The 245,039-nt window shown below is 37.9% G+C and overlaps 6 protein-coding genes across 18 annotated transcripts in view; 3 read left to right on the plus strand and 3 right to left on the minus strand.

The window, feature by feature from the left end:
- Positions 1-7,167, minus strand: part of LOC127015664 (toll-like receptor 1) — an 8,498-nt gene extending 1,331 nt beyond the window's left edge. The window contains exons 1-2 of one of the 4 annotated variants that reach the window (XM_050895747.1): positions 7,131-7,167; positions 1-757 (exon numbers count right to left, since the gene is read on the minus strand). The exon at positions 1-757 is cut by the window's left edge and continues 1,331 nt beyond it. In XM_050895747.1, coding sequence (XP_050751704.1) covers positions 1-691 — 691 coding nt within the window. In that variant the 5' untranslated portion in view covers positions 692-757; positions 7,131-7,167. Of the gene's footprint in view, positions 758-2,509; positions 2,538-5,595; positions 5,653-6,276; positions 6,337-7,130 lie in introns of those variants that run through there. The other 3 variants (XM_050895746.1, XM_050895748.1, XM_050895749.1) reach the window with 3 other exon arrangements.
- Positions 7,168-9,406: 2,239 nt separating this feature from the next.
- Positions 9,407-43,963, plus strand: FAM114A1 (family with sequence similarity 114 member A1). 2 transcript variants are annotated; one of them, XM_050896044.1, is made up of 14 exons: positions 9,407-9,748; positions 11,100-11,187; positions 22,172-22,285; positions 22,445-22,551; positions 24,286-24,420; positions 26,950-27,102; positions 29,274-29,397; positions 32,368-32,373; positions 35,141-35,226; positions 36,383-36,547; positions 37,839-37,978; positions 39,265-39,337; positions 42,038-42,091; positions 43,674-43,963. In XM_050896044.1, exons 1-14 carry the CDS (start codon positions 9,407-9,409, stop codon positions 43,773-43,775), a joined length of 1,689 nt encoding a protein of 562 aa, XP_050752001.1. In that variant the 3' UTR covers positions 43,776-43,963. The 2 variants fall into 2 exon arrangements, with proteins under 2 accessions (XP_050752001.1, XP_050752000.1); XM_050896043.1 differs by lacking the exon at positions 32,368-32,373.
- A 9,294-nt stretch (positions 43,964-53,257) lies between these two features.
- TMEM156 (transmembrane protein 156) lies at positions 53,258-74,997 on the minus strand. Its single transcript, XM_050895543.1, has 8 exons — positions 74,898-74,997; positions 71,346-71,627; positions 69,584-69,835; positions 67,396-67,503; positions 64,841-64,948; positions 61,601-61,603; positions 59,370-59,474; positions 53,258-53,400 (listed from the first exon to the last, which is right to left on the minus strand). Exons 1-8 carry the CDS (start codon positions 74,995-74,997, stop codon positions 53,258-53,260), a joined length of 1,101 nt encoding a protein of 366 aa, XP_050751500.1.
- Positions 74,998-78,630: 3,633 nt separating this feature from the next.
- KLHL5 (kelch like family member 5) lies at positions 78,631-141,403 on the plus strand. Of its 7 annotated transcripts, none has more exons than XM_050895731.1 (12): positions 78,631-78,658; positions 81,073-81,164; positions 108,691-108,876; positions 116,652-116,788; positions 117,241-117,437; positions 125,093-125,305; positions 129,310-129,496; positions 130,396-130,620; positions 130,914-131,076; positions 135,044-135,256; positions 137,569-137,740; positions 139,854-141,403. In XM_050895731.1, exons 3-12 carry the CDS (start codon positions 108,734-108,736, stop codon positions 139,908-139,910), a joined length of 1,707 nt encoding a protein of 568 aa, XP_050751688.1. In that variant the 5' UTR covers positions 78,631-78,658; positions 81,073-81,164; positions 108,691-108,733; the 3' UTR covers positions 139,911-141,403. The 7 variants fall into 7 exon arrangements, with proteins under 7 accessions (XP_050751688.1, XP_050751689.1, XP_050751687.1 ...); XM_050895732.1 differs by having other exon boundaries at positions 108,694-108,876; XM_050895730.1 differs by lacking the exons at positions 78,631-78,658; positions 81,073-81,164 and adding an exon at positions 97,679-98,070.
- Positions 141,404-143,393: 1,990 nt separating this feature from the next.
- Positions 143,394-198,170, plus strand: WDR19 (WD repeat domain 19). 3 transcript variants are annotated; one of them, XM_050896513.1, is made up of 36 exons: positions 143,394-143,475; positions 143,560-143,625; positions 147,069-147,194; positions 156,932-157,047; positions 157,630-157,745; positions 159,030-159,110; positions 161,422-161,534; positions 162,789-162,962; positions 164,155-164,236; positions 164,998-165,159; positions 165,263-165,377; positions 166,114-166,220; positions 166,633-166,755; positions 168,096-168,245; positions 168,788-168,935; positions 169,544-169,748; positions 170,314-170,473; positions 171,092-171,202; positions 171,476-171,585; positions 172,680-172,737; positions 173,667-173,807; positions 173,903-173,985; positions 175,485-175,568; positions 176,673-176,819; positions 177,251-177,375; positions 178,777-178,889; positions 179,784-179,852; positions 182,429-182,506; positions 187,908-188,004; positions 190,111-190,235; positions 190,911-190,992; positions 191,636-191,786; positions 194,101-194,224; positions 196,079-196,155; positions 196,913-197,033; positions 197,878-198,170. In XM_050896513.1, exons 3-35 carry the CDS (start codon positions 147,082-147,084, stop codon positions 197,025-197,027), a joined length of 3,855 nt encoding a protein of 1,284 aa, XP_050752470.1. In that variant the 5' UTR covers positions 143,394-143,475; positions 143,560-143,625; positions 147,069-147,081; the 3' UTR covers positions 197,028-197,033; positions 197,878-198,170. The 3 variants fall into 3 exon arrangements, with proteins under 3 accessions (XP_050752470.1, XP_050752469.1, XP_050752468.1); XM_050896512.1 differs by having other exon boundaries at positions 164,155-164,225; positions 164,987-165,159; positions 173,661-173,807; XM_050896511.1 differs by lacking the exon at positions 197,878-198,170 and having other exon boundaries at positions 143,395-143,475; positions 164,155-164,225; positions 164,987-165,159; positions 173,661-173,807; positions 196,913-197,761.
- A 272-nt stretch (positions 198,171-198,442) lies between these two features.
- Positions 198,443-240,900, minus strand: RFC1 (replication factor C subunit 1). Its single transcript, XM_050896514.1, is given in 26 exon segments — positions 198,443-198,969; positions 199,514-199,705; positions 200,775-200,988; positions 201,450-201,595; positions 202,540-202,657; positions 202,774-202,928; positions 203,369-203,467; positions 203,645-203,740; positions 204,169-204,306; positions 205,364-205,452; positions 205,915-206,029; positions 207,666-207,775; positions 208,688-209,084; positions 210,200-210,304; positions 210,628-210,807; positions 211,941-212,048; positions 213,171-213,469; positions 213,563-213,583; positions 213,586-213,649; positions 214,511-214,588; positions 216,530-216,604; positions 217,328-217,551; positions 230,604-230,723; positions 232,784-232,859; positions 234,604-234,732; positions 240,847-240,900. Coding segments are annotated over 26 exon segments (3,447 nt in total). The 5' UTR covers positions 240,850-240,900; the 3' UTR covers positions 198,443-198,873.
- Between the last annotated feature and the right edge of the window lie 4,139 nt (positions 240,901-245,039).

Genomic DNA, 245,039 nt, shown 5'->3' on the forward strand with positions numbered 1-245,039 from the left:
AATTGTCACATTTTGAAAAAAGAAGATCTGTTAAATCATTTTTTATAAAATTTAAGTATCTAAAGGGACTTTCAGACGAAGGACACAGCATATGTATCATCTCTGATTCAGCTATTGTCATGGCTGCAATATTCATGTCTGCAAATATTTTGTATAGGTCATCCTGTGAGAAGTACAGATCTGTGATTACAACTTTCTTCATTGTCAATGCTTTCATAGAGGTACCTGAATAGACAAAGTCATAGCTTCCAATGTCCGACAATTGTGTTACACTATTAATATTGAAGTATTCAATGGATGACTGCCATACAGTCTGAAAAATTTCAATAAGAGCATTCCAGTCCACTGACACATTTGTCAATGTCAGATTTTGTAACCTGGAGCCTTGTCTGAAATTAGATAATAAAGCTACTAATTTTTTTACATTGTCATTTGTGATTTCTGACAATGACAAGCTTTCTGTAGTATTTTGTATCACAACCCAGTCAAAATTAGCTTTAGACTGATGACTATTTGTATACAGGAGTGGCAGGCTCTTGATTTTTTTGTCCGAACCATCTTCTGGAAGATCGTTAGAAACAGATGTAAAGAGTTCCTTTTCCACGGACAGGCTGACGTAGTTCCAAAAAGTTAATGCAAACAGACACTTGTAAAGAAAAACGTTTCTGAGAGATCTCATATTTTCTGTCATACTGGTTTCTGGTTCCTTAGAGATGCTGCTCAATACTTTCCTTATCTGTCCATCTTTGTTCTAATCCTGTAGCAAAACAAACAAACAAAAACAAACCCCAGATCGTATCATTAAGTAGCTATGTGGGAGCCATCATAGAGATTGATTTTTTAAGGTTCCAATTTCTCACCTCTCCCTTTGATTCAAAAAGCTATGAAGGCATCTATTATCATTCAGGAGAGGCATTCCTTATTAAGAGAACACCACTGAAATTTCTATTTGGTAAATACGCTGTATTTAGTATGTAATGAGTCTGTTTCTTACAAAACATATTTGATTTCATAGGTGACTAAAGTTTGCACAGAATTACTTCTGTGATTCAATGTATTAAGAAGGCTTCCCACAACTGTATAATACACTTTGATCAGAAAGTACAATATTTGAGGTCAGTATGGTCATCCCCTCCTCAGATTCTCTCTTGAAGGATATGAAGTCTGAACTACTCAGACACATTTTTTTAAATGGACTTGTGACTATAAAACCTGGACTGAAACACAGGATGGAGGTTCAAGAGAGTGAATCAAAATCTGAACGTCTTTAGGTCGCTGAAATTGGTTATTAGTGCTTATTTTAACTGGGGAGACCGGGGTGGGGGGTAGGATGTTCTATATTTATGCTATAGGAAAGTCCACAGAAGAGTTCGCTTCTTGTCTGGGCTTAAGCTTCTCCTGAATTTAGTCTCTGAAAGTGGGGTGTCCCCATGTCTGATTTGTTAGGTGTACACAGAGGACACCAAACACACACTAAAAATATTTGCATGCTACACAAAAAAATACCAGTTGTAGAACCTCTGTACACAAAATCTAGCCCTGATCTAAGGACACTGACCTCAAATGTCTCTGTTGTGAAAGAGAGGCTTATTTAAACACAATTTAGAGAAAACTCATAACTGTGGCTTGGCTTTGATTTTCCGTAATGGAGGACAATTTTCCTTTCTGAATGTAGTTTAGGGTAGCCAGCCTCCCTTTGTTTAAGTCAGCCATTGTGAATATTGCCTTAAATCTCCTTTAAATATTACCATAAATCCATTAGACCGCCTTTCCAAAAGAGAAACTGGTAAGAACTTAGCTAACATTTTTATATGTGTAAATCTTGATTTAAAGTTGTTTTCCAGATTTCTGAAATCTTTTTGTTTCCTCAGAACATTCCTCCCCTCTTCCTCTCATTACTTTTAAATCGTAGCTGTTGTCTGAAGCTTTCCATAGTGCTTATTCATTACTGCACTGGCTTTCAACTCTCACTTGATATTGAAATGGCTAAATTGTGGGTTTCTATTTCTAGTGACTCTACAATGATTCCTAGTGACTCTATAATGAGACAATAATAGCTGTCACTTGTTGGACTAAAGCTACAACCTCGAGGACTACATCTTCTGTACCATTAACCATTCCACAAGCTTTCTTAGAATTACATTACTGGGTCTCAAATGTACTTTCTCCTTGATCTAACACAACCTATATTACAAAATCTCAACAGTACAACAAAAACCAGTCCACTGAGTTCTTTTGTAACGAATGCATGAAACTAGGCTTGGAAATCATCTAGAAATAGTGGGGCAATATGGCAAAACTTTTCCAGCCTTTTTCCAGATTTTCATTTGGAAAAATTATATGCAGTTTTACCATCATAGCCTTCAAAAGGCATTTGGGCATGTGCAGAGAACAAAAGATAATCAGCATCCTCTATCCTGTTCTTCCGATTGTTTGGGCAACACTACTAATGTGTATATAATCAAACAAAATATGTAGCTTCAAGAGAAATCTGAAAAAAAAAATCTACCTTCAAATCATTATTTCTTCTTAGGACAAAATTTCAGCAATATCCAGGGACTAGATGAAAGAAGGATATGATTCTTCCACACATGCTTAATTTTCTTTCTCATTCCTATATCCTGGCATTCAGTCAAATTATTTACGAGTACCTTCAAACTTTCTTTGAATATCCCATGAAGCTACAGAATTAACAACTGTTATGACACATGACCCATGATTTCAGGGCTAACACTGGAGAAATTATCCTTTATAGTTGTATCCCTTTTAATTCAGAAGTATCCTCAAGTCTTCAAACTTGACAAAAAGATCATTATCCAGATATAAGCAGAGAAGCAATCCAAGTAGACAAACCAAACCAAGATCATAGCGACAAATTGTCCTGTAGTTTAAAGAGTGAGAGATCAAAATTGAGGTTTTAAGAGTTTTTCCAATATAAACTCAGTATAAACTGACTAAATTTTCATGTAAGAAATGTACAGAATGCATTGAGCTATGATGGGTCAGTATTAAGGCATGTGCTTCGCAAGTTATTGGCATAATACAAAACTCAAACATTAAATGTTTGAACATAAGCAACTTTACTCTCATTTCTTACCCATACACTTGAAAGGACATCATACACTTGCTAATAACCCTCTATGGAAAACATGGCTTATTTTCAAATAAGATGTAGAATATAAAACAGTTTTAGCTAACTAGCAACCGCATAAAATCAATAAAATGAAAAGTTTCTCACCAGAAATCCCTGCTCTCTGAAAAAGCAGAAAATGTACTCAGGAAAAGACAAAAAGAAAACTTCCTGTAACTCTATCCTACTGTGTACCAATACTCAGGAACGCCCAAACTTTCTATATAAATGTTTGTGCCATCTACTGACAGCTTATGAAACAGCATTTGCTTTCTCCAGATGTATTTTCCACATACAACATTACTGTAATTTCCCTATTATTTAATTATTACTGAACTATGTGCTTTCATGCTTTGCAATAGATTAAGCAGGGGAAAAAAAATTAATCTTTTAACAACTTTCTGTCTTCATCAAATTAATATGAAAATAAGTACTTCTTTTGAGCAAGTTTTACCCTGAAATTCAAACATCTTCCTCTCTGAACTTAATAATGATCTAAGTCTATATGCATTATTCTGATTTTTTTTTTTCCATTTAGCTATACCAATTTAGTTGTCAAGTTCTTATCAAGGCTGGTTAATAAAAGTACTGTTTGTCTTATTTTAATTTCCATTTAATGGGAATGGAAAAATAATCTCTCTCTCCTACTCCAGCAGTGTTGTGATTGGGTTAAATAGTGGACATGGAAACAATGGGTGGGGTCTGTTTTGTTTTTGTTTTTTTTTTTAATTAAAACAGAGCAGCGACTTCCGTACTGAATGCCCAAACACATGGGTTATTGTCCTGGCAAAGACATAAACCAGTCTCTCTTTATTTCTATATAATGTTGGTCAGAAATTCCATCACAGCTGAAATCTAAATACAGAACTGCCACACTACAACCTACCTTTCTGGGTTAGCATACCGTAATGCATTCACAATTTAACATTTCAATGATTCAGGAAGCAGAGGAAATAATCTTTAAAATTACTTTTTCACTTCAAAGCTTATTCTGTACATCATATTTCATTTCTCAGCTTCAAGTGAAAAGAGGTCACCCAAAAAAGTAAGTGAAAGATAGGACAGGTAGTAAGTGACAGAATATGGACAATTCATATTCTCTGCTGTTACGCTGATGAGCCTTATGGTGGTACTCTCTGATTCTACGATTCTTTCTCCATTTCTGTCAATACAGACAAGAGTGCTCACAGCTGGTTTCCAAATGACACCTTATAATGTTGTTACATACAAACCTCACCATTGTCTGCCCTTAGCTGGAAAGATTTTGCTATCCATCCTTAGGATGAGATAAAATCCTAAGGTAAGACCTTGCTTCTACCAAACATTCATTCCTGTTTTGGAATATAACAGTTTAACTGCTTGAATATAACCTACCTATTACTCTAATGATTACAGAACCAGACGCATGTTCAGTTAACATGTAATAACTGCTGTAAATTAGAGACTCTTATTCGAGAGTATCTCTTCAATTAAATGACAGTATGAGCTGGCCAATAGCATAGTTTGAGTTCTCCAGTTCTGCCTACATACTATAAAGATAGATAAAGCATATGTTAAACAGCAAAATAAGCATATTACCACTAATTGCATGCCATTAGCCCTCATATTTACCACTCAGATTTACCAGTGCAATCACTGGAAGAAGATTAATATATTCCTCAAATGTTATGCATACTTCTGTGTTTTGTTAAAAGTAGCCAAATGCAGTTGTTTCCTTCCATCTTTTCTTTATATTTATCTATTTATTAAAAGGCAAGTATCTTTTCTGAAACCCATTAGGAAGATGATGACACTCAACTTAGCCTAGTAACAAACTTCAGTGAAATCTGAGATGAGTAGAAGTGTTCAATCTCTATTGCTCATTTATTTCAAAACCGTTTGCAATATTACCATAGTGAGAAAATACTAGTGAAATTAATTACTGAAAAGTGAAAGAGAAAGAAAATTAGAAAATGCAAGTGCTAAATTCAAGAAAGTAATTTAGGAACTTAGGAAACTAATACATCCTTCTGTCCCCATAGACAGACATACACGTTTATGCACTTGTAATGTTAATTTCATCCTGAAGTAATAACTTTATAATACAATAGTGATTAATACTGTCTTGCAGTTCTAAAACATGCGTGGCCTTGTACACAATCTGCAAAACTGACAGAGTAAGATCCACTTTACAGTCAAAATTACCATCCATCATGGGGAAAACCAATCTCCAGCTATTGAGCTTCATCTATTGTGATCCCTCCTAAGACACTGCCCTTCCTTACTCTTCCACAAGCTCCACTGAAAAGCAGAGGGAAATCCTTAGGGCCGCTCTAGATTTCGTTTTCAATAAATACATCTTAACATTAATAAAGTAACCTAAAAGATGCTGGAACTACCAGCATGCCCTGATACGTAAATTCTCATTGAAACACCTTCGAAATAAACTTATTAGCAATACAAACATTTGTTCTGCTACCACCTACCTTAACGAGAAACCTCAGAGACTTTTGCCTGAGAAGCGTGTAAGTCACGTAGCATGATCTGTATTTGTGAAGCACACTTCCGAGAACTGGGGCTTTAATTTGTCACCTCCTATATCAGCTCTCCTTAGTGATTCACAACGTGTATTATTTTGCTTCCTGCAGCAACAGTAAGTATTTCTTTGGCAAAGGAAGACTAGTGATAGGAAGGATGCTATGATGAATCGTGGAACTGCCTTTTATCGCTGTAAAAGGGCATGCTTCGCCTTAAAATGAAGTGGCAAAAAGAGGAAAGGGTATGAGGAATTAGACAAGAGACAAGAACCACAGGTTGTTGGGCAAGAGCCTGCAATCCCCGTTGTTCAACCACATATTTCTTGCATGGCTGCGGCGCCCAATGCTGACACTAACTTACTGGAAATGTGTGTACGCACCTCCTAGTTTCTTTTAGCAGCATTTCCTGTAAATACAGATATAACAAAGGTGCAAAGTGGCATCTGAAAAGCTAAATCTCAGTTTAATTCCGCAACCCCACACTTCAGTAGGTTAGCTGCAGCTCGCTTTGAAGGAGGATTCAACTTTCTACCAAAAAGAAAAAAATTTGACGCCAGCTCAGTGACTAGACTCATTTATACTTAAAATGCCTCAGTATGAACGTTATTACATCAGCGTTGTCAAATTTACCCCTTTCGCCGCCTCAGCGAGGACGCGGGGGGCGGCCGTCCGCCCCTGAGGGAGGCCCTCCTCCACCCGCGCCCGTCTGTCTTGGCCGGCGCTTCCGGCGGGGTCCCCAGCGCGGGGCCCGCCTCCCGCGCCGGGAGACCCCCGTGTCCCACAGGTGTCTGTCGGTCGCTCCCCGCCGCCCTCTCCGCCGAGCGGGGCCGCAGGGAGCTGGGGGCCATGAGGGGCGATAATGGCGGCCGGGACGGCTCTCCGCGGCGGGTCAGCGCTGCCGCCCCGGCCCGCAGCCTGAAGCCCGGGGGCGGCTCGGCAGCGGCGCGGAGCAGCCCCTTCGAAACAGGAGGCCGCCTCAGAGAGACGGAGGGAGAGCGAGGGAAGAAGAGCCAGCCCTCCCTCCTCCCTGCGGCCCGGCCGGCCCGCGACTGCCCGGTCTGCTCTGCCTCCTCCCCCCGCTGCTGCCGACGTGGCGGGGCGGGGAAGGGGAAGGAGCAGGGGTCGTGCCGGCAAGGGGACTGCTCAGCGGTAAGGAGCACAGCGATTTTTTCTTTTTCTGCCGCTTTTGAAACTGGCTGCGGGCTCCTCACTAATAACTCCACCCCAGAGGGGATTTCGAAAGGGGGGGGGGGGGGGGGGGGGGGGGAAGGGGAAGGGGAAGGGGGAAGCTGTGGGCGCTGCGGGTTTGAGGGAGCGGCGCTCCGGCTCCTGCTTTGCCCTGGGTGCGGGGGCAGGTGGCAGCGCGGGGCGCCCGAGGGGGCGTCGCCTCAGCTCGCCGTGCCCGCAGCGTCCCGCGGAGGGAGAAGTGACAGCAGGCGTCGAGCGAAAGGGGAGCGCGGTGCCGCCGGCCAAAAAAAAGTTACCCTTCACGGAGGCGTTCATCCGCGTCTGAAGGCGCCCGTCGGCAGCTGGGCTTTGCTTTCGAGGCGGGATTAAACTCCTCAGGCGGCGGGTGGGCAGGTGCCACCGGGCCGCGTCGGGAGCTGCCGCCGCCGCCGGCCCCTGAGGGGCGGCCGGTCCCGCTGCCCGTTGGCCGCTGTCCGCCTCAGGGCGGCTGGTCGCTGCAGGCGGGGTGCTCGCCTGCCGCCCAGTCCGGAGCTGGCCTTGGCATCTCCCTCATGAACTATCTGTAGCTTTGGACAGATGGATGGAGTTGTCCGAGTTGATTTAGATCAGTATAGTTTCACGGATGACAGCTTGAATGACGCCTTACCCCCGGGTTAAGCACGGCTCGTGGTTGCTGACAGATGTGGTAATTTGCTGTTACATACTTTGCTCCTATAAGGAAAGTTTAGCAGACAACTGCAGGGACCTTGGCCCAGATGGTCCCCAAAGATGACCCAGTCTTGCAAAAATTCATGTGCACGTGTATGTGTGATCCTTTAAAAAGTGTACTGGTGTTGGGCATTTTCTCATTCAGATCTAATCCCTGTGCAGAATTACGATTCATGATTGTACAGATTTTACAGGTTTTGGTAGAGGGTCCTCGTATCTGATGGTGGAATTTGGTTTACAAATACAAAAATTTTGTTTAGGTGATGCTGCTCATCACACAGTGAGTACTTTTAAAACAATGGCAATATTTACCTACGCTAAAGTGTTTTATAGTATTTGCTATATTTGTAATGGAAGTCTGCAAATACTTGTGGCAAATGCAAAGATTCTGACTTGTAAATGCATGTTTTCTAAAGATAATTAATTTACAGTGTAAGCTAAAGTAATACAAGTGGTACCAGTTGCTTATTTGTTTATTTATGTTTCTTGTTCACTGATCCCAAATGCTATTCTTGGAACTGTTCAAACAGCTGATCTACATTCAAGTTAGATAAACAGGCTGCTAAAGCCACAGATGTATATGATTCTATAAACTTTAATAAAATATACTAATTTAAATACATGCTTCTCAGGCAGATTTCTCCTAAATCCCAGCTATATTTTGCTTTTTGCCTTTTTTTTTTTTCCCCTGTTCTTCAGTCTCTCTTAGAACCTCAGTCCTTCCTAACAGGTACAAAGCTTTGAACCATATTTAATTAATATGGGAGTCAATGAAAAGACAACATCTACAGAGAGGACTGTGTGAGTTTATTTTATGCCATGCAACTCCGCATATAGTCAAGAGCTTGCAGTGACAACTCTCTGTCAAGGGTTGTCATCTGTGTAGAGTGCCAAGCATACTGTTGTTGCCAACAAGTAAGTGGTGGTAATCACTGTACAGTAGTCCTTTTGGACTCCACCAGTGCCACTCCTTAATCAGCTGCAGAGCTTGCTCAATGGCCATTTCTTTCCCTTCCTGGATCCTCAGCCTGATGACTGCACAGTGGTGGAAAATACTTAGAAAAAGAAAGTTACATTGGAATATAAGGAGTAAATAAGAGAAAACTGGTTCATAACTTACAAAAAAAAAGTTGAAATTAATAACTGTACGTCATGCAAGCCTACCTTGGCTTCAAAATTGAAGTTTAATCACACGGCTGGAATTTTAGGAGCAGGTGAGAAGTGTTGCACTCCCCAAACAGTAAGCCTTTGAGACAAGTGATGCAGAAACAGTATGAGCAGTGAATGCTTCCTGTCTACGAAATGGCTGCAGGGACCATAGCCCGTCGTGTTCTCAAATTATGCCCCTTCTCCAACACATAAATATCACCACAGTTTTAGTCACACTGTGTTTGTCATCCTCCTCTCCATCAGTCAGCAGGCTATAGGAACCTGTGTATGTGGAAGTGATGAGGAGAGCAAGAGCTGCTTGGCTATTGCAGCTCAGATTATCCTGTTATCCAGTGGTCTTTCATACCCATCTAATAGGGAACATAGGAATTAACCATGTGGAAGCTCTTATATTTGACTTCTCCAGAAAAATGAACATCCTTTCTCCCTCACCAAACAGTATTTTGGAAAACAGTAATGCTGCTCTTTGTACTTGAGTGAGATCCTGCAAGGTGAATAGATTATTCAGAATATCATCATGATACCAGTGCCGGCATGATGCATGTGCCACAGGGCGCTATGCCTCAGGAGGCCTTACATCAAGGCTGTGTTGTTTTTCAGCAATAGCTTATAGTAAACGCTGCATATTTTGTGGTCATTTAAATGTTTATGGAACCTAAAAGACTTAGTTTATTTTCTGTATTCAGAATTGAAAATGTCTGAAGACATATGTGATGGCATCCCATCTGAAGAAAAACCTGAAGTAATGGAAATGCCCAGCAATGAGGTATTGCCTCACGAGTCAGTACCACACCTCGTGGAAGCTGAGATCTTGCATGAGTCTTCACAAGATGAACATCGACAGGCCACTCAGAGTGCCAGTAATAGACAGGAAGGGGACATATTTATTAATGAAAACCCTTTGACTGAAAAAATAATGGAAAGTCTGCCTTCCAATGGAGAGGCAACTGAAGACATGCCCACTGAGTGCAATGAGACCGTAAGCCTTGATGCAGAACCTGAGTCTGAAGAAACACTGCATGAACAAAGCAGTCCAGTAAGTAATGCTTTCTTTTCCATAAAAGCCCTCCCCTGCCTGCTTTGTAAGCACAGAATTTTGTACAATGTACAAACTGTTTTTCACAAAAGCCTAGGGAGTTATATACAGAAAACCTGCATGGGAATAAAATAAGTTAAATTGCAACACCAAGCTTTTGGAAACTAGGAACAGTTGAATTTCTCTTTGACAGTATGATGTTAATTTGGTCTTTCTAGCCTGGTTGCAATAAAACTATACCAGAGCCTAAATCTTACTAAGAATCTAGTCCATTTTGTGTAGATATAATACTCCTGTGATTTTGTTATCTGGCTTTCTGTAGAAATCTGCTTCATTCAGTTCACAGAATGAACCTAGAAGAGGACAGAATTTAAGCTGCATATGCAGCACTGAATCTTGTACTTGCTGATTTTCAAGTCATTGACTTTACAAAAATGGTGTATGTTTCACAAGGCACGGTGAAACAGCCAGTAGTTTTTGATTTGTGCTAGGCCAGTAGTTTTTGATTTGTGGTCCACAGACCTTTGGGAGTCCTGTGAGTAATTGCAAGAAGTTAATAAAAGAAAACTGAGAAAAACAAGTCTTTTTAACGGTCTATACAGCATGCAAATCCGATACACGTAGCTGAAGATGTTCTCATCTCCACTGGAAAATTTTCAGGCATCCACAAGTTGGAAAAGGTTAAAACACATTGTTTTAGTCCCTCCACCAGTGATCCCTTCCACAGGGATCTGTACACTGCACAATGCAGAGCTGTCTTGGGATACTTCAGCTTTTGGTTTTGAGTTGATTGTGTAGGGGTGATGTGTTACTGGAGACTTTCTTGAGACAACAATTTCTTAATATGATTTAAATATGGAATACTGATAATTGCTTAATACCACACATTAATGTAAAAGGTGGGCAGCACCTCCACTGGCTGTGTTTTTATTGAACTCAGTTGTTAGGAGTTCCCTGTGCACATCTACTGGGTTACACCTCTGAGGAGACTCAGGCAGAGAAGCCTCTAACTCTGGCTCCCAGTAGAATTCAGGAAGGAGATGAGTTCCTGCCCCTCCCTAATAATAGCCCTAATAAACTTGTATGACTTTATAGGATTGGGTGCCTGAAGTTATATATTAGGGCATCTGTAAAGACATCTCTGGAGTTTTAGGCGCTTTCAGGTGTAGGTGATCTGAACTAAGCTTCCCATTCTGCTTTCTTGTGCACAGAAGCTTGAAGTCCACATAATACCCAATCTATCATCATTTATTAAACGCTGGACTTTGTTGCCTGACAGGTTCTTTGTGTTTCCTCCTGCCTTTGGAAAACATGAATTTTAGACAGTGGAGTAATATTTTTGTTCTTACAGGCCACAGACTCCTCATCTAAAGCAAGTAGATGGGGAGCTTGGGGTACCTGGGGAAAGTCTCTGCTGTCATCAGCTTCTGCCACAGTGGGTAAGCGTTCAATCAGTGAAGTATGTGGAAATAAATCGTAATTTTAATGTGTCATTAGACACATTAATGTTGTATCTTAAAGATTCATAGACAGTTTTGTCCTGATATGCTCGGCAAGCATGATTTTTTTTAATAGGGGATTTTTTAAACTGTCAAAGCACATAAATATTTCTTTGGGTCAGATGATGGACAAGGTACTAGGCTTGTTTGTAAAGTTAGTGAATTACCTCATTGTGGCTTCTTCACAGAAAGGATACATAATCTGATACAATTACTATCAGCCAAAGGCTTATGGTTTTTGAAGTCAAAGCACTCCAACCCAGATTCGTGCACATGCATGTTTGTGGTTTATACACCATGACTTCTGTCTATACAATATGAATTCACTTCTCGTAAATCATTCCAGCTTTCATTGACACCCAGTGAAACTGTTAAGCTATCACACCAGACTTCAGAGAGTAGAACAACATATTGAAACATGGACCCTATACTCCCTCTCCCTATACTCTTATTTCCAATAGTAGGTCAGTACAAAAATGTCCTTGTGAAGACTTTAGGTAAAACTTGATCATTACACATCGAGAACTCACAGACAAAAAACGAAGCATGCAAATACCTAGTTACCAGTGGGAAATCATTTCTCACAAAACAGCTGCTAACTAGTCAGTTCTCATAAAGGATCCACAAAACACCTTCAAAAGATGAACCTAGGAATTAATTGCTATTTACTAAAAATAATGGATTCAGCAGAGATACTGGTTTTATGATCCCATATAAGACTAAATAATTCTCCTCCTTACCCTTCTCTGTTCCATGGGCAATAAATTATTTCTATTTCTCCAAGAAGGAGGGAACCTCCCCTATCCTCTCTTTTTTTCGGTAACACCCACACTCAAGAGTTTGTAACTAGCTTTTCTTTCAGACAGTTCAACCAATTAACATACCTAATTAAACTCAGAATGGGTTTCTAAGATGTCTTTAAATTGACGTAAGTGAAGGTTGCTGCTGAAAGGAGCAGGCCTGCCCTGCCCCAGCAATGTATTTCTTCCTTCTCTTAGGCTAACAGTAGCCTTCATGTAGTGATATTGGGAGCTGGTTTATGGGACTAATTTTGAAAAGTACAAAAGAAGTAAGAGCTGGATCTTCAGCCAGATCAGTTTGTAAATTCCCTAATCTGGCTCACCATTTGATCACCCGAATGCTACTGAATGGGAAATGATGGGAACACACAGAACATGCCAATGGGGACAAGGGCAGCATAACTAGGTGTGGAACTGCATAAGTATTCTCAACTTGTATTTAACCTTAAAGTTTAGCACTTCCCTTTCAGACTTGAAGAAGGGCCTCTGTGTCGAATCTTTCGCCCATTTTTTTCCCCAACGCTGTTAGTAGGTCTAATAAAGGGTACTGCTTTCACAGGCTTCCCTGAGCCTTGCCTCTCTTACGTTCTCAGATCATCATAACAGCAGCATTCTGAAAAGAATTTGGCTTAGTGTAAATAACTAAAGAAGAAATTTATGTGCATAAAAGTAATTTTACTGTTGATCAGTTGGAATTGTAATGCTGATGAATTCTTCAGTTCATTTTTATAGTTGTAGCAGTGGGTTTCTTGGAACAGAGCTTTTTCAGTTCATTCGGTTTTTGCCTGTGAGATAGCCATATTTTTATTCTGTTTAGCTTTTGCAATAAATAGTATTCTATCAAATGGCCATTCTAATGTTGTTTGTGAGTCATAAGATTATTTGTTACTAAACAGTTACTGTTCTTGTACGGGCAATCTCACTTATAGTCTTCTGTTGCTTGGAAGTCTTGGCCTCACTGAGCAATCAGTTTAGTGTCACAAAGTGTATACATTTTCTGTGGGGCAGTATGGCCATAGGTGTTTTCTTGCCCAACTGATGTGAGCTTGCCTGAAAATGATGAATGCTGTTGGAAAAAGTTTGGGAGACAAACAAGAATATGTGTTTGTCGTGGTTTAACCCCAGCCGGCAGCTAAGCACCACGCAGCCACTCACTCACTGCCCCCCACCCCTGAGATGGCGGAGAGAATCAGGGGAAAAAAAAAAAACCTCGTGAGTTGAGATAAAGACAGTTTAATAGGACAGAAAGGAAGGAAAAATAATGATAATAATAATATGACAATAGTAATACTAAAAGAATTAAACTATACAAAGCAAGTGGTGCACAATGCAATTGCTCACCACTCGTTGACCGATGCCCAGTTAGTTCCCGAGCCGCGATCCCCCCTCCCAGCCAGCTCCCCCAGTTTATATACTGGGCATGATGTCATATGGTATGGAATAGCTCTTTGGCCAGTTTGGGTCAGCTGTCCTGGCTGTGTCCCCTCCCAGCTTCTTGTGCCCCTCCAGCCTTCTTGCTGGCTGGGCACGAGAAGCTGAAAAATCCTTGACTTAGTATAAACACTACTTAGCAACAACTAAAAACATCAGTGTGTTATCAACGTTATTTTCCTACTAAATCCAAAACACAGCACTATACCAGCTACTAGGAAGAAAATCAACTCTGTCCCAGCCGAAACCAGGACAGTGTTGTATCCCTTCTTGTATGTCTTGTTTACTTATTAGACAATCTTTTTACAGCTTTGTTGCTTTTGTCTCTAAAACCTGCTGCCAGCATTGTATCTCTGTGGATTTCCAGGGACTTTTTAATGATGTGATCTCATTTTTATATAGGCCATATGACATCTTGGTTTATATACATTAAAAATTCATGCTTAATTGATACTGGCTTAACATACCATCTGACTGTATCAGCATCATAACTATCTTCACAGAGTGTAAATATGTGAACAAGTTTGTTGTCTAGGCAGCCTGACTTGATAAGGTTGTGGGATGTTGACTATTTTGAATAGGCATATCATCACCATGTATATATATTTTTAGAATTATTATTTAAAAATGAGCACAGTTGGAACAGGTCAGGTTGCCTAGGCAAAGGAGCATCCACATGCAGAAAAGGAAAAAGAAAATTTAAAAATAATTTTAATTTTACATGAGAATGTTTGTGCTATGTCACACTGAAGACCCATCTTCTATCTAGTTTCTGGCAGTGACCAAGAGCAACTGGGAAAGAGCCTGAAACCAGATGTATGTAAAGCAGCACTTTCCCTGTTTTCTCTTCCCATTTCCTGGAATCTACAACTTAGACTTCCTGACCCTGGGATCAGCGTAGGATTGAGTTCCCATATTACTATCTAATAATTTCGGATCTAACTTTTCTCTGTGAATTTATTAAATAAAATATTTGAATTAAGCAGAAATCAAATGTACGCTCTTCCTTGTTCACTGAACCCAAGGTAACTTGGAAGACCACATAGATAATCTTAGATTTGTTCCAGGAAATCAATGCAGCAGGTAATAGTTTATATTCCTGATATAGAGGGCTTATTTCCTAGTTGTTTGTTATGGAAATTCATGCTTGATCCTGTGAAGTATTTACTGTCCGTCACTGTCACAGACAGGGTGTGGGACTGCGTATACCATATGCCTGCTTCAGTATGATAATTCCTAGCAAGAGACAGAGAGAGAAAAAAAAGATAAAGCTATTGGGAATTTCTATAAGCTTTCTTCTTTTATTAAATATTTATTATTCCCCTTCAAGTTACTCCGTTTAATATCTGAGCAGTTCAACCAACGCTTCATCTCCTATTCTACATCAGAAAATAGGTTTGCCATGATCCAGTCTGTTTTAATGTTGCTTATTCCTTCAGTGTAGCCAGTGATATAAGTAAAGCTGCTTTCTTGGAATTAGACTTACCAGCAACACCTTTGGTGTGTGATTTTTCTGTTGTTCTGTCATTGTCTTTGTACAACACAGCTGCTTGTCTGGTTAAGTGTGACACATATTTACTATGCCTTATATTTTTCTTCAAAATTGTACTCTGTAAAAATAGCAGAAACAGTTTGAGGTGGACTAGATAACATCTTAAAGGCCTAACCAAATGCATTCGGCTTTTAACAAATAGTATCATAGAACAGCCCAGGTTGGAAGGGACCTCGAAAGATCATCTAGTCCAGGCTTTTGTGGGAAAGGGTGCCTAGATGAGATTATCTAGCACCTTGTCCAGTCACATCTTGAAAACCTCCAGCAGTGGGGACTGGGGACTCTACCACGTCCCTGGGGAGGTTGTTCCAGTGAATGATCTTTCTTACTGTAAAAAATTTCTTTCTTACATTCCTTTCTCTTTAAGACTGAGCTGAAATGGTTGTTCCAAGGATCTCTGTTTCATTATCCTTCAAACCCTGATTTAGAGCTCCCAAACAGATTAGCATTTTTACTGCATGGCTATAGTTTGTTTAGCATAGCTGATTTGAGTTTTGAATAATAAGGTAGTTTCCATATAATTTGTATCTTATCTCTCTTTAACTAACTCAGCACATATAGCCAGTGATTGTTTTGGTGATGGTTTTGTATTCTAAAGAAAATGTCTGTTGTCTTTGAACTGATTTTGACATTATTTGGATCAAGGTCCCCACCACAAGGCAGATGTGATACTCCTCTACACAACAGAATCTGTAATGCCTTTAGATTAGTAGCAGTCACTGCCTGAACCATGCTTAGTGTCTGACACTAGATGTCACACTATGAAAGTTATTGAATCTGCCTCATTAATGAGGTGAAGAGTGTTCTTTTGTTTTTAAAAGGTGCAAGAAGTTTGGTTTCCCCCCTTGTGGAACCATGGTGGAGTAGATCCACTGAAATAGTTGCTGGGATGATGAGATGGGAGAAGTAGGTTCACTGTGATCTGGAGACACAACTTGTTGTACTTACTGTCACCATTTTACCTGCTTTCTTTCAAATTGTAGTTTTTAGTAAATCAGCAATTACACCATCCAGTCTTTTAGTAATAATGTTGATAAAACTCTGCTCTAACAGTGGGTTACCATTGCAGCTAAGCCAATATAATGGCTAGCAGCCCCTGAAATGTGCAGTCCTGCACCTCTCTTTTCCTTGCATGTTTCTTCCTCCTCCCTGTGCCAGCACTCATGCTCCTCTGAGCTGCCAGTAATCCAGTTCAGGAAGCTAAACTGACATAAGAATAACTCTAGAGGAAAGAAAAATCCATTTTCTGCCTCTTCAGTTCCTTGAACCAACTCACTGAGATAAGTGCCAGGGCAAGCAGAAGGGACAAATACGGAACATGGAAGGAGCAGAACCTCCCATACCAGCACCAAGAAGCCATTAGGTCAGCTTAGCTGTAGCAGCAAACCTTTTATCCCCAGGGCTTGAGTGAGGCAAAATATATTCTCAGTCTGTACTTGAAGCTTGTGACTTCCGTTTTTAAAAACATGCTTGAAAGCTTGTCTGTCTGGTTTTTTTTCCAACTAAGCTATCTACACTAGCTTAATGAAAGTTACTACCTTCTACAAGCCTTGCCTTTCATATCCTGTATGGGTTTGTATGAATGAATTATGGCATTCATAAGGTGCTTAAGTTATGGTGCTCAAAAGCTGCATTTCCAAACAAAGTCTGTTCTTTATCATGCTGTATGCATGTGCTTCACTCCATGTAAGTTTGGGGTTTTTTACCTCTAGTGCCATTGGTAAGACTAACATCTGTCAATACCTCTTACACAATAAAAGTAATAAAAAATAGAACCCAGCTATTTAATATACACGGTCTCTGAAATTCATACTATAAGGCTGCTTAATGCATCTCTCTCATGCATTGCTTGTAATTAATATTCTGCTATCTTGATTATTTTGTGCTTGGGTATATTCCTCATCTAGTTCTTCACCTGGTAGAATGGCACACGGATATATCAGACACCCATAGTTCTCCCTGGTATGCTGAAAACCTTTTCTTGTCACTCAGTATGACAGAATGAAATGTCACTTTTGATGTCACTGTGATGAGCTTGGATATTATTTCGCATGGGTATATGTAATAATGAGCATTGCATAGCTTAAATTGAAGTCTGTGTGGAACGGAAATGCAAATGCTTCAGATAATGTGAAACTAAAGTATTGAAATGATGTGAATATCTTTTCCATTCTCTATAGATACTGTTCGCCTGTTGTGAAATAAAGAACGATATAAAAAAAAACAAAGGCTGGGTGTTATGCTTGTACCTTATGTGGTCATAAAAAGGACAGTTAATCTCTTCAGAAGACTTTTTTTTCATTGCATAAATTCAGCTGATTAAGGGGAAACTGGTTTTGGGCCTGCAATCACATGGTGGTCACTCAACTGTTTTGTAAATAACACTTTACAGCTGCTGTAGCAGCAAACCCCTTTTTCACAGTTCTTCCTTTTTAAGAATACTGAATGCAAGTAACAGATGGGAGGAATTGTGGACATGTTTTTGGGGGTGGCAGTCCTGTTTGCTTTATTTATGTCTTTTAACATGGGCTTATGATCTAGAAGAGGCTGAGAACCAGTCATCTGTTGTAGCAGCCTTTATGCCAATTGCTATTATTAAAACCCTTTACCATTGCAATAAAGAGATCTGAAACTAGTCTCATTTACTAGCTTAGTTGGAGTTATTCCTGATTTACAGACTGGATAGCATAGGTATTATCAGAATCTAGTCTCTGTTTTTGTTTTAACTACAAGGAAGAGAATTTTTCTAAAGCCTTGAATGGAGTGCCAATGGGATAGGCTCAAAGTGAGCACAATGGGATCCCACTTTTTTATTGTACAAAACCAGAGCACAGCTGGCTTTTCCACATATCTATACGTTGTACAGTGGAATGATTCCCCCCCAGCCATCTGCAGGTTCTTCAGTTTCTCACTCAGTGTCAGATGCTAATTTAAGGCCTCAATCTTCATCTTTAACTTGAACCAGATGAAGCTTCATTCGTCTTACTAGACTAAATTTTGATTGGTTGTTCATCAGAAATGTCCCCATGGTGCAACCCAGGTGGCAAAGACACTGTGGTAGCCAGGGACAAAATCTCAAACTCTTCCTCCCCATCTGTACCACTGAAGCAGGGAGTCCAGTTGCCTGGGAGTACTAGATTGACAAGGGACAGCGATTCCTACAGAGAATGGTTTAGATTTCAGACATGCTGAACTGCCCTCCGGAGGTATCTGTTGGCCTCTCTCGGCTCTGCAGGGAATTCAAAGCTACTAAGCTGGGAGGTGGAAGATAAGAGAGCCTAAAGTGAAGTGGGGTGTATCTGACTAAAGCGTTTGTGAGTGCTGTAATCTGGCCTTGGGCAGATCAGGCAAACTCAAAGGCAGGCCGCGTTTTTAGGCATTGCTTGCAAAACCTTCCTTTTCAAGTGAAAGATTCCAGCTAGCAAGATGAACAACAATATTCTGCTCAAATTGCCAGCCAAGAGAAAGAAAAGAAATCATGTAGGCAAGAAAAACAAAAGCAACAACACAGGGAAAAAAGCATGCTTTCTTCAAAAAGCATGCAGTTGACAATACCCATTGCAGAGCTCTTCTGTCTCTGCTGTTACAGATGAGTAAATGGAGGCATCAGAGGTGTTCCTAAGCTTACAATATCAGCTCAGTTGCATTACCACACCCAGTGTAACAAAACCAGTGCACCTTTATCTCTAAAATGTAGGCTCATCTCCCATAACCTCTTTTATTTCTGTGCCTTTTGAAATTACAAATAATCATTTCCAGAGCAACATGCGCTTCTGCCATGTTCGTGCATGTATGTGTATCTAACAGCGCTAACTTGCTTCAGTTGTGGTCTTCTGATCTCATCTGGTTTTGTTGTAATCAAACATACATGCCATATAGCCTAGTTCAGCAAAACCACTCCTAGCTGACCTGAAATATTTTCTTATCATTCTAGTGCATGTAACCACAGCCCTGAAAATGCTGCCTTTTGTAAGTCTGTAAATATCAGTACAGCGACTGTGTGCCTCCTTTTTCGGAAGTATAAGGTTGTCTGCAAAACTATGAGAACCAAATTACAGAATATAAAAAAAAATTAAAACATATTTAGATACAGAAAAAAACTGGGAAATTAATCTGAAAATCCGTAACTTTCGCATACACTTAAAAGGAAATTTTTACTTAATGTTCGTAGTTAATTTTTCATATAATTACAGGACAATAATATTTTGTTAGCAAGTCAAGTCCTTAAGAAAAATTAAGTCAATGGAAAGACTAGAACTGTTTTGCTCATTTAAAAAGTTGTGAGCAGGAGAAATGGAAAGGAATGTGACATGGAGTATCTATTACATTAGTTTAAAAGCACAATTAATAGTTACTTAAGTGAGTCCCAGGAATTTGGAGAGTAAATAAATGACTCTAGAATCTATTCATGATAGTATCTTCATTGAACCGATTAAAATGTGCAGGAGATTTGAGATTAGACAAAGCAGTACGCAACTCTCCAGTATCTGCACTGGAACAGATTTTGCAAAAGGCAAGAAGTTATCCAGCAATGACTTAAATCACTGTGGTGTATAACCTAGTATGATCTGTACAGTTGAATGTATGGCTACATTTTGTAAGACATTTGTCCTGGTTTCGGCTGGGACAGAGTTAACTCTCTTCTTAGTAGCTGGTACAGTGCTGTGTTCTGGATTTAGTGTGAGAATACTGTTGATAACACACTGATGTTTTAGTTGTTGCTAAGTAGCACTTATCTTAAGCCAAGGACTTTTCAGTTTCCCATGCTCTGCCAGCAAGCAGGTGTGCAAGAAGCTGGGAGGGAGCAGAGCCGGGGCAGCTGACCTGAACTAGCCAAAGGGGTATTCCATACCATGGAACGTCATGCCCAGTATATAAACGGGGGGAGTTGGCCGGGAGGCGCGGATCGCGGCTCAGGCATTGGTCAGCGGGTGGTGAGCAATTGCATCGCTTGTCTTTTCTTGGGTGTTATTTCTTTTTTGGGTTATATTCCTTTTCATTACAATTATTATTATATTGTTATTATTATTATTATTAGTTAGTAGTGTATTTTATTTTACTTTAGTTATTAAACTGTTCTTATCTCAACACACGAGTTTTACTTTTTTTTCCCCCCCCTCCTCCCCGCCCCACCTGGAGGGGGGAGGGGGAAGCAGCTGCATGGTGCTTAGTTGCTGGCTGGGGTTAAACCATGACAACATTAGATAAAATAGACAAAAATCGTATTTTCTTTTGACAGGTAAAAGCATGTATCTGCCTAGTCTCTCTTTCAGTGTAAAACATCAGGACCCCATGCAGCTTACGCTGTCTTATAGAAAATTACTTGTTTCTGCTCGTCTGTTCCTTAGGGGACATCTGTTCTTTGTGTTTACCTCCAGATACTCCAGTTTTCTTGTATGTGATCTTTCAGTACTGCTGCTTCATATGTTTTCTAGAGTATATTTATTATTGAATTCATAGAGCACCTGATGTGCAACCCATCTGGAAATCATAGAATCATAAATCTAAGCTTTCCTTCTTCCGACTCCATTTCAGATAGTTTTGCTGCATTTTTCTTAATCAGATGTTCAAAAGCATATTTGTATGACTACACACACACATGCATATGTATATGTATATGTGTATGTTTATTCAGAACACTGCAGAGCACTGGCAAATGATAGGCTATTTTGCTGTAGTTAATATAACTCAGAAAAGATGCTTTGAACTTTTCTAATAGAAAGTGCACACAATTGTGGGAAAGTATGGACAACATTTAATGAATCGTTATGCTTAACTTCGTGCCTTAGATGTCTAGGTATCTGCCTGAGCATCTGTATTAATGCCTTTTCTGAAATCATTTATCTATTTACAGTTCAGTTTAAGGTAACAAAGCAAAGAAGTATGAAATTGTCATTAATACTTCTCATAAGTAGTTAGGCAGATAGTTAAAGCATTCTGTATTGTCCTACTGCTAGAAGTGATCAGCTTTACGTGAGATGCAGTAACAGTGTACTGTGCAAGAAAAAAAATCAAATAGGGTCACTGAAGCCATTTCATTTTGTGTTGGAAAGAAATATTGCTCACCTGGTTGGTTGTTTACTTATTCCAGCTAAGGAAGATGTGCTAGCTGGATCATTTGTAATGAGAGAAGCATATCATGAACATACTTGTGGATATATGCAGAAGCAGAACAGGCAGACAATTTGAGGGTAGTCTTTTTCAAGGGCAGCATTTTTCAGCTGCAGCTGATGCAGATGAGGAAGCTATTGCCTCCTTTTCCTGACTACCAGGCAATCCCACCCTATCCTATAGTGCGATATTACCAGGCCATGTGATCTGCTAGTGTAAATAAACTGTGTAGAAAAGCAGCAAAGCAATCCTGTTCTGTCAAAGTTAGTCAGATAAAAACACTGATAACACATATTCATTACATTAAACTAGACCATTTTAATAGAACAGAGAGTTAAGGAATCGCTACATATGCGTCAGGTAAAGGTGGTAAAATCTAGGTAGGAGATCAGCTACCACTGGAACAATAATTCTGTCTGTGTCATCTGACACCAACAGACTTTACAAAGTATGTTTAAATAGCAGCTTTGAGGAGAGACACTTTAGAAGTTTACTTCAAATGAGCAACTGAGGAGCTTAAATCCTGAAATAACATTGAGGACCTGGGTAAGTATTCCTAAAATACTTACCTAACATAGCACCTATGCAGCAGACTGAAGAACAGATTCCTTACCTCAGCCCTGCAGTCACCCACAGTCCATTAAGTGTGGGTTAATTGTTCTAGACTTCTGAAAACTAGATGAGGCCAAACCCTACAGCATTAGGATGACCATCATTTTCTGTTTAAACTGATTGTAATAGAATATTTAGTATTTTGAAAAGCAGGGAACTAAACTTACATGTGCCACTGAAACGAGTTTTACATTTCAGATCCAGTGTCATTTGTATTATATTTCAGCTTTATCAGTTCTAGGCAGTTAATATACTGGATATAGTAGAACAAGTGAATTATTAACATAGAAAAAGATTAAGCAGTTGGGGTAAATGTAATAGTTATTCTGATTGTCATCATTCGTGGAGTATAAGAATACTATGTACTGTTAGTAATAAGTTTTCAAATCATATAATTTAAAATATGCTTCTGCTGCAGGTCATGGGATAACAGCAGTAAAGGAAAAAGCAGGAACTACCCTAGGAATTCATAACGCAAGTTCAGCATCTTCGGAAACAGCAGAGCCTCCTCCAGCTGAAACACCAACTATACGTAAGTTCAAGTTCACTGAAATTGGACAAAACTCTTTGACACTGCCAAATTAGTCCAATTTCCAAAATTTTAAGATTTTGATCACAGAATCCAGTTTACTGTAATTTGTGACTTGTAGAGTTGAAAGTATGCTGTAGCTTGCTTTTTTTCTTTTGTTAGAAGCAGAAGATTCTCTGGACCAAAGCTCTTCCGAGAATATTCCTTCTTCTCCCTCATCTGGATCTCGTGGCATGTTGTCAGCTATCACTAATGCTGTACAGAACACAGTGAGTCATTACAGCTAGCCTCTCTGCTCTACTTATTCTTCATCATTTTTAGGTGCAGCTTCACTGTAGGTCACATTTGTTAAGTTGTAGGTCTTTGTAAAAACAGTTTTTTGTAAGTCTGTTTAGAGTCACTTCCATGGCAAAATAACTGTGTCAAATTAAAAAAAAAAAGTCAAACACAACTAAGTCAGTTACTACTTTGGCACCAGTTTCAGTGAAAAATATGGTCTTTAAACTGTATAGAGTTCTGCAAATTCTTGGGAAATCTTTTTCATAGTTGTGGTACCATTGTCTAATTTTTTTTACAGTGAAGTGCTTCCAGAGAAAGTATGATAGGATTTGTTATCATTTTTGAAGGCAGATAGAGTAAGAAAATACTCCATTTGCTTATTTGAAGGCTTTTACTAAACTCTGTATTGTTAGTCCCTGGCCCTTACCTTCACCTCTCTATCTAGTCTCTCATTTCATATTAGCGTTCCCGGAAGGTGGTCTGATTGCAGACTCAGTGAGGCAAAATCTTTTGTCCATGGTTCTTTCCCATACACTCTCCATATATTTTCTATGTGTTGCACTTCATCCTTTTCTGGTTTTCTGTGTTTCAGCTTTTGCAAAATCCTGTACCATACTGTTCCCAAATCAATTTTTGTGTCATCTTCTTCCCCAACATTTTTTACACACTATTACCGTAGCAAATGTTTTCCTCTGAGCTTTTCAGTTGAATTTTCAGTTTGAAATTGTAAGTGACTTTAAGCATCGGCTAAAAAAGCATAGAAGACTAACTCACCATTGAGCATGTTTTACAAAGGGGCAGTTCTTTTTTAGTGCATATCCAGTTCACTCTGGGCGCCTCATCTCAGGCGATATCATTCTAATATCAAAGATTTTGGGAGCAGAGGGAGATTCCTATAGATTATTCCTAAGACTGTTGCTACAGAATTTGGAGCGTCGTAGGGCTTTTGAGAGCTGGACACCAGTAAGACTACCTGAGCACTGTATAAGATTTGCAAATAAGAGAAATATGCTCTTATGCAAACCTAGAGAGGCTACTATACCACAATGATGAAAGTCACCAAACAGAAAGAATAGGTTTCAGTAAGTTGCCTGTAATGCCGTTTGAGACTTTGGTAGGGTTTTCCATTATATATCAGGTTACATCAGCATTTGAGTATCTGACAGATGCATAATTCAGATTGAAATGGAAATCTTTAGCCAGTGAAAATTCTTCTTCCATGTACATGAAAAATTGTGAGTGAGGGCTAATGCTAGTATGAAGACACAGGAAAAACAACTGTATTTCGATAGACAGTTCCAGAGTCATCACAAGTGTCAAAATTTTAGAAATCAGTTAGGTAAAGCAGGGTCATCCTGTTCATGATGGACTTTGGCTCCATATTATTCCTATCTAAAATACGTTCCCACGGACTAGATGCTACTTCGGATGAAATTAAAGTGGTATTATTCATAATTTTTTTATTTGCAAGAGGTGTTAAATTTCCTCCAGTGTGAGTCTTCTAATTAACTAGAAATATTTGTATAGTTCATTTCTTTCTTTTTGAAAATGTATTCAGAACAAAGTAACCTAATTTTATAAATTTATCAATCCTATTGTTAGTTAAAGCATAGAAAATCTAGGGATCTGAATGTTCAAAGATGGTGTTGGCAAAAGCAATACTCTTTACAGTCATATTAGCATAAAGTGGAAAGAAAATAACCACATTGCATTATTTTATACAGGGGAAAAGTGTATTATCTGGAGGCTTAGATGCTTTGGAATTTATTGGGAAGACAACCATGAATGTCCTTGCAGAAAGCGATCCTGGATTTAAGAGAACCAAAACACTGATGGCAAGAACAGTTTCTCTCTCTCAGGTTGGATTTATTTAAATACAGCTCTGTCAATGCAGTTTCAGATTCTTTTTCCAGAATTTCAGATGCCTCAGGGAGAGGCTTTATTTATTGCAGTAGATATTGGCTAGGCTTATGGAAATAAATATTATGCTTTATATTTGCTCCACTTTATTTTTCTTCGCAAAACCACAAAAGATAATGTAAAATCATCTTTTCTGCATAATCACATGTGCAATAGCTGATTTTAATAAGATAGTATATGTGGTGATAAATCATTACACTCTGGAGACAGAATCAAATTATTGATGTTTTTGTAACAGCTGTAGATAGATATCTTCCAGCATAAACATCACTATACTACTTCCCTTGGAAATGAGTAATACTGGAATATGACATATGTTTCATTAGGAATTAAAGCTGTGAAAAGTTGTATCTCAATGTCCATCTAAACTAATGGTACCCTTACACAGTCATGACTCATATGTTTAAAAGTTCAGAGGCATGATAAAAACAGAAGTGTAAGTGCTGTCAGTACCAAATTATTTTAGCTCTCCAGACTTTGAGAGGAGGGAGGCTGTGGAAATCAATAGACATTGAAAAAAACTTTAATTTTACTACACGTTTACTTCCTTGTAGAGAGGAGTCAGGTATTTTTCTTCTAATGAGATGTTTCATCTTTAGTGTTTGTCATTGTAAGTGTGAACAGATTGATACTGTTGTAGTAGGCCAAAAGCAAGTAACTCTTGCTAAGGCCCACAGGGTTAAAACGAGCTTTTGAGAATACCTTCCTAAATAATATGCATGAATTCACACATAAAATCTGAGGCAGAAAGTGACATAAATCAGTTCTCATGGGTCACATAACACAATGCTTCCCTTTAGGTGATTTGTACATAAAACTTTGTGGGTGATCTTTTTAAGGTGGAGACTGAAAAATCTACCATCATAAGTCTTTTGTAACTGTTGTGGTTTAACCCCAGCCAGCAACTAAGCACCATGCAGCCGCTTGCTCACTCCTCCCCCCTCCCAGTGGGATGGGGAGGAGGAGCGAAAAAAAGTAAAACTCGTGGGTTGAGATAAGAACAGTTTAATAATAATAATAAAAAATATAATCATAATAATAATTGTAATGAAAAGGAATATAACCAAAAAAAGAAAAAAAGAAATAAAACCCAAAGAAAAAAAAACAGTGATGCACAATGCAATTGCTCACCACCTGCTGACTGATGCCCAAGCAGCAATCTGTGCCTCCCGGCCAACTCCCCCAGTTTATATACTGAGCATGACGTTCCATGGTATGGAATACCCCTTTGGCTAGTTCAGGTCAGCTGCCCGGCTCTGCTCCCTCCCAGCTTCTTGCACACCTGCTTGCTGGCAGAGCATGGGAAACTGAAAAAAATCCTTAACTTATGATAAGCGCTACTTAGCAACAACTAAAACATCAGTGTGTTATCAACAGTATTCTCACACTAAATCCAAACCACACTGTACCAGTTACTAGGAAGAAAATGAACTCTATCCCAGCCAAAACCAGGACAGTAACAAATGAATAACTGAAGACAATATCGTAGAAATTCTGAATGATGGAATAGTGTGTGGCGAGAGTTCACCTGTATTCAGAGGCTTATATGTGATTTAAGATGCAGTTCAGATGTATTTACCAGCTTTACTGTAGCAAATTCATACGAGAGGCCGCTCCTTCCTGGGAATAGAAGGAAGGAATAGAAGATCCTATTCTATACACTAGCCTATCCTTCTTATACACTAGTAGAAGTGTATAAGAAGATCACTCCAAAATATCCCCAAGTATGTGGAGTGTAGTTCTGCCCCACCTTTGGGGCAATTCTACTATTTAATGGTTTTCTCTTAGAAAAGCAGCATTATTTTTTTTTAAACACTTTTTTTATAAAAACTAACAGACAGGATCAACAACAACAACACAAAAATGCAATAATCGCTTTTCAACTCAAGTGCGCAGCAAGTTTTCCACCCATACCTTATTAGGCCAATCTCTTTTGTCAGTCCTGCTGTCACATAAAATGGACTTTAGTATCTGCTAAAAATATTTTATAGGAAATATTTATGTAGGTGCATTATTTATGCAAGTAGGTAGGTAAGTCCTGAAAATAATGTTCTTCCCCTTTTGTGGTCTGTGGAATGGATTGCATGACTCTTTAAGGCTGTGTATGAAATAGTCATTTTTATTTTTCTTTCATTGTAATTGGTGGCTAAATTTGTTATACGGTATCCATAGCTGACATTGCTTTTGAGAACATAAGCAAGATTATTTGTTTTTTCATTGTTTTTTAAAAAAAGATGGTTAGCAATTACCATTGGGAAAACCACACTTAGAATACTACTTAAATATTTTATTAGAGAAGTTTATCAAAAAATAAGTTAGATATTTCAGCTCTAAAATTTCAGCTCTGCAGGTGTGATAGTCCCAAATTTTATTACGGCTTCCTAGACAAGCAGAAGCAGAAAGTAATAAAATCTGTTGTACCTACAGCACTACCAATAAAACAACAGGAATGATGTATATTTTTGCAGCTGTTGCGAGAAGCTAAAGAAAAAGAGAAACAGAGGCGGGCCCAGCAAGTTACAGTTGAAAGAACAGCACATTATGGACTACTTTTTGATGAATTCCAAGGTTTGTCTCATCTTGAAGCTTTGGAAATCCTGTCAAATGAAAGTGAAGCTCAGGTACAGTATGCAGACAGCATGAATCAAAATGGTTGGTAAAAAATTGATCTTTACATTAATTTCACTCTGCAGGTACGTGTGGAATGAACAGTAAGTTATCCATCAACTTCAGAGAAATCTGGATTGGTCCCACAGGCCAGTCCTTGGCTTCAGGAAATCAATCTCAATACACCTAAAATTTAACTCCAAGATTAACTCAAAACAAACGGTTTCATAACTGAAAGTTATTTTTGTTAGGACCATATTTTTCAGCTTGTGACACTATGCAGATGTCTTTTCAGAATTTGCAAGGAGGTTGAAGTCTTTTGGGTTTGTATCAGGCACTGATACTTACATTCAGGAATTACAGACCTACTACACCTGGAGGCTAGTGAATTAAAATGAATTGCAGATGACTTATTCAATTCCTAAGCCTTCTTTATTGTGTTAGTTTTTAAAGTTACACAAAACTACCCCAAGATATTATTACTGGAAGTATACAAATGTCTCTCTGAAGAACATGCTAATGTTACTAAGGCCTATTTTTTAGTTTTAGCTGTCATTTTATTGACTCTGCTAGTAGATCAGTAGGTCTCTGACAGTAGATTAATAGAATTTTGTAGATTCCCAGCAGTGGTATTTTGTACTGAAACCGTTCTCTGAATACATTTCTTAAAATGCAAGTTATAACCGACTTATTTTTTAAAATGTTTTATTTGCTCTCACAAATAAAAGAAGCTTATATTAATAACAGCTAGGTACATACTGTCCATGTTGGTTTTATTTTTTGCAGTTATGTCCAAATGAAAAATTATAAATTCAAAACCCACATGTAAGGTTCAAGGGCCTGCTTTTGGGGGGGGGGAACCAACCAAAAAACCACAAAACAGGAAAGAGATAAATAGAAGACAAGTTCAGGTTAATTGCATGTGTCAACACTATTTTTCTTTTACTGTGAAATACCACAGGGTAAGTAAGACTTGTGCAGGTTGTTACCATGAGGTTTCTGATGTGCTTCATGTTATGTCCTAGATAACCCCTTGTTCATAGTCCTGCTCACTCCATTGGGATTGAATGCAGCTGTGTGGGTCAACAAGTCCAGTTCCCTGATAAATATTCCAGTTACCATACACACACACACACACACGCACAAAATACTTACAGTACTGTAAGCTTGAGACCTATACTAACAGCCCAAAAGCCACAGGAGGAGCACAAGAGAGACTGAAGGCATTGCTAATGTCCTATGTGCTTCTAATAGAAGGGATTTAAAAATATTTTTAAGCTTTTATTTTAAAAGTTTCCATTAAAAAAGGTTCCCAGTTAATCCTATGAAATGGATAATGCTATAGAGAGGGACAAAAAAGCCCTAGGTAGTCCTTCACAACCTGAATTGGGTCTCCCAACGTCATCTTGCATTTAACCCTGAGCATATGAGCTGGACACATCAAGGAGAAACGTAAGAAAATAACACCTTTCTTCAGTCTCTCACTGAGCCAGTCTGCAAGTCTGTCAAGCAAGCTTAAAAAAAAAACCTTGAAACAAACCTAAAAGTAAAATTTTGTGTCAAGGGGAGAGAAGCATTTCTCTTGGCTTCCATAGGCAGAGAGTGCGATCATGGGATTAACACCATGTAACTGTAGTGCAAACAAACAGTGATTCAAAGAATCTGTTTCCATCCCTCTTAGGCATGCCACCCTATTAGATATGCAGGGACTTGCAGATACCTGAAACATGCAAAGACCTGTCAATACATTCTTCAGAACAGGTAAACTGGTAGACTGTCAATAATTTTGGTTGCATTTTGAAGGAGGGGAAACAGGCTTCTTTTTCCAGCTCTTCCTGTGAGTGCTCAGACTAGCCATGAATTCTGCCTGTGCTCTTTTTGCCTGCTGTCTTCATCCAAGCAATCCCAAAATGCTTGTTACAGTTTGCAATTAAACCATAGATTTATAATTCAAAACTAATGTTCTGGGAGAAGATATGATCTTGCAAGGCTGGTGTAATTTTTGTGATACTCAACAAATTTTGTTGATGAGAATTAGAAATGTGTCTACACTGGAAGGTTAGAAACAAGATTTGAGCATAATGGAAGTTTCCATTTCTTAGCCTATTTTTGTATCAGGCTCTAAATTAGCATTTAAGAAATGCTCTGTTTTGGTTAGGAATGCTTACTGTCCTTTCTTTTACAGATTCAGTCATATTTAGCAACACTTGATGGAGAGCAGTTGGAGACTGTGAAAAATGATTTAATTGCTATAAAAGAGATTTTTGTTCCAAAGGAATCAGATGACGAAGTGGTGCAGGCACAGAAAGGTAATTAGAAATACAGAGACTTAACCATATGAATAATTGTTACTTCTGTATATAGTAATTTTAAAAATTACAATCCAAACTATAATTTCTGATATCCTAATACTCTTCATAAGGTAGTCACTAAAATTAATACTCTGAAAGTTCTGGAAGCTGATCAATGCTTAATTTTGAATTTATTTGTAATTGAAGTGTGAGAGAGAAAATATAATGTAAGGAAGTGTTATATTACTTTGCTGTATCATCAGTGAAAGCAAAACAAATATAAGAAGGGAAAATAATAACCTTTTGGATAACTGAGGTTTTCTTACAGAATCTGTTTATGAAATTGTGTAATCTGAAAGTTTTGGAGTGTTTAGCAATGCTTTTCTGTTTAGCAACTTTATCCTCACTTTGTACCCTCCCTTGCTGGATAGGGAAAAGATTAGAGTGTAATAAAGAGACTTAAGAACCCTGAACTTTTTGAAGGAAAGTCACTTTGAAACATAGGGGCAAAGCTGCTTTCTAGGTATTGCTTGGCAAGACGTGGCATGTGGAGTGTGAGAAAGAAGTTAAAGCAGCAGAAGCATGCCGTAACTATGACATAGTGCACAGCATTGAAGAGAATGGGAACAGCATGACAGTCCATAGATCAGCTCACAAAAGTTACAGTAAGGCCTGTGAGATTGTCACAATTTAACCCCAGCCGGCAACTAAGCACCACACAGCTGCTTGCTCGGTCTGCCCCCAGTGGGATGGGGGAGAGAATCAGAAGGGTAAAAGTGAGAAAACTCATGGGTTAAGATAAAGACAGTTTAATAGGTAAAGCAAAAGCCATGCATGCAAGCAAAGCAAAACAGGGAATTCATTCACTACTTCCCATCGGCAGGCAGGTGTTCAGCTATCTCCAGGAAAGCAGGCCTCCATCATGCGTAACGGTTACTTGGGAAGACAAATGCCATCACTCCGAACATCCCTCTCTTCCTTCTTCTTCTTCCTCCAGCTTTATATGCTGAGCATGACGTCCTATGGTATGGAATATCCCTTTGGTCAGTTGGGGTCAGCTGTCCTGGCTGTGTCCCCTCCCAACTTCTTGTGTACCCCCAGCCTCCTCGCTGGTGGGGTGGTGTGAGAAGCAGAAAAGGCCTTGACTCTGTGTAAGCACTGCTCAGCAATAACGAAAGCATCCCTGTATTATCAACACTGTTTCCAGCACAAATCCAAAACATAGCCCCATACTAGCTACTATGAGGAAAATTAACTCTATCCCAGCCAAAACCAGCACAGAGATCTGTACCAAACCTCTTCTAGCTAATAGAAACGATCCCCTTGACCTGACTGAAGATTGGCTTATGCCATTGAACACCATATTGTTGTGTTTCTGAAACACAGAAAGATAAAAAGATGTTTCTTCCGCATCCCCTTGATCTTCTCCAGTGATGGGGTGCTTTGCCCGTAAAACCTACATTTTGCAAGATGGTGAGGTATGATTTCTCTAGCCTTCAGAAAAGTTAGAAAAACTGTGTTAACATCCACATGTTCTAACTTGAAAGTCTTTTCCGCTCAGACTGCTCTTTCTAGCAGTGCTTACTCAGTATGCCTGATGTCTGTCAGAGGGAGCTTATTGTTTCTTCTGGGGGGGACAGCAAGTGTTCAGTGTAAAGTCTTAGTATGGTAGAGTTTTGTGCTGGTTTTTCTTCCCTTGTTACTCTTTAAAACCCCACATTCCTCTATGGGGTTGTAAGACTAGAAGTCAAGAAAGTGTATTACCTGCTTAAGACTGAGGATTCATGAGATGTCTGTTGTTCCTTAATTTCTGTGGGAAATAGTTCCTTGCTTTGAAACCAGCCCCCAAGAAAAGCTCTGTTTCTTGCACAAAGTGATGTTTTCTCTGGTGGTCAGAAGTTCTGTTTTTTTCAGTGAAGCACAGCTGCTGATAATGCTCCTTGAAACATTAACTGGCCTTTTAAATAGGATGGGACCAAGGCAATGAGCACCTTAAAAAAAAAAAAGTCCAAATCAGAGTGTGCTGCAGGTTTTCCCCAGCAAAAGCAAACCAGCCATCAGTGAAAGATATCCTCCTCTCTGTGACAGCGGAAATAACTACCACACACATGTTCTTTCCACCTTACAGCTGAATGGGTGTTACTTCAGGCTGCAGTTCAAAATGACTCACATCCTTTAGTGCAATCAGGCTCAAGATCTATTAGTATTTGAACTACAAATAAATTTCATTTATTAGTATTAAGTTGGATAAATTTTAGTTCCACTGGAGAACACTGAAAGAATAGAAAGGTTAATCACTTCTCAAAGTAGCTTTCTGTTAGGGCTAAGCTTACAATTCTGTGGTCAGGCTCCTAAACTGGGACATGTGGCCTTTACTTCTTTCTTCAGCCTCTCACCCATAATCTGTAGTACATGCAACACTGCATTAATAGTGCTCTTAACACTGTACAGTGCTTTGACACGTCCCTTCTAGACAGTGTCCTAGTCTGGGTACCTTTCCCAGTCACAAAAATGTGTTATCTTCATTAAAATCTTGTCAGAGTGAATGAAGGCTTCTTATGATCCTCCTGAGTCAGGGAAAACAGACCTTTTCCTGAATTTCTTAATGCACAGGATCTTAAGTGGTTTTAGTAAGCGCATTTATGCAGTAAATGCATAAAACCTTGTAAAACTTAAAGAATTCCATTAATAGGGCTTTACATGACAATTGTCTGCCATTTTTAGATAAAAACAATATCCAGCACCTTTCCATGTAATGTTTTATGTGATTTGCATGTCCATTTCCCCTCATGGAGCACAGTTCTATTGAACAGTTTAATGTTTCATTGATACTTTCGTTTGCCAGTCTTTACATAATTTAAGTTGGATTCCAGTGACTCACTATTGACTATGCTTAGTATTCTGGTTATATTTTACAAATAAGTTTAGCTTTCGGGGGGGCATCAATATGTATCCTTCTGGGAACACACTTCATCTTTTAGGGTCTAGGTTTGAGTTGTTTGGGTTTTTTTTTTTAAACTGGAATTGTTTACCTGAAATGACTTGTTGGGACCTTAAGCATATTTCTGTGGCATAATTAATATTTACTCTAAGAAAATGGTCTGTGTTTAATGTTACCAAAATTTTAAACATCATTTGGCATCCAGCATAGATAAAAGTCAGTAAAGTTTAAAAACAGGTTCACTGATCAGGATTAAATGCAGCTCATGTCTTGCTGTGAAGAGAAGGCTTCATTCTAGTTTGTGTTCTTAGCTCAAGCTAGTTAACACAATTAAGGTCCTATTAAGCACATTAATAGGTTTTACACTTGTAAAATCAAGTCAGTAAGCCATATGCTCTTTTAATAGCATATTTTTAATACATAATTATATATTTTTACTTAAGCTAGCTAATCTAGCAAGAGGTAGCAGGCTATGTTAAATTCTGTGGAGGAATTTTGAGTTTTAATCCTGCTTGCTAAACAGTTTAAAACTACAACTAACTTGCCTTAGTAGGATTTTGGTTTGTGCTTCCTGGCTCAATAAAACTTGTGGGTTTTTTCCTTTATGTAAAGAAGCCACCCCCCTACAAAAGACAGAGATTAACTAATGGTGTTTGAAAATGCTAAATCTTATCTAGCCACAGAGCACTATTCGAAAACAAGTTAATTACCACTTATTGCTAATTTGTTACCACTTTCTTGTCATCAAAGTCATGTTATTTATATGGTGTCATTTGTCAGTGCTATATATATTCAGCAAAAAAAAGACTAGCTGGGAGGAAAACCAGTACTTTGCATTCAAGTGTTTGAAAAGAGTGTCCATTTGTTTTATGTAAACTCTCAGGATCCCTTCTTATCCTAGACTCTCAGGATCTCATTCAGAGATGTTAGTGCTGCTTTTAGTTTCTACCATAAACACTTTCAGTCCTGCACAAGGAGAAGTTACTGCAGTGATCTCTGGAGGACTGTTTTGGGAAAGGATTGGGGCTAGGCTTTGTTCTTGGCAACTTTGAAACTGGAATCGTGGGGGTTTTATGTCTTTGCTTAACAGTCAGATAGGTGCAAAATCAGTATGAAAATAAAGAAAAGATTTTCTGACACAAGTAGGAGAAAGCCAAATGCATACCCTTCTTTCTATTTCCTCTCACTTCTTTGATTATGCAACCTTTCATGTATTTTTCACTGCAGCTTCTTTTCCTTTCAGTTGTTTATGAAATAATGAGAGGAGAATATCTGAAAAAGTAGCTTTACCTACATTTTGAAAGCCATTAACACCAAAAATTTCATATGTGAGGTTAAGGGAGACAGTAACCAAAGTGAGTATTGAATTGAATATGCCAGTTATCAACAATTTTGCTGATTTTGCATTGATCCAGTGAACTGCTCATCAGTCTTCAGCATGCTGCAGTTTATAAAACGATTTGGCATTGTTTTAAGAACAAGTGAATTCAGTGTATCCAAGAGATGCTGTATTGCAAAACCTGAAAATCCTATTGCCAAACTTTACTGATAAGGGCAGCAATGAAATGAACTCTGTGCATCTCTTTGGCCTGCCAGAACACGATCTTCTTGACCCGTTCACCTGCTGTTAAGAGGAAAGCTCAGTCTCTTGGTCATTGCAGGTGAAGAGTTCTTTGTGGTAACTACTCATTTATTTTATAGCACCAAAGATGGGCACTCTCGTTACAAGCAAGGGTGAGATATCCTTTGCTCTAGGAGAGTATAATCTGAGTGTCAGATTCCACCACCTTTCCACATGTTGCAAGGTACTATGGACTGTAAGCAGTTCTACCAAAATCCCCAAACGCATTGGAGAGTAATGGCCCTCCGCTTCTAAGCCCAGTACTGAAGATTTGCATAAAAATGGAAAAACTGGCCCTACCTAATAAATGAACAAAAAACGTGGGAATATAGCAAGACATGAAATTCATTTTTGAAGTAGCTGGACTTTTATCAGGCTCAGTATGGTGACGTTGACCTTTTAGCGTCATCAGGCTAAAAAAAATGGATTTTGTATACTCCACCAGGAAATGTTAATGAAGATTCCAAACTCAGTAAGTGCAGATAAACAGAACCAACCAAAATACCAACTTTTAGGAACTTAGAGCATGTTAGAATATGGCAACTGCAAGTAGTCAAAGGAATATATATAATAAAGATTAAGTTTGAATACTAGTGATATTTATCTTTGCTCATAAATCTTGTGAAATAAAAGTGCAGATTCCTTAAGGCTCATTACTCCAAAGCAGAACAGAAAACATTCTTCATTTAAGCAAAGCTCAATCTTAAAATAGGAAGGAAACACACCTGTTAGCTGTGGTTTGCAGACAGAGCAATAGAGAACATGTTTTCCAGTATGTTTCCTCTGAAACTTACTTGTATCTGGCCCTGCTGCAGTTTTTATTCCTTGGTTTGAAAGAATAGGTTAGTATCTCTTCTTTGGTTATTTTGTGGGTCATGTATTTTTGTCAGATTAGTAGGGATCATGCAGCTTCTTCTCCTCTTACCTGTTTTTGTGAAACTTAGTGGAATTTAGAATGGGGTGGAAAGAGTAGTCGAAGTGTCAGCTAGCATATCTGGTTGTACAGGTATCTCTGCTGCTTGTTCTCTTCTTTATTTCAGCATATACATGCACACACCCACACACCCCTTTCTTGTATCACTGTCATTGTGTTTCAAGTGCTAGAGTGCTTGGGGAAACTATTTGACTGGATGTATTTGATAGTGTAAAATATTATAGTGATAACACTTTAACAAAAATTGTCTCGTTTTTTCCTGCAGCAGATATGGAAGAAGAGTTTGTCAGCATGCTCACTGAACTGCTGTTTGAATTGCATGTTGCTGCTACTCCCGACAAACTTAATAAGGTTAGCACCTGTTAGTGAGCTGCCCTCTGTTTCTTGGACAAAGAGGGAGGGCTTTGTTCTGAAATCTGACACAGAGCAGTACCCAGCTCAGTTCAGACAGTTCAGAAAGCAAAGTACAGGAGGGTAGGACTAAAATGATGAATATCGAAAAGCTTTCACAGAAGAAGTGAGATTAGTAAAGCAATACAGTTGCAATGACTAGCTAGCACAATGGGCCATGTTAGAAAGCTTTGAACCAGGGATGTCTCAGCAGAACAGAGTTCATGAGCCCAGCAGATTTGGTCTTACATACTGGGAACAAAGGTCAGGTTCAGAATTATTTTTCGTGCTCATTGTGTTTATTCTTCTGAGGGACTTCTCCAGACCTTCTTAGCTAGAAGCGAAGTCTTGGATTTATCTCATCTAGCTTCAATCATCTACAAGTTAGATGGCTAGAAGCTAGTCACATCACTAGTCACATTTGTACTATCAGGCCCATTTAAAGGTGATTCACCTGCTGATCTTTAGGCTCAGGTGAATGTTTCTCTCTCTAGCTACGTATGTAGACTATGGATAACTAGTTTAGGCTTAGGTCTTAACATATTTTAATTTGACTTCATGTTAAAAAAGAGACATCATAAATTTCCTATTAACCATAACAGTAGTCTGAAGTTGTATAAAACTTCAAGGCTTTTCCGGTTTGATCTACTTTCATGCCTGGGAAGGCAGCTGAAGATACAGTGATTTTCTATTTATTTTTCCTTTAAGAATTTCGTACATCTCTCTTACCTCTCCAATATTTTTTTTTCTTTTTTTATATCACCTTCTTATTTTTTTTATTTGGGAAAATTATTTCTATGTAAATTCCTTTGAAAGATACCTCATAAAGCTGAAATATTAGTAACTTTGGTATTAATGCCAACTCTATGTGTTGGTTAGGAATATCATACCTGTAGAGGAATTATCCCTGGCTGATCCGTCTTTATGCAGTCAGAAATGCTTCTCCCTACAGTTTCTTAAATATACACTTAACTAAATGCCACGTAGAGGCTTGATATGTTTAAACTTCTGAATGTAAAAAGGAAGTAATTAAATGTATTGTTAATTAATGTTCAGGAACATCATTTGATGTTCCCTATTTGAACTGAACTTTAGGGTTGGATTCTTTGTTTGGCAGGCTAGGAAAAAAGCTCATGAATGGCTGGAAGAAGCAAGTTTTTCCACCCCAGTAGACATAGAAGAGAAACTAAAAGAAAAACCTGGAGAACCTGGTGAAGAAAAGACTGAAAAAGATAAAATTGACAGTGATAAAACAGAAGTAGATAAAAACAAAACTGTGGAGGTAAAATAGCTTTTGGAGGATAAGTTTCATTAAGCAAATGTCATACTTTGTTTGATAAGATTACTTCTTTATCTTTGTGTGTTGGTTTTATATGTTGTCCTTATTTTTTAAACTCATGGAAGTATTAAGAAATACTAATATATAACTATTCACTGTGGACCCAATAGAAAGTAACTTACATAAATATTTTTACTGTTAATCTGTTCCCATAAGTAAATATCAAAGTAGTAGGTCCTCTGCCTATCGCATTGTTTTTATTTTTTTATATCTATGTTTTTGTGTGTATGCATGTGTATACACAACATACAGTGAGCTGAGGGATTCTGTGGTGTAATGTCGATAGTACGTTGAAAGTCATATCTCAACATTCCTTGGCATCTCTTTCTCCCAGTGACAATACATGGAAAAAATTCTCAAACTTTATTTAAACTCCTAAATAGTTTAAATCACAAACAGACAAAACAGAAATATTATTTAGGCAACTCACAAGTGTTCATTCTCTTTATGAAAGATAGCTCTTAAGGCTAAAAGTACTGTGTCCGTTTAGACAGCCCCTCTTGTTGATAAGGTTAATTGTGATTGAATATTTTACACCAAGTTATAGCAATATTAAATGTGGTTGGTATCTTTGTCAAGATTTTTTGAATGAATTCTAATAAAGAAATTATCTGTCATGTTTCCTTACAAAAAAGGTCCAAAGAAGGAGACAGAGTTACACTGTATATATTACAGATTTTTATGCGATTGCAGGTTTCCAGCTGGCATCAGCTTGTGAAAGCTGTAACGCCATAGTACTAGGTAAAAGTTTTTGTCATTGCTGATAAAAGCCACTTTTTTATTGGATGTTTTATCCATTTCTACTCTGGAGATTCATCTGAGGGATGACTCAATACTTTTGGCTCCATATGAAAGTAATTATGACTTATTCTAGAGTTAAGGGATATTTGTATTTGTTAGGACTACGTTTAAAAGTGCTATGTTAGAAAATCCGAGAGCCTGACCTAGTTCCCATCCAAATAAATGGTAGACTTGTTCTTACTAATTTTTCAGGATGAGTATAAGGTCTGTATTTTATAATCTGTGGATATTTCATTTTCCAGTATTGTTTGTGAGGATGACATTATGGCTGATATTACTTGACTATGTATGTGGTGGTATTTCCAGTTGGGGTGGGGAGGTCTCCTATGTTTCAAATTCTTTCCTATGTTTCAAATTCTGTATGTATATATATATATGTGTATTTATCAGTGTTGTTATTATTGATTATATTATTCCCTGTTTTTAATTTAAGGAAATCTACATGCTGTCCATTGAAAGTCTGGCTGAGGTAACTGCTCGTTGTATTGAACAGCTTCATAAAGTAGCAGAATTAATTCTACATGGGCAGGAAGTAGAAAAACCAGCTCAAGATCAAGCAAAAGTACTGACAAAGTGAGTATTATGTACTTCATATATGAACATTTGACATTTGCTTAAAACTCATGAAGTTCTGTTCAGCTTTTGGCACTTGAAGGCACAGTAAGTTCATGGATCAACAAACAGCATGGGCTTTAGGGGTCCTGGTACTATATTTTCTCATGTAATCAAGTTACATAGGCTATCTGTCATTTTTTGATATGGCTAACGTATGTATGTTTACAAAAACATGACCTATTCACACGCTGAAAGTTGTTTCTGCTCCAGCAAGTGAATGTACATGCTAATTTGGGTTGCATTTCCTGTTCCCTCTGCAAAAGATACCGTGCTAGCATATGTAGAATTTGCTTTTGGAGCGCATAATGCAGTCTTATTATCTGCCAATAGAGTTTCATTATCTAGTGTTTATCTGCCAAAAATATACAAAAATCAATCTGTAGTTCTAAACAGTAAGACGACATTTGTCAGCAACTTTGTAGTAAAACACAACAAAACATACATAAATTCAAGGAGCCAGTTTATCTAGTGGGACTCAAAATTCAGATCTCAGGCTCTCTGTAGTAATCGATTCTACTGATTTCAGTGGGTGTTGACGTTAAGAATTGTAAGCACTTGCGTCCTAAGTAAGTGAAGTATTTAAGCAAGTTTTTATCCTTAGGAATGCTAGTAACAATAGCAAAGTGCATAGGAACACTTCAGTCTAAAACAAAGTACTTGAACAAGTGTTTTTCAGAATTAGAGCTAAGGTATGGTGCACCTTGCAGGATGAGGTTTTATATGATGCACTTGTGAATGTTTAGCAAAACAGTGAAAGATCTAGGAATAGAACTAGATCTTCTTGTTCTCTCGTATTTTAACCACAAGGGTACTTCCTCTTTTAGTACAGAGTAGATGTTTTATTGCTTAGATGGGAAACTTCTCACTGTTCTCATTGAAGTTTATTTCCAACAGTATTTCTAGGAGTTGTGTTGCTGCAATCATCAGAAAAACAATAGTTAAACTAGAAGTTTAGAGTTTAAAAACCTGAAACATTGCCCTATCAAAAAAGACTAGTGTTTGAGCCAACATGACATAATTTTGCTGCTGTAGTCAGCAATGGATTTTTCAGTGGAGGAATATAAAAACTGTATCATGAACAAAGTCTACCCCAAAATATTTTAAAAATTACTAGAAGCAAAATTGCCTTGAAGAACATTCTTGACTTCTAAGATGAAGTTTGTGCATGGGACAGTCATGGGGTTTTTATCTGTTGACAGGACAAGGATGTATTTTTATATTTGTCTCTCTTTTTTTTAAACCAGTTTAACAAGTGCCATGTGCAATGAAGTTTCATCTTTATCAAAGAAGTTTTCCGATTCTTTAACAGCAGCTGGGGTAAGATAACAGCATTTTCTGTAGCATTTGGGATTTTTTTAACATAGTTGACTTCTTGAAAGAGAAATTATTACCCGAGTCTGGTGGCTTTACATGAGGTGCCAGCAAAGAGGGCACTTCTTTCCTCAGATCAAGAACACAGAGCATTTTTACAGCAGATTTCCTGTTGCAGAGAAAGTTTATAAGCCTTGATAGACTGCAGTGTGTCCCCTGCCTTCTAAAATCTCTCTTTCTAGACACCATTTCCTGTTTTTCCTGATCACCACTCAGCACTTCTTATCTTCTCGTACTGAAAGGGCCCCACATTTGAAGTCCCACAACTTGATGATACTTTCTTCTACTACTCAGCCTATCCCTTTTGAATGCATTTGTGTAAAAGTCATTAACAGATAACGTTTCCAGTACCTTAAGATGGTTTCGCGAGCTGTCTTAGCCTTTGCTAAATCCCCTGGCCTAGGGCCACTGTGTTTTCAAAAGGTTTAAGAGATTAGAAAATCTGTTTGGTCGTCCATCTTAAAAAAAATCACTCTGTCTTGTACCTCAAGATATTCCATTTAGGAACATCCATTTATCTGTGAACATCTTTGCTAGAAATAGTATCCTGCCTTTCAAGATGTTTCAAAGATGACTGACATCTGAGTATTCTAGCAGAATCCAGAGGCAAAAATTGTGCTGTCGCTGAAATTGTTCTGTAAACGTCAGAGAAGAACAAACTCTGGCTCTCCTGATTACTCCATGAAAAGGTGAATGTATATCAAAGGAAATTTTCCCAGTTCTCCCATGAGCTCTTCCAGCACGTCTCTGAGCAAGTTTTTTCAGAGTTATTTGTAGAGAACATGATTTATTGGGTTGCTTTTATTCTGAATAATTTACATTCCTTCCCATTACTCTGGGAGAAACTGCTTATTTTGCATTTGGGGATTGTATTTTAGCATATCTTTGTGCGACACTTGCAATAAATACATGCATAGACATATAAATATAAATTGCACATGAAATATTAAGCTGGCCCAGTTCAGAAAATTGGAAACTAAAGCATTGCACTAGGTTTTGTTCTTATCAACTCTGTACTCAGTTTTTAGGACCAGATTGTTTTTGTGGACATTTGTGTGGACACATAAGAAATTGAGCACAAAGGCACTTCCCACGGCCAAAATACTCTCTAGAAGAGAGTTTTAGTGGAGCAGGATCTTTATGTGCTGTCCCATCCCTGTAAGCTTTTGGAAGAAGATGTGGGCCTTCTGCTCACCATGATCAGTAGGAAAGTAAGGAGCACGTGTCACACAGGACTGTAGAAAATCTACATCTTCCTGCATGTCCCAGTGGTTCAACTTCCTCCTTAACCTGCCGACAGCACCCAGGTTCCCAAACACATTCCAGTATCCTACGAAGTGCATTAACTCATGGGAAACTGAGAGAAGGCGTAGAACAGAAAATACTGTTTTTTTCAAACATAATGCCATCCCTATAGTTATGTCTGTATAATTCAGACATTAGTTGTAGTGCTGGCTGTACACATAGTCTATGATGTTGGTGGTGTTCTGAGTGAGCAGTAATGCAGAAGTAAGAAATAACAGCTTTGCTTGCTACACAAGATTTCTTTCAATCTTTAACTTATTGATTCATACAATCAATAGTATTTAATTGATACTGCTCTCTATCTGTTTCAGTTTATTGACAATCAACTAAACAGTGTACTTTGTAATGGATTTTCTAGTAACTGACAGTAAAATTGCTCTTCTTTTCTCTAACCATCTTCCCTTTGTTCTGCCATCTTTCTCCAAACTAAAATTAAGGTGTTTCATGTTTCTTTAAATCTGTAATATGAAAGCTACAAGGTTGTCAGTGGAAATCCTTCAGTTAAATTAATCAGTATTGTGTTTCCTTTGTTCTAATAAAGTCCATTGTTCGGTATTGAAAGAAAGCAGCTCTTCTGGAGATTACTGTTGTTCTGAAAAAACACAATGCAAAGAACAGTGAGAACAAAAAAAGGAAAGAACTTTTGCCATTTTAAAAAGCAGAGGAGCTGACTAATCTTCGTTTTCTAGCCTCTGGTAGTGTCACTACTCATTGTACCCATCTTTATTCCTATCTGGTGGTTGAGAAAAATGCTATGCATGCTGAGCTATGTTTACTGGCCAGCCTGCATTGTCCAGCTCAACATATACTGCCTCCAGTCTGGCGATCCGAGTTTCACCTGTTTTTCCTTCTGTATGGGAGCTAATCTGGGCCTTTCATCTCCTCCTAACCACAGATACTTGTGAAACTTCTAAGAACTTAATTTCCCTTCTGACCTGTGTTTTTCCTTCTTGTTTCCTTGAAAATGAGCAAGGGGTTAAAAAATTTTGGAGGAGATGAAAAGGACACTGACAGACAGATGGACAGACAATGTGATCACATAAATCTCACATCCATAGGAAACCGGGCAATTTGAAACTCTGTAGTACATGAATTAATGAAAAAGTAAAACCCTGGGCCCGTCTTAGTTCATTGTACTCAGTGATAGAAATACGTAGAGTCTACTGAAGTGTGTATGAAATGCAGGCACAGTTATCAGGAATACTGTGATAAACAATCTGAATAAGAATCAAGGTGAAGCAAGACTCTTACAGAATTCATAAAACCACTTCTCAGATATCAGTATATTTCTGTTAAATGTATTTCTTGTCCTGGCATTTCATTCTATTTTCCGGTTTACAGAGCAGTATGAAGGCAGAAGTTCTTAACCCCATCATCAACCGTGTGCTATTAGAGGTAAGCCTTCACTTTTTTCACATTAGGAAATGTTCTAGTAAAATGATTTTGAATTGAAACAGTCGCATTTGTGTCTGAAGAAAGAACTATATAAAAAGTAATGACAATATCATTCTGGCTGTTCAGTGCCAGCTCATAAACCTCTCATTTTTGTGTTCAGCCTCTCCCACAAATACTATAGTAGTAATATTGCATTTACTGAGGATTCTTAAGAACTGTATGACTGAAGTGAGCCTGGCCAGCCTTTAAGTTCTGCTGCTGTATTGGTCAGAGCACAGCAGACAATTTGCAGTGGGCTGTTTAGCCCTTTTCTAACCTATTCACAAGTTGCCTGGGATAAGTCTATTCTTACTGCTCCATTACCTACTTCAAATATTGCAAATTATTTCTAATTCACAGATAGTTTCAGACTATTCTTTTCTTTAAAATTTGAGTTGCAGGTATGCTACAGTGTTTCCCATCCATGGGCAATTTAGATTTCTACAAAGATTCACAGACTAGCAGCAGGCTTGGTCAGCACATTGATAACCATGTGTCAGACATCACCAAAATGTTCATGAGTGATTTCTTTTATTAGACACCATGATCTATGAGTGACCTCTTCTATTAGACACCATGAGCTATTTTTCATCAGAAAAGCACAGTGAGTAAAATGTGCCTCAGTTTTACCGAGAAGAGGTCAAGAGGGAGTAATATGCTCATAAAGTACTAAAATGTGTACTATCTGCAGCCCAAATTCTTTTAACTCTGCTAATTAGATCACACTTCTCTTTAAACATAAACAAACATATAGTAGTGACTACAAATTGTCATTCTGTATCTAGTAGCTGTGTTCCCTTAAAAATGAGGAAAATATTATTTTACAATAAGCAATTTTGCTCTGAATTAACAATACCTTTAAGGAAAAACATGGAAAGTTGAATAGAGCTGTAGTAAAGATTACTATACGGTTCCTTTTGTTATAGGGTAAATTTGCTGTTGCTGCTGATGTATCTTTCTGTGTTCCAGGAACTGCAAAATCTGGGAATGTCCAGAATTGTGGAATACGATGTTTTGTACTTCTTAAATCTCATATTTGTATACAAATATGTATTAGTACAGCCTAGGTTCATGGAGAATTACAAGCTGCTATACCATTCGGTATTAGAAATTCCAAAAATAGTACTACGTGTTAAAACCATTATAATAATTCAAACTGTTAATGTCAGTGACACTTCTTCCACCTACAGCAAATTCAAAATTAGTTCTGTTGATGGAAAGACTAGCTGGTTTGTATTTAAAAAGTCAAATCTACTTCTGAACACTGTGGCATTTTATTCTACTCACAAACAAAACTGTCCAAGAGTTCAAACTGAGGGGAAATCAGATTTTTATATAGTGATTCAGGCTATGCTTGTTAGGTGTGAACTGTTGTAATTTATCATTTTTGTTATGTACAGATTCTAAAATCTTATGTGAATACATATGCTAATATAGCATGGTGCAGATGTTAAAGAAAAAAAAAAGTGTATTTAAAAAGTATAATATAATTCCTGAATACATGACAGCTATACTGATGAACCACGTTTTCTCTCCCCATTAGGGTTGCAACAGTACTACTTACATTCAGGATGCTTTCCAGCTCTTGCTTCCAGTTCTGCAAATTTCACATATCCAGACCACGTGTTTGAAAGCACAAGAGTGACAGTTTCCCAGCAGTTGTCACCACTGGGCTTAACAGAAACCACAGACCTAATGTCTTTAATGTATGCAGATAGAAGAGATGGTATGAGAGATGCCTGGCCACTTAGAGTCCTTTGAAGACACTAAACGCAGTTTTGCACATACAATATTGAACAACATTTTAAAACTCTTTCAGACTTTTAGACTTTAGAAGTAGTTAGTAAGTGAGTAATTTCTTTTCCATTAGAGTATGTCCTTTGCATTAATTTAAACTGAAGTTCATTGATATTAGTATTGACTTAAATACAGATTCTAAATGTTGACCCTTTCAGTTGTAGACGATGTATGAAGGAAATTAGAATGTAAAGTTTTTTAAAACATTTCAGCCCAAATGACCATTTCTATTGTTTAACTGTCAGGTAAAAATGTATATTTCAAAAGTTGGTTTCAATATTTAATTTTAGCCAACATGAACAAACTATCGTAGTGTTGTGCTTGTTAAATATTGTTTACAGTAGCAAATAATAACATCATAATAATATGTACCACTTACATAACACTTTGTGATGAAAGAGTTGTACAGTAATAGGTATTAACTGTACTAAATGAAAATTATGGAGGATATGCATAAAGAATTATACTGAAAAGAAATTTTCTAAGCCAGTTAAGAGTACGTGTAAGGCTCTATATTTGCTGACCCGTAATTTTATATTCATTTATGTCTATTTCTTAATTCCAACAGCTGAACAACCTTGCAGGGCAAAGTAATCTTTTTAATATGCAAGGAATAGAAAATTTCCCTTTTGTTTGGCAATTGAAACACCCCCAAAATAATCTCCTCTCAGATGTGTTACCAGGTTAGCACTTTGGGGTTTAATTTGGGCTTTAAACATTATGAACCTTTTTATCAAATGGAGTTACTGATACTGACAATTCGGAAATACAGGGTTTGGGCATAGAAAAGAAGTTGTGAAAAGAAGTTATGAGAGAACTGCTTTGGGTGGGGAGGTCGTATGTCAGAGCAATCAGCTTTTCTCTGAGGCAGTAGCTAGACAGAGCATAACTGAGCAGCAGGAATGACGTTTCATAGTAACACTAGCAACCGTGATAATTTGTCCATATCCTTAGCTTAAAATCCTGAGCTGTGAACCTCAGAATTTGTTTAGGCTAGTTTACCTCGTAGACAGGAAGAACCTTCCAATATTTTATGTAGCCTGTTCTCCTGGATTTTCATTGTTTATTATGTTTCTTTCAGCTATTTTGTATTTTTTTCCTCTTGATACACTCATGAATTGTATTTAAATGCTTTTTAATTGTAGTTAACATCTGAATATGTTTAATCATAGAAGCGTAGTTCATACATCATAAAAATAATTAAATAGAGCATGAGGAAATACTATCCTCTTTGTTGGAAAAGAGAAACCATGTATCTGCTTTGCACATGGTAACTTTTTTGAGTCCAAATAAGAGAGAACAGAAAGGTCTGTTTGTGTCTTACACTATTGTGGTCCCTGTTCTGCTGTCACACGCATTGTGACTTTTCCGTCTTTTGTTATTTAGAGATGAAATTTTCACTATCCCTGAAATAAGGTTTATTACGCAAGTTCTGTTTTCTGCCACCCTGTAATTTAACAGATTTGAGATATCTTTCTGCATAAGTAGAAGGGGTACAGTCTTCAAATCCACTTGCACAGAATGTAAAAAAAAACTTACAGCAATGTGAACAAAAATAAGAAAGCCCTTTGGCAGCTGAAAAGGCAAACAAAGCTTGACATTCGTTGGTATTTATGCCGTATTGAACAGTTAACATTACCGCAACATGGGAGAAAGCAGAACACAGGAAAATGCAACCAGTAACCAGACTCGCTAGCCCAAAGGTAGGATACAGCTCCCACCAACCATCATATCCACGACAGTTCTGTCTGGCATTGCTTTATTTCCGAAAGCGTCATTTCAAAAGTGCATTACAAAATAATGTTTAGTTGATGCAAAACATTTCATCTCTGGCTTCTACACTTTGAGGGGAATAAGCGGACTCTTCTCTCGTAGTCCTGTCTGGCTGCTGGAAGAGACGCACACTTGCACCTACTTGACCAGGGGTCATTCTTATATACACGCTTTGACCCAGAACAGCTCCTCAGTGCGATTACTGAGGACCATGTACTTGCTCCATATACGTGACCGTGAGTGGTTTTCAGTTTTAAAGGCTTGGACACCAGTGAAAGCATTCAGTAGCTTGTAAAAAGGCCTATTTGTTTAAAGGGTTTTTTTCTGTTGTTCTGTGCTGGCAAGCAGAATATAATACCTGGTTAAAAGCTTGTTTATTTTTCAAACGAAGACTGTCAATAGTGTTTTCACCTATCCATCATTACATCCTGGATTTATTTTTACTTTAATTTGATCATTATTTTTCATCAAGAAGCCTTTCTGTCCACGTTGGAGTAGAGCTCTGCATCAGGTATCTGTAAACGTTGTATTAGTGCCAAATGAGTCATAGAACACAGCAATAGCTGTTTCATATTGTTCCTATGCCAAGTTAATGTTTTCAGACATAAACGAATTTAGTTGCTTTTTCATACAGATCTTTTTTTTTCTCTGAAATGCAGTGCAGCATATATAGTGTTAAACCTGTCAGAAAAATGTGTTGACTAATAGTGGGGCCTTTTAGCAGAGGCTGAACAATATAGTATTAGAAGCCTCAGGGGATAATGTTTGAAATCATTGAGGGGCATTCTTAAGACAAAGATTGCTTGTCTGAGCTATTCCTTACTAGAGGTTTCACTGTCTTGCTTAAATTATGTATGTATTGAATAACGTACCTTACCCTAAAGTAAAAGAAGCTATAAAAAATAACATGGGGACTTAAAGTATTTATGTGCATACAATGTAGGAAGGGAAATAGGGCAGAATATGAGCATAGGGATATTCCATCTGATCTCAGATGCCATCATCTTGCCCTAGGAAAACTGAATGTTATATCTTTAAACCAATTTTAGGTAAATAATATTTCAGTAGAAAAGTACTATGTGGATGTAACCAGAATATTTTGTTTACACTGGTTTGTATTTTTCCATCAGTCAAATAAATCATTTGAGATACTGAACTGAGACAGTATACTAAAAAAGAACGATTTGAAGAATGATGTGATGGGAGGATGTACTCAGTGAAGTCTTTCACTTTCTGATTTTGTGATTTACCTGTGGAATGATGAGTGTGATTTTACTGAGAGTCTGACAAAAACAGATGCTGCCTTAAACTTTTACAGGAGAGTGTTCTTTCTTTCATCACCAACTTTTTCCAGGTCAGTACATTGAGTGTGCCTTGGCACTTGGCAGACTACTAGGTTTTAAGTACTTATTTAAAAAATAACCTAGATTGTGAAAATTACCTGTTCTTTTGAGCAGATCTGTTTTTCGTGGCATTCCATTCCCTTTTGAGCACACCTTTTTATGCAGAGACAAAGGAGGCAGGCTTGTGCACTCACTAAGTTGAGAAATTTATCAAGATGAAACTTAAAACAATGTCTGCATACCTACAACCTTGCAGATGATCCACAATTACAGGTAGTCACTGAAGGATGAGCTAGAAGTAAACTATTAGACAACTCATCTGCTGTATTTGTATATTAAAGGTATTTGCCTTTTTTTTTTTAGGCAAAATAAGCATGCTGTAAGTTGTTTGCTGCTTTTTAGGGTATAGTCTATTCATGTGTAAACATCCTTTCCCCATGATTTGCTCCTACACTCCAGCATCCCTTGCTTGAGACAGCTAAACAAAAGAACTGTCTCTTCCACTTTTTTCATGCTGCTTAGATCATCCACTGAAGCTGTTATCTTCCTCTAAAATGTGCCTCAGTCATATAATACAAAATCACAGTCACTGCAAGTTGAGATGCTTTTTAATGATGTTTCCAGTGTCACCCACCAGTCAGGATTCATAACAACTTTAATGAGTCTGAAACGCCACAGTATTTTGAGTGACAAATACAGATTTTCACCTTTTTTCTGATCCACAGAAGTGTTCTTATCATACAAGCAGTCACCCAGCTCATAGGATTATCTTTGAGACATTCCAGTTCTATTTCAGATGACAGCCCTGTCTTTTCTGTTAGTCTCAAAAGAATGTAAAGAGTGGAAAAGGACTTTCCTGAGTTCTTTTTAAAACCATCTCAGAGCAAGGCTTAACATGATACCATCAGCCAGTCTGACCTACTTTGAAATTCTTACAGTCTGACTGGAAAGCCCTCTGGACTTCAAACACTTTTTTCCTGTCTCGGGTCAGCCTTTGTTGCTGAAGCTGCTTTTAGTGTGCGACCTGTACATTTTCCATGCTCTGACTTCTAGTTCAGCATTCATAATATTGACAATGGTGTGCAGTTTTAGAATTAAAAAATTGAAAATAAATTGTCAAAAATAGAATTAAAAAGAGGGAAAATGATTTTCAAAGGAAAAAAAAAGGACATGCTCTTTGGAAATAGGAACAATCTTCAAGGTTGGATTAGAGAAAAGGCGCTCTCAAAGAATTTTTCAGCATTGTTCAGAATAAACAAGAGATGACATCTGATTAGTTCCAGCAGAACTGGAATAATGGCACTTCTGAAGTAAAACGAAAATGTGCATGAACTTGAAGGAAGGAAGTCAAAGATAAGAACATTCAAAGAGGAAGAGCTCAAAGGAAGGAAGACAGCTAATTTGATCACTCTGGATCTGCAGTGCTCATTCTCCCTTTATTGCCTGCACCCCAAAAGCCCCTGAGCACACATCTGCTAAGAACTCCTTATTAGTCTCCCCACTTTGATCTCCTTTCCACAGCTTCCCTTTACAGTGTTTTGAGGAGGTGCTCTAATAGACTCAAAGCAGAGCACTAGCTGTTCATTCTGCCTTTCAAACATTTTACCCAAGGAGTGAAAGAATATTTCTTATGCAACACTACAATCATGTGCAAAAGGAGTCTAAAAACACTGCAGCAAGGACTAGCCATAATTGATAGTGAACCGAATTTGCTGCTGCTGTAAAGAGGAAGGCGTGAAGACATGACTCAAACAAACGTGTGCTGTTTCTCTTCAGCACTACAGGGTTGAGGCTGAAAGGCACTCGACAACAGGTGCCAGTTCTGGAGTCAGACAGTGTCACCTAAATGAAAGCCAGAACACTGGGTATTTCAAACAATTTTTAAACACCTTCAGAAGCCTCTCAACCCATTTACTAGACTTGGAAAAACGCAGGCCCACTCTTCCTGCCCTTGCTTATCTCGGACACTGTATCAGCAGCTTACACGATGCTGGTATTTAGGTGGTCTGTGCCTTTCCTCCAGTGCCCTTACCAGTTCTGCCCCATGTCCATTTTGCACATTTCTGTACACCCTCAGTTCTGCCTGCCCCACCAGTTTTGTTCACCCCACTCTCCACCACCTTCGTGTCTCCTTCCCCCCCGCTGGTTTCTGAGGTTCTTCCCCCCTGCCCATCATCTTGTGCTTGCGAGGCTGCACCAGGACACCCTTTCTCTCCTCCCATGTTGAGTTTTGAAAAAGCCAGAGGTGAAGACAAGGGGTTAAGAGGACATGGGAGGAGAGAAACCAAGAGGATCTCGGAAGAAAATGGGAAGACACTAAACTGGTTGCTTTTTAGTCCCCTCCTTCCTCCTCCAGTGTGAGGAGGTTGGACTAGACACTGCCTGAGGTCCCTTTCAACCTGAACTACCTTAGGATCACATTTTTTTCTTACCGTTCTTACCAACGTCTCCCCATTCTCCCCGTTTGCTATAGTTTGGATCATACTTGCAAGACAAGGTAACCTCTACTCAACAGAGATTAAAAGCTTGTAAGAGCCTTTTGGGTTTACTTGTTCTTGGTGTTTTTAAAGGTAACTTGTAAGATGGAACCTTCCAGGGTAGTAAAACCAAGCACTTAGAGAGCTGTGGGATAACTGTGGGTAATAAAATAGTAAGCCACAGTTTAGCCATCCAAGGAAAAGAGGGAGGTTGTAGGCAGCAAGAATAATAGAATTAAATTATAGGAGAAAGGAAATTAAATTGGGGTCACAAGGAGCAGGGCTGTCCCTATCAGCAAGATCTCTGGATTACTGAAGGGGAAGAGTGAGAGATAGTGCCACCATTTGAAGCATTTAAACACTGACTAAAATGGCCTTAGCAATTCTGCAGTGATTGGAGAGAGATCTGTCTCTTGATCTGTAAGTTGCTGTTCTATAGTAAGAAGAAAAAAAAGCAGCCAGAAACAAATTGTGAGAGGTTTATTTTATAGGCTGTATTAAAAAATCCATTTCTGAAAAGCTTTAAGTTATAACCACAGACAAGCAATAAAGCCTCAAAAGCCCCCAAAGCAAGAAAGGCAGTATTTTTCTCTGTTTTTTTAATAAGATGGTAACAAACAATAGAAACAAATGCTTCAGACTTACCCAACTAAATATAAAAAATTCCATATGGCCTCAAATCATTCAGAAGCTAATGTTCACAACTATTCCTATTAAATCTGAACTGCTTGGTGCAGTATAATGACTGGAGAAGCAATTTTGGAAAGCTTCAGGAGGGAAAAGCTATATAAATGTAAGGGATGGAGGTTATGAAGTATTAACATGATGCTAAATTGCTGCATATCATATTTGCAATGGGCAGTTTACAATCTGTTCATCCTGATGGATTTAGCACAAGGGAGTCTGAAGTCCTGGCTCTGCAATTTCTGTCTCTGCCTAGTAATTGATGGTTAAATTGTACCCACAAATAATGTGATAGCACTGAATGAGTTTGGGACCCTGCTCAGCCCAAACAGCTCCAGTACACTCAGAGGAGCAGTAATAAATGGAAAGTAAGGAAAAGTTCCAGGACATAATGAGTCTGAATACTAATGACCTAAGCTAGTACAAAAGATAGAAATGCAATTTATCGAAAAGTACGAAACCCATTTGGTGTCTTAATGAGTTATTAAAAAACAATAATAACGATTTTGTGGTTTGAAGCCAAATTATTATTTTTCCACATTTTTTTCTTTATCCACTAAGATGTTGCAGAATTTATGAAGGTCTTCCTGGTTTACTGCAGAAATTAAAATGTACCACAGAATTCTCTCCTCCTATGATCCTTTGGCCACCTTCCTCAACAGCCAGAAATTGTATCTTTTAAGAATCGTAGTCACCTAGAGCATTAAATAGGCTGAAAACTGTGCTCATTTCATGGAAGTAGAGGATAATTTCTGTCTTTAAACGGACTTTCTTATCCTATAGAGAATATAAAGTAAAGTTCTCTGATAGAAGATGAAATTATTGCAAGGCTTATCTCACAACCATGTGATTAAGTATAAATCTTGAATGAACTGAAAATAGATGTGAAATCTATACTCTCCTACTGAAGTTGTTTCTACAGCAAAACATGTTTGTCCATCATTCATATTTTCTTAATACCAAATAGTTCTGGTGATGGATAAAATGGAGCTTCTCAACTAAAATGCATAGTTGGCATTCTCATGAAAAGACGGATAGCAGAGCTCCCCAAACCAGAAATGGAGATGCTTTCTTCTGTGGTGTATGATGTGTCTTCTTTCGTCCAACAGTAATGATATTTCATATGGCAACATCTGAAACTAAAGAAAACAGTATCAGAAAAAAGAGGAGGTTAATTAGGTCTTTCCTAATTTATCTTAAACGTCATTCTTTTGACTTTCACAGTAATGAATTCCCTTTATTACAAAAGAAAACAACATTGTAACTAGGAGGCAGACAAAATAGACAATACACATCAGATGACTGGAGCAAAAGACCTAAGCATGATACCTGCCAGCGGAATGGTGGTTTAGGTACCCACCCCACGAGAGTATGATACAGGAACCTGAGTGAGAGGCACTAGACCTGATTCACTTTCAGGGAAGCTTGGCAATGTAAGAGCGGGCAGAGCCAAAAGCTGCCCTAGAGAGCGTTCACCACATCCACCTGGCGAAGTGCTCCAGTACGGATGTCCCTCAAGTGCCTCAAACAGGCTTTCTGCAGAGTGTCTCCATCTACAGAGAGTTCCGTCTGGAGCTGTCTTTTAAAGGTAGGTGGTGATTGATCTCTTTCCTTCCGATAACTGAGCAGGCTTCACTCTCTTCTTCCCTTCTGGCAGCTAGATGAGGGGAGAAGAGTTTTGTGTGATACCGGCCTCCGCTCCAGCATCTCCTGCTCTGTGTCAGCTCCTGGGCATCTCTTCATGAACTACTCCACCTGCAGCAGAGTGTTCAGAAGTAAATCTCGGGTATTAACAAGGTCTTACTGCAGCTGAGCCAAAATAAGCTAAATTATCCTAATGGGGAAAAAACAAAAATAGACCAATCCGAACCACCAGCTGGACGGAAGAATTTGCAGACCTGTGCCCAGCTGCATTTCCTGTACTATACTCATATACAGTAGGACAAATTTGGAAATAATGAAACAAAAGTAGCTTTTTCCACATTCCCAAGTGAAAAATACTCCTCAGTAATCATCAATGAGACTCTTGAAACTTGGACTGCAGGTCCCAGAGTAGCATGTGATGAGGAACCTTGAAATATGAAAATGCCCAGATCCCAATCAAGCTCATCTTAGTTTTTAGGGAACTATACAATGCCGGGGTGGGGGGGGCGGGGGGAAGTGCAGGATTTCTGTACTTTTTACTCTCACACTGAGTGAAAAAGCAAATGTAGCTTGTCACCCATTCTGGTAGTTCATGTAGCTGCAGGCCCAATAACAACATCTGCCTCCCTTTTCCTTTACATCATAAGAACTGGGATAAAAAGTGTTCCTTGTCTGTGAAATCATACTGGAGGCAGCAGTTGCTGAAGTGAGCTAGAAAATGACAAGTGTAGGCAGGATACAACGCATCAAAAATTGATGCCGGCTAATGGAACAGTGGGTTTAAACAGCCTGCACAGTGCCCATGACAGTCCAGTTCTGCAAGCAAGAAGGAGTGCTTCCCTTCAAAAACCTCTAAGTGTCTGTTTTGGAGAGAAACACATCCTGGCATGCATTTTATCCAGAGCCCAATAATTGTGCCAAGTACCCTGGAATGTGCTCAGCAATCTGATTCTGTAAGCTCTTTCGTACTGAGAGGAGTTTTCATTTTAATGTATGATTAAGACCTGAATCTATTATGGAAGCAGAAACAGAGGAGGAATTATCTTTCATTATACTTAAAAAATAAATATATAATTGAGTGACTGCATACAGTCCTGAAAACAATTTAAAGCTGCATGTGGGCATAAATCTTTTTTCATAGTTATCTGCAGGAATTCATGACAGCATAAAAAATGATGTCTTACAAAAATGGCCAAATGGCAAACCCAGTATGTCAGTACTAGTAGGAACTTCTGCCTTCAGCAGCATCACACCCAATTTCATGATGACTTTAACCACAGTACTATCACTTCTGAGCACTGTACTGATGCTTTTCAGAAAAAGTGTCAAAAGGATAATGGGAAGGATCCCAGCAATTTAAAAACACACCTACTGTTCTTTACAAATACATGCATGATTTATAAAACAGCTTAACTGTAATCTTTCTCTCGCTCCTGAGTACGCTTGGTATGTGCCTTTGCTAGAATGTTTTGTTTCACTGTTTTCCCTGCATAATCTGTATCTTCTGTTGTTTGTGTGGGTGTCTTGCTCGAAGACAGACGAGAGAGGGATTCTTTTAAATATGAAAACATTTTTGTAAAGCCACAATCACATAAGGAAAAGCAGGCAAAGAGTATTTTTAGCTGCCCTTTCTGTTTGTGCTACTAAGTTCTGCAATTATGGCATTTAAAGACCTCTTCAGGAAGGCAGCAGGGGCCTGAGCCAAAGCTCAGGTAATACCCTAGGTGGACCTGCATTGAATTTTCCTGGTATTGGACTGGAATGTGCACAATTAAATTTCTAAATTGCTAGGGGAGGGTATCCTTAGAAAACAACAGCAGTGATGATACTCTGAATGTAGCTAGAGAAGAATCAGCCTCTCATACACTTAGTTACTTACTGATCTCTTGTGCCAACCACCCCACATGGGAGGTTTCATGTCTATGTGCTTTTAGATTGTAAGAGAGGGAAGGGACCCATCAACTTCTTTTATTTTACAATTTCTGTGAAAGAGGTTTTCACCTTTTTAGCCATAAACATGCTTCCCCTGTGTGTCATCCCTGTCAGTTACCTGGCATCTACCTTATGTTCCGGTTTTATAATCCATTTCACCTGAAGATAAGATTGTGCCTTAAATTCTATATTCACTGGGAGATGAACTTGTCTTATCTAAATATACAGCTACACTGTCACTCAGAAAGAAACAGAGACGTGAAGCACCTTATGTGTTCAAGGATCTCAAAGCTCTTTAAAAAGAGTGATGGAAGTGCTGATGGCGAAAGGCAGTATTGTAAAAATCGTTGGCAACTGCTGATGTGGAACTTTTCATTAGCTTTTATGCAGCCTTTGACATGTCCACCAGTTTTATTAAGAGAATTAATGGGAGGCAGGATACTAAGATTGTTTCATCTTGTCCTTGTGGCATTGACTGTCAAAGAGATTGATGCAGTAAATAAAGTGTTCAGGGTAATAGTGACCAATTTGTGTGAATCTGATCTAACAACAGCTCAGAGCATGACACTGGACACTTTCTACCAAAAAAAAAAAAAAAAGTCCACAACAGTTGGCTTTAAGACACTGAGTTTTCCTCCTTCCTTTCCTCATAAAATGGCAGCCCTTCATCCAGGAACTGTCAGGTCTGTATCTGTCTCTAATTTCCCCAAATAAGAGAGAACACTGTTCTGTCCCTAGTCATTCATGAAATCCATTAATGCTTCTTTTGATTCAGAGAATACAATGGTGCTTCCCCTTAAACAGGCAGAGGACAGAAGCACCGCAGGAGAGGGCTCACAATTACTTTTCATGTTATATGCATGGGATTTTTATTCTGCCCTGATCACTGTAAGATTGAAGAGTACCTTTGATGTGGAAGAGGCCAGTGAGACCTGCACAGCCAGTCTGCCCAGACTCAGGTGGCCCCGCCACTGGGGAAAGACGGACTGCCACAAGGGCAGGACACAGACACAGAGAGAAGTCACTGCTTGGGACAGGCTTTCTGAAGCCTCCAAGGGCAAGTTTAGCCAAAACCTTCCCTACGTAACAACGATTTCAGGGCTAACCATCAGCAAAATCATCTTGCTGAATGCTCCAACACCTTCAAATAGGGTGTTCATCATATATAGGGGTGTTTTAATGGGCATGGTGATTTGACTTACTTGCCTACTTTTAATTCTTACTCCAATTATTCTTTGCCCCCACTGTTTTAGGGAACGGTCATTGAATCAAGTGCATTCAGAAATGTTAGTCCTCTTATGGTTTCACATGCTGCATTTTTTTAAGTAAAGGGAGCTAGTAGCCTCACTTCGATACATAAGTTCAGTATTTAGCCTTCTGATCTGCTCTCCCAGATTTCTTGCTATCAGTCCAGCTTCTTGTTTCTGTCTCTTCATCTGTCACAGAAGAGGGTATTCACTGCTGGCACTTTAAAAAAAAAAAAAAAAAGCAGACCCAGATATACATCCCACAGCATTTTAGAGCAGCTAAAAATAATAGTTGATGCAAGTAGTGCTCTTAAAGTGAAAAGTACCAGTTGATGCAAGTAGTGCTTCGTAAGTTAAAAGCATTACACGACCTCTGTTTTAGCTGAGGATAAACAGTTCTTACCACGGTGCAAATTAGTAACGAGGTGTCATTGGCAGAGATAGAAAAAGTTGGGTCTCCAGAGCCTTACTCTGGCACGCTGTCCCCTGAACAGCATTGCCTCCAAATGCAAATACTTGCCCTGAATAAAATGTTCATGCTTCCTATCTAAATTAACAACAGCCTTGAAATTTACAGTAATTAATGTCACCTTTTGACAGCACTATGGAAATACATCTACAGCTGTCATATGCAAAGAGAGGACTGTCTTAAAGCACTTGAGAGACTTGGCTCATTCATTTTTTCCAGGACAGTCGCTAATATGGTGGTTTAATGAAAGATGGCAGGAACAAAGGAGGATTCTTAATTTCAGCATTCAAATGTAATAATAATAGTTACCATGAAAATACGCAGAGACATTAAGTGACCTATGCTGAAAAGATTCTCCTTTGGCAAAGGTACAAGTGCAGAAGTTGGTGCATTTTTTATTAGCTGAATTAGCTGTCAGTGTGATAGTAACCAAAGAACAGTAATGGAGCACATGCATGCATCTCTGTGCACACACACACAAATACACACACAGATAGATGCATAGGATATAAGTATATTGATAAACATATGATCACACACGTGATTACACACACATGATCACACACATTAGCAAGACAAATACTTCCCTGTTGCAGACTGGAGCAACGAGCAAATAATATGTCTTATACTTTGCTCTCCTGTCCAATCTGGATTTTTAAGTTACTAAATTCCTGTGGCTAAAAACAATGTTGTCGAGCCTTTCAGCTTTCAATGTGTTCAGTTCAGGGCCATTGCTGAGGCCATCAGCAGGTTCTCCAGCTCAGTAGCAATAATGATGGTGATAAGAGTGACCCTTGCTTTTCCATTTCCTCCTCCTTACAGCTGCTGTTATACCTACCACACCTATTGTGTAGCTAGCCTCCTTACCCAGAAATCAAATAGACACTCTGTGCTGTGGTTAATGCTTTCTCTGAGTACAGCTTCAGCTAGCTGGAAATGAGGAAAAGCGTAACTCACAAGTGGTTTGCCTGTCCCCACCTTGCCTCTTTGATCCAGGGCAGGCATTGAGGTAACTCTTACCAATGGGACTGAAGCCAGATTTGAAGCAGAGAAGGGCAGATGTTAGCACTATCCCCAGTGGAGCTCTCTCAGATTTCTAGCTCAGGCTAGAACCCTTCCTTGTTTGAGGCTCTTGTATTGGTGGTCTGAAATGCATGTGCTTCAGGGGAGCAGCTGGTTGTGTGGTACAAAGATGATGCTTTTTGACCGAGAAGCTCATGGTACACACTTCTTATCTCCACCCCACCTCCTTCTTGGGAAAAAACAGGTTTTATCAAGTTGATGTAGTCTATAACTGTCTTTGTCAATTCTGGGAATTTAATCATCTTGGCGGTTTTCAGTCTCAGTACTCAGCTGTTCACGTGCAGCACCTCTAATGCAGCCAGCTCCTCCCTGTTCAGCAAACTATTCTTTAGTAGCTTTCTAGAGACTTCATAGAGACAGCCCTAGCACTCATGAGAAAAGTAAACCACAATCTCCTTCCATGGCCTAAGTAACCAAAAGGACTTCTCGCTAGCAAGCTTTCCTGTAACTGCAGTGTCGTTAGCCACTGAGCCACCCATGAACACAAGTAGTAATGAGTTGAATCTGACCTTATCAGATGAAGGGGGAAGCGTTTCTTTGCAGGAAGTGAAGCAAAACTAAAACAGAAAGTGCTTTTATTGTTCTCACAGAGTATTTAGCTTTGAGACAGTATTCCTTTGAGAAATGTTATTCAAAACATATCATGATGAAAGGTAAGATCTAGATCTAAGTTTCTGCCTCTCCAGCCACATCCTTTAATAATCTTTCCACACAATGTCATGTAACATTACAATTTCATGTATTCAGCTTTAGTCCCAGGTATCACATCCAGCTTTCGCCTCACTGCCAGCAGTCCTTCTGACAGGAAGACGGCTTTACGAGCTGGAAAGCAAGCCTGCTTCTATACAGCGCAGCACTGGACCAAGGTATTTGGGGTTTCTCAAGATACCTAATCTTTTTCTTTCAGTCACTGACCCAGAGATTAAGGAAAGGGATAACTTCATCCCAAAGTGTCCTGGATCTCATATATTGTCTCACAGAGCAACCAACGATCTGCAAAGTTGTTCCATCTCTTCTTTCTACCCTTTAATACATAACACTTAAAATAATGAAAGCAAAAGGAGTGCTAGCAGGTCAATCCCAACAGTTACTGCCACCTTTAGGAACACAAAAGTTAAATTTGCATGGGAATGGGCCATGACTTTTTTTCCGTGCTTCTAAAAGATGAGTTTTGGTGAACCCAACATCCTGGAAGGACAAAAAGCATGCTACTAATCAGTCATAATACTGTATAAATGAAGGCACTGAATACTAGTGAGCACCCCCTTAGCAACACATCCTATTACAACCTTAGAAATGTCTTATTTTTAACCCAAGAGTAAATGTTCTCATAGGAAACAATTAAGGTGGGCAGATACATGGCAGACAGGGATATGGGAAGATAAAGGGTTACCTGAGAGACAGCTGACAGGTATCAGAAAAAGAAATGGTCTAGTACTGAAGTGGTTGGGAGGAGTCCCTCGAAAAAGGAAGAAGCTGCCCTACAGAAAGGCTGATGGGACCTCTGGGAAAGGGCCTGCTCACTCAGCAGAAGCTCATGACGTCCAAATGGCAGGCAGCTGAACTCAGATGATCTGAGAATGGCTCTCATCTATGTCACGGACTTCCCAAGTCATGTTATCTTTTTCTGCCTCCTGATACCTTCATTTTAGAATAGTAATAATGACAACTTTTCATCTTTGTAAGTCTTCGTAAGATCTATGGATGAGAATCACTTAAAAAGTGGTCAGTATTGTTAATTATTATAATACGCTGTCCTGTAACCCAGCTAGTCTCTCTCAAAAGCCAAACAATAATCTAGCTCAAATATTAATTTATTATGGCAGTACCTCATCTTTGGTCAGCAGTGCTGTTCAAAATTTCTTCTTTAGCTCTGCTCTCAACATACAACTTCATTGTTTATGGTTCCACATGAAGCACAAAGTCAAACCACTCTTCAGTACATCAGGTTTTTTAACACATTAAAAAGATAGCATGACATGATATTGAGTTTCCAATAAAACTCCATCCAATTTAAACAGATGTAAAGAAGGACCTTCTTGAGCTTTTAACCTAAAAAATTCACCATAAACAGTAATATAATCTGTGCAAGTAGCCATAACCTTGTCTATGCAATTGATATATTAGGCTGTATTACTTATTCAAGTAGCGTCTGTTCTTTTTCTAGGCATTACAAGTATTGCCAGGAAGAGGTATCTCTTATTGCACATTTCTTTTCAGACTTGTTTCCTTACATCTGGACTTCCTGAAACAATTACTGGAGTACAAGGGCTGGAGAAAGTTAGAAGTGGGAGACGAGTTTTAATTCCAAGCTGAAACCAACTTCTTGTCACTCCTTCTGACTGGTGTAATAACGACAGAGCAATCGTTTTCTTTTGTTTGGGGAACTTGATCAGCAGACTATTTATTTCAAACGTGATTTTCTTCAGAGATCATTTGCAAATTGCTTCTTTCTTCTGCCCTTGTCAGAAACAAATGTCAGCATAATGCTGAAGTCCAGGACACAATACTCTACACCACAAAAAGAGTGTCAGAATTTGCACGGGGGCCTTCAGGGACACACAGGGTTTAAATGGCTAACACATTAGTTTGTAGATGACTCTTGGTAGCAGAAGAAAAATTGATTTTGTTTCCCTGCCACCTAGCACTCACAAAACACATTTTCCAGTTTGTCATCTCATATACTTGGCTAGAAGAAGCAGTAATTTATTTTGAGCAGATATTGCGTACTATTAATTCTAAAAATATGAGGCAAAACAGAATAATTGGAGTTGCAAGATATTTACTTACCTTCTACAGCTGATGCACCCACATGACAATGCTCTTGTTCAGGAATAATGGGCAGTATCTTTGTGGTCTGTGCAGCAAGTGGAATCTGTTGTTTGCTGGTTTTCACTATTGAAAGTTAAAATAATTTTTATCCATATTATTAAACAGCAAATACATCTGCAGAGTGTTAAGCACTGAATTTGCAAGTTTGAAAATAACTGAGACCTATCTGAACACAAGGCAGAGGTGGACAGCCATTTTTTCAGGGGGATTTCAGTGCCTAGAGATGCAGATACACATCAGGAACTCCTGAAAGTACTAACCATGTTTTGTATTTAACTTCCTCTTGATACTAGTGGGACTACAACATGCTGATCCTAAGTTTCCCTGGGAAGCAGCTTGAAGGTAGGCAACTAAATTGCTCTTGGAAATTTCACTAGTAGTGAAAATACAAAAGCATGCAAATCTGGGGTTATATAAGAATCTCCCAAAATACAAAACCTTACAGTTGGCCAGTTAAGCAGAAACAACTGACATTTAGAGTGTGAACTTTCTGGTTCATTTTCACATATGGGCAGCCCAGATTGCCACTCAGGAACGCATGATGTGGCCTCAGCGAACTTGTCATACACACAGGGAGAGCTACCGGGTATCATCCAGTTGTTAACAAAGATGACAGCAGGCACCTCAGAAGCAGGGAAAGGTGTGGTGATGCCTTTAGCACACTGGCAACACAGATCATTATATGATATCTTACTGGGATACAGATAAAGGAATGCAGAAATAGCATTGTCAGGCAAATGAACTCAGAGTTGTTGATCCAATGCATTTTTCAAAGAACTACTGTAGAACACAAATAATATTTTAACTCCAGGTCCGTCCTGTCCCTGACCATCCATCACTTCAGTAAACCTACAAATGGGTTTCTACTGAGTTCATAACAAGAGGATGAACTGTGCCACATATTTAGCTACATCCCTTCTCCACTGACTGTATCATTTGGGCTTCTCTCTTTACAAATGCAATTTAAAAGTAGGGTTTGGATCTTGGTAATTAAGCAACTGAATACGAAAAGCAAAGTGAAAATAAAACTGGGGTAATTTTAAAAATAGCAGTGGATTTTGTTTCACCCTCAGGATGAACCTGGAGAGAATGGGAATGTAGGCTGATATTCCCTTCAGAGCCTGTGTGTAACACTGTTCTGCATGCATGCAAACGGAGCAGAGAAAAGGCTCCTTGTGCATCAGTGCTCTATGGAAAGCACACAGGGGCCATAAAAAGCTCCCTAAAATTACCTGCATCCTATAGATTTTTATCCTCCCATCTGAAAAATAAAAAAAGCCCCAAAGTGGTAATAAGGCTTCACATTTTTCTCTGGAAATGTTGCATCTCAGAAACATGTAAGTCTGTGTTAAAGATTGAATACTATGACAAGCTTTGCTTTTCCCAGCATTATTCATCTAAGTTGCAGAGGAAAAGACAACTATTCATCTATGTCAGGGACTGAGAAGGATCAGAATCAAATGGGGGATGCTTGACTTGGCCAAGATTAAACCAATTTCTCCTTTCTTGGCTTTGCATCTATTTGCTGCTGTAGAAGATGTATCTATCTTGCCTGTCCTCTTTGCTAAAAAGAAAATGTATTGCAGAATACAAGGAGGAGCGAGTCTGAATTCACTGGGATGCCAGCTCTGACACTACTGAGCCAGCATTTGCTTCTCTTTCCACCTGTCAACTAAACTGAAGCTGTAGCAACACATCAGAGAGATGGAAGAATTTTGCCTATTTCCTCTAATCTTGTAGGAGAGGAACTATTATTTTAATAGGATAGCACAGAAAACAATACAGGAATTCAAATGACTGAGCGGAAATTTGTCTTGTTGTTTCTTATGTGCAAATTACAGCTGTCAAGCCCACTTATATCAAATGCTATGAATGTCACAAAGTCTAAACAGTCCAGAAAACAACTGCAGGCCAGAAACCCTGAGGTTTTATTCTCTGAGTCCTGGTTGTCACCATGATCCTGCAATGTCCTTCTTTCAGGATGAGTTAAACAATTACCACCCATCAGAATTAACTTTGCATTACTGTGAGCCAGACAAGTGAGTCAAGGAATCCTGTATTTGTATCCTAAAATGTAATGAACCAAACTATGACTCCGTGAGCCAATGGAGTATCACTAAAAATGGGAGAAGTATACCATTTGAGCAATGTAGAACAAAGCATGATGTTTGAACTAAGGTTGCCCACACCGACTGTAGAGTAATAACATGATGATACTAACAATATGATTCCCTGTCTGCACGGTCCCATTCTAGCTTAGGAATGGGAGCAGGCCTTTTTTTCCAATAGACCTTATGCTGCTTTCAAAATAGGAAAAAAAAAACAAGGAATGTCATTCTTATGCTAGGAAAAGAAGGTCTAAATGGGAATTTATAATGGTAGTTTTCTAGTAATATAAATTCATACTTAAGTATAACCCCTATAATTATATTAATGAAACTTCCAGTATGGAAAGACCCTGCTAGGCAGATTCAGTCTAGGTATTAAACGCCCTGATTTATGCAGTCTGTTTCCTGTGCAACTTCTTTTTTTTTTTTAAAAATGTAGTGTACAGTTCACACACACTGGCCTGCTCCCAACAAGTAATTCTATGCCATGTCCCCAGGCTTTTTTTTTTTTAGGATACAGCTATATGAGAATAGCTATACTTAATCAGTTACTAGTAGTGGAAAAGGTACTAAAGTGGTTTAGGGAAAGTGGGATAAGGAAAAGGTATAACAGCAGGGTAAGTACAGCTGCCTTCCCTTTCTCTGGAACTGAGGCTGATTTTAAGCAGTAAGCTGTGCGTGACAGTTTAGCAGTTTCTATCTGAGTTCTTTTAAAAAACTGTAGGGAATACTGTCTAGTCTAGTCCTTCTAATTGCTATTATTAATTTATTAAGTTGTTCCAAAACCTCTTCTACTGCCTCTTAAATTTGAGAAAGCTCCTCAAAGAAATTCTTGCAATAAAAGTCTCTTACGTGGGAATCTCCCTAAAATTTTCTGTCATGAACACAAAGCAAGGAATTGACTTTTCTTCTATGGATTATTTTCCATGTGCTGCTACTATCAAGTCCTATTTGATACAAAAATGCTCTGTGTCTGGAAATACAGATCAGCCACTTAAAGAATACTTACTTCTTGCACTGAAGAAAAAGCACCCTGTACTCTTTCCCTTCTCTTGTGGCTGCATTTAAGGGCAACTGTGTTTTGTCAATTGATACCATTCAAGGGACTGTTTTACATAAACGTAATGGCAGGGCCAGATCCAAAGTCTAGAAAACACGCTCTGTACAGCCCATGCTCTAGTGCATACTTTTTTGGCTTAACAGCACAGACAACATTTAGTCAACATTTATGACCAGAATGCTTTAAAGCTCCCCTATCCTCACTATATGTGCTTAATCCTTTGTAGTACCATGAATTTGGAAGGCTGTAACTTTAATCCTACCCTAGAGAACATACTGTACATTTTTCCTCCTTTCCTGTGGCCACTGGACTTAATGGTAATGATTCATGGACATAGAGCCACTAACAGTTTCACAGAACTGGCATCCATGCTGTAAATTATCTTTTTGTAGGACCACAGTGATATTAAGACAGTAATTCCCTGAGCCTACCTAGGAAATCATTCTCATTCTCAAAGTATAGGTTTCCTTCTTGTTCTTCCCTTATCCTTTCTGAACTGTGAATAACCTTTTAGTAGTACCTATACATCTTTTCATCTATATGATATATGGTCACATCCTCTCAGATATATAGTTATTTAGTCTCATTACAGTGTTTCCAGGGTGGTTGTATTGTCTTCTGTGGATCTCAATGTTTTGTTTCAAGATTCCAGGCTATGCGCTTATGATAGTTGAAACATTATCAAGGGCTGTCAAAGAAGTCATCTATAGCTATTTATAATCCATTATCACAGTAGCAAATCTTAAACTTAGCAACTGTGGAAAGAGTAAACTCTTTTCATATGGTCTTGATTCCACTTTAAATTATATTGGTAGAAATCGGGAAATTGACTGAATTGACTGGAATTATGATGTGTGAAATCAAGGACTTTCATATTAAAATAAAACCCATTATAGCAGTTCATACAACTAAGCATCTTTCTGGGTTAAATGGATAGATTGAAGTGGCAGGAACATAGAAGTAAGAATGACAGACCAATAAGGGATTCCTATTCTCTTCAGTAAAATCTAGTAAAACTAGATTTGAATATCCATAAACCTCCATCATCAAAAATGCCTTTGGATATACAACATTAAAAATGCCATTGTGAACATGCTGATAAAACAGGTATGGTATTAGTGAAGCTACTCAAGACAAAAGATGTCAGAAAGATAATTCCTTTCCTACGGGATGAAAATAATGAGATCATAAATATATCTTAGACGTAGCCAGCGCTTTAAAAGCGAGGAGCATAAATTGTACTCGCAGGAGAGTTCAGACAGACAAGGAGCTATTCACTCTTTTCTAGGTAAAATTGAAATGCCATGAGTTACTGAGTTCTAGAGAGAAATTATTGAGTCTCCTCTTACTCCTGAAGAACTAACAAGACAAACAGTGAAGTACCCAGGCCTAGCCAAATTTAAAACCATTTTTTCATTTGCTGGCTTTGTAGTTGTTCTTGTTTCGGAGGGACATTGGTTTGCCATTCAGAACTATTATTCTATATGTTCAAGTTAATCTTTTTAAAGATAGAGCTCCCTTTGTGAAACCAGAACTCATGGAATTTATTAAAGCATATGACTCTTTGAGCAATATCAGTAACACTCAGAGCTACAGCTGCTAATTTCCCCTCACACAGAGATTTGTTACCAAATCATAATTTCTGGAACCAAAACTTTGAGTTTAGCTATGCCATTTAAATTATCTGTGCTAAACATACTACACTCTCAGAAGACCACATTTTAATTCCTATCTGAAACTAGAAAATTGTACTTTGTGGGAATTTTTCCCTAGAAATAGGCTGCAAAGTGCCAGCAGAGCCATTCTCTGAGTCCTGCTACAGCCATCCATTCCACCCTTTGGTAGCAGATTTTATCCCAAGTCATAAACGCATAGAGCATACATACACATGTGTACATGTCTCTATACTTTTCATACACACACAAAGAACTCAGCTGCCAAACCTCAAATGTGGCACACAACATGACCAAAAATTAAAAGGACGTAAAAAAACCAAAGTAATTAATGCAACACATTTGGAAGACTGGGAGAAGCATTCCCACATGATATACGTAAGTCTTCTTATAGTATTATTGTCAGAATTATTTTTTTATGATATAAAAATGTTTCCATAACATAAGCCAGATCAAATTTGTGTAGGATCAAGGTAATTCTGAAACAAACCTGACGCACCCCTTGACAGGAAAGACTTAAAAGGTCTTTCTTGACCTCCTCATGCCTCAAGATTTGTTAGATTTTTATTTTACTTCTATATTACTTACCAGGAAAAGGATGAATTTTAGCAGCAGATACGGTTCTTCTTGCATGTCTGCAACCCTTTCTTCTTAGAATAGTAGAAACTGATGTTGCTACTCTGTGTTTACAATCTGTTTTAAACAAAATGTGTTATCCTCAGCTATAGAATTACATACAGCACTGATTAGAAGGAAAGCTGGTAAACCCTTATTCTTAAACTGTTGAACACATTCCATGAAAAAACAGGAAGGTTTTGAAATAAGGTGAAGAGGAAAACCAAGGGCCAGATGTTTTATATTTTCCTGAATGAAATCTTCTGGAAAATCCATTCAGGTTTGCCCCTTTCAAATTATTCCTTCCCTTTTCTATCCTGTGTACATTGAACAAATTTTGGAAGGTTATCAAAAAAGTACATGTTCCAATACAGGTTCGGACTCACACTGCTGACAGTGGAATAGCAAGGATGGAGTGTACTGGCATCCTAGGAAGCTGACAGATTCTTTGCAAGTCTGGGGTGTTCATCTTTGGAAGCACAGTTTGAGAGCAAGCTCTACACCACTCAGAGAGAGAAAGATAGAGCTGGGTTGAACACCTCTGACTGTTCCTCAGCACCCAGTTCATAAACTCCTCGGTCTTTCCATCCTTCTGCTGCTCTCTTAATACTGTGCTCTTGGTGGGGTTATTGCAGGTGATTGTGCAGCTGTTATGGTTAGCCCTGTTCTACAATGACAGCAGTTCAGGGCTCAGCCACCTTCTGATGACACGCTCACTCCAATTCTACATAACAGAATTGATTTTTATCTTTTTCTTTTGAGAACACTAGAAAACTTCAGCTTTAAGAAAGTCATTAAGTTAGCACTATTGAGGTCATGATTTTTTTTGAATAGCCAGTGGACATCTAATGTGCTGAAGGCCTAAGCATGCACTGTAACAGTTAATGTCAAAGGAAGCTCTGGAAGTGGTTGTAAGACAAGAGTGGAAGGGAAAAGGCAAAAGAACTAATTTCTAATTTAGCTCCTTTGTCATGGATCAGTTGTAACCTCCACCAAGTTTATTTGGATATTTTATTTTATGCACTCATGGAAATAACTTAATTAAGGTTTCAGAGAGTCTCAGAGTCTGCCTAGCAGAATGTCTTGCAAGGTCTCAAGAGGAAATGAATAATTCCATATTCCTTAACAGCTTTCAGTGGTGCTCAGAAATTAAGAGAAAAAATACTAACTGAATTATGACTGGAAAAATTCTTAGCAAGTGTTTTAGGCACATAGTAATATTCTGCTGTGTTCTTTGGGCACCACTGAAAAAAGCAGTATGTAGACTTGCAATTAAAGGTAGCATCGTAACATATGCACATAAGGAATATAACCCTTAAATTGCACAACAACACCCTTTTATGGGCTTGTCTTCTTATCAGTAACATATTGATGTTGTTTATAATGTTATATATTATAAACTTAACTAATAAAACAACTATTCCTCTATTAACAGAAAATGTATTCTAGAAGCAAATCAGTAATTAGAAGCCTCAAAAAGGCATCTTTTCCTCCCTGCTTGTGTCCATGACAATTCTGAAAAACCTGCATTTAATAGAAAACTGATGTTTAAGAATAAAGGCAGTAAATCATTAATCATCACTACTCATAGTTCTGCATTAAAAATGGGATGTTATGACTCAAAGCATAGAAAATCATACTCATGACATTTATAGGTAGCTTTCACATTACAAATAAAAGTCCTTTAAATTAGAGGATTTAATAGCCCACTTATAAAGACCTAATTTACACTTTGTGGGATTTTTATAGAGATAAAATAGGTCTCAGAATTTGGTTCTAGCAATTAGTAAAAGGTCATGTATTTTAACCAAGATAATCTGGTAAGGAGTTTCTTTAATCATATGGGAGGGGGCACAGATTTGCCATTTTCAGCAACTATTTTGCTTATTCATTAAAAATATATGTATAAAATATTTACGTTATGCAAAAAACTCACAGAAATATTTCGTGTGTGGGCACTCTTCTTCCTTCTGTTCAGTTATGATTAAAGCTAGATTCCTATTGCTCTTTCGTTACAAAACTCCCTGTGGATACAGTAAGGATGATCAGGGGAATGGATATGGCTTATCATTTTTTTATTACCCCTGTGACCAAGGTCTCCATTCGGCAGCTCTGGACTACAAGGGGAAGGGCTATCTTATTCAATCTGCTTATATTGGTCATTGGCACTTCTGCTTCAGACCTTCAACAAGGTTAAACTGTAATTATTTTATCTACTGGAATCAGTCTAAAACCAGAAGTTCATATCACTAAGGATCATAGGCCACCAAGCATCTGTCAAAAAACCCATATTTCATTCACCATCAACAAGCCTGGATTTGCATCCACAATTCAGAGGTGAGAGATGAGAGGTGATAGTATCAATCATCTGAGTATTTCAGTCCCTCTATAAGAAGCTTTTACCATATTACAATTAAAATATTGGAGTCTGAACCACATTAATAATCAACAGCTTTGTTATTGTAAATTCATACATTTTTCATTGCATAGAAATCTAAATTCATGCAGATTAACTTTTTGTTACTTACAGTTTTGTTCATTTTCTTGGACTATTTTGTAGATGACGATTGAAATAGTAAACACAAAAACTACTGGAATCATAGTGAGCCAAATGATCTTCGTCATACACATTGGATCTGTCCATAAAATGTAGAAGAGATAAAATGAAGCAGGAAATCACTGGCAGACAAGAGCAGAACATTCGATCTCGGTAAGTTTTTGGACCATGCCTATCCCCACAGATAAAAATTTAAAACAAAAGAGAACATTATGCCTTTTTGTTTCAGCCTTCTTTGTTGTTTGAAATTGTTTCCTATCTAGAATTTAGCTTCATTTTCACTTGTATCTATCTCCTCATGTCTGAAATAGTTATACGTAGCTAAGTGAATGAAAACTTTTCCTATTTGTATAAACTGTTACACGCAACTCAGCCAGGAAGAAAATGCTTCAAAGATCAACATTTATATTTAAGGTAGAACAAGGGTAATATATATCCCCTCTTTGTTTGGATGGAGCACAGAAGGAATTGGTCCACTGTCCAACACTGGCATTCTCAAACTCCTGGCCCATCTTCATATATGGGAGAAGGTAAGATTCTACATACAAAAATTTTCTTATCAAAAAGTGAGGAAATGCCACCAACAGGACCCCTCTAGGGAGTTCTTTTAATTAAAGCTGCCTTGGGGGAGAATCAGCGTGGGACTGGGTGTAGGAGGTAGGCTGCTCTTTCGGACAACAGCTGCTGCAGAAATGCACCCACATTCCGCAGGGAATTAGTTCAGTAACTAGTACAAGCCAGGACTATATACCACAGAGAAAGGATGTGGGGAACTTTCCTCCCTGGTTGTTTGAAAGACCTTTCAAACTTCTTTGGCAGCTGCATGTTAATGCATACCTTAGCATTGTCAAATAACTATTTTAAAAAACAGCTACGTTACTATGACTCATATAAAATCAAATTACAGACTATAGCCAAACCACTGTTTTCCTTTCCTTGACTTAGAATAGTATAATTAGACCTACATCAACTTCCCTTGTGTATCTTCTCCATTGAGAAGTCATGAGGTAACTGCCAATAGCCCCATGGCTCTTTGAGGTAAGCACAGCTCATCCCTCCTAATTCAGAACTAAAAATATCTTTTATAAAGTCATTTAGGCTCCTTTCAAACAGCGTACTCTACCCGATCTTGTAGTGACTTGTAATGACTTATATATAACCCTCGCTTAGTAAAAGCCCTGAGCACCTTTTTAGCTTTGTTTTGAAGTAAATAGAAAAAAGATGCGTTGTTAATTTTTATTGTTAATTTGAGATAAATACTTCCCAGGTAAATCACCATTAGCAAAGGGTGGTTACCTCATAGTTTTGACACAAGTTAGCAGGGCAAGTTACAAACTATACTCCTCTCATAGCTAGACTCACTTGTTTAAAACAAACCTAAGCTGCCCTCTCTTCTCTAGGATTTTACCTGGACTTATTTAACATAGGTTTAGCTAACTCCAAAACACATATTTTTTTCCAGCAAAGGTACAGCATAAAATGCATTTGCCGTACAAAACTAAATGAATGTAATAATTCAGCAATTCCCAGATGGCAAGCATTGCATATAGACAGGCTGGAAGCCCTGACCATGGTGAGGCAATCAGCCAAAAAACACAGCACAAAGAGAAATTTAAAAAGCTGACAGGCTGTCCTCTGGGAAAACTAAGCCTAGTTCAGCTGAAGATTTCTCTTCTAAGTGTACCGTAGTAAGGCTGTGTAGTAGGATATTGCAGTATGACATTAAGAAAAGTCAAACCTGTCTCCTGGTTCTTATGCCACTGAAGTTAACAGGAATTTTTTAATTTACCTCCAAGACAACAGGGTTATGCCATTAACAGGGAGGGGAGAGGAAAAAAGTAATTCCAGGTTTTGTCATACATGCAATTTGTGAGTCTGTCACCGCTAAGCAAAAAGATGTACAGACACTTACTTTACTCTGTTGCTTCTAGGGAAAAAAAGCCACAGCTAAACCTGCTTTAAATCACTATAAAAACTGTCAGTTGCCTACTAAAGATGGTCTTTTACTAAGGGATGATGAAAATTATATTCTCTTCTTGTGAAATACTTAAATACTTTCAAATGGTTGCTGAAAGCAGAGAACTACCTACTGGAGATTTTTTGCAAGATTGATATTGTTTCTGGTTTGATTTCCATTCTGACTTTCCTTTGTAACTTACATTCCACGTAAGACTTCAGTTGCAGTGAAATATTTATACAGTCATTTTGGTCTTCCATCATTGCCACTAGACAGGAATGATTTAGGTATTCTTCAGCTGCATTTCTTCCTCTGACTATAGAATTGTTGATGTGGATTTCCAGCAGGTAGTAAGTATTATGCTCTACTTCTTCTTTCTCAGAAACCGTAGTGAAATTAAAATATTTATAAAAATAAATAACATCTTCTGTTTTCACTTCAAGTGAGCCTTTTGCTTTTGGAAATAAAAATTAAAACAAAACTGTTATATAACATGTGGTAGACAAAGCGACAACTCTCAGGAAGAACAATAAAGTAAGTTCTCTGTCTCATTTGCAAAAACATACAGTAGGCTTTTACATTATTGACTATGATAAAATGGACAAAAGGATACCATGTAAAGTTACTCTGAACAGATCTGAGGAGTATTGATTATCTATACAAAATATATTTCCCCTGCAAATTATAGCCCCTTTTTTGCTTTACTACCAGCTTCAGAGCTTTTCAGTTTTTTGTTGTTTTGTCGTCTGTTGTCAAAGGTAACAGACAAAAATCAGGCTATGAAAAAAAAAAACCCTAAGTAAAAGCCATATAATGATAGAGATTTGAAGTGTACCTCTAGTCTATCTGCTATCAGTTGCAGAAGGTCCTTGTTTTACTTCCAACCACACAAGCTGTGAGACTTGCACAATGTTAACAAGAAACATAGGTAGGTAAGACATTGTCAGAAGTGTTAGAGTTGTACAGGTATAACTGAGAACAGAGTTTGTCCACATATTTTTTGTTTTGTTATTTTCCACACTTGTTAAGACAGCTATTTTGTAATAAGAAAATGATGCAGTTGGAAAAGAACTGCATTTCTTATATTCAGGACTTGGCCTGTTGCCCATGTTGCTGACAATGTTAGGAAAGCAAAATTCAGAGACATCCTCTTCCCCAAAAGTTTCCAGATACTTTGCAAGTGTATATGGCACAGAAGGAATACGTTGCTACTGCTCTGAAAAGATGTGGATGTTGCTGAACTCTTCTTTGTATTGCTGTGCCAGTCCTTATGCGGTGCTGCCTTCTATGAAACATGCAAGGCCATTTCTGATACTACATAGTTGTGGATATCATAGACTACAAGCACAAAAATGGTTATTTCTTGTATAGCTGCCATCTGAATAGTTACCATCTTTGAATTAGTTCAGATACTTGCTCACAACCTATCTTCATATAGTATCAGCAATCTACAAACTGACATTTAAAAGCAAATTCAGTGTAAAAACTGATCAGAAACTACAGCTCCTTAAAAATAAATTAAATATTTTAGAAAATTTAGCAAGATTAAAAGAACAAAGATGGGGATATAAGAGCATTCATAAAAGCCAGATGGCAGAGGTCAAATTTGCAACAGAAATATTCCAGGTGGCACCCTCCTTCCAGACCAATACAAAGCGCCCTGAAGATAATGACACACACCCCCCCCCACGATTTTATACAAAATCCTCAAAGAAAAGAAATCAGCATTTTGCTGCCGACATGTTTCACTGACAGCCAGGAATGAACACCACTGAGAATCTGCCATAAAACCTGCATTTTCTAGCCATGCAAAGACAAGCTAAAAAAAACATTGTTCATAGACTTGCGAAGACCATAGAGAACCAGCAGCATATTATAATTTTCTTTTAACTACCAAATAAAAACACGTCTTTTATGTTGTAATTAACGACTTGAAAATTAAGTATTTCTCTTCCCCTACTTACTTTTTTTAGCTACTGACCCTGATCCCTGGTGGTCAACATTCACATCTCTCTTGGATTCACACTCTGTGTGTTTAGTATGGGACTGTTGTTCCTTCCTGGAGGACTGGCAAATACATGGAATATTTTGGAAACTGGCATGATTTACAATGGCCTTCAGCAAAACAGTCTGGTTTTCTCTTCTTTGTTGCACTGATCTTTTGCAAGAATTGTTAAAAGTACAAAGTGGAAAAGTGGTGGTGTTTGATGAACAGGTATCCATGCATGACACAATTACAGTGTTAGCTGTAAAAAAAAAAAAAAGAGTACTATATTAGCAAGACAGTCATACAGGACATACGGACAAATACGTGCATGGAAGCATCATGTAACAGATCCTTTAACCATCTTACGATGAAACGCACTGTCTTTCTTGAGGGTTATGGCAGCACATTGAATGCACCAACAAGTGAGAGAAAGCAAGCACAGAGTCTTCCCACAACCTAGATGCTGGATTTTATTGCTGAATTGTATGAAATCTCTTGTAATAGTAACTTGAATTTGTGGTGGTATCTAGTCACATTCCTGTTTCAAAGCTGCTCCGATTTGATTGTACTTGAAAAGAAGATGAAAGCACTCATGTTTGGAGAGGGAACTTAGCCCTGGAACTGTGCAGTTGCAACGCACCAGTGCAATTATGTTGTAAAATAGCTATAATCAGAACGAAAACTTCCTTTCCAATGACACTGAAACCACACAGTGAAAATACACAGAAACGCTGCCGAATCCTCAGACCACACCCTTCATGTTCTCTTATATTCAGTCAACAAACACAAATCTTAATTATGACCATTGGTTTTGGTATTCGTAGTCAAATTTCAGTATTAAACTACTGCAGCTAGAGTACATTAATGCAGTTCTGGCAAGTAGCAAAAAACACATAGAATTAATTATTAATGAGTGTTATTTTAGCTGTCTTCCACATTGAAGCAGGGCTTTATTGTACAAATCGTGCATTTTTACTTGAGTTAACTTTGAACTGTTTTTTCAATATTAAAAAAAAATTAAGAATAAAAAGCTTCTGGGAGCCCAACATGAAATATGTATTTACGAATACAAATAACCACTTCCTGGAGTTGACACAGTACTAACCTATAGTTTTGTAGCTGAGCTTCCAATTCTAGTAGTACTCTTGCATCTCTATGAAGAGGAAATTTTGCATCTAACTCCCATTATGAGTAATTGGAGTAATATGTTCATAAATCCTTATGTATAGAGAGAAAAACATAGCCTTTAATTGCTCCAGTGCTCAGCTGCAATCTGACAGCTTCAACAGGCCACCTGTGCTCACATAGCAGCAGGCTGACCTCAGAAACGGTTCAGTGAAGGATTTCAGACAGGATACAAAAATAAAAGCCAAAATCTAACGCCAAAGTCAGTTATCTTCACTTTACTAACATTACATCAGAAAGTCATAAACTCCTTATAAAACATAATAAATTGAAATGTAAAATACACATCCTATGCAGGTAAGAAAATAATTAATTTTAATACAAAAAGGAAAAATGTCAAGACAAAATTTAGGGCTTGATCTTTCCCTGAGGCAAGTCAAAACATTTTCCTCAAAATGCTTACAATCTGACCCACGCAACCTGGAGTGGAGCAAGCTCTTGAGGTCAAATTCTTCCAGCTGAAGGAGGTGTTTTGTTCAGAGCTTCTCTGTGGAGATGAGCCAGGAGCAGAAATTGAATGCTTATTCTGCTCTCATGGCAAGGTGTGTGTGCATCTGGGCAACCAGTCTAAAACCACTGCTACAGCTCTCAAGGTCAACTAATGGTAATTCCCTACCATACCCCTTTCACCAAGAAATTTGTACGTGGACTTGGGAATCCGCTGACTGTGCTGTGCCAGCAGTCTATGTACAGCACTATGAAGTCCATTTTGGACTTCACACACGGCTAAACAGGCTCCAGAGCTTCCTGTGAGCCACGTTGTAGATATGTAAAAGGCATGTTATCTGAGTGGAAAAAGTTTAAATGCTGTCTTGTTAGGGAGAGTGCTTACCATCCTCTTGAAAGATCTCTACTGAGAAAGCCATTCAAATTACGATCTAGCATCAGTAAACTTTATTTTCTTCCAGCTCACAGGACTGTGGACTTTCTAGGGAGGGATACATATTGTTGAACACTGTAAGTAGGGCTGCAAAAAGACTAGACTTTCCCAGTGGATTACATGGCAGACAGAGAGCTGTACCCACAAGAGGCTTGCTCCTTACTGCAGGACTGGGAAGCACTCTCCCAAATGTAAACATCACTAGAAATGTGGAAAGGGTTTTGTGAAATAAGAGGATCACTGAGTTGAAACCATGCAAAGTATCTCTAGGAAACTGCTGTATATTCAAAGATCTGTAACCCGTATGCTTAATGTTAGGAAGTTCTGTGATTACAAAATTCCTTTATTAAGCCTCTATTTACAGGGTGTTTTTCCATAGAAAATCCAATTCCATTAAAATGAAATTATTCACTCTGATGTTTGACAGTAAGGTCAATGTTTTTTTCTGGTAATAGTCATGTCATTGTTTATTTGCATAGTCTCTGCTAGCAAATACTTTGATTACTTCTGTATGGAGGTAAAACATTAATTATTCCAACATCTTAAACTGACTCATCAATTTTATGATATTCGAAACTTATGACAGCTTACCAAGTTTGATCATTTATAACCTATAAAAACCTATAAATTATATTCTAGTTACTGTCATGTTTATTCTTTGTGGTTAATGAAAACAGAAATGTAAATATAAGTAACCTAATCTGGATATATTTTGATATTAATTTTTTTTTCAGAAAATTATGCTTCATAAATAATTTATTTCATGATGCCTGGGAATACACACCATTTGTCAAAGAGACGCTTTTTATTATAACATTTATCTATTCAAAAGCTTACTTAGGAATGGATGTGACAGAACTATTTTAATATTAATTTATTTATGGATTTTTAAGAAAGCACTGAATGCATAACTTCCACACATATATTTTGCATTCATCCTAAATCCAGTATTGACCTTTAGGATCACCAAGATGTATTTGGGATTTATGTTAAAATATTTGCTTCACTCAGTTACACCTATTCCGCTCTACTTTTTGTCAGATTACCACTCCATATCTCTTTCACAGACAGTATCTCATACCAGATAGTAATTGTATGAAGTTTTATAGACATTTAAGTATAGAAACTCAGAAAAAGTTATTTTTTAAGACATCAGTACCTGCTATAAAAGAACATACGTATTTTAACTACTCTCTTCATGATGAAGATAGTAAAAGTACAGTTGCATGGAAACAGTTACCAAAAATTTTGCAATGTATGTAAATGAATGACAAACTCCTTTCAAATGACCACATATAATTAACTCTGTTGGTTAAAAATCTAATGAAAAAAATCTATACGCTTTGCAAAGTCCATATGAGTACTGCATCCTAACCATCGCTTTTAGGAAAGCATGTGCCAACTTTTCAATTGCAATCAGACTTTAGAATAAATAAAAGGCTATTTTAAAAGCTGATCACTCACCTTCATGGATTTTGAAAAATTCAGGTAAACATAAAATAAACATGGTAATTATTCCAAGTACTAATCTGAAGAGTTCTGATTTTCTCAAAAGCAAACACATGTCACTGAAGCACTCCCATCTAGCATAGTGGTGGTGACTTCCTTCCTGGTTTAGCTTTTAACTTAGTGCAGACTTTATGCAAAATAACGTCTATTCATTTCCTTTTTCTAATATGACTTTTCTTTTTACTTCTCATTACGTTAAGTTGTAGAGAGCCAAGTTCTGTTCTTTCATTGGCATAGATGAGGATGATTCAAATGAATATATCTTCATATAACATGAAGATAAAACTCATGTACCACGACGAAAATAAGAGAAAAATCATGCATAGAAACTATTTTATTCATTTGAAGCAGTTTTGTTTTAGGAACATCACCCCCTAATGGCCACTTTCATATACCTTCTAAACAGTAAATAAATCATCTTTGTGAAGGAATTTTGTTCTCATTTGGCCAAGAAGATTTTTAAAAAATGAGTCAGGCCCTCATTATAAAAATGAGGCAGAACCACAAGTCAGATATGGAGATTTTATTGTTTTATTTACATACATACGCATTGGGGTCAGGGGGAAGATCATTTTATGTAATACAGAATCTTTAAGACTTTAATAGACTGTTAATTTGATCATTACAACAAAGTTTCTGATCTGGCAAATATCTGATGTACTAAGTACAATGAACTGAGTGTGAGATGTTCGTATTATCATTGCTGCTGTATTCTTAAAAGACAACAGATGCGTTGCCAATCTGTACAGAGTCTTCAGTGTGTATGTTACTATCCTTTACACCACAAGAAGACTGGATAGAGCCATTACTATTCCTATACATTGTAGTCACAATTCTTCAGCTAAACTTTCCAGTTGAAAAAGTGAAGTCTTTCATTCTGACAACCACCATGATATTCCATAAATTCTTCTTACAGATGAGACTGCAAAGAACATTTCTGAAAAGTTCCAAATAAAAGTACTCTGAATAATGCGTAGGTAAAAAAAAAACAATTTGACTCAGAGTATATACAGTAGGAAGGATTTAATTAATTCAGAAAGCTCTCTTCTGATATAGTATTTTTCCCACAACCCATTAAATATTGAGTACTACCAAAATGAAGGAATGCTGTTGAAGTTAAAATAAGAAATGTCCTACAAACCTGAAATGCCCTTCTTGTCATCTAGTTATCTCAGAAGATGAGTAAGCCACATGGAAGCAAATACAGTATTCATTCTATAGAAAGACTCTTAATGGAGCTGTAGTGAATATAAATTTGTTAATATGATATTTTAAATGTAGCACTTTTGCAATGAAAGCAATGAAACCAAAGCAAAACGAACTGACTTTTTTGACAGTATGGGACAACAGAAGTAATAAGGATACAAAAAATCATAGGTATGAATTTAAAAAGTAAAATACACCCACTGTGCAATTTATATTTGTCCTCTGTTAGCAAATTACCTCTACTTTGTGAGAGGCTGCATTGCCCTTTAAGTATCTTCCATATCAGTTATTTATATTTTCCTCTTTTCAAAGTTGCATGGTGTTCACCCATCCTTTCTGCCCAGAAGGAATGGAGAAAATACTGGAAAATAACAGGAGGACTTTGTCAAGTAATATGTGTATCTATCCCTTTCTGATACATTCAGACTTTCATCGTTGTTGGTAGTGCGCAAGGTCAGAATAGAAATTGCCCTACAAGATCACATCCAAATTCAGCCTGATATAATAATAGCCTGTGGAATATGTTGAGTTTCAGATTCTACAGAAGATGATTTCCAAGAACTCTGCAGTAAGCAGATGGGGAATAACTATTTTAGGGCTATTGTGATGGCACATTTTAGTTTAGAGTTCAGGAGGGCCATGTATGATCTGTCCACACATCCCCCAGGGACACCCTAAGCTTTAGACACTATTACCCTCAGGCAGTTGTGTGTTCGTAAACTAGCTGAATCACTTGCCTGTGTGTGGCCTGACCTGCCAACTGACCTGAAAACCATGTGTTTTCCTTCTTGGGGACACGCTTCCCTTCACCTAGCTGGTAATTTTTACACAGCTGGAACAGCTAGTACCTTTGAAAACCCTATCCTTTGGTCAAATTTAGTTAAAATTGGCTAAATTGTTTAAAGTCAGCCGGGATGAGAACTGGCAGACAGATGAAGCACACAGCCACATAGGTCACATTTCCTTACAGAATTAGGCAAAGAAAGCACTATATACCTCATTACCGCATCGAACTCATACCGCCACGCCTCAGCAATGATCTCACACGCCCTTAAATCAGTTTTATCAGTTGGAGGCACATCTGACTGTCACACAGTCTATTAATTTGGAAAATTATTCTACCTTTGGATGGCAGCGGTCACAGGTAAGGTGTTGCATAACAAGGCCGGCAAAGGCTGGAGCATGTTTGCCCATCAGACGTTGAATACAGGCTGCCTCAGCACCACACGGTGCCAGGGTTCTGAGAGGAGGTTAACGGTTGCATTGTGTGTCACTGCAGATTTATTTCACTTAAACGGGGGAGCGGGAAGTTACGGAAATGCTTTGCGGTTTTAGAAGACAGGCAAGGGTACTCTGGGCCAGGATGAGGCCTTTTATGGGTTTAATCAACAGAAACCCCGTAAGAGGGGAAACTGCCTCCCCCGCCGTTACACCCGCCCCGCCGGGAGGGGGAGCGCAGCGCGGGCGGCGCCGCAGCCTGAGGGGAGCAGCCACGGCTCCGCCCCGCCCCGCCCCGCCACACGCGGCCACGCGCGGCCCCTGCCCTTGGGCGCGCGGAAGCCGGCGGTTGGCTGGCGGCGGCGCGCACCTCCCGCCCTGGGGCAGGAGGCGGAGCCGGCGGCTCGGCGGGCTGGGGGCGTGGCGCGGCGCCCGGCCCCGCCTCTGGGTCTTCTTCCCCCGCCCCGCCCCGCCCCTCCCCCCGCGTGCGCGGCCGGCCCTGGGGCCGGAGCCGCCCGAGCGCGCAGGGGAGGGGCCGGGAGCGGGGCCCATGGGGATCCGTTAGCGCCGGGGAGGGATCGCCCAGTGCCCGCGGCCTTCCCCGGCAGAGCGGGAGCGCTGGCTGCCGCCGGGGCGGAGTGGGAGGGGAGGGGAGGGGAGGGGAGGGGAGGGGAAGGGAGGGGAGGGGGGTTCCGGGGCCTCCCTTGCGATTTTTTTCTTTCCCCGCCCCCTCCCAACCTCGCCCCCTTCCCGGACCTTGAGAGGTGAGAAGGGCGGTCGGGGCTTGGCAGAGAGAGGAGGGGGTCTGGGGCTGCCGGGAGGGGGAGGAGAAAGCGAGGAGGAGGAGGAGGGCGGCGGCGAGGGGCAGCGAGGGGCGGGCTCCCGCTTTTCCCTCCGCCGGGCTCTCGCCTGCCTGCCGGCTGTGGCTGTGGAGAGCGGCTGGCGGCCGGTGCTCTGAGGAGTGTCCCCGGGGGCGCGGGGGGAGGGGTAACGGTGCCCGGGCTGAGCGCGGGCTGGGGCGGGGGCCCGCGCCCCGCCGCGGTGGCAGCCCCGGCAGGCGGGGGCCTGGGGAGCTCGCCCGGGGAAAGTGCTGGCACCCGAGCGGGGAGGCGACGGCCTGATGCAGGACCGGGGCGGCGGGGGGGGGCTGTTGTCCAGGGCACAACGCCGACGCGCATGGAGATGCGGGGGTCTGTGTCCCGCCGGGCGGGGGTAGCCCCCGTGGCTGACTCAATTCAAAGCGTTCAGAGCGAAGACCCGGTAAAAGTGCACTTAATACACTAGGCTTTCAGGTATTTGCCCATTTGTTTGTCTCTTAACCTTCACGATCATAGTATGAAATAGTGAAAAACTAATTTTTTTTTTTGAGACTGGTCGAACAGAGTAGAGCAGCGACTACCAAAATGGGGAGTGGTGTTATTACACGGGAAAAAAAGACGTATAAGTGTGGAACATCAAACAACTGCTGTTTATATATATATTATTGGTTCATGTTTTTCCTTAAAGCCTTTTTGTGGCTTTGGGCTTTGAACTCGCACTCATTTAGCTGTGTGAACAATGATGTAGCTTAGCAGTCCAGCTGAAGTCAAGCCATCTATGGCTCATTATCAGGGTGTTTCAGAAGTAATGTCAGTTTTTATCCAGTAGTGTCAGAACAGTAGAAAGGGAAGGTTTGGGTTTGTTCATTTCTTTTACTTAGAAGTTAGTTGTGAAATTATGTAAGCTAAACTCCAAATACAGTCTTATTTTCAAGTAAAAATATCACTCAAGTCTTCTTACTAGCATGAATAGGAATAAAAATTTGAACTCATGGTTATGTCAGTGTAGCTTTTGTATCTAGACAAACTCTATGGTGGGGATGGATCCTTTTTAAAAATAGATCACAAGATGTATTTTCATGAGCAGTTCATTAATGATCTCTGATCATTTCTCCTGAAGGTATTTTTGCATGAGAACTTCCAGAGGCATATGTGGATAAATATTTAAAAAAAAAAAAAAAAAAAAAGGCTTGTTCTTGAACTTCATAGGTGCATTCCTGATAGAGGAGATTGTGTTCCCATCTTACATTTTTCCTCTTTTCCACTTGCTGAACAGTGCTAAGGACCATAAAGCAGGATAGAACCAAAATAATAATAATAAACCTAATCTGAGTCAGGTAGTGTTTTCCTCTGCCATGTGTCAGGCTTCATTGAACTGTCCCTCGAGTGTGTCCTCTGGATGGGCAGGTCCGCTACCAAAGCCGGCATGTTTGCTCATGGCAGTAGATTTTAACACATTGTGTTTCACAGAAATGCAATGACTGCAAATTTAAAACAGAAAAGAATTTGAGTGAAGATGAAAAAATCTTCCATTAGACCACTGTGGTCAGACAGTAATTGCAAAGTGTCGCTAACAATGACAATTCATGTTGATGAACTTGTTCCAACTCTCTGGACTTTTGTATCACCAGTGCTTTTAAAAAGATTGTTCTTTGGTTGTGTTGATGTCTTGTGTTTTTGTTGATGTAATTCAGTGTTTCATGATGTGGTAAAGAAGATTGCCTAGTCAGATATAACATGACCCAATAATGAAAGTTTCTACAGCTCTTAAGAAATTACAGCGTGATTTTACATTTCCCTTACAAAACTCTTACAATGGGGAAGTTTGCCTCCTCCCCTATCAATTAAATTGCCTTTTATTATAGCAATCTTGCCAAGTAGAAAAATGCATTAATTACAAACCTAACTATCCACCATTTGCTTTTTTTCATAAGAACAAAATCTTTCATTCAAAATTACCAACAAAGCAACTACTGATCATAAATACATGTATTAATTGGCTGTATGGCCTTAAAAACAATCATATAGGAGAGATGAGGTTGCGTGCTCCAGATGCAAGAATGAGGTGATATTACTGTTCAGACAACTAGAAGGTTCTTGCAGCTAGTAAAACAGATCAGACCATGAGAGGTCAAATATTAGGTATCACATTATGCATGCAGGTGCCCTATGGGGCTACGTTTTCTTTCACTTTAAAGTGCGTATACTCAATTTGTTTGGTGCTGATCCAAAAGTAGACACATGCTATTTCAGCAGGCTAGGGTTTTTGAGTAGAGGTCTTACTTTGGCTGGAAAATTTGTAGTGGCCTGTAAGTAGAAAAGGGTTGAGAACCACTGTGACAGTAAGTGTGAATTTTTGTAGAGCTTCTCCATTTATTGAAGCATGTTTAGTGGTGGTACTTGGCTTTATTCACCAGTACAGTCAATGTGACTCTTTGGCAACAGTGTTCAGTTTAAGTGCTTCATGTGGCAGAGCAGTTCTTCATTGCTCTTCCCTTCATGGAATTACGGCTAGCCAAAGGGAGGGGTGAAATTGCACTAAGGTTATTTAAAAAAAAAAACAAACACCACCACAAACAAGCGAACTGTCTTGTAACCCAATGTTTCTTGAGAGTTTATGTATTCAACTTTCATATTAATTTCCCCTCTTTCTTTGGCGTCTTTGTTGATGTGTCTGTAACTTGAAGTTGTGGAAGGAACTAAGGTGACAGTTGTGCAGTGACACACTTTTATCGCCTTCCTCTCGGGAAGTTTAGGAATCACAGGACAAATGGAAGGAAGTTCTGTCTGAATAGAGCAGGCAATCTGCTTTCAAGATGATTTCCCCCCCCCCCCCCCCCCCAGTGGCTGGTTCTTATTTGTTTGCACTGTTATTTTTCTGCCTTTAGATTTTTTTCTGCTACCTCAAATTTTTGGAAAGAGGAAGACAAATGGAACTACATGATTCTTTGAACACCTAGAGATCATTCCGCTGTTATAGGTAATTATTGTATTTACTCAATTCTAACAGTAAGGTATGCTACAAGGAACGTGATTTTAGCCCACAAAGGTACTGGGTCTTCCTTACACCTGAAATTTCATCTTTTTTGTGTTATACATCTTGTGAGGGCTTCCTTCTAGTGAGCGTACACAAGCAGGAATTGACTTGGCTTTTGTGGACTTCACATCCTAGTGTTTGGAACATTTTTATGTGATTTCATCACTTCTGCCTTTTATCAAAGCATGCTTTATAGAAGACTGTCAGTATGACTATAAAGTTCAATTTTAATCTTTTCAAAACGCATGAGAAACGTCTAACTTTGAATCTGTTAATCATTATAGGAAAAACAGGAAAAGTTGGTACTGAACCTGTAAGAGAAAATACTGCTTTAGAGAAATGCTTATGAATAGAGACCCACCAACTGCACAGTCAAATCTCATTACTCCAGTAATACTGACTGGCTTTTGCTTTCTTTCATTTTTTTAGCAGGAAAGCAGTAAGACTGTTCTAAGCTAAAGTAATTTTCAAAGGGAATAGCTTTGACATTTACACAAAGCAGAGGGATAAAAGAATGTTGAAAACATGAATACATGCAAGAATCTAGCTTTATCTGAACTCTCTGTAAAGTAAAATACTGCTGAAAAAATAGTGGTGAGGGTGAGAAAAGCAGTCCAATTAATCTGGGAATACTAGGTTTACTAAAATGGCAAAATCTGCTTTCTTGGCTGTGAGATCTCTCTGCTTTGGGAATGTTGATAAAGAAACATACTCCTTTATTGTCTAGAATTTGTTCATGTCATGATACAAATACAGAAGAGACATGCTCTTTCTCACTGTTCATGTCATCGTCTGTCACATCACTGGCAATTTACCATATACATAACATTTTTAACAGTAGATGCTTTAATTTGTTCTGTTGTGTATTTTTCTACGTCTCTGGTTCTTGATAAACTTTTAAGCATATATATTGTACTATTAATTTTATTTTGGGGGGCTGCAACCTTTGACTAGCTTTCCAGGAGCAAAAAGCCTAGAGGAATGTTGCAGTTCTACATGCTGGAATAACAGGAAGTCTGTTTCAAATAAACTTAGCCCAGAGTGATAGCTGAGCATCAGCTGCAGTGTCCTTTGTGGCTATCTGCTGAGACAGTTCTAGCCTAGAAGTACACAACTCTTGAGACATAATTTTCGTTAAGGGTGATGACAGAGTACTTGAGAATTCTGGGTGTAGTTATTACAAGGTCTTGCTTTTCTTTGGGCATTTTCTGTGCGTGGCCATCACACTCATGAGTTGAGAATCATGAATTTGGGAAGTTTAGAGTTTGAGTCTGTTGCCATCCTCTCATTTCTTTGTATTGCTCCTTATTAAACTGTTGGGAGATATTTCAGAATTCTTATTTTCTTTTGTATAGATTGACCATGAATTTCTTCCATATTTCAAGTATTCACCTCTCCCTCCATTGGAGCACCAAAAAAAGCTAATGTGTTTTTAGTTAGTATAGTGAGTATTTAGGCTAAATGAAATTCATCCTTATAAGCTTCTTATACTTAGAAACATATATCAAAATAGCACTTTAGTATTCCTATTACTCTGGTCCCAAAGAAGAAAATGCTTGTAAGACACCTACGGAGCTTGTCCCAAGTTTATGGTTGCCAAAGTGGTACAGACTTCGGCAAGTAATTGGCAGTCAAACCTCTGGCACTAGCTATGGTAATCATCAGTACCAACAACGGGAGAGTATTTGGTGTTACATTAGTCTACTGTCTTTTTTCCTTCAATGCAGGCTTATATAACACCAAAACAAGAACCTTTTTCTCACTCTGCATTGCTCTCATCAATACCAAATACTTCAGTATTGCATAGCAGAATGATGCTTTTGGTACCTGATGCTGCAAACTGAGTGCCGAGATGGAGGTTGGGAGGCACCTGCTTAAGCTTGATGTCTTCCTCTGTCTTTACTCAGGTCTGATAAATTAAAAGCATAGGGTTATAAAGAACATGAGAATTAAACTCAAACAAGCGTCAGTCGGTCTTCCTTCAGGTGCCTTGAGATTCAGCTCTGTCTATAAAGATACTGACACTGTTTTATTTATCCTCTCCCTTGTCTGTTTAGAAGCCTTTCCCAGCAACCTGTTAACCCAACAGCAATGATAATCAGAAAATTATTGTCATTGAGTCACACATGTATGGCATCAAGCAATTGGGGAAACCAGTCCTTCTTGACTGCCATATTTTCTGGGAAATAATAGGCTTTATTTAATTTCTGGTCATAAAGGATTGACCTCCAGTCAGGCTTTTTTCCCCTTTGCCTTTTTTTCCCTTTTTCCATTTCTTTCCCTCCTCAGTCAATCTATATCCTTGTTGGTATCTTCTACCATAGATGACATCAACACTTTTCTGAGCTTTGAAAATTATTAGAACATCTAAGGTTCCCCAGAAATTACTTTGTTTTCACTATTTTGCAGTAGTTCAAAATGTGGTAGCTCCACTTACCAAAATAGCTGACCTCCTCCAGATTGTCAGAATTTTTAGAATTGGCCTGCACCTTTTTCTCTAGTGGTCATGGAAGTTAAAAAGAGTTTGAAACAAAGGCCAAAATGTACTCCAAAGAGAAAGAACTGAAAAGGTGGATCACTATGGGAGAAATCCTTATTCCCGTCTTACTGCAGGGTAGAATGACTATCAAGCAGGGCTGCTGATTAATAATTATGTCTTATGGACTATGCTGGCATTTTTCCAGAGGACAAATTTCTGTAAAGTTGAGAGGGGTATTGATTTCAATCTGTTCAGAGGAATACTTTGCCGATGAATTACCTCTTCTGGCAGTTCTAAGTGCAACTGATGTTAAAAATCCTGATGCCTTCCATAACAACAGGATATATTTTGAAGAAGAATTTTTGATTAGTAACTTGGATTCTTCCAAGGACATCTGTTAGATTTGCAAAATTAATGGAAAACTGTTTATAAAATTCTACAAGATGTCTTTGTAAAACAGTGAAATTTAAGGTAGAGCACTGGCTTAATCTCTTTGAAAATGTGTCTGGATAGACTTGTCCAACTGCCTTAGCTGATACTTTTGTCAAAATAGTCAATATACATTGTATTGACTCTACTGAAAATAATTTAACTTAATTTAAAACTTAATAAGAATTTAACCAACTTGCTTAAAATTTGCAATGCTTTCCAATTCAAAGAATTGCCACTTAAATCAACATTCTACTTTTATTTTGTGAAAACTCCTATGGCCCTGTATTACACATTCAGTGGTGGGGGAGGTTCTTGAAAGAGTATATCAATTGTTCTAGACATCTTTTTAGGTAAAGAATGTGAGTGCTTTCCTACGTAAGGGATAAATACCTTTTTAACTTTGAGAACTGTCACCCCTTACAGTTTCAAAAAGCCACAGCTTGCCCAAGTGTTTTGCATAATTACAGCCTTCTAAGCCTTTGAAAAACATATTGAAAATGTAAGGTGTTTCTCATGCCTACACTTACTGGATTTATGTAGGGGAGAGGAGGAGCAGAATGTGTCTTACCTAAAAAGAATGAAAACCTAAGTAACTAACAGGAGTGCTGTGGACAACTTCATGTTTTCAGACCTGTTTCTTGATAGTCTTTTCTTAATTATTTCCTGTGGGTTGCAGTTGAAGACTTTGTTCAGCTAGATAGGCTTTCTGCCTCCAACAATAAAGCAATTATTACCTTGGCAAAGCATTACACCAGTAGCATTGGAAAGGACAACATTAAATGAAAAATTAATTAATTTTGTGAAACGCTGGGTATTATGAGGCCAGAACTGTGATTATTTCTTTCATCACTCTTTGTTTTGTGATTATAGTATTCTGTGTTTTGTTAAAAAGAAATCCCTCCCCTCCAATCTCAGTTCTGATTAGAACTTAAACCTGTAAGAAGAGAGGCTCTGCAGGAAACACTTTCTTTACTAACTAGTATCTGAGGTACAACTTTCTTCTGAAATGCCATATTAGTAGCAATTACCAAAAAAGAAAAGGAAAAAAAAAAAAAGACAATCTTTTGAAAAGCTAAACACAAAACATAAAAAACAGTTCAACTTTGCAGTTGTAAGTTTTTGCTTGAGTGAAATGTTTCTATTTTAAAACTATTTCTCCTGTATCTGCTTCCTGCTAGTTTCCTGAAGTTCTCTCTTTTCATCTTTTTTAATCAGTTTGATTAATAGGCAGTATATTTTAAAAGCTGGACTTAGATGGAGCAGAATGTATTTCCTATTCTTCCTTCCATGTTTCACACAGTTTTTTCAGAATAAGTGAGAGGGTGTGGTAGTATGATCTGCTTATGGGTTTGTAACCCTTTCATGCTCAGTGTTGCTTATTGGTGGCCGTATTCTCAACTGCAGGAACTGTTTACACATAACATTTTTAATATTGACTTTGAATAGGAAGATCTTGCAGCCTATCGAACAATAAGCAGTTTCACTTTCTAAGCACTTTTGAATCCATTTTCTGTATACGTTGTTCATAAAAGGGAAAGAGCAATGAAGGAAGCGAAAGAGAAAAAAAACCTGTGGTCAGGTCTTTATACTGTCCTGCTCTCAAAAATTTCTTTCAAAGTATGCTAAACTATCATGCAATGATAGCTATTCAGAACCAAAAAAAGGAGAGAACTGCATTATCTCAAACCCCTTTTAGATTATTTTTTAAATGCTGGTGTTTTTTCTGATGTGTCTTCCATCTCTTCCACCTCCCCTCTTTTCTCCAATATGTTATGAAGCTGTAAGAGGAAATACTGATAACATTTGGATATGGGCTGCATAGGCGTGATGATATAATCTGTCTAATACAGATTGGAGGTGATTTGGGTGGAAATAGTATTGTTGTCCCAAAATCGGGGTTCTTTTACCCGGTGTGCAATAATTCAATCTCTCACACAGAGCTGAGATATTTATTTCGTGTTTGAAATAATGCACCAGATACACCCGCCTTCGGAACATCCTGAAGTGATCAGCTGTCCTTTTGTAATCCTCTATATACGTAGAAGATAAGATTACTTTACGTGTGACAGTTTACATATTACAGTATCATTCATTATAAAAAAAAAAGTGCACACCATTCTAATGCTTACTGTAGCCTCAATTTCAGAGCCAACAGAACTTGTCAAAATCAGGCTAAATCATACCCATAGAACAGATTAAATATTCACAGCACCTGGCTATGTAATATGGTACATATTCATAGTGTGCAGTAAGACAAGAATCAAGTCCAGAGAGGTTTACTAACCTGAACTGTAAAGAATACAAATAGTAATATGGCTGAATTACCAAATTAAATGTTTACAACTAGTGTGTATGTGGTGAGGAGACATAGAAGATCACAGGAACATGAGGTTTTTGTCAGTGGTTTTGGTGATTGGATTATTTGCAAGCAAGTTTGTACTCGTTAGCAGAGTAGATATTTTATATTGACTTTTGCACAAATAAGCTATTAGCCTGACAGTTGCCTTCCAGATAAGTAAAGCATTCTACAATGATTATTTGTTATATCCATATGCATTTGTCTGGTAGCTATTCTAAAATACATTCTAATATTCTAAAAAAAAGTACTTTTGAATATTAAATGATCACTTCATCCTTGCCAAAGGTGAAATCAAAGATTAAATCTTGCTCTTTTACATGCAGTAAGAGAAATGGTATTTTGGATGTAAATGTAATCACAAGCTTGTGCATTCAAACTATAATTAAAGCATTAAGAAAGTAGAGCATTTAATGATGTTGTAACTTGGCTTCGCAAGATCTTCACCAAGAACCATAGCATTTTAAACTTGGAAGTATTTTTCCGAGGAAATAAAAGCAAGTAACTGAAATTAATCTATGAGTTTATAAACATGTGGGCAGATCAAGTGATAAGTAATAGAACTTTATTCTTTTGTACCTCCTCTCGCTTCTTGATAGATATTTTTTTCATTAACACATAGAAATTTAAATTGTACCTTTGCATAAGAAATTGACTGATGTTTTGACCAAAGAACAATTGTACTTAAAACGCATTAAGTGATAGTTTCAGTAAATATTCAAACTTACAAGCTCAATGAATGAGAAATACTTTTTATAAATGCTGAAAGCTAAATTAGGAATTCTTAGAACTTTGCGCTAATGGGGAGGATAGATGGGCAAATGATTGCAGACCATCTAAATCTGATGAGATCCACATGCAGTAGTACATGTTAGTTTTGTATTTCCCTTGAGATTTAGCCAGAGTTGATAGGAGAGAAAGAAAAAAACACTTGGTAAGCAAATAATGAAAGTTTTTTCTCAGTTATGCCTTCTTCTGACAGTTTAGCCATCTGGATTCAAGAGTTTTCTTTTTTGAGCATGCTACATTGGTAGTGGACCTCATGTCCCTGGGAGCGCCAACAGTTTGGATTAGCATCCTGCGTTCCTCCTGGTGGTTTATTTATATTGCTGTTGTCTACTTCTCGCTCTCTGTGCAGAACAGGAAACGTTTTAGGATTCCTGTAAAAAGAGGGGTGCGGCAGCTAAGATGGGGGTCAGTATGCCTCTTAGGATAGCTGAACAGTTAACTCTCAAGTACTTTAATGATTTAAAGGTTTAATAGGAGGTCTAGATTTCTACCATTGTTGCCTTTTTTTCTCAAGGTCATTTCAGTTTTACACAATTGTGGAAGGGTAGGGGCGTATAGTTGTGTTTGAACAATCAGTCAGATATTGTGATGATTTCTGTTCTACTTTGTTTCTAAATCCTGGGCTTAGGTGATACGTGGCCACTCAAGCTAAGGCAGTTGTGCATACTCAGAAACAAAAGAGAGCAGCTTGTGAGTCTGTAAGTTCCCCAGATGAGTTGGCTTTATGTCTTTTGGTTTATCAGTTCCTCCCTAATAACATTTCTGTCTACGTGCCAATTTCAGTCAAACTGTGACAGAATGGAGCCCTTACTGTGTTCAAATTCCTGAAAGGTTTTGAAAATATGGGTAGGTAGGGAAGGCCAAATAAGTAATGCTACTTGACCTGCCAGCTGATGAGCCTATCTCCTTCTGGGTCTGAATACGACAAAGGATTTCCTTGTCCTGCCCGTCCTGTTACTTAGTAGGGAGGAATATGCATGCATGTGGGTGAGGGAGACTATGTGAGGTGAAGCATGCAGGAGAACTGGAGTTATTGTTAGAAGAGCTTGTAAAATAAATAATAGTGGGGAACCTGAGATTACTTCTAAATGAAACTGCAGAGACAGAATGAAGAACCTAAGAAACCAGTTTTCTGATTATATTTAGGAATACATGGTGACTTGATACATAGTTTAATCTGAGATTTAATAGTGTGCAAATACAGAATTAAAGGATATTTTTCCTTATGTGCCTCAGATACATATTATTTTAAGCAACATTGACCCAAGGCAGAGGACTAGTTTTGTTTTAGAGTGAAGGGAATAATTAAATATACTGTGATTTGTTCTGCATGGTTTTTTCCTAATAATACTTCATTGAGCCAAATCACTGGTAAAATCAATGGAAACCTTTAATTAACATCTCTAATTTAATCATGTTGCTTTTACAACTTTGTGAAGCTTATTGTAACATGAAAAACCTATCGTCAAGATACAATGCTTGTAATTAAAGCAAGTAATACAAGGCATTTTATTGTGTATTTATAAACAAATATATGTATGATACAATTTAAATATCTCTGGACTATGTGATTATGAATACTGCTCTCTGGTATTGATCTCTCATTTCAGTGCTTAATTTCAGATTTACAGTTACTACTGTAAATGTCACTTGTTATGGAGAAATAACATGAAAGAGTTTGGTTTTCTACTCTACAAGATAATACTTTCCAGTAACGTATATCTGCCAGCTACTAGTGTGTCTAATTATAAGCAGGATTTTTAGTAGTGATTGGTGATGATTGTGATGATCTCACAAGTCCTTAATCGGAATATGAACGCTTAAATGCTCTTTTAAAAATCTTTACTATAATACATATATTTCCTAAGAAATTGAGATAATTTCTTTGTGTGGCATTTCTTGCATAGTCATTGCTTCATCTGGGTTGAATGAACTGTATAAGGAGCAATCATCACTGGCAAGCTGAATTGGAAAAATGCTCTTCTGTACCGTACTGCTGTATTAAAGTAAATCATATATATTTAGAGTTGGCATAGAAAATCTTAATACCATACTGGAGGACGGAGAACGTGTGCACGTACGGTATCGTTTTGATAATGTTCTAACAAAATGCTTCTGAAGTATTTCTTTAAAAAGTAAGGCACTTATTACTTTTGTTTATATGTATAAAATATGAAAGAAATATTTCATTTAGCAGGGGGATGAGAATAATCTGTTATGGAGCAACATTTCCATTTAGTAGCATGGAACTGATGCATTGAATTCTTCACCACCTGTACATCTAGTTACCATGCTTGGCAGTCATCTTCTGTACTTGTAAAGATCATAACCACAAACTGGCAGTAGATCAAAATGTTTTCTTTTTTATCTGTCTAACCTTGAGCTTACCAAAATGGTTTATTTATATCTAGCTGTTACTTTTAAGGCTCTGATGGCATAAAGGCACTTAATTGATGTGAGTGCACAAATAGAATTAGGATGCTCATTTGATAGGTTATGTTGCTTTCATATTACTTGTATGATAAATGCAGATTGTTATTAATTAAAAGAATTCTTTACTTGTTCCAGCAGCCATTCCTGTAAAGTCAGTTTAAGGAAGGGACATAAGTCCATGGAATAAGTAGACAACAGTCAACTAGATACTTGATTTCTCTTTTGCCACCTTACAAACAGATCAACATTTCACAGAATCACAGAATGGTTGAGATTGGAAGGGACCTCTGGAGGTCACCTGGTCCAACCCCCCCTGCTCAAGCTTGGTCACCAAAAGCAGGTTGCCCAGGACCATGTCCAGACAGCTTTTGAATATCTCCAAGGGTGTAGACTCCACAGCCTTCCTGGGCAACCTGTACTTAGTCATCCTCACGGTAAAAAAGTGTTTCTTTATGTTTAGGTGGAACCTCTTGTGGTTTAGTTGTTGCCTGTTGTCTCTTGTCCTGTCACTGGACACCCCTGAAAAGAGCCTGGTTTTGTCATCTTTGCACCTTCCCTTCAGATATTTGTACACATTGATGAGACCTCCCTAAGTCTTCTCTAGGCTAAAGAGTCCCAGCTCACTCAGACTTTCCTCACTGAGAGATGCTCCAGGCCCTTCATCATCTTAGTCGCCCTTTGCTGGACTCTCTCCAGTATGTCCATGTCTCTCTTGTACTGAGGAGCCCAGAACTCAACACAGCACTCCAGGTGTGGCCTCACCAGTGCTGCCTAGAGGGGAAGGATCACCTGCCTCGACTTGCTGGCAGCACTCCTCCTGATGCAGCCCAGGATACCATTAGCCTTCTTTGCTGCAAGGGCAGATTGGTGACTCATGTTCAACTTGATGACCCCAGGTCCTTTTCTGCAAAGCTGCTTTCCAGCTGGGTGGCCCCCAGCATGTACTGGCGCATGGGGTGGTTCCTCCCCAGGTGCAGGATTTTGCACTTCCCTTTGTTGAACTTCATGAAGTTCTGAAGGCCGATCTTGCTCGTAAAGACAGTCAGAGGGCATTCAGTACCTCATCCTTTTCCATGTCCTGTGTCACTAGGGCCCTGCCCCATTCCGCAGCAGGCCCACATTTTCCCTAGTCTTCCTTTTGTCACCTGTGTACCTATACAAGTCCTTCGTGTTGCCTTTGATGTCCCTTGTGAGATTCAACTCCAGGTGGGCATACAGTAGTAGAATTCTTTATATTGCAAGGATTTTTATGAGAAGTTCTGTTTGACATCTGTGATGTTACGCACAATTGGCTTCCTAAAATGTCGTCAGTGCGTGTCTTGTGTAGATGTAACATTAATTCTTAAAACTAAATAAAAGTTCTGGTTTTCATATTAATGAGACATTAATATGGTTCTCATAAGCATTAATTTGATACTTACAAACATTGATACGATTCTTATAAGCGTTTTGCCTTTTGGTGTGATGATTGTTGGTTTTATACGTTGAGCATTTGTGCTGCCTTTCTGTGAACCCTGTATTCTGCAACACTATTTTTGAGTTGTAATGATCAATTGCACACAAGGAATTCCAGATGAGGTCACACTATTTGTTTTATAAATATGTAATAAAATATGATATCCTTATATATTATCCCTTATGCAGTTGAAAGTCTCAGTTGGGGGGCAGGGGGTGTTAACTGAAGCTGCTAATTAAACAGAGGTCCTCATTGAGAGAGAAATAATGAGTCTCTTGAGGTGTCTTTTGGTGTTAAATCATTCATTTAGAATGCTCAAGTCTCTATCTTGAAATACTTTGATTCAGTAGCTGTGGCATTGCATAGCTTGACGTTTAAACACAGTGTAAACTTTTAGCCCACAGACCTTTATGTATTTCTCTTAGAAGTTTGTGTAGTGTGGCATGGAGCACTATCTTGTATTACCTAATGAATTGCAAATCTGCTTCTTCACTGTTCTTTTACTGTGTCGTAATCTGGTAGTTTTCTATATGGGGCCTAATGTAGAACTGTGAGTACCTGTAATTTTTTACCAAACAAGCATCGACGCTGCTGTTCACAATGTTGGTAGCGTTCTTTACCCATTTTTCTGTGGGTTTTTGAGGAAAACTGAATGCCTCATGGTGAAATAAAGCTGCTGCTGTCTTGGAAAAATGTAAAAATATCTTCTTCAGTTTGCCTGCAAATTTGCCTACAAAGGTGACCTTGGCCATGTTTATATTATCTTGATAAAAGGAAACTATCTCCATGTTATTTTGTCTGGATTTGCTGCAGTCCTTCAATCTGTGGTATATGGCCTTTTGTAGCTTTATTAGGCAGTACCTTCCTACACTGGTTCTAAAGAATGGCTTTACTTTTGGCAGGACTTCTTTAAATATCTGCAGAACAGTGCTTTTGTTACCACTCTTCCTTAACAGTGACATTTCTAGAGGAGATGATTTGTGCTGGAGTAGTACTGTCTCTAGATTGATGACTTTACCTTGTTTTCATTAGAATCGGCGGTACCAGTATTCCTGGAGTGTATGAACTGGGAACCTTTTGGTTGTCTTAATCTTTGTGTGGCTGCTTGAGTGTTTTGGTACAGAAAACTGGTTTTGTGACTGGGGGGGATTGGCCTTTCACAGCGTTGTCCATTTTGTATTATAAATGAGTTTTAACTGAAAAACCACAGCTGACCTGATGGTCTCAGAGTGCAAAGTTTTTGAGGGTGAATAAGCTTCAGGGGACTTACTGCTCTGTTTACTCAGGAATAGCTCTGCATTACAGTTTTACTTGTAGATGGTGCAGTTCCTGATAATGCTTGAATATTATGTGGATAGACAGAAATCAATGTTAATGTTTTAATGTTAAAGAAATGTAAATGTCTTGGATCACAACTATTGTTCTATGTGAACCAGTATGATACTTGAGCTAAAAAAATCTAGGATCTGACAGTGTAGTCTTCTATTACATATGGAAATCTTTCTCCCTTCCCCCCCCCCCCCCCCCCCTTACCTGAATAAAATAACCAGCAAACCAAGCTGTTGCTCTGCACAGGTCTTTTCATGCTACTGTTAAGCTGAGGGCTCTAAAGTCAGTATTTCTAAACATATGGCTTGCACCTCTCAAGGGAAATGTGCAAAGCAAAGTGGCAGAAAGTTGCGATGTAGTGCCAGTAATTTGGCTGCAGCTCATTTCTGCCAGTCAGAACAATGAATTTAAGTACATACAGTCGGTAACTGTAGGGTGTTTTCTTCTTGTTCTCCTGGATGAACTATGCTGTTGCTGCTATAAGGGACTTTTCACATAACCATGAAACAGAAGTGTTTGCACTTATAAAAAACTTCGGGATAGGAAGTGATTATTGTTTTATAGAATCACAGAGCATGAACATAGCTATCTTCCTGAAGTCTTTGAGCTATTTCTGTAATTTTGGGACTGGAACACAGGAATAGGGAAGAAAAAAGAAAGGAAACATCTAACGGTTCTTTTAACATAAGCATCGTTATAACCAGAATTGCAGTTTGGGGTTTGTCTATAGCAGTTTTCTTTGAACAGTTATTTTAAGGCCTCAGATTAATATTTTGAAGTTTAAAAATCTCTTTTTAAAAAGTGTTAAATTTTCAATGCCCTTTAATGCTTTAAGTATGCATTTGATTAATTGATGAACACCTTATGGTCAGTGAACCTTTCTTATGCTTTAGAACACATATCTAGGATCGCTAAACATTGGCAATAACATATTACTCTATCACATCGTAATGAGTCTATGTCTAAAATATATTTTATATTTAATGCTTTTGTTAAGCAGTATTTTTTCAAGAGAAAAACAACTCTTGCAGTCAAAACAAAGACTTTATCTAATTATTTTGACATTTTCATTCTTAATTGGCACTTAAAAGGATCATTAATATCTTCTAAGGACTAGCTGAGCCTTTATGCCCCTAGATCTTCAATTCAAAAATGGGTAATTTTAAATCCATTTGACAGACTAAATACCTTGAAAATATTATATCTGAGTTGCCCTGAAGTTGAGTGGTGATAGTTTTTTGAAGCCAAAACATAGCAGTGACAGGAAAAATGTTACCATGAAAAGTGGTGTTGAGATTCAAATCTTAAAAGTGCCTCAAAAAAGTATTCCATAAACATTTGTTTATTTGAAAATTTAACTGACTTCCTAGTGAAAAAGTCATAATGAATAAAAGTGCTTAGACCTGATTATTTAAATAATAATTTTTCCATATTTCCCAGTGATGCACTTAATATTTAGAGTGTATCTTCCCTCAAAATATACAGTAGAAGTGTCTTCGGAGTAAAAATGTTGTCTAAATTTTAAGTAGTTATGTTGGATTGCAATATTCCTTTAACGCTTGTCTGACTAAACATATTGTATATAATATCAAAGAATGTCAGTGTGGTAAAGTTTTTGGCTAGTAAAAAAACCCCCTGTTTTTATATCTCTGTGGAGATAAACTGTTCTGAAGATCTTGAAAAGAGCAATTTATAAAGCTGTCATGGTGTGTGTTTTTGGTGTTTCCTGTTTGCACAATTGCAGATTTAACATACGGTATGCATTTAACTGTTTTCCTTTTGTTCACAAGGCAGAATCTGGGAAACTGTCCCCCACTGCTAACTGCAGGAATTTGTTACTTTGTGGAGCTGCTCATATGAGAGAAGTTATGTACTTAAATGCTGAGGTGCTCCACTCTTAGGAATATCAATCTGATCAGTCAAAATCGGAGTTCTCAAAACTGTCTTCACAGTAAGCTTACACAGCCTTGTTAATGTGAACAGAATTATGTTCTGAAAGAGGACAGTGTACCTATATTTAAAATGTTATGATTCATTGCAAAATAGAAAATGGTTATTCAGCTGCAACAGTGACAAAGGTCAGAAAAAATGGGTATAAGCGCTCGTTTTTTCGTCAGATGGAAAGTTTTGCCTTAGTAAATGAAAAAATGTTTCAGAATCCTTGCAAAGTCTGTTTATACTGTGTTTGACTAAGATGGTACCATTCAGCTTACCTTTTTAGCAGGTTTCTCAGAAATGTGTTAGTACGTTAGAAAGACATATGATGGGAGGCCATAGACTAGGGGTCAGCATTTGGATTTGTGAGCACAGATCACCAGACAAGATGTCAAAGATGAGGTTTGGGTGGTCCTACTACTAAGTGGAAGTCCTAACAGTTCATCATGTGAGATCTCTTCAAAAGTCTGTTAACTCCCAGCAGGGGACCTCATAAACGCTATCACATTATTCATAGTAATAAAGATTGTCCAGAACAAGAAGAGGCCCTCAATTAGTTCTGAGCAATGTTGTCAGTTAAACTGAAGAATTAAGTGGCACTTGTCTCATCTTGTCATTTGTAATACAAACTTGTATCTAATTTGTATGAAACAGAAATATTTTAGATATTTATGCAGTCTGTCTTAGAACTGTAACTGGAGAGTGTATAGAGGAGCGAGAGTTTGTATAATCTAGAAAAATGAAAATAAAAAACAGTTTTGTGTTTTGGTCTCTTAAAACTATAGCACATTTTGTTTTCTAATCTCTGTTTGAGCCCATAGCTTCACAGCCAAAAAGCAGCAGTAATTAGGCTGTGTTTCCCAGTGAGTCATGAGAAAGTGCTGAAAAAGCACTAGAGTCGGCAAATCTGCCATTGTCTTAGTAGACTTGTACTGGGACAGTTTGAATTTTAAATGAGTCTGTTATACAAGAAAGAGAATCCAGGTCAGTCCTTATGTATAATGGATTTACCATACCAGCAGAAATAAAGGTATTTAAAGCTTACTTTTCATAGTTAAATGGGTAATTAAAATACTACTGCTGTGATGAATGTTAACAAACACACAAGTTGCTCGTCCTGCTTCTCCACCCTTGATGAACACCTGACACACAAAACATAAGGAGAGGATAAATAAAAAAATGCTGTTTTGTTATTACTTAAGCTGTACTGTAGTTTCACCCAATTTGTAGTTACACAAATGATGGTGTTTGCACACTGCAGTTAAGCTTTTAACAATTAGCTGTATGTGTACAAGATGAGTAGAGTCTGCATGTCATATCATTTTGGTTAAACATCTGTACAATTTTTATGCTGATACATTAAATCATTGTCCTTCTTAAATATTTGCCTGTTTGTCTGTGTTTAAATGAAATCCCCAGCAAAGATGGTAACAACTTTGTATATTTACCTACTTAATCATCTCACCTTCCAAGTATCTTCAGCTGTTTTCTGGATGTGCTGCAGAGGCCTTGGTATATAGCTTCTGGTAGGCAAGGACCCTGGCAAGGTACACATTCTGAAATGCAGCATCTCTTTGTAGAGAACAGCTGGAATGCTGTTTCTATAGAAATGAGCTCTGCTAGCATTTGTGAAAAGCACTTTCATAAATAACTGTTCTGAGCAATGATGGGTGAGCTTTCCAGGTTAAAACTAGCCCTTTCAGCATTGTGGTTCCCAAGCAAATAGCATGATTTACTCCTGGCATTGAGTATGAAATGTAGCATTTGGTTTTTTTGGGTGGTAAAATTGGGCACTGTTTAAGTTTTCATATGGACTCTGCATATAACCTGTTTTAAAGAACACTGCAGGTATCCTAATTACGAGATCACGTATTTTGTAGCTCATAATGTTCATCTGAGAGATAGTGACTTTCACTTTTGATGAAAACTGTAGGTAGAAAAGAACCACTTCTTATAAATTTGTTTCATATGTATCCTGGAGAGTTGAACAGACTAACTGAACTGTGAAGACTGAAAACGTAGATCTGTTTATCAAGGACTGATAAAATCCAGTGCCTCTTTGTTGTTCTAAAATTGTTATTACTATTTGCATGTGATTGGAATGAGTCTCAGCATTTTATACCTAACTAGCTCCATATGTCACAGAGGAAATAGGCTGTTTTTCATAGGAAATGTAAATTGGTCATTGTGTACTTTGTCCTTTTGGCTTTCCCATCCTCATTCAAGTAAAAACTTTTGTTGGATATTTTAATACATTACATAAATTACCTATCTAGAGGGAATTCTGTCTCAAAAGTATGCATCTCTCTTTTTCACTGTTCCATCACAGTACTTTTAACCTGATCTGGAACAGCTGATTGTTTATGATCAGAAGCCTTTTGAGAAGTCGTCTTTTGTTGTCTATTTTGCAGAGGGTGTTTCTGGTGTCTTGGATAGTGACCAGTTAGCTTTTTCTTGCTTTTGCTTTTAGTGATGTATAAGTGAATGGAAACCATTAGCTCATTTCAGATAGAAATTTTCAGTTACTGCAGACCTAGATTTGAATCAAAGCACATCAAGATGAAAGGCTCTATAACCCAGTACTAGTCCCTTGAGCCTTCCAGGCCGTTCTTGTCCTTTTTAAGTTAGTGCATGTCCTGTAATGGGAAAAAGAATTATTTACAGTTCAGTTTCTCCCGAGCATAATCAGTTATCTTTGGATTGGTTTTAAGTCCTTTCTGTAAATTTATTCTTTAGCAGTGCAGGAGGAATTTAATTGGCTTTTTGCGGGTTTTCTCCCCTCTGTAGTAGCAAGAGTTAACAGAATAAGAAGCAGAGATTCTGAGATGCAGTACAGGAATTACCGTTCTCTGTCATTTGTGGTTTAAGAAAAGGGGGGTGGTATTCAGCTCTTGAAAGGGCTTTAATGAATCCTGTTTGGTGTTTTTGAAAGCTAATGGTCAGAGGAGAGCAACAGAAACAGCCGTGGAGCTTTTAGGGTAAACTGATTAGCATTTTTCCTGATTGAGGTGATTGTTTCACCTCCTCTTTTTATCTCAGGATTTTTCACTGCCTATTGCCTTCTGTTTATATTCAAATGACATACCGTTAAAGAAGCCTTTTTTATGTGAATGCAGTGCTTTCTCCCCTCCTTCTGTAGAAAATCTGCTTGCCACAGACAGGCAGAGCATGTGTTTCTCTTGTCTTGGTTGGGTGCACAAATCTTCTTTTATGTGTGCTGCTTCTTACCCTGTTGCCTAGACGATCACTGGCTTTCACTAAGGATGTCTGGTTCTCGTAAAGAGTTTGACGTGAAGCAGATTTTAAAAATCAGATGGAGGTGGTTTGGTCATCAGGCGTCAGCCCCTAACTCTGCAATTGAAAACCACCAGGGAGACTTCTGGAATAGAGGACAAAATGTAACAACTGGTGGCACAAAGTTTTTAAATTCAGGTAACCTACCTTTAACATCAGTTGGTTACAGAAGGTCCAGCCAACAGGATTTCCAGAATTCACCTCCTTGGCCAATGGCATCCACCTCAGAAATCCCTACATTTGAATTCTCAGCAGAAGACTGTGGAGGTGCACGTTGGCTTGACAGACAAGAAACAGATGATAGAGCAAGTGAAGAAGAAAATGAATCGGACAGCAGTTCATGCAGGTTAATTATTACTTTCCTATTGTGAGAAATGTGGTTTCATTTCATGTTTACAGATAGCATGCATATATAGGCTAGCCTTTATTCTAGGTTAAAATGCTTCAGAAACCTAGCAGCTGCTGTGCATCAGAAGCAGAAAATGATTTATAATCAGGGTTCTGTGTGTTTACTAGGTCCTTTTTAAAAGGCAGCTTTAGTCGATGTGGATAAATAAAGCGCAAATGTGGATGCACTCATTCGTGTGTTAAATAGTATACCAAGTACCGTGCTGCTGTGAACAAGGTACCGTCCATTACATGGTAATGTTACAGGATGCTTTCTAAATTATTTTGGAGTGACACTAATTGTTTAGTTATGTTGAGAATTAGTCCCATGCCAGTTAGGAGAAAACTATGAAAATGTAAGCTTCTTGTGACTCTTATCTGATGTTTCCACATGTTTCTATAGATGAGGGAGATGAAACTGTAAAAAATACTTAGACTATAAAACAAAGATACTTTTTTTTCTTGTGCATATGCAACTTGAAGGAAAAAAAATATTTCATCTATTGAAAGCCAACCAATTTGTGCTTTAAAGTGATTGCAGTTATCTGTCCAGGTGTCTGAAACTGTGTATCTAGCTTGAAAAGAAAAAATGGTTTTATTGTGTCTATAGAGATGTTTTGGTGTTCTTTTCTTACATATCGTTACTAAAGATGAAACTGTAAAATTTCTTAAGGTGTTTACCAGTTGTTGTAAATTAGGCAAGTTAATAATCTTTCTTGTTAAGTATCAGTTTAATTATTTTATTTCCTTTTACTGCATAAGTCAGTCATTCTTCACTGAAAGTATTTTTCCTGTTTTATAGTGCACGTAGTGCATAATAGTTAGCTTACCATTTCAAGTAAATTTTATGATGTTTGCTTTCTTGCTTTTAAGATAACTCTGCAATGATACCACATTTCAGAAAGTATGACTATTTGAAAGGGTACACTGTTTAATAAAGCCTATTAAGGACAGATCAATCTAGTTATAGCAGTTTTAGTGTTTTGCATTCCCTAGGAGAAGAATTCATTTAGTGCAAGGGCAAAGTAGTCCATAATATAAACACTAGCTATTTATGGTTTATATAACCTTTAAAGATTCAAGGAAAGGAAGGAGGGTAAAAATGCTTAGGAAGGAGGGTAAAAATGCTTAGGAGTCAACACAGTGTATTTGCTTTTATCACTGAATGGCAAAAGTACTAGAATTACAGGGAAAGGAAATCCTGCATGCTGATGCTTCATAACAGCAGTCTTATCATGCTGCAACAACTATATAGCTATAAATAACATATCTCTGAAGAGGTCCTATTTTAAGTGATATTCAGGTATGAACTTTTAAATAGCTGTGTCACTGGATAGTATATATGATATAGGTGTAACATCACCTTCCATTTCAGCGACATCTACTTGTGATGTGAAATTTTTATGTACAGCATTACCCTAAATAGGATATTCTCACCATAGCAAGGCAATCAGTGTAGAAAAACCATATAATTTTAAGAGATAAATGTGTAGATAAAAATCACTACAAATTTGTTCTTAATTGTAGGAGAAGAATTTACATATGACAAAACTAATTTGTTACTTTGTAGAATTGGAGAACTGCAGATATTTAGGGGGTGTGAGAAGTCTGTGTAGCACTGGGGGTTTTTTGGGTTTGGTGGTTTTTTTTTTTTTTGCAGGTGGAGTTGTATACTACAGGAAATGCATGTAGGGTTTGAACTTAGTAAATCTGAAGCATCTTTTTAATTATGTGCGTAATCATCTATAGCATCTAGAGTTATTTGTAATTCCTTTATTGTCTTGTAATTCTTGCTAGTGTTTTACTTTCCTGCTTTAAAATAAATATTTTAGATACATTTTGAGTTCAGTGTTGGTACAATTTAATATGTAACTAATGGTAATGTAAGAACTTGCTTTGTATTGTTACCCGTATCTCTAGTTTCATGGGGAGACTGTACTTAAACCATGTTTTGTTCTCTCTCTTTGTTAAGAATGTATAAGCTGTTGGGCAAACTACATAAGTCTGCCTAACAGCTGGAATTTTTCTGATGTTAAGAACTTAATTAAATGGTCTTTTTGATTAGTCTAAAATATAGCTTCTTATCTATTGCCTTGAGAAAAAAAAAACCAACAACCAACACTTCCATCTATGTAGTTTTCAAAGGGCTTTTTTCCCATATGAAAGCCCTGTTACCTCCATTAGAAACAAATTGTGTGTATGAAAAAGTCCTTTTTTAAAACTTTTTGTAGAAGCTATGGAGTTACCTTATTTTTTCGCTCCTCTGTAACTTCTTGCTTGAAAAGCATTTAGATCACGCCTTTGTCATTATGAAAGCTTTAGATCATTATATGATTCATTTGAGGAGGGCCACTGTAGAATTAATTTGTTACTAGTATAGAGCTTGGTGGCATAACGGATAAGCAAATTCCAAGTTTAGTACCAGATCTTTGACAAACGCTGTGTCTGAGATGCAAACAGATCATCCAGATTCAGGGATCAGAGTTAGTCGACTATAATGCTGTTCACATCATACTCCTATGTGGTGTTTGTAACCAGCATTAGCTTGAATGATTGTTTACTGGGCCAGTGAGGTTTGAATTCTTTTGCTCGTTTTCATCTCCTAGATTTCCTGTATTGCTGCTGTTTGTTAACTCTCCTACATTCCTGAGGTGATGGTCATCATTTTGGATTTGTACACTTTTTAAAATTTTCCAACAGCTGTGCAGACTCTTGTATAGCAAATTTAAGCCTATTAGCAATAGATTTGTTTTTCTTAGCTTTTTGTGGGTGCCTTAGCAGCAGTCCATAGACCTTGAAGGCACAGTGGATATCAGGCTAAAAATACCTAGAGCATACCTAGTATTGCAGAGTATTGTATCTGGTTCATTTCACCCAGGCGTGCATTAAAATATTGGAATTACTTTACTGTAGATTTAAGTATGGAAATGTATTCAAATATAATAGAAAATGTATGTTTATATTTGAAAATTAAATACAAACAATATTTCAGAATTCGTCAGCTGTGTGCTAACTTTGAACAGTTTAGTAAGACGTCTGTAATTGATTTTAAGACAAGGTCTGAATGTACCGGGTGGGAGCTACTCTGCAGTATTGCTCTGTATGAACAGTCTTGGAGTTAGTGTGTTGTAACTCCCAATCTAAGTCTGCCCCCCCCCCAACAGTTTTCAATCTACAGAAACCTTTGATACGTCTTTTCTTTCACCTCAGTCTTACTGACCTTTGAGACTTAAGTTCTTTAGGACCCCCAAGTGTGCTGTGTATTTCTGTATATCTCCTATCATAAAATAATGCAAACTGTCAAATAAGGGCAGTTGATAGTTTCCCCAATTGTGGCATGATAGTAGCATGATACTTGAAATTAACTGAAAAACTATAAAAAGAGCATTTTTTGCTAGATATGTGTATGAATTAGACAAAAATAAGAAACTTTGTTATTGAAAGACAAGTTGTTTTACAGGGGAGAATCTCTAGCCTTCTTGGTTTTTTTTCTTCCATGCTACTGCTAAAATTCTTCCATTTGCCTCTGTGCCTGTTATATCTTCACTTGGGTTATGTCTGTGCACATTTGAAAAGAGTTAGTGCAGCACAATTATATAGCATATATGAGACAGATTTAATCTAGTAAGCTTGAACAGTAGATGTTGTAATGAAGATAAGGTAACAAGAGGCTTCAGCATGGACTTTGCAAAGCTACAGGGGATTCCAGCTATTTATTTGGATGGAATGGGCTTCCATGCAAGACAATCATATTTTTTTGCAGTGATTGTCACATGCTTTGACTACGTTAAAGCTCAGTCAGGTATGTTTTTGTACTACTGCACTTCTCGATTACACTGCAATGTAGGTGTATCATGAGGTAGTCTTAAGTAGTTGTTTTCCAGACAGAATGCATGTTACTGGTGACATTTGTGTTGGTATACAAATTCATTGCACTAATTCCAAGACATCTCTTAAAAGTAAGACAGGAAGCATCAGGGCTATAATCAAACGTCTAGCTGCAATGAAACATGCCTACATTATTTCTTATCAAAATTAGAAACAAGTAAAGATGCAGTAGTATTGGCTTAGCAGGCTGCGTATACATGTCTTTGTTGGGCTAGCATAGGTAACACTGGAGTCTGTGCTCCAGCTTCTTGTGTGTGGTGTTAGTCATGCCAGTTAGATTGAGGTTAACGCAGATATATTTTTGTTTGCTTGAACCTGTGCCTTTTCACTGCAAGATTATAGTTCTGGCTATTGGTATAATTCTTTTCTCTAGTGTAGAGTAAATCACTAGCCCTCAAGTTCACATGCATTATAGCCTTACTGTGCTCTTCAGTCTCTCCAGTCACTTTTGTCCTCTTTCCATTGTGTTTTCTTATCTTGAATTATGATACACTATGGATTTTTAGCAGTCTTTGTTGCCATCCATGGCTTCCTCCTTTTATTAATGCTCTTTCCAGCCTTTGGAAGAGTGTCCTGATTTTTACCATTGCTTGCTTTTTCCAAGAATCCTTTCAGCATCCTTCTTTTCAACAAACTCCATTCTCTGCAGCTGAGGTTCTTGTCTTACTAACTTTGAAGAAGGAAATATTTTACTCCTTACAAAGTATAATATAAAATCACGGAAGCTGGCATAAAAGCTGCCACATTATTATTTTAGTAAGTTGTGTTCTGGTCTCTGTATTCAATAAAATGGCAGGTAGCTTGAAGACAGCAGTGTAAACAACCAAATCGTTGAAAAAGTATTTTTAAAACTATTTTGAAACATTGTATGTAAAAACTGCAATGCAGGAAGCCATCTTAATGCAGCAAGGAAGTTGCAAAATTAAGATTTCATTAAAAATGCAGAAGATGTATCTTAATATGTATCCTAATTTGTCCAAGGGGAGACATACTCGATCTCCTCTGTGTATGACCTAAACAATTGACTACCCTAGCCTAAAGATGACTTGAAACTGCCAACAGATCTTCTAATTATATTATTACCAAAAAAATACCTTGAGATCATGGGTTTGTTGTACAGTATAGCAAATGCAGGGTCCTGTCTCAAAGTAGACAATTTTTGGCTGCATAGGACTTTTTTTAGTTAGGAAGTCCAGCTACTGGAGATTTGTCTGTTCTAGTAAGAGAATAAATGCCTTTGCTGGTTTTGAACAATAGTGAAACTTATAGTTTATTGGTGATTCACTAGAGTAAATCCCATACGCTTCATTTATGATTGCAGAGTTCTGCTTTGATCAGTCAAACATTGGCTTTTGATTTCATTGACATTATTCTTGGGTTTGCATTACAAGAATGTAAACAGGAGCATGTAATTTATAGTTAGAGGTACTATGCATTATTTTTCTTCCTTTTATTGTCTTCTCTAAACACAAGGCAGTTGCACCCATTTTCCTGCACGCATTTTTATCACTTATCTCTAAACTTCTTTTATTATTTTGAACCTTTTTGAGGTGTGAATAAAACTAATATTTTTACTATTTTTCTTCTTTGAAATGTCATGATACTTACTATTTTAATATCTGTAACATTAAGATGTCTATATTGGTTTGTTGATTTTCTGTTTATTTACATGTCATTATAAAGGTAATACTCTTTATGCATTAATTCAGATTTAAAACGTTGATGTCAGTTTTTTCATTTTCTGAGAAACAAGGTGGTGTTCACTGGAAACATAGTAGTGAGGAGAAAAACGTGTATTTTTTTCCCATCTCTACGGAATTGCCAGTGTTTACTTCTAATGCTTTCATCTACACCCAGTTTGTGTTAGAGAAATGTATGTAAAACAGAATTTAAGCCAATTCTATGCACAGGTTATTCTTGCTCCAGTTCCCATTTTGCACCGTTTTCAGTGTATCTGTGAAAGCTATTTGGGTCGGTGTATAGTGCTGCCTGCAGGTTTCAGTAACGTAGATAGAGCATTTGCTTTTAGTTTGGTTTCCTAAAGGGACCAAGTTTATGCAGTTGTGTTCTGCGTCACCTCTGCCGATTCCCTGGTAACTTTAAAACCCATGGGCCGTTTTCATCTTAATGTGAGGTTAGGCAGAATTCTCAGAGATAACGTCACTCCTCGCAAATGGCAGCTAGTTAATGGAGAGAAACCCAGCTTATTGCCTTCACTGAAAAAGGGCAGAATTCATCGGCTGCAGAGCTGGCTGCACAGCACAGCTTCCCATTAGTCACATGATTTGCTGTCTCTTGCCTAGTGAGGCAATGCCTTAAGGAATTGAGGGGAAAGGAGAAGAGCTAGACTTGTGGTGGTAGATGGAGTGGGAAAAGGAGACAGAACATAGAATCTTGTGAAAAACAGACTTCATTTGTTGATTGTGTACCAGCCAGTTGAGTAGACATAGTAGCAGTATATTTGGGGTATTTTCTCCATCAAGATTTTGTAGATAGAAATCCTGTTGTAATGCTGCCTGACTCCTTTAAGGTGTCCAGTTAAGGTTCTAGTAATCAGCTGCACTTCAACATGTTGCTTCTGTCAAAAGAAATGTGACTTTTTAATGCAAGGAAATAAGCTGTTACTTGCTGCAAAAGGTTAGAAGAAACAAGGTGGTTATAAGGTCAGCATCTGTACTACATACCCTTGATCTAACCGTGTCACTCTCATGTTGCAGTAAAGCTACATTTTTGCAGATTCATAGGATTTCATATTATCTTGTGGAGAAGTTGACCTTTTTTAGAAGAATGGGTGAGGTTACAGAGAAATTAGATGAACTGATGGTGACAATAGAACAGTTTTAAATATGAGTGAATTTACGCATAATTTTCAGAGATAATTTTTTCAGACAATTTTACACAATTTTTCAGAAATTATTTCAAAATTAAATATTTTAAAATTTATTTCAAATTTTGGATTTTATTTCTGTCTCTGTTCCAAAATGAACAGTTTGAAATGTGTATTTGATTTTTTCTTTTATTTTTTATTCTTTTCAGTCATAATGAAGTCTTTATTGCTTCATTTTTATGTCAAAAACAAACATGGAGACATTTAACCTAAAAGATGCCTTCCTAAAAATAATTTAAAATGCATAAAATAAAATGCTTGAAAAAAGTTTTGCAACCTTTGTTATAGCCAAGGTTAATGCTTATTGAAATTCATAGGTTAACTAATGTGTGTGATTGCTATAAAATAACAATTGTAACTCCTTTAAAATGAATCTCAATGCTTTAAAAATAATTAAAATAAATCCTGTTAATAGAAACAGGTTGTGCTTCTCCCCCATAAAATTTGAAAAACACTGATGCCTCTCTTTTGAGAGAGAGAGAGTTTAGTAAAAGTGGGAGGAAAGAAGGCTTATATATGTTATGGTTTGTTTTGGTTTTGTATTGGAAACTGCTGTGGCTTCGTTTAAACTACAATGAAGCCTGAAACAACAGCAGAAGGAGAGGTGTGAATTCATCTCTCCGGTCGTCATCATCATCATATATGCTTTTACTTTTGAAACTTGTTTATCACCACTTTACTAGCCCAGTTAATTGCTTCATTGCTTTGCAATGAACTGTTACATTGGGCAGAGCTCCTTATTCCAAACATTCTACTTCAAGAAATAAAATCCTTTAAAAATGAATGGGTTTATAGCGTGGCTTATACATAATTTTGATTTCAAAAGGCATACTCTTATATAAATGCTTTATTAGACAGAGAAGTTGAAGAAAGCTAGCATCTTTAGTATATGAATGTTTGTCACCATGGTAGTAAAATGTGTATCTAGCATGGGAAAGACCTTGTCCTTAGAGTAACTTACATTTTTACAGTCATCCTGAAATTGTACCATACTTAATAAAAATTGGTCAGTGCTAGACAGGATCTTTTTGACATAAATAGGGAAAGAAAAGAAAGACCAAGAGAAGTGTGATTGAAGTTTAAGAATACAAAAAGGAAACCCTACTGACAAATGTTCTAAGATACTCGTAATTATATTTCCACTTAATGTGTTAAAAATACTGTCTTAAATCTTAAAGGAATACACAGAAAGGGTTCTTTGATACACTTATGTCGTGCACTGACAGTCTGAGTCTTTAGTGTAATTTTCTTAGTGGTGTGTGTGAGGTGTGCAGAAGTAGCAATACCTCTAGTCTATGGGAGGGGAAATTCATGCTATACTTAATGATAAATTTGAGTCAAGAGCCAAATCCAAAAGGAGCAGAACCGCCTTGATACTCAGAGCTGCAGGACCTTGCAGCTGGGTGTTTGCTCTGAGTGTGGGATTCACAGGTCAGGGTTAGATACCCAGGTTTCCTCTCTCTAGGTGGAAGGGATGTAGGGCAAGAATTTTGGAAGGCATTTCAGTACTGCTGCTGAGAGAGAGAGAAAAGCAGGTCCTTCCCTTCCTCTGTTCTTTCCTTGCTTGTGTATTCTCCCTAGCTGTCATGGCTGTGGCAGACTGAACTGGGAAACAGATTGGGGAAGGAGGGAAATTTGAATTTTTCATAACCAGTCATTGGGTAATAGGCATAAATAGCCCTTGAAGCTGTATCTTTCCTTTTTTGCAAGTACCTCAACTATTAGACTGTCTCTTTCATGTTGTCTTTATGGACCACTGAAGCTTAATCTTTCCTTCCTTCTCCTTTTCCTTTCTTATGGAAAATGGTTTGTAAGTTACTGGCTAGAGGACAAGTATAGGGCTGAACTTCTTCAGGTGAGGGGAAGAACTAAGCTTGGCTCTGTTGCATCCTGAATAAGTGCTTTATCGTGGGTAGTAGAAGACAGACATGACTGCAATTATTTTTCCTTATTGAACAAGAGTGGTGACTGCCACTGAGTTCTGTGCAGAATGTACACGTGTGCAGTCTTGGGGCTGGCAGTAGCTCTAGTGAGGATGTAGTCCATCGAAGTGCTGGCTTTAGAAAGTTTTTTTCCTTCTCCATAATAGTTTGTTGCTTCTTCAGTTCTATCTGTACAGTTCTTGTGAGGTTGTAATTTAAATCAAATCCCTGATATTTTTTAATCATTATTAATGGGGTTAATTTGAGGAATCTGGGTTAAAATGTGGTTCAACCAAAAAAACCCAACCTGTATCAACACAATTGAAGATGTGATAAATTATGATAGGGAACAAGAATTTCCTAAGCATTTTCTTGTTGACCAGCATCTTGTTCTTTCCACTTCTGTTTCTTTTGCAGAGTTGCTGGTTTAAGACTTGCTTTTGCTGGGTACATCTTGCTCATTCAATGTGAGAATGCCACCCGGTTTTGCCAATATAATGTTTCTTATGGTTACATGGTTACATTTTTCACATATATGAGTTCCTTGATTCAGTTTCCAAAATGGCCACAAAGAATACTTGCTCCAGCTTGTCAGGGGGCCAGTGGTGGAGCAGAACAAGTGACTCAAGGCGGCGGGGCTGGGGCGGGGCGGGGAGAAGAAGTTGACACAGCTTAAATAAATGGCTAACCACAGCTTCAGAGAGCGCATTTAAGATAAAGTCGTCCAAGGGAAGTAGGTAGGCAGGTATCTCATTTCTGATCCATTACTAGATTTAGGTTTGAATTAAGTGCCAAATTGTTTTGCCTTTTTAGCTATCTGGGCACATGTGCAAAAAAAAAAAAAACCAACAAAAAAAAACACCAAAAATACCCACCAAAAAAACCCCTTTAGGAGGAGATCTGCTGCTGAAAATTTAGACTTTGATTTTGAGGAGCTCTGTCTTGAAATGAATGTCCTAGGCTAAGGACTGAGCTAAGTCTCTTGGTGGATTTAGCCCTGAGCATGCTGCCTGAGTTCATGACATCTTTGTGAAAGTAGGGGTCTGGATGCAGATCTTGTGAATCCATGTCCTTCCAAATATTATGGTAGGTCCAGAGTGTTTTATAAGTTGCCTGCATTGTGGAAAAGTAAGTAGTAGTTAGTTAAAGAACTGTGAGCAAGAAAAGGTGCTTCCCTCAGTGTACGTAATTAGGATTCATCTCCTTTGTGCCAGGCCCATGCATTCCTTTTACGTTTCCTCTGTTCCTCTTTTCTCCCAAGCTGCTGTGTGTATGGACAGGAATAATTTTTCTCCCCGTCCACCCTTGCTTTTCCCCTGTGTTGGATTCTACTGTGCTAGATCTCATTTCAGACACATAAGGCTTCATGCAGTAGGAGTGGTGGTATATTGATGTGTTTCTTGATGTTTTTTTTTTCCCCTGCATGCCCACACTCTTTTACTAGCTCCATATATGCTGAGTTTTGTTCTAGCCACCTTAGGCTAAGTGTGAAGCAAGACTCTAACATATGTGGCAGGGAGAGGTTTGATTTCTTATTACATCCTTCTATTGCTTTTTCAGTTTGCAGGGTCTTGGTAGATGTCTGTTCTTCCTTAACCCTCTCAGAACGCTATAGATATGATTGCTGGACTGATCTTTGTGTGTCTGTTAGTTGAAGAGTACAACACTAAATGATTGTACCTTTTTCACAAGGGTTTAGATTAGGTTGGGAGGAAGAGAGAAAGTATGAATATAAAGAGAAATAAAATAGCAAGGGAATGTATATTAAAACAAATCATGTACATCAATTTTAAAATAACATATGATTTTTATTTTATCATCTGTAGATAGAATTGCTGCACCTTGATACTGTGTGAACTAAGATTTCTGTTATTGTCTTCAGCAGAACCTCCAACAGCAGTCATACCTTATCATCTTGTCAAACTATGGAGCCCTGTACCTCAGATGAATTTTTTCAGGCTCTCAACCACGCTGAACAAACTTTTAAAAAGATGGAGAATTACCTGAGACACAAACAGCTATGTGATGTGGTGTTAGTTGCTGGTGATCGTAGAATTCCAGCTCACAGGTAAGTTTTTATTATAATTTGAAGTAACTTCATATTCATTTACAAATGCACCTTGAAAGTGTGTCCTGTGTTTTGTTTAAAAAAGGTCAGAACATCCTAAACAATTTAGAATACTTAAAACATGCTTATGTTTTTTAACGTTTATTTGGAAAGTAAAAGGTAATTTCTGTCTATTGTATGCGATACAGCATCAAAAGTAATTGTGATGTTTTCACGTTCTACTTTTTGTCTTCAAGCATATAGTAAGATATTTGCATAACAAAATAAAACCCCCAAAAGTCCCGAATGCACCCTCAGAATATTATAAATAATAGTGGTTTCTGTACCATAGAATGATTAAAATTTTTCTTAGATTTAATTTTTTTCTTTGTACTAACAATTAAGTTGGTGGAGTCATAATTGGCAGTAAGGACAGTCTTCTCAGTTTTTTTGCTCCCATAGTAAGAAGGGTCCTTTGATAGTAGACTACTGAACACTGACAGTAAGTGTTAGAGGGCTAAATTAGATCAAACATTACCCTCTCTGTCATCTGTGTAATTAACAGATCATACAGCATGCCACTTAAAAGCTAGGAAAATACCAAAGATTGTGAAACAAAAGTATGAATAACTGAAGCACGTTACAGTATTTAATGCACAGTATTAATAGCTCAAATAGGAACCTAGGTATAATTAAGCTGTGGTTTCATAGGATTAGGTCTGCAACAGAAATAGCAGCCTAAAGCATTCCTATTTTCCATTGCTCATTCCTACCCCCACAGTGAAACTACAGCTTAATACCGTAATAGTAATAAAAAGATGGGAAGAGGTTGCTGTTTTGGGTTTGGTGTTTTTCTTAAAAAGCCAGATCTCTGCTTTTATTGAGATATCCACACTATTGTGCTGACACAACTGAGGGAATGATAGCATGGGGATGGGAACTGACTTGAGGAGCAGGGAGGCAGTTATGCCATAACTTGCTATTGCTCTCAGAGACTTCATTTTATGAAACTTCATTTTTAAACAGTCAAGACTATCCCTGATTTTTCCAAGTTGATTTAAGCAAATCTTACTGCAGTTACTGCTAAAATGGGTGGTCCTGCTCTCCACCCAACCCCTGACCTGAATTCCTTTGTAAACACTTATAGCCACATAGCTGTGGATGATGATGAATCCTTTTTGGAGACACAGTAGGGTGAGCAAGATGATTTGGCTTTCCCTGTGGCTACAGAGTTGCTTAAGATTGGTCTTCAGTTTGTTCACATTAGTTGCAAAACTGCATTGTCCCTGTGGAAACAGTGAATCAGATGAAAACAGGGGATGCACAGAGCCCTAATGGATTTGCGCCCGCTGAAGTAATTTAGAAGTCAAAGAGCTTTGGAGTGCTGTAAACAAGAAAAATAGTGATAATAATAAGGAAATAGTTTTACTTCCTTATGTGGCCAAGGTAGCACCTTTGCAGTATACAGTTCTGAAGTACGGTTTATGTAATAATTAAAAAGTGTAGAAAGGGTGCAGAGGACAGCTGTGAATATCTTGTAAGGACTGGAAGATTTTTTTTGCAACAAGATAAACAGAAAGATACCATGCTAAAAAGTTCTTTAATGTGGTTTGTACCTGTTTCTCATTTATTTAGAGAACTGACTTTGCTTCTTCAGTTTCTGCTACTGTATCTGTTTCTGTAGTGCATTAGGCATGTGCTACCACCTGGTATTTGCTCTGGTATTCTCTTAGGAGGAGAAACATCTTGCTGTAGTTGGTATATGGTGTTTTAAATATGCATGAAAGTTAAGGCCAAAGAAGCACACCTTGTGCTCGTGGCAGGAGGTAGGAGGCTTATGATTGTCCTTAGTTCACTTTATAACGTTGGAGCAACTTAGAAAGCAGCTTTGCCTTTTGCACACCAAGTTCTTTTACTGTTTTGTTTTCACAGAGAAACATAGCAATAACTACAGTCTTCATCTCAGTACGTCCAAAGTACCTCACTGAAAATTGAACTTTTCCATAGTGGGAAAGATAAAGATGGAAATCTTAAACTTGGTTCAGAGTTGTATAGAAAATCAGTAAGACAACTGGGTTTATGTACTTGTAGTAGCCTATAAGAAAAAAATTCAGTAGGATCTTTTACTGCCTGCAGCCAAGTTCTGACTTTTAGTATTGACTGCAAGCTGGAGCAGTCAGTGTATTTCAGAACACTGGTGATTATTTTATCTTAAGACTTAATAAGCAACAAAAGATCTATTAAATAGATAATAGCTTAATGGCTTGGCATTCTAAGATGTGTAAGAAAATAGAAAATTCACTTATGCTGGACAGCTTTTTTTCCTTTTTTTTTTCTTAAGAAAGATAAAAGGGTTTTTCTTAATATGTGGTCACATACAATTGGTAAGAAAGAACATTTTTCATAATTATTCTTAATCACGCTTACATGTAGAGAAGAGTTTGCAGATTTTCTGTTTTGAACCTGATATTTTTAATAGTTCCTGTATTTTTTTTCTTAATTCTCAGTTTCTACTTTTGAGGATACTTGAACATTCTGAGGTGTATGATGTATGTTTTTAGAGAAGAGAGCAGTGAGGTTGGTGTCTGCAATAGTAATAAGCACAGGTAATACATTACTGTAAAATTTTGAAGTGTTTTGGTTTGTATCTATTCAAAGAATTCAGGCTATGAGTCTACTACAAATAAGAATATCACATGTAGTCATGACTTCTCTGAATATGGCATTTTCTATTATTCTAAGACTATTTATCTTCTCATTCTGTGCTGAAATTATAACTAAAAACTTACTTAGGAGATCAAGAAGCAAGTAGGAAAGGGGACGGTTCTCCACAAGGAAAAAACGCATTGTATTCCCACTCCCTTAGCCTGCAGTTCCATAAAGAAACTTTGTCAGACTTTTAATTGAATTTAATTAATTTTTTCATATAAGGTGCTTTTTCTGTATCCACTGCAATTTCAGATGTCTAAGTCATTTATTACATTCCTATTTATTACATTCGGCTAACTGCCGTATCCATAATAGTTTGTTTTGTTTTGTAATAGCCTGCTGATCAGAACATTCACATAAGAAAAGGGAGGTCTGTGTAAATTCCTGGCCAGAGGGGATTTAAAGCCTGCTCTGCATCCTTTAACCAGCAATCTGAAAATCTGTGCAGAGCCATTTTCCTTCTTCCTGTTGACACTGAAAGATGGAAATCCAAAAGACATGGGACTGAAGGAAAGAAGGCAAATGGAAGCTTATGTACTTTAGGGGTTAGGAATCTTGTTTGGAAGAGCACAAATCCTGGTTTGCAGAGATTTTTTTATCTTGAGGCTTATTTGCCTTTGTACTTCTTTTCCATACAGCTTAATAATACTTGCTTTCTTTCACAGTCTATATTGCCTTAGTTTGTAAATCCTTCACTGCAGCCTTTTTTTTGTTTTAGCTACATGTTTATAAAAGTTTAACACGAAGTGTCTTTCTAAAAAGTCAGAGTATATAAAAAAGCAGTTCTGTGATAGATTTATGTTAAAAAGGTACTGTTGCTACTAACAGTGTGGTTGTGAAAAATTTTACTAAAGGGTTTATTGTAATCATCATTTCAGTGTCAGAAGCAGCAAACAAATTTTGAAAGGTTTGATTTCCCTGGAAGAGAGCTATAATCGGAAATCATTTTAACATAAACATACTGCATGTATTTTTAGGTATTGCTTGCTTTTAAACATTTGATTTAAATTAATACAGATATATTAGTAGTGTCGGATAGTACCGCTTTCATATATTCTTTTTATTACTGACATGTTATCAAGAATAGAAACTAGCTGCAGCCACTAGTGTATGAGGTGCTTCATACTAGGACACATGAACTGTTCAGTAGCACCTTACAACTTCAGTGAATGCTATTAGTGAGTTCCCTAGGACTATTTTCAGCTGTTACACAGCCACAAACAAGGAGTTGCATAGGAAGTGTCCCTTTTATCTTTAAGATGTTAAGAAGCTTCACTTCGTTCTGTCAGGTGAATCAGGTTGGGAGATACTAAATCTGTGAATTGCCAGGTTTGACAGCTATCATCATTTTACATAATAATTGGTTTGAAGACCTAGAAGACTGTCTAGATGATGCAGCTTGTGGCAGTTCCAACAAGAAGTACAATTTAATTCAAGCGTGCCACCCTGCTTACACATATTTTACTGGCTCTCAGTAGAAAACTCTTCAAAATAAGTTAAGCTGTCATGGTGGATCTTTCTATTTTTGGATCAGTACAAACCACAGAAATTAAAGACATCAGTAGCATTGGAACCTCCTGTAAGAACAGGGAGATGTACTGAAACACCCAGATTTTGTCAGGATTTAGCCCATAGCTGTTGAGTGTTTTTCCAGAGAGACTAATTGTTCAGACATCTTATGATCTCCCAGATGAAAAATTCTGGTATTCATGTGTTCCTTTTTCTCTACATTTTTCCTGTGCACTGAAAAAGAGCAGCCAACCTACTGCATATAATTCAGTATCCAAATTCTTGTAATCTCATCTATGCAGAATTGAGTATTTGGCAGTAGCTGGTAATTAGGTAAGAAGGAGAGTAAAGGTAAATATGTTCGACGTCCACGGTCGAACAATACAATGCCAACTGTATTAAGGCTTTTTCTTGATTTTTTTTTTTGTACTGTTAAGAGGCCTTCTAATGTCAATATATACTGATTTTAATTGGGCCAATTATGAAAGAAATATTACTCTTAGAGGAAGAAAGTCTACAAACTCAAAATACAAAACCCATAGCTTTCTTCAGTTTCTAAACTGAAGGCAGTGTTTTGTAACATCAGTAGTTCCCACTGAACTCTTGATATTGATGAATATATTAATTTTAATGATTAATAAATAACACAAAGAGATTCTCTTTATGTTAAATACTAACAGAGCCATGATGGCTCTATTTAACAAGGAGATTGTGAATATAAGCGTAGTTTTTATAGTTATTGCACAGATTTTCTTTTGAAAAATCATACTTGTCACTTAGCTCTTTTAGAGCTTTTTTAGCAGAAAGCTCAAATATGGATGGGGAAAGTCTTCCGTGGATTCTTCAGTTATATGAAAGTATTAGCTGCTTCATGTTGTATAATCTGCATGTAGGAACGCAGTTTAATTTCAGACAATCCAAAAAAAGGTTGAAAGAAAAATCAGTTACTAGCTATGAGATTGAAAGATCAATGAACAAGTGGGTGTCAAATGGCATGAGTAAAGTAGTAATTGATTTTTATTGACCAGTGGGAAGAACATAGGACAAGAAAAGTCCAGTTGGCTGAAAGTCTGCCTTTGCTTTCTTTTACGCTAACTCAGTGTCACCTTGATACATTGTCACTGTATCTTTTAATCCCCTTTCTTTCTTTGAAAGAACTTTTTTTCTGAATCAGTTGAATAAAGAGAAAAGTGTGAATACCTGTTGTAAGGCTTTTCATTGTGAACATGCTTCTCGGCTAAAATTATTACAAAATTGTTAGCAGTATAATTTATGCTTTGGCATATTACTTGTATTAATCTACTCCTGGGCTGCCTATCCTGTTTTGGCATATGCAAGTCATTCTCTGGAAAGCACTTAACACTGTGAAACATGTATACCTTCTCATGAATCCAAACACGAGTTTGCAAAAATAGTAAATGGATTGCATTTTAAATTTCTAATAATTTCTTTTGGAGGACTTCAAGACTGGAAATTACAGGGAGAAATTTGCCAATATCAAACAGCTGGTAGAAGGTGTTTGTCTGGAGCCTCGGGTTGTTATTTGGCATTTCTTCAACAGTTGTTGCTAAGATATGTACAGTCCAGCAATTTTCTAAATAGTAGTGCAGCTAACTAAACCAGTTGCACTGTTGGGGGAAGAAAAAAAGAAGAAAAAAGCAAACCCAAAACTGTGTTAAGATTAGGTTTTAGGTTCTGTTACCCATCACAGAGACCTTTCTTTTCCAAGCTCTATTCTGTGTAGAAGTTCAAGTCAGTATTGCCAGAGGTCAATATTTTGTTTGGTTTGCTTTTTTTTTTAATTCTGAATTGGACCCACAGAGATACTTGGGTTATTCAAATCTGTCCATCTGCACACTTCCCGTTCCAACGAGAACCCCTATTTTGTACATACAAATCTGATCTTGTCATCTCATTCTAGCATCAAAAGCAGTTGCAGAAACTCTCCTTTGATGCTTACATGAATGTACTCTCTAATTTCACTAAACTTCTACAGATCTCAAGGAGGCAATTCAACTGCAGGTGTCATTAAACCTGAGGTTAAAATGCCTAGAAGTGATGCCTGGGCACTACCTTGGCAGAATGTTGTAATTTTTCTCAGCAAGTCAGCCACAAGATAAATCTTGTATTTCAAGAACAATATTTTCTTTGAAAACAGAACTTTATTTCTTATTACAAAACTTCACTTCAATCATACAAGATGTTAAAATAAAATTTATCTTTTCCCCGTACACTCTTAACCCAACTCTGTTGCCTCAGCAACTAGAAAAAAAGGATTACCCTACTGTAGGCCTGGCCAAATAGTCAATGGTCAGAAAATCAGCAAGAAAAAAGTAGTTGAAATTAGTCAACAATTTATTAGTTTGCAGTTAATTAACTAAGAGACAGTTCTTTGTAGTTCATGACTTTGTGTATGTACCTGCAAATCTTCCCCATCAATATATATTTAGGCTTACTCCTGAGCACTGGTGCTCGCCTTTTCAATTGATTTTACTCTGTTTTGTGGCTCCTGACCTCTATCATCTTAACAAGCCAATATAATGATTCAGCACAGAATAAACTGACATTTCACGAAGTATTAGGTTCATTGAATGTATGCAGATGGACTGTGTAGTGTATTTGCAGTAGGCTTGATTCTTGGGCTTGCTGTTTGTATAACTCAGTACATATGCAAGTGTATTTATATTTGAATTCCCTGTGAGCAAGACAACAGTGAACTGCTGCAGCACAAAAATTGATCCAAACCACAAGGCTGTTCCTGGAAGTCTCTTAGGAAAGAGACCAGCAGACCTCATGAATAGTTATGGTAGGTTTCATACAACAGAACTATGGGTTGAATATTCCTGCTCCACGTGATTTCCTTTCTCTTTCACCCTAGTCCTGTGAACACATACTGAGACATCAAATTCTTGCACATTTTGTGGAGTGGCATTGTTCTAAGTACTGAGTGTTTTACTCTCAGTAATACCAATAAATGTCTGTTGTGCACTAACATGTTTACTTGCTTAGTATCTTAAAATACTCAGAATTGTTAACAAAAGGCTAAATACATACCCACAAAAGAGATTACTCTGTACCATCTCCGTGTTTACTGTGCCTAGTTCTGTTATCGGTATTAGTAAATGAATGCATATGTGTCCACCAAAAGTAAAAGCATTTTAAAGCACTTAAAGGACTAGTAAGTCATTCTTTCATGTTTAAAAAAGTAACTGACATAATATAAACGGAAGTCAATTCAATTTTTTTTTTTTTTTAAATTTCCATAATGTATATTTATATTCCATTTCCAATTTATGTGTTTTTTGTGGGTTGTTTCTGTGTTGGCTATTAAAAGTCATTGAGCTTTGAAAGGGTAATTCATTTACTTCAGCAGGAAATGTAGATTCAGTAACAGTACTTCATTATTCATAGAGGGAAACTAGAGCATGGAGCAGTTTGTCAATTTTAAAATGTTTTTCTCAGTACAGTGTTTCTTCAAAGGGCAATGTAATGAATCACAAATTAACAAACATCAGGTTGACTAAGTTTTTTTCTTTTCCTCTTTCTGTCTCTCCTTCTCTCCTGCACGATGTATTCAGATTGGTTCTCTCCTCTGTTTCGGACTACTTTGCAGCAATGTTCACTAATGATGTAAGGGAAGCAAGACAGGAAGAAATCAAGATGGAAGGTGTGGAGCCAAATGCATTGTGGGCTCTGGTTCAATATGCATATACAGGTAATTAGAATGAAAATCAGAATTTCATCTAAGGAATTGTCCTCCTGTGAGCATTATATTCCATTACTAGATTTCAAATGCTCTTAAGAAATTATTATTTGCATTATTTAATTCTTTATAAATAAATAAAAAGAAATCATCATTGCTGTTACCTGAGGCAACCTGGTAGGATATAGTTTCTCTGATAATACTATATTCAGTTAGTTAACAAATTACGTGAATATTTTAAATGTATCATAACTAACAAAAAAAGGAATCTTATTAGGATTCCGTTTCCTTACATCATTGTAGGTACTAATTTTGAAAAGCTGGTTATCTATTGCTGAGGGTGATGTTTGCTAAGCCTTATATTCTGTCATATAATCTGTAAATAATTCTGTTGCCTCTGAGTTTTAGGGAATTTAACAAATGATAAGAGCAAACTAATGTGATTTCCTTTTTAATGTTACTAGGTCGCCTTGAATTAAAAGAAGATAACATTGAGTGCCTGTTGTCTACAGCTTGCCTTCTTCAGCTCTCTCAGGTTGTAGAAGCATGCTGTAAATTCCTAATGAAGCAGCTTCACCCGTCCAATTGCCTTGGAATCCGATCTTTCGCTGATGCGCAGGGTTGCACTGACTTGCACAAGGTGGCTCACAATTACACTATGGTATGTTGTTATATCTTAAGTATCATCCGCTTTATTTAGTAACAAAAATACAGAATGTTTTCCTGAATAAAATATTAATGTTTTTCCCCCAGAAAGCCTTGATCATTTTCCAAGCAAGAATGCACATATGTTCCCATGATGAGAAATGACAAAATAACTATAAAGTTGCTGGTTTAGAGTTGGAAGGAAATAGGCAAGCATTAATGGTTCCCTGTAACAGTAATGGGATTGAGTGATATGCATTTAATAAAATCATTCAAAAGCTTGTTCTTATTTCTGTCGGTCAAAAACTACAAACTTAACAGTGGGCAAGCTGTCATCATCTAGTCTAAAATAACACATTACTAAATGAAACTGTAGAATTCTTGTTTTGTAATGAACTGGAGTAATCAGGTTCTAAATTATACTTGGGGTATGAATGTGGGCATTCATCAATATCGCTTCTGCATTATCCTTAATTTCTTAGTAATGGGATGTCAGGATGGCATCAAACAGTTTAATCTTAGGCTAGGCAATATGTGACTAAATACAAATTTGCCAATGATATTTTCAGAGTTAATTTATAGAAAGACTGACCTGCCAACTTAATTAAACTTCATCTTCTTAATAGTCATCCTTTTACTTTAATGTAAAATGTTCTTTTCCTTCTCACAAGCGTATTTTAGTAATGTTATCAGCAGAAGAAGGCAGGAGAATTATCTCTGAGGCAAGTCAGTTCATCTGTTCTTTGCAGTTTTGTGAGGCATTTTTCTCCTTGATGAAATTTTGCCGATGTAAGCTCTTGGGACCTGAATCAGGACATGTAGATACTGCATAAGAGATATGGGAATGAAGATAGTACTTAATTTGCTTGTGTGGCATGGCATTGCATTGCCGTTAAGTTATTGGCTTAGATCCCAGAGGTGTAACTTCTGTCTTGTAATTAGTATTAGAAATCCATTGCTTTTCCTGTTGCCACCTTAGTTTTTGCTGGTTTAAAAACAACTTTTTTTAAAAAAATTATTTCTTCTTGGCTTAAAATAGTTTAGTATGTATAACAGTTTAAAATAGCTCTTTTTTTTATATATATGATACAATGTTCTTACTCAGTGAGTGGATCTCTGATGTATTTAAAAATCATATAAAATTTACCAAAACAGGTCAATAAATAGTGTGCAGACTGTAACTTACATGTTTCTATTCTTGATCTTCATTATTGCTCAAACAAAAATAAGGAGACTGCAATTAAGTAGACAGTCAGATGAAACGGTAGAGATAAATGTGGCTTATGCCTTTGAGGAATATTAGAATTAAAGTTGAGTGAGACAGCGATACAAAAAGTATGCAAAAAGAGAACCTCCCTCCTCTGACCTATTTGTTCTTTTTCAGAATAAGCGTATATTTTGGTCTGTGCTATTGTCATGTCCCTTATAAGTGGACTGCCAAGATCAGAACGGTAATAAATGTTAGACTAATGCATCTTTAAAGATGAACGTTAGGGATTATAGTCTTACTATTTTCACTGGCAGTTCATGACTTGTGGCAGAAAGGGGCTGTGAACTTTCTAAAAGCCATTCTTTTACAGCACCTATCTTTCTTTTGTTCAGACCACAGGAAAATAGTTGTATGCCTTTTGGCCATTGTTTACTTCAGTGGCAAAATTGTTGTTTTTAAGGCTTAGATGTGGATGAAATTTAAATTAGGTGGATTTTAAAAAGCCATTTTCAAAACTAATTAGTTGTGCTAGATGGATTCTTCCCAAGGCCTCTTTTAATGTTGTTTAGTTCCAACAGAGACATGAAATTGAATTTTAGTAATAATGAGTAATAGAGAAGCAGCTTCTTTAGTTTGAAATGAATGTTGCTATGGAAACTGCATAGAAATGTATAGTCCAATTGAATCTTCAATTAAAATAAATCCCCAAGTAATTTCATTTGTTTAAAAGCTGTTTGAAAAAAGAAAATGTTCAACAGTAGTAAGTGCTAGCCACTTGATGCTCTTTCCATTAAGAAGTATTAGAGTATAAGGGTTAAGCGCACCTGTAGTACCTGGAAATTCTGTTTGTTAAAACAATGAATTATTTTTATGGTGCAGTGGGCAGCATAGAACAGTGGGGGATTGTACTGAGTATAGTGCATACTTCTGGCCTTTCCGTATAATTTTGGTTCTTTTAAAGCACTTGAAGTAGAACGTAATGAATAATATAAAATTTTAATTTATATATGTTATTTTCTATGAGTTTTCCTTTGACAGAAAAAATCAGATTGCCATATAACTTTTTCTGCAATTAAAACAACTTCTCAGTTTTAAAGGTTTTTATGATGCATACTATAATTTGATAATCATCTTACCTGCTTCATTAAAATAGTTCTTTACATGAAGACTAGAAATTCAGATGAAATGAGCATTTGGTTAAACTGAAGGACCAATCAGTGAGTTATCCCAGTAGGCCTACCTCTGTTAATAGATGTGCTCTGTCTGAATAATGTTCATCAGTGTCATTGGAAAGCATTAGCATGATTTTATGGCATGATTTTAATCGCATAATACAGTGTGATTAAAAAATAAAGTAATAAGAAGGATTTGAATGCTGCACTTCTTCATATTAAAGATGTAGATGTATGTTATGCTAAAAGGACTTAAGTGTTGCATTACTTTATTGCTTACTGTGTTGACAGTTGATAAGTTTTTTCAGAGGAGAATAATTTTTAAGTTTATCATCAAAACAGGTCAATTTTTGACATTGCAAACTAAAGCTTGAAAAATCCTTAGGATGCATTAAGTGAAACATGAAATAAACTGAAGTGATCAGTAGTGGTGATCAGCATATCTTTATAATGCTGTATAAAGAGCAACTCTCATTTTTATACATCAGGGTTTTAAAATACAGTTGACAGAATCATGAGATGTATCTGGGTAAAGGTATCTTTTGTACAAAGGTTATCCTGTTTTGCTGTAGTTTATATATAGTATTGGGGTTATACAGTTATAAATTTAGGAATTTTATTAGGCTGGCCAGTAGTGTATCTGTTCACTTTAATTCGTAAAGCCTTTTTGCACAAAATTCCTTCTGTGCATTTTTCTTGCTGTCTTCACGAAGTCAAAAGAAACCCCCCTTTTGTCATCTTGTTTGTTTGAAACAGTTGATAGTGTACCTTGAATGAAAACCAATAGCTCCTTTTCCACAAAAAAGTCAACCAAAGGGAAGTTAATACTTTCAGATGAGGAAAAGCTAGCCTGTGTTATTTCCAGAACATGAAATATCTATGGTGAGTAGTGAGGTGTTCTTAGGTAAGTGTCAGTAGCTTCTTCAGCAGCCAGATTTTAACTTTCTTAACCAGAACCAAAAAAGAAAAAGCAGACATTCTAAACATTATATGTGATAGTGCCTGAGTCAATCCCTGTGTAGATAGCTTTGTAATCTTTGTTGCTCAGCTTTGTATGCTTAAAGCAGAGTGAAAAGCCGTTTTGATTTTCATCAGAAGTCTTCAGAAGTATGTGAGCAGTGATAATGTTACAAGATTCAGATAAAGTTAATTTTGGAGTTTCCATGATTTCTGAGCACAGCCAATGGCTGTTTATAAGATGAAAAACTTAGAGAGGATAGAGTAACAGATTGAGGCCAAGCATAGAAGCCTGGAATTTTGCAGAATAGATGTGGGACACTTAGACTTGCTTTCTCCTCTAAGGCAGGAGTTGGGTAACAAAAAATCATTGCAATATAGAGTTTATGATTTGGGATGAGGAATCAGAGAGGCATAATTTGTCTTTTTTTCTTGCAACAGCCAGGACAGTTTGTTCTTTTGGTAGGGGGGAGCATGAAAAGGGGAGAAATTTCAGTATTTTTTTTTGTCCACAAAAGGCCAGACCCAAAGATTGTGTTAGTGCCTAAAACAAGGATTTTATATTCTTGCACCTGAAATTGCAGTCCAAAATATCCTGCTCAGTAATCATCTGACTTGGAAAATACTCATTCACTTCTTTTCACCTGTGAAAACCCAAGATACTTCTGTCTTTCAAGTTTCGTAAGTTCTGCCTAGCACAATAGGTTAGTACTGCCTTGGCAAGACTAAATAGGTTTCTGCATGCTGCCCAGCCTGTTTTGGAATCCAGAAACTATGCAGAGAGGAGTCAAGGTACGATAGTTGTACTCTAAACAAACCCTGGGCACGCTGAAAGCATTACGTTGGTTTATCGCTTAACACAGCAAAGCTGACTAAAGGTAAAGTAGCTGCTATCTGACATCTATCTGGCTATTAATAGTTTACCAGGAGGTCAGATAGCTCAGTTCTTAGTGAATTCATACCTCAGTTGATGAGTTGACTGAAGCAGCCAGTAGACAAAATTACATTCCGTGTTTGTTCTCATTCAGATCCTGTGAGTAAAGCACCTCTTGCTTTTCAGCATCCCAGGGTCAGAGCTTAAACAGAGCCCTGTGGTTATTGCTGCCTGTTGGGCCACCTCAGTGTACTGTCCTTCTCAGCCTGCAGGTGTTCTGATGCTCTCTGAGGTTCTAATCCTTCTGACACAGTCTCTCTCTCCAGGGAGACTAACCATCTCACTAGATCCCACTGTGGGGATTAAGTACCACTTAGAAATAAGCATCACGACATCTTATCTTTTATGTGCTCCTAATATTTTTTTTTTTGCTCTACATCAAGTCCAAGGCAGACCTGTGGTTAAGAACATCAGTATTATTCACTCTGCAGTGGCTGAAGGGTGAATTTAAGATTATGATGTGAATGAGCAATGCACAGCATTAAGCACGGGGACTGCATGTCCCTGTTTTAACTAATACATAAACCTCAGGCTACTCATTTGATAAAGTTTCTAAGCTCTTTGAGGAGATAATTTTGGGGGTGGGAAACTCTTTTTTTACTTTCAGGACCAGAAAGCAAGGGACTGAAACTGCAGACCATTTGTTCTCTGAAATATCCTGTTCTTCCACAGAGAGTTCCCATAAGAAGAAGGAAAGAAAAGGCTAATGAGGAGGTTAAGAATGCTAGGAGATACACTCGCTCCTTTTTGTCTTCAGAATCTCTGTCTGTAGAGGAAGAGGAATTGTCAGATTCTGATTATAAAAAACCCCAGACATAGGCCAAAGAGTGGCTGTATTCCCAGTGGAATGCTTTGATACTATGCTCAAAAGGAGTCTCTGCTTTAAAAATAGAATGGGAGCAAGAGGAAGTTGAACTTGTTCCCATCAGAAAGCAATTGTCTGCAAGCAACAAGAAGGAAAATCAGGCTTTTTACACACAACAGCTGTTGAAGTGATGAAATCCAGTTGGAAAAAAGCTTTTCAAAGAGGATCCCTGACTGACTTACGCAAGATCAGCTTGTCGTTGCCTTCAGAGACGAAGGAAACTTCCCGTGCAGGTGCTTTCCCCTTCCTCTTCCTGTGATCCGGATAGACAATATGGAAAGTTTAAGGTAGTAAGTGTTGGCTTTTCTCTTTGTCAATGCTCACTGCCTGTTTATTCAGCAAAACTAAAAGCACAGCTCCAGCTTGCATCCTCTCTAGGACAGAGAATCAACAAAAAAACAGCAGTGGAAAAAATGAACTCAGTGGAATCTGAACTTCTGTGAACTGCATGTTTAAACTCTGGAAATAATTTTGATCATTTTTCAGCTTCAGTTTTACTCCCAAGCATTCGATATCAGAGTAAAATAAATAACAGTGCATGTGTAGTGCTACTGAATATTGGTACAGTCCTTTCACTGTTTTTAATTCCTGTATTTGCTCATTTTCTTAACTTTCATTTTGTAATACAGAGAGTTAAACGAATTAAAGAGGAAAAGACAGTTCTATCTCCCTTCTAATCTACTGCAGTTTTCACTTGGAAGCACTACTTTTGTGTAGCCAATTTGATCTCTCTAGTAGGAAAGCTTTTCAGATATTAAATGCAAAATTTTGCTTTCCAAATTCTATCCAGCAATACAGTTATGTGCACAGATAACACTTTCAATTCTTTTCCTAATTTCAACGCCAGAGTTACCTGTGGAGTGGAGTCACTTTGATCTTTCCCCTTAGACATTTTGTAGACATCTTATGCATGTGTGGTTTTCATGTAAGGTGGACTGGTTTACTCCTTATTAGTTTTTTCCTCTTTGCTCAGCATTCTTTAATCAGTTAATGTTTTTGGAGTACTGAGGTATAGCTTTGAAATGATTAGACTAAGCAATAAAAAGGAAGAAGTGTTACCTTTCTCACTTTGTTGTCATGATGTCCTTTGCATATGCAATGCCAAACTGTACTGTGTGTTTTTGTTCCATTTTATATGCTAAATTTGTACCTGTTTTGCAGTGCAGGTCCTGCTTCTGCTCGCACGTTTCTCCCTGGTTTTTTGGCCTAAAAATCCTTTTTTTTTTTTCAACACATGTGCTTCTAATCCAGAGTTTTTTCAATAGTGTGCAATTCTTTCTTTTGAAATCATTAAACGATACTCAGTAAGGCTAAATTTGATATTAGGCCCAGTTAGACTTCCCTGTCTGTGGATCTAATGCATTTTATCCTCCAGGTGTTTTGGAGGTACATGTGATGGCATAGCAAAACCAGCATCGCGTTGGCTAGCTATCTAGCAATCAACAGTGTGTTTACTAAATTGATTGTAATACTGTTTTATTGTCATGAAGTTACTCTCAGTTTGGAGTACGAGGTTAACTGGGTTTTGAGCTACCAAAATATAAGAACATGGTGTGATTCATAGACTGCTTTTACTTTTCTTTCCTTTGCTGCCTTGTAAAGGTGTATGGGGAAAGAGGATAGACATGATCTCACCCTTTTCTGTTACATTCAGGTTTCTCACTGTAAGTTCATAGTGCTGATTGTGTTTCTACATACTTTTCTGCTATTTCTGCCTAAGTTCATGAGAATCCTTACCGAATATTCTGCAAGTCCTAGTATTATGAAGTAATAGGATATCGATGTTGGAAATGTTACATATTGTGACGTTCCTATTTTGAAGTAAGGATTTGTTGCTGGAAATGACAGGATTAAAGTTAGCAAATTGAATCGTATCAAAGTAAATATTGTTAATAAAGCAAGGCGTGTACAATATTGTGGATTCTTTGTATGTTTTGCTCCGCAGTCAATCAGATCAGCTGTGTAAAACCTACAAAATAGTAAAATAAACTGAAAATAATCCATTTAACATCAACAGTAAAATTTAGTGTTGTTTATTTCCTCTGAAAGCTTAACGCCATAGTTTAATGTAGCAGTAATGAAAACAGTTAATGTGCCCAGTAGTTGTAGCATGTTGTGCTCTTTGCTTGACAAAGCGTCTTACGTTGTATTCTACATTGTCAACAGGAACAAACCGCACCTTTTATTTTTTTAAACTATACTTCAGCAAGTATTTCTTCAATTTGCAGTGCCAAGATAGTAACCCCCACAACACATTGATCATTTCTGTCCATACCCTTCCCCCTCAGTTGTTTCAGCACATCTGTCTGTGGGACTGAATGATAGATTTGGGGAAATGATCAGGGGTCAAAATAACTCAAGACATTTTTATTTTACTTTTTTTTTTCTCCCAGGTCAGTTCTCCAGTGGTATTTACTGGCACAACTGAGAGATGGCGTGAAGGGAGGGAAAAGAGGGGAAGATATAGTAGGAGTTCCATGAAATGTCTTCAAAGTATGATGTCACCTGTATTAAAAATACTTCTCTTTTTCAGGAAAACTTCATGGAAGTAATTAGAAACCAGGAATTTCTATTATTGCCAGCCACTGAAATTGCAAAGCTTTTAGCAAGTGATGACATGAATATTCCTAATGAAGAAACTATACTGAATGCACTACTTACGTGGGTTCGACATGATTTGGAACAGAGAAGGAAAGATCTCAGTAAACTCCTGGCTTACATTAGACTGCCTCTGCTTGCGCCACAAGTAAATTGTTCAATTCCTCTCTAGTTTATACCATGGTTACAGTGGGCATAATGTCTACAGCATCAATATGTTGATAGTGACAAATCATAAAAGCTTCAGGATTCTTAATGATTTGGATTCTTAGAGCTGCATATAAGGACTTATCATGTTCTATACGCATGATAGTTTGGGTCTGTGAACTGCAGCATGTTCTGATCCTAACCTGAGATCAGTTAGGACACAAGAAGGGGTGGAGCTGCTAGGAAAAAATAGCTTCTGTTGCTAGAAAAATGCTTATCAAGGATATGTTTGTCACTAGAAGGTGTGTCCTTTATAAATTTCTTCTTTATGGAACTTGCATAGTTTATTTGGATCATTACGTTTCCTTCATATAATTGTAGCTATCCTTGAGATTTAGGAAATACAATTTGAATAAATTATTTGGAGTGATTTTTCTTCTATTAACTCTTGATAAACCATCTTTGGGTACTTTTTGTTCTTCCCAATCAATACTGTTTCTCCTTCTTGGACATATACACGCAATATTGAGGAAAACTTGAGCTCAGTTTGTTTAAATAGTTGTGAATTACAGTTTTCCTAGTCCTGTAGGAATGACTACTCTTGTTAGTGTCATGTGCAGCATTGTATTCATTATCTGATAGCATGCATGTAAGCTAGGTTTGATCCATGCCCCCCCCTTCTTCTCTTGTGCTAGCCTTCCTTGCTGGACCTTCATTATTAATATTTAACACTTACTATACAGTCAAAGGATTTTGCTTTACAGTTTTCAGTTTTTAGTGAGAATTATCTCTATTAAATGAAGAAAATAGGGTTTTTATGGAACCTGAATAATAAGTAGAATTCATTAACACAACAAAAATTGAGTTCGATTCATTCATAGTGATAAATCACATACACAACATTCTGTGTATTACCTCTAATCTGGTATCCTCTTGCTGGATAGTCAGATTCACTAGCAAGCATTTTAGTATTAATATTTCCATACTGATTATTATATATGCAATGGCAGGATTTTCTCAGTTGTGGCCTTGACTTTGTAATTCACTTTTTCTAGAAACATGATATAGCGTAAGTCAGTTGACCTGGAGGAAATCATTCTTTTGTTGAGCATTTAATTAATTGATAACTAAGTAACCACTGCTGTATTCCTTTTACTTAATTGACTGTAATTGAAACATCTTTAGAAACTGAAAGTACAGCATTTATCCCAGAAATACGTACTGAAATCAAATTATGTCCACTCAGTAACTGATTAGGAAAATAGCAGAATGAAACACAAAAGCAATATCATATTTCACTTATTATTTTATCTTTAATTTTTCATGTCTTCTCCAAATATATACTTATATTTCTAATACAATATTTTTCTGTTGCCTTTTTATTTATTACTTTCTTTAACAAATTAAAGTGTTAAAGCTGGTGATTTTAATATGGCAACAATTAGTGCATTGAGTAAATTGAAGTGCCCAAAACAGTCTTAATGTTTTCAGAATCATGTTTTGCTTCATGATCACATGACATTAGGCAATCTGACAGCAAACATAACATAATGAAAAGGTTTCCAATTTCATGGTTGAAGGGTTAAAGCTATTTGAAAGAAAAGAAATGAGAAAATTGAACAACTTGCTGAAATCAATAACTTTGCAAGCAGAGATGCAAAGAATATTAGATTCATACACTTTAAAAAAACAACTTTGGGAAATACTGTGAAACTGTAGCACTGGAAGCAAAAAGCCTTAATGAATTGTCAGTTGTTTTGGTTGTGTTTTTATGCATCTCTTTGTACATAGCATTCTGTCATCTCTTTGGTTAATGCAAGCGGTGTCCTAAATACTTGTAAGTCTCTTTTTGCTCTTACAAAGGCTAAAGATGGATATTTGTCAGTTTCTTAAGCTGTGAGGTGGCAGGTATTCCATCTCTGATAAATTAATGAAAAAGATGGTTAAGCAATTTCTGAGTTACAAGATGGTTCAGCTTCCTTTTTAGACAGAAATTCTTAGTACTTAAGTATCTGCACTACCTTTCTCTGCATCAGGTTTTCAATTATTATGATTTCATGCTAACACATCATTTGTAACTGCTCAGTTATAAATGCTTTTAGTACAAGGACCTATGTAAATAATAAAACTTGGAAAAAATTGGCTTTCATTTAAGTAAGCCCATTCCAAGTTCGAGTGAAGAATATTTACAGAAAACTGTAATACGGTAGGTTTAGTTTCAAGAGCCTGCAGGGTTTTTTGAGTACCAAAACAGTCTTAGATGGCATTTCTTTTTAACTGAGATGAAGTTGCTTTCAGAGATTGAGACTGTGGTATGAGAAAACTTCTTTATAGAAACTGGAGAAAATGTAGGTTGCATCTTGTTGCAAAACTCATATATACACATATGGTGTTGCTTTAAATATTAAATGCTGCTTGTCTATCAGAAAAATGTATTGGAGGTCTGAATTGGTCATGTTGTGTACAAGCTTTAATTTTCATGTATGCAACTATGACAATGTCCGATTTAGGACAGTAGTAATTGATTTTTTTTTTAACCGCGTGCAATTTTATAGCATTCCATGCTGGCAGTTAAAAAATGGACTTTAGTATACTATTTTATAATCACAAAGTGTCCCTGTGAAGTGATACAAGTGGTAAGTGGTGTTTTGGGTCAAGAGAAGAAACAATGGGAAGTACTGAAAATAAAGAATGAAAATTAAGTTCCCTCTGCTAATTTACATGAGAACATTTTAATTTGCTATTTTAAATAGAATCAGAACATTAGCCAATTAGAGAAATACTGCAAAAAGTCAGCACAGTTTTCTGAAAAGTCACTGGTGAAGGGCTTTGAAAGTCTTTTTTTTTTTATTCTCTGTGTATGTTAATTATGTTTTCTGTAATAGTTACTGTTGTTCAGGCTTAGCAGCCTGTACTTATCTATATCTCTTCTGGAACCATGGATGTCATATTTGCCACTTTGCAGTCCTAAGGCAGCTTTAAGCCAGGGATATGCACACCATATTATGCACAACTATTTCATCACGTGTCCCTTTAGTACTCCTGATTACTAATTTCACAGCAATTTTGTACCTGTTATCGGTTGGCTGTCAACAGCTCAACAATGACATCTCATTCTGGTTTGTGGACTTATATTTCTAATGTTCACAAAGTGTTTGGATTTTGTGATGGCAGTTCAGAGGCATTTGCCTTTTTCTCATTGTTCTGACAACTGTCCAAGTCCCAGTGGGGCAATTCACTTGCTTTTTTTCCCTCTGTTACTCAGGCCATGTCTTGCAGTTCAGGAAAAATGCCAGTTGTCTAGACTTCTAATAATTACAGTGGGGACACTCAACCTACTAATATATTTTTCCTGCAGTCTGACAAACATGGAGTACAAAAGACTTCAGAATCTTTAAACTTAATAACTTTTATTAGTAGTCTTTATTTAACTTGAATTTTATTTGTCAGATTTAAAATCTAACACTTGTCAAATTTTGCTTGCATCCTTGATCTTAAAATTTTTAACAAAGGCTTGTATTAACTGATATACTGTGATCTGGGTCACTGTCAGAGTGAGGAATAGAATATATATTAAAATATTCAGCCTGTGCCTGAAGCGGCTTTTACAGACCTCTGGATTGGGTGGATTCAGGAGTAAGAGCCTGAGGTTAAACTGATTTACATACCCGGAGCCTGATTCCGTTTCCTTGAACATACATGTAGTGGCACTGGAACACAAGGAGATTTTGTTTTCTTCGTTTGGACCATTAAGCTTAAATCATCCATTAAGATCAGATGGTCTTCCTTTTTTTTGTACTTAATGGCTTAGCTTAAAGCGTGAATATTTTGTTTATTACAAGTTTATCTTTACCCTAGTCTTTTTTATATGACCGTTTTGGAAGTACATAGATTTGAAATAAGTCAGTGGAAGTCTTTGGATAAAATGTTTTCTTGTAATCTTGTTTTTATTCTTCATGTGGTTTATAGCAATATAGCTTGTTTAATTTTCTTTCTTTTTCACAGTTTCTGGCAGATATGGAAAATAATGCACTCTTTAGGGATGACATTGAATGTCAAAAACTCATTATGGAAGCAATGAAGTACCATCTGTTGCCAGAGAGACGACCTATGTTGCAAAGTCCTCGCACCAAACCTAGAAAATCTACAGTGGGCGTGTTGTTTGCAGTTGGAGGAATGGATGCAACAAAAGGTATTGGCTTATATAATGATTAGTTGATGAGCTGCTTTGGTTCTTTTTAAAAGAAGTGTTTGATAGATGTTTTAACAACATGTTAATTCTAAAATTCAAAGATTCTGAAGTATAGAACATGAAACGTCTTAAATGTACACTGTTTATTAGGTAAAAAAACCCCTATGTAGCTTTGATAATACTGTAAACATTCTGGAAGCTAGAGTTATTGATTTGAAATTATCAAGGGAATATCTGATTTCTGAGTAGTGAAATGTTGAATTGAGTGAAAACTAATCTTTATTTACTTGAGTGGGAAGTAATTTGGAAAAGGAAGAAAACGACAGAAAGGGCACAAAGGTGACATGCACATGCATTTAAAAAAAAACAAAAAAATATGTTTTTTGACTAATTGTTAAATGGTTCTGTCAGAGCTACTTGGATTTCCTTTTTTATAGACACTTCCATACTGTTTAATGGTAGTTAGAAGGAATCTGGTAAGTTAGAAAAGATATGGCAGAGAAACTGTTTTCTTTCACTTGTTTTAAAGTTAGCACTTTTAGTACTTCATGTCACAGCTTCAGATTTTTTTTTCCTAATATTACAAAACAGTTGATTTCAATATATAATTGCATTTCACAAGGGTTGTTTTATATTCCTAACATTTGTATTTCTAAAGGCTTGATTCTGCAAAGCAGTTAGAAATCCTGCTTTTTGTCTTGAAAAGCACTGAGAATGTCCTCCTTTATAATGGTGCAGTTAATTCTTGAGGAAGTCAGAAAAGACTGTTTGTATACATAGAATTAAGAACATGCTGCAGGATGTCATGCTGTCTTGTGGGATCAGCATATTGCTGAAATAAAAACTATCCTAATAATTCAGACTTTTTTTTTTAATAACTTGCATATGTTGTCATTCAGGAGCTACAAGCATTGAAAAGTATGAACTTCGTACCAACATGTGGACTCCTGTTGCAAACATGAATGGACGAAGATTACAGTTTGGAGTTGCAGTCTTAGATGATAAATTGTATGTTGTTGGTGGCAGAGATGGACTGAAAACGTTGAATACTGTGGAGTGCTACAACCCTAGAACAAAAACTTGGAGTGTAATGCCACCTATGTCCACTCACCGTCATGGTCTTGGTATGTAGACTTCTGTAAAGGCTGAATGCATATTTTTAAAAGGTTATCTGTTTTAGGATTGGTCAAAAAAAATTCAGAAATTAAGTTTAGGGGGGGTGGAAACTTTGTTTTAATGCCAACTGCTTATTGAATGTCTTTTCTCCTTCAGATTATATCCAGCATTGGCTACCAAAAGGAAATTTCTTTTTATTTGTTTTTAAATATTTTGTGGTGGACACCGGACTGTCACTAGGAAAATGTGATCTTTTTTCCTCTTATCCAGAAGTGATTGTTTTTCATATCTGTTTTTTTAGGAGTAGCTGTATTGGAAGGTCCCATGTATGCTGTAGGAGGACATGATGGCTGGAGCTACCTGAATACAGTAGAAAGATGGGATCCACAGGCTCGTCAGTGGAACTTTGTAGCTAGTATGTCAACTCCAAGGAGCACTGTTGGTGTAGCAATATTAAATGGAAAGTATGTGAAGGCAACTTGCATTTTCTATCTCATGATTTTAATGTAATTACAGGACCATCCTAAATGACTATTAATAATTTCTCTTGATAGATACCTGTTGATAGCATTAAGAACAAGTTTCTTCATTCACAGAAAAGATACTGTATTGGGTCAAGCAAGCTTCCCCACAGCATCACAGTGCCCCTCAGTATTGCTTATGAGACACCGTCTCTATGGGCTAATAAGTAGTTACCATCTCCTTAATAGAGAAAGGAACAAATGGCTGTTCTCTTTCACTGAGACTCCAGTGATTTTCTCTTACTGTGGTAGTTTGAACAATCAACTTCCAAAATTACTGTAAAGTCATGGAGGAGTACTCATGTTACATTGCATTAACTCAGAACAGTAAGCTCTGGCAGAATGAATCTAATCTGGAGTGGTATCTGAAATTTCTACAGCTGTTTTTCAGTGAAAATATGCCCAATTCCTAATACAAAGCATATTCAGACAACTAGGTCACTTTATATGGCAGTCCCAGGAAATGGCTGGAAGCGACCTCAAGGAGTTCCCTAATCCATTCTGCTACCCAAAAGCTGAATCAATTATATCTGAAACACTTATAGCCAGAGTGATCTTGTTCTTAACCTCCAGTGGTAAAGTTTCTGTAACTTCCTAAGCGATCTGCTTAACTATTAATACATCTGTGACATTCTCCTCATGTCAAATCTTAAATACCTTTTGCTGATTTATATTATTATTGTTTGTACTATCCAAAGTGAACATGGAAAATGCATCTTTTCTTTCCTATTTGCAACAGCCTTTTGTATTTAAAGACACATGTCCCCTGAGTATTCTGTCATCAGGACTGAATAACTCCAGCTCCTTCAGTCTTTATTTGTAGGCCATGATTCCTAGACTTTGAGTGATTTTTCATCTTTGACTTGGTGTCTTTGGACTAAGTGTAATTGTTCTATAGCATCCCAAAATACAAGTGGTACTTGAATCAAGCTATTACGAAAATAAAGATCAGTTGGAATCACAGAATCATAGAATAATTTGGACTGCAAGGGACCTCTGGAGTCATCTGTTCCAACGCCAACTCAAAGCAGGGCCAACCTTTAAAGTTGGATCTAGTTTCAAAGTTAACTGAGGTAGCTCAGGTCATAGCTGAATTTTTAATATCTCCAAGGATGGAGATTCAACAGCCTCTCTGGGCAACCTGTTCCAATGTTTGACCACTGTTGTACTGAACGTTTTTCTTCTACTATCCAATTGAAATTTCCCATGTTTGAACTTGTCTTTTGTTCTTCCTTCTTTCACTGCATACCTCTGAGAATGATCTGTCTTCTATATAACCTCCCATTAGGTGGTTGAAGACAGCAGTAAGATGCCTCCTTAGCTGTCTCAAGAATTTTTAAGACTGCACAAAGGCAGCGCTCTCAGCATCTCCTCATATGTCATGTGTTCTAGCTCCCTCATCATCTTAGTGACCATCAGCTGGACTTGCTCCAGTATGGCAAGATCTTTCTTGTACTGAGAGCCCAAAGCTGGACGCAGTATCCAGAAGCAGTCTTATATGTACTGAATAAAGGGGATCAGCTTTCATTACTTCAAGGGCATACTGCTGACTTGTTGTCTGCCAGGACTTCCAAGTCTATTTTTGCTGAGCTGCCTCCTCTCCTGTCAGCTCCCAGCCTGTACTATTGCATGGGAATATGCCATCCCGGGTACAGGACTTTGCATTTGCCTCTGCTGAACTTCATGAGACTACAGTCAGCCCGTTTTTCCAGCCTGTCAAGGTCTCTCTGAATAGTAACGAAGCCCTCCAGCATATTAGCAACTCTCCTTAATTTGATATTATGAGTAAACTTGCTAAGGCTGATTTCCGTTACATCTTTCAGATAATTAATGAAGACATTGAGCAGTATCAGCCACAGTATCAGCCTGGGAGGAACACCACTAGTAACCAGCTGCCAGCTGGACTTCATACTGTTGATCACAGCCCTTTGAGCCCAGTAGTCCTTCCAGTTTTCCACCAGCCTTGTAGTGAGCTTATCCAAACCATATTTTGCAAGGGTGGCTACAGGAATACCATAGTAGACAAAGCTAACCTGATTTGCTGAGTAGTATTGTGGTTATGGAAGAATATTTACACTCTCTTGACCACAAATTTTCACTTCCTGCTTATGTACTATCATCTGATGCATCTCCCTTGAGCTGTTTGAATATTGTAAGGTAGCAAAAAGCTTTTCACACTTTTTTTTTTTTTTGGAAAGGTTAGTCTCCTGCTAAATTAGTACAGCTGAATTGCACCCACAAAGGGTCCTGTGAGATCTGGAACAAGTCCAGGAATGAGTGGAAAAGCTCACTGGGTGCAGGAAGGAGGGAAGAACTTGAACAACCAGCAAGCAGAGTGCCTTGGGCTGCCTTGGAATTGCAGTCTCAGATGCCTAAGTTAGGTCTGAAGCTTCCTATATATTCAGCAGAGGGTCCCAGGTGTGGTGAAAAGCACCAGAATTAGAGCCTTGCATTTCTTTATTATTACAGAACATTCCCTAGACTCTTAACATAGGCAGCAACACTAGATGCCAATAGCTAAAAAGCTTAGAAGTGCATACAGCATTTCAGCTGAGGGAGCAGTAACTTCTGCACTTTCTAGTAATATCTGTCTGTATTTCAGATGATTTGTTCAAAACCTTCATATAGAGAAATTAATATATCTTTTTCCATGTCCGAAATGTGAAATGACTGCATAAGTGATCAAAACTCTGTCATGTTTTGGGGGGAGGTAAGGTTTATGGTTAAGGTAAATAAAGGAGGGCTTCATTTAAATGCTGTATTTCATAAAGGATTGATTTTTAGTCATGGACTTTTTGGAACTGCAACAGGATTTTTCAATATCCTTCAGTATCTTCCTTACCTTAAACAAGTTGTGTTATTAAACATGGGACCTTGCATGGAAATGTATTTTTTTAAAAGGGTATTAAAATTATTACTGAGAACTACTAGGTCAACCATATTTACAAGATGTTTGTATTTAAGTTTGTTGATCAGTATATTTAAAAAACCAAACAACGGTGTTTCCCAAACTGAGGATGTCTTGAATAGTGCTTCATAGTAACTGTTGTAAACTGTTCACACTATCATCGTATACAGTTTCTAATGTTTATTTGATTATTTAACCATACTATAATGTGCCTTAGGCTATGAAAGGATTTCATTAATGATATTTTCAGGTGATGTCTCAAACTGGACTATACTTCTGATGCATTGCTTTCTTTTTAGAATCGCTTCTGAGTTCCTGCCTTTCCAAATAATAGTGCTAGGCATTTCTGCTTCTAAGGATAGATTGCTCATAAACTCTGTGCATAAACTCTTTATCAAGTTTGATTATTTGATTAGTTTTAAAGATTCATCAGTGATGGAGTGCTCCTAAAACCAATCTTTTCCTTCTAGCCTTTCCAAAAAGTTGAAATCCTTTGTTAATACCAAATGCTAGAAACTTTTTTTGTTAGAACTGAGCAAAGTAGGCCACCTAGTGGGTGTGAGGGACTTAATGTAGCACTGTCATTCATAAAATAAAGCCCAGGTCCAGAAAAATACTTGAATGCCTAAGATGAGGCAGGGCAGAGTTGGTGCACGCACAGATCCGCTACTGAATTTGTCCCTCTGACCCTGCTAGAAATGGGCCTTTGTCAAGTCACATAAGTAATTTTGAAAATGTTAGCTATATGCATAGGTTGGAACATAAATGCTGTGTTATAGGTATCAATTTTCTGCAAATTATTGTTATTATGCATTGATCATGACAATAGGAAAAGATTGGAGCAAAATCTTATCTGAGTTTTCGCAACAGAACATTCTATTGAAAGTTGAAAGTCTCCTTCTAAACTTCCCTTTTTAACAAACTTGAAAGTCCTTTATACATCACTGAAAACTTTGTCTTGTTCAGACAATATTTATTTACTTTTTTTTTTTTACTTTGTAGGCTTTATGCAGTTGGTGGTCGAGATGGAAGTTCTTGTCTTAAGTCAGTAGAATGTTTTGATCCTCATACAAACAAATGGACCCTATGTGCTCAGATGTCAAAAAGAAGAGGTGGTGTAGGTGTAACCACCTGGAATGGGTTCTTGTATGCAATAGGTGGTCACGATGCCCCAGCATCAAACTTAACATCCAGGCTGTCAGACTGCGTAGAAAGGTAGTATCCTGATGAAGGCATATCCTGCTAGTAATTCTAATGGTGCTAGTCTATAGAGTGATTTATGGAAAACCTGTAAGAAGAAACTAATAAAATAGCTGTGTTATTTTTAGCATGAGCAGAGGAAACTTACGTATAAAAACATACTGTGTAGTCATAATATGATTCAAAATGTTGCCAAGACAGATTATTTAAAGCGAATTCTCCCTAATGCACTTCATCTAGAAAATTTTTTTTTTCTAACAATCTCATTGAATGAATTATGATTGATTACTGAGAACAATTTGGAATTGAATGCTTTCAAAAATGGAGCAGAACTTCTTTCACACGGGAAGTCTGTATCAGTTCATATTATAAATTTTGAAGGAGTTTACAGTCAGGGTTTGTGGATCCTTAAATATCCTATTCTTTCTTGTATCCCCTGATGACACTGGGAAACTGGCATGTAATTCACTCATTCCAAAGTTGGTATGTCTTTACATAAAGTTATTAATGAATGACTGTATTACAAATTGCAGAAGCACGTGTGATCCATAAAATAATTAAAAATGACGGTAAATACTTCATAATGCACTGCATTAAGTCTTTGCTGGGATTTCAAGTATTTTTGAAATATGCTTTAATTCTCCCCCCCCGCCCCCCAAATTGTAAAACTTCTCTTCTTTCCTGTTATCTCCCAGCACTTACAGTGATTCTTCATCACCCATCTTCTCCTTTTACTAAATTCCTTTATGCTGGGAGATGTGATTCACCCTCCACCGAAAAAAAAAAAAAAAACCCACAAAAAAAACCCAAAACAAAAAAAACCCACACCACAAAAGAGCTGTAGTTTTCAAACTTTCAGTGTCCTAATAGACCCCAAAATACATGGTGTGGCCCATACCACTTAACATACGGAAGCTGCACTAAAAAGACCCCAGAAAGGTTTGCAGATAGGAAGCTACATCTTGGGAAATACCAAATTTTTAGAGGAATACAGATAATTAGAAGCCCAAGAGAAAACATGTATTTTTCTCTATCAATATTCTCTGAAACAAAGTAACAGAACACATGACTTCAATAAATAGGAATCATTTTGTAATGCATTTTGTCCTCGCTCTTTAAGTGAGATGAAATTGAGGACCATCAACTTCATGGAAATAGTTCCTTTAAAAAATTACCAGTTTCATAAAACCACACTAAGCTTCTGAGTATTTGTTTACCACTGTATTTTGCAGTAAAAGTCGCTTTTCCCAGATAAATACATTGGTTTATAAATTAATTATAAAATAACTTAAATTGAAAAGTAAATTCTGTATGTAGCTCACTAATCATCCTCTTTTACTACATAAGACTTCTATTTGCAGCATGTGCTTCAGGCGGTATTTTCATGTTATGATTATGCTTGCATGCATTTCTGTAGTACTTTGACTAGAGAACTGCAGATAAAATTGTTAGAGCTCATTATATCTATGCTCTTCCTGCAAACAAATTAAGACTAGTATCTTCCAAACTTGCTTTTAGCAAGTGTGATCTTAGGATGGTCTCTTAGCCAAATAAATACTTTCTTTGTATAGTTCTTTAGAGCCCTTCAGAACTCTGTGATTAAATCAGTTCTGCTGTAAGCATCTGTAATCTTAATATTGCCTCTTTCAGTCAGGTTAAAATATGTTCCTTGACATAAGAAAAGCATGAACTCTGCGATGTAGTTCTCAGTTTGACTTGTAAAGAATGTTGATATTATTCTAGAATCACATTTAATGTTTTTCATTAAACCATCTGTCTTTTATTGTGCTGATGCTTCTGATGACATGGAGCTATGATTAAAGAAGTGCTGTAAATTGTCTTAAGGGTTTTGCATTTCCCCCAGAATTTTCTCAAACTGTTTTTTGGGGGGTTTTTTGAAAATGGTAATCTTTCATGGCAAGTAACTCTCTTTAGTACCACACTCAACTTTAACAGCCTGTGCTTTGACATGTAGTTATCACTTAGAGCAAGCACTTGCTCTATTACACTGTAGCAGCAGAACTGTTTCTGGAGTGGTACGTTTAGACATAACAATAAGAAATGTAAGAGCAGCTGTATGTATATGTATGACTATATGGAAAGCAGCACAAAGTAGATATGTAGCTAGTACTGACTGTGTTATCAGATGACTAAAGAAAGATTTTCAAAGAGAGTATTTGGGGGGAAAAGTCCTTTGAAATTAACACCCAAATCTGTGCTGTCCTAATAATATCTGTTTTCTACCACCTTGAGAGCATCAATTCCAGTACATTTTTTCTATTGAATTTTGGCAATAGTTTTAGAGCATAACACAAATTATCTTTTAGGTATGATCCAAAAACAGATATGTGGACTGCTGTGGCCTCTATGAGCATTAGCAGAGATGCAGTGGGAGTATGTCTTCTTGGTGACAAGTTGTATGCTGTTGGAGGATATGATGGTCAAACATACCTTAATACAGTGGAGTCTTATGATCCCCAGACAAATGAATGGACACAGGTATAGTTTCCGATCAGACCATACACTACTATTTATCTTGTTATTTCAAGTGTGCCTCTTTTTACAAGGAGAATTCAAATACTCCTTCTCTAAGAAGCACTTTCTTACTAGTCTGTTGTAAGTGTCTCTCTTTTTTTTTTTTCCTTTGTCTACCATCTCGAGATGATTTATCTTGAACAGACAGTTGTTAACTTCTAATAAGCTGCCCTTCTTTCTTTGGCAAGAGTATAGCTATTTTCTTTGACAATTTCAACTACTGTTAATAAAATGTATTGACATGTTGCCCAAACTGTCATAAAGGGTTCTGTTTACATGACTTCCTATTCTGAAGATAAATGTAGATTAGTTTTAGCTCTAATGTGTCTCTCAGCAAGTTTGTCAATTTCTTCAAGGCTTCAGAAGTCTTTTCATATATAATCCCTTCCTGATGTGAATGCTATGTACAGTGTGTGCAACTTTCAGGAAGCCTTTTCCCATTTCTCTTCACCCAGCTCAAAAAAAAAACCAAAACAAAAAACTTCAATTCATGATTAGAAACCATACTGTCAATTCAAAGCTTGGTTACTTTTACTTATTTATAGCTCCAGGAATGTGCCTCTCTGTGGGAAGAGCACACACAAGGACGTCCTGGGCAAGACTGTCCTTTGGTATCTACTGCCATTTGAGATATCCTAAAGCGTGTACGTCCACAGAAGGCTGGCAGATACAGCACAGAATCTATGGGAGACCAAGGCCCTTCTGGAGTGCAGTTGCAGGCCAGGATGAATGTCCAAGGTCATCTAGAATAGCATTAGACACCAGTATTTGGGCAGCTGCACTCTGACCTCCTGAATATGCTGTCCCAGTAATGGCCCCAAATTGCTAATTCAAAAAGAGAACTGCTCTCTATCAAAATCTTTGTAACACAGGAAACTGACCTGTCCTTTTCCTGCTACTTCGTACTGCAAGATCTTAAAACATAAGTCATCTAGGAGGCTCATCAGAGCTTGGGGCCTTCAGTGGCAGTACTGGTAATGATAACCCATGGCATTATTTGTCCTGCTGAAGAAAAAAAAAAAGTGTGCCAGAGGAGAGAAACAGTGCTTCTCACGGTTGCATCTAAATGAATCACCCGTGATGTCTAGGTGGTGACCATCTCTATGTACCTTTCTGTCCTTAGCCTTGGCCCTCTTTTATCTCACTGAATCCCGTGATCCCAGTATATAGGACAGTTTTGAACCCTTCCTAGAGGGATTCGGAAGCGTCTGTGTACCTTCCTTCTGTCTTGTTATGTCAGCAGCCTGCCACCACTTCATCCACACACAACTCAAAAGAGGGTAGTGGAATTTTCTCAGCTGAAGTTTGTCAGAGCCACAGACAGCTCAGGATGTCTGTTGTTCCTGGGAAAAAAAAAGAAATAGCAGAGTTGGCATAAACATCCTTTTTTATCTTCAGGATAATCTCTGTAGCACTTAGTGTGCTATTCACACACACTCCAATACTATGAAGTTTAAAAGGGGAAGCTGAGTGTTAGCAACTACCTTCCTCTTTTCAAGTCCAACAGAATCTCAGCAGAAAAGGGTCTTGCCAGAAGTAACTTCTGTTTACAAAAAAAGAATAGAGACTGGGAAATGATTCTGCCTTCAAGAACTCTTAACAGGATTTTATCAAATGTTCAAGTAAAAAGGAGAGGTTGCCCCTGTCATGTTTGGCATTTTCTGTTTGAGAGAAAAATGCATTGTTTTGCCAACCATTACTCAGTTGTCAGACTGTCTAGTTCAGGTGTCCAATTTGTACCATAACAAAGGATTCTTTTTCCTGTAATACCAAGTAATTGAAATTATCAATAAGAATTGTTTCATATTCTTGGGGTTTGCTATTGCTTTCAAAGTGCTTCACTATCATATAAAATATCTTCACCTTTTCTGTGGGTTTGTATCCAAGTTTTGGACCAATTTTCTATTTTTTTAAGTCACGTTAACTGCGTGTGATATTGTCACTCTGCTACAGCTGTACAAGCTGTAATGCTTGTATTACAAGCATTAACTAAACACTGACAGTTTTAGGGAAAAAAATACTTAAAGCTGACTGTTTAATCTCACAGATTTTTTTTATTTTATTTTTTTGCTTACAGGTTGCACCATTGTGCTTGGGAAGAGCTGGAGCATGTGTTGTGACTGTAAAACTGTAAATTATTTTCTCTGTGAAGGTGACATTCTCTTCCATAGACTCAGACGATTCCGTTTTTCCTCAAGCAAACTACCAGTGCGCCAATGAACACCAGGTGCAGGATATCTACCACAGCAAAGTGTTTGATCTCAAGCTAACATGTACATGTTGTTCTTACGGACCACTTTTAAGCACTTTTTAAAAAATCATCTTTGTTACCCATATGTTACAAGAACTCTATTTGTAAGAAGATCAGCTGCAACCAGCCAGTTGCCAGCAGAGGACTTCTGTTTAGGAAGTGCTAAGAAATGAGTAAACTCATTAGTGAACTCACTATAATAATCAAATGTTACAGATCCAGGGCCTTGATCCCCCAAACATGCAGAGGAATGATGCTATAAATGGATATACTTCCACTGATATAATTCAGTCTGTCTCTGGGTGAAACATGTTATAGGATTGGACACCATATATTTAATTTGCCTATAATAAACATGTTTGGCTATAGGTATCTGAGCTATTACAATGCAGGCTGACAAAGCAATGCAAACCATTGTAAATGGCAGGCGTAATGCCTGCCTTGGAAATGAAGTTGCGTATTTGGTGAATCTTTTGCACTTTTATCATCATTCCTAGTTTAGAAAACTTTTTATTTAACCAAAGCCTTATTTTAAATATTGTCTTATTGTGCTAACAGAAACCTGCTATTTAATAATTTCTGCCAGAGATTTTTGACATCCAGTGTACTTTTGGATTTTCAGAGTTTTTATGTGAGATGCAGAACATCGTACCTTTTTCTCTACTTTGGTTCTTATATTTACTTTGATATTTTTAAGGAAAAATCTGTAAGCATGAGTTATTGGAAGAATTCTAAAGTGTGATTAAAAGTTAACCAATTTAAGTTTAATATTTGCACTTCGGAATTTTTGAAGCATTCCATTACATCTAGACTAATTACATTTTTACATGAGGCTTTGCACTAATTTGAAAAGTATAATTTTATAAGATGAAATGAAACAATTGTCTGTCTTTCCAGTAAGGTTACTTCAAAATGTAAAGGGCCCAATCCTGCAAGATGCTTAACTGCCACCATTTAAGCATGTTCAGCATCTTACAGGAGAGTTATGCGTGCCTCGCAGGATTGTATCAAATTAGTTACTTTATTTAACATTTACCTAATTTTTTCAGATACTTTTATGATTTGGCTTTCTTGAGCCCTATGCTGTTACACAGAATTGCTTTGAACGGTCTGAATGTTCTCAGTCTTTTTGTATTTGCTTTTCTGTGCCTTGTTCTTTATGTTTTCAAAACAGTAGGTAATATGTGCGTGTTTGTAATGGACAATGGGAAGATGTGAGCTCATTGAATGTTTTTCAAAGTTTGAAGTGTCTTTGTACGTAATTTTAAATGTGTTAATGCCCTCAGTGAACTATTTATTGTTTTAAAAGAAATTACTAAGCAGCGAAACTTTGTGATGAAACCTGCACTGTTTGCAACTGAATACAGCTAAACTTAAATGCAGCGTTGTTGGGTTAGCGCTTTTTTTTCCTCGAGCTTACAGTCCATTTTGTGTGCCTGTATCCGCGACTTAACAGGAGAAATGTTATTTTTACTGCTCCTCTTGGGGGACTTCTGGTTTTAGAAAAACTGTCTTTCCCTTTCAGTACTTCCAACACGGGGATGGGCGGCGGCACGCATCTCTTGTAGCCACCACGGCGTCACGCAGCTCTCCCGCCCCAGCCCCCCGCCGGCTCCACGCGCGGGCGGGCCCCGCCTCGCACCGCTGGCGGAGGGAGGGGCCTGTTGCGGCCTGGCGCCTCGGGCGCGCCTCCCCATTGGATGCGGGGTGGGGCCCCGCCCTCCAGCGGTGACGGCTCTGGCCTTCCTCTGCCTTCTCCGTCTCCGGGGTGACAGCGACGCCGTGGGCGGGCGGGGTCTGGCTCGCTGATTGGCAGCGGGGGAGGGTGGGCAGCGCATGCGCAGGGGGGCGCGGGGCAGCGAGTGGTGGGCGCGATGAAGGTGAGTCTCTTCGGCCGCTGTACGCGCGGGCGGGGGCCGCTGGGGAGCCCGGGGCGGCGGCGGGGTCGAGGGGGGGACGGTCGGGGTCGTGGTTCACGGTCCGGGTCGGGGGCGTCGAGCGGGGCCCGCCATGGGCGGGCAGTGCTTGCGGCCTGGGGAGGGGAGCGGGGCGCGGCGGGAACCGCCCGCTCGTGCCGGCCTCCAGCAAGCGGGAGCCTGACGCCGCGGACAGGGCTTCCTCAGGGGAACCAAGGCCGCTCCCGCCGCCCGCCCTGCCCCTGGCTCCCGGGAACGGGCTGCGGGAGGCTCAGGCTCCGGCCAGGCTGGTTCTTCCCGCGACAGTTGCCTGGGCCGCCACGTCGCCCGAAGCCGTTACCGCCGGGCGTCGGGTCTCCCGCCGCCCTGTCTCTGTGCCTTAACGGTGGCCCTGGCAGCGGAGAGCGGTGCGAGGAACCCTCCTCGGGCAACGGTTAAATGATTGGGCCAGAAGGAAAGTTTCCTACTCAAACCCCTTAGGGGGTTTTAGTTTATGCGTTACTGTACAGTGAGAGCATGAAGAGCTGGAGCTTGCCTGCGTCCCATAATGATTTTCTTTACTGTTGGTTTGTTACAGATTTTATTAAATTTTTTTCAAAATCAAACATAATTGTCAGATGTTCTTTGTGCTTGTGGCATGTGGCGCTCACAATTTTACACTTTTTGTGAGTAAAATGCAAATTCAATGTGAAGAATGCCTCAGTTTACATTCACCCAAAAGAAGGGATGAGGGACCTTTGGCAGAGACTTGAGTAAGCCTGCCAGCCATTTGGTGGACACCAGATGTTGGTGTTTATCTGACGACATGGGAGGGAAAAAGTCATGATAGCAAGCTGTGAAACAAAGTTGTGGGCTTTATCTTACACCCAAGTTATAGAAAAATCTGTGCAGGTAGTGTGCAAGGAAAAGGAATTTGAGAAACTGTCGGAAGTCAGAATCTCTTTTTATGGTTGAGTAGCTTTGAGGTCATAGCTTTTAAGACCCAACAATTCAGAGAGGACAAAACAGTTACATGTCTTTAAAAGCGTAGATGTTGAGTCTTCTGTGTTTTACACACTAAGGATGCTTTCTGGTCCCAGACTTTTCCATGAAATTTGGAGAACTAAACATTCTGGTCTTTGGACATGAAGGGGAGAGTCACATGCAATTTTTTGATTCCAGTAACTCTGTAAGAGAAAAAAATAATAGTTGTGACAGAGTCACAGTAGTTCTCAGTGCAGACACCCAGCATCAGAAACTTCAGTTTTTCCAGCACAAACCAAAAGATTTTTCTGTGGAATTTTGGTACTTTGGTGCATTAGAATCACCCAGAAGTTGTGTTTGAGGATTTTTTTTTTTTCCTCGACAGTATTCACAGTTGCTAACATGTTAGGAAGTTGGTTATTGTTCTATGCTTATGATTTTAAGATATATAATTTCCCCCTTTTTTTTATCTCCTAGCAAGTATTCAGTCTATTAGAAAAAGCTTGGTCTGGTTCCCCTGTGCAGTTTGCTTGGCAGAAAACTTTGGGAAATTTCCTTGCTGTAACAGGGTAAGATTACAAATATTTATTACATTTATCCGTAGAAATCACTGATGAAGAAAGGGAATTATTCTATATGTTAATCTTTTTTAGAGGTGATCGTGCTGTGAAGATTTTTGATCGTCATGGTCAGAAGAGAAATGAAATCAGCTTACCAGGGTAGGTACTAAGATGGGTTGAAATTATTTTCTTTGTTGTTTTCTTTAAAAATGCTTCCCTTCTGGTGAGGTGCTTATACAATGTGAGAACTTTGTAGGAAAAGATACTATCTGTAGCAAACATACCTGGAAAAGAAGACAAACTGATGAGCATGTGTGGAATCTGAGACAGTAAAAGCTGAACTCGTAGTAAGCTGTCAAGGATAGTCAGAAAAATACATTCTCCTACCCAAAGCACTCGTTAGTAATAAACTCAATCTACTTCATTAAAATGTTAGAAAAAGACCTATCATATTAAGAAAGAACATAAAGAGTTTGTATACAACGTGTCTGCATCATGCTGATTGTGACTGCATTCTTGTTACTGTCAGTTTTCTAGTAATTTGTTATAGCCTTACTGAGGAAGGATATCCTTTTGGTTTAGTGCTTTTGCTTGTGTCACTGGCATAATGTATACATTGGCTTTTTTACTTTAGATTGAGAGTGTACTTCTGAAGTGAATCTCACTGTTTTTCCTGCTTATCACACTTTGGTTCACATCAGAGAGTGGTGTTGGAGTGTACGAACTGGATTCCTTTCAGATGACGTTTAAAAAGTGGTGTACTTTGGAAGATGCAGTCTAACTGCTAAAAGGCAATCAGTCCATGGGGACAGGCTAGGTATGGCCCAGAGGAAACCTCCCTAGGTGCAAACGCTGTGACATAGGTCATCATACCATTTTGCTCTATAAATCTACTTTTATTGGGCACCATTACTACCTGATGTAACAATAGCTTCATTTGTGTACTCCTCATTTCTTTTTAGTATTTTACTTGCTGTTAGCTTAAGTGTTCATACAAATTCCTAATTTTTTATTTTATTTGTAACAACCTGATTCATTTTGATTAAGGTGGAGCCCTTAGTCAAGGCAAAACTCCCACTAACGTTTTAAATCTGAAGCCTCTAATCTAGAATTCTAACTTTCATTTCTAGAATGTCACTTAGGTATCCCTGTATCATTGGTAGATATGAGCCAGAATCACTTAGCTCCCCAAGAACTGTCTAGAAATCCAGTTTTTGCAGTTCTTGGTAGTTGCCACCTTGCACCAAACCAAGAGATGCAATTCTCATTGTCTTTACCAGACTCGCTTGTATCTTACTGACCATCGCATCTTGCTGTCTTGTTTCAAAATCCTGTTCTGGTTAGGTGCCATTCATAATGTGGGCTGGCTATGTCACTGTCTTTTGCTTGCTAGTATCTGTGGCCCAGCTCATTCTGCACTGTATTTTGCACAATGTATGATAAATGCTCATTCTCTCCAGCAAACTGCCAAAAATGAGGAAAGCTGTGTGGAATCAGTGGTGAACTCTGAGAAGAGCTTGTGTTGGACTGGGGATCCTCTACTGTCATGTGGGTTGGTGAGGGTGGTGTGAAGGGGAGTCTACCTTACTGATGGACGCTTGTAGCACTACCTTATTGATGGACAGAGGTGACCCTTTCCTTCAGGGAAATATATAACATCTAAACCAGTTTTAAAATAATGTTGTGTTCTCATGGCAGGGCAGAGAGGAGAAAAAACTTGTATAATAACCACATATCCTAAAGGCTGGTCGAAATAATTAACGTCTGCTTATGGCAGTTTGAATAGTACTGACTTTTTGAGGCCTGCCAGCAAATCTTCTGCCTAGGTTAGGTAGTTCTTTTGAATTCTTATTTCCAACTGTCGTGGTTTAACCCCAGCTGGCAACTAAGCACCGCGCAGCTGCTCACTCAGTCCCCCCACCCAGCAGGGTGGGGGAGAGAATCGGAAAAAAAAACTTGTGGGTTGAGGTAAAGACAGTTTAATAGGACAGAAAGGAAGGAAAATAATTATAATGATGATAATAATAATAAAATGACAATAATACTAAAAGAATTAGAATATACAAAACAAGTGATGCACAATGCAATTGCTCACCACTCGCCGACTGATGCCCAGTTAGTTCTTGAGCAGCGATCCACCCCTCCCAGCCAACTCCCCCTAGTTTATATACTGGGCGTGACATCATGTGGTATGGAGTATTCCTTTGGCCAGTGTGGGTCAGCTGTCCTGGCTGTGTCCCCTCCCAACTTCTTGTGCCCCTCCAGCCTTCTTGCTGGCTGGCCATGAGAAGCTGAAAAATCCTTGACTTAGTATAAGCACTACTTAGCAACAACTAAAAACATCAGTGTGTTATCAACATTATTTCCCTACTAAATCCAAAGCACTGCACTATACCAGCTACTAGGAAGAAAATTAAGTCTATCCCAGCCGAAACCAGGACACCAACCTTTTGCTGTGATTGAAGAATAAATTCTCTCTAATTATTACTATTAGAATAAAATTCAATTTTTGTGATACACAGTTTAAACAGAAACAAGTGTCCTTATATGTTCTCCCTCAGGCCAAACTTTGTTTCTTTATTTGTTGGTTAACTGTTAACCAACTGCAATTGTTAACTGCTAGACCTCTCCTTGCATAAGAACGGAGTTCAGAATGTCAAATATTCTCTGCTGTAATAGTTGATGTTATAAGCATCTTTTTACCATTATGTTGATAGAATTTGTTTACTAGTTATCAATCTGCATTTTTCCCTATTTTTTTCTTTTTGTCCTTGTTTTTCCTGTTCTTGATGTTCTGATTGGCTGTTAAGTAGTCAAGGGTGTGTTTTGGGAATAGACCATTCTTATTCTCTAGAATAAACTGCTAAGGTTTTAAAAAGAAAGATAGGAGAAACTGGAACTGAAGACTTACTGAATTAGTTTACAGCAATGTATGTTTCAGTAGGACACTTTTGAAATTGCTTGCATTAGGAGTTTTCATTTGAGTGGTAATGAGAGTGAAATTTTTCATAGAGATACCTGTTTAACCTGAAACTATCAAATTATTTATCTACAAAGAAAAGAGTGGTGTCAGATGGCATAGGTTCTTAGTCTCCAGTATATGGTGCTTTAAATATGTGTTGTAAACAACACTGTTTCCAATTCACTAGAGACTTGTAAGTCTGCTGTCCTCTTCATTCTGGGAACTATTTGCAAGTAGAGGTTTTTCCTGCTTCTGTGTAGATTTCTTGTCCAAGTTCGTTACGCTTGTTGAACTGTGAGAAAAATAATTGCAACACTGAATAGCCTCTAACAAAATAGAACCTTACAGGGGATTTTCACTGTCTCTTGAAAATCAAAGTAGCAGTATTTCAAGTAACTAGAATGTAGGTAGCGGTCTCTTTTTTATGACCTTCCTTTCAGCCTCTGTCATTTCAATGGGATTTGAGTAAGGGTGTGGTTGCTATAAAAGTACACTTTATAGATAAATCTGCAATCTGTCATGGGTTTGCTTGGGAGGGAAAAGGAAGGACAGGGACTTCAACTGAATAATTCTGGCTGTTTCTGTACACTTACAAACATTTCACAATTATTAATGAAAGTTGTTTTTTTTTTTTCTTCAGTAACTGTGTTGCTATGGACTGGGATAAGGATGGAGATACTTTAGCAATAATCACAGACAAATCTAGTGCCATATTTCTGTGGGATGCGAACACAAACAAAACAAGCCAAGTAGACAGTGGCATGAGGTAAGAATTTTTTTTTTAAAGTGTGTATTTGAAGATTTGGACCACTGTGGCTTGTTGATGTGGAGGATATATTGCAAAGATCATCTTTTTATTGGAATCCTTATAGCACATATACTGTTATACTAATATGCTATGGTTTGTTGCTAAATTCTTTTTGGTATGATTTGCTGGTTTTGAAGTGTTTGTTGTGGGTGAGGGTTTTGGGGTTGGTAGGGGTTTTGTTTCTTTTTTAATTGTCAAGAGTGCCAAAGTCCCCAGAGAGCTTCTCTTCAATGTTTCCACTTTGTGATAGCAGCAAGGATGGGTGAATTTTTTGTCTATCTGCACCAGCTACACTTTCTCCAAAGCATTTCACACAATTAAAAGGGAGCTTAAAAGTAAGGGAAGTGATTTTAGTGGTGCTAGGATTTTTTCCCCTTACATTTATAAGGGGACTAAAATGCTATTCACAAAGCAGACTGGCTGTCGTGGTTTAACCCCAGCCAGCAACTCAGCACCACGCAGCCGCTTCCCACTCCCCCTCCCAGTGGGGTGGGGAGGAGGAAAGGAAAAAAAAAATGTAAAACTCATGGGTTGAGATAAGAACAGTTTAATAACTAAAGTAAAATATAATACTAACAATAGTAATAATGAAATATAATAATAATAATAGTAATGAAAAGGAATACAACAAAAAAAAGGAAGGTGGGGGGAAAGAAAAAAAAACCAGTGATGCACAATGCAATTGCTCACCACCCGCTGACCGATGCCCAGTTAGTTCCCGAACCGCGATCCGCGCCTCCCGGCCAACTCCCCCCTGTTTATATACTGGGCATGACGTTCCATGGTATGGAATACCCCTTTGGCTAGTTCAGGTCAGCTGCCCTGGCTCTGCTCCCTCCCAGCTTCTTGCACACCTGCTTGCTGGCAGAGCATGGGAAACTGAAAAGTCCTTGGCTTAAGATAAGCGCTACTTAGCAACAACGAAAACATCAGAGTGTTATCAACATCATTCTCACACTAAATCCAAAACACAGCACTGTACCAGCTACTAAGAAGAGAGTTAACTCTGTCCCAACTGAAACCAGGACAATATCCACCCCTTATTCTATACCATTTACATTATGCCCAGATCCCACACTTTCTAATACATTTCCAATTAATCACCACCACCTTTCCTGTCTTTTAATATATACATATAGATATCATTCCCGCGATCTATGGGCCATGTCTATCAAATGTCTGTTGAGTTCATTCAGTCCATGACTTTGAGCTCCATCTATCGTAACAGTCTGTCTGGGCAGGAGGGATGATGCAAAGTCCACTCAGTCAGCAGAACAGGATTGGGCTTTGGTGTGATGTGGCAGGCAGGTGACATTGGGTGCAGCAGGAGGATGGTGTGTGGTGCTGGATTGTTGCATGCTGGAGCCCTGGTTCCATCACTACTGCACTCAGTTTTATCAAAGTTCATTCTTCATTAATCTAAGTAATTCTTACTGTAATACTATTAATATAGCATATAACAATTATAATAATGATGACATACAGTGACAAGATTATATAGCAATTAACATCATACAATTTAATCTATTGGCTGTTCTCACCTAAAATCAAATCCCCTTGAGGCACAGATTGGACTTCCCCATCCTTCCGCATCACCCACCAAGTGCACCCAGGTCCTTGAGCAAAAGCAATCCCACGAATGGGTTTGCCTTTGCCTGAGGCAGGAGTAACCCAAACTGTTTTTCCTAGCATATTTTTTATGTGCACTACAGGGACTTTATCCCCTTCTACAGTACATAAAAGTTCTGATTGGGCAGGGCCAGCCCGATTGGCAGATCCTCTAGTGTTGACTAACCAGGTGGCCTTTGCTAGATATGTATCCCGATGTTTGAAGGTCCCACCACCCATTGCTCTCAATGTAGTCTTTAACAACCCATTGTATCGCTCGATTTTTCCGGAGGCTGGTGCATGATAGGGGATGTGATATACCCACTCAATGCCGTGCTCTTTGGCCCAGGTGTCTATAAGATTGTTCCGGAAATGAGTCCCGTTGTCTGACTCAATTCTTTCTGGGGTGCCATGTCGCCATAAGATTTGCTTCTCAAGGCCCAGGATAGTGTTCCGGGCGGTGGCATGGGGCACGGGATATGTTTCCAGCCAGCCGGTGGTTGCTTCCACCATTGTAAGCACATGGCGCTTGCCTTGGCGGGTTCGTGGGAGTGTGATATAGTCAATCTGCCAGGCCTCTCCATGTTTGTATTTCAGCCATCGTCCTCCATACCAGAGAGGCTTTAACCGCTTGGCTTGCTTAATTGCAGTGCATGTTTCACATTCATGGATAACCTGTGCGATAGTGTCCATGGTCAGGTCCACCCCTCAATCACAAGTCCATCTATATGTTGCATCTCTTCCCTGATGGCCTGAGGTGTCATGGGCCCACTGAGCCATGAATAATTCACCTTTATGCTGCCAATCCAGATCTACCTGAGCCACTTCAATCCTAGCAGCCTTGTCTACCTGTTGATTGTTTTGATGTTCTTCAGTGGCCCGACTCTTAGGTACGTGGGCATCTACATGACGTACTTTCACAACCAGGTTCTCTAGCCGGGCAGCAATATCTTGCCACAATGCGGCAGCGCAGATGAGTTTACCTCTGTGTTGCCAGTTACTCCGCTTCCATTGCTGCAACCACCCCCACAGAGCATTTGCCACCATCCATGAGTCAGTATAGAGATAAAGTATTGGCCATTTTTCTTGTTCTGCAATGTCTAAAGCCAGCTGGATGGCTTTCACCTCTGCAAACTGACTCGATTCACCTTCTCCTTCTGCAGTTTCTGCAACTTGTCGTATAGGACTCCATACAGCCGCCTTCCACCTTCGATGCTTTCCTACAATGCGACAGGACCCATCAGTGAACAGGGCATATTGCCTCTCATGTTCTGGCAGTTTATTGTACAATGGTGCCTCTTCAGCACACATTACCTCCTCCTCTGGCGATATTCCAACGTCTTTGCCTTCTGGCCAGTCCGTGATCACTTCCAGAATTCCTGGGCGACTGGGGTTTCCTATTTGACTTCATTGTGTGATCAGTGCAACCCACTTACTCCACGTAGCATCAGTTGCATGACGCGTAGAAGGGACCTTCCCTTTGAACATCCAACCCAGCACCGGCAGTCGGGGTGCTAATAGGAGCTGTGTTTCGCTACCAGCCACTTCTGAGGCAGCTTGAACTCCTTCATATGCTGCTATCATCTCCTTTTCAGTTGGAGTATAGCGGGCCTCAGATCCTCGATATCCCCGACTCCAAAACCCTAGGGGTCGACCTCAGGTCTCCCCAGGTGCTTTCTGCTAGAGACTCCAGGTAAGGCCATTCTCCCCAGCTGCGGTGTAGAGCACATTTTTAACATCTGGTCCTGCCCGGACTGGCCCAAGGGCTGCTGCGTGAACTATCTCCCATTTAATCTGTTCAAAGGCTTGTTGTTGCTCAGGGCCCCATTTAAAATCGTTCTTCTTCTGGGTCACTTGGTAGAGAGGGCTTACAATCATACTATAATTTGGAATATGCATTCTCCAAAAACCTACAACACCTAAGAAAGCTTGCGTTTCCTGTTCACTAGTTGGTGGAGACATAGCTGCTATTTTGTTGATCACATCCATTGGGATCTGACGACGCCCATCTTGCCATTTTATTCCTAAAAACTGCATCTCCTGTGCAGGTCCCTTCACCTTACTCTGTTTTATGGCAAAACCAGCTTTCAGAAGGATTTGGATTATTTTCTCCCCTTTCTCAAAAACTTCTTCTGCTGTGTTGCCCCATACGATGATGTCATCAATGTAATGCAGGTGTTCTGGAGCTTCACCTTTTTCCAGTGCATTTTGGATCAGTCCATGGCAAATGGTGGGGCTGTGTTTCCACCCCTGGGGCAGTCGATTCCAGGTGTACTGGACATCCCTCCAAATGAAAGCAAACTGTGGCCGACACTCTGCTGCCAAAGGGATTGAGAAAAATGCATTAGCGATATCAATTGTGGCGTACCACTTGGCTGCTTGTGACTCCAGTTCATATTGAAGTTCTAGCATGTCTGGCACAGCAGCACTCAGTGGTGGCGTGACTTCATTCAGGCCACAATAGTCTACTGTTAGTCTCCATTCTCCATTAGACTTCCACACTGGCCAAATGGGGCTGTTAAAGGGTGAGCGAGTCCTGCTGATCACTCCTTGGCTCTCCAGTCGACGAATCAGCTTATGGATGGGGATCAGGGAGTCTCGGTTGGTGCGATATTGCCGCTGGTGCACCCTTGTGGTAGCAATCGGCACCTATTGCTCTTCGACCCTCAGCAACCCCACAACTGAAGGGTCCTCAGAGAGTCCGGGCAAGGTGGACAACTGTTCAATTCCCTCTGTCTCCAAGGCAGCTATACCAAAGGCCCACCGGTACCCCTTTGGGTCCTTGAAATACCCTCTCCTAAGATAATCTATGCCAAGAATGCATGGGGCCTCCAGACCAGTCACAATGGGGTGTTTTTGCCACTCATTCCCAGTTAGGCTTATTTCAGCCTCCAATACAGTTAACTGTTGAGATCCCCCTGTCACCCCAGAAATACAAATAGGTTTTATCCCTTTATAGCTTGATGGCATTAGAGTACACTGTGCACCGGTATCTACTAGAGCTTTATAATCCTGTGGATCTAATGTGCCAGGCCATCGAATCCACACAGTCCAGTAAACCCGGTTGTCCCTCTCCTCCGCCTGGCTGGAGGCAGGGCCCCTCTAGTCCTGGTCATAGGATTCTCCACTCATTTGTTGCAAAAATGGATTAGAATTCCTTTTCATAGAATCAGGAGTAAGATCAGCCCTTCCACTCTTGTCGGCCACACCGCTCACAGTGCTCACTGGAGGCTGAAGCAACCATTTTCCTGGAAGAACCCTCATTTGTGGTTGTTTTTCCTTGCAATTCACGTACCCGTGCATCTAAGACCAAGGTAGGTTTTCCATCCCACTTCCTCATATCCTCTCTGTGGTCAAGCAGGTAAAACCACAGGGTACTCCGTGGTATATACCTTCTCTCTCCTCTCTCTTGCTGAGAAGAATACCTTCTCCTAATAGCTGAGGTATTGGTCCGTACAGGTGGGCGGCCAAACTTATCCTCAAATTGCTGGAACTCTTGGGACAGTTTCTCGGCTAGTACGTCTGGCAGTTTCTCCACAGCTGCAACAAGGGAGGAAGTGAGACTTTCTTCGTATTGCCGAAGTCGGCGAACCAATTCATCTACTGTTGGTCCCTCCTCATCTTTCCAGTCCATTACTGCCAATGCATTGGCATACGATGATGGTGCAGTTCGTACAAACTTCCGCCACATGGGTCGTGCACATTGGACTTCATCTGGATCTGTGGGTAACTGCCCATCATCTGGGTCATAATAAACCATCTCCCGCACAGCTAATTCCCTCAGGTACTGGATACCTCTCTCCATGGTGGTCCACTTGCCTGGGTGACATACAACTTCTTCCTTGAAGGGGTACCTTTCCCTCACGCCCGATAGAAGTCGCCTCCAGAGGCTGAGGGCTTGTGGTTTTTTTCTAATCGCCTTGTCAATGCCCCCTTCCCTAGAAAGGGATCCCAATTGCTTGGCTTCCTTACCCTCTAATTCCAAGCTACTTGCCCCATTATCCCAGCATCGGAGCAGCCAGGTGATAATGTGCTCGCCTGGATGACGGCTGAAGTCTTTTCGCATATCTCGCAGCTCACTCGGGGATAGTGACCGGGTGATTATCTCCGGTTCTGCCTCTTCCTCCTGTTCTCGTGATGACCCTGCTTCACCTTCATCCTTTGCTAAGCGAACTGATTTTTTTGTATATTTCTTCTTCTGTATAGGGGCGATTGATATTGGCACCAGCTGATTCTCTAGTTCAACTGCATCATCCATCGCCAAGGTTTGAGTAGCCACAGTGCCTGTTGCTGGGGTTTGAGTAGCCACAGTGCTTGTCAGGGGGATTAGAGTGGCTGCAGTAGCTGTCACCAGAGTTTGAGTAGCCACACTGCTTGTCGCTGGGGTTTGAGTAGCCGCAGTACCTGTTGCCAGAGTTTGAGTAGCTGCAGTGCCTGTCACCGGGGTTTGAGTAGCTGCAGTCATGGGCGCTGATCTCTGGGTGGTATTTTTAAATAGTTGTTTAACCCTAGACAAGATCTGAATCACATTCAGAAACAGGCTGATTCCTAGCAATAGGACCATGCTAAGTTCAACATCCCAAGGATAGTCAAAATTTACAAACTCCTCCAATGCTATTGTAATTAACCTGGCAGAGAAAAGGAAGATGTGGGAAGATGTCTCCCCAGTAGGTTGGCTCCCCGAGGAGAAAAGGTAGGAAGTGCAATTATTAATGTTCTCTAGGAGATAACACCCGAAGTACGGAGATGTCTCCTCCATAGATTGGCTCCCAGAGGAGAAAAGGTAAAAGGTACAATTATTAACAGTCTCCCATAGGTGGCTCCCAAAGTACAGAGGTGATAACAACGCTGAGTACAAACACCCAATTAGTTTCACGGCCTGCACTTCTGTCATATCATAAACCAGTGTTACAAACAACAACAACGTGATAACTCTAGCCCAGTTCCCACAGATGATAAACAGCACAACAGGGAGCATATACTGCAAGTGGGGCATTACATAACGCAACTTCAAGAACCACAACACCACCTTTGAGAGCAAAAGAACCCACATTGTAACCAGTAACTATCAAACCAATACAATGAATACTTACAAGTTTGTTTTAACACACTCTGATCAGATCTGTCGTTATCTCAACCCTTCCTGCCCCACATTGGGCATCAAAAAGGCTGTCGTGATTTAACCCCAGCCAGCAACTAAGCACCACGCAGCCGCTTCCCCCTCCCCCCTCCCAGTGGGGTGAGGAGGAGAAAAGGAAAAAAAAATGTAAAACTCATGGGTTGAGATAAGAACAGTTTAATAACTAAAGTAAAATATAATACTAACAATAGTAATAATGAAATATAATAATAATAATAGTAATGAAAAGGAATACAACAAAAAAAAGGAAGGTGGGGGAAAGAAAAAAGAACCAGTGATGCACAATGCAATTGCTCACCACCTGCTGACCAATGCCCAGTTAGTTCCCGAACCGCGATCCGTGCCTCCCGGCCAACTCCCCCCTGTTTATATACTGGGCATGACGTTCCATGGTATGGAATACCCCTTTGGCTAGTTCAGGTCAGCTGCCCTGGCTCTGCTCCCTCCCAGCTTCTTGCACACCTGCTTGCTGGCAGAGCATGGGAAACTGAAAAGTCCTTGGCTTAAGATAAGCGCTACTTAGCAACAACGAAAACATCAGAGTGTTATCAACATCATTCTCACACTAAATCCAAAACACAGCACTATACCAGCTACTAAGAAGAGAGTTAACTCTGTCCCAGCCGAAACCAGGACACTGGTTTAGGGTGGGAGGAGATATCTAAGGTGATCCTACTCTAAGGTTCAAATCCCTACCTTTCTGAATTTGGCCACAGACTTAAAACCTTCCTGAGGCCTACATAACAATCAAGCATTGGGTTAACAAATAAGTTTGGTTCAACAATTAAACTTTTAACTTCTTTGAATCTATTCCACTAAACTATTGCACTCTACATAAACATGCTGTCTGTAGAAAAGAGTGGAAGCAAATCTGTCCCATGTTTGTTAGGGCACTCACCTAAGCAGAGAAACAGCTAATTTTGGATACTGCTGCTATTTTATTTACTTGAGTTGAGACAAACACTCCTTTTGATTTAACCCTTCATTTCTAAATTTCCTTTGTGTATGTTTTTGGGTTGTTTTTGGTGGTGTTTTTGTTTTTTAAGTAGTCAAAGATACCAAAATTGGAGTGTTTTATCCATTAAATCAAAAAAATTCAGTTCAGCTGGAAAACTTGGGGGGTGGGGGTTGTGTTGGTTTCTATGAGGGTGGGTTTTTTCCAGATTTAGGTTGAAAACTCCATGTCTGGAATATGGAAATATTCCATATTTCCATTAACGTGTACACTTATGCTTTGTAAAATTCATTTGGAAGACTGGATATTTGATTATGGGATATTTCCATATGTTACAGCCTGGTATCCTATATGCGTATGTTGAAACTGAACTTAAACTGTACTGAGACAAAATATAACTTCTATGCAAGTTATTCCACTGCTGAAAAAGTAAAAGAATTGCCACTTTGCACAAAATACACAGTGACTTAACCTATACATGATTTAATGAAGTTATGTTTTGAAGATTGTCGGTAGAATGTTAAGTCACATGTTAGAAAACAGTTTCAAAACAAGCGAATGATTGTACATACAAATGAGAAATTTAAATGAGATTACTTCTTCCTACTGTGTAATTAATTATATGTAGCATTGTATAGGCCTCTTGTTTAGGTATTTGTGGATTACTCAGTTATTTCTTAGTCATTACATTTTGGCATTATTAGTTATTACGTATTATCAACAATATGCCTTTTTAGCACAGATGTTGTAATGATTATTATTTATAATCTTCTTTTCTGGTGGAATACATCAACTTTGGCATTAACATTTGGGGGGGGGGGGGGGGGGTAAAGTTTTCCCAAGTAGGGGTTTCGGGTTTTTTGATAGGTCAATTTTAAACTATAGCTATTTATATAATCAAAGCAGTTTATGAAGATGTATATATACGTTATATTGTGTGAAGGAATAGACCATATTGTACCTCCTTTTCATGTGTGAACAGATATTTGGGGGGAAGAGTAACTTGCCAGTATGCAAGCAAAAAAGAGCATAGAAGGTACTTATCAGAATGGAGTATGTGGTTATTGCAGTTCCTTCACGATCTTTCTCTCTAATATCTGAGGTAAAATGCTTATTGGAGGCAGCCTCACTAGAACAGTATACATCAATTTAAGTGCCTAATCCTTCTTTTGTCACAGTGTTATTTCTTAAGCAGGATAAGCACTAAGACATAAAAACAGTGTGATAATCAGGCTTTTCTGGTATCCTTCTCTTTTTGAAATTAGAACAGCACAAACAAAACCCCTCACATGCAAACCAAATATATATTGGAGGTCATTTCATGTGTCAATATCTGAAATTTGTTTCAAATTGCTATTGCGTGCTTACAGTAAAATTTAAAAAGATGGGAGAGGCATTGACAGAAATAACTGCATTAATTAGAAAATTCTGATTAAAATTGTTTTGCTTAAGAGGCTTTTTTTTTTAAATGTGATGTATAGTATTTATCTGTGTACCCTTAAATATACAAGGCCTTGCTGTATCTGAAATGTCAAGTTAAAATGGCTTTTTCTAACTTTCTTATTACGTTGACTAGAAATAGACCTATTCACTTGGAGTTGGCTGAATTCATGGATTACTGAAGTACAAAAAAACAATGCAGAAAGTGACTGGAAAATTTCACATACCTTCATGGTATCTTTGAGTGGGTTTTAAAGCTGCATATTTGGCCAAATTACCCATGATTCCATCAAAGAGTGTTGATGTTTGCAGACACGCTTCCATTTGTACAAGTCTTATTACATTATCTCATACAACTTTTTATTACTTTCACTATTTCGTGCACACTTAAATAATTCCAATACTTGTTGTAGAGAACATTTGCTTAATTTAAAAATTCTGCTTGGTCTGTGTGATTTCATAGAACTTCAAAACAAATATGCAAAATGTTCTTACATGTAAGCACATGAAAGGAATCTCTACCATACAAAGTAAAATTTTTGTTTATTTTAGGGATGCAATGTCTTTCTTATTATGGTCTCGAGTTGGAACTTTACTTGCTGTTGGAACAACAAAGGGAAACTTACTTATATATAACCGTCAGACTTCTCGCAAGATTCCTGTTCTTGGTATGCATTGGTTTGAAACTAAACTTGCACATGTGAAAGCGGAATTTTGCTAATATACTTAGACTCCTTTTTAGTTCTGTGTATGAACATGCAAGTCAAAAATGTGCTCATACTCAACTTGCACCTTCTGTTTTGTTGTACTTACCAGAGTATTTTTATAGTATAGTAAGTTAAAAATATATCTAGAAATACCTGATAACTGCCTCATGGGAAACTTGTGTTATCTTTCTTGCAAAGGATTTGTGTGGTTGCTCTTGTTGCTAAGTTACTTTTTCTTATCTGCTTAGAGTACCTCTGGGCAGAAAGGTTAAGGATATAGCAGAGTCCTCAGAAATTTGATGCAAAGAAATGGAAGAACAGGAGCTGTGCAAGTTCCTGTAAGGTCAAAAGACTTCCATCTGGGAGTAGAAGATGTAAAAAAAAAAAAAGAAAAAAAAAAAGCTCTTGAATTTGTAAATGCTCCAATAAGTTGTTTCACATTCTGACAATCTGTGTTTGATTGGCCAAACAGAGCATATTTCCATCCCAGGTTTTGTTTGTGGTTGTGTTCATTTGTGTTGTATAGGTTTCTTTCTTTTTCAGGTAAGCACACTAAGCGGATTACTTGTGGTTGTTGGAGTACTGAAAACCTTTTGGCTCTAGGCGGTGAAGACAAAATGATTACTATAAGCAATCAGGAAGGGGATACTATAAGACAGGTAGTATTTATAACCCCCATTTGATTTTAAGGCATACATTAATACTCCTGGTTCCCGAGAAAGCTGGGACCTGTGGGAGTTTATGCCTTTTCAATCCCGCTGCTTTCAAGGACAAGGAGCCTTTGGAAAACCTCGTGTAGGATGAGGGCATATCTAAACATCTAAACCTCTGTGTTACGCAGTGTGATTTATGATATCAGAGTCTCTGCAATTCTGTTGTGGTCCTGCCTAAACATGCTTCTCTCATCCTTGATCCTGATCTGTATCTGTTACAAGAGGATCCTATGAGTGCAGTCTTAGGTTGACTTCCCCAGTAGCAGCACAGGGCGGCTCTCACATGACTGTTTATAAGGTCTTTAGGAAGTACTTTTAGTGTTGGTTTTGCTTTAGATTGGTTAAACAAAGATCTTGCCTCTGGTGTGCAAGAATTACTCCTAGGCTGGACCTCCATTGCATTGTTGAGAGGCTGATTCCAGTGCTTCCTCCCAGTACACTCTGATTCTCTAATCAAGCATTCTGCTTACATACATCACAGTCCTTCCGAGCAATGACAGTTATTCCATAATGTGAAAATTAATATAGTTCACTTTTTTAACTTTAATGAACAGTGTTTCACTCAAGATTTTCAAAGAACAAATCTTTCATAGTTCATTTCATATGCTTCCATCTTTATGTCTGAAGATCACAATTGGAGAAGAATACCCTAATAAATTTATTAGAGTATGTCTGTGCTTTACACTAGCTGGCTTAGGTGGTAGAAGCAGTGTAGCTGAGACAGCAGAGACCTAAGCAAGGCTTGCTTATGAGGTTTTTTAATCTCATATTGACTACAAAAGCAACTAGATTGCTATCACTACCTAAGCCAGATCAGGTATGTCCATATTAAAATGCATTGTAAATATTTAACCTGTATGCCTTATTCTTGGTCTTCCTTCTTTGAATTTGCATTGGAGTGACCTTGTTTGTACTGCTTCAGTTGGTACTGTCTGTATATCATCATCTTGCAAGTCTTCTTCCTCATCTGGATCTTTCCTTCTCTATTTGGATTTGTATTTCTGACTGTTTCCTAGATATTTTTTCAGTATGTTCCATGACAACATGTCATTATGATCCAAACTGAGGTCATGTTTTCTCCAACTTTTTTCTTAGTTTTGGTACTAAGTGCAGTAACAACTCTATCTATCCTTAATGCTAAAATGTACAGGGCAGGAATAATGCAATTATTTATCATCAGTATTTGCTACATTAACTATTGATTTCTCAATCTGAACTTCTTTCTTGCAGACCTCAGTGAGTTCAGACCCCAGTGATATGCAGTTCTCAGTTATGAAGACTGATGAAAGAATATCAACCAGGGAAAGCACAGTAAGAAGTCAATACAAAATACTGCAAAAAGTGTTAATCTGATGTTTCAGGGTTTCTGCTGGCAACCAGTATGGGCCAGGGAGCAATTTGTGGGCCAGGGAGCAATTTGTTCCTCCTTGACTTAAAATTTGGTGTTGAAGATTTTTTTTTTCTTTTCCAAAACTTTCCTTTAAAGTGAAGCCATACCCCTTTGTTCATTAAGGATGTGTTCATGAAAAGTGCAGTGGTCAGCAATATGACAGATAACAGAGCGGTTTTGCAGTGGTAGTTAACATAATAGATGGACATGTGTGCAGGGACTTAAAGAAATACATACAATATAAATATAGAACATACAATATAAATATAGAACAGTATATGCAATGTGGCAGATGGAAATGGAGCAGGATTGTCAAAATTGCAGAGATGCTGCCTTTCAGAGGGCAGATGTCAGCTGTCAGTTTTGGGAACAGATCACTGCTCTTTAGGTTTTCACCTTATGCAAACCTCAGCATTAATGAGACTAAAAGCCCCAGTGTCAGTCTTCTGGTGTGAGCATTATCCTGTCTCTGTCTAAATGGCTACAGTTCCACTGTATTCATCATCTTTCTTGAACAAATCGAAGTCCATCAGATTGGTCAATGGTGAAGTACAGAAAAACAGGATAATGATAACTATTAGCAGAGCATATTATTAAATGATCAGCAATGAAATACCAAGACAAAGACATAGAAAATCCATGGATAGAAAGGTGGTACTGTGTTAGAATTTGTCCGGATCTATACACTTATACAACATAATTAAATTCTCACAGTCAGATTTAATCTATGGAGTATAGGTGTCAAGAAATAATTTTTCCCCGTGTTTACATTGACAGGGACCTGGAGGAGTTTTTTGCCTCTCTGCATGGAGTGAAATATTTCTGCTTCCTAGGGAAATTTAATTAACAGATATTTTGAAAATGCAGGAACTGAGGACTTCAGCCTTGATTTCTTCTGCTGCTTCCTGGGGCATGCGATAGCCTAGGCTTTGCAGGTTTTTTATTACAGCTCCCAAGTTTGCTGTAAAATGTTAGGAAACGTTCTGTAATTCTGTAGTTCTTGGTGTTTGTGCTTGAATGGTCTGTCAGCAGCTCTAAACCACATAGCATTTATTGTCTAGGTGTCTGTTGTGGGGAGGCTTGGCTTGGTAACGATCACTTCCAGGGTGTTAGTTACGACTAACAGAAAAAAAAACCTGCAAGTTGGATCAAAATAAGTAGTACTAGAGTTAACACCTTGCCCTGCAACATAAAATAATGCCTGTAATTTCTTAGAAGAGTTTAAGAAATAGTATTTCTTAAATACTTTATCATTAAGCTGCAATGGAATTATAAGCAAACTGTTTTAAAAGGCAGAAAACATACTTTTTATATTTGGGGTAACTTGAGGAATTATAGGTCAGAATTTGAGTTTATAATTCTGGATTAATGGATTTTTAGGTCAACATATGCCTTTTTTCCTCAGTTTGAAAATATCAGCTTTGTATTTCATTCTTCCAGCTCTTATTTTAGGAATAAACCATTGTCTCCTTTTTACACAAGGAGAGCTGGAACAGAAGGTAATATAGAGTAAATTTGTAAATAGCCCTTCAAAGTATCTTTGTCAAAGAATAAGGTGAAACAAGCTGCTGCTCCTTGCTTTTTCTGAGTGTTTTACTCTTGCCTGACAATAACACACACTCTAGTAACAAAAATAATCTTTAAAAAAACCCCAAAGTTCAACCTGTCTTCCACTATGAAGTCCAGCATCTCTATGGGATTCATCAAGTAAAATGCACTCACCTAGACTGACATCAAACTGTAGATATTGCATGTTTAATACACACTGAATAGGCTGTTTCTTTTGGAATTGTCTTTCTATCTTTGAAATCTCAGCAAGTTACTTGAAATAGCAGTGTTGTGATAGTCTTCCCTTCAACCTCCCAGATAAAAATTCTGTGGATCAAAAAACACATTGCAGTTCGAGTGAGAGTAGTCCAGCAGGGTAACTCCACGTGACCTGCTGCCTTTTCCTCTGAGGAAATGGAGCTGACTTAATGCTTTTGTAGGGAAAAGTCTTGAATTTGAGATGTGTGTTCTGCTGGGCTTGAATTTAGATCTGTGAACCACAGGCTCACAAGGGGGATATCCTGAAAATCTCTTCCACTGTTGATAAAGATTCAGAATTCACATTCATGGGATTCTTAAGGATTATTGCAAGTCCAAAATCTCATCTTTTAGTGAAGATGTGGGGCCTTATTTTAAAGTGATGCCATTCTTATCAAGTTAATTTTTCTTTTCATTCATTGGCAGGTAAGTGTAGTGGTCGGCAAGAAGACTCTCTTTCTTTTTAATTTGAATGATCCTGATAACCCGATTGATCTGAAATTTCAGCAGCCTTATGGCAGTATTGTAACCTACAGATGGTGAGCAGAACTTTCTTAATGAAACATTCTAGTATTAACAAGCTGAAGATTTTCCCGGTAGTTGTGATAAATGCTGGAAATGAAATCATATATCCCTTGCTTACACTGGATTTTTCTTGGATGTATTGTAGGCTTTTTAATAATTTTTTTCCAAACACAAAGAAGTCTACATTTTGTAATTGTTTTACTTGACAATTCAATGACTATAAAAGCCATATTTTCAAATATAATTGCTGTTGATATGCTCAGCTTTAGAACACTAATACTGTTGCTGTCCTGACAGTAGATTAAACTGAAGGTTTTATAGGTTGTTTTCTGTTTGGATGAGTAACTGATGAAAGAGCTAGGGGTGGAGTTGTATCCTTCAGCTAGTTTGTTGCTTTATAAAGTAGGGCAAAGTTCTTGTAGCCTCCCTGCTATGTAATCCAATTGGTAATGTTCCTTTGAAGAAATCCCAAGCTAGAAGTTTCAACTCTATACCCAAAAAGTAGCTGTACTGTTTCTGTATCCTTTAATGCCTGTTCAGTCAGTGCAGACTTGACATTTATCCCTTTAGACTACAACTATGTAAGAAAACATACAGCTGCATGCTTCTTAATTTATGGCCACATGTCTGACAAGGCATACCTGGGCTATTTCCCTTGCAATGATTTTTTTTGCAAATAAGCTGATGAGATATTGTTTGAATTCATCCTCACACACTATAACTATTTCTGCCTTAACCTCGTTATATCTACTTGACACTATGAAAAGTAAACAGACTATCTATTCACAAGTACAGATTGTAGCTTTGGTACTTCTACTGTGTTTGCAGTAGTATGGCTTAAGGACACAGTGACTGGCATTATTATTTTTAGCATAGCTTTCATGGGACCAGGTCAGCCAGAACCTTGAAATGGAAGTTTCCATCTTCTGACATGCTTATTCCAGTGAAGATACCAGAGGTCTTTCTCCTGGCATCACTGCCATGTATGCAGCTTGCTGAAAGTAAAGTGGCAGTATAGAAGAGAGAATAAAGACGACTTATGAGTGAACTCTGGGCACAGACATGGTTTTGTCCTTTAAGAATCTTTGGTTGTTTTTCCCTTAATTTATTTTATACTATGTTGTTCTACATTATATATATAAATTCCCATAATTTGATTATTTTTTCTATTAAAGGGAGGCATTGAAAGTTACCCCAGTAGTCTGAAAGAAAATGCATTTTGCATATTGCATAAATAGGTCTCTTAATTGTTGATTTTTTTGTAACAGGTATGGTGATGGCTACATTATGATTGGTTTCTCACGAGGGTGTTTTGTAGTCATTTCTACACACATTCGTGAGATAGGTCAAGAAATCTTTCAAGCTCATAATCATAAGGATAATCTAAGCAGCATTGCTATATCACAGTCATTAAACAAAGCTGCATCATGTGGAGACAATTGGTAAGTGGTAGTTTTATACATAAAGAATGGAATTCATCTCACATAACTGTAGCTGTTAGGCATTAAAGCTAGGCTCCCTAAGGCTTCAAGGCTCCCTAAGAAGTCAGTGCAGAGAAGGTGAGATGAATTGCTCTGTGGAACTGCCTCTCTGCCTAAAGTTAGGAGAAGCTAATTTTGACCAAAATCTCTGCAATTGCAATTAAGTTTATTGTAATTAATTGTAAACAAAAAAAAATTAATTAAACTTTAGTATAGATTATTCCTTTTTATTCTTTCTTTTTCTACTGTGTTACTGGGCTACAAAAATGTCCGCATTTAGTAAATGTATGATTTATTGAACAATTCATTTAAAGCTGTACTGCATATGCTGATGCCCTGATATCCTCCTCTCTGGTGTTTGGTCTTACCTGCAGTCTAGACAAAAGTATAAATGTGTAAGCAATTAAGGAAAAAAATAGTTAAAGAGACTGGAGTTTTTCCAAAATATGTTGTGCATATGATAGAATATCTCCTTAAGCTCCTTATCTGCTACTCCCTGGCTCTGTGATATCTGAATTCTTCAGTGAAAAAGGAGCTGAGTGATGGTAGGAGTCAGACCGTTCTGTCTGTCCTCAGTTCTGTGTATGACCTTAACAGACTGCTGATTGATGACACTTGGACATCAAGAGTGGTATAACTATAAGCAAAACACGGTGCAACTTCAAGCACTTCAGCTCTTGTACAATAAGTATTATTTCTTTAAGGGGTTCTTTAGCATATATTGAGTAACGTGACAGCATAAGTAAACTCTCTGTCCCTTTTTATGTGAAGCAGGATTGAAAGCTAGTTTTTTGCATCTGTGTTTCAAGCGGTGTTTGTCCATCAGGAATGTGTTTTTAACCTAATCTGTATTGTAACAGGTCAAAAGGGAATAATGGTGTGTGTTTCCCACCCCTGAGTTCTTTTGAATTGGATTTGTGCCTTTTCCTCAAGTTTTAGTTCTCTGAGCAAATCTTTTTGTACAGTGATAGTGATATACTATTTAGAGTGATGGATAACAATGAGTGTGTGTTGCTCTTTAGGAAACAGGAGGCATTTTGCGTTTGTGCTTTATTTTTTGCTCCATTAGGCTGTCTTGATTGGGTTGGGTTTCTTCCAGTTTATGATGACTGAGATTTATATTAGTGAGAATGACTGTTTATTTTTGTTTTAGCATTAAAATCCATGATCTGTCAGACCTGAGAGAAATGTATGCAATAATAAACTTGGATGACGAAAACAAAGGTATGTTAACAGTCTCCACGAGGACAGAAATTTTTACAAATTAAGTAAAACAGAATTTTGATGGTGACTCTGTTTACATGAGTGAAAGTACTGTTGTTGGAAAAACCATGTAAATACAGAATTTATTATAAATTCCTTCTTTCCCAACTTGTATTTATTAGGTGACCCATAGCAAAATGGGAACATATATCTTATCGGTTCAAAGTATAGAGAAGTACAGCTCTCAGAATATTTGATCAGTTGGTGTTTTGGTTTTTTGAATCTGTAATACAGTATATTCAGATTACTAAAATAATATACTTAACTGGTTTCTGTTTCTTTCCATGTTTTTTTTGGTGGGGTTTTTTTTGTGCTTTTCAGCATCTCTTGTACTGACAGATGATACTTAATCTGTTCTCATCCTGATATACAGGATTTGTGCCTGTGGCTTCCAGAACGTTGTTACAAGACTATGTTCTTGGGTAATGAGTTACCACCATTATCTCCTCTTGTAGTGTCTGTAAATACTTCAGTTATTGTCAAGTCTTCACTCTTAGGAAAATGCTAAATTAGTAAATTATGGGTTTGGTTTGAGTGATTCCCGTTAATCTTGGAATTATATTAATTGATTATGTTTGAGTACATTAGTACATATATTCCTAGGTATGGATTCCTACCATTTTCACATTTTAAAGCAAAATAATTGTTTCTTGGTTTCAGTAGTTAAAGAAAGGAATTTTTTTTTTTTTTTTTTTCCCCCCTAAAACTTGTGAATGTTTTAGGTGTAGATCAGCTGGCTTGGACAGATGATGGACAGTTGTTGGCAGTATCTACACGAAGAGGATCCCTCCATATTTTCTTGACAAAGCTTCCAATCCTTGGAGATGCTTGCAGTACACGGATTGCATACCTCACTTCTCTTCTTGAAGTTACTATAGCCAATCATGTGGAGAGAGTATGACAACCTCTTCCTTTTAAACTTCATTTAGATATAAGTAAAGTAAGTATTAATAGCGGATGAAAATTGTTTTGTTTTGTTTTGTTTTGTTTTCTTACAGGAGCTACCAGTCACAGTCTCTGTTGAAGTAGAGCCCAGTTTTGTTGCTATTGGTGTTTATCATTTGGCTGTAGGAATGAACAATCGGGCTTGGTTTTATGCACTTGGAGAGAATAGTAAGCATAAATTTAGTTCTCTTAAAACTGCTGCGTCATTGTGTCTTATTTTATGAATTCGGTATTGTGTTTAGCAGTTCTGGACGTATTCCACATTGTACTATAACAACTTGAATTGCCATATGGTCCTGTTAGGACCGGATAATGATCTTCACGAACTGAAGCAGTTATGACAAGGTATTGTAAATAATAGAAATAAAACTTTAGGTTCAAGGTATTGGTAATGAAATGTAGAATGTTTCTTTTTTGGTTTTGTTCAGATCATGTTGTTAACCAATGAAGGACTTTTAGGCTTATGAGACGTTATTTGACCATGCCTTTAAATACTAAGTTTGGCAAAGTACCTAGGGACTATATGATCTGAGGGTTTAAATTCTCAGTTTGATAGATGTTCATGTTGTTTGCATGGGGTAAGGTAAAATTGCTTATGCTATGTCCAGATTTTTTCAGTGGATTTAAAGCTTTCATGTCTCTCTAAGCATCACCTTTTTTGACTAATAATAAATTAATCAAAACTGTAAGAATACTAGTCAGAGTTGCATAGGAAGAGAGTTTCTCTTGTACTTTCTAACCAGTCCTCTGACTGCTAAGAAGTCTCTTTACATGTGACTTGTCCCCTCACTGCTTAGTTGTGAGTTTTTTACATCTGGTTACTCAGCTGCAAATTTAGATGGTGATAAGTGAAGACCTATACAAAAATCAAAATATTTTTACCTTTTCTGTTTGAATTCTTTAGATGTAAAAAAGCTTAAAGATGTGGAGTACCTGGGGACAGTAGCAAGTATGCATCTTAATTCCGATTATGCCGCTGCTCTCTTTGAGGGTAAAGTCCAGTTGCATATGGTAAGAGCTCTGGCAATTTGGAGTTGCTAATGAGTTGATCTAAGCTGAACAAGTTAATGTAATTTTAAAAATGAGAGAAAATGGAGTGATCTTCAGTTAATGGAGATAAAAATTAAAAATTCTTTATAATTTTTTTGCTGGCTAATTAAAATATAAAGCTGAGTTCCTGTAGACTTTAGAAATACAACCTAGTCTAGAACAGGTGAAGAAAAAGTGTTTTCTTGTGAACTATTTAACAAGTTTTATTTTAAAAGTCTCTGTGGGAATATGACAGAAGCAGATGCTGGGTTTTTAAGGGATGCACATGCAAGTTTGTTTTCATCTCATTTCCTTACAGTTTGATACAGGCAAAACTATGATACCTCATTGTTAACAGTGGAGTTTCTCAGTTCATTCTATTCTTTCTATTTAGATAGAAAGTGAAGGTTTGGATGCTCAGGAAGAACGAGAAACTCGACTCTTCCCAGCAGATGATGATAAATACCGAATTTTGTGCCATGCTTTAACTACTGACTTCCTCATATATGGTACAGATGTGAGTATTACGTCTGTTTTTAAAGATCTTTTTAGATGGCATGTATTTCTATCTGAATTATTTGGAGTATTACTCATACTTTTAGCAAAAAAAATGTGCTTCTGAGAAGTTTACAGTGGATTATTTTCTATGCAAGAACTTTATGCAAATACAGTCAAAATTGCATCCAACTTCCTTTACTGCTGCATTTATGAGAGATGCATTGGCAGGAAGGTTAAGTTTTGCTTTTACTGGTGTTTGTTGGAAAACACTCATTTTAACAGCAGAATTTAATTCTATTGCATTAGCGAGAGGGTTGACAATCAAACTGTCTTCCAGATATAAGAAAAAAACATAGCACTTGCCTTGCAAATTTGTTGATTTAGGTGGTGATGTGATAGATGTGGACAAAAAGGTACTGAGGTAAACAAGTATGATAGCATAAATGGAAGTCTTGACTTACTATTGAAGCCTTTGCCCAAAGAGAATTTTTTGAGGTGTTTCAACAGATAGGAATTAGGAGGGCACTGAAAAAGGATGTGGACGTGCTTATGGATTTTTCCAGAGATTTTCCCATGCACGAGGGGTGTAGTTTCTTTCCTTTTAGTATTTTCTGGCACTGGGAATACAGGGCACATTTGGCATTGTAGTATTGTGCTCTTTGTAACACAGACTGATGTATTGACCTTCCAGAGGAAAGGTCAATCACTATCTCTGGTGTTACCACTGGTTTAATAACTTGAGTGGTTTTGCAGCAGTTGAGGGCTTTCCCACCTCCTCAGTACCTAAACTAGTACTGATAAATTTGAAGTACTAAATTCGCAACTGATCAATTTGATGTGTGCAAATTTTACAATTGACTTCAAAAGCTGCCTTTTACTTTCAGTGTTCTTCTTTGTGTGACACTGATTGAAATATAGCATTAATCACAAATCATTTTGATTGCTTTTCTCCCTTGAATTAGGTACATCTGTTCTTAAGAATGTGTGGTTCTTCCTTGGAGGCAAATTTTTCAGCTTTGTTTGAAGGTTAAACTTCTCAAAGCAATGAGGCAGGCATTTCCCCTGTTCAGAGAACTGCACAGTAAATACAGCTTGTCTCCAAAAGCAGAGTGAGATAAAAAACAGAAAGCCCCTCAAACCTCCAGCTCCTTTCCCCATGCCCCAAAAAGCCTCAAGTTTTCCTATCCTGCCCAAAACCAGCTGTGAATGAAGAAGGAAGCCAAAAAAACACCTGGAAGTATTTTTCTTTGAACACTCTTCATGCTCAGCACTCTAAGATGGGAGAAACTACAACCAAGTTAGTTATCTACTTGCCACTTATTGATGTCATTATTAGCTTTTTCTATTATTTCCCATTAGACTGGAGTTATTAATTATTTCTACATTGAAGACTGGCAATATGTGAATGAATATCGGCATCCTGTCAGTGTGAGAAAAATTTTTCCAGATCCCCATGGAACCAGATTGGCTTTCATAGATGACAAAAGTGATGGCTTTGTCTATTGTCCGGTAAGTTAGTGTGGGATACCCATATAATTATATTTACAAGCAGGCTCTTCAACTATGTAGTGTTTTTAACAGAGAATGAAGAAGCTTTTGTCACTCCAACATGTATGCTGGTAGAAGAAATTGCCAAGGAGGCTTGAAGATAACTTAATGGTAATGTAAGGAAATAAAATCTGTCATACTAGATCAGGACAATTTCATTATACTAAATTCCTGATCAGTAATTTTCAGAAATGTGTTTGTGTATTCAAATACAGATATCTTAGCCCATTAACAAACACTGCCAGTTTCACTGCCTGTCCCCATACCTTTTTTCGAAGAAAAGTAAATAATATTCATTTAATGTGCATTTTCTCCATTTACTTCCCTTCTGAATTAAACTATTATGTTATTCAGAGTCACTGCTTATAAGAAAACTTTTTCTTAATACAATTTTCGTATTTCTGCACTATTTATATTCTTTTATTTTTAATCATAACCGGGATGAATAGTTAATTTATCTTCTTAGTCACTTGCTAGTAATTTTCCTTTTGCATTATTTGTAGGTAAATGATAGATTATATGAGATTCCAAACTTCTCACCAACTATTAAAGGAATCCTGTGGGAAAACTGGCCAATGGATAAAGGTGTTTTTGTTGCTTTTGATGATGATAAAGTGTACACTTATGTTTTTCATAAGGCTGCCATTCAAGGTACTGTAAATGCTTTTAAAAACTTATTCACTATTTTAGTTAATAAAGTAAAACATGTTCTGAGTCTTCATTTGTCTTAAATGTTTTCATAACTGCATATAAAAATAAATAGTACTACAGAAGTTCTGAAGTGCAACTGATGAATAGAAAATTTGGAGCTCTGTAAAGCTCCAAGAAGGCATTTTGGTCTTAACTCCCTAAGCTTCTTGCTATTATAATCTTTTGTCTGAAATTTACACATTGTGCTTCAAATGTATTTTGAAATGTTCGTGACAAAATCTTAGGATCAGGAGGACAAAACTTGTATTCACTTACACCATTAACCAAAATTGTAATCATAGCAATTTCTGTATTTGTGACAGAGAAACATTAAGAAATTTACCTACAAACATTTGGAAAATGACCTTACTAGTTTAGAAGATTTAAGTTACGTATATTTATTTTGCTGAAAAATATGCCCTGTACAGTAGGTGGTGACTACCAGAATTAGAGACCTTGAGTTAATGCCCTGCAAATCTACATTATTTCAGCTGTGACTGCTTGCTGCACTATACCGTGTAGGGATTTTTTAAGTGATGTCTTCTTTTCTTCCTGATCTTTGAATCTAGGATCAAAGATTATTTTGGCAGGTGGCACGGAAGTCCCCTTTTCCCATAAACCTTTGTTGTTGTATAATGGAGAATTAACTTGTCAGACTCAGAGTGGAAAAACAAACAATATCTATCTAAGCACTCACAGTTTCCTTGGCAATTTGAAAGACTTTGGACCTAATGAGCTGACACAAATGCTTACTCAGACTTTAATGTTGAAAAGGTACATCTGCGTTTTAATTATATTATGTAAATTGTTTTCTTCTCTGCTTATAGCTCAATACAGCATATCCTGATTATTTAAAAATGTCATGCTGAATATTGATAAATTAGATTGATCCATGAGTCCATGTAGCTGTCTATGCAGACCAAGCAAAATAAGTGACCGAGTGGCACTTTATTTGTTTTTCCACTGTCAAGTAAAAGCTAAAGTAATTTTTTTCAAGACTGATTTGGGGTTCTATGACAGTGGCTCTTCCAAAACTGGCTGAAGGTGCTTCTTGCATACTTCCCTCCCACTGTAATGAAGCAATGCAAAATTAGTATATGGAAAGAATGCCAGAGTAGGGAAAGCAGATGGTTTCCTGAAAAAGTGTGGTAGAAACAGGAGAAACAGAACTGTAAGTTATGCATTTATATTTATCCTTTCTTCCTGACACATCTGTCCCTCCATGGCTTAGAAGTAAATGCTTTTTATGTTTTCCCTACTATTATTAGGGGAAAAAAGTGTTAAGAGGGAATTTCAGGTATGAGTAATACTAGTTTTAAATGCGTTTTACCTTCTGTAGGTTTTCTGAAGCATGGGAGGTGTGCAGACTTCTGAATGACCAGTCTGGTTGGAATGAGCTGGCCAAAGCTTGCTTACATCATATGGAGGTGGATTTTGCAATACGTGTTTATCGGACATTTGGTAATGCTGGGATGGTGATGTCACTAGAGCAAATAAAGGTAAAATGTAAAGTCCCTTTTAAATAGGAAATACGGTAATTTAATTCTTCTTTAAGAATTGCTGAATTCTTTTTTTTGTGGGGATTTTGTTTGGGTTTTTTTTAAATAGAAGGTAAATTATTTTCAAGGTAGTTAATAGTTATAGAGGAGAAAGCGTCCAAACCACATGACTCTTGCTTGGTTTTCTCTTGAAGTGGTTGCAGTCTCTACTGGAATGCACAACATTCCTTTCTGCATTTGCTTGAGAGCAGCAGAATATATTCATGTCTCGGGCATTTGGAGGCTCTTTTTTCCTTTGTTAGTTTTAAGAAAATGTTTAAGGCCGCTATTACTATTTAAAAAAAAACAAACCAAACAGATTGCAATTATACATCTAAAAGTGTGCATGAAATAGTACCTTAAAAACATACTTCTGCAAATTGCTGATTTTAGACAGTTAGCTGTAGTGGCTTTGAGCTACAGTAAGAAAGTGAGGGCTTTTTCTGGTTTGTAGAATCTGATACACATGGTTGTAAAATGTAAGGGTATTTTGGTTTACTGTGCTTACTAGATAATGTTACTTATAACAATATTTTTTTTCTTTTGGACTATTTTTGCACCTATTACCTCTTTTTACAGGGAATAGAAGACCACAACCTTTTAGCAGGACATCTTGCCATGTTTACTAGTGATTTTAATCTGGCTCAGGATTTATATCTGGCATCCTCCTGTCCTATTGCTGCACTTGAGGTATTCATTTAAGATGTGTAAATTTTTTTCTGCCGTTTTCATCTCCACCTTAATGTTGGAATATTTTACCTTCTGATAATTCTGCCCTTTTATGGTTTTGTTCTTGCCATTGTGTGACTGACAGACTTTCTTTTAGGATGAATGTGTCTGTCGAATTGTCTGAATCTTTCTAGAATACTAGCTCTATATTTGTATTTAGAATAATATAAAGTTCATATTAGAACTCAGAATTTGATACTTGCATCAGAAAATATTACTGTTCTTTGTTAATAGATGCGAAAGGACTTGCAACACTGGGACAGTGCACTTCAGCTGGCTAAGCGTTTGGCCCCAGACCAAATCCCTTTCATATCAAAGGAATATGCAGTGCAGCTTGAATTCACGTAAGTTCTCCTGTAAAGTTGCAGTATAAGAATATTAAACCAATACTCATGCTTACTAGAAGAACATCGAATTGAGATACTTCAGCTGACTGCATTGTTGAGAGAGGATTCTGTGAAGTCTTACAGCTGTAGTACGAGGAACAGTAGTTTTGTGAGGAATACTTCATGCTAGAGACATATGTTAGCAAATAATAGTTACCTTTGATTAATTTAAGTATATCTGGGTTCTTTGCAACTGGTAGGTCCACTATGTAATAACATCATGTACTAAATAAATACTTTGTTTCAGGCAAGTGCTTGGAAAACAGAGAAAGTTCACGCCATTTAATACTTCTTACATTGGACAAAAGCCTTGCCTTTTGCCTGTCTTTCCTTAAACACCCAGTAGCCTTCATTTTCTTACATATTTTAGGTAGAGGAGTGTCAGATTTCAAGGCTGCCAGTCCCTGAAAGAGAGAAGGTATTAACCATTTGCCATGATTTTAAAGTCTATTTTATAGCTAATTCTTCCCAGATGAAACCTGGTCTGTTTAATGTCTAAACCAAGAGGAAAAGCTCTTATCTATTAAGAGTTTTTAGACAACTCCTTCCCCTGGCAGTGCCCCTGGCACTGAGAGAGGACACTTGTTGGTCACAGAAAGGAACAGAGGCAGTTGAAGCAATGCAACCATCTCTAACTTGAGTTCTGAATTTACTTAAGGAAAAAAAAATTGCCTTTGTTTTTATGTTGCAAAAATTCTAAATAATTTTAGAAGGTTAGTTTCATTTATCTTCCAGAAAAATATGGAAGTAGAGATGAGATTATTGAGGTGTATTGTGCAGATAGATTCTTTGCCTGTCTTTCAAGGGAGGTTTATTGGTCTCAGTATAACGGAATTGAGAGATGGACTGCCTCTTTGACTAATAGCTTGATAAAGTGCACGGAAAGTGCCATGACATACTGTGTAACTGTCCATCTTTTGTGTACTTCACATCCTTGTATGGAGTCATTATGTCTAAAGCAAGATGGATACACGTATAACCTGTGTGGTAGGAAGGTAACCATCTCTTCCTATTAAAAATATTCTTCCATATAACTTCCTGTTTTCTTTTAGGGGTGATTATGTTAACGCTCTGGCACATTATGAGAAAGGAATCACTGGAAACAATAAGGTAATTCCTTTTTAGTAATGATAGCATTTGTACTATCATACTACACATTAAGTTGTCATGTTTCAGACTCATATGAATTCAGATTTTTTCTATTCAGCTCTAAATCTATGTGACTGTTGCTTTTGGGATAGTAGTCTTTGCACTTCTCTTATTTTTAATATACAGAATGATGCGTTGTCTAGGTGTAAAGCAGTATTGCCGTTGTATTAACATGGCATAACGAGTCTTAGGTTTTTATAATTTGAGCAGTTTCATAATAGATGTGCAAATGTCAGAGAAAATATTGCTAGGATTTTCATTGTTATAACAAAAGTCCTAATTATTCCTTCTGTTCTTCTTTACTGAATTGTTATCTATATAAAGACAAGCAAGGATTGTGTTAGAAAATAAACATCGTATTCAGTAGATCCTACCTTATTCTGGCATTATTTCCCCTAATATTTGCAAAATGTTTATTATGAAGCAGCTTAGATGATAATAGGGGAACATAATAGGGGAAATAGCAATGTTTTCTGAATTCAAGCCATTTGGCTTTATGAAACATCAGTGGCCTTACCACCTTTAAAAAAAAAATAATAAAGGCAATATTCTGCTTGTAGTTTCTCTTTTTCTCTACTGTTGGTTTTGGAGGAAAGAGGAGAGTAGTACTGAGCTGTCTGTAAAACAGATTCTTCTCATGTATGCTTGGTCTGGACAGATCTTGTAAGTAAAATGTAAAAATTAAAGACAAAAGAAGAAAACTAAGCCAAGTTCTTCTAAATAAGTGGCAGCTGCAGCTAGGCAAGAATTTTGAGACAAAATTTGGTTTAACTAAGTCCATGTAATGTTTTGTTAATTTGTTTCAGTGCTTGGTTACTGTGGCTTTTGTGACCTGATATTTCTGATGTATAATGTATAGTTACTGCTTTTCATTTGATTGCCAGTACCAGGAACATGATGAAGCTTGCCTTGCTGGAGTGGCTCAAATGTCCATTCGAATGGGAGATATCCGTCGAGGTGTAAACCAGGCCATTAAACATCCCAGCAGGATACTAAAAAGAGACTGTGGAGCTATTCTGGAGAGTATGAAGGTATTCAAAAGAGTTAATAAAGCTAAGGCTGAGTATGTGAATTTATTCGTAATCTTAATTTAGAAATTATATTTTAATGATTTCCAATATTGTAGCAATTTTCAGAAGCTGCTCAGCTGTATGAAAAGGGACAATATTATGACAAGGCAGCATCAGTATACATCCGGTGTAAAAACTGGTAAGTACAGGTTTCAGGGAAGTGTTACATTTCAGAAGGCTTGCTGTGGTGCTCTTTGGAAAAGAATGATTTTCTGAATAGCACAAATGTCTCATCAATTCTGTTTCATTGATTTTATTGTTCCCTCCCCCAAGCTTAAACAAGGACAGTGTTCTCTCAGAAGCTTATGTTGTTTTAAATATAGTCTTACTGTAAATGGGAGATAGTCTTCCTTTTTTCTTTCGTGTTATGTTTAAAGTTACCTGCAGTTTCGAGTCCTTTGTGTGTGTGTGCATGTGCACACGTGCGCACTGAATTTAGTAATTTTATTCGTGTAGTTACTCTTTAGTTCATTAAATTTCTTCAGTTATAAAATACATAGCTGAGACTGAATATTCAGACAGTTGGAAATGATTCTAAGTTGCTGGTCCAGGTGGAGTCTGTATCATGAGTAGTCAAAATTGCTGGCATTATGTTAATACATTTTTAACTTTTTTTAAGTGAATTTGATTATTGTCAAGTTTCCAGTGGAAAAGTACAGTTTACTGAGAGATTTAAGGGCTTAATTCTTGCCTAATTACATTTTATGGACTTCTAATATTAAGAATTGATTGGACCAGAGATCAGAAAGACCCCTCCTCTTTCGTACGATTGCTCTAAAAATTAGGTTGGAATATTATGTTCATTTACTAAGGAAAATTTTATTCCATCATAGAAGTGTCAGTGGCATCAGAACGAACCGAGAGAACACTTCATTAAGTAGGGTAGCTTGCATATAATGATAGCCTTGATTTGGAAAGTCGGAGGTACAGGCTTTGTTTACTCTAGCAGAAGGAGGTTCAGTTTGGGGAGTGCTCTGTCTTTTAGGCAGAGAGGTGAGATTTAAACTCAGCCTTTCTTCAGTCTCTCATATCCTTTGTCTTGAAAGGCCCACTGCATAGTTTGCTGGCTTTTATAGATCATATCACTGTGTACAACTCCTGAAGCTAGATTTATGGAAGGACTGACACAATTCTGTGTTCCTCCACACTGCTGTTATGGATGTTGTCGCTCAGAATCAGGTTCTAATTGCCTAGTCCTCTGTACAACCTATGGCCTTAAGCACACGATCACGGGAGTAATCACAACTGCACCTGTACTGGTGGTCTTTTGTACTCTTTTGCACATTCTTTCAGGTTACAGTTTTAATACTGTGCTGCTTCTGTAGATTAATTAGAGAATATCAGAGGTAAAAATTGCTGGTCTGACACTTCTTATGCTCGTACATCTCAAACTTAAAAAAGAGAAGATACTGTCCTTCTTTAAGCCTGTATGTTCATGAAGCAGTCTATAAATTCCGGTTCTTACATCTATAAAGTACAGCTTTTTGAAAAGATTAAAGTGCCTTCAAAGCTTATACATTATGTTCAATTACTTCTTTTTTAGCCTCCTTTTCAGTGTTGATATAAATATGCCTATTTTACTGGAGAAAATTTGAAACCAGATATATTTATTAAATAACTATTATCTTGTCTTTCTAGGGCAAAGGTTGGTGAACTTCTTCCTCATGTTTCATCTCCAAAGATTCACCTCCAATATGCAAAGGCCAAAGAAGCAGATGGGAGGTACGTTTGAATGCTTATCTTTTTTTGTAAAACATGTTATTATTATTATTGTTGTTGTTGTTATTCTTATTATACATTACTCTTTTTGTAAAATAAATTAAAAGACAGACTTTAAATTTTGCATAAAATAGCCTTGTGAAAATGGATTCTGAAATATGTAAACTTAAGGTGTTGTGTAAAGATTTTAAACATAATCTAAGGACCTTCCACTAGTATGAAAGATGTGTTTCTAATTGATTGTTTTCCTGTCTAAGCATTAATATCTTTTTAACAAAAATCATCAAAGGTTTTAAAGTACTGCACCCAATGCAGTATTCCACTTAGTAGAGTACTGAAGTTCAGTTGGTTTCTAACAGATCCTTAGCTGTGATATTTAAAGGTCATTCAAGGGGGAATAATCATGAAAGAAAATTTTTCATTCTAGAACCAAATTACTGTTACATCTTAATGGCTGCACTTGCAAAATATTGAATAATGTGAAATTATTGGCTGAAATGAAAGCCCAAAATAGGTTATATTTAATCACAGAATGTAGTTTCTACTAGTCCTTACCTGTAAGTAAATGTGCTTCAGAATAATGCTACTTTATAATACGAAACAGCACCAAAGCTAAATGTTTCCATTGATGAGACTAGAAAATGCTATTTGTGTCAATTGCATGGTGTGAGAAATTTCTTGATCTTGTTTACAGAACAGAAAAGAAGTCTCATTTTTAAAATTGTACAACTAGTTATCATCTGCTTGTTTTTTATTGTTTTCTCACTCCCAAGTTATTTCTTATGGAACTGATGGAACAGATGATGTTTGCTGATGGAACAGATGAACCGCTTTTAAGATATACCAAAAGGGATACTGGCAGAGTAGGTCAAAAATAGTATGGTGGCAGACATTTTTCTGTTGTCTCTGCCTTTCATTCTCCCAAGAGAAAATGAAATAGAGACAAAAAAACATAGTAAATGCAGAACAAGGCTATTACATGCAAACTGAAAGGAAGGTGTCACAGAGTAACCTCTCAAAAATAAAATACTATATGTTTCTTTCACACCGTATTGTAAAGAGTTACATAAAAGTTAGAAAAACTGATGTGGAACCATTATTTTGCAGGTACAAGGAAGCTGTGATAGCTTATGAGCATGCAAAACAATGGGACAGTGTAATTCGACTATATTTGGATCACCTTAATAATCCTGAAAAGGCTGTTAATATTGTGAGGGAAACACAGTCTCTTGATGGAGCAAAGATGGTGGCCAGGTAACAATCATATTACGCAGGTTAAAAAAAAAAAGGGTGAAAGAGGCCATACCTATTGGAAGTTGGTGAGGCTTGCTAACGTATCAGACTGTGGTTATTGGTACTTGGCCAGTGACTATATATTTCAGTTTATTGATTTGAGTTCTCTAAAATTTGGGCAGCTAAGCAGGTACTGATTTTTTTTCTTTTTTTTAATTTTCTGATTAAAATTATATTAACCTGAAGTAATAAGTTTAGACAATAATAAAAGTTGCCATACTGTATTATTTATACTAAGTTAATTTTAGTAACCTATTTAAAATATTCAAGATGTAAAAGAAATTGAAAATGTATCATATTTGTATGCCACAAAATATACCATATTCCTAAAACATTTGGTGTATTCATTATGCTAATTAGTACTAAGGTATTAATTTGTTCATTCTGATTAGATTCTTTCTGCAGCTTGGTGACTATGGTTCTGCCATCCAGTTCCTGGTCATGTCGAAGTGCAATAATGAAGCTTTCACATTAGCTCAGCAGCACAACAAGATGGAGATTTATGCTGATATCATCAGTGAGTATTCCAGATCAATAGTTTGCTTGCAATATGTTTTGCTGTTCTTTTAATTGGTTTAGACCAATTTGAAATCATAAGACAAAGGGTGTGAAGTTTTGTTTCCCAGCCTTTTCCATTTCGAGTCACCATGGACAGATTTGGCAATCTGTGTCTAATTCAGGCCTACAAGCTAGGCTTTGCTTTCAGCTTAGGTATTTCCCTTGGTCTTCAGTTTAGGTGTTTTCAAATCTTGCTTGTGCTAGAGCTTTTTCTGTTTATCCGTAGAGATAAAGCATTTGTCTAGACTATTTTCTTGTGTCTGTTGAGGAATCCCTTTCTTTGACCTTGATATATGTAGTACTGCTTTTCCAAAACTGAGAATTTTACTGGTACAGGTCTTGATTTTTATCCCCTTTTCTTTTTTTCATGGTTCCAGCTCTTTTCTTACACGTATATGTTACTCGTCTTTCCTTTTTTTCCCTTTACAACCCTTCATGGCCTCCTCTTGTCTCAGTGAGAGACAAAAAGGAGACCTTCCCAAGAAGCTGACTTACTTTTACCTCAGGCCATCAAGTCAGTCAGTGGCCAGCTTGTCAATTTGCAATAAATTTTATATTTTTCACCTGTGTCAGGCACCAGTCTTTGTGGAAACAGTTCCACATACATATCTACCAAATTATCTCATATTTTCAATTAATCTCTTCCTTTAAAAAAAAGTATTCTTGTTATGAAGGTTATGATAACTTGGCAACAGCTAGCTTGGTGATGTACTGTTGCAGCTGCTTGTCAAGGTGGCCACTGTTGTTCTACTGTTCCTTATGCTTTCTTCCTTCTGTCCTATCCAAAATAGGATATCTCAAATTGTAATCTAAGTGGGTGGGAAAAGGGTTTAAAACTAACTTTGGAGTAGTGGCTGTCTTTGGTTTAGATGTGTACAATAAAATGCAGTCTTGGTTAGAAGACTAAGTAGTATTCCCTGCTACCACATGGATACATTGGTCCTGATAGTCTTGCTCTGTATAATACAGATATACTTGCATATTCTTAAACTGTGAAAATAATTCAGGTGATAATTTCATAATCACTTGCTCTGTTTTATTGTTGCCAAGACATAATGGAAAAATTCATTAGTAGGTTGTAGTTATGCCATTTTATGTCTGTTAAAAAAACAGAAATCCCATTATGGTGTAAAACCTATGGAAACAATTATTTCACTCCATTTATTATCTCCTAATGTCTGACATTTAGTCTGATGAAATAGGAAAAAAATGTATAAGATGTAATTTGAGTGTAGCTGGCTTTGGTTTTTTTTGAATGTCAGTAGAAAAAAACCCATAGAATAGGAATTTGTTCCTTCAGTAGGGTCTTTATCTTACTTAATAAGAATACTGTGCTATCATTGCTATCTATCTGTTACAGGTTCTGAAAGTACTACCAATGAAGATTATCAGAGCATTGCACTATATTTTGAAGGAGAAAAGAAACATTTTCAGGCGGGAAAATTTTTCTTGCTGTGTGGTCAATATGGACGGGTCAGTACTTAAAACATAAGACAGTGATAGTTAAACGTTCATAGAAACTGTTCAAAATACAGTACTTCAAAATCAGGGAAGTTCATAGTAGACTTTAGCTGCCTTAACTGATGACATACCGATATTTTTTAAAAGTGTAAAAAACGTAAGTAAACTATTTATATTTACAATTATCTACATTGTATTCTGTGAATTATACGCTGCCATGCACATTAATTTTTCATAGCAGTAGAGACTCCAGGTGGATCAATGATATACTGTTCTCAATGAATCTCTAAATGTCATGAACACAGAAGTAGAATTTATTTATATTTTATTAGCTTGACCAGTGAAGACTTGGTTGCTGACTAATTAATTCATATAATACTGTAGCATGACCTAACTTAAAGCTTTTTTTTTAAAAAGGAAATATGTTTATTGAAGTATGTCAATTGACACACTTCCTTTTGATCAGTTACAAATCAGTGAAGTGACACTTACTAAATGTTTGAGTTTTGCATACTGAAGACATACCCCCCCAAAATTACTGATTTTTGAAAATTACAGCCATTGTAGGTGACCGCTCCTTCAACTGGGGCATAGGGGGGGTCCAATGGCACATTAAACATTAATTTCTTCTCACCATATTGCTGTGAACATCTTTCACAGTTAGATGAAGGTATACACTAGAATTTGGCAAAGACTCAACTCTTCTTTCTTGCAGGAGTATCTGTAAGAGCAGCTGCTACCTGTATATAGTGTATGTGGTTATCCTTACGGCTGTAAAATACAGTGAAGATAAGCATTCGGTGTGCCACTTGTCTGTCAAAATGCAGAGAGAAATAACTTGATAAAAATTAGGAAAATGTTAATTTCATGTGTCTCAGTTTTAACTTTTCTTCTGTATGATTTTAGGCATTAAAGCACTTTATGAAATGTCCAAGCACAGAAGATAACTTGGCTATAGAAATGGCAATTGAAACAGTAAGCAACTTTGATAAAACAAAAAATTCTTCATCTTTTCAAGAAGTTTACCTTCAGTATTGTGACATTTTCTAGCATCAGTGAGTGTGTTTTGACAGATTGCAAATATAAGGAAAACTGTATCAGTAAAGGTGATATCTAAACATTAAAAAAGTAGAGTAAGTTACTACTGACACCAGGGGAAAACGTGTTTTCAGTCTTCAAAGGAGGGTTTATGAATTCATTCAGATTTTTGTGGTTGTGTGTCAGAGACACCTGAGTTTGGAATTTTCTTTTTTAGCAATATCCATATACTATTTTTCAGTTTTGCTGATTTTTCCAGTCTGCACACTACGGTTGGAGAGGTCAATATGCCTCCATTCTCGCTCTCTGTCACAGAATCACAGAATAGTTGAGATTGGAAGGAACCTCTGAAGGTCATCTCATCCAACCCCCCTACTCAAGGAGAGCCACCTAGAGCTGGTTGCCCAGAACCATGTCCAGACAGCTTTTGGATATCTCCAAGGAGGGAGACTCCACAACCTCCCTGGGCAACCTGTGCCAGGGTTGGTCACCCTCACAGTGAAGAAGTGTTTCATGATGTTCAGATGGAACCTCCTGTGTTTCAGTATGCCCATTGCCTCTGGTCCTGTCACTGGGCACCACTAAAGAGAGCCTGGCTCCTTCCTCTGAGCGCCCTCCCTTCAAGTATTTATGTAATTAACAAGATCCCCCCGAGCCTTCTCTTCTCCAGCCTCAACAGTCCCAGCTCGCTCAGACTTCACTCATATGAGAGATGCTCCAGGCCCTTCATCATCTTAGTAGCCCTTTGCTGGACTCTGTCCAGTACGTCCATATCTCTCTTGTACTGAGGAGCCCAGAACTCAACACAGCACTCCAGATGTGGCCTCACCAGTGCTGCCTAGAGGGGAAGGATCACCTGCCTCGACTTGCTGGCAGCACTCCTCCTGATGCAGCCCAGGATACCATTAGCCTTCTTTGCTGCAAGGGCAGATTGGTGACTCATGTTCAACTTGATGACCCCAGGTCCTTTTCTGCAAAGCTGCTTTCCAGCTGGGTGGCCCCCAGCATGTACTGGCGCCTGGGGTGGTTCCTCCCCAGGTGCAGGATTTTGCATTTCCCTTTGCTGGACTTCATGAGGTTCCTGTCAGCCTATTTCTCCAGCCTCATCGAAGGACCCTTCAGATGGTAGCACAGCCCTCTGGTGTATCAGCCACTCCACCCAGTTTTTTATCATCAGCAAGCTTGCTAAGGGTGCGCTCTGCCCCGTCATCCAGATCAGATTGGACCCAGTATTGACCCCTGGGGTACACTGCTAGTTACTGGCCTTCAAATAGACTTTATATTATTGATCACAACCCTCTGGGCCTGACCATTCAGCCAGTTTTCAGTCCACCTCACAGTCTGCTCATCCAGCCCATACTTCATCAGCTTCTGTATGAGGATGTTATGGGAGACAGTGTCAAAAGCCTTTCTGAAGTCAAGGTAGACAATATCCACTGCTCACTGCTCTCAGCTTCCACTGTTAGACGGAAGATCAGTTGCAGCATCAGTCTTACTAACACCTTTTGGTTTTCATCCTTATTATCTCTAAAAATCTCTTTTCCATCCCTAAAAAAGAAGAAATTTGGGATGGAGCAATCTTTGCTTAGTTATTTTGCTCACGATCTTCAAAATTCTGTAGTCATCAGGTCTCCAGCTCATGCTGCACCTCAGTACATGTGAACCTACTCTGTTTCTTGAGATTCCTTTCTAGACAATATATGCTAGAAACCTGCCTAAGCAGGCCCATTGCCAGCTTCCATCTAAACATCCACTGCAACTTTCACTTTCTGTCGTTCAAACCATGCTCAGACTGCCTCTCTTCCCTTGAAGAACCCACAGCTTTGAAAATCTTGTTAGGTATCACTAGAGCTTTTTCAGACTCCTAAACAGTAGACCTGACTCTGCTTAGAGCTAGCACAGCCGCTCTTGAGGCCTTCCATCTCACAGAGCTGTTGGCGGGGCTTGTAAGACTGAAGTTTGAGGTGTCTGATGCTTTCCTCTGCATCCAGATGTTTCTGCCCAAATGAATAAACCAAAGGCTATGAAACAGCCCAAAGACTATTGCTGCAGTTGTACCACATGTATCCTTGTGGAATCTCAACATCTCAGCTGTATTTTTGAGACTGTCTCTTCAACTGGCCAGATAGTGCTGGCTATATTCTAGTGATGAGCACTGAATATTCCTCTGAGACACAAATTGTGCTGGGTTGATAGACATAGCTTTGTGACAGCAGGCTTCAGCTCATGGTCCCTAGATTCAGACGCCTTCCCAACACTGAAGCAGAGGAACAGTTCATGCTGGTAGAGACCTATTTAGCTATAATCCCCTGACGTAACACATTAGAAAATAAATATGAACTACTGCACGTCAAGGCTGATGAACCAAATAATCATCTGGTTTGAACACACTGAACTAAAAAAATCATGTTTTAAATCTATCTAGTTTCAGTGTTTTTATGGAAAGCCTCCTTATGAGTAAGTATTTTTCCTTTCTCTTTCATATCATAATTTCTTCTGTCTTTATTTAATAGGTGGGACGGGCAAAAGATGAAGCCCTAACAAATCAGCTGATAGACTATCTTATGGGAGAGAGTGATGGCATGCCCAAGGTATTGTATTTTTAACACTGCTATTGTGTCACGTTGCTGTGCTACAAGATCTTTTGAGCTTATTTTGTCCTAAAATTTTTGGTAGACAGGTTGTGGTTTAGCTTGGTTTCATTAAGGAGCAAGACTTACGATCACTCTATGAGTCATTCACCCAGTAACTTCAGTTTCAGAAAGATAAGAAAGGAAGTAACTATCTTAGATATAATCATCTTTCCCCAAGCTTTATGAAAGCAGGTATTTGGACAGAGGAGATTCAAATTAACGTTCATACTGAGGGAGAGAGACAAAACTTAGCTGTTTGTTCATGCCAGTTAGCCAGCTGGCTGTTGCCCTTCCCAGATGGACAGTCAGCATGTGTGTGTCTCAAGACTAGCTTACAGCACTGATCTCTTCTTGCAGTTGGTCTAACAGTTGGTCTAACTGTTACAGTGGGAGAAAGTAAGGTAGTAAATAGGAGATGAGGACAAAAACCCAAAGGTGATCAGGCTACATTAGTTCCTGTTTTCACACATCAACACAAGACATAAAAAGTTGTGGACAGATTTTCAAAGTCACCAGCTCCCTGTTGATTTCTGAAGTGATTAGTGACCATGTTTTCAAAATGAGCTTAGCTGAAAGCAACTCAAAAATTTGCCACTGAGATCACTTGAAAATGTAACAGCTTCATGTGGATGCCCATGTGGCAGCTGAACCTTATTTAAAAAAAAAAAAAAAATCTTTCTTTTTGGATTTCTTATTATGTAGAAGTATTTAGTTTAAAGTTTGAATTGATTATTCATAGTCAGTTTCATCTGTGGATATAGGCTGTAGTTCTATAAACTAAAACACAGTTTCTGTTCTGTGTGGGAGAATAAAATTACATATTTAATTTAAGATAGAAAATTTTAAAAAAGAGGAAGCGTATTTAAAGATTTTTGGTGACAGACCTTCCTAACAAAGTTTGGTTAACAATAGGAGAATAAAATACTGTGGACACTGATTTTTATGTTTTCACTCATCACTGTCATAGAAAATCTTTGGATCCTTAGAGCCTTACATTTTTTTCTTTTATACTATTTAGGAGGTGCTTTGTGAGATAAGAGGTGCTCTGTGCTATGAGGCTTCTCTTAATGTCATGTGATCAATTAATAAAATTTAGAAAGGACCATTACCCTTTCTTCCAGGTTTCCTGCTCCTTTGTTAAAAGCAAACCATTCACTGGGTGTAATAAAAGGCTTTTGGCAGACTGGTAGACAATTTCATCCTTTTTTCTCTTGTATATATGGATTTGGGATTTGGAAGATAGTTGCTGACAGATTTTTGTGTATTAGTTGCCAATGCCATAGGTTTGGTAATAAAAGAGGATCGTTCACAAACTAAGCGGAATATAGATTAGATCTGTGCTATATATACAATACAAGAAGTAGATTTTTACCATATTCTGTTGGTATGATTTTTTTCCCCCCCAGGACAGATTAAAAATGTCCACTGTAAATACGATATTAGACATCAGAACAGCTGTATTTGAGGTTAAGATGACAAACAGCTCTTTTGCAGAGTGACTGCTGATGGGCTATCTGCTTTCTCTGAGTTCGAGCTATAGAAAAACAGGCTTCACAGCCCATTTTTGGCTTTGATGTCCATAGAGCTTATGGTATATTCAATCACGTTTGGGCTTATGTTCATGGAACTAAGTGGCTGAGCCACTTCAAGTTTTACTGCCTGTTACAGCAGAGCTTGAATGTGAGCTAAGTGGCGCTGCACCCACGTTTTTCTACTGTGAAAGCCAGACCTCAGGTGCGGACATTGCGGTCTGCAATTAATTCCTTAGGCAAGGAATTTAAGGTCTCATACAAACTCACAGTAAATAGAGTCAGGTGCAAAATGATGGGTATGGAAGAGTAAGTTCTGCCATACTGAGGGGAGTAAGGTATGGTAACGATGGAGATGACATGGTCTTGGTGCAGTAAGTTTATTTCACCCCTAATATTACAGCTGTGGTTTATGATTCTGTTGGGAAATTAGAAATTCTGGCTCTTTCCTCTTTGTATGGTGCCTAGGGATTAAGGGTTTGATATTTTAGACTTTTAGAGACACTGGACAGTTGATGACCAGCCAACTTTGCTTTTATAAAACTAATTAAAAAAAAGAACAAAACCCAAACCCCCTCTATCTCGTTATTATTTACCTCTTATTATTTACCTGTAATTTGAAATGTGAACATTAATAAAATTATGAGAGAAGCAAAACATAGTGAAACAAATGAAATTCAGCTGCAAGAGACCTGAAGAGAATGAAGCTGTTGGAGGCATTAGATGAAAAATCTGTGCAGCATCAGTGTAAGCAAAAGTAATTTCATATTTATGCTGAAAGTTGGGTGGACAGAAACTGTAGCATCCAGTCTCTTTTCTAAGAGTAGCAGCCTAGCCATCTGGTTGAAAGAAGTACATAGGACTGGATAAGGGAAGTGAGCTACAGTATGATCTCCATAGTGAAGAGGTTCTAAAGATTTTAGAAAATACTTAGGAATTTTGTGAATGTCGTAATTGCCATATTTAACATTGTCTTGAACTCCGATGTAGAGCTTTCTTTTCCTTGTTTAAAAGCTCTCTCTTGTTCTTCTGAATGCTTTAATCCAATCTGCCATAGTCTCTCTCAGTGAGTAACAAAATTTTACTTTATCAAATCATACATACTTGTTTTATAAATCTGCTTAAAAAACAATTCATCTTTATCCTTATTATGCTATGGAGACAGTGTTTTTGAAATTATCAAGCAAATGGGGTTGTTTTTAGAGAATAGCAGCTTTTATGTGGTGGTATTTTTGTAAAGCTGAAAGTAAGAGTGAACTTAAAATAGCCAGGCAGCAGAAACTTGCTAATCCTTTCAAGCATTGATCTTCAAACCAGGTCATCGCTCACAGCAACCTGATTGCTTTAAATCTTTCGCAGTCAACAATTATGTGGCATTTTAATGAAGTACCATGTTATCAAAATTACTATGCTTACCAAAATTTTGCTACACTATTGTCTGACTAATTATAAACTATTTCTTAAATGTGTTATTGTGTCAACTATTGTTATTTGTTAACTTTAACATGCAAAGATTCTTAATTTGTCATGTGTGTTCTTTTGTAATTTTTCAGGGAGCGTTAACTAGCAAGGTTCTGCTGTTTTCTGTGTGCGTATTTTCTAAGTACATGTGTTTTAAAAAGCAAAACTAAATTGAAATCACGGCTATCTAATATTAAGATCAGTTAGACTGCAATAATAAATTTTTCCAAAGACCTTAGGAAATGTGTTGTCAATTGAAAATTCCTTCCTGCATTTTTTGCTTTTAAAATGGCTGACTTTAAAGGTAAGAATATGAAAGTAAAACATGAGACTAATTTTTCTTAAATGCCTTCTACTTTTATATTTTTTTCTACATATGGCTGCCATGTAAGTCATTTAAATATATAATTTAAGTAAAATATAATCAAGGACATGGCAAATACCATATAAGACCACTGGTCTGTGCTGGGACAGGATCCTTCTGCTGCGGCAGGAGAAAAGGGAGAAGCAGCCTGGATGGGGAAGAAGTGCAGCCTTCTGCTATCATCAGTGGAACGGCCATCTGTGGTCATTAGGGGGTGTCAGAAGTTGGGAAGAATTACATCAAAACCTACCATTCATGATAATTTTTGTTTTACCCCACTCAGGGAATAGCAATTTTACTTTTTAAGGTAGTTTACAGTGGATAAATAATATCCACTAATATAAGTAGTTGTGGTTACTTTATTATCCTGATAACTATTTCATTATCGTTAAATTATGGTTCTTAAGATGTTCAACCTTTTGATCATGTGTTACTTAAAATTATTCTCCATCATTAGTTTAAAAGTAATTAATGTTGGTCACTTAATGTTTTTCCTTATATTGCAAGTTAAAAAGAAGAATTTGACTTGCCTTTTTTCTTTCTGTATGCCAGTCTTTCTCTCTTTCTTTTATTTCTGTGATTTTTCGTCATTTTTTTCCTTGCCTCAAGTAGGGAGTTAATCTTTGCAGTCATCTTCTTTATAAGGAAATGTCTTTATATCTTTCATATTTCTGTTCCTTTGAATTTCTGCTTTTTTCGCTATGTGTTTGAGACTTATATACAAAACCCACACAGTATTCCAGAGAACAGCACAACATTGATTAATACAATCCTTTTAAAAGACGTTTTTATACCATCTTAACATAGAATACACATTGTAAGTGTTTCGTTTTACTACTAATATTGCAGAATTAGTTGGTTTGGTTTTTTTGCTAAGCTGTCTATAAAGCTACCAGTGTCTTTTTTTTTTTCTGATTTGTATATTTAAGTTGGAATCATACCATTATATACAATATTTCAGCTTAATTTAATCTTGATTTACTAGTTAAAAGGTTATCATGCACAAACTTTGCTTTTTATTGATCGCATTTTAGAAATCACTGCTAAAGATATAAAATAGTGACACTAGCCCAGGGTTTTTTTTTTCAGTTAATAGTTCCTTTTCATCATAAGCAAGTTTATTTTATTTTGTATTTTAGCTGTATTTTTAGGAATGACCTCTTTTGAGGATTTTCTCAAAATCCTTATGAAAGACCAATTCTGTTTTCTCTTGTTGATTTTTTTTTTTTTAACTAGTCTGATAGAAATTTGAGTACACTTTACAAAAATAGAACTCATGTTTGTTTTCTTCAATACTGCCATCTTGGTTTTTTAAAGTTTTGTTTTTAAATTATTTCACTAATTTGCCTGCTGTTGGATTGCCAGTTCTTGGGTGAACCCTTTGCTACATTTGCCATTCTTGAATCATGTAATATATCAAAAGTATATAGTATAGCAAATTATAAACTTTATGCATTTTGTTAGCTGATTGTCCCCTTAATTTTCAATTTTTCAGCTTGGATGTCTGCCATCTGGTCCCAGAACAATACACTCTTTAATGGCCAGATTTTGTCATCCTTATCCACACTAAGCAATGTTTGCATCTAGATCCGTAACACAATTTAAACATTTTTAGCAAGATTTCGATTTCTAAAAGGAGTCCTTTGGTTCTTTTCTGACACCATAAATGCCTACAGGTCTGAAGTCGTTGGGTTTCCACCTGTACAACTCTCTATGTGCCTAACGGTCTGTGGCTTTCTGCGTCCATATTGACAGGGCTTGGCAGCTAACTGCCACGGCTCAGTCAGGGTCCTCAACGTGGGTGTTTACCTGACTGTTCTAGCGGCCAAAACTCGCAGGTGAACGTAGCATAGCTAAAGCGTGTTGATACAAAGAGCTCTTCATGAAACAAGTCAGCTTGTCTGCTTTCTTTAAAGAATGTGGTGGTGGGATGAGCAAGTAAAGAAAGGGAATACAGCAGTATGTATTCAGTTAGTATTAATTGCTTTTGTATGATTTAATTAAGGATGCCAAGTACCTATTCCGCTTATACATGGCACTAAAGCAATACAGAGAAGCTGCCAGAACTGCTATAATAATTGCCAGGGAGGAGCAGTGTTCAGGTAAGTCTGTTTTCTCTGATGTGACAGCATCTCTGACACTACCTCCTTGCGGTACTTAGGGTAGTTATTAATATAGGATTATACTTAGAAAAGACATGTATCAGTGCTTTTAATTATATTCAAGTTTAATTTTGAATTTGAAGTAGCCTTTGTGAAAAGGTTGGGCTCATGCCTGTATATTAAATATTGGAAGAAAAGAAAATTGTGGAAAATATCTGCATTCCTCATTACATTCAAGTAAACATAGTGATTAAGGTTGCCTGCAACTTTACTTTTCTGTATATCACAGATCTTAGAACTGCAGTTTCTACATGCAGTTTCCGACTTGGATACTGATCCTTTAGTCTTTGCACATGATTTTTTTCAGTGGGAGATGTGCACAGGAGATGATTTCTGTTGAAGGATCAGACACCTGCTTGCTTAAGCCCCTGTAATAGGTAGCTGAAGTTAGAAACAGAAAGAAGTAATAAGAAGAGACAGGACTAGAAGCAAAATAGCTATCACCTCCATTATTCACTATCCTCTGTAGCCATGGTAACAGCCCTACCATAACACTGCTTGCTTTTCATTTCAAGTAAGTTAAGAAAAATATCTATAAAGGAAAAATAGCAGCCTCAGGAACAGTCCAGGCAAATTAACATTCATGGACTGCTCCTCAGCATTGGGCTAAGGAGTGGAAAATCTCTTAAACCCTTGGCAAGCATGATCTCCCAATTCATCATAGCAGTGAATAATGCATTTGTGCTGATTATGTAAGCAGGAAATGTAAAGGCTCAAGGCTTTAAATTTTTTTAGCTTCAGCTTCTCTGAATCTGAAAACTTATATCTAAAATGCAGTATCCCATACTGTATTTCTTATTCCCTAATAGTATAGATGTGTTCTGCCACAGTGTAATAATAAGCACAATATTTTTCTCATTAAAATCACCAATCTTGCAGTAACTGTTTCCTCTGCAGGGGCACAGTTTTAGATTGTCCCCCTTTTCCTTCAGGAGATTTCAGTGAGGTTGATTCTGAAGTTTGCACCAATATAGTTTGTTCTTTCCTTAAAAATCCATTTAAAAAATAATATTTAAGTCATACTGTTTGATATTTTCCTTTGGGTATGCCATTTTATGTGCAGTTTTCCTTTCAGTTGTTCTTATGTAATCACATGATTTTAAGACTGATCGTATTATACTGAGAGTCAGTAACACAGCATGAAAAATTAATGTTGTTTTCCAGCAACTAATACTGGAGTGATATTTAGCTGCCTCACACAAATTCCACAGGTTGATTCAATTGTAGTGTATAACAACACATAACAAATTGCTCTTTAGAGCGAAAAAGCTTGCTGATAGAGAAATCTAGAGAGAGAAAAGAAAAAAGTTTGCTGAAATAACTGAATCTGAAATTTCCTGTAAATGCCTCCAACTGCAAAGAGTATACTCTAATGCAAAAAAACCCACCCTAAAAACCCAAACCAAAGCAAGAACAAACAACTAGCTAAGAGTAGACTAACCATACTAAACACTGGTTCAGCTACGTTGATGATTTAATGAAATCCTGTGGTTTCTGGACAATCCTGATAGTAACCTTGAAGCAGTATAATCTAGTGAATTAACATTCAAATTTTAATTATTTCTCTGACAGGTTTTGGGTTGGTTTGGTTGCAGAGGCAAGGATTTGCCAAAGCAAATGATAAAGTAAAAGTATGTTAAATTAACATTTAAACAACAGCTTTTGAATATCTGACATTGAAGAACAAAAAGAAGTAGTATCTCTAAATGTTCTAAAAATACCTTTTCTCCTTTTATTGTGGAAGCAATGTATTGGATACAGCATCTTCCATTTTTAAAGTTTCATTATATGAAATTGTCATCCACATACATATTTTGCTACTGTTTAGATGACTTCTCCAAGTGTAATTTTTTTTCTTATTTAACTCCCTGGCTGATATTGTTTAGAATACTGTGACAAGCAACTGCTTGTGACTTTCCAAAGAAATTGTCATGCAAAGGTTTTGCTCTAAGAATCAACATAGCTTCCTATTCAGTTTCCATATGTCATTAGTAAAGCAACTGTTACGAAAATTAAATTTACTGTTCATTGTTGTTTGTTTTTAAGGAAACTACCGAAATGCACATGATGTTCTTTTCAGTATGTATTCAGAGTTAAAGACCCAGAAGATTAAAATTCCTTCTGAGATGGCTACAAACCTTATGATTCTACACAGCTATATTCTAGTGAAGGTAAAGAATTAAGAAACTGAATTTATACGTAAGTTGCACAGTCTCTGATTTATTGAACTGTACATATGGATGCTCTGTATACATAAATTACATTGTCATGTAGGTTGTATCACAGAATCCAAGTGCATGCTAACAGCAAGCTTCAGGAGGACAATCCATGGTTGTTTCTGCCTCTTTGATTAGCATATTCTTTTTTTAAATACTGAATAATTAAAAACCTACATATGGCTTCCTGTATTTCTTTTGGATTCATACTTACAAATGTTATGCTACTAGTACAATTATTATTTATTTTTTATTATTATTATTATTATTATCCATCAGCAGATCACTGCTTTTCTGTAAATGAAATTAAGCAGGGGGGCTCAGATGATTTCTAGTAGTTAACCTATGGCCCATCAGGATATCCATTCAGCCTACAGCCAGCTTCTGGCCTCCCTCTCTACCAGCAGTGAGGCAAGAGCAGGCAAATAGGGGGCTGAAGGCCAGACAGACTGTTCTGGGAAGGAGCCACTATGAAGTCTCTGGTCCTTTCTCTAGTGCATGACACACCTCTGCTCAGTTTTGGGAAAGAGCTGTGGGCGTGCAGCTCCCAGAAGGATGAACGCCAAGAGCAGGCTGCAGGAATTACTCTCTAAAGGCTGCAGTTAATTCGATATGATTGTTGTATTCCAGACTCACGTGAGACGTGGCGATCACATGAAGGGAGCACGTATGCTTATACGTGTAGCCAACAACATCAGCAAGTTCCCATCACGTAAGTGCTGACAGCATAGAAGAGCATGCTGTGCTCTACAGGACAATTCATTAATCATTGCATTAGAAGGTACATTCTCCTCCTGTGATCCTGTAGGGCACATGACAAAGTGTAAATACACGGTGTGCTCTGCCATCCTCCACAGGATGGCTCTTTGGTACATGGCCTCCAGGATGGGTTCCTCACCAGCAGTTTGATCTGTCCTCACCCGCCGTAACTGCAGTACTGAGCTGCCTGAACCACACACAACGTCTCAGGATCGTATGTTATGAACAGACTGGTTCTGTGACTTTATGGCAAAATTTTAATCGATCTTGTTTTGAAAATACTTTTGGGGTTCATGGAAAATGTAGACTAAAATGTAGACTTTAAACAGTGCAGACCAGATTTGGGAGAAATTGTTATAATCAAAACATTCCTGCTGCCATGCTGAGCTTCAGGAGTGCAAGGCAGTGAGAGGTGAAACCATGATTTTCTTGTATATGGTTACAGGAATTGCACAAACTGTGCAACTGTGTACCATGAGGAAGAAGAAAAATACTGTCATTTTTCATCAGTACCTTTTTAGCCGTATTAGCTCAAAGGCTTTCAACATTAATATTGGTAAATAAATATTTGACATCATTGTTTCATTCTATTACAGACATTGTGCCAATTTTGACTTCAACTGTAATCGAGTGTCATAGAGCAGGATTGAAGAACTCAGCCTTCAGTTTTGCTGCTATGTTGATGAGACCTGAGTATCGTAATAAAATAGATCTTAAATACAAAAAGAAAATTGAAGCAATGGTCAGGTGAGCAGTGTTAATTTGTACTTTCAAATGTACACAATATGAAGGCTTTATTTGTAATGTTATTTTTGCTCGTAAAGCCTACGGGCTTTGTCCTGTTTTCATATTATTTCACTGTCTCAAATTTGGAAGGCTAAGAACCATTTCCCCCCTCCTCTGAAAATTAGAGGCTCTTCTGTTCCCTTGGATGTGATAAACCTTAAATGCTACGTGCATGTAAAATGCTTCCTAACCAGCAGTAACATTTTCCATCTTGTCCATACAGATGTAAGTGCAGCCATACAGCTTTAGTTGTTCTCTGGTTAAGAATGTACATGTAAACTGTTAGCTACTACAGCATCAGCAGTATGCTCTTCTGTGATTTAGACTACTGACTGAATGGCTAAGATAAAAAAGAATGGAAGGGCAAATAAAATAGATGAATTCTTGATATTTTCTTCCTTATCTGATGTTCTGTTTTGATAGATCCTAGCCAATGTTTTCTGCCAGAGGAGGAAGCATAGGTGAGCATGTAAGAGCAGGGCAAGCATATGTAATGCTTTTCTTATTTATTCTACTAGCCTCTAACCATTTTGAGGCTCAGGGACTTGCTGAGCCCATATGGGTGTGTTAGGTATTTATTAAGTCTCTAAGCTCTCCATGAGCTTATCCAATATCTCTGCTTGAAGCCATGTAAATTTTAGCGACGGGTGACTCCTGTGACAAGAAGTTCCATTGTGTCAAGACTGGTCCCTAGCTAGTTTAATGTGATGCCTCGTAGTTTTCCTCTTGGGAGAGATCTAGCCTTTTCTGCATCACTTATGATTTTATAGACCTCTATTTTTTTTTTAATTTCCCCTCTATCAGTCATATCTTTTCAGGACCTGAAGAGTCTCAGCTTACATAGCTATTCTTTTATGGATACTGATCCTTATGGCCTTTCTCTGAAACTCTTCTACAACCTTTTTGGAGGAGGCAGGACCAAAACTACACATTGTGTTTAAGATGTGGGCAACCCATGGATTTATGTAGTAGCAGAATGGCTCTGTGTTCCACTCTACTTGATTTGCTTCGACTGTTTTTAAAGCAAGCTGATGTTTTCATAGCATGTATTATAATCACAAGATCCTGCTCCTAAGCCACAGCAGTTTGGAGGCCATCATCTTATACGTGGAAACTTTTTTCCAACAGGCCTTGCTTTGGCTTCCCCCGACCCTTGTATTTTCTTGTCACAAAGTTCTTCTGGAATTCTTTGAAGGTGGCTCTGGCCCATATCAGTCTGAATATTACATACAAGCTGTGGCATCACATTATTTTAACTTATATGTTATGAGCATTGCAGGACAGCAGTAGGTTACCACAGATGTGTACTGTGAAAACTGTTTATCCTATTCGGTTTAGTATCTTTTAACCATTTTTTTTAATTCATGCAAAGTTCTTCCCTATTACCTGCTTGTTAATATTTCTAGAACATTCCAGTAAGCTTCTAAAATATGACATCAATGCTAAAAGCCATGTTGACTCGTTCTTAATCTATCAATCATGTTTATCCATACCTCAGATTTAGTAAGTGGAGACAAAGGAGCAGACTATGGCGAGGGAAACATACATGCCCGGCTAATAAAATGAGAAATTTGCTTTCTACAAAGTGTCAGGAGAACTAAGGAAGCCATCTAATGGCCTCCAAGGTTACTAGGCTAAACATTAGAATGGATGTATCCTCTTCATTGGAAAATATGCTAAAAGTGAATCTAAGCTCTTCATCTATAAATGTTCCATAGAAGATTAAACATTAAGGTCACATAAGAAATCTGAAAAAAGGTCTTTCCCCCAGCCCCCTGCCCTTAACCCAGGCGCTGTGATGTCTGGATCGAGACTGTCCTTCTGACAGACACGTGGATGAAAACAAGCCTGTGAAAGGCAGAGTTACAAGCTTTATAGTCCTACCAGGATGCCAGTTTTATTTCTTGTTACTTCGATTCTTTGTGGTCACTCCTGCCACAGAAAAACACTGAAATAGAGAAACCACAGCTTTATATTCTATACATATAGACCGTGAGTTTTGAAAGCTTTCAAAGTATTATGATCTGTTACAGCTTTAAAAAGGTTGCATTGTTTCAAATTAGATGGAAAATGACCTATTTCTGAGTTTACGTAATCACGATGAAGCTTGGGTGCTAGTTAAAAGGAATTGTCTGATAGAATATAAAATAGCAACTGGAAGCTATGCGAGTAACTCAAAGGAAAAACACTTGCTAAATATCAAGGCATTGTAAAACATTTTTGTTGAAGTTCAAAGCGCTTGAGGTTTTTATTCACATTTATATCTTACTTCTAGACGTCCAGACACAACAGAGACAGAAGAGCCAACAACAGCCTGTCCGTACTGTGCATTCCAGCTCCCAGAGTGCGAACTTTTGTGTCCCGGCTGTAAAAACAATCTCCCATACTGCGTTGCAACGGTGAGTGTCTGCTGTTTTCTGCAGTCTGAGAATGAACGCAAAGCTTTTCTTTCCTTCTAAAAATAAGTAAGTCCATCTGAACATCTTTGGTTTGCTAGTAGATTCAAGCTAGATGTTTTTGTGGGGTTTTTTTTCCCCCTAAGCTGTTACCAAGTAAGTAAAAAACATTCTTCTTGTCTTTAACTATCATAGAGTGTCCTTAGTTGCCACCTACAAGTTGCAGGCACTTAAGGGTGACAGTAAGATCACAAAGTGGTTCTGGAAGACTTCAGCTTCCTGAGAAGGCAGGGCATGCACCAGGACTCCCCTGAAGACCCAGCACACGCGCGTTCGGTGCAGTTGGCGCGCTTGGGAGAACAGACAGACAGGATTGTGCCGCCGGTGCTGGTGCCTTCCCAACCCAGCCCTTTGCTCAAGTGCTCCAGGGCTCAGAGCAGTAACGGCAGAGATGGAAGTCCCCCCTTTCTTCTTCCATGTACAGGAGCTTGTGGAGGGCACAGCTCTCCTCCCCTAAACTCCAGGCTGCCAAGACTTCAAATTAAAAAAAAAAAAAAACAAACCACTTCAAAAGTCTGTTTTGGGGAATGCCCAGAATGTAACAGAATTTTTAGGCACTTCCAAGGTTAAGTAACGGTTCAGCCAGTGACCTCAGCATTTCTTCTATTACTGATCCTTACAGAAATTAGAAGTTCTAACATTTTTGTTTCAGGATACTTTAGAGTGTAGTGAAAAGGTATGGATGGGGTACATTTCCCAGTGGCAGAGCCATGCATCCCACTGTTACCAGTATCAGTACAATATCTTTATACTGAGGTTAGCTACTGTGTAACACTTTATTTTTACTAGGTTCAAGTGATTTGTCGCACTAGAACTACAGAAAAATCAAAATTTACTTGAGCAGGAATCAAATGTTGGAGTTAACATTCTTTATTAAAACTAAAGAATTAAGTCTTACAAAAAAAAATTAATAGCAATTATCTATTTTTTTACTCTATTGGTTTAGCAGAGTAAGATGACCGGTGTATTTCAGAAGTATTATTGTAAGGGAAAAAACCAAGGCTTTTAAATATAGCTTTATGAGCCAAACATAATGTACATATTCATCTATATTTCACATTATTTATTTAGGCTCCATCTTGGTTATAGTTCATTTACATCACAGATATTTGTAACATCATTAGGAATGCAGCATTTTCAAATATCTTATAAGAGTCAGTGTCAAAACAGTCTACTGTTGCATATCGTATTAGAGCATAAATCTCTCAATATAGTTCAAGGTGCTGTTGCATTTCTATAGTATTGAAAAGGTACATATGAATTCTTTCTATCAAAAGCAAATTAGTAAACCATACCAAAAAATAGAGGAAATCATTTCTGTTTAAAGAGACAAGTGGCAGGCAGTCGGTACGCTCACAAACTTGACAGCATTGAGTGCAACCTCCTGGGCTCATGTGATGTGGCTTTGGGGGCGTTTATTGAACGTCATATGCAACATCAAAAATCCCCATAGATTTACGTACATCTCTAGACATAGATCTACAGATAACATTTTAGACTTGCCGAACTAAAAGAATTTTAACAGTTGTAATTCAAGATATTCTTAGATTTCTTTTTTTAAAAGAGGAATGCAAATTATAATGAAAACACTGCATCTCATTGAGAGCTCCTTTTGTAGTTACAGAATTTACACAGTAATCAAACTACAGTAACACTGTTACCATTTGGGGTTTTGAATTCCTCAAGATCTTTAGAACTCAGTTGCTGAGACTTTTTCACAATACCAGGTACAAACCTCAATGCCCAGAGTACTAGGACAGCACACGCCACTTAATTACTTGCGGCTTTTGCATGCAGGGTCGGCATATGGTACGAGATGACTGGACAGTCTGCCCACACTGTGACTTTCCTGCCCTCTATTCAGAATTTAAGAAGTAAGTTGGGATTTTTTTTCTGTTGCAGGATTCCAATGTTTGTTCGTATTTTAGCAGCAAACTTTTGTTTGGTACTAAAAACATGTAACAGCTGGGGGGGGGGGGGTGGCGCAGAAGAGGAATCCCCCTTACTTGGTAGTTTCATCTAACATACTCACAGAACATTGCTTCAAAGTGGAGCAAAAACTACGATAAAGAATAAGGAAAGAACTCAGCCAGAGATGCAGGGCTCCAACAACAGGAATGGTAATGAAGATGGATGGGGGGCTTGTGTAACTTCTCAGCTCCTTCCAGGAAGAAGACCTGATACAGGGGCAGGGGGGAACACAGGCACAGCAGCAGTCACCAAAACGAACAAGACACACGCAGTAGTGGGTGCAGACTAAGGCAGCGATAATCTCTTGTCCCTGATAATCATCTGTGTGAGAATGGGACTGGATAGCTCTGTTCAGATGTCAGGAACTGTGAAGCTGCAGAAATTTCATGTTCTAGCCCAAGCTCCTTTGTGTATGTCTTAATTGCCAACTTTTCCTCACGCCCGTGCCAACAGCAGCAGCGTTCCTGTTGTGATGTTAGTTCTCAAATGTTACAAAAACGAACCTGTGCTCCACCTAGACAGAAGCAGCTGTTGGTCTGGCCTGTATTTGTTAGGTAGCACAGGTCAGAACTTTGCTCTAATGCTTTCTGCCTCAGGCCCAGCTGTTCCTTTGAAAATGTTAGAATTACCATTTGACCAGTCACCCTTCTTTTAAAACAGCATGTTACAGACTGAAAACATATGTCCAATGTGTTCTGAAAGGATTAACATTGTTCATCTCAAGAAAATAAATGATTGCACACAGTACCTCAAACCAGAAGATGGGGACCAATAAATTCAGGTATGTATGTGCTAGAGCCTGTATTTTTTACTTAACAGGGCTCATTCTAGAGGACAGCAGGAATTTTTCCCAGCAAGGGAAATGCAGCGCTCAAGAATCTAACTTAGAGCCTGGGTCTGTGCCTCAGCTAACTGACGCCCAGCTGTATCACCTATCTGCCCTCAGGCATGCAAACACCAGTAGGTTTTGCAACTGCAACTAACCTGGTTGTTAAATCATTCCAGTTGAGGCTTTAAACAAGTTTCCCTCTATGATCACATTATCCTCTGCAACATGTTCTGGTTTGGAACACATTCCAAACACCAGCTGTGCTTCAGTAGCACAGAGAACAGTTTGAAGATCTCAGCATCAAAGTCCTTCTACAGATCTACCAGCAAGTGTTCAAGTGCAGGAAGAGAGAGATGCGCTAACTGGAAGGAGCAGATCTAAAATGCAGGTTATGTGACCTGAGCCTCTGTGTTTAACAGAACGTAAGAATCTATCAGAGGGTAACAGCAACACAGCATTGGCTTGAAATACTCGTATTTCAAAGCACGAGACCACTGCTCTGTCTACACCACACACTTAAAGCCAAGACTTTGGTTTTGTTAAAGTAATGGCAACTGAAAATGAGTTAAAGTTCTTCAGTAATTTTGACATTTGAAGGCAGATTTACTAGTGCAAACACCTTATGTGAAAACTTTGACCTATAGGTCAAAGTCATGTACAAGTGATATAAAAGTATATATACACCACAATAACCTTATTTTTGTTAATCCCCGCCCCCCCCAGTCTGAGAAAATGTAGTTTGCTATCACAGTCTGTATAGCTTGGGATATGACTAACTGCCTCTGTTTATTTTCAGAACCGCAGGTGTTGTCTGGCAAGCAGCAAGGAAAGCTCTATCACTACATTACCTATCTTTTCCCCACTAGGATTTAATAACAACAGCCACGTCATTTCTATTTTGTGATAGCCTGTAAATATTTAGCTTTTGATATATTTTGTACTTTGATTTATTATAGTAATAAAACTGATTGATAAGTCTTCTTACCAAGAAAAATTTGCATTTTATCAGCAGCAAAAACAAATCAAAGGGCATTCTGTGTTATGTGGGTGGCAAAAAAAAAACCCTAGTGTTCTCTTTTTCAACATCAGTTCTGAACTTTTATGACTTTTCTATTAAACATTTCTTACTCTTTAAGTATTCCTTTCTGGTTTTGATGAAAGGCACAACTCATACAAGCACAGGCTCCTCAAGTTTTGCAACTAAATCCCTCACTGCTTTTCTGTGTCCCTAACTGAACAAAAGGGAAGTTGTAGGAAAAGAACACCACCACATCCTGTACGTGAAGGAAAGCCAGAACCTTGGAAGAAAAGAGAGAGAGAGAGACAGAACACTCCATGAACTTAACCAAAACTTTAAAAGACTCCTGTGAAACGTTTTATTGTCATTTTATATACTGCTTAATTTCTGTAATGTACAAATACCCAATTTAGGTTTGGGGGGGGTTGCATCAGGTACTATTTACAAGAGTTCACCACATAATGTCAGGGGATTTATTAAAAAAAAAAGTGAAGTCCTAGGAAGACTTAGCATAAATGCCAGGTAACTAAGCACATCTTCATCGAGTTCATGCACCCCGATGTTTGTTGCACAAGGATATTTATAGCTTGTAACGTTGTAGCACATTAAGTACAGCATGGCATAGTGAGAGAGTACAGTAGCTACATCACCTCTATAAGAGGAGCATTTTCAACACACTGGTTCTACTTTCCCAGCTCCAGCACTGGATCTGTTTCATGTTCCTGCCAGAAGTTGGATAAGCAAAGCTGCATCCAGAGCAAGACTTTATTCTGTTTAATGTCTTGTTTTCTCTTTTCTTTTCCCTTCCTTTTTTGTTGTTTCTTCATTTTTCTCTCTTTTTGGCAGCTTGGAAGACTTGGCCTTTTTCTGCTACAAACAGAATATACAGACAGTTTAAAATCTAACTGCAGCCTGACAAAAGCAGAAGTCAAAATGCAATCAGTGCTAAAAGAAAAAGCCATCTCTTCTCTTCCCCTCCCCTTTCAGTATCACGTTTTAAGCATGGAGAGTACAGACTCGACAATTCAGTTTCGGCCCAGTGTGGCGATACGTGCCAAGGGTATTACTGGAATTGCCATCTGTGATAACCACAAGCAAAGGCCTGTGGCTGCTCCTTACCGACGGCACCGTCCCCACCAACACCTGAAATATTACTAAGTTTTGGAATTGGATGCAGTATTCATGAGTTTACAGTGATGTCTCACTTTGGTCCAACATTCAAGCAGAAGACAATGGAAATTACTTAGATGTTTTCACACTACTACTAGTTACAAATTTAAAAGTTGAGATGATGTATTTTATATCTACTATGATTTTTTTTTTTTTTAAATTCAGATGATGTTACAAGTCCCAGAAAGGTAACTAAGAGGAAACAGTTTAGTGTGGTAGTTTAACACTGAAGAAACTAAGTCACCTTAATCATTGCATCACTTTCAACAGTATCTTGCTCATCCTCATCAGACTGGATCTCTTCCACATTCAAGTCTTCACTCAGTTCTAAGGTCACCGCAGATCCTGACTGCCTTTTAGATGTCTTGACAGAATTAAGTGAATATGGAGTGAGATGTGCCTCTTTGTTGTAGGCACGTGTAAAAGCTGCTTTGACCTGTTAGGTTGGAAGGAAACACTATGAGCATCAGCTTAGGAACTGTAGATTGTTAGCTAACCAACACTTGGCCAGAGATTCCACATCGTCTTTCCTTTGGGAAGATGTGACCAAAGGTATGTAGAAGAGGACACAGCATCTAACAGCTGTATGGCAAAGGCCCACTTTAAGCGAGTCCCACATAATCCTCAGATAGAGTGTACATGTTCAGATGCTTCTCACTTAGGCCTCTGACAGTTTCAGCACTGTTGTTCTGCTGCCACCTAATCCAAGTCGCTTACACCAAAGCCACCCTCGGCAGCACTGAACACCTGCCACACTGGAGCAGCGTATTCAGACTAGGGGTAAACCCCCAATAGTAGCGTAGGTTTAGTTATCAGCAGAGAAGATTCATCTCTTTCCCTGAGCACTTGACCTGGGATGGGGGGATGTTCAGATCTCACACCTGCCTAGTTTGTAGCAGGGACTTGAGCTTAGGCTCACCTTGTACCAGACGAGGGTCCCAACCACTGAAGGGGACTAGCTGGATACTGGAGGAGCACCAGGCACAGCCCCCCCCAGCTCTGGCAGTTCAGTCTAGCTGGACTGTGAAAGACGCAAGCTGCATGACAGCCTCTTAATTCAGTGCCACACCGTAACAAATACAACTGCGTCCCTCCTCCTTTGCACGATGGTAAGAAAGGCGGTGCTATGCATGAAGGTGATACAGCTTACAGCCAGGAGCTTGCCTGTAGAACGGTACCAGCTTTCCCTGTCCCTTCTGTATTCCACTTCTATGCCCCAGACAGGGCCAACTCCCAGTGATCCCTGACACCAGGAACAACAGGTGTAAGACTGCTGAATGAAGCACAGCCTGACTATTTTAGGACATACCCCTAAAACCTTCAGTAGTATGTTTGACAGCTGATTTGCAAAGACTACCATTAATTAAATTACAGGTAATAAAATCATTCACTTGCAGCTGCACCAACTTCAGCCTTCCAGCAGCACATCCATACCACAGCTATGATTCTAGGATTTCTTTTTAAAGATATGGAAGAAAAGGAAAAATTTCACTAGTGCATTTTACCTTGGGATCCAGCTTTGAAAAAGGACTGGGTTTGCCTCCCCACATGCTTATTTCCATAATATTTTCAATATCTTCTTTCATCAAGCAGTAAGAGTCCATGAACGTTATAGCTTCTTGTACACCATCTGCTCCCAAGTCTTTCAAGGGCTGGACAAGCGCATCCCGCAAATACGACAAATACTCCATATTTACTGTCCTCTTGCATGTCTGGGTTCTTTGTCAAATTGAAAGGAGTAAGTAAATCTGTACAACCACCACCACTCACTTCTAAGCACAAGCAACCTGTAGGTAGGCCCTCAGCAAATGGATAATTAGCTGCCTTAAGCGTTAACTGCAAGTTGTACTGTGCCATTCCTTTTGCCGCAGCTGCATTAGGGATAACCTGATGCAAGGTATTCAAACACCGAACAGTCTGGGGAAACGCATCCCTAACTGAGAAACAACTACTTCACGGGGAAAAAGTCACAGTACTGCTGACTATACTAAAAGCGTTGGCAGTCCAGCTGTTGTCCAGATTAAGCGCTAGGAAAGCATCACCAACAACATAAGTGTATATTCTGTGAATATCCTTGTAAGTTTGTACAAAGCACAGCAAGGAATTAATGGTAGGTAATGAACTACACGAGAACTAAATATTCGTGTCGATATAAACCAGAAGAGGAATGTCAGTACTACCTGAGACTCATGTGCATTGCCAGTTCTTGAATGACACGATCATGTTTGCCTGTGGATGAAAATTTCCCTAGCCAGCTGGGAAAGACAGGAAACTGGGACATGTAGCCTCTCATCAGCTCCCCCGGGAGAACACTTGCATAAATAGCCTGAAAAAGTAACACACATGTCAAGCTCAAAGCGCAATGAATGAGTCTCACTGACACCGTGACACACTGCCCTCATTGTCTGCGTGAAAGGGGGTAGTCAATACAGTTCCACAGTGGAACAGCTTGTTTTATGAGAACTCTTTCTTGGTCACTTGTTTCTGTTCAACCCCTTTCAGGTTACAGCTGCATCTCTTGCACCACCCTATTTGTTACCATGTTCTAAAATGTCTGTGAAATGAGCTGGGTTTTAAAAGCCATTTTAAAAAAAAGCCTGTTCATTTCTCACTTTAGAGTGCAGTCAGACAAACAGCTGACTTCACACAAACAAGTGCTGTAGTATCCAGCAGACGGACACGGTGAAGGAGACATTTCCAAAGAACACCACGAATCTACATAAACTCAGCTAGATAAGTTCCTAAGCAACTCATCTGTTTGGACCTGCACTAAGCAGGGGGGGTGGACTAGATGACCTCCAGAGGTCCCTTCCAACTTCATCTATGATACATTCTCTGACACCAGTCATAATCCTTTACACACAAGTCTTGTCAATGTTTCCGTGACCATTAAAAGAAGTACAGTGACGAAGCTTCAGTCCTCTGTGCTTTGGAAGAAATACTGGCCTGGTGAGAGGCTGGGACAGGAAGCACATAAATAAAACCGAGTAGGCTTGTAACTGCACGTCAGAAGTGCTATGTGCCATGTGCTCCTATGCTTCATAGGGAAGGGCCAAGCTTTTCAAAGTTTCAGAAGACTTAATTTCATGATACAGTGTGCGTTCAACAATATGAATATGGCAAACTGCTCTAATCACCCGCAGAACAGAGAATACTACATGAAGTATGAACTACATAGGTCATAAAATTATACTGAAACATCAATTTCAAGGGATCAGTCTTTCACACTGGACACCCATAAAGCACGTAAAATGAGTGTCAAGTGCTCACCTGTGTTGGAAGAAGGTTCCAGTTTTGCTTGCTACGAATCTGTTTGTCCACTATATCACCATCACATATACTATCAGCTGCTCTACTCAAAAGCACCAAGTGCTTTTTCAGATTTCCTCTGGAAAAAAACCAAAGTTGACTGTATTACAAAGCAGAAATATCCAGATAGGTTTTAGTCTAGTTTGACTCCCTAACACAAAAGCCTATGTCACTTTAGGGTACGGAATAACTCACCCAGCAGCGGCTGGTTTCACATGTACATAGTTCTCCTGCACAAAGAGAGGTGCTAGGGAATAATCATGGAAGAAAAGATCTGATTTGTCTATAAGAGACATACGAGAAGCCTCCTCTCCAGTAGCAAAAACCTTCCGGACAACATCAAAAGGGCCCTAAGTAAATGATATTTCAAGAAGTCAGTGGGTTGCAGGTCAACACAAACAGTAAGACACAGCACAGTATCAACAAAATTACTGTAGTGACGGTACCCAACAGTATCTGGTCTCATCAGTACAAGTTCAATGTTCAGTACTGCCTTCCTAGTACTTCACCAGTTTCGAGAATTGGGTTTTACTTCAGATACTAAGAGAATTATCTCCTAAATAGAGGGCTCGGGATGAGAAGTATAAGCTTAATAATTGCATCTTATGTAAGAGACCAGTAGATCAAAATACATACTCAGTCCTGGATTTACTCCTCTTCAACTATTTGTGGCACGTTTGACAGCTCCCTGCTTCTAGACTATCAGTGCTTTAGTTCTGAAGATGCTTATAAAGCCTAGTGATTACATCAGAATATGACCGTAAAAGCCAATCCAGTATTTTACACTTACCAGTTTTATATCCTTTTTGGCTCTGCTGGCATCCGTTTTAGCCTCATCGTAAGTCAATGATTTATCTTTCGCACACCACATATTAAGATTATGTAAAACCTAAAGAACAAAATTGACAATTTGGTAGCATAAGAGCATTTAAATGGAAGACTCGAGCAGAAAACAGCCTGATCTCTATACATTAAAATAGTAATACTGTTCAAATACTACATTGAAGTCAAGGACTCGTAAGCAACGTGCTCTCTGAACGGACACTGATGCTGAACTGGCACTGACCTGTCTGATGTCCTGATTTGCTGCCAGGATTATCTCTTGCATAGCAGGTGGTGGAATTTTTAAACCTTCTTTAAACGCAATAGACATCATGGCACCCTGTAATACACACAATCAAGAAATTGTCACTAGAGAATTCCTATGATTCTTCCCCCTACAGAACACACTGACACATCTATGAAAGAGCATTACCATATTTTTCTAGTTTTTTAAAGCACGTATAACTTACATTTTCTCTCATAAACATAAGTCATCCCTTGTCATTGGTGTTAAAAAAAAAGTGCATGATCATTTAAAAAAAAATCTTTGGATATACTTAAGATAGACTTCTAAATCTGAAAGGCTTTGGGATACTTCATTCTTTGGGAAGAAAAACTTAGACAACCCATTTTGAAAAGCAGAGTTACTCACTGAGGTGATCTGTTAAGTTTTAAGCGGTGTTGCCAATTCTGTATAAATTCTGCCACATGAAGACAGAAGTTACTGATGGTAATTCAGTGCAGCCCATACAGCCACAGCCGCCTTACCTTAATCTGTTCTAGACGAGGTCTCTGAAAACGAAGATCAAAACAGTAGTGGACCAAGGAACGAATTTTAGGATGGTTTCGATCATTACACATACAGATGATGGGTATCTTAGTGTGCCTAATCAAACCAATCAACTCCTGTGATTTAAACACATTACAACAATTACATTAGATACCTCAGAGAATAAGAATGTTTAAAATGTCATAACAAGCAGCATTTGTCCCTGCCTTAAATCAGATCCTTGACAGATGCAAGTCTATAAAACTCTTCATACTGTAATTACGTTTCCACACAGTGAAAACCTAGCCCCTCTCCTACTTTTTCCACTTGCTATTCTATTCAGCTGCAACAAATCTGCTGTCTACTCACTTCCACTACCCACTTACAGCAATCATGTTTAGACCACTCTTCATGAAGCAATTAAGATCAATAGTCCAGAGCAGAGCTGTCCATCTGCAGATCTAGATTCATTTGTCCAAAGGCCAGTTTGACCTGGCCTATGCTCAGAAGGAGCACACATCCTTCTGACTGCACCCTGCCACAAACAATGAAGAAGCAGGAAGTAAAAAGATCAGCTCTTCCCCGTCCAAAGAGCTCAACCCTGAGGCTTCAGCATTATTAGGCTTACCAGAACAAACTTTGCCTGCTCTAATGAAAGTGAAATTCAGTTCAGTTTCATATTCCTGCAACGTAAATGTCTGCATCTGAGCTAAAGATCTGTATGCCCTTTATTGTCAAAGTACTGCATGTGACCATAGGAAATCTTCAGAAGCTAAAACTGGAGCTGCTAAGGAGAACAAAGTATAATACTGCCTATGCCACACTGTAATCTGACTGGGACAGTGGCTCTCTTCAGTAGGCAGTAACGCTGAATAAACAAACCTCCCACTGCAGGTAGATGTCAGCTGCAGAGACCTGAGGATAAGCTCACCTGTCCAGGAATAAACATGTAAAGCGCACACACCCAAGTTCATCACTCCAGTTTCTTTTACAGAAGTATCTTTTTTCCCTCCTCTACCAATGCATAATTCTTCTTACACAAAAGACAGACTTCTAAAAGAGGTCAAATAAACTGTACTCTACAGAGACTTTCTATGGACCATGGGTTGAGGACAGCAGACTGGCTTATATTTTGTGCTGTATATGGTATGCACTCTTAGCAATGGCATTAGCTAATAACTATAGCAGTTTCACCTGAATCCCTCCTCTGTCTTCATTGCCTGCCATACCATCCACTTCATCCATGATCAATACATGTTTCCCGCTAACTGATGAGGATGTGCCTGAAAATGAATATGGACAAGAAAATGAGATGGGAATAAAATAGGGTCTTGCTCAGAGTTTTACCCAATGCTTTATAGGTTAGGGAAGCCCATCCTAGACAACTGAGGTGGTGGTGAACCTCTTGCTCCGCCACTTGATCACATGAATCTACGTTCACAGAATAGAACTGACTATAACCTCGTGTCATCTTCCAAGAAACAAGTCCCGTGCAACAGAAGAGCAACTGCGGAGTTCTTGAGTAGTTTGTGCAGATTAACAACTGATTCTACTGATAGCAGGATTTAATTCTACAATTGAAGAGGAAATAGAACAGCTTACTAAATGAAGCCATCCTCTCAGAGCCAGATCCCTCCATGTGACGAGCAAGTTAAATTCCTAACACTGTTGCGTAATAAGGAAGCTCTGTCCCTCCTGTAACTGGACTCCTAACACAACAAAAATCCTCCTTCAAACAGACATACCAGAGCAGAAGTCTTTGATGCTGGTGTTGTTAAGCGATTCAGCAACTACTTCCTTCAGGCTGTTCTTACTGCGAGTGTCACTGGCATTCAGCTCCACATAGCTATACCCCAGTTCCTAGTCCAAACAAGTAAACCACACAAAAAATGAGAACACAGATCAGTGAAAGAGCATACACATACTCAGAAATAGAAACAGTATTTCAGAGTTCCAGAATAAAGCTCTTGCAACACCATTTTCACATATAATTTGTAGCTTTGATTCCTTTCTCCCCTTATACTCCTTTTCTCTTGCACTCCAAAAATATTTATAACCAGACACAGAACAGATATGCCCAAAAGAGAACTTTTTTTTAAGGGGGAGGTGGGGGAAGTCAGTGGCACAGATTTAGTTCTGAAGGATTAACAGAACTGCCACCAGGGATAGAAACAGAACGACGAGCCAAAGCTGGCTAAGCTCCACGGTATTTCCAGCTGCATATCAAGTCTTATGCACAAAGAGTCAGGACAAGAAACATGCCACATGCCTCAAAGCTGAAGGAAAGAGAAGCTTTTAACTATTTAACAGCTAGGAAACACATTGTTCGCCAGCAGTCCTAACACTTCAGAACAGGGCTGGGCTGCATGTCAGTCCCTGAAAGAGCTTAACCCAGCTGCTCCTTTATCAGCAAACTCCCCTGCCAGGGGCATGCCACGGTGCAGCAGTGAGCTGCACACAGCTTTGTTCTTGCAGCTTGAACAAGCCAGTTTTGTTGGCTACTCCTGTGGAGCAGTGAGATGCTCTGCAGAGACCTGAAGCAGCTGTGAGCAAGCTAGGTTGGAAACCAGAAGCAGAAAAGACCATGGTAGTGCAGAAATGAGCTCAAGTTAGTGCAACCAGCTTTTCTGCAGGTCTAGTTTTGGGTGCGGCATCAGCTTGTTGGCACAAAGCTCTGTGGTGGAGGGGACGGGGCGGGGAATTGGGAGTTAGTCCATACAACTCATATATTGAGGTAAGTAATCATTCCTTCCCAGCACAAAGATCAGATAGCTGACAATAGCTCTCAACCCTTCCAAGCTAGTAGTATCATATTCTAAGAAAGTTCTTGCAAGTCAAGAACAAAAATAATCTGTAACTTGATACAACAACACTACTACTAAGTTAGCTTTAATGGTACTTCTACAATATGGAGTTCTCAGCTGATTCTCATGACACAGTTAGTGGAACACAGTGTTCCAGCTAAGTTAGCAAAAATTAATTTCTAAATTCAGATTTAGAAATGGACACATAGCCCTGTCAACTTCTCTTCTCTCATCCTAAAGTAGTATTTGAATTTAGAATGAGTCTGGGAAAGATATCTTCGTTAGATATATAAAAAACCACCGCCAAGTCTGTCACAGAAACTTTCAAAAAGCTTGCCAGAATTCAACTCCCACTAAATTTAGTGCAAATATTCTCTGGCTTGTAGAACTACTGCTGAATGCTCACAATTCTTGAAAACCATTTCCAATTGTTCAACATACTGCGATATGCTTCCTCTCAATATAACAGAAAGAAATGCAGACGCCCATTGCTACATTCTTGCCCCAAACCTGATAAAGGTATCTAAACATCCACATATTTTCACCTGTAACCCTGTTCTGAGCAGATGCAACTAGACTGGGAGCAGACCCTGGTCATTTAGGGCATGTCCACCTGCATAGCATATCTGTATCCAGATACAGAATCAATATATAACAAAAAGTGCTGGGAACAACTGTTAATATGAACTCACCTTACAAACCAAACAAGCTGTAGTAGTTTTACCAACTCCAGGTGGACCAGAAAGTAATGCTGCTTTAAAACCAGTACCATCATCTTTGCCTCCAGTTTTATTGGTCTTTGCTATAAAAGAAGATTCCAGGTTTTACCTAGGTATGTATTACAAAACAAACTGCATACTTCTAAAGATATCAAACATCACTGGAGTTTCTCCTCGTTTAAGGCCTGATAGGAATATCAAAAAAATGCATACACATCTGCATCCTAACCATTTGGGGAAAAGCAGCTTAAACCATCTTAGTGTAAGACTTGCAGTGATTCTAAACTGAAAAATAGCAAAAGCGCTATTAATGTAATACAACTATTTCAGCAATTTCCTCACAACCACATCATAAAAAAAAAAAAAAAAACAAACCCCAAAACACCCCAAACACACCACACAGAAAAACTCCACTACCCACTATGGCTGAAGTGAAACTTAAATGCTATTTTAAACACAGAAAAAACTGTCTATAGCATGACACACTATGCATGACGTGGACTACTCATCAGGCAGAACCAGGACCTTAACAATTCATCTCTTCCCCATGCACGACAGCAGCCCTTTAGACACGTTGCTATCCTGTATTTTCACCACATGTACAGACAGGTTAGCACTGGCCAACATTTCTCTTGGTGAGAAAGAATTCAATAGGCTGAACATGAGGCCGTTTTTATATACATTACTGTTAGGTTATTTTGGTTTCTTTTGGAAAAAATTCACATTTAAGAGCCCACCACAAGACTTTAAAAAAAAAAAAAAAAATATTTTCAGACACAGTTTTCTGTTTTGTTTTTTTGGAGGGAGGGTGGTAAGTGAACAACTGCTTCAACAAAAAAACTCGGGCTCAACTGCTGCTAAAAATGCATCTGACTGCAGCCTCATTCCCGATTTCTGGAGTTGCTCTGCTATCTAAAGGGCCCTTATCAGGCCAGGGAACCAAGCAGTGTGATTGGCATGGAAGAACACAGAGAAAAGTTAACCGCGCTAGTCACCTTGTCCATCTTCTGAGGTATTCTTGTGCCAATTTCTGAGCCATCGGAGCAGTTTATTGGCACAGCTTTGCTCACCCTGCTGTCCAATTATTGCCTTAAGAGATACAGGCTTGTATTTATCTACCCATAGCAATCTCTCTGTTCCATCTTCATTAATCTCAGAAACCAAGCTCCCCTTAGGTTTGGGGGCTTCTTTCTTCTCTACAGTCTGCCATTTAAAGTCCATAAGCTTTCGAACAGCAGCAGTTTCTTTCTTGACAGATTTGACGGTATCTCCTTTTTCAGGAGTAGACTTGTATTTTTTATTACCAGCTTCCCTTTTGAATGGGCTAAAATTCCTTTTTCCAGCTTCAGCTTTCTGTGGTGTCTTTTTAGGTCTTGACTCCGCTTTCTTTGCCTTAGGAAAATAAAGGTAAGAAAATTAAAGGGAAATTTCAAAAAAACCCAAACAGTAAGTAAACATGCTGTCTTTGAACACACATACAAGGAGTGCTTAAGAAAGTAACAAAGCTTATGTATTGATAAAAAAAAAAACCCAAAACTTCCAGAGCAGATAAACAGATATTCCTTCCTGAAAAATAAACCACTGTTAAACACTATGCCACCTGGTTCTGTAGCACAACCCACAAAAAAAGAGGCAGGAAATGTTCTGGTCATTCCAAGAGCAGACCCCTTACTCACAAAGCCTGATGCATCATTAAAAAAATAATGCAAAACTGATGACTGTCAGGTTGGAACAAATAAGCCAGACACCCATGAAGCTCTTGCTAAACAACGCTTCCAGAAAGTGTTCAACCCAAAACAATTCAAAGGGAGTGAAAGTCATTAGCTAGTAAGCTTAGAGTTGCTTTTCCTTAGGACACTAATAGTATCTTTACATGCAACAATTCACGTCTAGCCACATCAGAAGTACTAAAGCAACAGCTATACTGAATGCACAACATGCTAGAGCTAACGGAGATTTTAATAACATTTTATCAGCCGCTACAGACTAAATTTAAGTGTGCGTAAAAAACTTGTTACTGTTTTTACAGTATTCCTTGAAAAATTTACCTTTAACATTATTAGTTCAAGTACCACATAAAGACAAAATCTGTTACGTATACACATGGTTTACATGTAGTTGTCCCATGTTTACAGTACGATTTTATATTGGGCCTGTCTGGGTACCACACAATATCAGCCACAATTACTTATTTCAAAGAATAAACAAATACTCAAAGTTTAAAACTGAAATCATCTAAGGAGATACATTTACCCTCTCAGTCAGATACCTAAAATACAGAATAATGTCAGAGTATAAAAATGAAAGGTGGGAAAAAGCCTTATAGCTTCTAAGTAGAAGTCTTAAACACAAATATAAAATTTTCGCTTTCAATACTTTTAACCTAGAAGGTCAAACTGACAATCGTAGGGTTACCGTTACTGGAACAGAAGACCAAAAGGCCTTTCAATTAAAAACAAACCAAAGCAAAAAAACCAAAAAAAACCCTAAGTTTATAATAAACAAACCTCTGTTTCAGCCGCCAGCTCATATTTGGACTTTTTGCCTGGCATAGTTCGAATAAGATCAAACAGGCCATCCTCATCAATAACTTTTGTCCCTAAAGTTGATGCCTGGAGCAAAAGTAAGAATTAAAGTCAAGTAAAGTTAGGAGTTACATAATTCACTTCAAAGTGCTTTCCAGTAAAGACTATGTTTAGGAAGACAACAACAACAAAAATGGGTTTTTTTATATATATATATATGTGTGTGTGTGTGTCTGTATGTACATACAAATAAAACCAAAACAAAGCCCTAAAAACATTAGGCAACTTTTCCTTTTTAACATGCACTTTATTGGTAGTACTGCCTCCTTTTGGCAGATACTGAAAATCAACAGTTAGATATGAAAATTCACAGTTCCACTTCTACTTCACTCAGGCACAGGAACACTCACCTTTTCACACTTAGATTGGCCACAGTCTCGCCCCATAACCAGATAGTTTGTCTTCTTGCTGACATTGCCAGTTACTTTTCCTCCATAACGTTCAATCAGAGACTTGGCCTCATCTCTTTCAATACACTCCAGAACACCTGTAATTACGAATGTCAGGCCTTCCAAGCAGTTTTCAGCTCCCTGAGAACCAGAGCATTGCAGAAAATGCCATTACCTGATGCAACTCCACCAAATACCTCTTCACCATAAGCTTTTTTAACCCCCTACCATGTCAACCCTATGAAACTTTAAAAATAAGCCTATCCTACCTAGCTAGGTAATAGTTCTAAAAGCTTAAAAGCCATTAAAAGGAATAGCTACCAACAAAACTTCACACATTGTTTACCTGACCAATTGTCGTGGTTTAACCCCAGCCAGCAACTAAGTACCACACAGCCACTTGCTCACTCACTCCTCCCCACTCCCAGTGGGATGGGGAGGAAAAGCAGAAAAAAAATAAAACCCATGGGTTGAGATAAGAACAGTTTAATGACTAAAATAAAACAAAATATAATAAAAACAATAAAAAAATTTAATAATAATAATTCTAATGAAAAGGAATAAAACAAAAAGAGAGAAATAAAACTCAAGAAAAGACAAGTGATGCACAATGCAGTTGCTCACCACCCGCTGACCGATGCCCCAGCAGCGATCCACCCCTCCCGGCCAACTCCCCCCTGTTTATATACTGGGCATGATGTTCCATGGTACGGAATACCCCTTTGGCTAGTTCAGGTCAGCTGCCCCAGCTATGCTCCCTCCCAGCTTCTTGCACACCTGCTTGCTGGCAGAGCACGGGAAACTGAAAAGTCCTTAGCTTAGGATAAGCACTACTTAGCAACAACTAAAACATCAGAGTGTTATCAACAGTATTCTCACACTAAAATCCAAAACACAGCACTGTACCAGCTACTAGGAAGAAAATTAACTTTATTCCAGCCAAAACCAGGACACCGATCATACTTGTAACACTCTGTGCTTCAAGCATAGCCTGTCAGTCAAATGAGTGACAGCAATCTTCAACTTTTAAGACCAGTAACTATTTTTCATCATCATGACTTCATAAACAAGTACTGAATTTAATTTCTTAGTGTATTTCCTTACAATTAGCCACTGCTTTGCATTACAATTTAGCTTTTTCCAATACATACTTCCTATTTGAAAAAAATACCACTTTTTCAACAGTTTAGTTGATACTTGTTAGACCACTTATAACAGTAAGTCTATGATACACTCCACTTCTACATACAGAATTCTGCTGTAGCTAAACTTACCTGAGGTATCTCTTTGGAACCCAGCGCTTTTGGACCCTCGCGATTAAGGAAGCTTCGGTAGGCTTGATAATTGATTCGCTTCTTTTCAGAGTCCTCAGGACTTACAGACTTGGGCAGGAGGGAAAAAAATTAATACACATATTACACATATAAAAACAAAAAAATAAACTCAAGCATCACAGTTTAAGGCACTTTTACGCACCAAAGAAAAAGTTCTAACACTTGTTTTTAATCTATTAACATGCAATACCAAAGCTTGCTTTGGTTTTGGTGCTTGTGTTTTGAGGTATTTTTCGTTGTTCTTTTTAAAAAGATTTCAAAAACTCACCTGAGAGTTTAAAAAATATGTACCCATTGTTTATTGTCAAGTTTCTGAAGATTCGTCTGTATTCCACATGTAAATGCTCGCTTAATTCATAAAGTGTTGCTTTAAATGCACATCCTATTTTATTTCAGAATGATGATCAGGTATAGACAAGACCTACACTTACATAAAGTCTACATCGTAGTATTTCTACTTTTAAGAGACATTTAAGCTTTTTAATCAGTAAAAAATTATTTAAAACTCACCTCCAAAAAAGTTGCAGGCTCTCCCTCCCAATTACAACTGTTATTTAAGTGTCAAAATAGGATATTTTGTACTTTATGATTAAGAAGTATGTTTTAAGGTTGCCAATAACTGCCAGTGTGTTCAATAACTACAGTTACTAAATCAGACAGTTAAAAGAAAACTAAATTATATTCCTACATAATGTATCAACCATAAGAAATATACTTCAGAAATAGGAGACTAGGGAGGGAGTTGGGGAAAAAACCCCGAACAATGCCATTTATCATTCTAACAGCAGTATAGATCCACAAGGTCACCACACTCACATAAACAGTAAGCTTTCACTCACTAGGTGTCGGAATTCCTGCATTCTGCATTTTTTCAGGAAAGTTAAATGTGAAAAAGCACTGAACTGATTTTGCGGTGTACATGCATACCTTAATTAGCATTAAAGAACTCTCAGTTCCTTCACGGATTTAAATTTACACTTTTACAGCTAATTTTTCTCCTATATTTTTACAATTGCTAGGAACTTAAAACCTTACCAGAATTCAAATTCTTAAAAATTGCCCAGAAGATTCAGAGTACCAAGTTACAACAGTGACACAAACAATAATAAATGAAAACTATTTTCCTGCAAACTCCACCAAGACAACTAAATTCATTTTGATAGCTCCTACCTCAGCCTTCTTGGGAGATATTTTCTCCTTCTTTGGTGTTGTCTTCTCTTCTTTCCCTGAAGTTTTTTCTTTTGATACTAAACTTTGAGCACCTCTTTCCTTTTCAGCAATCTCTTCTTTTTGTTTCAGAGACACAAGCTTAGAGCTAGGTTTCAAAGGCAAGGTCTTATCCATCAACTCTCTTGCTATTTTACCATCAGATGATTGTGGGGATAAACGAGAGCCTTTTGAATGTTCAGATTTAGTTTGCTGCTTCACAGTGTAATTCTTTGCTTCACCTGTCGAGTTTGTTGCTTTCACTTGAAAGGAGGCAGAGGGGAGAGCACACATATAAGAATGTGTCTCATTAATATTATAAATTGGTGAAGTGTTTTCTATATTCTGTGTCCTACCTCTTTGCAACTGCTTGTATTTTCTTTCACGTTAGGACTGCTCTTGATGCTCAATACTGTTTGCTCTCCTCCTGAATCTTTCCAAGCCTAAATAAACACACAATGTCAAAGTCAGAGATGCATGTCCCAAGCTACCATTAAGTCCAGATCCCCGAGTTTCCCTACAGTTAAGTACAAGAGACTGAATGACATCTAACAAAGCTGATCCCTACCACAAGTCAGAATACAATCTCTATCAAAGGCAGACAGCTGAGCAAATTCTGCACTCAGCCATGCACATAAATGCCTTAAGTCAAAGGCCAGACAAACTTCCAGGTTACAGTAAATTTTGATCCTAACTGGTTTACTGATTAGTCTAGAAGTACTAATACTTGCTATATTCAAATTAACAACCCTAAATTCTAAGAGCCTTGACGTGCAACCCAGCAAATATTTTACTGTGCTTTACACCACAAGCTATGAGAACCGGGAAGATTCCCACCACTGGGGTTAGTCTCAAAACTCTCAAGATCCCTGCTTGCCCCTTCTCTCAAGGCAAGAAGAGCATTCTCCTTCCTTTTCTCCCATCACTTTTCACCAACTTGTGCCATTGACTCATTTTACTTGACCTGGTCCCCCTGAACCAACAGAGCTTTAGCTGATCTAAAGCAGGAGTCTTCAGCAACACACCTCACTCGATTAGAACTAGAACTTAAAATCCCGTTTCAACAGAAGAAGATAGCACAAAGATACAGTGATGCCTGCTGTCTGATTAGGAAGGACACTATTTACTGAGTGAGGAAAATCCAGGAGGAAAGTATGAAAAGTGAGTATGTTACTTTCATGCAAAGACTTTCTTGCTGTTTTTAACGCATTTGTATGGAAGTCTCAAAACAAAGGTTAGGTGTCTAAATAAGAACACTCCCAGCAATGCAATTTCTAAAAACTAAAGTTTAAAAAGAATTCAACTTTTTTCTTCCGCGGTGTTTCATCCAACACGGCCAAAGTTTTAGCAAATTCTTCATCTTCATGCAGCTGTCTCTCCAGCTGAAGAAAAAAAAAAAGAAAAAAGGAAAAAGAGATGTTTAGGCTCATGTCTGACAAGTTTTAATTCTAGTATAATTTTTTAAAACTCTATTTGCTGTTCAAGACAAAAGGCTTATCTAAAATAAGAAAGCACACAGGTGGAAAAAGTGCATCCTACCAGAGGCAAAAAAATTTCTGAAAATGGCACTGAAGAACTACTTGTTTCCCCCAAAAAGAGAGACTGAAGTCTAGTGAGAAAAGTAGAGTTTGGATTTGTTGCACTAGAAACATTAATAAGCCTGTAGAATCTGTTTTCAATGAGGTTTTCTGTTCCTTCATGTTTTTTATTGTTGTGTATCCTTTTCATTTAATAAACAATCAAAACTTGAAGGCAGGATCTCACAACCAGCTTGCACCGAAATGCAACCTGTTGACTTTAGAAAACTTCCAAAAGCAGTCCCAAAAGACAAGTAGGAACAATGCCTGTTAAGTATTACGATGTCTCAATAATGAATGTTTTATTCTCATTTACTGCTAGCAACATATCACATGAAAAAAAAAAATTCTGGCAGTTTTGGAGAATTTAGCTACTGCCCTTAGCCCAGCTCTTGTTGCCAGTTCTGTTTACTTTATGGAAACAAATATGCTTTAACTTTTTAATATCTCTACTTACACAACTGATTTTCTTTGACAGAAGAACCACTAAGAACGAATACTGCACACGGAATCTGAGAAAGTTATTTATTAATTGTAAAAAACAAAGCCAGGTTGGTTTCATTTTTATTTCACCTAACAAAATAAATGTGACAACTACAGTGATAACTGATCATCAAGTTACCTTTCCAATCCAATATGGCCCCTTGGGGAAAACTTTTGGTATTCCTGAATAGTGTATATTGTTGCCAATAAATATTGACCATTATTTTAACAAAACAACAAAAATCCTTTCATAATTGTCTTGAAGTCCAACATGCCATGCTATTAGAGTCAAACAGATGACTTCATAAAACCAATACGCCACAGGCATTATTTTTATGGGCCTGTAACAATGAAATGCATCTATCTGCCCTGTGTACAGTCAGAAAGCGGAAGGGCAGTGACTACCAAAAGCAAACGAGACTGACACAGAGATACACCTGAAATAAAGTACATTCCTTTGATGATACATATAGACAATGAGAGTGTTATAGATAAGATCAGTTCAAATGAAAGACAACACCTTGTTTTTCCTGACAGGTTGTTTAACTTTCTAATAGATTAAAGCTAGATTCATCACACCTCTGGGGAGGTCAAGGATGAGATAAGTTTTGCATGTACGATATATTTATTTCAAATGATACTCAGTATTACCAATATATGGGAAATGAATTGGATTTCCGAAAAGCAAGTAAATACGTATGACCAGTGTACCTTTCCCTCATATTAGCACTGATTCAAACAGGGAAGTTAAAGACATACACACGTAAGGGTCATTCACATTTTTCTCAACTATAAGAAAACTCAGATGACAAGTGAAACAAATCATGGATGGCAATCGCTTTTAATTTTTCACTCCAGGGAAAGGGGGGGGGACGGGGACGGGGGGACGGGACACGGACACCAACAAAAAAACACTACCACTACAAAACCAAAAAAACAAAAAACATGAGGAAGCAGAAAGTGAATTCTGTGTGAAAAGCAAGGTTATTATAGACACATCAACTCATCAACTGCACAGGTAGAGAAAGTCTGGATAGACAGAAAATAGGTTGAGATGTTCTATTTACGTAACTGAAATAACACCCATAAAAATAACTGCGTGACTATGTTTGCACATATGTACAAGAGTTAAGTATACAGATGAATTTTATTACACTCATTTATAGCATACATGGAAAGTCCATCTTAATTTCTTAAGGAAAAGCAATTTTAAGTTAAACAAACTGCTCTTGGCATAGAGCAGCAAATTTATAGAGCTTTTACCTCTGAATCTTCTTCAAACTGCAGTTGCCTAGCAATGGCCTCATCATCTAGTGTGCTGTCTCCGCTTTGCGAAGGCTATATTTAAGAAAAAAAGACAAACAGTTCAGTTTCCCCAATATTGTGTAAATTATAATAATTTAGTCTGTACGGATTCATTTTGTATACTTCTAGAAAAGGACTGGGAATGAGACATGCAGCATTTTATTCCTAGCTCTCTAACCTAAACACTATTAAACAAGGCTGTTTTCAAGAGACTTTACTACTCAAAACAAAACCATGCTATAATATAAATATCTCATGTCTTCAAACAATGCTGAACATCTCTAAAGCTATCACAGTTGGCCCTCTTGAAAGAGAAATCAATAACTACATTGTGAATTTTTTATTTCCTCCATACTTTACTTGGTGCTTTGTTATTCCATGAATATATGTGCCATAAAGCTTGGGAAAACAACCTCCTTCCTCCCCTCCACTCCCAAGTACAAGCTATCCCATCCACTCACTAATCTCAGAAAACTACTTAATTTTAAGAAAAGTCACTTGAGAAGAAGCAATAGAGAAAATACTACTTTCAACTTTGTGCTATCTTCTCAAACATGGACATGCTACTCTAAGCTTGCATTTGAGGACTTGATATGCCTGCACATAACATCAGTATTGAACTTACACTTGAGTGGTCATTAAAAAGTAACTTTAAGTAGGACAAGCAGTTAAGTACCTCCTTGCAGTCATTAAACCGGCCATTTTGATCTGCTATCAGACACATGAGCAGCCTAAATTAACCTCATCAGTACTCACTTCTTTCCTTTTACTTGCTACCAGTTTCTTTTCTGATCGTTGGACACTACTTGTCCCAAAGTAATCAAGTGCCGAGGTGGGAGTCTGTTTCACTGGAGATAATGGTTTGCTTTTAGCTCGTGGTTTTACATCTTCCTTTTTCACTGTAGTTGGTCCAATCGCTGACGTCCCATTCTCCTTCGGTTTTAGGGAAATTCTTTTATTGACAAAGTCGTCATCCTCATCTAAACATGAAGAGTATTCTATTACTTCTGGTACATGGAACTTAAGGTCTTATAATGGAACTGTCAAGAGAACTATTTTGGCAGATTACATCAACTCAGAAGCTAAGAAAATATTACAGGTGTTTAGAAGTTATTTGAAAAAAAGGCTGAGTTGCATAACACATAGTATTTAGTATCTTTAATAGCATAGCTCAAGTCTGAATAGATTGAGTACTAAAATAAGGACACAAAATTTGTTGCTTATGTTCATATATTACCTCTCATTTAGAGAGGTTTGCAAAGAATGCCTTCCCTTCTTACACAGGGAAGACAATAAACAGAAAATCTAGGTCACTGAAATTTGAACCCTCTCCTTAATTAATGCAACATCAAATTGCACAGCACAACTCTTCCTTCACATAAAATGTGAAGTACAAAGCTACATTTATTTTATTACTTTATAGCATTCATTAACAGAGCAGCTAATACAGGCTGTGTAGACTTGTATATTCTTAAGAATCTCTCAATATTACACTATAAACCAGGGGAAAATATTAGAACATTGTATTTACAAGAGCATCTTGAATAAGCTTACTAGCTATTTTTAAAGTACTGCTCATAGCTTATGAATGTTTTAGCAGAAACACTTTAACACCATTTTTTACTTTTTCCCTTTTAGTCAGAGATTCTGTGAGCTATTCTACATCCTCTACATTTCTGCACTTAAACACACTCTCCTTCCAGTACAGTCAAAACCATCTCAAAGAAATGCAGCCATTTCACAGAACACAGAAATCAGACAAGAGGTCAGCATACAAAACAGATTTTTCAATTTAAAAGGAGGAGGAAAAATGGCATACACAGTCTCATTATTAGCCCACAGACCACTGAACAAAAATTCAATCTTTCCTTTTAGGACTCTTCTATAATAACCAGGACATGGTCTTCGCAGCAATGAAAAAGAGAAAGAGGGTTTGATAGCCATTTATTCATTCTGGACTCAAACTCTTCACCCAATCAATCAATCAACAAAAAAGATTACCAAGGACTTCAAAGAGCTTTGTGTCATGTCATGAAGTCTTACTGACAGTTATACAAATGAAACCCTATCACTGAAGCATACAAAAAACCTACAGATATCATTGCCAAATGATTAGACTAATATGACAGCACAGAAGACAAACATCACTGGACGAACTTCTTGAGTAGTGATAAAAGCACTTTCTTTGAGAACTTTTCTAAAAACTCAAAGTGTGCAAGGGCTAAGAAGCAAACTGCAAGAAAATCCCCAAAATGAACATTAGACACAGAAATAAAGCACAAAGACTTCAGAGGAACAGAAACAGAGGCTGTCTCATTTGCATGCCTCTAACTGAAGTCTGGTTTTACTTTTCTCAAAATAGAGACATTTCAGACACTCCCTTCAACGTATCATAAACACAGAATGTTCTAAACATCTGTTTTATAATTGAACTTCAATTGACAGTATTATCACAAAATACGTTCATTTTCCAGTCACTTCTAATTTAAGCCCCCCTATTTCTTTTCATACAAAAATTTGTTTTCTTAATCACTTTCCTAAGTTTAGATGATGTCATATGCCTGTCATCTATAATTTTTACTATATACTAGACAGAGATGGAGGGAAACAATTATTTTTTGTTTCACTTTTCCTCAATAGATGGTAGTAACAAGAGTGTTTTAGGCATCAGCTGGAACTTTCTGCTACTAAACACTTACTAAGCAGAATGTAACAAGTACAAAAGCGGGATCCTGACTATTCCTGGGAAGAAAGTTCAGAGAGAAAGAAAAATAAAACAAAGATACATCTGTAAGGGAGGAAATTGGTTCAGCAGTTAAATCAAGAATGCCTAAAGATAAAAATTTATCTACGAGAAAGTGGCATTTTAGACAATTCAATTCACAAAGCAATATATGGAAGAGAAAATTCAAGCCCAGGCCCTCAGTTGACAGGAGCAAGTTTTACCACAAAGGTAAAAGCTTTACTATTCTCAACACTATTTACTTTCCCTAGGTAGCAGTAAATCTCTTACTGCCATTTAGCTCAATTTAACAAACTATTACATTTCTGGGAGATTTGGATACTAGATGCTTTAGGCTCCTAATTTACAATAGTTTGAGGTCCGAATAGGAGACTGCTTATCTCAAACTTAATTTCAGAAATATTTTTGCTTCTTTTAAATTTTTCAGTTTAACAAGAAAATACATTTGCAGGAGTAAAATGTACCTACTACTAGAAATCAACAGGTAACGTAGAAGTTAGTGCATTTATTTGTCTTGGAAAGAAGATACAAATCCTACTCTGCCCCCCCCCCCCAGCTTTTCTTAAGCTAAGGACTGCTCCATGCTAGAAAGAATCTTTACTCATTACTATTGTTATCAGAAGATCTGCACACAATATTGATTTTTTTCATTATTCACTCATAACCATTTAAAGAACAAAAAACAGCAGGATATTGCTTTCCCTCAAGTAGAAAGAAGCAGAGTAAATATAATTAGGTTTTAATTAAAAAGGATGTGGATTTGAGTCATTTATGATGCCAGTACTAAGTATTACCAATAATTAGAGCTTTAATTATGTCCTTCCTAGAAACGACAGGATTAGAAGCATTTATTGACTGCAAGCAGTGGCTGAAGGACAAGAGACTCACAGCACTTATGAACAGTCGTCTATAAATATAAATAAAGAAAAGGCAGAATGAGAACATGAAAGTGGTCATTAGGAAACAAAACCACCCCGATTCTATTAAGTGGGTTTCAAAACATGCTTTAGGGGACAGTTTCATCCCAGGCTCAGGAAATTCATAAGCACATCACAAATTTGCCTGATCTCCAGGCACTCCCTTTATTTCAAGTACTTAAGAACATCAACTTTTTCAGTAAAACCTTAATGCTGCTTCCTTGAAAGAAACTGCTCATGCATGCCTACTGCCACAGAAGTGAACAGGAAAGTTAATCCGTTGTACGCTTTCAGTTTCCTTATAGGCATGAAGGTGATTTATTTCATCTACAATTTTGAAAATATCAAAAGTCCTAGTATTGCTGCCAGACTATTCAGGTCAATGTTTCTCAACACATGACCTGTAAAAGTAGAGAGGTATTCTCATTCATACAAGCAAGCCAATAATTTGTGGGAAAATAAAAGTGAAAATTCAGATTTTAGCTTATAAAAATTGTAGATTAATTACACTCTTATAGTAATTGCTAGGTGAACAGTTGAGATAGCCTTACATGGGGGCATGAACTTCACAAAGTAAGAAACAGGAATCAATTTTATCGTCAACTGGATTGCTTTTATGTTGCAAAATCTTTGTATAGCAGAACAAGCCTATTCAGAGAACCGTATTTCCTGTTTACATCGACACATTTTTTTGCGTGCTATACCATGAAAAAATACCGTGGGCATACACATTTGTTTTTTTTCAGGATTAGCTCTGAATTACAAACACAAGTCAAGACCATGTATTCTAATCGAGTTTTCTGGAAATTAAGTGGATGTGACAAAGTTAATCATGTAATTAATGAAACAGACAGGCATAACAACCAGGACATTGCTTTTAATTATTCTGGATGCAAACACTAGACATGAAGCAGGGACCTATTATGCCAGGCAATGTACAAGGCCAAACTTCCCTAGCAACAAACAACAACTGTTAAATCCTGGGGGTTTTAAGAACTATTTCATGACATTAAAGCACATCTGACTTCCATTTTATATACTGTTCTAGCAGTAGCACAATTAGGTCAATAAACTAATGCCTGCAGCCCACCTGTAACTGTTTCTTACTCCTCTTCCTCTTTCCTATCCTCACCCTTTCTCAACAGGCTTTCACCTGCTGATGACAGAGCAACATGTGCTGTTGTTCCCTAACCAAGCTCTATCAAAATTAGCTAGGCTGTTTTAAACATTTGTTTAAATTCAGATCATTTTAAAAAGCTCAGGTTCAGGAATGACCTCAGCCAATCTAAAAAGGGAGCAATCTATTGCAGGAAGGGACAATGGCAACAAGCAGCATAGGACAGATCCTCAGATGGCCTTCAGAACAACGTATTTTATTCATCTTCATTTACTATTTCTGTACTGTTGAGTTCCTCATCAGTATAGAACATAATCCCCTCGTTCCTATTCTGTTCAGAATGTGAAATATTTAAGGCAGAGACAACCTCTTTCTATGATGTTATAAAACCAACTCCAAGTATAGGCAGGGCATCTACAGGTTACAAATAACTCGTACTTATGAAAAATGTATGACAATATTCTGGACATTCTTCAGTCTCAGTGGCACCACATCTGCACAAGCACTTAAAACAGTTCCTGTCCTAAAGAACTTCCAGTGTAGAGCAGCAAGTATTGCTGTCCAAGCTAAAGTTGAGGGTGGAGAAAAGTGTATGTATGAAAAGAAGTCATTGTATCAGGTTTTGATTATTTTAAATATGCATTGATCAGTACTCAACAGTCCTAACACTTGGTAGGACTGAGTTTTGTATTCACTTTTTGCTTAAAGTAAATCTAAGATTATCATCTTTAAGATAACCACCACTTCTCAAAAAAGCCAGCAAGTCTATTCAAACTCAACCCCTGTAACTCTCTCCAAAAAGAACAGATGCTACGTGTGACTAGCAAAGTGCATTTTTTTTTCCTATCTTCCTCCGCATTTAAAAACACAGTAGTTACAACCTACATTTCAAAAACTGGTCTGTACAGTCATTTAGATTTTTTATGTCATTTCTCAACAAGCTAATTGATTTTAGATGTACTACAAACACGCACTTTAAACTACAATTGTTAGCACTTCACCTATATTGACATGTCAAGGTTCCATGCTGTTATAAAAATATAAAGCTTACCAGAACCATTCCAGCTTCACCCCCCGAAATCAAATTTACATTTGGATTTTCCAATTATAGAAGATGATTTCAAGAAGTTGCCTCTGTCCTATTTTTCACTTTAAGGGAAAAAGGTTCTGGGATCCAAGACCACATGCAATAACTGCTACATCTAATTGTAATTATACACTTCAGTGGCAATCTACATAGACTTTGATACCCTTTTGTCCAGTACATAGCAAATAAAACTCTTAGTCAAATACATATACTTGTCTTTTAAAAATATCTTTAGAAAGACATTTTGGGAGCATTAAAATATACGAGAAGGCTGAATATATTTAAACTGAAGTAAATGATCTTCATCTGCAAAACCATCAATTATAGCCACTCCTTCCAAATGAAATACTCACACTTGCCATAGAAACCACTGTATGGATTACCTTGGCATGCAATTAGAAGTTATCAGTCCATTAAAACTCTCTAGAATAAACTGCAAAGAGTTATTCACTTGAACTGGTTACTTTTACCATAATAGCAGCTTTATCATTTCACAAAAGCAGATCTGAATCCTCATCATGCAATGAAAATTCATATTCTGGTTTAGTTGCGTAAAGTTTACTGCATGACAGGAATATTCAGTAACGCCAGATGAATAATTAGAAAACAGGAAAAAAGTAACTTGAAAAAAATCCAGGCAAGTATAAATGCGCTCATTTTTTTCCAGCTGCAGCTCAATTTACTGAGCCGCTCAGGACACAGTGTTCCATTTCAGACAAAATTAACTAGTCTAGCGCAAAAAAAAGAGTCCTCTTTTACATTTTAAACTAATCCAGCAGATTAACTGAGTCATTTATAAATAAATAAAAATTAAATATTACTGTCACAGAAAGTTCATACAGGAAAGTAGGAATTAGGGAACTTCACCTGCCCAATTTTATCATTTAAATGCGATATACTGAATGGTTAAAATAAGTTTGTGGTATTTCTAAGCAAAGGTCATTTGTGCGAGTATTGAAAAAAAAAATTAAATGGAGAAGCTCTACAGCAAACAATGTGAACTGCAAGAACTTTCGAAATTCTACTTCTTATCTTCTGAAAACACTGTATATACTTAAGTGCAAAAATTTGCCATCCCTTTTCACATGCTTCATGAAAATTAAAAACCTGCAAGAAACCTGTAAAAAATCGCCTACATCTTAAAAATCTAACTATTGAAAAATTACAAAGCAAGTTATAACATGATAGGTGCACCACATAATACCTATACCATTAAAAAAACCCAATAAGTTAATGTGAACTCTGAACCATAACTGGCATAAGAAAAAAAAAAACCAAAGCTACTTGCAAATAAGTTACTTGTATCCATACCACTTACAATGCCTACAATAACAGTATATGAATTACTGATGTTGTAAAGAACAATGCGTTGCTTTTTTTTCAATGGCATAGCGAATTTGTAAACAGAAATAACTTGCATGAGTCAGTATTTTTATAAAGTTTTACTCCAAATGTTACAAAGTACTACCTCTGTGTTATGATCTTAGGGCCTACCTTAAAAATGTGCTCTCTTATGTAGGACACACAACACAGAAGAAATAAGATTCATTTGCACTTACAGGACTAAAAACATTAAAATCTGGTTAAGTATTAAAAATTTAATCTACCTAATCTTCAACTGGGTTCACAAGTCATGCTGGAGATGGAAAGGAAAACAGACATTAATTGATTGAAAAGAAAAAGGCTGTTCCCTGCGCTACAATCTCCATGGTACTATTCTAAATGCTCTCCTTTTGAGATCTCAGTTTCTACTTCCTTGTACTACCCACAGTGTCATGACCATTAATGTCACCTTGTTCTGATGTGCACATAAATACCCAGCAAAACATACCTCTGTGTTTCACCACACTGATGGCATAAGGAGCCAAACAAAGTATCAGTGTGAGAAAAATAAAATCAGGGCTCAAGTTGGAAAATAACATAGATGTACAACATCGAAGATTAGGCACACAATGCTGAAGACACACAATTAAGTTCCAAGAAATGCAAAACGTAAACACTCAAGGTACTTAATACATTTACGTGTGCATATTTCTCCGTATTTCTGTAATAAAAGAAAAAACAGCCTGCATATGTGCAATTCACTGCTAGTTCACAGCAAGAAGGACGTTCAATTTTTTCATTGTACTGTTAGAAGTGTGCAAAAATGCAACTGAAACACTAAAGGGAAAGAAACCCCAATAAAAGTGCTTGTAGTCATGGAAGAGCATAATGCTTACAAGAACAGGTATCTCCACAGAACTATCAGGCAATCAGATTAACACTGGATTAAGGATACCATCTCAGTTCCTTAATTTAAAATAGATTTACTACACTTATCTAAGGTAACTTCTGCATTCAGCTACCAGAAAAAGGAGAATTCACTTTGTACTGCTTTCCAGGGGAAGAAAGGGATTAAAAAGCATTAACTCTGGCATCCAAATTAAATTGCAAAATTATTCATTTCATCTTAAATTGTAATGTAGAGTAACAGCACATGGAGCTGCCAATGCTTCTATTTAAGAGGCTCCCACGTCCAGTCTCCTAAATGCCTAAAGATTTTTTTTTATAAAAAGTAGTATTTTATGCCATTATATTTCCCATTAAAATCAGTACACATTAATAACCCAAACACTGACAGTTCTATTAAAAAAACCCAAAAAAACCAAAAAAACTCAAACCACAAAAACATTTCCATTTGAAAAGAAACCTGTTTCCTTTTCTAAATAGATTAAAAAATAGTTTGGGCTTTAAAATATTGAAAGCAGCCTACAGAATCATTAGCTTTCATACAGAAGCCATTTTTTAAAGAAGGAACAAGCATAAAGTACATATGAAAATTATTTTTCCAGAAAGTTTCCTCAAAATAAATTGACAATTAAAACAATCATTTTGCAATCCAAACATACCAAGTGAACAGCACAATACTACAGCTAGCCAGCTGCTTGACCAGAACATCTTTTAACACACCTCCAAAAAGTAGTAAAAGGTGACCACGTACTTGTAAAAATAAGTGCAACAACATGCCCATTATTAAAAACTTAAAATCTAACAGCAATTGTTACAGAGATTAAACTGTAACGAATATTTCATGTCCTGCCGTGTTTGAAATACAGGCTGACAAAGTAATCCTAAAGTAATCACTCTGTCTTCTGATAAATGAATCCTGTTCATTTTTTATTCAAAGTTACCACATTTATTTCTCAATATTGCTGTTATCCTAGATTCCACAGAGAAAAGAAAAAAGATCACTTATTTAGGAATAAGATTAAATTTTATTTCATGCACACCTCTGGTTTCCACTTACTTCCCTATTCAGGGTGGCAACTCCAGATCAAAGAAGCCAGATACTATCACACATTTATTATGTTTATACAACACTCCTCTCACCACTTAAGAGTTTGAGTGCAACAGCACATTTACCTTTACAGGACCCTTATGTTGTACTGTTGGTATTCCCAAACTTAACCAAATTAATTTTAATGGGGCTCGCTCCTAAATACCTTTTACATTGTGCTATGCAACACTAGTCCCTGCTTCTTCATAGGATTTCTGCCAGAACCTATACTCTCATTCCGGAAGTGCCTTTCAAGTCAAACTCCCTCAAGGTTCAACTACGTATTCTCAACTAACCTTTCATAAAACACTTTAGAGTAAAGCTGGTACATCGAGCGCTATTTATCACCTTCACCCATTTTTGCACAAGTACAGCAATTTCCGTACGTATACACAATGCTAGTATTGCCCAGGAAGTAACAGTGACAATTTTTTATTCCCCTATGAAATGTTTCAGTATAAGACGTGCTTATTCACTGACAATCTGCTGCTCATTTGAACCAGTGTTTGGATGTGGGGACTTTTTTTGGCCACCAGTACTAGCACTTAACTAACTTTTTTCTGTGGGGTTTTTGTGGTTTTTTGTTTGTTTCCGCCCCACCAATATTCTCTATATTAAAAGAGTCTACATTCAGCAAGCACATTCACAAGCTATTCTCTTCTTTTACTATCTTCTAAGCTCTCAAGGAACAGTTTTCCAGTAACCTGCAATCCTACTCAGTTTCTACCACTTTGGTTTTTCTAGCTTTATAAATAATTCAGCCTACCACTAGAACAAGGCTTTTTTTTTTTTTTAAGTTATATTTTAAGCAATATTCAAGTGATCAAGGCGATTGCTACATATGCGTAATTACCTCTACACGATATATATGAAAGATTAAGTACTTACTAAAAGCAAAGTCACAATTCCTGCCAAATAACCACCTGTGATGAAACCAGATGAGGTTCAACACATAATAACAGGTCATCTTCTACAAACAAAGCTCAAGGTTCCATACTTCATTAAACAGTCAAACAAAATGTTATTTTAACAAGTACAACAAACATTTGGATTTTTTCCCAATGCACTAAGACTGTTCTATCAACAAAAAAAGGCTCTTTTTTTCCCTTGTTACCTGCTATAATTACTTATCTTTTGCCATCAGTAAACTACTTATTTAAATTAAATTTGTTTCAATAATAACAAAGTATTTCTTATAGAATTACAAAGAGCAACTAGTCTTGCTTTATTTTTGCCTTTTTTTTTTAAAAAGGCAAGTTCACAAGCTAATAAGAAACACAGCAACACAATAATCTCATCAATCCACTCTTACACAAACCAAAAAGTTAATTCCCCCAACATTTTTCAAGAAAGCTGTATCCCACATAGTTATATAGAAGATCTGAAAAGAAATTCAAGAAACAACAGGAAGAAAGTTTCAAATGAAACTGAAAAATAGGTTGAGGCAATTAACTACCAAGCTTCTGACTACCTGATGCCAAAAGGCTCTTTCAAACACATTGCCACAGACAGAGCACTTGAGAATGAGATTCTGACTTTTGAGCAAGTCCAACAAGCGTATTCTTGATTTAAGTTTTCAGCTGCATAACACTACAAACAAGAAAAGGACAAATGCCCACAAATTTCATTAGGATCTTTTCTATCTACTATTTCTATATTCCTATTCTTGTGGAACATGTTTATCTCAAGCCAATAGCTGTATCAATACCATTAAAACACACTCAGCTTGACAGCTCCATTAAGCTGAAGAAACAATTTATACAGATTAAATATAAACAAAAGTCAAGCATTAAGTCTCAAGGTTATAAAGGCATTGTTTTAGTCATAGACTATTAAGTCAACCTTGTGTGTACTTAAGACTCTTTAGATAAGAGTAACCTTGAGCCGTGGTTTTCAGGGATTTCACTAGTAACCTTGACCCGTGTTCCCATGGTACCCCTATGCAGAAACACTTGATTACACCACCCTGAATTGCACAATAAACCTAAATATGTACTGTTTATTTCCCAGGAATCTGATCATTTATATACTCTGGGATCAGTGCTGTTAAAGATCCTTTTTAATTAGGAAAGAATTGTTGGCAAAACTGTCGAAGAAAAAGTTTTGAGTAAAAGGACAAACAAGATAAAGTGTTCAGGATACTTTGGAAAACTGAGCTCATTTGAATACGTGACATAGTACAGCTAAATGCCAGGTCAAATATCTAGGACAAGTGAAATAAGCACAATCCATCTTTGAAACACTGATTCTGAAAAGAGCCTGAGGAGGAAGAAGGTACAGAAAAAAGCCAGCTGAGCCACACTTCTAATGAGATCCTGCAGCAAACAATCCTTTTTTGTTTTAAAAATATATGGTATGATTATAGGGAGGCAGTGTTTATGTTCAGCAATGATCTTACCAAAAAAAAAAAAAAATACTATACCCAGGGACTGTTTCCACTTTTCCAAATATGTATCCTAAAACTCAAAGAGGGACCACAGAAGAACTCCTGGAATTCTAACACTTAAAAAACATGTTTTATCAAAATAGACTTAGATTCAAGTCAGTTAATTTTATCACAGTTTCTAAGAATCCATACCGGGGAAGTCCTGTGGCTAGTAAAGAACTCTACTCTAGGAGACAAATACAGAAGACCTGATAGATACAGCCTCAGCTGAACTCAGACTGGATATAGTAAGTACATCTAACCACAGCAGCAACTGACAAAAAGCATGTGTCTTTCTCACTTCAAGCCTAAGTTATAGTAAGCAGAGAGAGAGAGATGCATCACAAACTGTAAGAAATACCTTTGCAATCAAAATGCATCCACCTAATGTTGCAACTCTCAGAAAATTCTACAGCTTGTGTTGCACAGGTGATCAGAGTATGGTAGCCACTATCCGATATCAAAATACCTAAGTTTATCTGCATTATAACAAATCAATGTGAAATTACAATAGATCCAGTGCAGAAAGAGACCTTTATGTTTTAAAAGCAAATCAGAAAAGAATGAACCTAACGTGACAAGAGATTTAAGGTGGGAAGGTATCAGCTCTGAACACCAGACCATTCAAAAAGCTTCTAATTTATCAAATTAACTGAATCAAATTTAAGATGCTTCCAATCTATGCCATTCAGTAAGACAGGAATCAAATTCATGCTATCGTCAGAATCTTAATAAGTGAATTCTTTCAGCCCACTTATAGTCTTAATCTTTGCTTAAGTGCCACTAACAGATCTCTTAGTTAAGATGGAGTAAGAGAACAACCAGTAGTAAAAGCAACCCTGAAGTTGCAAGCACTCACATGTATTTCAAATGTATTTAAAAGAAAACCCCACACAACTCTACATAACAAAAAATGCACATGCATACACATTCAGCCAACTGTTCTCAGATGCCAAAAAAAGAAGTGTTAAAGTCCATCTTCAAGAAGTACTGAAATATTAAGCTAAATACTAGAAGCTCTGTTAATTTTCTTCCACAGATATATTTTTACAGAATTCACAAAACCTGAGTATTTTCCCCTATGCTGGTGGCATACCTTTAAGGATGCTTGATTCATAAGTAAGACTGAGTCTACATAAACTTATATTCACCTATCAAACAATAGTAGCTAATGCCACTGAAACTTTTCAATAACATCTCAAATTTAGTAGAGGAAAACGCACAATATGAAGTAATTGGAAACAAAACTGCTTCATGACAGAATTAAGGAGGGGGGAGGGGAACGGCAGAAAATCACTATCAGTTTTTTGTTTTGGAGCTGGGAAGGAAACATGTTTAATGAGAATTCTGCAGGATGAAACTTCCTTAACAGTAGATGAACGTCTCCCCTGTAAATTTACACTCAAACTCCTCTTGAGAGCACCAAGGTCAAGAATCACACAAAAAGTAACACTGAAAGCAGTACTAAGGAACAACCACCACACAAACAATGAAAACAAATTAACACATAAAACTCTTCAATCAAACTGACAGAATTTGCCCTTATATGTTCAGTTGAATGGTACTTACGGCTTGAATTAAGACTGTGTTTTTAGTTTAACGACACAGCTTCTAACAAAGTGACTAAATCTAAACAAAACTTTGCCAAGAACTTAGCAGTTAATCACTGTCACAATTTTTTCAGAAGGCTACAGGAGACCTGAAAATGATCAAGAATGGTTAACTACACTCACTCCTTTCCCCAAGAGCAAAAATAGCTCCAGAATTTAGAAAGCTGAAATCCAAAACTGAGAAGTATGGTATAGTATGGTATATACAAGGTATAATGCAAGTTTTTGTTACCATTGTTTTTTCAAATCGCAGTCCTTCCTAAAAGTCTAATAGACAAATAATGTTTTTTCAAAAAAATTGTGTTGATAAGGAAGTAAAACACAAAACCCAAGAACTTTTGCAGTCACCAATATATTAGCCAGAGATTAAAGACATGGAAAGTCATATACTAAGTACAATAAAAATCCAGGTTTTCAAATCTATTTATGGTTGGTTACAACAGTCACTTCACAAAGTGTGCTAGTGAGCAGGTTAACTATACTAAAAATACTTCCTTTACTTAACTCCTTCCCCTAAATCTATGGAATACTCTTAAGCAGGGAAGTGTTAGCTCATGAAATTATATTCCTATTTAAATCAACCTAAGCCACTACTCAACAGCACCTCAGTTTTACCCTGCTCCTGACTTTACAATACTTGAGGCTAAACTTCTGAAGTGCTTTTGGTTAGCTTGTTTCAGGAGAACATAATTTGTCTTCCTCGATATTAGGTTTTATGGGTCATATTTAAGAGTAGATCAGTCAAACAATCCATTCCATTTGTAACAAAATCCACCCCACCATAGCTGACCATATAATGATATACTGCTTCCATTACCTGTCTCTGAAATATAAACAACAGGATCCTGCTTTAGAACTTTACCAAGTTTTGAAGTAGCTGCTTTTTTCTCAGATGGCTTCTTGGATTTTTTCGCTGACCGCACCTCCTCTTCTGAATCTGTATTTTGACCACAAATAAATGTAGATTTCCTCCACATACGTACAGGCTTTAAGCAATAGATCATGTAACATCAGTTAACATGTATTCACATATATTCAACTGAGTGAGAAAAAGATATCATATAGAAGGTCAGACCACAGCTTCGTTTTTCTCCATCAGCTAATAGCCTAGCCATCATTTATTCCAGCATATAAATGACGAAATGAAAATTTGGTCAGAACTCAGTCTAGACACTGGTTTTTGTTTACGTAACAAGAAATATTTTGTTACTTATTCCAAGAACTGCTATGCCTGTATAAAAACCTTTCCAAAAAGGAATGCAACTGTCAGAGTACTACAGTAGATTACTAAAAAAAAAAAAAAAATAAAAAAAATTTAAAAACAAAACACAACAGGCTTTTAACAGAGATTCATTTGCCTGATTAAATTTATATGGTATTATATTATGCTGGAGTATTCCACAATACCTATTCCAAACTAACAACAGGCTAAAATAGATCACTGAGGTTGTACTCTGATTTTTCAGGAGAACACTGGTAGACTGCTACTCACCTCACCAACCATTCTCCATATCCCAAAAGTTGTCAAAATGACAAACTTACACCACTGTGGATTATGTATCCCAACATCCAAATGACTAAGCAGGACAAACTGAAGAAGCCAAGACAACTAACAAGCATAAGAGAGGGCTACCCTCCAGAGCCTACCTTTTTCCATGACAAACACTAATATATATTGTAATTATATATTAAAAAAAAAAAAAAGAGCAACTATGGTCAATTGACTTGAGTCCCGTCGTTGTCATCCCCCCGCCAAAAAAGAAAAAAACCAAAGACAAAACCCACATTTTTCCACCTTCAAGAACTTAGAGCACTATTTCTCTTTTCCTCTCCTACTACTAATGGGCTAGGATTTGCAAAATCTCCAGACAATATCAGTACTTTAAATGTAGCAGTTGAGTTATATATTACTTTCATACTCCAACTTTTAATGCAGAAATAGTTCTACTGCTACTCCTCACTGCTAAACAGGAACTGTTTATAGAACAGTTTATCTGAAGATTTGAACACATTTTTCTATATATACTAGCATTATTCTGACAGATGTTTGTGTGATCATTTTTCTTCTGCAAGAGAAGCAATCCTCTATTGTTAAGATTGCTTCTAAAAATTCAAGCTGCAGTCTTCAGTAGGAGTCAAAAATTGTAGAAACTCCTGCAATCTTTTCTACAGTTTCACAACAACTATTCAAGATTCAGAATCCAGTCAGAGGGTTTAAATGACGTAACAGCTCAGAAAGTTTAATTTAAAAGCTTGAAATTTCTAGTTTAATCTAACTTAACAGGCAAGGGTTTGGGGTTTTTTTGTTTGGGGGGGAGGGGTGCTTTTTGTTGTTTGGGGTTTTTTGGTTTTTTTAAGATATAAGTGCTATAAAAGGGGTTTCCCTTACTATAATATTCCAAAGAATATTTTTAGAATGTGATAGCAGTGCTTTAAATTATATTGTGTGTTCCACACTGTAAATTTAAAACTATGGGATGAACATTTACTAGATTTTTTGACAGAGAAAGACACATATGGAAACACAAGTTTGCCTTTTAAAACAATCTCCTATATTACATTCACACAATGCACAGAAATGTGAAATTACAGTATATGATCAGCCTCCTGTACCCAACGTAGCATGTTATTATCCCTAACAAAACAGGAAATCTAAGACTCCCCACAATTTATACACATTTTCATTAAAAAAAAAAGAGTTCTGGAGTTTTGATAGAATTTACTATCTGAACTTTTTTTGGTGGTTTTTTTTTTAACAGATGTTTTGTTAAAAGTTACTTTGCACTGTATATTACATGCATGGCACACATTGCACTCTTATTATTATAAAATATATTTAGTTATCCAGCAGTAATTACTGTGAAAACGGTTTTTAATTGCATTTACTAAAAACACAAACCAACCACAGCTTTCTTTCAATGTACCATTTACCTCATCAACCTTGAATGCTGATGCAAAAGATACAAAGGAACATTCAGAAACAACTGTGAACACTACCTGAATCGTAGATTATTCTTTTTTTCTTGTTTGTCCGCTTTTGTCTGGAATCATCTTCACTGGGTGAATTATTCACCTACAAGTAACAGTCCATTAGTTCAACCAGTGAACAGGTCCTTCCAGCTTTTACTCAGTTATACATTCAAATTTATGAGTTTCAAACAAATTCTAACAGAAATTATTTATTTCCCAATATTACATTTACAAACAGTCTTGTGCTAACTCATGGCGGGGGGGAAGGTGCAGGGCAGAGGACATAAGGAAGAAACTGCAGCAGTAAAGCTAAACGTGCTCCAAGCAAATCATAGACTATTATGTTGAGAGTAAATATTCAAGTTTAATGCCAATTAAAGTAAATCAAACAGATTTTCGAGCACTTCCAACTTTTAATCCAAAAAAGAAATTGCACAGTCCCACCAGAAATAGAGGTCATACAGGCCAATAAGTCACTTATACAGAATTCAGCTTTCACTTTTGGTTCCCTTCTGGATGTGGCTTTGCTATAACCACCAGAATTTGACGCAACTTCAGAGTAAAATATAGCCAATTGAAAAAGGAAAAAAGCATACACAACAGCTGAAGCTAGACTGATTTCCTATTCAGCATGCTGGTTGCTTGCAGCTTCTCCTCTCACCCGTTAAGCAGTGCAACTACCACAAGAGATTGCACCACTGGTTACAGTTGACAAACATGTTCTATCTAGCAGCAGCTAGTATTAAACTGTCTCAAGGAATTTTTTTTTTTTTTTTTTTTTTTAACATTACAAGTTCTAGCTATTTAGAAAACTCACAAGCTGCACAGGTAGGAAGTTTCCTGGGCCTACCAAACTACCAACTATGCTTGTTTTGTAGTCATGCACAGCTGTAAATGCTTCTAAAAATATAATTCTAGATAAACATAACTTCATGTTTTATAATCTACATTCACTTCTAATCTGAAACTTGTCAAATCCTTGATATAATTGGAGAATTGCAAAGTAGAAATAATAGATCACATAAGATAATTGCTATGTCTTTCAGTTCCACTGAATGGTCCTTTATTTTTCACATTGAAATTATACAGCCAACGTATTTTTTTTAAGTAACAACTTACTTCTTGATTGTGATGCTTCACATTAAACATTCTATCCTATTACAAATCCTTCCATTCTCCAAGTGATTTTTAAAGCCCTCTTTAGCCATTCCTTTCTTTTTATACAGTTCGGATGATTAATATGTAAAGTACTCTGAGACTAGAACCCAATCTAATTTTAACCTGTCATTTTGAAGAACTTGGTCTTTGCAACAGGTTTACATAAGTGATCGCATCCAAGAAAGGCAGTGTTAATGTTTCCCCCACAGGTGTTAAAACACCTGGTTAAAAAACTGGTCAGAGGGCACCTACACCACAGACTTTTACCTTCCTTGAAAGCATGACATCTTTATGATATGCCTACATCTACTGTGCATAAGCCCCAATCTTAATTAAATTGAAAATTAAACAAGCAGAGCTACTTAGAGAACTGTGGGCTATAGCTAAAATAACTTCCAATACATCAGATTGTTCCTACATTAGCACCTAACCATAACAACTTCTACCTACCACTCCTTTGCCCTACAACCCAAATATTTTTAAAATTAGCAATCTTCTTCACCACCTACAAAGTTTTGCTGCTAGAATATTAAGTGGTAGTTTCCTCCCATGCCTATAAAAACAACTGACATATAGTCTGGGTTTTGAATATATGAGAAGAACTATGACTTTAAAAAAATGCTAGATACACAAACAATCCCCTATCAGAGTAACCAAGCACTTCAACAAATAAGAAAAGCAAAACTAACCTTAGTCTCCTTTTCCCTTTTCTTCCCACTTGAGGGTCCTTCACCATTTTTAATTTTTTCACTCTTTTTCACAGTCTCACATTCTTGTCGCTTTCCAGGAGGTACAACGCCAAAGAATTTCCGGATATCCTAGTAAAAGGGAAAACAGATTTATAAATTTTTAAATACAGATAGCTCTTAGAAGTTTCACACTACAAAACAGCAATGCACTTAAGTTACTTTCTCAGCAGCTCCATTATAATGTTTGTTGATCTTGAAATTTTGTTTACAATTAAGAAAACAAAGCCCAGCTAGTTAAACATAGCTGCTCAGACACCACACCACCTTTCCTGTCTTTGAATCATGAAAAAAAGTTTTTCTCTCCCTTAGCTGGACATCTTCACCAATACACACTTCAAAAAGAACTTCCACTAGCAATGGAATACAATGACTTAAGACAAATGTATAATTAGAATTCTTTTTTTTTTCCAATTAATCATCACAAACCTAGCCAAAAGTATTTCTATAGTTAAAACAATCAACTCAGCTATGACGTGGCGTCCAACGTAGAAAGACAGAAAAGCACCAAGAGCTAAAAATAGTCAACTAGTGGGACATACTGCATCCTCCACCTTCTCATAACTTTAGGACAGTAACTCTCATCTCACTAAAAAAATGAGCCAGCAAGAAACATATTAAAATTTAAACAAAGAGAAAGAACTTAATACAAAGAGCTCCAAAAGGTCTATTTTGTAACCTTATTTTACTATCTGACCACAGTACAACCATAAAAAGCTTTCTCAATACGTAAAATCAGCAGCTGAAGCTTCAATTTTAAAAAGCACTATTGTACACACAAAACCAAATCTGACTTCTGTTGAAAAAAACAGTATTTCAGTTTTATTAAAAAGAAATTGAGAAAATGTGTACCTGGTTGGTATCACTACCTCCAGTGGTAGCAGCCATTTTAGAGAAAGAAAGTACCTCATATGGCCTAAATATATAGCAGGTAAAGGGTGTGGCTCAGGACTACATGCTACCCAGCTGACAGCTATTCCCCATCATACAGTTCATCAGGGTAGTTTTTGATTATTATAGGGAACTACAAGTAAAGTAGTACATTCTTAAGAAATCTCCATAAAAGTTTGATTGACAAGAAGGGGTGTTTCAGGCTCCTTTTCTCTTACCAGTCAATTCCCTGGCAGTTTGGATTTGGATTATCAGAGCCTACAGGGCTTAAAATCAATGGAATGTGTAATTTGAAAGCATACACAAAACATGGGACATTGTATAGATTTATTCAGTATACTTAGCTTAAAACAATTTTCTAGAATCAGAAGTGTTGTCTCCTGCAAAAATTTAGACTCTTACTGTTTTACCTGCATAATATGGATTCAGCAAACAATGGTAGACTGGGAAGCATTCTTCCTCAATGAGACTTCACACATTGCCATCTATGAAATTTATGCCTTGAGGCATAAATTTTCAACACTGCTATTTTACATGTACTCCTACAATATAAATGCAGCACTAAGCTCTGAAATTTTGACTGCTGATACCTATAGCTAACAGGTTTGAAGAAAGCATCTATTTAAAAAGTCTCAAAGTAGATTTGTGCACTCGATCATTCAATCATTATTACTGACTTCTTTTTAGGCTTAAGGTAACATAGGCAACAGAAAAATTGATTACAAGTCTCATTAAATCTTTTATGTAGTAAAATATTTTAAATACTTACTACAATGCTGCAAAATAAAGTGACTTTAAAGTTTTAATTTTTTATAGTTGTTACTTTTAGGCTTAAAATATTGGGAGAATAATTATAGATCAATAGTAACTCTCCATTCTAGCATTTACTAACTCTATTCATTCTAGCATTTTAACTGAAAACTGTTAACTAGTAAGTGAGCTGCTCTGCAAACACCATATGCAATAATATTAGAATTTTTTTTACAGACTTATACAGGGAAATACCATCATACCCTGGTTTATGAAATACAGACTTAATAAACAAAATGTATGAAATTGACCTGTCTGCCCCAGCTTCTTCCACTATTTTAATATCACAGTTGCTGAACTGCTAAGGCCCAAATTATAACATGTAAATTATTATTTTCCGCCTCATCAGTTCTCATGTTAGCTGTTCATAAATACCTTTAATTCACAAAATGAATGCCATAGCTATAAGCCCTGCTACGTTTAACGTGCTATAAAGAGGACCTAAACTGCCACTTCAAACTTTTAAAAAATATTATCTAATCAGGGTCAACTTTACAAGCTATTTTCCCCCAAATCACTTCATAAACACCTAAAATAAATGGGTGACAGTCAACTGCTACTATCTTTTATAATGCAGGCAGTATTTCATTAGATTAACAGGTCAAATGACAATACACAATTTGTTTTTTTATTCAAAGCAGCATCTTCTACCCATTTATTAAGAAAGCACCATCCCTACAAATACTATTTTTTCTTTGAAAATACTGTGGTGATACAGCAGCTACATATTCCAAAATTGCCTCCCTATTTTAACACAACTTGTTCTATTCTCTTGACAGAAACTGCACTTCAGTCCTCAAGAAACGGCAGTTTTTTCCTTTTCTTTTATTGTTGCATGCTTGTGTTGAGTTTTTCAGAAAATACTGTGAATATTAAAGCACACAAGCCACCTAGAGGTTTCTGAATATAAGTTTGTATTAGGGCAGCAAATTTTAATTTCCCATAGTGACCATCTACTTCTGAGTTACTAAACTACACAGCCCTTAGCTACAAAGGAAAATTGACATCTACCTACAATCTTCTTCAATATTCAGAGTTATAAATCCTCTAATCTTCTTCAGCTATCCTGCTCTTCAGAAGAAAAGGTAACCTTGTTAGCCACTGCTGGACTATAACAGATGGTGAATTCAGAATTGCTTGGGAGAAAAGTATGCCACAGTGCAACAATAAAGTTATCTTTCAGTGAAGCTTTTATCCAAGAATCATAAGAGACAGATTTTTCGTGCCATTTATTAAGAGATGCCAGATAAATCCTTAATTCATTGCATAACTAATTGCAGAAATGAAGCAATGTAAGTATCTATCAGACTGACTCCCATCCGACAAGTTTGAAGACTATTTATAAAGTATTATATAAGCTTAGATCCCAGATAGGATCACTTGCCTCCATTCTGCATTTATCTATTTAACATACTCTGACTGACCACCTTACTGGTATATAATGCCATGCACATATATGAGTTCACCAGGTGGAAAAACTGCGTATGTTTAGCTTTTATCTGTGCTCATTCAAATGAGGAAAGGCGAGTACCAATGTAAGTGGCAAGTTTCCTTCCGGGATGTTCCCTCAAAAACCACAAGAGTCATCAGCCTTGTATATCCTGGGGATACGCTCACCAGCATGGCTGTCCCAGGTGGTCCCCTTGCCCAGAAGGCTAAAATTAAAGAGGCAAGGCTGTATTAGTGTGGCTCCCCATGGCTGCTTCAGCAGCAGCAACAAGACACGTAACTTTGAGCAGTTCCACCTAAGCAAGCAGTGGAACTAAGTAAGAATTTCTGATCACTCTCACTAAATTAGGGGGGTAATTGATGCATAGCATGTGAACAGCCAAAAAAGCTGTGTTTCAGGTGCACTGCTTCCTGCTGGGCTATCTTAGTAATTGTATGATCTCAGTAATGGCTGTGCCATCTAGTTCTTGCCAGTTTTGACTACTGCTTCAAATCCTCCATCTTATGCAATAATAGAAGACCACAGCAATTAATCATGTCAGGTTGCAAGTTTTCTCTTGAAAGATTTGTATCTGTGTTTTACTGAGGAGAATAACATGAATAGAAACTGAAACCTATTTCTTAGGTAGTACAAAGACTGGTTACTCAAAGAGTTTGTCAAGGTGACTTTTAAGACTTTAGTAAATACCCAGCTCAAAAAAGTCAGTTACAAAAGTCATAAACACTCCATACTGTTTTTTTCCTGCATTTCAAAAGCATCCTAACCCAAAGATCAACTACTCCAACACTTTGATGACAGAACCATCTCAACCTAACCATAATAGCCACAGTGTTTTTAGAAGACTAGTGTCCAGTAAGGCAGAACATTTTCCAAAATAACATCATATAATTCAGTTTGCACCTCAAAATACAATATGAGATAGAAAACTGGATTTCACCAGCCTAGCTCAATGACTGCACTAGAAAGTAATGCACCTTATTTCAGGCATGCTGAAGTGTGTCCATGAGGGCCCTGCATCAAAAGAATTATATTTATTTACAGTCTGTCTATTTCAGTGCAAGTTTTGTGCAAACATCAGCTGTGACATCTGGTGTGTCCAGAAAAATTGCACTAACTGAAATCAAATGTATAGTATCACTTCAGTGAAACCAGTAGTACTTGCTTGGATAACTATAATTAATGTTTACTAATAGTGGTAACTGCAGCACAGGTACTATACAGTATCTGTCAAGCAGTATCACAGTTCTAAGCACACACCAGCTGATGCTACAGCTCCAGCCGTAAGAGTGTCTCTCTCAGCTACAGACAACTCAAGTAGCCCCTACTCCCAGTCATTCACTCCCTCAGTTGCACCAGTATAGCTCTCTGCTGGGGAACTGGGTCAGGCCACTAATCTGAGTAAAAAAAATAAATCCCTTCTAGGACAAATCAGTTCATTGTGTAACTCTACATGCATCAGTTCAGCACAGCTGAGAAGATGCTGCAGAACCAACCCAACAGGGGCTACTTATGTTTGGCACTACATGAAAAAAAGTCTGTTTGCAAGGGTATGATATTAAATTCCCATATGCTTGTGCTGTCACTGCACATACAGAACAGGCTACATGGTTACTAACATCACTGTAGTGATGCAGCTGCAGCAGTGATGGTTGTACAGCCTCTTCTCTTCAGCACTGAAAAGGGAATGGGCTGAGGCAACTCATCCTCTCCACAAAATGATGGCTGTCTTCCTCCCTTCTAGGAAAGTGCCAGACATTGCAAGATGTGTGACATTCAGAAGACTACATAGAGGGAGAAAGCCTTTGTCCCAGGAAGGTGGGAGAGGAGGAAGCAAGTCTTCCAGTAAGATCAGTTTTCTAAAGACATGATGGCAGGGGAACAGGAGAGGCAGACTTGTTCTCATACATAAATTTAAAGTCATCAACCACCCCTAACAAACTATGAAAATATCACAGTTTAATAGTTTCAGGATTCTTAGTGCTGGCAGAGCTCTATCACTACTGTGAAAGACTCAGATTGTATCGCCCATCATTGCTGAGCATCAGATCTAAGATATAAACAAGGTTAAACTCTATGGAGAGTCAAAACCAAAGTTGAACCTAACTAGCTTTGAACAGCATTTGTAGTTAAGCCAGTAAAACATCTGCACAGAGACTCCATCTGAGTAGAAGCAAATTTATCTGAGCCAGAGATGAAGAGGCAATACCATCTTATAATGGCTGCCTAAGTGAGCAGCACCTTGGAAAGCACACACACAAACATGTATATATTTATATTTACAAACTCTTTATATCCTACTGAGGGTTGCACCCTTCATTATTTATAAACAAGTGTCTACTTGTAGACTTTTAAGTTCTTTTTTCCCCTCACTTGAATTGTTTTTCTGCAAATACTGCACACCGTCCAATTCGGCAGCAGAAACGCCCTCGTGTATGCTCTTACTGAAATTAAAGGAAGAGTTAAAACTTCGTCAGACTGCGTTTGGAGAGAGAGGTTAGCTCGTCTGCCTTTCCCCCTCCCCCCTCTCCGGTCAAGCCCACGGTCCGCGCCTAATTCACCACCCGGCCTCGGGGGGGGGGGGAAGCTGGAGAGGCTCAGACGCTTCCCCCTCGGGGCAAGGGCACAATCGCGGGCATTTCCCCAGCCAGGGCTTTATTTTCCTGGCACGCGTGGGAAGCCGGACCTCGGCCCCTCAGGGCAGGAGCGGCGGGAAAGCGCGAGCACTCTCGGAGGCGCGGCAGGGCGGGCGGCCTCCCCTCCGCAGCCTCACAACCTCTCCCGCCCAGGCAGATCTCTGCCGCACCGCCACAGCGCAGGGACCTCCGCACCCGGGGCCGCCCTCAGGGGTGAGGACGCCGCCTCGGCTCAGCCCGCGCCGGGCTCCAACGGCCGCGGGGCTGCAGTCACGCGCCGGGGAAGACGCCCATCCGGCCCGCCACCGCCGGGACACTGCGCAACGCTCCCTTCCCTCTCCCACCCCGGGGAGAAACGGCGACGGGAGGGGGAGCCGCAGCCTCCCGGTGCGGCGCGCTCACCATGCTGGCAACGGCGGTTTATCTCGCTAACGGGACGCCTCCGGCTCCATGTCTCCCGCCCCCCCCGCCTTCGCGCCAAGTCCCGCAACCCGGCGCGCGGCGCTGCCGTCACAGCTGCGACGGGCGGGGCGGTGGCCCGGCCCGGCCCGGCCCGGCCCGGCGGGGAGGGGCGGCGGCCGTTGTTGCCCCCCGACCGTTGGTGGTGGCGCAGGGCCCCGCCGCGGGCTGGCGCTGCTGCGTGGGCCTCTGGCTGCCTCCCCTGCTCCCCCCCCCCCCCCGGTCTTGTCCCTTTTTTTTCCCCTCTCCTGCTTTCTGTGCAGGCGTCAAGGGCTGGTCCCCCTGCAGCGGGACGCAGCGCGGGCTTAACCGCTTTTAACCGCTCCGCTGAACCTCGGCAGGAAGCCTGGGCAGCTGCTGCGGGTCCTGGCCTGTTAGTAAAGGGAATGGGTATAGCAGCTCGCGTCAAAATGGTGGGCTTCTAGCTGCTGCAGCTCCACAAGGAATAGTTGTGTCCTCGGTCACCTCCGACAGAGAATGAGAGCTGACGGTCTTAACTGTTTTAACAAGCAAGTGAACAGTGCCAGGCCTCCATGAGATTTTCCTTTTTTTAATGCACTGAGGCAAACGAAGCATCCTAAATATGTGGACAGCTAGTAACACAGCAGTGCAGTCACCATGAGTCAGGTCTGAATCAGCACAGCACATAAAATTATTTCCCTGTGATAAACATGTGTTGGTCCCTTCTTTCCTGGTTGTGCAGGAAGCGTCAGGCTTTGATTCCTCTATGGTGTTTTCTCCCATGCATTAAGGCTTAGGAGAGCTCAGAGTCTACATCTGAGTCCAAGAGAAACTGGAAGGTTATGCTCTTGTCTTCATCCACTGACTGCTTAATTTCTAATCAGTTTCTAATGAAGTCTTGTATGTTTTCTTCCATTTTTTTCCTGTACTTGCTGAGCACTGGGAGGGAATAAACTTGGGCAAACCAGATAAAAACAGTTCCCCTCTCAATCATTACTTGTCTGATGTTTAGATTCTGCCAACCTACTGAATCGCTAATTATTGCTAGTCTTGGAGGAGAATGGGGAGGCCAAACAGAATTTGTGACATTAAAAATATTGCCATTGATTTAGAAAACCACTCATAAAAAAAACCTAAGAGTACAAGCTCAATTTTTACCTGTCTCTCAGTGCAATTTCCAGTGCTATCATTTGTATACCTGCTGTATGCACTTCATTTTCTTTCTTTTTTTTTTTCCAAGAACAAGAGACTGTCTACTTGGTGGCATGGTCAAACTCCAGCAAAGATCATTACATAGAGATAAAAGTCAGATCTTTTTGTCCAATCTGAGAAAACATGAATGTTAATGATACCTATTACCATTCCTGTTTAATTCTTTAAATTGGACTTCAAGTAATTGTAAGACCCTGTTTGTATAGAAATTGCTAGTGTTCTTTTATGAACAAGCATGGTCAGGCGGACTTTTATATTTTCAGCATTAGCATAGCTTGTGAATTTGGATTCTGCATAAGAAACACATGACAGAGCGAGCAAGTAAATGCAGACCCACAGCACAGGCTGTGCTTTTCAGCCTGTTTTGCAAGTTATTCCATATGCACTCAACTATAATGGCTATGTAAACAAAACTGGTATCACTTTAGAAAAACATCTCTAGCAATATGTTTGTATTTATGTATTTAATTCTCATTATGTAATTTTTAAAGCTGTGTGTATTCCTGATGCCAGAACTAAAGAGTAGTTAAAATGGCTGACATTCGTAAGAGCCAGACAAACTGTTTAAATAATGCTAAAAGAATTATTGCAGGTGGTTATCTTTATTTGTAGTTGATAAAGCTACCTAGAATAACATCCAGCAGAGCAGTATCTGCTTGTGGGCTTGTGACATGTTCATGTTTCTTGGAAGGCAAGAGTTTAACCCTTTATGAAGAGATCAGACTGAATACCTGGAATGACTATAATTCATTCCTGGATATGGTGGGGAGACAGAGGATACCTATGTTTCTACATGCATGGCTATGAAACCACTGGAAGTGGGAAAAACCTTGCTCTGCCACAGGAAACAAAACTGAATACTCATTGTATTATGATGCACTTTGCAAGATAAATGAAGGCAATCTCCATTTTGAGTCTATCATGATGTCATGGGTCGTCTTTTAAAGGCACATTACCCAACTAAAAGTACAGCTTTTTAAAAAGTAGCTAAAGTACACTCAATGTCATCACTCTGTTTACAACTAAGACAAATAATTTAAAAAATTAGACTTGTTTTGTACCTTTCTGAAAATCACAGATTATTTGGCTTTTTATGTTGTTTTTTTCCAAAATACATGAAAAAAGTGAGATATTGACTCCTGAGCTTGAGTTTTTTTCCCCTATTGAACAAAACCAGTCCGGCTGTTGTTATTATTAGTGAAGACTTTGTCTTCCTTACTGAGAGGAGGTTGTTTATAAGAAAAATACATTTTCTTATATTGAGAAATAAAAAACAGTCTATTTTCTTTTTGTTAATATTTTCTTGTTTATTTCATTTTCAAATTTTTGTATATTAATATGTTGATACAATTTTGGGATTGAAATCAACTTTTATTGCAACTTTTGAAGCAATGTTTTATTTACTGCTATACAAAATTTGTATTTTGAATTGTTTGAAAGTTAATTGAAGTATAAGACAGATACTTGTAACTTAACATACTTTTGAAGTCCCTAAGGCAGTGTTTCTCATGTGTTTTAGGGGACAATGCACTTTGATCATTTAAGAAATCTTTGTAATGGAACAGAGAAGTTCTGAGCTTCATATGTGTCCAAAGGACCTGTGAGGTTAGGAATTGCCCTAAAGAAATACAGTATGGTAATGCTGAGATGATTAGGAAAACACAACAAAAATATGTTTCCTGAAATTGAAATTTCAGGTTAAATTCTGTATTTTTTCATAGCATTAATAGACATTAAAATACTCATTTCCTAGATGGTAGGCTCTATTTTGGAGGAATCCTGTAGGGAAGATTTTGCTTACTAGAGTCTCTAGTAAAGAAAATCAAATTTCTCTCACATTGTAGAAACAGGAATTAGCATTTTGTTGCAGACAAAAAATTCCAAAAATTCTTTGTAAATCTGTGGTCTAGTTTCTATTTACGTTAGGCTTTCTATAGTATCCATCACAATTATGTGTCTTTAGAAAAGACTTGATCCCATCTCAAACAGTTTTTGCTGTATAAGGTAAAGGTATAAGGTAAAGATAAGTGTTTGATTTGCGTCACACTGTTGACTGCAATTACATAAGTTGTGCTTTTTTGAGCACCTAGCACTAGTAGATCTGAGCAGCTGATGTTAATGTAAACATTACACTTTTTCTAAGTAAGTGACCTTTGTCTTTAGGTCTTTTCTCTCTCTCCATTTGCATATCTAGGCAGAATGAATGTGCCTTAACTCGGATACTCAGCCTAACATTGCATACATTCAAAACTCTACTCCTTTCGACTAATGTGTTTGGCATTTCTGCAGATCAAACCCCAGGTTTTCAAGCCAAGCCCCTAAAACAAGGAGAATACATATTCAATGGTCAAGTGAAAAGTTGTTTTCATAATTTGAATCACTTGCCTTGGCAGGGGCAAAGATAGAAAAGGAAATTTGATAGCAAAGAATTGAACTGAATAATCATTAGGCTTCCCAGCTACTGTAACAGTAATGGCAAGGGCCCTGGAGACCTCAGCCTCTCCCAGCCTTGATTCATTCTGAAACCAGATTCATTAAGTGCATGGCCAGAGGCAGGAAATCCCACTGTGCGGCATCACGCTGGCGTCCATGTACAGCATCAGGGTTGCAGCCTGTACTGCCTCTGCCACTTGAGCTAGTGGAGTGATTGATTCCTTCCTCTTCCCCTCTCTTTGCACCCTCACTTCTCGACAGCCCCCGATCACATCTCACTCGTTTGTGCTAATTGTTTTCCAAATTAACAGTCACAGTGTTTCCTTTCCCCAATTCTCTGCTCAGCTAATCAAAACCTTCCAAATTCAAATCACTATATGACTCTCATCAGTTAAATTGCTTCCTCTTTAACTTTATCAAGTAACATTATAGCCCAAGCAGTTAAATATGACAAAGCAGTAAGAAACTAGATTCAGAGGCTTGAAACATTGAAACATTTTCAGACCTTGATTATAGCATGCTCCCAGTCA

The sequence above is a fragment of the Gymnogyps californianus genome, chromosome 4, assembly GCF_018139145.2.
Source record: "Gymnogyps californianus isolate 813 chromosome 4, ASM1813914v2, whole genome shotgun sequence".
Classification (NCBI taxonomy): domain Eukaryota; kingdom Metazoa; phylum Chordata; class Aves; order Accipitriformes; family Cathartidae; genus Gymnogyps; species Gymnogyps californianus.

Bases quoted from the DNA above. Each gene is read 5' to 3' on its own strand.
- FAM114A1 (XM_050896044.1), top strand. From the start codon at position 9,407: ATGTCTGAAGACATATGTGATGGCATCCCATCTGAAGAAAAACCTGAA. The intron at 11,188-22,171 runs GTAAGCGTTCAA...CTTCTGCTGCAG, and splicing joins ATCAGCTTCTGCCACAGTGG to GTCATGGGATAACAGCAGTA. The intron at 22,552-24,285 runs GTGAGTCATTAC...TATTTTATACAG, and splicing joins CTAATGCTGTACAGAACACA to GGGAAAAGTGTATTATCTGG.
- TMEM156 (XM_050895543.1), bottom strand. From the start codon at position 74,997: ATGTGTTTGCTTTTGAGAAAATCAGAACTCTTCAGATTAGTACTTGGA. The intron at 67,504-69,583 runs GTAAGTTACAAA...TTTTATGGACAG, and splicing joins ACTGAAGTCTTACGTGGAAT to ATCCAATGTGTATGACGAAG. The intron at 64,949-67,395 runs GTAAGTAACAAA...TTTTGTTTAAAA, and splicing joins CCAAGAAAATGAACAAAACT to CAGATTGTAAACACAGAGTA.
- KLHL5 (XM_050895730.1), top strand. From the start codon at position 97,694: ATGTCTGGTTCTCGTAAAGAGTTTGACGTGAAGCAGATTTTAAAAATC. The intron at 130,621-130,913 runs GTATGTAGACTT...CTGTTTTTTTAG, and splicing joins CACTCACCGTCATGGTCTTG to GAGTAGCTGTATTGGAAGGT. The intron at 135,257-137,568 runs GTAGTATCCTGA...ATTATCTTTTAG, and splicing joins CTGTCAGACTGCGTAGAAAG to GTATGATCCAAAAACAGATA.
- WDR19 (XM_050896512.1), top strand. From the start codon at position 147,082: ATGGACTGGGATAAGGATGGAGATACTTTAGCAATAATCACAGACAAA. The intron at 161,535-162,788 runs GTGAGCAGAACT...TTTTTGTAACAG, and splicing joins AGTATTGTAACCTACAGATG to GTATGGTGATGGCTACATTA. The intron at 168,936-169,543 runs GTACTGTAAATG...CTTTGAATCTAG, and splicing joins TCATAAGGCTGCCATTCAAG to GATCAAAGATTATTTTGGCA.